This window comes from Balaenoptera musculus, chromosome 9, assembly GCF_009873245.2.
Source record: "Balaenoptera musculus isolate JJ_BM4_2016_0621 chromosome 9, mBalMus1.pri.v3, whole genome shotgun sequence".
Classification (NCBI taxonomy): Eukaryota; Metazoa; Chordata; class Mammalia; order Artiodactyla; family Balaenopteridae; genus Balaenoptera; species Balaenoptera musculus.
In genome coordinates this window covers 98817706-99094623 of record NC_045793.1, presented here as the reverse complement: position 1 = coordinate 99094623, position 276918 = coordinate 98817706, and the positions used below count along the sequence as shown (strand labels likewise).

Below are 276918 nucleotides of genomic sequence, written 5' to 3'. Positions count from 1 at the left end.
AGCCTCCGACCAGATTTTTATCAGCAGTTGATGACCAAGGTTTTCTCTTTAGTTAGAATTCCTGTTTCTGAATATCCTCCTGAGTGGAAAGAAAAATGTCGCTGTACCTTCAGAGACAGTGAGATGTGGCCCTGCCCTTGTCCAGATGCCGCAGGTACTCTCACTGGCACCCGGTCCCTGGAAATCAGGCAGCTATTGACAAGAACAAGGCAGCTTTATATTTACTGATGGAGAAAAATCTCCAAGGTTTGTAATATTATGCAAGTTAAGTAAAATTTCCAAGTGAAGTAAAACTAAGGAGGCACAGAATATGCCATTGTTTGTGTACAAAAAAGTAATATGAATGTATATGTCACTGTGATTCTAAATGTATTGAATATTCTGAGAAGAATATGAAGAAACTGATACCACTGCCTGCCTTGGAGGGGAGGTGTGAAATTAGGTGACTGGGGAAGAGACTGGTTTTCCCTTCCCACTCTTTTTTATCCTTCTGGATTCACATTATCTAGTAAATACTATGGTTTTTGGGTATTATCAGGTACTTACATTATCAGTTATATTATCTATCTCAACAAGAAACAAATTGAAATTAATTTACTAGCTTTTTTTTCTAGTTACTTCACTGGCTCTGTGGCTTTGGGAAAGTTACTTGCCTTGTGTTCTGCCACTATTATATCAATAAATTGTCACCCCTGCCCCCCAGCATGTCCTCAGGAACAATCAAAATAAGGTTGGTGAAAACAGTTGCAGTTGGATGTTCACTATCATGTTGGCCATTATTTTTACAAAGCAAAGGTCAGTGTCTGGTTCAGGAGCAGACCAATGGTTTTGACTTTTTTAACTCTATTTTTGAGGTGAGTTCCTAAAGGATTTCATTTCCCCAAAAGAACTTGTGCTCTGACTTTTCTCTCTGGACTTCCTCAATTTAGAATCAGCGTGCCCACTTGAAACGTTTTCTTAATGACACACATGAAAGAGAGAATCATCTGGTAAATATCTGGGGCCCACCTACTGTGTGCCTGGCAATTTGCCAGCCCTGTACAGTTCACCCAGTTGTGCACTCGCCTGGTGAGGTCCCTCCCTCCCTCTCTGAGGTCTCCTTCATCCTGCACGTAGTGGAAATTCCTCTCCTGGTGAATCGATTTCCCAAATATTTCCTAGGCTTGCCTCATAGCAGCAGCAAACCAAATGGCCACCAACGCAGAGAGAGCTCTCCCTGCTTCCAACCCTGTCAACACAAACGGACAGGGCTCTTCCTCGAGGCCTGTGTGGGCCGTTTGTCCCCTCTCCCCTGTGCGAGTGAGCTGCCCTCCCCTGGAAGGTCAAGAGGTGGCTTCTCCTGTGCTCATTTCTGGGTGCAACCTGAATCCCAGGCCCCGCCGCCCACTGGCTGGCACCCACAGCCTGGCCTGGCCTTCCGTGCCCCCCGTGGTCTGACCCCAAGGTCAGGCCCCTATTAGCATGAGGGGGCGCTCGTGCTGGGGGCACTGAGCTACAGGGTGGGGCGGAGAGGGAGCCCCTCCCTACGTGTCATAGACTCGGAGCCTCCCCCGCCTCCCCTAATCCCAGCCCTGCAGACTCCTGCTCATTTTCCAGGCTCAATGTCCCTCCACCCCAACTCAAGAAGAAAAAAAACCACTGTCATACCTCCATGACTTTCTTCTTCCTGTTCTCCATGAGTGAATTTTCCTCACCCTACCGTCTACATCTCCCTACCATCCACTTCTCCCTACCATCCACATCTCCCTATCATTCACGTCTCCCTACCGTCCGCATCTCCTTACTGTCCACGTCTCCCTACCGTCTACATCTCCCTACCGTCCACGTCTCCCTACCGTCCACGTCTCCCTACCGTCCACATCCCCCTATCATCCACGTCTCCCTACCATCCACGTCCCCCTATCATCCACATCTCCCTACCATCCACATCTCCCTACCATCCACGTCTCCCTACCGTCCACCTCTCCCTACCGTCCACGTCTCCCTACCGTCCACGTCTCCCTACCGTCCACGTCTCCCTACCGTCCACATCCCCCTACGGTCCACGTCTCCCTACCGTCCACATCTCCCTACCGTCCACGTCTCCCTACCATCCACGTCTCCCTACCGTCCACGTCTTCCTACCGTCCACGTCTCCCTATCGTCCACGTCTCCCTACCGTCCACGTCTCCCTATCGTCCACGTCTCCCTACCGTCCACGTCTCCCTACCGTCCACGTCCCCCTACGGTCCACGTCTCCCTACCATCCACATCTCCCTACCATCCACGTCTCCCTACCGTCCACGTCTCCCTACCGTCCACGTCTCCCTACCGTCCACGTCTCCTTACCGTCCACGTCTCCTACCGTCCACGTCTCCCTACCGTCCACGTCTTCCTACCGTCCACGTCTCCCTATCATCCACGTCTCCCTACCGTCCACGTCCCCCTATCATCCACGTCTCCCTCCCATCCACATCTCCCTATCATCCACGTTCCCCTATCATCCACATCTCTCTGTCATCCACATCTTCATGGTGTTGGTGAAGATGTTCTGCCCCTTTTCCATCCCTCAGGATCCACCTGAAGTTCCTCTCCCCTGAGAAGCCTTCCCGGCAGCTCCCAGGTAGAATGAGGTGCCCCCTCTGCGTTCCCGAAGAGTGGGACAATGGGTTAGGGGCACGCTGAAGAGCTACATAAACCTGCATTTACCTGTGTGTCTCCTGCCAGGCTGGGTGGGCAGGGGACAGGCTCACAGAGACCCCTGCCCCATCCATGCCCAGGGCACTAATGGTGCCCCAGCCCATCCTCCTAAGGACTATAGAGTCCAAGAGCCAGGCACGCCTGGATGCAGAGCATGGGGAGCGGGGGTGGCGGGGGGATGGGGAGCCGTGGTCTCCTACACGTGAACTGTAGGTACCTGGCACCTGGCTGTGCTCGCCAGACTTGCCAGGGGTCCTCCCCAAGAGCTCAAGAGGTAGGGCTTATCACACCAGCTGGGGGGGAAGCCCCCCTTTGCCCAAACCGAAGCTGGTACCCTTCACGCTGAACCACATAGACACTTGAGGTAAGGAAGGGCCAATATTATCTGTGTGTGCAAGGGCAATTGGGAGTATATTTGGGGGGACAGGGGTGAAAAGTAGCTTTGGGGGTACATATGGGAAGTTTTCAGTGCCAGCTACAGAATCTGTATCTTACCAACTAGGCAAAACAAAGCATTACACTCGTGGAGCTCCAGTGACACAGAAGATGCCTGGCACTCTGCTTCCTCAGCCCCCATTGTAAATCTTCTGCCTGCAGAGGAAAGGAGACCACTGTTGCCGTCACAGAAAAGCAGAGGAGCTGCATGTAATCCGGGCGGTCCCTCTGTGTGGCCCCAGGAGACACGACCTCAATGGGGCTGCACACAGCGTCTTTGCTGCTAATTTCATGACGCTTCACAGCACATCACCTCTGGTTGCAGCTCCAAGAACTCAGCTCCAAGAGTTACATCAACCCCTAAAGGGCAGGCGTGGGAGCTCCCCAGCAAGACGGCCTGTGCTGGCACCTTGGATTCCACGTCCTGCATATTACGTAACCTCCCTGCGCTTCAGTTTCCGTGTCTCTAAAATGGGGATAATGCAGAGGCTGGCACAGTCAGCCCTGCATAAATGTGAGCTGTCACCACCATCCTCAGCCACAGGGTGCGCTCGCAGAGCAGAGGATGATGAAACTGCGTGGGGCCTTCCGTCACCTGCTGTTTCCAATTCTGCCTCCGTGTTACAAGCTGCTTACTCACCACCAGCTGGAAAATTGGGCAATCGCTGCTCCGAAAAACAATGCAAAGGTCAAGGGCAAAATCAGATTTTCAAAGGGAGAGAACGCTGCAATCCAGAGGACCCTCCAAGGGAAGTTGTTTTTAACCTGGGGGAAAAAACAAAAAGATGTTCTGCCGTGTTCCCCGATCGATGGACACAGCGAATGATGCAAATCTTGCAAAGGCCTGGCCTGCTGCCCGGCTCCTGAGCGATGAAGGACACCGCTCCGCAAACTGAGGGCAAGTCTACTCCCCCTGATAATCAAAGTGGAAAAGCAAACCTCGCTTTTGTCACGTCAACACAACCCAGATCCTAAACACAGGAGCTCAAACAGTGTGCCCGGGGCAGGGCCGGTGCCCGAGGGCCCCGTGGAAAGACCAGGGTTTAATCTCTACTTTGGCAGGTCACCCACCCTGCATTCCCATTTGGGGTGCCACTGGGGTTGGGATACAAGTGCCAGACACGTGGATGGTGCTCAAGGATAATCACTCCCTTGCCCTCCTCCTGCACCAGGGGCCTCAGTCGTGGTCTAGACCGGCCTCACATCACCTGGGCCTGGATAGAAATGCATATTCCCAGGTCCCACCCAGACCCTTGACCCAGAAGCTCGGCGATGGGGGCTGGCCCTCTGTTTTCACAAGCTCTCCAGAGGACCCTGATGCTCGTTCAAGTTTGAGGGCATTTGGAAGACTCAGGCCGTCCCACTCCCACTCAAAACCACACCATAAGAAGCTGGCAGCGGAGAGTTCACGGCAGGGTAACGGATAGAACAGTCGTTGCCTTACTTGGGTGGGGTGGGCAGCATGAGGCGATGGAAAAATCTTGGAAGGACACAAGAGACCTGAGCCCTCCCGTCTCGATTCTGCTGCTCACCCCAGATGAACTGTGTGAGTCATTTCCAGCCAGAATTCACTGCCCCATGTAGCAGCGAAGAGTCTGCCCACGGGCTACGGGAAATCCCTAGCCTCTCTGCTACGTTAGGCATAATGTTGTATGGTTAAGCGTTGATGATCATTTTTTGGTGATGAGTTCTGTGGTTTCATAGATGGTTAAAAGTGTCCATGACTTCAATGAGGAGAAAAGACTGCTGCACCAGACTGGCCCCGTGATGTCCCCCAGGAAGTCCACCCTCTCCAGCTCTCTGCACAAAGACCTTAATATGTCTATGGACACATCAGTCAACCTCAAACGTCCGGGATCCCCCTCATCAAGCCCCATCGAACCCACACAGGGGCAGCAGGGTGTCTCCCACCCACAGAATTTCAGCAACAATGTAGTACTTTATTCATGCCTTCCAGGCATGAGGTTACACAACTCTGCTAATTCTCTGACCTGGGCAAAGGGCAGGGACTCTGGGCCGACAAGTGGGGGATTGCCTCCTGCATTACAATTTCTAGTCCATCACATAGGGCGCTGTCACCTACATCACGTGTGCACATCAAGGGGGCATCTCACCCACATTACAGCGTGAACATCTGTGGGTGCCATCACCAGGAAGAGTGAATAAGTGTTCTTTTGCTCCACAAACTTTTCATCGGTTGGTATTGTCAGTATCTGGATTTGGGTCATTCTAATAGTTGTGTGCTTGTATCCGTGTTGTAATTTGCATTTCCCAGATGAAATATGAAGTGGAGAAGTTTTTCATGTGCTTAGCTGCCATCTGTTTATCTTCTTTAGGGATGTGTCTTGGAAGTCCTTTGACCATTTATTAATCAAGTTGTTTGTTTTCTTATTTTGGGGTTTTAACTGTTCTTTTAGCATTTTAGCCAACAGCTCTTTATTAGATTTGTCTTTTGCAAATATTTTCTCCTGGTCTGTGGGTTTTCTTCTCATTCTCTTAACATGTTCTTTCACAGATCAGAAATTTTTCATTTTATGGAAATCCAGCTTATAAATTTTTGTTTCATTGTGTCATGTGTTTGGTGTTGTATCTATAAAAGTCATCACCATACCCAAGATCATCTAGGTTTTCTCCTAGGTAATCTAAGAATTTATAGTTTTGCATTTTACATTTAGTTCTGTGATCCATTTTGAGTTAATTTTTGTGAAGAGTGTAAGGTCTGTATCTAGATTTTTTTCTTTTTTTTTTTTTTTGCTTGTAGATGTGTAGTTGTTCCAGCACCATTTGTTGAAAAGACTATCTTACTGCACTGTATTACCCTTGTTCCTTTGTACAAGACCAGTTGATGATATTAATGGGATTCTATTTTGGGACTCCCTAAACTGCTCCACTGCTCTATTTGTCTCTTAATTCATCAATATCACACTCTATTCTATACAATTATACATTTATATATTATCTATTTACTATAGATTTATAATAAATCTTGAAGTCATGTAATATCAGTCTTCCAACTTTGTTCTTCATCAATATTGTGTTGGCTATTCTGGGTCTTTTGCCTCTCCATATAAAATTTAGAATCTGTTTGTCAATATCTACAAAATAACTTAGTGATTTTGATTGGGATTGTCTTGAATCCATATTTAAGTTGGGAAGAACTGAAATCTTGACTATATTGAGTCTTCCTAACCATGATTAAATTCCATTAAATTTATTAAATTATTTATTAAATTCTTCTTTGATCTCATTCATCAGAGTATTGTTTTCCCCATATAGATTGTGTACATATTTTCTTTCATTTATACACAAGTATTTCATTTGGGGGGTAAATGGTGTTGTGCTTTTAATTTCAAATTCCACATATTTATTGCTGTATTCAAAAGGGATTGACTTTGGAGATTGGTTCAAGATGGTGGAGTAAAAGATGGTGCGCTCACTCCCTCTTGCGAGAGCACTGGAATCGCAACTAACTGCTGAACAGTCATCAACAGGAAGACACTGGAACTCACCAAAAAAGACACCCACATCCAAAGACAAAGGAGAAGCTGCAGTGAGATGGTAGGAGGGGCGCAATCACAGTAAAAACAAACCCCACAACTGCTGGGTGGGTGACTCACAAACTGGAGAACGCTTATACCACAGACGTCCACCCACTGGACTGAAGGTTCTGAGCCCCATGTCAGGCTTCCCAACCTGGGGGTCCGGCAATGGGAGGAGGAATTCCTAGAGAATAAGACTTTGAAGCCTAGGGGGATTTGATTGCAGGACTTTGACAGGACTAGGGGAAACAGAGACTCCACTCTTGGAGGGCACACACAAAGCAATGTGCACTTCAGGACCCAGGGGAAGGAGCAGTGACCCCATAGGAGACTGAACCAGACCTACATGCTAGTGTTGGAGGGTCTCCTGCAGAGGCAGTGGGTGGTTGTGGCTCACTGCGGGGACAAGGACTCTGGCAACAGAAGTTCTGGGAAGTACTCCTTGGCGTGAGCCCTCCCAGAGTCCACCATTAGCCCCACCAAAGAGTTAGGTAGGCTTCAGTGCTGGGTCACCTCAGGCCAAACAACCAACAGGGAGGGAACCCAGACCCACCAATCAGCAGCCAAGCAGATTAAAGTTTTACTGAGCTCTGCCCACCAGAGCAACACCCAGTTTTACCCACCACCAGGCCCTTCCATCAGGAAGCTTGCACAAGCCTCTTAGATAGCCTCATCCAACAGAGGGCAGACAGCAGAAGCAAGAAGAACTACAATTCTGTAGCCTGTGGAATGAAAACCACATTCACAGAAAGATAGACAAAATGAAAAGGCAGAGGACTATGTACCAGATGAAGGAACAAGATAAAACCCCAGAAAAACAACTAAATGAAGTGGAGATAGGCAACCTTCCAGAAAGAGAATTCAGAATAATGATAGTGAAGATGACTCAGGACCTAAGAAAAAGACTGGAGGCAAAGACCGAGAAGATGCAAGAAATGTTTAACAAAGACCTAGAAGAATTAAAAAACAAAAACAGCTAGAAGAATTAAATAACAAACAGAGATGAACAATACAATAACTGAAATGAAAAATACGCTAGAAGGAATCAATAGCAGAATAACTGAGGGAGAAGAATGGATAAGTGACCTGTAAGACAGAACGATGGAATTCACTGCTGCAGAACAAAATAAAGAAAAAAGAATGAAAAGAAATGAAGACAGCCAAAGGCATCTCTGGGACAATATTAAAAACAACAACGTTCGCGTTATAGGGGTCCCAGAAGGAGAAAAGAGGGGGAAAGGACCCGATAAAATATTTGAAGAGATTGTAGTCAAAAATTTCCCTAACATAGGAAAGGAAATAGCCACCCAAGTTCAGGAAGTGCAGAGAGTCCCAGGCAGGATAAACCCAAGGAGAAACATGCTGAGACACAGAGTAATCAAATTAACAAAAATTAAAGGCAAAGAAAAATTATTAAAACCACAAGGGAAAAACAACAAATAACATAAAAGGGAACTCCCATAAGGTTAACAGGTGATTTCTCAGCTGAAACTCTACAAGCCAGAAGGGAGTGGCACGATATATTTAAAGTGATGAAAGGGAAGAATCTACAGCCCAGATGCCTCTATCCAGCAAGGATCTCATTCAGATTCGATGGAGAAATCAAAAGCTTTACAGTCAAGCAAAAGCTAAGAAAATTCAGCACCACCAAACCAGCTCTATAACAAATGCTAAAGGAAGTTCTCTAAGTGGGAAACACAAGAGAAGAAAAGGACTTACAAAAACAAACCCAGAACAATTAAGAAAATGGTATTAGAAATATAAATATCAATAATTACCTTAAATGTGAATGGATTAAATTCTCCAAACAAAAGACACAGGCTCGTTGAATGGATACAAAAACAAGACCCATATATATGCTGTCTACAAGAGACCCACTTCAGACCTAGGGACACATACAGACTGAAAGTGAGGGAATGGAAAAAGATGTTCCATGCAAAAGGAAATCAAAAGAAAGTTGGAGTAGCAATACTCATACCAGATAAAATAGACTTTAAAATAAAGAATATTACAAGAGACAAGGAAGGACACTACATAATGATCAAGGGATCAATCCAAGAAGAAGATATAACAATTATAAATATATATGCACCCAACATAGGAACACCTCAATACATAAGGCAAAACTAACAGCTATAAAAGAGGAAATTGACAGTAACACAATAATAGTGGAGGACTTTAACACCTCACTTACACCAATGGACATATCATCCAGACAGAAAATTAATAAGGAAACACAAGCTTTAAATGACACAATAGACCAGATAGATTTAATTGATATTTATAGAACATTCCATCCAAAAACAGCAGATTACACTTCCGTCTCAAGTGCACACAGAACATTCTCCAGGATAGATCACATCTTGGGTCACAAATCAAGCCTCGGTAAATTTAAGAAAAATGAAATCATATCAAGCATCTTTTCTGACTACAACACTATGAGATTAGAAATCAATTACAAGGAAAAAAAACATAAAAAACACAAACACATGGAGACTAAACAATATGTTACTAAATAACCAAGAGATTACTGAAGAAATCAAAGAGGAAGTCAAAAAATACCTAGAGACAAATGACAATGAAAACATGATGATCAAAACCTATGGGATGCAGCAAAAGTAGTTCTAAGAGGGAAGTTTATAGCAATATAATCCTACCTCAAGAAACAAGAAAAATCTCAGATAAACAATCTAACCTTACACCTAAAGGAACTAGAGAAAGAAGAACAAACAAAACCCAAAGTTAGTAGAGGAAAGAAATCATAAAGATCAGAGCAGAAATAAATGAAATAGAAACAAAGAAAACAATAGCAGGAATCAATAAAACTAAAAGCTGGTTCTTTGAAAAGATAAACAAATTTATAAACCTTTAGCCAGACTCATCAAAAAAAAAGAGGGAGAGGAGTCAAATCAATAAAATTAGAAATGAAAAAAGGAGAAGTTACAACAGACACCACAGAAATACAAAGCATCATAAGGGACTACTACAAGCAACTCTATGCCAATAAAATGGACAACCTGGAAGAAATGGACAAATTCTTAGAAAGGTATAACCTTCCAAGACTGAACCAGGAAGAAATAGAAAATATGAACTGACCAATCACAAGTAATGAAATTGAAACTGTGATTAAAAATCTTCCAACAAACAGAAGTCCAGGACCAGATGGTTTCACAGGTGAATTCTATCAAACATTTAGAGAAGAGCTAACACCCATCCTTCTCAAGCTCTTCCAAAAAATTTCAGAGGAAGGAATATTCCCAAACTCATTCTACGAGGCCACCATCACCCTGATACCAAAACCGGACAAAGATACTACAAAAAAAGAAAATTACAGACAAATATCACTGATGAATATAGGTGCAAAAATCCTCAACAAAATACTAGCAAACAGAATCCAACAACACATTAAAGGGATGATACACCATGATCAAGTGGGATTTCATGCAGGGATGCAAGGATTCTTCAATATACACAAATCAATCAATGTAATACACCAAATTAACAAATTGAAGAATAAAAACCATATGATCATCTCAATAGATGCAGAAAAATCTTTTGACAAAATTCAACACCTATTTTACAAAAAAAAAACTCTCCAGAAAGTGGGCATAGAGGGAACCTACTTCAACATAATAAAGGCCATATATGACAAACGCACAGCAAACATCATTCTCAATGGTGAAAAACTGAAACCATTTCCTCTAAGATCAGGAGCAAGACAAGGATGTCCACTCTCACCACTATTATTCAACATAGTTTTGGAAGTCCTAGCCATAGCAGTCAGAGAAGAAAAAGAAATAAAAGGAATCCAAATTGGAAAAGAAGTAGTAAAACTGTCACTGTTTGCAGATGATATGATACTATACATAGAGAATCCTAAAGATGCCACCAGAAAATTACTAGAGCTAATCAATGAATCTGGTAAAGTTGCAGGATACAAAATTAATGCACAGAAATCTCTTGCATTCCTATACACTAACAATGAAAAATCAGAAAGAGAAATTAAGGAAATAATCCCATTCACCATTGCAACAAAAAGAATAAAATACCTAGGGATAAACCTACCTAAGGAGGTAAAAGACCTGTACTCAGAAAACTATAAGACACTGATGAAATAAATCAAAGATGACACAAACAAATGGAGAGATAGACCATGGTCTTGGATTAGAAGAATCAATACTGTGAAAATGACTACTACCCAAAGCAATCTACAGATTCAATGCAATCCCTAGCAAATTACCAATGGCAGTTTTTACAGAACTATAACAAAAAATCTTAAAATTTGTATGGAGACACAAAAGACCCTGAATAGCCAAAGCAATCTTGAGGGAAAATAACAGAGCTGGAGGAATCAGACTCCCTGACTTCAGATTATACTACACAGCTACAGTCATCAGGAAAATATGGTACTGGCACAAAAACACAAATATAGATCAATGGAACAGGATAGAAAGCCCAGAGATAAACCCATGCACCTATGGTCAAATAATCTATGACAAAGGAGACAAAGATATACAATGGAGAAAAGACAGTCTCTTCAATAAGTGGTGCTGGGAAAACTGGACAGCTACATGTAAAAGAATGAAATTAGAACACTCCCTAACACCAGACACAAAAATAAACTCCAAATGGATTAAAGACCTAAATGTAAGACCAGACACTATAAAACTCTTAGAGGAAAACATAGGAAGAACACTCTTTGACATAAATCACAGCAAGATCTTTTTTGACCCTCCTCCTAGAGTAATGGAAATAAAAACAAAAATAAACAAATGGGACCAAATAAAACTTAAAAGCTTTTGCACCACAAAGGAAACTATAAACAAGATGAAAAGACAACACTCAGAATGGGAGAAAATATTTGCAAATGAATCAACAAAGGATTAATCTCCAAAATATATAAACAGCTCATGCAGCTCAATATTTAAAAAAACAAACAACCCAATTAAAAAATGCGCAGAAGCCCTAAATAGACATCTCTCCAAAGAAGACATACAGATGGTCAAGAGGCACATGAAAAGCTGCTCAACATCACTAATTATTAGAGAAATGCAAATCGAAACTACAATGAGGTATCACCTGACACCGGTTAGAATGGGCATCATCAGAAAATCTACAAACAACAAATGCTGGAGAGGGTGTGGAGAAAAGGGAACCCTCTTGCACTGTTGGTGGGGATGTAAATTGATACAGCCACTAAGCAGAACAGTATGGAGGTTCCTTAAAAAACTAAAAATAGAATTACCATATGACCCAGCAATCCCACTACTGGCCATATACCCAGAGAAAACCATAATTCAAAAAGACACATGCACCCCAATGTTCATTGCAGCACTATTTACAATAGCCGGGTCATGGAAGCATCCTAAATGCCCATCGACAGACAAATGGTTAAAGAAGATGTGGTCAATATATACAATGGAACATTACTCAGCCATAAAAAGAATGAAATTGGGTCATTTGCAGAGATGTGGATGGACCTAGAGACTGTCATACAGAGTGAAGTAAGTCAGAAAGAGAAAAACAAATATCGTATATTAACTCATATATGTGGAATCTAGAAAAGTGGTACAGACGAACCAATTCTCAAGGCAGAAATAGAGACACAGATGTAGAGAACAAAGGTGGGTACACCAAAGGGGGAAAGTGGTGGGGGGGCGATGAATTGGGAGATTGGGATTGACTAATATACAGTAATATGTATAAAATAGATAACTAATAAGAACATGGTGTATAAAAAAATAAATAAAATAAAATTCAAAAAAAGGGATTGCCTTTTGTATATTAACCTGTATCTGCAAATTTGCTATAATAACTAATTAGTTCTAGGATTCTTTTTGTTGATTCTTCCAGATTTTTTTTTAACATAGACTGCCATGTCATCTGCAAATAAACACAGTTTGAATTCTTCCTTCCCAATCTATGTACTTTTATTTCCTTTTCTTCTCTTATTGCATTACCTAGGACTTCCAGTACAATGTTGAAATGTAATGGTGAAAGAGGTCATCCTTGCCATGTTCCTGATCCTATGGGGAAAGCTTTGAGCTTCGCACCATTAAGTATGACTTGGTTGTAGGTTTCTTGTAGATATTCTTTACAGTTGAGGAAGTTCCCTTCTATTTTTAGTTTAGTGAAAGTTTTTATCATGAATGGGTGTTGGATTTTGTCAAATGTTTTTTCTATATATGTTGTTATTATTGTATGGTATTTCCTTAGCCTATGATGTGTTAGATTACATTAATTTATTTTTTAGTGTTGATCCAGCCTGTATACCTGGGGTAAATCCCATTTGGTCAAGACATATGATTCTTTTTATACACTGTTGGATTTGATTTGCTAATATTTTGTTGAGGATCTTTGCTTCTATGTTAGTGAGAGATATTGGTCTGTCGTTTTCTTTTCTTGTATTGCCTTCATCTGGTTTTGGTGTTATGGTAATGCTGGTCTCATAGAATGGGCTAGGAATTCTTTCCTCTGCTTCTATATTCTGGAAGGTTACAGAGAATTAGTATAATTTCTTCCTTCAATGTTCAGTAGGAGTCTATGTGGACCTGGTGCTTTCTGTTTTGGAGAGTATTTTGGCATTTTCTCTTTGCAAATTTGAATAATTTTAAAGCAGTACTTGTACTATGATATTTTGCACTTATTTATTAATGAAGTTTACATGTTTCTTCTCCTCAGTGGTGCTTTACAAAGAGTACCAACTATTAGCCTCTTATTTATAACCTGGGGTCAAAGGCAACCTTGAGCATATCGGTTATGTAGAAACTGTGCTAAGAATTTATGTATTAGATATGGAATTGTAAAGTTGATGGGCCACAGGAGTAGATGTGAATAAGGCTTAGAAATAAGACATGTATTTCACTCCCAGGTCGTGGATGCAGGAGCCACAGCACACCATGCAGGGCCACAGGGGAAGCACCAGAGTGGTCAGGAGGTAGAGAATGGGAGCAAGGGGAGAGCCAAGGCCATGGCCTTTATTGGGGTCTCCTTAGGAAAGGCAGGGCAGGGCAAGGTGAAGAGCTTAGGACTGGCTAGTTTGAATAGTGTTGGTGGCTCTAAGCTATAGAGTTGGCCTCTGGTTGCCTGGTACCTGGCCCTGGGGTGATCAAGGCAGAAGAATTTTGCCTCCTGGGGAGCACAGCCCAGATAGAATAGGCCTGACTCTGGATTGGTTTGTTCTCATATATCAAAAACATGCTCCTGGATGAGCCCTTTTCTATCTCCAAGAATTGGCTAGCCAGGGAGGGCCAGTCTCTCCCAGCCAGAAAGGTTTGTAAGGTGCCGAAACATCATACTATACAGAAAAGAAAAATATATACAATACAGAAACAATAAGTAATTCATTGTGCTGGAGTTCAGAAGAGGCACCAGTGTGAGGCGGAAATGGAAACCACTGGTGAAGCATGGCAACTCTAACAGCATGGGCAGCGGGCGTGCTGACAAAAGATGCTGCCGGTTGCTGAGTATCTACCACGTGCCAAGCATCGTACTGAGGAATTCCTACACGTGATCGGAACACACAGTGGGGTCACTCTCATTGTCCTGGGCCCACACCTTCTAAATGACCAGAGCCAGGCTCTGAAGCAGCCCTTCTTACACCAAGAGCATTATTGGTATCCGTAATGCAGCTTTCAGTGTGGCAGACTAGCATGCGTGTGCGTGCCTGCAACTTGGACTTGAATCACACTTGAGTTCAGCCTCTCCAGGTCCTCACCCGCACAGCGAGGGGAACTCGGGCTTCTGGGAGTCAACACAAGGAATGTAGCGGGCTCTGGGCAAAGATCAGGAGCTTGGAGGGTGTGGGTCAGTTCCTGCCATGGGCCAGGCCAGGAGTCCCTTCAGGGCCCCTGTGCATGCCCAGGCCCCCGCACTCTCCCCAGAGGGCTGCCTGATGTTGTAGTGAAGGGCACTGCTGACGGGTAACACTGTGTGCTAGACTAATGCAACTCTGGACACACACTGAAGATTTCACAATGTTTTTATTCACGAACACAAACAGAAGAGCCTTATGTTGTGCTCAGAGCAGTGTGCCCAGGTGCCATGACGTCAGGGGGACCCTGGGGGTGGACTGATGCAGCAAGAAAACATTGGGCCAGATCTCAGGATGCTGGACAGTGTCCTGGCAGCTCCCACCTTATTCACTCCAGGACTTTGGGCAAACTCTTCCCCTCTGCAATCTTCAGTCTCCCCATCTGGAAAATGATGGACTGTACCAGGTGACTTTATTTTTTTAATTATTATGTACTAATTACATGTTCTTTTTAGAAAAACGTAAAATGGATTTAAGTGGTGTTAAAATTTCCCATCATGTTACCTCCTAGATATTACCAATGTTCCCATTTCCATGAATCTCTTTTTGGATGTGTGTGTGTGTGTGTGTGTGTGTGTGTGTGTGTATGATGTGTATATGTATGATTTTTAAAACGGGATCACACTATACCGTCTGTTCTACAGCATTTTTTCATTTAATATATTATGAACACAGTGTGTCTACAGTGTGTGCTTACATACACAAGCATACATGTGTGTACATACATGCACATGTACACACACATGTTGACACACAGATTACTGGCTGCAGAGCATTCCTGTCCTCAGATGTGTGTGCACTTCTATCAGGGCTCTTAAAGTTAACGCTCCACAGATGTAACAGGAAATGAGTGACTACTTGGTCTGATTGTCTCCTGATGCTTCTATAAGTGGAGCTGCCCCTTCAAAGGTCGTGCATGCTCTCAAGCCTTGCACCCAACGCTGAAAGCTCACCTGCCCTCCGGAAGGGCTGTGGCCACCAAGAGCCCGAGCAGCAGGGTGGCGAGGGCTCCTTTCCGCCACCCGCAGCACCTGAACCTGGAGAGCTTCCCCAGTGTGATGGTCTGTGCTAACAGAAGGGGATGTGTCCCCAGTAGAACCCCTGTCTCTGACAATCTCCTTCAACACTCTTGGGCGCCTCCAGGATTCAGGGATCTCAAAGCATTAGGATGTGACCTCAGATACTGCCTCAATTTAAAGACAAAGGAGAGAACGGGGACAAAGTCCAACCACCCAAAATCACACAGCAACATAGTGGCAAAGTTCAGATGGATAATACTTTTTAAAAATACCAGAAGAGTAGCAAGGGCAAAGAGTGCTGATTTTGGAGTCAGACAGTCTGGGCTTCTCGTCTTTTTTGTTGTTGTTCATTTTAAAGTATTATTAGTCACACCTGAGAGTGAATGAGTTTATCAGATCTTTCCTGAGAACAGGTTTTTCAGAGGGTGAGAATTTAGTGGTTCTGCTAGGCGCCCATAAATGATCCTGAGCAGCTACCCGCCACCCCTCACGGCTCAGTCTTCTCCTCATTGAAATGGCGATAATAAACACGCTGCTCTGGGTTCCTCTGAGGCTGAGATCATGTCTCAGAACCAACGTTCACAGGCTGTGGGTTCAGGTTGGCAGCTGTTGCTCTTCCCCGCTGCGTCCTCCCTTCAGCCCCTCCCCACGCCCCAAGATGCTTAAGGCGAGGTGGGAGGTTAGTGCGTTAAGTGACCAGTATTCTGAAGTGGTGTTACCATTCATTCACTCAGCGTCACCTGGGAGTCGTTAGAAATGCCAATTATGGGTCCCCGTGCAGACCTACTTGCGGCTGGGCCCAGCTCGGGGCTCCAACAGGCCCTGGAGTGGTTCCAATCAGCTCAAGTTTGAGAACTGCTGAAAGAAGGCTGGAAAGGAGTTCTCAGAGCAGCAGGGACTTCCGAGTCCGATTGCTGGGTCACCCTCAGCTGTCCTACCTTCCGACTCTGCACTCCAGTCATGGCAGGGCATATCTCTGGTCTCGGATGCCCTGGGGACTAAGGTGGGGCGATGATCTCCACTCCTTTAGGATGTGGTGGCAATGTTGGTAAACCACTTGGCACGCCGTGAGGGCACCCCCTTGGCTCATTGTTGGGGGCACCCGCGGGCCCTGACTTCCTGAAGGCCCGGACACACAACCCAGTTGCACACAGAGGGACCTGCCAGGTGGAGCCGCTCAAGGCTCTGGGCTCCACCCCTGCGTGGCTCTTGCGCCTGCGGGGTCATCAAGGGGAGAGTGCACACAGGTGGGCTTCTGCACGCCTGCGTGGGCCTGCCGTGTGGGCACCGCGGGTACTTCAGGGCGCAGGGGCTCGCCGTGCACTGCAGCTCGCCAAGGCGTCTGGTCCCCGCTGGGAAGCAGGATGGACCCCGGGGCGCAGGTAGGCCAGGGCAGGATGGGGGCGAGGAGGAGGGATGGGGGCGAGGCGGAGGGATGGGGGCGAGGCGGAGGGATGGGGGCGAGGCGGGGGGATGGGGGCGAGGCGGGGGGATGGGGGCGAGGCGGGGGGATGGGGGCGAGGCGGAGGGATGGGGGCGAGGCGGAGGGATGGGGGCGAGGCGGAGGGATGGGGGCGAGGCGGAGGGATGGGGGCGCGCAGGCAGGGTCGAGGTGGGGCGGTGGAGAGGGAGGCTTCTGGGTGTGCCTGGGGCGCAGGTAAGCCGGGGCACGATGGGGCTGGGGGGTGGGGGGTTGGCGGGGTGCCGGGGACCAGGCAGGAGGGGAGGGGCGCTGCAGGCGGCCGAGGTAGGGGGGCACCCGCTCCTGCCGCCGGCTGAGGCAGCAGCAGGATCCGCCTGAGCTCCCGGGTGGGTCGGCCAGGTCCCGCGCTGGCATCAGGGCGCCTCCTGGTCCTCGGCCGGAGTCGCTGCACGACTCCCCTCGTCCTGAGCCCCAGGCCCACTTTTCTCCCCGACGGGCGACCTGTGCTCGGAGGCCCCGCTTGCCCAGGCGCGGCACCCAGTGCGCCATCCCAGAGACATCAGAGGGGATTCCCTTGTTCTGCTACCCCCTGCGCCCCTCTTCCCCCAAACCCTCTGTCCTGGGTCTCGGCCTCTCTGGGGAAAGCCTGGAGGCCCAGGGAAGCAGTGGACGGCCGGCCGAGGGGAACCCATGCAACGCGTTGCTCCAGCAGCGAAGTGGAAAGTGGGGCTGCACAATTAGGTCGCAGGCCCCAGGGGAAGTTCAAAACCTGACCTTCATAACCCTCTATTTTGGCTCCAGTGGCACCAGCTGACTCGGGACCCCTCAACCACTTCCTTCCCAACCAGGGGATTCCTGGGGGGATTTCTGAGCCTCGGTGTGCCTGTCTCTTCACCAGCCAAGTAGGGTTTTCTTTTCTCTTTTTCATTTGTAAAGACGTAATACGTGCCCATGGTTGCAGAATAAAAAAGCATAAACAGGTACACAGTGACTCCCGCCACCCTCTGTCCAGCCCGCAGCATAAGTAAACATCATGTTTTTAGCCTCTTCTGGAACTTTCTTTAGATTCTTTTTTTCCCTCCGTTTGTACAAAAGGACTCTACCTAAAACAAAGAGATCTTTCCTTATCCGTATATTAAAAAGAAAATTGTATATAAAACGCTGTTAAGGGTCCTTGCACGTTTATCCATTAGGTTGTCAGTTTTTTCCTAGATATTAGAAAATTAACCCCTTATTTATCTTTTCTAGAACTTGTGTTTTATCTTTTTTTCATTTAGTATATCATCTTTTTAAAAAAATTATATTTAGTTTAACTTATTCTTTTCTTTTATGGCTTCTGTATTATGAGTTATCATTAAAAAGCCTTATTTCTGACAAATTTACAGAGGAATTCACCACTGTTTCCTTCCAATTCTTATATAGCTTTGCTTTTTTACATTTAAATATCCATTTGGAATTTATCATGGTGAATGATGTGAATAAGAATCCAACTTTGTTTTAGATTTTTTTTAATTATTCTGCTTTTTCCTAGTAATCTATGAATTTTTAAAGAATATAATATTCAGTCCCTTGTAATTTATTTTATATAAGTTATGAGGTAGGAACATGGTTTTACTATTGTTTTGGTTTTTTTCCAAATGACTGACCAGTCAAAACAACATGCAAAGAGAAAGAGAAAAAAAACCTCTCTTCCCTACTCCTTTGAAAGCCTATCTTTTCCCATATGATATTCCCATATGTATGTCGAGACCATCTTTTTAAAACAATACTAATTTTTTATCTGTAAGCTTTGTATATATATTTGTAAGACAATACTAAATCATTTTTTCTGTAAGCTTTCAATATGTTACAATATCATTTTATTAAAAAACATCTAACTTCCAAAATTGAATTATTGGCTCTTTATTCACTTTCATAAATGGGTTAGTTAAAAGTAGCTCCTGTTAATAAGAATATCTTCGCTTGAAGTTTCTTTTTTGTAAAAGCCCAGCCTTCCCCCTCACCCCACGTCTTTATTCTGAGATCTCAGTCCCTGTTTGAAGTAGGAAGACTTAGTCTCTTTTGACAAGTGCTGATTATCTTCCAAGGGGTTTGGATCATTTCTTTTTCTCCTTGATCTAGCAGGGGCTAAAAAAAAAAAAAAAAAAGTGAATTATCCTTACTACTTTATTTCTGTTTCTCCTTATTTCTCCTTGGATTTTGCTCTGTGAGTGTTTATGCTATACTGTCTGGTGCAAAGATAATTATAACAGAAAAGCATTTTGGCTTTTATTTTTTATTACACTGTACTTTTGTGGTCTTAATGTATTTTGCCATGAATTCAGCCTTTTCCAATATAAATAGTGAAGCCCCTGAATTTTTTCACTTGTTCTTCTCTGATTGTCTTTGCCATCATTCTACTAAGAAACTTTCTGAGCACCTCATCTTCAGCACATCCTGCTGTGTACAGTGTGGAGTTGGTTTTTCTTTCTAATCCAATCTGAGAGTCTTTTAATAGGTGAGTTTTTTCTCTTTGCATTTGATGTGGCAGCTGTTTGAACTTTACTTCACCAAACAAGATATATAGATGGTAAGTAAATGAAAAGATGTTCAATATCATTAGACATTACAGAAATTCAAATGAAAACTACTATGCAAATGAGATACTACTACTCACCTATTAGAAAACTGAAATTTAAGAAAAATTTTAGGGGCTTCCCTGGTGGCGTAGGGGTTGAGAATCCGCCTGCCAATGCAGGGGACACGGGTTCGATCCCTGGTCTGGGAAGATACCACATGCCATGGAGCAACTAAGCCCGTGTGCCACAACTACTGAGCCTGCACTCTAGAGCCCATGAGCCACAACTACTGAGTCCACGTGCCACAACTACTGAAGCCCATGCACCTAGGGCCCGTGCTCCGCAACAAGAGAAGCCACCACAATGAGAAGCTCGCGCAACGCAACGAAGAGTAGCCCCCGCTCACCGCAACTAGAGAAAGCCCAGCGCAGCAACGAAGACCCAACACAGCCAAAAATAAATAAATAAAATAAATAAATGTATTAAAAAAAAATTTTTAACTGACTGTACCAAATACTGGTGAGGATGTGGAGGAACCAGAACTCTCCCTCGCTGCTGGTGGGATGGAAGGGATGGAAGAATGGCATAGCCACTTTGGAAGACAGTTTGGCAGTTTCTGATACCAACTCATTCTCTGGAGTAAATCTTATCTTTCAGGTTTATTTAGAGTTACGTTAATCCATTCTAAGCGTCTTTGCTAAAGGAAACAATGTTCAAAAGGACCCCAAGGGCTACACAGAAGACGCCATGTAAACAACCATGATCAGTTCATCCTCCCAGGAGGAGGGGGCGCTTCCTCCCTGCTTTCTGGCGGAGCTCAAGGCACCTTGGTGCGTGAAGCCAGACCTCCACAGACGTGGGCGTCACCAGCTCTGATCCACAGCTCGTCTCTCCTGCTTACCTGCTTCTGGTCACTCACCCCACCCCGCCTCGACGTTCCCCTCAGTTCCTTGATGAAGACACACCCACGTCATAAGAATACTGTGAGAAATCCCGGAGAACAGATTTTGAACGTTGCAGCATACTCCATGGAATAAATGTTTCCATGGGAAACCCTCCCTAGACTGTATTTTCAGCACCTCTAATGGTTTAATCAAGGGTTTATTTTGGAAGAAGAAAAAAGGTGGCCATGATGGACTCGCTGCTGTCTGTCATGGGGTTTGGCACTGGGATATTATCAAGCTTTTCAAAAGCATCACACCTCACCCCGCTCTCAGCACCTGCACCTGCACGACACAATTCCACTTGCGTACCAAAAACCGCAGTTTTGTTTTTTCATGTTGAGTTTCAATGTTGAGATGATTTCATTGACATTTCAAACTTTTTTTTTTCTGAAAAAATATTACCTGAAAGTCATCTGTTTTTCAATCCTATCCTTAAAAACCATCTTTCTGACGGATGCTTAAAATTTTCACCAAAAAAAGACAAAGCTAGTGAAAAGGCAGGCACAGCATGAGTGTAGTCTTGTCCTGTGCTGGGTTTCATCTTGGTGCTGGAAGCTTCCCTCGCTGGGGCAGAAGTGGAGTGTCTGCCTCACGGTGGTTGTACCTCAGGAACGTGCCCGGTGGGGCTTGGTGCCGGGCCCAAGTCTCCACTTGCTGTGACCTTCTAAGATGCTGACCTCTGGGCTTTGTTTTGGCAGGTTCCTGGGTTGAGCTCCTCTGAGGATGAGAGCCTTTCTCCCGTGACCAGACGGACGTCCCTGACAAGGGTCCTAAAGCACAGCACCCCAGAGGGAGCTGCCCCCAGCTGGCACTCAGAGCTACTGGGCGATGTCTCCTCACGCCAGGAAGGGGGCTCTGCAGGCGGGTCCCCACTGCCTGTGCGCTCCCCCTGGGACCTCCCTTCGTCCCCGGGAGGGCTCAGCCCCAAGGTCCCCCTCAGAAAGAGGCGGCTTTCCACCATCCGGGCCTCTGAGGTGCCCAGTGGGCAGCTAGGATCCAACTCGGACCCCTTTGCTTTTGAGGAAGATCCGCCCGTGCCAGCCTCGGTCACCCGGCGGCGACAGCAGCAGCAGCAGGGCAGGTCCCCCCGAGCAAGGAGATCGCCACCAAACTTGGGATTGCCCGGGATCCCAAACGCAGCCAAGAGGAGGCCACGGGACCTGAAGAGGCTAGCTGCTGCGGTAGGACCTGACCCCGACCCATCCCCTGGAGCTCTGGGTCCCTGCCCAAGGCCCCCTGGGAAGCAGCCTGGTGACAACCGAGAGAGCAAACGCTGCCCGTTCCTCACTGATGGGCCCCTGGCCTGGGCATCATGAGGTCACCAGGACTGGAGGAGATCGTCCAGCTCAGGGCCCTGCCTGTACCCCATCCTTCCCCCACTCTGAGGGGTCCCCGTGACCCCACGAGAAGGACCTTTGCTTGTGCCATGAAATATGTGCCTCCCACGGTTCCCACGTGCTCCCCAAACTCCTTAGCACCGTCTGCCTTCCCGTGCTGTAGGGATGAGGCAGCACAGCGTGGGAGTCCCCGGAAGGGCCCTTGCTCTGTCCTCCTCTCAGCCGCGAGCCCCTGCAGCCTCCCCTGCTCCCCTGTTCTGGCCGACCTTGGGGTCCTGGTGGGTGGAGGGTCTCCTGGTCCCTTCCTGCTGTAAGCTCTGCTTCCCAGCCCCTCAGCTGGTCCTTCTGGTGACCTGATGTTCTAGGAGCTTCTCGGGAAGGGGCACTGCTGTGGGCGCTGCCGCCTTGCCTTTCACGCCAGATCCTCTGCCCATTTTTAAGTTGGGTTTGCTTTTGGGCTATTGAGTTATATAAATTCTTTATCTATTTTGGATATTAACCCCTTATCAGATGTGATACGATTTGAAAATATTTTCTCCCATTTCATAGGTTGCTTTTCATTTTGTTGATGGTTTCCTTTGCTGAGCAGAAGCTTTTTAGTTTGATATAGTCCCACTTTTGTTTGTTTTTACTTTTGTTGCCTTTGCTTTGGTGTCAAATAAAAAAATCATCACAAAGACCATTGTCAAGGAGCTTACCCCCATGTTTTCTTCTAGGATTTTTATGGTTTTAGGTCTTACATTCAAGTTTTTAAGCCATCTTGAGTTGATTTTTGTGTATGGTGTACAATAGTGTTCCAGTTTCATTGTTTTTGCATGTGGCTGTCCAGTTTTCCCAACACAGTTTATTGAAGAGACTGTCCTTTCCTCATTGTACATTCTTGGCTCTTTTGTCATAAATTGACCATATATACATGGGTTTATTTCTAGGCTCTCTATGCTGTTCCTTTGATCTATGTGTCTGTTTTTATGCCAATACCATACTGTTGTTATTACTATGGCTTTGTAATATAGTTTGAAGTCAGGAAGCATGATGCCCCCAGCTTTGTTCTTTCTCAAGATTGTTTTGGCTCTGTGGGGTCTTTTGTGGTTCCACATGAATTTTAAGATTGTTCGTAAAAAATGTTTCGTAAAAAATGCCATTAGAATTTTGATAGGGATTGCACTGAATCTGTAGATGGCTTTGGGTAACATGGACACTTTAGCAATATCAGTTCTTCCACTCCATGAGCACAGAATGTCTTTTCATTTACTTGTGTCATCTTCATTGCCTAGTGGTCTCTTTTCTCTTTCCTGTCTTACTTTTTCACCCTACTTCTTCAGAGTGTCATTCGGTTCTACCTTCCAAGGTTATCTACTGCAGGACGACTTGCCTTTCCAGGAGCTCCCTCATTCCCGTAAGTTCCTCCCATTGGCCTTTTGCCCCCTCTGCTTGGCTTCACTTGCCTTTCTGGGGCCGCTGCTCATGGAGTGGGTTTTTCTGATGCCGCCCTCCACACCCTGCTGAGTCTCAGGACCGTGCCTGGTTGTAGTCAGGAGCAGGTAATTACCAGCAGATCAGAAGCTCCGTGTGCATTTCTGGGTGGGTCCTGTCGACTGGGGGCTGCCCGGGGGCCTTGGCTGCCTCTCTATTGCAGGACAGATGCTTCCTCTCGCTGGTCAGTATCCCCACAAGCTAATGTCCTTCTGCCAGGAGAAGCATGAGCCTGGCTGGAATATTCTGGAGCTGAAGAAGAGAAGGGGCCTGCGGGTCTCACTGTTTTTGGTGGGGGGGAGATTGCCACAAACCCTACCTGCCCCCAGCCGAGCCTGGGTCCCCAGAAGCAGTGCAGCCCCTCCATGCAGGCAGAGACCCTCTTCCTCAATCACTGGGACAGACGCTGAGTCCCCCACAGCACCAGGCTCTCCCACTCCTCATTTTGCCCCTGGGGCTTGCCTCTATTTTTATACTTTCAGGGTATTTGGAGGACCCTGACCCACAGTGGGGGGGGGGCCTGCCATTGGTGGCCGGCAGACCCCAGCCTTCTTTCCTTTCGCCTCCACGATTGTCCTCTGAGAGCCAGTCCCCACACCAAACACCACGGGATCTGGCTAAGCCACCTGAGCCCCGCCCCCCTCCACTTTCTATGTGCCTCTGCCTTGTTCAGCAGCCTAAGTCATCCTGCTCCCATCTTCCCCGCGCTGTCCTGGGGACCCTCTCCCTCCCTCCCCTGCCCTGAGCAGCTCTGGAAGAGCCCCTTGAAAACACAGTAGGAAAATGGCCTGTCTAGACAGCCTCACACAGACACTCATCTGCAGGTGCCAACCACCCCTCACGTTCCCAGCCCATGCCTAGCTGGTCCCTCCTTGTTCCTGTCCCCTCCCCAGTGACCTCTCTGTGCCCTTGTCAGACCCAGATCCTGGGGTCCTAACCCCATCCGCTCACATACCTGCCTGTCCCCACACTGGGATTCGGTCCTCTGGGAGGTTGCTAGCTCCGTCTTGGGGTCATGGTGCCCGGCATGCGGGGGCAGAGCCGTGGAGGCCGGCGAGGCCAGCTCTCACTTGTGGGTCCTGGATGGTGCCTGAAAGTCAACCCGTGGGAGGGTCTGCAGCCCTGGGTGGGCACCTGCTTTTCCTACACAGATTGTCTCCAGCAAAGGTCAGTGCTCCTGCAAGGTAGACCTCAGAGATGCCTTTCTTTTAACAGACAGAGCGACTGAGGCAGTGGGAGATCCACCTGCTTCAGAACATCGAGGAGGCCACCCAGCACGAACTCACCATCGAAGACGACTGAGCGCTCAGCCCCGGGACCAGGACGCAGCTGTGCTCAGGAGCTCCTGCTGCGGCCTGACTTACTCATCTGTCCATCCGACCGTCTGTCTGTCTGTCTGTCTGTCTGTCTGTCTGTCAACCCCACACCTTCCTCAGGACTTGCTCTGGGTCCAACCTTGACCTCCACTGTACCTCTGGGTGGGCTGGGAGGAACTGGCTGATGATCTTGTTACTCAGATTGCAAACGTGGCTTTCAGAGGCGCCAACTGAGACGAGGGGATGGAGGAAGCAGGTACAGACAGGTGAGGTGGATGCCCGAGGGCCACCCTGGAGGTACCCAGAGATGAGATGTAACCCACCTACCCTGCCTTCTTCCCCAGCACGGCCAGGTGAGCCTGAGATGCTGGGATGGCACAATGTAGGGAATAGGACCAAGTTGCACAGCTAAATACCAAGGAGCTAGGCAGCCCACCCAGCTGGAGAGGACGGGGTCCTAGGCTGCCACTCCAGGAAAGGCCAAAACAGTGGCCCTCAACTGGAGGGCATTCTGAGAATTTGTGGGTGCTGGTTTGTTTCGGGTACTGGGGGGCGGGGTGAGGAAGTTAACCCCCTGCAGTAGGGCGGGGCTGCCTCCTGTCCCGTCCTTCTCCAGAACTGAGCTCTCCACCTCACTGCTTAGGATAAGGATCCCACCAAAGGGCTGGAGGGTATCTGTGACCCTCATACTGTAAGGAAAAAGAAACGGGTGCCCAGGGCACTTCAGTCAGCATAGCCCAGCGTCAACCTCCCAGGTCCAGGCATCTCTGAGACACGTCTGTTGGTGGACCCGTTGTGGTTATGAATACAGAGCTAGATTTTATCCTTGTAAATGCTTTCACACCACCCCTCCACTTTGAAAGTGGTGGTTTTTTTCCTTCTAAAAACCAAAAATGCTTACGTTTCCGGTGCCATCGTGTGCTGCCTCCGCAGCCCATCCTCCAGGCCAGCCATCCGTGACCTGGGTCTTCTCAGGGACGCAGATAAAGCTTATTGCTAGAGCAGAGTCCAACCGGGCGCCCTAAACAGAGCCTCAGGCTGGCCTGAAACGACAGGAGGTGGCAGATTCCAAGGGCAGGCAAGGTTGAGGATGGTCTAAGAGAGAGGGAAGGGTCTTACTCTGGAGCTGCTTGGTGGGTGGAGAGCATTCCAGGTCAGAAAGGTGCTCCCTGGAAGAGCCTGCATTTGTGTGGAGGTTTTGAATAAAGAAGGAATGATTGGGATTCCTCACGGGGGATTAGATGCAGGCTGGGGGCTGCAATTATTGGGATAGTTGCTTCAAATTTCCTCTGTTGATGTTCTTATATATGTTGGTAAGAACTTATTTACTGTGTAGTGTGTTTAAACATTTAAGTTTTATGAGATGCTCTCTCCTTTACAAGCTGACTATTCAACTTGTTCACTTTTTCCTTTTTTATAACAATTACCAGATCATAGAAAAGTTCATACTTCTGTGTTATATTTGAAAAATTAAGAAGCAGAAAAACTACCTATAATTGCATAAAATGGAGATTAAATACTTCAGTGTAATTCCTTCCCGTCTTTGTTATTAAAAATAAACAATTTTCACGAGAACTCTTCCCAAAGTCTGTGTCTGATGCAAAGTAATTCAGATGTGTAACCAAGTGAATTCTATCTCTGTTTTCGTCCTTTAAAAAAATTCTGATTGAGAATGAGTCCAGGGAGGAAGGAAAATAATGTAGGGACTTTGGGAAAGCTTGTTTTGAAAGACTGGGAATTATAGGGACTCAGGAAAAAGGTTTACCCATGAGATAATTTCCTAGATATTTATGTTGAGTCTTGTCGACTGAAAAAAACGCACAACCTAAAAGCTGAGAATTTTTTTACTCAGAGGACTTACCGAGGACTTAAGCCTGGATACAGCCTCTCGGATGGCTCTGAGGGACGGTTCTGAAGAGGTAAAGGAGGAGCCAGGATATATCACAGTTTTTGAGAAAAAAAAAAAAGGTCGTTGAACATCAAAAGATTATTGCTAATTAAAGAAGCAGACATCTCAAGTTAAAGCTTTTAGTGCTTTTCTATATGGGAAGACGCAAGAGTCTGGACTCCTCGAAATCATTCCTTTGATGTGCACCTTAGCTAACCAGGGCCAGCATCCAGTTTTTCTGCATCCTGAATCCCCTCAGGGTGCACCGTTGGTGCAGCTGCAGTGGCTTCGGGCTGCAACATCCTTTGTTCACTGAAATGGCAGGTGACATTCTTTGTCCACACTCTCCTATGTATTGACAAAACAGATTCTTGACTTCCCGGGTGGTCCAGTGCTTCAGACTCCGCCCTCCCAATGCAGGGGGCGTGGGTTCGATCCCCGGTTGGGGAACTAAGATCTTGCGTGCCACATGGCATGGCCAAAAAACAAACCAAAACAAACAACCCCCAAAAAACAAACCGAAAAACCAGATTCTTACATTCATACAATTGGAGTATGTGTAAGTATCGTAGGCCCTCTAGTTAGTGTTTAAAGTGCAATTCTCGTAAATATCTCCCAAGTTAAACACAGATGTTTGTGCACATGTTGCATCCACTGGAGGACGCCGGCGGGAAGCAGAAGGAACAAGCCTGTGCTGGCCAGTCTGCTGCCCGAGGGCCAGATTGCGCAAGCGGAGCGGAGTCCGTCTGACCCCCAGCACCCCACTGTGTCCTCGGAGGAGGGCTGGCCTGGGAGAAGCTGGGAATGAACAGGAGGGGACATTCTCAGGTCGAGGCACTCAGGACAAGCTCAGGTGGGATGACCAATGAGAATCTGCAAGATTTCCAAATGAATGGTTGTCTTTGGCAAAATGACAAATCTCTAACAGTAGCCCTTGGGAATTACACTAGTGATGTTCATTTAGAGACCAGCCTGGGTGTGACTTATACCACTATTTGGAATGAAAATGATTTCCTTAACTCTTGTTATGTATACAAACCTGTATGTTTTGCAGAAAATGCAGTTTTAAAACATACGAGGAAAGGAAATGCCTTCTTTTTCCTGGTGCAGTTTCTATTTAACTTAAAATGAGAAGATATTTCTAATCTTTATTTAAATAACACATTTTTCCCTAAAAGATCGTATCTATACACAATGTGTGTATTTTACGTCTACACAGCGTGAGCATTCCCCCTTGTCACTAAGTGTGGTTCAGAAAACTGCTGTGTGGAGACTACGTTCGTTGTATGGACATGCCAGCCTTACGTGTTCCAATTTCCCCATTGCCGGATGTTTGGTTTGTGTATTAGTGTATCTTAGCTTCTGCTGTGTTTTAGTTTCCTACTGCTGCATGACAAGTGACCACAAACTTAGCGGCTCAAAGCAATCCACCTTTTTTGCTTGGCTCTGGTGGCTCAGCTGGGCCTCTGCCTGGGATCTCTCCAGGTGAGATCAAGGTAGGCTCTCACCTGGAGCACCTGGGAGAGAATGGAAGAACCCAGTTCCCTGTGGTCGTGGGACTCAGGGCCCCTTTTCCTTGCTGGTTGTGGGCTGGGTGGTACTCTCTAATCCCAAAGGCCGCCCACATTTACGTGGCCTACTCCGTCTTCAGCTGTCAACCGTACAACGGAACCTGTTCACGCTTCAAATCCCTCTGCCTTTCTTTTCTGCCACCAGCCAGAGAAATTTCCTTGCTTTTAAGGGCTTTTATGAGGTCCGGTGTGCCAGGTAACATAACCAATCCCACAAATGTGGTTGGGAGGTGATATCCCTGCACAGGTTTGGAGATATGGGGGCATGGACTCTTTGGGGGCCAGTTTTAGCATTCTGTCCACCAATGTGTTCCCAATTTTTCATCATTATAAATAACACTGTGATAATAACCTTAGTACAAAATGCTTTGCGCCCATGTCTACCAATTTTGTGAGGTAGAATCCTAGAAGTTATTTTACTGGATTTAAGGATGTAAGTGAGACAACGTCTCATTTTAAGTTGAATAGAAACTACACCAGGAAAAAGAATGTACTTTTTGTGGTCCCTGTTATGTGTTACCAAGTGAGGTACAAATTGCCAAGAGCAGTGCCCAAATGGGAGCTCACTGTGGCTTTCCTAGGGTTAAAAAAATCTTTTAAAACATTTACCAAACTGAAAGGGGATATGAAAATTTTTTTAAATTTACATTTCTTTCACTGATAGTTCTGTTGAACATATGTCCATATGTTTTCTAGTTAGTTGTATTTTTTCTCTGAGAATCCTGTAAATGCCTTTTTTTTTCCTTTTGGGATATTGTGCTATTCATAATGATTTTTAAAATCTCTGTCCTAGGAGTTAATTTTATTTGAAATTAAAGACACTGTCAGAGAAAAACTATACATCACAGGTGAAGGTTAATTTTATGTGTCAACTTTGCTGGGCTATGGTGTCCAGTTGTTTGGTCAAACCTCAATCTAGATGTCGCTGTGAAGGTTTTTTTTTAGATGAAATTAACGTTTAAATCAGCAGACTTTGAGTAAAGCAGATGACCCTCCATGACATGGGTGGGCCTCATCCAATCAGGTGAAGGCCTTAAGAGAAAAGACGGGGGTCCCATGAGGAAGAGGGAATTCTGCCTCCAGACGCCCTTCAGACTCAAGATGCGGTCGCAGCTCTCCCCTGGGTTTCCAGCCTGCTGACCTGCCCTGCAGAATTTGGACTTGCCAGCCCCTACATTCGTGTGAACCAATTCCTTAAAATAAACCTCTCTCTCTCTCCCTCTCTCCCTTTCTCCCTCTCTCCCCCTCCCTCTCTCTCTTTCCCTCTCCTTCTTCCCCGTTCTCTCTCTCTCTCTCTCTCTCTCTCTCACACACACACACACACACACACATACACACACACACATATTAGTACTATTTCTCTGGGAACCCTAAGACAACACACAAAGGAAAAACAATTTGATTGACAGAAGATTTCTCAAAGCAGTGATGGAAGCCATCCCTCACACCATCAACTAAACTCGGATGGGATAATATTTCAAATTTTTCAGGGAAAAACAAACTGTCAACCGATAGTTGTGTACACAGTTTTGTTTTGTTTTTTATCTTTTAAGAAAAGGGAGATGAAGAGATTTACATATGAACATAAAGTTAATTTATTGCTGAGGCTTGAGCTAAAGGAGCTCCTGAAAGATGGAACAAGAAATATTATCCCAGCAGGATAGTCTGAGATGCAAGAAAGACTGGTGAAAAATAAAATGGGGAGTATAAATTAAAATTTTAAACTATCAAAATAAAATACAGGCATACCCTCATTTTATTACTCTTCACTTTATTGTGTTTCACAGATAATGTGTTTTTCACAAGTTGAAGATTTGTGGCAACCCTGCACTGAAAGTCTATCGGTGGCATTTTTCCAACACTTGCTAATTTTATTTTGGTAATTCTCACAATATATCAAACCTTTTCATCATCACATTTGTTCTGGTGATCTGAGATCAGTGATCTTTGTTACTACTACAACTCACTGAAGACTCAGATGATGGTTAGCATTTTTTAGCAATAAAGTATTTTTTAATTAAGTGATATACATTGTTTTTTAGACATGCCTTTGTACACTTAATAGACTGTAGTGTAAACATAACTCTTACATGCACTGGGAAACCAAAAAATTCATGTGACTTTACTGCAGTATTTGCTCAACTGTGGTGGTCTCAAACCAAACCTGAATATCTCCAATGTATGCCTATATTAGTATCTTTTTGTGAGATTTCAAAAAGCACAGGATTAAAATAATGGGTAAGAATAGCATGTAATCAGGGTAGGGCAATGATAGCGGTTCAAGTGTTGTTTATAATGAGTGGGGTATAATATAGTAATTAATACTGTGAATAACGAAATTTTCTTTTCCCTCTGTCTTAATATTCACAATAAAGTGAATCAATAAAAGTGCAAGAAAGTGAATTAATAAAAAGAAAAAAACAGAAAAACAAGACAAAAAATTAAAAAGCAAGGTGGTTCAAGTTCAAATTTAGCATAACCAAAGTAAATGGGTTAAATTCCCTGGTTAGAAGAGAGATTCTCACATTGTACTTTTTAACCCAGTTATGTAATATTTTTTTTAACATCTTTATCGGAGTATAATTGCTTTATGATGTTGTGTTAGTTTCTGCTTTATAACAAAGTGAATCAGCTATACATATACATATATCCCCATATCTCCTCCCTCTTGCGTCTCCCTCCCACCCTCCCTATCCCACCCCTCTAGGTGGCCACAGAGCACCGAGCTGATCTCCCTGTGCTATGCAGCTGCTTCCCACTAGCTATCTATTTTACGTTTGGTAGTGTATATATGTCCATGCCACTCTTTCACTTCGTCCCAGCTTACACTTCCCCCTCCCCGTGTCCTCAAGTCCATTCTCTACGTCTGCGTCTTTATTCCTGTCCTGCCCCTAGGTTCTTCAAAACCATTTTTTTTTTAGATTCCATATATATGTGTTAGCATATGGTATTTGTTTTTCTCTTTCTGACTTACTTCACTCTGTATGATAGACTCTAGGTCCATCCACCTCACTACAAATATCTCAATTTCGTTTCTTTTTATGGCTGAGTAATATTCCATTGTATATATGTGCCACATCTTCTTTATCTGTAATATTTTTAAGATTGTTATGACCCTTGAGGAGGGTGGGAATGCTCCTGGGGGGCATATGAGGAGCTTTGAAGGGCTAGGATGTTCTAATTGATGACAGGCATGGTGAGTACAGGGTGATTTATGTACTGGACACTGAGAGTCTAGGTGTCTCCCTACAGTTTACGGATGCAGCCAGGCCCACGGCCCCAGGAGGAGATGGGGCACCTCCCCAAAGAGAGGTGTCGAGGCACCCCATTAACAGCTCAGCCTGTCCCACAGGAGACGAACCCCATCCACAGATGCAGAGTTTTTAGATGATGGCAAATGTTCAATTCAAATAAGAAAGAGAGGGGACTTCCCTGGTGGTGCAGTGGTTAAGAATCTGCCTGCCAATGAGAGGGACACGGGTTCGAGCCCTGGTCCGGGAAGATCCCACATGCTGCGGAGCAGCTAGCCCCATGAGCCACAACTACTGAGCCTGCGCTCTAGAGCCCACGAGCCACGACTACTGAAGTCCGTGTGCCACAACTACTGAAGCCCGTGTGCCTAGAGCCCGTGCTCTGCAACAAGAGAAGCCACCATGATGAGAAGCCCGCGCACTGCAACAAAGAGTAGCCCCCGCTCGCCGCAACTAGAGAAAGCCTGCACACAGCAATGAAGACCCAACACAGCCAAAACTTTTTTTAAAAAGAATAAATAAATAAAATAAATTTATAAATAAAAAATGAGAAAGAGAGACTGAAACACACAAAAATATAGGAAATAGGTTATGAAGGCAGAAGAAAACATCAGAGAACCTGAAGTATGTCTTAAGGGAATAGTGGTGAAATAATAGGATGCCATAGAGAGACATACTCAGTAAATAAAAGGTGCTTCAGAAATTTAAAATCTAACAAATAATTCCATAGCAGCATTGGAAGATATAACTGAAGAACTCTCCCATAGAGAGTTACAATATGACCCTGTGTCTGTTAGGGGTATAAATACTTTCGTTTCATCTGTGGTGTTTTTCCAGAGTCTCCTTGGATCCTTTGCCCAACCCTCAGGTCCCCTCGTTCCTGCCCCCTGGTAACCCTCAGTGATATCTCTTCCTCTGCTTCCCACTTGTCCCCAAATTCCTTCCCATTTCTCCCAGACCCTCCCTGCCTCAGCACTGCTTGTCTGACAGTTACACCAGCAGGGGCTAGCACCAGCTGGGAGAGGTTCACTGCTGGAATCTGTGAACACCTGCCTCGGCCATTCCTCCACCCCGGGCCCTGGGGATGCTGGGCAGGGATATGTCAGCCCAGGGAAACAGGAGTTGCTCAGGAAAAAAAACAACTCACTTGTGTGTCCCTAAAGAGCACTGCTTGTTCGAAGGCATAAATGTAAGTTACAGTGTGCCCACACCAGTGTGTGGGTGTGAGGGGGGTAAATGGGTTAATGTACGTGGGTGCTCAGAGCTCTCTTTCTCCTCCTTCTTCTTCTTCTTCTGCTGCTGCTGGTGCTTCTTCTCCACCACCTTCTCCTCCTCCTCCTCCTCCTCCACCATCATCATCATCATCCTCCTCCTCCTCTTCCTCCTCCTCATCATCATCCTCATCATCATCATCACCATCAACATCATCACCATCATCATCACCATCATCACCATCATCACCATCATCATCACCATCATCACCATCATCATCATCACCATTATCATCATCACCATTATCACCATCAACATCACCATCATCATCATCACCATCATCATCATCACCATCATCACCATCATCATCACCATCATCATCATCACCATCATCATCATCATCATCACCATCATCATCATCATCATCACCATCATCATCATCACCATCATCACCATCATCATCACCATCATCATCATCACCATCAACATCATCATCATCATCATCCCATCATCATCATCACCATCATCATCATCATCATCATCATCATCCATGGGCCACTCAAGTTTTCTCTGCTCTGATCCTCATTTAACCCTAATGACTTCCCTAAAGACCTCATTTCCAAGCACAGCCACACTGGGGGTTAGGCTTCAACATATGAATTTTGGTGAGACACAATTCAGTCCATAGCAGACCTTATTTAGAATAAGGGTCTTCGCAGATATAATTAAGGTAAGGATCTGGAGATGAGATTATCTGCACTAAGGTGGGCCTTCAATCCAGTGACAGACAGTAAAGAAGACACAGATACAGAGGGAGAAGACCATGTGAAGACCAGAGATTGGAGTGATGCAGCCACAAGCCCAGGACACCTGGGGCCACCAGAAGCTGGAAGAGGCATGGGACAGAGTCTCCCTCAAGCCCCAAAAGGAACCAATCCTGTGACAGCTTGATCTCAAACTTCTAGCCTCCGGAACCGTAAGAGAAAAAATTTCTATTGTTATAAGTGCCCCCCAGTTTTTGGTAATTTGTTACAGGAGACTAATATGGCCACCTAAGAGGTCACCCTGTTTATTCATTGATTCATTTGATAAACTTCTATTGAGTAGATGAGTAAAAAGGACAGAATCCCTGCTCTCAGGAGTTTACCTTCCAGTGAGGGGTCAGGAAGCAGTACAGACAAAACCTGTACATCGTAGGCATATTTGGAGGTGATGACGGCCAGTGGAAAGCAAAGTGCAGCGAGCGGTGGGGAGGCTAGTTTTAACCACAGAAGAGAAGGGGCCCCTTGGGGAAGCTGACATTTGAGCAGAGACTTGGAGGCACGGGGAGTCCGGTGGGAGCCAGGGAGGCGTGTCCCACAGAGGGAGCCCTTGATCCCAGTGGGGGAGCATGTCTGGAGCATCAGTGGGCAGCCAGGAGCCCTGCAGACGGAGGGGCCTCAACAGCAGAGAGAAAGGGCAGCCCAAGGAGAGCATCTCGGCTCCTGGGCGGACCCCCATTCACTTATGTGAGCTGGGAGCCCCGCACAGTTTGAGTCAAGGAGTCATGATCTGATTGGCATTTTAAGAGAACCACTGTGGCTGGCCTTTGAATAGACATCGGCAGCAGATTCAGTGACCAGAATGCTTAGTGAGCTCTGCTGTAACTCAGGAAAGGGGGGACAGCCCGGACAGGATGGGACCAGCAAGGAGGTGACGTGAGATGCAGACAATCAATCGGGAAGATAGAGCCGACAGAATCCCTAATGGACAGGATTCCAAAACCTGGGGCATCTCCAGTTTTCATCCTAACCACTCTGGTCAAGCTCCTCTTCTCTGTTAGGCCCTGACCTTGACCTAACTTTGGCCTGCCAAGAGCCCAGTTTTAGCAAGGAATCCTGCGAAGTGGCTTATGGAGGAGCTCCCACCCCTGATGCCCAAGTCCTTGGCTTACCCTACAGCAAGCATCCCCACCCTGGATATGTGACCAAGCTCCTCTCAGTAGCTCTCTATCCACTGAGCCCCTCACTCTGCCCGGTGACCGAGAATCCTCAGCTGTCTTTGCTGTATCCAGAGTGGAGTCCAATCTCTCCCCAGTTTTGCACTAGCCTTGAATAAACTCTTCCCTGCCATTTTAACAAGTGTCCAGTGAATAATTTCTCTTCACCAGCAGCAACTTGGAGCTCACTGCGTGGCCATTACAGCTCAAGCACATCCAGGCTCGTAGCCTCCGTTACTAGGTGCCCCCCGCGTGCCCGCAGAGCACAGAACCCATCAGACGTCCGGGCACTTCCAGAGCCCCAAGCCTGCGCACCCCACCTCTCCTCCTGCCCCTTCTCCTGCGCCCGCCTCTGCCCATGGCTTCCTGGTGATCCAGGCTCCCACCCGCAGATCTCAGCTCTCCATGGTGACCGTGCTCCTCTCCCAGCCACTCTTCACGCCACCCACCGGCTCGTCCAGCAGGAAGCTTTGCTCATCCAGGGCAGGGATACAACTTAACCTGCTCTCAAGGGGGTCCAGGCTGTGGTCAGGGGTATCCACTGACATTCTCTGAGGATGCCCGAGATTCAGAATCTGCCACAATTAGGGACCACACTCCACTCAGGGCTGGGATGGATTTTTTTTTTCTAAATCACAATGACAGACGTCACTCACTCTATGAAATTCTGTGCCCAGCAGCCCTGGGCTGTGCTCTTTCACTGTGGCCTCTGCCTGGAGGTGGCCATTCCCACCTGCTCAAGTGGCCCAGGACCCCAGAGCCCCTCCACTCACTAGGTCTGCAGGGGTGCACAGCTGGTCAATAGTGAGACTGAACCCCAACTTTCGTATTTCATTTCAGGCAGGCAAGATTTTTCCCTGTTCTTTTATAAAAGATTAAAAGAGCAGGAGGACACTCGTTAGTCAGAGAGAGACTAGTCACGGGGAATTGCAAACAACACAAACTTATCTCCCCTGGATTCTCATGTTTAGGTGCAGAAATCACAAAAAGCCGAGGGCTTTCCTGGTGGCACAGTGGTTGAGAATCCACCTGCCAATGCAGAGGACACGGGTTCGAGCCCTGGTCCGGGAAGATCCCACATGCCACAGAGCAACTGGGCCCATGAGCTACAACTACTGAGCCTGCGCGTCTGGAGCCTGTGCTCCGCAACAAGAGAGGCCGCGATAGTGAGAGGCCCGCGCGCCGCGATGAAGAGTGGCCCCCGCTCGCCGCAACTAGAGAAAGCCCTCGCACAGAAACAAAGACCCAACACAGCCAAAAATAAATAAATACATAAATACATAAATAAACAAAAAAGAGCCGAAGTGTGTCCATCCACTGCGCCCACCTGTCATGTAATGGGGCTCCTCTTTGGAGGAGCAGGGCCCACGCCAGGGCCCCGAGGAAGGACGGGGTGACAGCATTTTAGAAAATTACAGAACGTGTCCCGGGGTCTTTAAAACATCCACACAACCGTCTGTTTTTCAATTAAAATGGCCACGGAGTTTAGTCAAGCAATTTTTTTCCCTTTATTTTTGTTAAATAAGATTCCAGAAAGTATAGTGCAAACACTCAGTAGAAAAGTTGCAATTAAGAAATGTACATTCACATTTAACATTTCAGTCCATTCACTGTTTTTTTTTTTTCAAAATAAAAATAGGACAAATTATTCAATTACTTGTCTCAATTTAACAATCTTGGAAAAGACTGGTAGGTAGTCTACAGTGTTCAGTGGACGTAAAAATAGACCCGTATTGATTATACAAATCTATCATGAGAAGTTACCCAGTGATATTGAGTTGTTGCCCTTCTGGTACAGACATCTCGTTTCCACGTCTAAAGAAGCATCCTCTGTGAGCTCTACTGGCAGGAGAACGTGTCACCCCGGCCCACTCTGTGCTCCCTGGAGGGACAGAGGAGGGCCAAGGGGTTCACACAACCCTTCTCAGTGAGTAAAGAAAATCCAAGAGCGGGCTTTGGGTTTACCTTAAACGAGAGTGGAATCTGCTGCTAAGAGAGGGTGGTAATCGGTACGTTATCTCTGCTTGTGCAAGGTGGGGTGCAATCAGTGAGAATGAGAGGTTGCGGGGGTAGTTCGGGCCGAGGGGAGACACTGCAGAAGGAGTGCAGGAGCTGCACGGGCTCGGGGTCCAGGATCTGCTGTGACGGGACGCTCTGCACCCAGCCGGCAGACAACCCGTGGTGGCCCGGGCCTGCCCCTTTGCACATGCTGCGTGTTTCGGAATCCAGACTAAGTTTCACACGATTAGGAATCTCACGGCATGCGAGGCTGAGTGCAAATGCCTCGCGCAGCCACAGTTTCAACAGGGATGAAGGCAGAACCGCGTGCCTCTCTGGGGCTGATGCGTGGGGAGTGCCGGCACCCCCGGCCTGTGCAAGAGGCCCTGGTGGCTTCCTCGGGATCCCCAGAATGTGGGAACAGTCCCCTGAGACATGTGCTTCGTGTCCGGGCCTGGGGTCGCGTGCGGGTTGCTGGTGGGAGTCGAGAAACAAGTTCTGGATGCCGGTGGGCCCACTGCCCACTGCTCGCGCCGCAGGGAGCGAGAGCCCCAGACACAGCTCTCTGGATGGCTGCCCTGCACGCGTTCACCAAGCCCAAGAGGTGGACAGATCTCTCAGCGTGAGTCTAGGAATTCCTCTCTGCTTAAACGTCAGTTCTCAAGGTGTGACTGCCAGCTGTTTTGGAATCCAGCCCATCTGAAGATGAGCTACCAGGAACCACGGGAGCCAGCACCTGGGAGAGGCGGCAACACCTGTGCTCGGGTGGCGGCCAATCCTTCACCATCCGCCGTGGGCCCTGTCTCACCTCCTGCGCATTCTCAGTGAAACCTGCTGCTGGACGTCCTCTGAGCCCCAGGAAGGAACACTGACCGCCTACACCACGCCACAGCGTGACAAGGACACCGGAGGACCCTGACCGGGGGCTGGGGACTGGGTTGGCTCCTTGTAAGTGGAGAAGCGTGTGCAGTTTGGGGGCATCCGGGGGCCCCGGTTCTCCCCCCGGCTGATGTCAGAGAGGCCTTACAGAAAGAGACGGGCCAACTGTCCTCCTCACTGAGGGAGAGTCTGTGTTTTCTAAGACACGATGGCAGGTGGTGCTACAGGACATAGTTCTAGGATAGAAAGGATGACAAGACAAGGCAGGGGTTCTTCAGGCCCAACATTGTTAAGTCTTTGCTGGGAATCAGCTGTTAAACAGAGGCAGGGCTTAGCGGAGAGGACAGGCACGGTTTTACTGCCCCCACGTGAGGCCCAGCTGAGGACAATTCTGTGCCTGGGCACATCCAAGGGATGGGCTGCGGGGCAACCCCGCTGCCGGGGGACCCGCTTGGCTGCTCAGACCCAGCCAGCCAGGCACCACCACTACTTGTGTGTGCGTGAGCTAAGGGCTCCATCAAAACCAACACAACTTTGCCGGTTTCAGTTAGTTAAGAGGTGCCGAATAGAATGGAAAACCAGGACTCAGTGCTGTGTGACTTTGTCCAAGTCTGTAACCTCTCTGAGCCTCAGATTCCTCATCGACAACATGCGGAGCAGAACCACGCCTCCCTCTGCAGAATGTTTGGAGGCAAGGGGGCGGGAGAAGCACAGGACAGGTGTACTGTCAGCTGCCGAGCTAGATATGGGTCTTAGTCATGATCATTTCCTTAGTTTGTGGTCACACGAAAAGTCCACCAGAGACGTAGTTTAACTATACGGGAAAGCGACCTGGCCTTTCCCGGTGCTTATTAGTGTAGAACACACTGAGTCCAGGGAAGTGCAGGAATTTCACAAAGGAATGAAGAATTATATCTACATGGATAGTCACCATCAAGGGCTGAAGAAACTGAGCTTGCTGTAATCATGGGAGACCAGGGGGCTGCCACTGGGGTCAGTTTTCTGATTCCCAAGGTGTTTTTCCAGCCAGTTGTGACCCACACCCCCGAAGACCACCTGTCTATTGTTTTCTCTTCCCACGGCACAGCCCAGAGACTGAAGCCGGGCCTGCAAGTGGCTCCCCGGGTAACTGGGAGGGAGGAGGGGGGGCCTGTCGGCTCCTCCCTCCAGAATTCCTGCACCAAACACCCACCTGCGGCACTCCCCGCAGGCCTCAGTGTACACCGGAATCCCAAACACAACAGAAATAAAACGACCACACAATCAACAGAAAATGGGATCAGGTCAGTGCCTTGACATCCCTGGACTTTGTACTGATACTGTGGAGAGATTCCAGGAAGGAGGGGAGGGAGGAAGGAAGACTTTCTTATTCTCTAGTGGTTCTCTAGTACTTGTAGATGGAGGCCCAGGCACCACGTGGACGCCGGCGGGGGTCAAGGCCGCCTCTGTGTCTGGCCGAGAAGCTGCTACCCCTGCCCTTGCCCTTACTCCTCCTTTTAAGGTCAGGATTTCTAGCGGAAATAGAGCTGGGTCTGGGCACTCAGGGGCGGTTTCCCCCGATGCCCTGGGGGGCAGCCATCTGTCTGTATCCCTAGTTAATTTGTTTCTTATATGAATCCATCCTAATCCTAGGAACAAATAATTGATTTTAATTTTGCTTACGCCATGCCATGCAAACACAACACACACACACACAAACTTGGATTAAGTGTGGCTTCTGGCAGAAAAGTTATTTTTTTATCTTAGTGAACAGACGTGTTATATTTTCAGGGAAATTAAGAAATACGAATGTCTGTTCCACTGCCGTAAAGTCGTTTAGGGAGGTCTAGCCCCAAATGGGGCACCTGAAATTGGCTTTGTTAATTTTACGAAATGGACAATGGAGAAGACAGATTTCCTCATCCCACCACAGGACCTGTCTCCAGTACGTTTGTGCACAGACGGGAGACAAAGGAAAACTCCCCGAATCCTCTCCAAAGCCTCCTGTGGCTTCTTGGAGGTGAGGGGTCCCCAGGAGCTCCCCTGTGTGCCGGCTGTCTGGGGTGCACCCGCACGGCCCCGACCCGAGACCGAAATCTAGGTCGGGTTCCAGCAGCTGGGTCCATAGCTGGCTTGACTGGCCACCCTGCCGGCCATGCCTGCCCCAGCCCTGGCCACCGGGGTGCCCACTTCATCCTACTCTCCCACCCACACTGTCCCCCAGGCACGGGGCCTGCCTGTGGCTCCTGGCTGTCAGTCCACACAGAATCAAGGATGTCCTCCCGCCTTGGGGGACCGGGGAGTCAGGGGACAACTGCCTGGCAGCACTCCCGGGGGGGGCCACCCACGCAGGCCTCGGACACCAGCCCCAAGCTCCTGAATCCATCCTGGGGAAACGCACAACTCCACTCCCCGCACGGCCCACTTGGCCAACCTTTAGGCACCTGGCCTGGCCTTTGCTCATGACACATGTCATGGGACAATGGGCCCTGTGTCAGCAGAGTCCCTCAGGTAAAGCCCATCTCCTGTTGTCTCCCAAACTCAGTGTGGAGGCCCGAGTCACCACGACTGGCCTCCCAACACCCAGGCGTGGGCCCCCATCCCGCCTGCTGACCTCTGGGCCTGGCAGCGCAGGCCCCAGTGGACCTTGAATCTGATTGAGACCCACCCCCAGCCTAAGGTCCTGTGAAGGCAGACGCAAACCCAGGACGCTGTATGAAGAAACGGCACGTCTTTCATCATCCACTACAGAACCGGGAGTATTGATTGAAAATGGGAAACGGCTAGCACAGACTTCCAACTTTCAAAGCAAACTGCAGCCGTGGAGGGGGGACGTCCGGACCCAGGGATACGGTCGTGTCCTCCACCTGCAAGTCGACCACAGCTCACCCCTCATTTACTTCACCAAAGCAAATATTTTGATACGAATTGCCTCTATGGAGTTTGGATTTGGGGGTTATTTTTGTTGTTGTTTTTAATTGAAGCCATAACAAAACCAAGGGCAAGTCAGTTTCTGGGGGGCTAGTTATACACAACCAATAGGTCTGCACACTCCAGAATGACAAGTGTGACAGCAGGTCTGTGATACCCCGGTAAGAGAACTGCTCGATGCAGGGCACACGCGTGTGAACCTGCATTTCCCGCGCGGTGCACACACACTTGGGCAGCGCTTGCCTTACGAGTCATGCATGGGCGTCCCGGGCAGGGCCTGCCACGTGGGGAGAGACCAGCAGGATCCCGAGACTCAGGGGATCACAGAACACGCTGTGCAGAAGGGTGGGCACACCCTGGAAATGAGACGGGTCCACTTGTCGGGGAGGAAACCTAGACACGGCTGACAGGCCAACCCAGCCCTTCCTTCCCGAGTGGCAGGTTAAAGCAGGGATTCAAATATTATATCTAGGTCGCTACTGGGACGATGGTGCAGTGTTCCTATCGGGGGAAGACAAAGAGAGGTGTCCCTGAAGGCTGGCCAGATCCTGTCCAAGCCTGCACATCAGCCCGGGTTTGGGGGTGTCAGCCCTCCAACAGTGTGCCCTTCAATTTGGGGAAACTTGTACACATGGCTTGTCTCTGAATCACCAATCTGCTTTGGACCAGACCTGTCTCTACAGTTTAGAGTTATTGCTTCTAGTGACAGAAGGTATCGGAAGCCCTGGTGGCTTTGGAGTCCAATAAACACGGCAGGCTCGGGGTGGCTGGGTCTGCGGGGCATGGGGTCCACCCTGCAGGACATAGACCTTGGAGTGGACCGGCCCAGGGTCAGGGGCCGTGGAAGTGTTTGGCAGTTTGGGGCTGCGTTCTAATCTACTGAGGTCAGGCACAAGAGGCATGCGAGGGTCTCGAAGGGACACATGGATGGGGTCATTCCACAGGGCAGCAGCAGCCTGGCCAAGCAGGGGCGATGCATCAGGAACCTCACGCACCGGCTAAAGTGTGCTGTTCACACGGGGCGTCGGTCTTACCTTCATTTTGGTCAGAATGGAATAGGCAGACCGGGGCGCTATTTACAGAGCATCTTAAAAGAAATAATTTAGAGAGAATCCTACTTGGAAGGCTCTAACATTTGTACATGAATATTGTACAAGGTTAAAAATAAATAAGGCAATATCATACAGTCTTATCACAAATAAAAAGGAAGTCATTGACCAAACCCCAAGGAACGTTATGGCTGAACACGGCCCCTATGCCCACAGGAAGCAGGTAGGCTTTGGAACTGCTGATGATGAAGGAGGTTCTGCTCGTCGAAGGGGAGACCTCGCCGTTTCAGAACAGCCGAGGCCCCGATGGCTTCCCGCGGCTGCGGTGACAGCTGGCCACGCGTTCCGTGGCTTTGCCAGCACACCTGGTGCGGGGGGCGTCCCGCGGCTCTGTGGACCTGAGGTCCCGGCACAGCGGGTCTGGGCTCTCATCCCGGGGCTCAGGGTCCACCTCGCTCAGGGTGGTGTGAATTCAGCGCCTGTAGCTGTGGGATCGACCACCCGCTTCCTCAGTGGCTGACGGCCGGGGCGTCCTCACCTTCGACCGGCTGCGGCCCCTCATCTTTAAACAGCAACCCGGTGCTTCCAATCTTCCCGACTGCCCTGGCTGCCTTGTCCACTTCTGAGGGGCCACGTGGTCACACTGGTCACACTGAGTTAACTCAGATGGCCCAGGATCCTCTCCTCAGCTTCTGCCCCAAGCCCTGAATTCCCTCTGCAGAGCCCCCTTTGCCATGTGACAGAGCATGTTCGCAGGGTCATGATCTCCTGTGCTGTCCACCCCCCTCCCCCCGCCCTGCCCTGGGGTGGAAGCTCGGCCACGAGGAGCAGGTGGGCAGCAGGGCCCTGGCCAGGGTCTCAGCCCCGCAGCTGGACGCAGGTGTGCACACCTGCACAGGCCGTGTGCTCACTGGGCTCTGGAGGTGACTCAGTTTGTGCTCTGTGAGGGGTTGGGGGGGAGGAAATTCAGCTCCTCACCCAGGGCACATCTGAGGAAAGACTGTCCACCTGCCCGCCTCTGTCACTGGCCCGTCCACATGGGCTAAGTGGCCGGCCCTGTCAGCTACACCCACACGGCCACGAGTCATACACCCACAACGGAGGCAGCCCGGGGGACACCACTAGCCACCCCCATGGGGCTCAGTCCAGAGTGAGCCCCTGTCCCAATTCTGAAAAGTCGGGACCCCCAGGGAGAGCGGTGAGGAAGGGGACCCCCAGGCCTGCTGACTCTACCGAGCAGGGCTCCCCTGCAACCCACAGAACCCTCCGGGCTGCTGTCGGAGCTTGGGTCTCTGCACGGCCATCCCCCTACTGACTTGCCTGCCCAGAACATTCCCTCCAGTTTCAAGCTGCCCTCCTCCCTGCAGTCGAGAGCTGAGGTCTCCACGTCCAGCTATTTCTGGCCAGTCTCTTCGCACTGGCCCTCCCGGATCCCTGCCCACCCGCAGCAGCGCATCCCAGCATGGCCGCATTCTTCATCTCCATGGCAACCGCAGATGCCTAGGTAGGAGATTCCCAGACTCACACAGAATGACTTGCAGTCACTTTGCCTGCAAACCGGAGCAGGGACAGCTGTACTGACAGCCGTAAACTAACTCCAAATCTCCACGTCCAGGGGACTGGTTCTGCCAGAGAAACGCCTTCCATCCAGAAAGCTTTCTCATGGTTGTGAGGTCCACTTGTCTTCAAAATCAACAAAGCCTTGCACTGTTGTTCAGCATACAGGAACCCAAGATGCCATGGCAGAGAGGTAAGAAATGACACCGACCACCTTCTCTCCTTTGAACAAACACAGTGACGTGGGCAGAAAAGGGAACGTCCAGGTTTTACAGGAGCCAATATGCTCAGCAGGGCAGGTGGAGAACGTACAGGTGGAACAGGAACTATGCTGGTCACAGAGATGTGGCTGCAGGGTCCCCCAAGAATTCCAGAAGACCTGCCTCTGGCTCTTAGCAAAAACCCAATCTTGAAGAAAGCCAGCGGCCGCCACTGCAGTGGGACAGGGGCTTCTTAGTTCCTCCCAAACCGTCCACCTATGGCCTGCCCAGCTCTGGCCCTGGCCAAGAGAGTCCTGACTCTTACTCTGGGCTCTGCAGGCCACCGCCCAGGGCTGGAGCTGCCCTCACGGGACCCACACAGCTGGGCTGATCCGATCCGTCTCAGGGCACACACGAGCTGGGCACCCCAGTCACTCTGCCAGACAGACCTCCAAGGCTCTCGCTGTAGCCTGCGGCTCTGGTGGACGTCCTGACGGTCCCGACGTCCACAGCTGACCCGGCCAACCTCCCTCGGCCACCGAGAAGAGGATGGAGCAAACAAAGACACTGCTCAAGCCTCGGCGTCTGTGCAGTCCGGGTTCTCCCCTCGCCCGAGTCACTGCCCAGCTGCTTCGGGTCACGCCTGGACAGTCCCCCTTCCCCAGCCCGGCCACTGGTTCCCGGCCCTGCTCTGCTGGCCGGGCTGGTTCCTGCGGGAGCCCCGAGGCCGCCAACGCCCCGAGCATTTGTGCCCTGTGCCCCCAGCGGCCCGCGTGGGCTCCGCTAAGCCTCCTTCCCAGCTGCTCCGGGGGGCAGGTGGTGGCCTGGGGGGCAGGGGGCAAGCGCCGAGCCCTGCAGAGCCCCCGGCCCGGCTCTGACTGGGAGGCCGGCCGCAGGGGGCACCGGGGGGTGGCCCGTGGCCAGTCTGCTCTGGAGGCCGGCTCTCCCATAGGGACACATTTTCCGCTCTGAGTTCATGGACCTGTTTTGGGAGCCGCTTCCGTCGGTCCTGCCTTCCAGGAAGTATGTCAGCATCTCGCCCTTGCCCTTGACGCTGACTTTGCCTCGGCACACGAAGCGGTAGCAGCCCCGCCGCAGCAGCCGGTGAACTTCCTCCGTGACCTACAGCGGAGAAAGGCGGGAGTCACTCTTGGTCAATGGGGAGCCCACGGGAGGGTCCCTCCCTGACCTGCACTGATCACCCGATCGCCTGGCCTCTGGCCTCCCCAGGTCGGCCTGCAAGCCGGGTCCTGTGCCCCTCCTATGGTCACTCCGGTCACTCGGCGAGAAGGACGTGATCCTGCAAAGAAAGCAGGGGACTCAGAGGGGCCTCAACGGGGCCCTGGACAAGCAGGAGAAGACAGCATTCGCCATGGGGGCGCCCAGAGTGGGTGGGCAGGCTGGACGGGGCCCACACGGACCCGGTCCTAGGGGCTGGGGTGTGAGCTCCATGATCACCCCAAGCCCTAGCCGGATGCCTGGACACCGAGCTCCGGCTGTGGAGCCAGGGCCCTCGGCCCCCGCGGTAACCCCACACGTCTTCGAGGGTCTGGGACCGGCAGGTAGCAGCTCAGCTGGAAGCGGACAGCACCAGCTCCCGTCCCCAGGGCTGGCACGGAACCTCAGGGCCCCGGTGGGCTCACACCAACCTGCCAGGGACCCCTGGGGCCTCTGTGGGCCAACAGCACGAGAGGGCAGAGGGCACGTTCTCCCAGGGACAACAGCGGTGTGACTTAACTTTCCTGATGCTCGGGTTCCCGGCCAAGGGTTTAGCCAAAAGAATTCCTGCCTCACAGAGTTATGAAAAAGGGAAAGGATAAGAAAGCGCTTTCTAATGAGGTTCTGTAAACAGAAGAGGACACGATCATTTGGATTCTCCTCACTTTACACTGAAGGGGGAGACCACCTCTCTCCCCGTCTCCCCGACTGCCAGCCGCTGCTCTGAAAATCCCCCCTCCCCCTCCCTCATGTAGCCACCCACCTCTGGCATCTTCATTGAACACCACTCAGCCCACCCTGAGCCCAGGGCCTCGCATCCCCAGGGTGTCAGTGCCCAGCAGAGCTGGGCAGAGGGGCTGCTCTCTTCCCCGCCGGCTTCGCTGGAGGCCTGAACCCACCGCCGCCCCCCAGCGTGGCTCTCACCCTCGCTAACCGTCGGCCTGCTTCTTGTGTGCGCCGGTAAGTGCCTCACAACGGACCTGGTCTGTCTCGCCACAACTTACCAAGGCTCCTGGTATTCATAAGTGTTCACTGAATGAAAGAATATAGGAACCAATGGAAGGAAGGGAGGGAGGGAGGGAGGTAACCAAGGCCTGCCAGAAACCTGGTGCCCAGGGCAGTTCAGGAAACAAAAATGACCACAGGCTTCCCTGGTGGCGCAGTGGTTGAGAATCTGCCTGCCAATGCAGGGGACACGGGTTCGAGCCCTGGTCTGGGAAGATCCCACATGCCGCGGAGCAACTAGGCCCGTGAGCCACAATTACTGAGCCCGCGCGTCTGGAGCCTGTGCTCCGCAACAAGAGAGGCCGCGATAGTGAGAGGCCCGCGCACCGCGATGAAGAGTGGCCCCCGCTCGCCGCAGCTGGAGAAAGCCCTTGCACAGAAACGAAGACCCAACACAGCCATAAATAAATAAATAAATCAACTAAAAAATAAATAAATAAATAAATATTAAAAAAAAAATTAATCCTCACAACTAGCCAGTGAGGTACTATTATAAAAAAAAAAAAAAAAAAAAATGACCACAGAACATCAGAACCTGCACAGCTCCCGGGACAGTGAAATCTGCCGATGGATCTAAAAGCGCTGGGAGGGGGTCCCTCAGCTCCCCTCATGGGAAAAACAAGCAAAACTGGCTGATCCAGTGTAGACAGAGGGCACGGAACAGAGTATGCTCAACCCACAAAAAGAGGTCAAGGATGTATCGTTCCCCTTAATTAATTAACTCCGCCAATTTCTGTGGCTGTTCATCAGCAAGGCACTGGCTGGTGCTCGCGCAGGGGGCAGGGGGCTGCTTGGCGTTCTGGAGGAGGTTCCGCGGCCCCTCACCAGGGCTGCCGCCAGCCACCCACCGGGATGGAGAATGGCAGGTGGGTGCCTGAGGCCTAGACCCTCACCAGGTCGGCTCCATCTCTCGGCCTTGGGAGCAGGTCACTGCTCCAAGGTCGGCCTTGGGAGCAAGGTCACTCCCAGACCTTGTAAATGAGAAGAATGCCGTCCACTTACAAGAAGAGTACCTTGGTCAGCTTGATGGTGACCATTACATTCACAAAGACTTGGACGGTCAAGAAAAAGTGGGGAGTGCTGAAACTCCCCAGGGTGCTGGCTGGTTGGTGGCCCCGAAGCTGCCAAAGACCCCGATCCAAGGCCACACAAGGGCCAGGGCCACACGGCCTCACTCAGTTCCCCAGCAGGGCTCAGCACACCCCAAAGTCCTTCGTGGAATTGAGCCACAGACTGGCCGGTTACACAGGGTAGATGCCACTGTCACAAAGGTCACCACTCAGATGTGGCCTCTGAGACACAAGGTGATCTCAGAGGCTTGCTACTGTGATAAAAGGCTCCATTTTGCTCTTTCCTTTCATGATTGAACCAACCCACAATCCATCTGTTCAAAGAGATCTGGTCTTCCTAGAACCCTGACGTCCAGCTTGAGCCCCAAGATACATATTGACAAAAATCTCTGAGTCTTATCCTTAAGGTGAGCTCTTTCCTTTCACTGTATTCTCTTGTCTTATGAAGAATGAGAGGTAACAAAATATCCAGATCATTGCACAAAGAAATGCTGGAGGTAAAGATGACCCACCAGCACATGCAGTAAAGCCGAGGTCTGAAGGCAGGTGGGCTCGGGCCTGGGTGTCCTTCCGGGCCGCGTGGGAGCTCGGGCTGCACCGCCCCTGTGCATCTCTCAGCCTTGACATTCGAGCCAGGAAGTCCCAGGCTGTGAATCAGGGTGGTGTATGATGTCCGTGGGGGGCCCAGAAAGGGTCCAGGTCAGGGGCTCAGAGACACGAGGTCCCCAAGAGGCCGAGAGGGAGTCCCCTGTGAAGTCTGATTCTCAGCCACCTGCGGGAGAATCCCTGTGTCTCTGGAGAGGCGGGCTGGGAACTCTCTCTAGAGTTCCCCGTGAGGCCTGGCCAGCAGTGGGGGGGACCCACCCTGCAGCCACACCGACCCTACTCTGCCTGAGACAGAGTGCTGGGCTCCCACGGAGACACTTCCCGGGAAGCACCTGCTTGGTCCTCAAGTTGATGGCCAAGGTGGAACCTGGGTATCGTTACGGTCAACCTTCTCTTGGCCGCTGTACTCCTTGGAAAACGGGGCCCTGGGATGCCCCGGGGACTTTAGTCTGCTCAGAACTCTCTTGTCTGCCTCTCCTGGGACAGCAGGCGTGAGGAGGGGTCTCCTTTTTAGGAATTTTGACACAGAAGAAAGAAGGCTCCCAGCTGAGGACTAAGGAATGAGAATTTGGGCAGGTGATATCTGATTAGATATTATCCTCAGGAAAAAGTAAGACACCTCTTTGCAAACATTTATCATTAATATCTGAGTCTCTTGTTCACTTCTTCAAAAGAACCAAAGGTTTAACCTGGGCTGGCAAAGGGAAGGGATCTCTCCTGGGCTGTGACCAAGAACCCCTACAAGAACCATACAACAGTGGAGTATAAGTGTTTCTCACTTTAAACTGGGAAGACGAGCACGATGGGCTGGAGGGGAAGAGCCTTCGGCCAAGGGGGTGGCCAAGTGGCCAGGCCAGGTCACGTGGGCCTCCAGATGGAGGGACTGCAGGTCTTACCCAGGTTGACAAACGTCACCGGAGCCCTGCTTTTGTCCTGCCCTGTCCCAAGCGCATGGGGTGCTGACACCCGAGCCGAAGGGCGGGAGGAGAGGGGCCTGGTCTGCTAAGACCTCCTGCGATGCGGGTCCTCCAGGAGGTCCGGGCCGAGGGACTTTGCCCTGCGGGAGTCCAGACACAGATATCGCCGGGCAGCCCAGCAGCCGGCAGAGGCTGGATGGCGTGCCGGAGTCCCTGCCATGGCAAACAGCCCTCACAGGAGGCCGGAGGGAGCAGGGACGGTTCTGAGCAGAGGGGTGGCCGACCCAGATCGGATGTGACAAACTTAGAGGTGTGATGTCGGCACTGGACAGGAGCCAGGCTGGAGAGCGGAGGGGGCTCCCGCCAGGTGTCCCCTGGGGCATGACCAGCGCCTGGGGAAGGTTGCGAGGAGCATAGGTGAAAGATCCTCTTAGAAAAGGAACACGGTGTCCTGGGATGCACGGCAGCACGACAACGTGGACGCACGTAACGCCCCTGAGCTGTGCACTTAAGATCAGCTAAGATGGCCCGCTTTACGTTATGGGTATTTCACCATCGTAAGAGAAGTGTAAGGGAAAGAATGCGGAGGTGCAGAGATGCTGCGTGCAGATCCCGCCTGTGTCCTGAGCAGGAGGAGAGCTCCAGGAAGATGCTGGTGCCTGTCTTTTAAGCTGACGGATCCAAGGGACCCACCAAGGTACCTGTCCGAGGGTTAGCGACCGATGAATGCAGGCGGGGGCCCCGGGAACTGAACAGGTATGACGCGAGAGAGCCCCAGGCGGGCAACCTTCTGACTGGAACCGCATCCTGCAGGGGCCGCACCCCAGTGCCCCTCTCAAAAGCTGGGGTGGATGCACGTGTCTCGCAGGGTCTACGGAGGACTGAGTGAGACTCTGTGACCAAGTAAAGGACCAGTGCCAACTGGCTGCCGGGTGGTGGTTGCCTCAGGGCCAGGCCACAGCAGGAGGGCAGTGGCCCTAGTCACCCGGCGCTGCGTCCTCTGCCCCATCCATCCGGGCCCCCAGAGGCCAACCGAAGCCACACACGGGGGACAGGCTCCTTCCCTCCGTGTGACCCACGCTTGCATGTTTGTCCCAAGGGAAATCCCGAGAGCGGAACCACACGGCCACATAACACGACGCGCAGGGGCCACTGTCTCCTACACCTTCAGTGCCAGCCGGTGCCAGAGCACCTGCTTCGCGTCCCAAGTGGGCGCCCTCAGGTTCTCAGGTCAGGGGGCCCCACAGCACCTGCCCTTCAAACGGTGAGGCAGCCCCTTCCCTTCCAGGGAGCCATCACTCGCCGTCCCCATCTCTGCGCCTGGCCACACGGAGGCCAGCCTCCAAGGCTGCAGACACACTGAGCCATGCGGCTCGGTGCCCCTACCCAGAAGAGGCAGACCGGGGCGGGAGGACGCGGCCTGCGGGGCTGGGCGGCCGCCCCCGCCCGACCCTTGCCCCTTCCACCTCGGCCTCCCGCCGGCAGGATGGGCACCTGTGCCTTGGGGACGTCCGAGTGAACTGACCTGGATTCTGCCCTGGACGCCGGTGCTGTCCATCCGACTGGCCACGTTGACCGTATTTCCCCAGATGTCGTACTGCGGCCTGCGAGCCCCGATCACTCCAGCCACCACGGGGCCGACGTTGATGCCTGGAGAACAGCACGCGGGGCGTCAGTGGGGAGGCCTCCGAGGGGAGGAGCAGCCCCTTGTGAGGTCACGGATTCCTGGGGTCACCCAGTGCAACGCCCCTCCCCAAAGCAGGGACCCCACAGCGTCGCAGAGAGGCAGCTCCCAGGCTCCGCTTGCACGCCGCACCGTCAGGAAGCAGTCCTGAGCCCGGGAAGAAGTCCCATTTCCTGGAACGGCGACCCCATGCCGAGTCTTGCTGCTCAGAAGGCTGACCGCTCAGTCTGTGGGCCACCGTGTGTCCCTCCGCCCCCAGCTCCCTCTTCCGGAAAGGACAGCGGCTCGACTGGTTCCCTGGATGGGATCCCTCGGCTCTTCTGGGTGTCGGGCCCAGAACTAAATATTTGCAGGACGCTCTGAAGGAGACTGGAGGCGCCCTTGTCTTTATGTGGCGCAGGGTCCAGCTGGCCTGGACAGTGACACAGGCCCAAGTGCCCCCAGTCGCCCCTGCAGCCAGGTCTGGGCTGACACCACAGCACACCTTCCGACTCAGTACTCTGCGTCGATTTTCCTGAGCTTAGCCAAGTGCGTTAATCACGTTTCAGACGCTGGCCTAGTCAACCCCCCAAAGCCGGGGCAGTGGGTGCTGGCGTCTCTGGGAGGAGGTAGGGGTGGAACTGGATGGGCTGAGCTGGGAGCCTCAGGCTAGGTGGATGTGGGAACCCAGAGGAGCCCCAAAGGGGCCACTTCCAGATGGGTGGTGGGACGTGGGGAACCCCCGCTACCACCCCGGATGCCCCAGTCCATGTGGACGAGACTGAGCCAGGATGCAGCCTCCTGTGTGACCGGCCTTCCGGGCACAGAGCTGCGACTGGCCTGTGGGTCCTCAGTAGGAGAGTAAGAAACAGAATTTCCCTGATGGGCCCTTACATCCATTAATCCAAGCCCGCGGCCCCAGGGGAGAACCGGACCCCGGGGGTGAGGCGCAGAGGGTGCTCCGCCCCCACCTCCAGCACGCCCCTCTGGCCGGGCACCAGGGCTAAGGCAGCACTGTTTTTAAGCACATCAGAACTCCACCCACTCTGGTGGTTACCACCCCTCATGCTCAAGCCCAGCTCTGAGTTCTGTTCTTTAAGGCCACTAGACATTTGAATTGTAAAACAACCACAAATGTCCAGTTTAACTATATCGTGGACTAATAGGTAATGGGGGGGGGAGAAAGGGGGGGAGGGAGGGAGGGAGAGAAGGAGGAAGGAAGGAAGGAAGGAAGGAAGGAAGGAAGGAAGGAAGGAAGGAAGGAAGGGAGGGGGAAGAAAGAGAGAGAGAGGGAGAGATAAAAAGGAAAGGAAAGAAAGAGAGAGAGAAAGGGAGGGAGGGAGGGAAGGGAAGAAAGAAAGAGAGAGAGAGAGAGAGAGGGAAAGCAGGAAGGAAGGAGGGAGGGATGGATGGAAGGAAGGAGAGAAAGAAAGAAAGAAAGAAAGAAAGAAAGGAAGGAAGGAAGAAGGAAAGAAAGAAGGAAGGAAGGAAAGAAAGGAAGACAGGCAGAGAGAGAGAGAAAGAAAGACATCTCTCGTTTAACTATATCCTTGACTAATACAATTTTTTCTGGTAAACCTATATTCCCAGAAAAAAAGTGAATTTAAGACTGAAAAAAAGAAACCCTACAAGTTTGCTAAGAGCTAGAGAGGAGCTTAGACCCTGGGTGGTTCCCCTCCTCACTCACAGGCAAGGCAAGGGAGCCCAGGAGGACAAAAGACCCAGCCTGAGCCTGCACCCTGGGCTTCTGCACAGCCTCGGCCCCAATGTTTCGGGCCTGCTGACAGGGGCACCTTCCTCCAGCTAAGTGTGGACTCAGAGGTGTATCTGAGAGTCTCTAAGACAATCAAGATTTCTCCTGCGTTTCCTAAGCTGCACAATGACTCTTCCAGGTCCTGAGTCACTGATAACCAGCTCTGAGGTGGACCCAGCTGTCCCTGCGTCCCATTCAGTCCTCTGGGTGGTGCCATCCCCCTTCCTGTGAGACAAGGGAGCCTGGACCAATGACCCCTGCTCCTGGGGGACAGCCCGGGCCACCAGCTCCCGGGGCCAGTGCAGGAAGGGTGAGCTGGCCCGAACGATGGGACAGCTCGCGGCCACGTACCAACACGGAGCACGAAGTCGTTGTAAGACTGGTAGTTGATCTCATCCAGGACGTCGAACATGTCGATGGCAAAATCTGCCAATGTGCTGAGGTGGGAGGAGATGGACTTCTTAGCCTGGACGTGAGCAGACACGGGTTATTACGTTTGACGGGTGCAAGGGCAGAGGGGCCAGGGACACTCAGCCAGTGACCTGCAGGGGTGGGCGGACCAGCCTGTACCCCTCACAGGATCAGGGACTTGATCCCCCCGCCAACAATGCAGCAGCCCCGCTGGCTGGGCCTGGGGCTGGCGGGGTGGCACCGTACAGCTGCCCTAGTGTGTGTTTATCACCCCGTTCTACAGGTAAGAGACTGAAACAGAGGAGGAACATTATTGCCCAAGGCTCCCAGCTCCTGAGGGCAGAGACTGAGGCCATCTGAGCCCAGGCAGAGCCCTTCCTCAGGAATGGGGGCGGGGGGAGCCCTGTGGTGGGAGACCAGATGTCCCACTGCTCAGACAATGCTGCCACCGGCCCATCGGAAGCAAGCAAAGCAAGGAGGGCAGAGTGGGTCTGAGTCAACGCTCACACAGCAGAGAGCAGTTCCAGCCCCCCTTCCTCACACTGAGACGGTCTCTTCCATTGTGTTGTGTTGAAAGATCCTCTCTTTTGTGAAAAAACAACTGTAAATTTTTTTCTTTTTCTAATGATATCAAGGTTACTTGCTTTTCTTTTTTTAGGAATATTTTCATAGTCCTCAAAGTTGGGGAACTAATGCTTCTTTTAAAAAAAATTAACTGACAATTTTTTTTAGAACAGTTTTAGGTTTACAGGTAAATTGAGCAGATAAGTGTAGAGAGTTCCCATATACTACCCCCCTACCACCCCACACACATACAGAGTTTCCCCTATTTATTAACATCTTGCTTTAGGGTATGGTATATTTGTTACCATTGAATGAACCTACATTGATTCATTATTATTAACTAAAGTCCACAGTTTACATTAGGGTTCACTCTATGTGCTGTGTGTTTTATGGGTTTTTAAAAATGCAGAATTTCATGTATCCATAATTGTAGTAGAATACAGAATAGTTTCACCATCCTCTAAATCCCCCACCTATTCCCTCAAACCCTGGAAACTATTATTTACTGTCTCCATAGTTTTGCCTTTTCCAGAATATCATATAGTTGGAATCACACAGTATGTAGCTTCTCTAGATTGGCTTCTTTCACTTAATGATATGCATTTAAGGTTCCTCCATGTCTTTTCATGGTTTGATAGCTCATTTCTTTTTAGTGCTAAATAATATTCCATTGTATGGATGTATTACAGTTTATTTATTCATTCACCTGTTGAAGGACACCCTGGTTGCTTTCAAGGTTTACGATTATGAATAAATCTGCTATGAACATCCTTGGGCAGGTTTTTGTGTGGACATAAGTTTTCAACTCTTCTGGATAAATAACAAGGAGAGTGACTGCTGGATCATATGGTAAGAGCATATTTAGTTCTGTAAGAACTCAAAACTGTCTTCCAAAGTGGCTGCACCATTTTGCATTCCCTCCAGGAATGAGTGAGAGTTCCTACGGCTCCACGTCCTCACAGCATGTGGTAGTGTCCGTGTTCTGGATTTTGGCCACTCTAATGAGTGTGAAATTGTATCTCGTTGTTTTAATTTGCACTTCCCTGATGACATAGGATATGGAGCATCTTGTCATATGCTTATTTGCCATCTGTATATCTTCTTTGGTAAAGTGTCTGTTCCCATCTTTTGATGGAACACTTTTTGATTGGGCTATTTGTCTTCTTAATTTTAAGAGTTCCTTGTATACTTTGGGTACAAAGCCTTTATCAGATAGGTGGTTTGCAAAGATTTTCTCCAAGTGTATGGACTGTCTTTTCATTATAGTATTTTCCACAAGTAGAATTTTAAAATTTTAATTAAGTCCAATCTAACAGTGTTTTCTTTCACGGATCATGCTTTTGGTACTGTATGTAAAAACTCATCACCAAACCCAAGGTTACCTAGATTTTCTCCTATGTTATCTTCCAGATGTTTTATAGTGTTGCATGTCACATTTAGGCCTGTGATACATTTTGAGTTAATTTTTGTGAACAGTGTAAGGTCTGTGTCTAGATTCATTTAAAAAATATAACTTAGATAGATATTCAATTTTTCTAGCACCATTTGTTGAAGACTATCTTTGCTCCATTTGTCCAAGATCAGTTGACTATATTTATGTGGATCTATTTCTGGGCTCTCTATTCTGTTCCACTGGTTTATTTGACTATCCCCGTTTGCCAAAACCATACTGTATTGTTTACTGCAGCTCTATAGCGAGTCTTGATGTCTGGTGGTGTCCGTCCTCTAACTTTGTCCTGCTTCTGCTACGTTGTGTTGACTACCCTCAGTCTTTTGTCTTTCCATGTAAACTTAGGATCAGTTGGTCCATATCACATAATAACCTGCTGCACTTTTGATCAGGAATGCATTAAATCTACAGATCAAGTGGGAATCTGACATCTTAATGATACTGAGTTTTCCTATGCAGAAATATGGAGCATCTCTTGACTTACTTAGATCTTTGATCTAAATAAGCACTGGGCCCAGTGCTTTCTGTTTTGGTAGGCTATTAATTACTGATTCACTTTTTAAAATAGATATAGACCTATCCAGATTATCTATTTTTCTTATGTGAGTTTTAGCAGGTTGTGTCTTTCAAGGAATTGGTCCATTTCACCTAAGTTACCAAATTTGTGGGCATATAGTTATACTTTTATACTAGTTGGAAATAGTGACTTTCAAAATGTTTGATTTTATAATTGTCTGTAGTTAAGATACAGAGATAAAACAGAAATTTCTATGTTGATTTTATATCCAGCAAGTTTGGTAAAGTCACTTAAAAATTCTATCAGTTTACATGTAAACATTTTAGCACTGTATATTCTAAACATGCAAGCAATTTGAGAATGATGGTTTTGTTCCTACTTTTGCAATTCATAACTCTTCTATTTACTTTTCTTCCCTTATTGGACTGGCCAGGACCTCCAGTGTAGCACCACAGAGTTGTCCACAATATACTTTAACATCTTTTAAATGTCCATTGGTTCAGTGGAAATGGCCCCTCTTTTGTTTCTAATATTAGTAATTTGTGTCTTCTCCCTTTTTCTTGGTTAGCATGGCTAGAGATGATCAATTTTATTGATCTTTTCAAAAAGCTAACTTTTGGTTTCATTGATTTTCTTTGATTACTTGTCTTTGATTTCATTGATTTGTGCTCTGATTTTTATTATTTCTTTTATTCTGTTGCTTTAGGTTTATACTGCTCTACTTTCTCTACTTTTCTAAGGTGGAAGCTTAGATTATTGATTTTGGATTGGTCTTCTTTTCTAATGTATGAATTCAATGACATAAATTTCTCTCTAAGCACTGCTTTTCCTGCACCCCACAAATTTTGATAAGTTATATTTTTATTTTCATTTAGTTCAAAATATTTTTCAACTTCTCTTGAGATTTCTTTTTTTTTTATTATTTGTCCTTTGTATCATTTAGAAGTGTACTGCTTCATCTCCAAATATTTTGGAATTTTCCAATTATCTCCTAGCAATAGATGTCTACTTTAATTCCACTCTAGTCTAAGAATATAGTTTATATTATTGCAATTCTTTTAAATTTATTAAGCTGTGTTTTATGGCCCAGAATGTGGTCTATCTTGGTAAATGTCCCATGTGAGCTTCAAAAGAAGTATATTCTGCTGTCGTTGGATGAAGTAGTCTATAGATGTTAATTACATCCAGGTGATTGATGATGATGTTCAGTTCAGCTCTCTCAACAGATTTCCAGCCAACTGGATCTACCGATTACTGACAGCAGGGCACTGAAGTCTCCAACAAAAATAGTGGATTCATCTATTTCTCCTTGCGGTTCTATCGGTTTTCGCCCCCTGTTGTTAAGTGCATAAATATCAAAGATTGCTATGTATTCTTGGAGAATTAACTCCTTTATAATGTACCTCTTCATCCCTGATAATCTTCCTTGATCTGTAATTTGCTTTGTCTGAAATTAAGATAGCTACTTGAGCTTTTAACAGTGCTAGCTAGCATGGTATCTCTTTCTACATCCTTTTATTTTTAATGTATCTGTGACTTTACATTTAAAGTGTGTTTCTTGCAGAAAACCTAGTTGGGTCTTGTTTTTTAGCCACTCTGTTAGTTTCCGTTTTTTAATTGGTGTATTTAGACCATTCACATTTAAGGTGATTATTGATATGGTTAGATTAGCATCTACTATATGTATAACTGCTTTCTATTCATGACACTTTTTTTTTTTTACATGTTCCTCTCTTTTTCTACCTTTTTTATAGGGGCAACCTGAGGACTTTATTCACAATCCTGAATTGGGAAAGGGGAACACTCAGTGGTGCCAGGCTGCCAGGATGGGGCCAGGGTGGGAGGGAGGGGGCAGGGCTGGGGGAAGTTCTTGTGCCCGGCCTTCCGCGTTGACCTTCCACAGAAGGTTGTGACTGCAGAGAACCGCCCACTGACGAGACAGCCTGCAGACTGCTGCCCTAATCCAACGCACAGGGCACAGTGAGGCCCGCAGTGGGGAGCCTGCCCGTGGTCCCCGGGCAGCTGCGGGCAGAGCCAGGACCCAGTCCCTGAGCAGGGCACACCTGTCGGCCTGCACTCACCTTGGCCCCGGCCGTGGGCGCCAGCCCCACAGCAGCCATGTAGGTGCTCCCGATGGTCTTGATCTTCTCCAGGTCCTTGTAAAAATCTTTGTCCATGAGCTTTGTTTGAAACACAAAACTGTTAAACGTTACATAACATCTTATAAAAGTCACGGCGGCGTACAGCCGCCAGGAGCAACCGCAGACAGGCACATTCTGGAAAGCAACATGTCTTCTTCATGTAGGCATGAGACAGGTTCTGGGCCTGAACTCAGAGACGCAGGCCTCAGGGGCTCCAGCAAAGGCACTTAAAAGAGGCGCCAAGGAGTAACATACAGAATACATCCCCCGTCCTCCAGCAGCTGAGCTCACAACCACCCAGGGGGCAGACGGGCCCCAGTGAGGGAAGCAGGACTGGCCCAGACTGGAAGCCTGGCTTTGGAGGGTGCAGAGGTGCCTGCCCCCCCAACCTGCAGGGGAGGCCGCCCACCTGAGCTCGACATTCACGAGGCAGGGCACAGACGCCAGCACCCGCCCTCCCCATCCTAAGGCAAATTTCCTTCCTCAACTGTCACGGTTGGTTGGGATTCCCAAGGAGACAAAAGGCACGTGCTCCCCCTGGCCCCGCGCCATCCACAGAGCACGTGCTACATCGGTGGACACAGTTCAGGACTTGGTTGGAGGAGGGGCACCAGGAGGGCCCAGGCCCAAGGGGGTCAGGACTGTGGGGCGGCCCTTACCTCGTCGAAGTCGGCGATGATCTCGTTCAGGAGGCGCAGACACTCCACCCCCATGTTGTTGCCGTCCAGCTCGATGTAGAAGTCGTTGAAGTTGGGGATGGAGGCGAACATGACCCCCACCTGCGAGTACGACTGGTAGTACAGGTCCTGGGGGTCAGAGGTTGGGTCAGGCGCTGAAGAGGCGGCCAGAGCAGCATTCAGGGCTGGCGCTGGGCACAGGCCCCGCGCACCAGTCCTGAGGCGTGGCTGCCAGGACGCGCTGGCACCCCGCGCCACACGAGGAGGGGGCTCGGAGGATCCAGGCCGACACAAGGTAACTCAGCTCACGGGTGGGTGCAGAGCCCCCAGCAAGCGGGGGAGGCACCAGGGAAGGATGCACTGTTCTGAGAAAACAACCAGCTCTGGACGCCCCCAGCCCAGCGGGATGAAAACATGAGCCCTGGAGCTATTTCATGCCAACGCTAGTCAAGCTAAGCCTGGGGGTTTGTGCCTTTAGGACCTAAAAACCCAGCCTGAGCCTCTTTATTTCTGAGCCGGCTTTTGTAAGCCCTGCTCTATGCTGTCTGGTGGTTCCAGAGCTTTACTGCAGTAGGTCGTGGCCACTAGGACGTTCTGAGCAACCCAGACAGAGACAGCTCTGAGCACAGAGAAGGGAGTGAACCGCCAGCCCTACGGGTGGGTGAGGCAGTTTCTAGGGGGCCACCCAGGACGTGCAGGCCTTGAACCGGCGCTTCCCCACCTCGTGTGCGGTTTACTGAAGCCCACTCGCCTTCCTTGTGGGGACAGCGGATGCTATGCTCTCTCCCAGCATCAAAGGGGAGGGCACGCTAGCTCTGGGCACCTGCCAGCCCCGTGGCCCAGGGGCCTCAGAGGGCCTAGTCCCCCCCCTGCCCTTGGGGTGGCCAGAGGGGCCTCTCCGCCTCGGCGCTCACCATGTTGCGGGGGTTGGACATGAGGAAGTGCTGGGCGACGTGGGCCGGCAGGAGGTTGAAGAGGATCCTCTTGTTGTCCAGCTTCACCCTCTCCATGTCATCCCGCTCCTCCTCCGCCTGGGGAGCGGTCCTCCGTTAGCCACTGGCCCGCCCATTCGTGCTCCCCTGCTCGTTCGACTACCCGCCACGCGACAAGATTCTCTCCTGGACCAGACTCTGGACGCTCTTCCCCAATGGGCCCTGACGTCGGGGCTTCCACGGTCATCTCTGCATCGTCCAGTTTGAGCAAGAGCCCTGCTTCGTCAGTTTAACCGGACACCCCATCCTTGACATCCGATCACCCCAGATATCTGATCGCGTTCCTCATCTCCGAGCCCCGCCAGGTGACGTCGGATCGCCTTGGCCTGCTCTCAGCGGAAATCCTGTTAGGTCAGTTTAGCTTGAAGCCCCCTCACCCCGGATGTCTCCTTTGGTAGTTTTGCATCCACCGCCCCCCACCCTGCCCCTTAGCTATAAAGCCCCACTTGTCCACCCTCTATTTTGGGTTAAGCCTTCTCTCTCTCTCCCACTGCAGTGGTCCCTACACCCGATGCAACGCTCCTGAATAACGCCTGCCTTACCCTCTTTAATGAGAGTTCTGAATTATTACACCTTTAACACATGCTTCTTTCTAATATCCAAGCTAAATGTCAAGTATGCCAATGGTCTACACCAGGCTCATCTCCACGCCCCCTCCAGGTAGTGACTAGATCAACGTTAGGGGCCCAGAGGATCCACGCAATTCTGGACTAGTCACCACCCGAATCAGCTGGAACTTTCAAAGGACAGACAATGAGGGGCCTAGCCCCAATTTCCAGGGTCTACCCCCAGCCATCTTCTGGGGACCAGAGGCCTGAAGCAGCTGTCTGCGGGGCACGTGCCCACTCCCAGGACACACCAGGCCTCCAGCAGCCTCCGATGTGCCCCCAGAGCACTGCCAGGCTCGCTGGGAATGCCCGACGCCAGCGGTGGACCCTCCCTAAGCTCCTATGTCCTCTAGAATCTCTTGGCTTTCAGCAGGACTCACATGTCTCTGGGCACTGAGACAAGCAGAACGCTGCAGGGGCCGGGGTGGGGGGGGGCGGGGGCAGACCCAGTGGAGCAGAGGGTAGAAGCCGGCGGGTCCGACTGGGGGACGCGGCAGAGCAGATGGCAGGTGCGGTACGGGTCCCAGCCGGCTGGCCTCTTAGCTCCAGGGCCCGGAGAGACTAATGCAACCAGTGGTGATGGCCCCTCACTGGCTGCCATGAGGGCTCAAGAGGCGATGCTGGCAAAGTGCCGAGGGCAGCCTAAGGTCAGGTGCCAGCCCTCAGAAGTGGAGGCCACCGGGATCACTGTCGGTCACTGTCCCCCGCTTCCACACCTGGCACCTGGTCGTAGCCAGGGAAGGAGCTCAACTGGGGGGACGTTACATCAGCATTACAGGGGCAACAAGCTCTTGAATGCAGTGACAACGTCACAGTCATGCCGTGTTGATGGCCTGCGGCCGCCACCAAAACCCACACCATGGAGGGCAGCGCACCCTGGTTCAAGCGGCCGGGTACCGAGCTCCAATTACCTCGTCATAAAATGAAACACCCATTCATAGGGGCACCATTCCTACTTATCAAGGGGTTAGGAGGGCGCGTGCTAGCTCATAAGACTTGAAGAGTGCCACCTATTTTTGGTGTTGTTATTATAATAACAGTTGAAGTGGTCGGCTACACGCTGCTGGATTTCATGCAGTGATTCCACCAGTTAAAAGCAAGCATGTGAGACCCCCAAAGGTGGATGTGAGGAGGCCTCAGGCCACAGCTGCCAGGAGGAAGGGGGCCCAGCCAGGAGTCCCAGGCCTCCTCTAGGGCGTTTTCTAGGAAAACAAGATGTGTGGTCCACAGGAGCCCTTAGTTGTCAACGAGGCTGATGCACGACAGGTTTCAGCCTGCTCCTTAAAGCGGGTAGACATGCCGCCGGTGAGGACAGGAGAAGGAGCCCAGGAGCCCCAGGATCCGGCTCAGACAAGCATGGACCCTGCAGACAGGGGTGTGGCTGTGGACGGGGGCTGAGATGGGAATCAGCAGACACAGCCGTGTGGGGAAGAGAAGCCTCACAAGGGAATCGGGAACCTCTCCTAAGACACGTATAACTAATTTCCTGTTAACACGTGTGCACTGACACACAAAAGAAGGTTTTTTGAAAGATGAGATAAAGAGAAAGTAAATAATATTTTTTAAATAGCAGGTTTTTAGAAGTTTATCAATGGCACAAAAAATTTTGCTCTCTCCAAATATTGATGTTAACAGTATTTTAATGAATGCAGTGTAACTGAATATGTTTCAACTTTTTTAAATATTTTGATTGATCACTTTGTGTGTTGAAAAGCTTTCGTTCTAATTTTGGTTTTTTCAATTTATTTACAGTTAACTTAGATTTATGGGCTATCAGATTAGCTCTCTTTCTAAATAATCAACTATTTTTTAATCCATCCACGGATGTGAAGGTTTTTGTTGAAATTTGACCGATAAATGTCTATCTTCTTACAAACTAAGCAGAAGAAGTTGGATTGTTATATTTTTCACAAATAAGATGAAAATCCACTGAAGTTCTCTTTTTGTAAGACTTTCCAACCAGCCAGGAAGTATTGGTAAGAAAGAGCTGTGGGTGATATACATTATTCCTGTCAACAAAATCACACGACAGAGACACATCCAACATCCATTTTCAAAATGTTTTCTCTACAGCATAGTTTCCTTAGTTATCAAAGGGGAAGAGGAGGGGGGATAAATTAGGAGTTTGGGATTAACATATACACAGTACTATACAGAAAACAGGTAACCAACCTGAAACTAATACAACAGGGTAAATCAACTATACTTCAACAAAAAAATTAAAAATTACAAAATTAAATTAAAAAAGCATGTTCCTTCTCACATGGCAAAAATCTGACCCCTGACTCTATAGGACAGATTATGGGAGCTTACCTTTCAGAAATTAATTACCAGGGGACACCTTACAGACAGCTACATGGCATCTCAGGAGGGCATCCAGCCTGGGAGCACTATCTTTAGGTAAACAGAACTGAGCAAAACAAAAAAATAGCACAACCTGACAACTCCCCGCAGATGACCGGTGAGCCGCTGTGCCCTGTGACCCTCGGTGTGACCCCTATGAGGCGCTGTGAAGTTTCCGTCTAACCAGCCAAACCAGCAGACGCTAACCCAGCGGCTGGAGTTAAGGACAGCTCACTAAAAATGAGCAATTGAGTGAGGGTGGCACCGGCCTCGCTATGCCTGGGCAGTGATATCCCTTGCCTGTGTCCTAGAAGTGACATCTGGCCAGAGTGAGATCACCCCAGCCGGCTCATTCTTCAACGAGGAAAGCATGTTTCTTAATTTTCAGATTCGCTCACTATAAATAGAACTTCTGATGTTGTTACACAGTGTTCCCCAGAGAAACAGAAACAATAGGGCAGATATAGATATGTAGGAAGAGACTTACGATGAGGAGTTGGCTTTCATGATTATGGAGGCTGATAAGTCCCACCACCTGCTGTCTGCAAACTGGAGACCCAGAAGACCTGGTGGTGTAACTCCTGAAGGTCTGAGAACCAAGGGTGCTGAGGGCAGGGACGATGTCCCAGACCGTGCAGTCAGGCGAGAGGGGCTCCAGTTCTCCCTTCCTCCACCGTTCTGTTCTATTCAGGCCTCCCTCAATGGATTGGATGAGGCCCACCACATTAGGAGGGGGAATCTGCTCTACTGAATCCAGATTCAAATGCTAATCTCATCTAGAGATCCCCTCCCAGACACACGCAGAAAAACCTTTGGCCAAGTAACTAGGCACCTTGTGATCCAGCCAAGTTCACACATAAACTAACCATCATGATGTCTTCTTCCAAAACCCCACTGTGCTATCTCACTTGCCTTCTGGGGTACACACACCCCTCTTTGGGACGCCCAGGCTCTGAGAACCACCTCCTCCTGGGGAAGCACAGAGAGGGAAAGGACCTTTCCAAAGCACACAGAGCAGCTGAGACAGAGGGTCATCAGTCCCCAGGTGAGAAGGACTTCATCTCTAACTCTAGAACTGAATCATTCCTAGTTGCCTCCCTTTGATGGTTTAGTCTCACTTGAGGAAAAGGCACTCTGTGAGACATGTGCATCAACAACTGCATCAGCTGGGCAGGTGATCAATGATGGTGCTTGTCTCCATAGAGAGCGGCTGCCCTGCAGAGGGGACAAGTGTGGAGATTCAGGGTGGACCAGGCTGGTCAGGCCACACGGGGCACAGGCATCCAGAGAAGCCCCCAACCCACTGTCAAGAGGGTGAAACACGAGGGGAGGTGGGGTCAGAGGAACAGAGATAAAGATGATAGCAGACTCATCGTTAAAAGCAATGCCAGACAAAAGGTGGCGGAACATCTTTAACGCACTGAAAAGAAAAAAAGATCATCAACTCAGAATCCTGTACCCAGCAAAAGTATCTTTCAACCACAAAGGCAAAATGAAGAGTTTTTCAGACACGCAAGAACTGAAAGAATTCATCACCAACAGACTTGCAAGAAACATTAAAGCGGGTCCTTCAGGCAGAAGGAAGATGACAACAGACAGAAGCCTGGATCTGCACAGAGGAATGAAAAGCACCAGAAATCATAACTATGTGGGTGAACAAAAAATACTCTTTCTCATTATAGCATATCTTTAAAATAGACTTTAATGTTTATGATGGAAATAATAATATATTTGGGGGTTTATAATATATGTACAAACAAAATCTATGATGATGTCAATGGCAAAATCCCTAGGATGGAAGAAACCGATGTACATACTGTTGTTATGGTTCTTATACTATATGTGAAGTAGTATAATACCACTTGAAGACAAGCTATGATAAGTATCCATTAAAATAATACAACAAAGAGTTAGAGCTAATAAGAAAAGAGAGAGATCAAGTGGAATAATAAAAATATTTAATTAACCTAAAATAGAAAAAGAGGAAAATGAAAACAAAGAACAGGTGGAACAAATAAGAAACAGCAACATGGAAGATTAAAGATTAAAATCCAACCACATCAAAAATCACATTAATTGTAAATGGTCTGAACAACTCAATTAAAAGGCAGAGATTTAGGAATCAGATTAAAAGGCAAGATCCAATTGTATGTTGCTTATATGAAATCCACTTTAAATAAAAAGATACAAATAGGTTAAAAGTAAAATGATGGAAAAACATATAACAAGAGAGCTGGATTACCTACATTAATATCAGACAAAGCAGACTGCAGAGCCAAGCATATTACCTGGAAAAAGAAGGCCTTTTGTTTAGGGATCGATATTTATTCGGAGTTTTTTGTTTTAGCCCACGGGTATACAAGAGCGTCTTTTTTTTGATCAGAGGAAAAAGGTTTCAATTTATCGAGAGGACATAATCCTAAACATTTATGCACCTAATAACAGATCATCAAAATACATAAAACAAAAACTGATAGAACTGCAGTAAGTTCTATCCACAGCTGTAGTTAGAAATTCCAACACCGTTCTCTCAAAACTTGATAGAATGACTACAGAGAAAATCAGAACCTGACTTAACTGACATATATAAATACACCATCCAACAGCGACAGAACCTCTCCTTGGCTAACTCCTCCAAAATCTCCAAGACTCTATCAGGTATTATCTTTATAGGCTAACGTCACCAACTTGGGGGCTAGGTCAGGCCGTGGGCCTGTCACACGTGGGGAGAAAGGAGGCCTGGGAAGTGACTGGAGAAGGAGGTGCAACGGGCCTCAGCTCCGCCCAACCTCTGGGAACTCCACGTCTGAGCTCCCCCCGCCGCCACCGAGTGCTGAGAACGGCAGCTGCACAAGTGGGAATTACCCTCGGAATCGGCGTTCATCGTAGAGAGAGAAATTTTTATCATCGTTAAAATTATGTGTCATCATGATTATCTACTGAGTTCAAAGAAAAAATTCACTGGAGCAAAGGCATTCCGATAGTTACAGATTAAGCGGTTGAGGAAGTCATCAGGAAGGAATAGCCCATCTGTTTATTTAGGTTTACAGAACCAGCTGGGTCTCAATAAATAATTAACCCACTGAGTCTTTGGTCTGGCAATTTCGCAACAGTTTGAGGCACTCTGATGTGCCTCTGCATGACATGCTTAAATATCCAGAGGGCAAATGGGCAAAGTCTAGAAATTTCCTTGTTTTGCTGCGTTTACAGGAAAGCGAGGTATTTGTTACACATCCTTAGAAAAATATGTCAGTGTGTCCCATGTAGGCAACCCTTCCCCCATGACACAGAGGTTCTCTCCTGCACCAAACTCCCTGGAAAGCGCTCTTCACGGTGGGGCCAGGTGTGCAAGGGGTATCGCTGGCAGAGGACCCCAGGACAGGGTCAACCGCTGGACTTAATAACATTCAAGGGGACACCAATGCCAAGAACAGCTCTTGCCAATCCAGATGAGAGAAACTGCCTGCCTGCCTGGGGGAAGGGGTCCCCGGCTCGGGGAACCAACAGCCAGGGCCTCAATCCCACTCTCTGAGCGTGAGGTCCAGAACGGGCACCCAGCCAATGAGTGGGAAACCCCATCTCCCACACCCCCAAGCCGGTCCAGCTCTTCCTGGCTCATCCTAAGCCCGTTCTTCTCTAGCTCTGAGTAGCTACTCATAACTGAAAGATCTTAAACCAGAGGGCCCAGCTGACGGCGAGCAGACACATCTCGGGGACCAGCCAGCCTGGTCACCGTGGATACCCAGCCAGAGCCGGACAAGACCAAGTTCAGCGGCACAGCCCACCACGAAGAGGCTGTCCTCCCTTACCTGGCACGGCTTTGGCAAACTGCAGCAGCCAGATCCCCTTTCCAGGAATGGTGTGCGCTGGCCTCTTCGCCTGGCATCTGTGCTGACCCGGGACCCACCCAGAGGGCTCTACCTACAGGCCCCCCTGCCGCTGGCTTCTGGTTGGGCTCGGCCGGTGGGAACATCAGCAGGGGCTGGGAGGGAGGCAGGAGAGCGTGGCTGGGTCCCTCCCAGCATGGTCACTGTGGGCTGGCTGTGTCCCTTGCCTGAAGGTCGTGAATTCTGTCTGGTGGCCCAAACTGTCCCAGGTTCTGAGGACCCCTTCCACTGTGGTCTGGGATGGGGACCCTCCACTGTGGTGCCCTGGGCACTGCACCAGCCTGGGGTTGTCCTATCCCTGCCCCCCCTTTCAGATGGTCCAAGTGCCATTAGCTCTCTTGACCTCATTGGTCTGGAGCGTGCCCTCTGCCCTCTGCCCAGACTGAGTGATAGGTGCCTGAGACCACACCCACCTCTACCGCAACCCCCTCGCCTGATGGCCAACCATGCCCGGGCTCTACAGGGCCACTTCCAAGTTGCCCCCTGGTGGCCCCTGTGACTGTGGGGTCCCCCCCCGGGGTGCCTCCTCCTGCCCCTGCTCCACCACACTCCATCGCCAGGCTACCTTCCAGAGACAGGGATGGGATCCTGCCACCCTGGCTTTGGGGCCAGAGGTCAGCCCTGCCCACAGAGAAGGGGGGGCTCTGACCCCTCAATGGTCTCCCCGCCACCCCTTCCCCCTGGGGTCTCTGTGAAGGTCCCCCTCCTGCCACACACCTTGTCCCCTTTCCTCAACACCAGCCCCTCACCCTCCCATGGTTGAGTCTCAAGTGTCCAAGAGGCCCAGCGAAGCCCAGGCTCTTCCCAGAAGCCTGGCTGGGCATTGTGTGCACATGTCAGTGGGGCTGTGCCCTGGATCTGGCACCGGTGAAGGCGGCAGCCTGAGCCCCCCGAGGACGGGGGTGAGCCAGAATCAGGTGGATTCCCACCCTTACGCCCTCACCAGGGGCCCTGCCCAAGCTGCCCAGGAACTGGGGCCAGTGCTCTCCAGACGGCCCACCTGGGGGGTCCCTGCCTGTGGAGGGGGAGCCGAGGGGCTCAGATCTCAGCGGCCTCCTGCCCACCTGGAATCCAGAATCCAGGTATGGAGTGTAGACAGGGCTGGGCCTCAGGCCCCTGCGAATCAGGGGTCTGTCCCGGCAAGGGCTGGCTCAGGGCTCCCACTGGCCGCACACAGGGAGTCAGTGTGTCCAGAACAGGCACTGACTTAAGAGTGCAGGCTGAAGAAGAAAGAAACAGGCAAATCCACAGGGACAGAAAGTAGGTGAGTGGTGGCTCAGGGCTGGGGGCTGGCTAGAAATGGGGAGCGACCGCCGATGGTTATGGGGGTTCCTTGGGCGGCATAAAAATGTACTAAAGACTGTGGTGTTGGTTGCACAACGCTGTGAATATACTGAAAACCACTGAATTGTATACTTTATACGGGTGCGTGAACCATGTGGGATGTGAATTACATCTCAGTAAAGTTGCTGTATAAAAAGGAATAAATAAGCCACGCTTTTCACCCAGCATATCCGTGTGTGCACAGATACACACACACACACGCACATTTTCGTTCTTTTGTTTACCCAGAGTAATGGAATAATTCCTCATGATCTAGAATACAACCTGCCCTGATGTGCAGACAGCAACCTGCTTAAGTAGCATCTGTCTTTTCCAGGTTAATTAAACTAGAGTGTGAACAGTAGTTTCCACTGGAGTGGCCACTGCCTTCTGCCCCCATCACAGCCAGCCCACCCATCCCCCCTCCCTGCCCCTCCTTCCCACAGTGAGAACACCCAGCAGTGGCTCCGGAGAGAGCCCAGTGGGGTCTAGAGCCTGTCAGACGTAGCACGGTGTGTGCACCTCTGTGCGCCGAGCCCGCTGGGAAGGGAACTGTCATCACCCCTCACTGCAATGGCTAACTGTACGTGCCAGCTTGACTGGGCACAGGGCGCCCGGATGGCTGGTGAGCGTCACTTCCGAGTGGGTCTGAAGGAGAGACTAGCTCTGAAGAGCTGGACTGCGGGAAGAGGTCGCCCGCTCCAGTGTGGGTGGGCACCACCCAGTCCCCTGGGGCCTGAAGAGAAGAAAACGGCAGAGGAGGGGCACTCCGCCCTCAGCCTGAGCGGGGGCGTCCACCTTCCCCCCACCTCGGACATCGGCGCTCCTGGTTTCTGACCTTGGGACTCGGACTGGACTACATCCACCCCGGCACTCCTGTTCTCTCACGGCAGGTGGCAGATGGCAGGACTTCTCAGCCTCCGTAACCTTGCAGGCCAATCCCTGGAATAAACCTCCCCTCTGCAGAAGCCAACCAATACACTCCCACACGGGATTGGGGTCCTCACCCCATTCTACTGCGGACCGGGGACCCCAAGTGGAGTTGTGGGGTTCCCGAGGAGGACCACCTAACTCTAGGCCCACCTCCTGCCCACCCGACACAGCTGACCAGGGAGGGCCTCAGCCACTGACCTCCTGCCTATTCCACCGCAGGACACGGGCAGGCGTCATCCGTCTTCCTGAAGCAAGCATGTGGCCAGGCAGAAAAAGAGGAGCCTGGGCCCTCCCAGCAGGCATGTCTGAGCCTGTCCTGCTGCGAGGAGAGCGTGGGGTGACGGCGGGGTGCACCCAGACACCTGGCTCAGAGCCACGTGGCTCTGGGCTGGGACCCTGGCTGCACACAGGGTCCCTGGTATGCGGACGCTCCCACCCACCGCAGACCTGCTGGGACCCCCAGTCATTCCAGCCCTGGCCCTGGGCACGTCACATCCAGGTCTGAGCCCCATCTGTAATCCCGCCTCCCGGGCAGGGCTGCTGTGAGGACTGAACAGAGGGAACTCCCTCAGACAGCCAAGGGCTGCTTCTTCATGTGTCAGAATGAGAAGACTCTCCCGCAGCCTCTGCTCTACTGCACACCCGCCTTCCCATTTTCAGACGAGGAAACCAAGGGGAAGCAATTTGTGCAGAGCCAAGAAGTGTGCAAGTTACACAGATGGAGTCTGACCTCTGGACCAGAAAGCTGGAAGGCCTTGGTTCCCAGAGCCGGGGGGAAAAGAGCAGGTGACAAGGGGACAAGGAACAGGTGATGAGGGGGCTCGGAGACACACCACACCACGCGTGACCTGGGCTGGGCCCAGAAGTGGCCCTGGGCATGCCCGGTGCGCCTGTGCTCTGGCTCCCAGGCAGGTGAGCCGGCTGAACTCCGGGGGTCATCGCCTGACGCCGCGGCTCAGGGCCCAGGACAGCTCACAGGTCTGCTACTCCTCCGTCTCTCTCCCTCTCGTTTCCGAAGTCCCCAGCATGCACGGTAAAAACATCAGGTCCTGGCCCCCAACCACAGACCTAAATCTGGAGCGGGCCACTCGAGATTCAGCATCTTCAGGAATTTTCCACGACCCTGATGAGACCTGCTGTCACGTCCAGCCAGCGGAGGCTGAGCCCCTCTGCACCGTCACCCCTCTGCCAGCACGCCTTTGCTCACTGCTGGCAAAGCAGCCAAGCTCTGACCGTCACACAGTGCTCGTCAGACTGTCCCCCGCCTGCCTGCCTGCCTGCCTTCCTGGTTCCTTGGCCCCGACGGCGCCATCCACAGAGCCGCCGGCGTCCAGCCGGGAGCCCCCGCCTGACACCTCTCCCAAGGGGCCCCCGACCCCCCACCCCGCCCCAAGGAAGCAGAGGGGCTCCTCTTGCCTGTGCGGCCCACAGGTAGTCCAGCCGCAGCTTGACGTCCACCTGCCGGGCGTGCAGCGCCAGCGTGCACGAGAACAGGAGGATGGCCACGATCGGCTCAAAGCTGCGGCCCGAGACGGCGTCACCCCTTGGGGAAGAAAAGGGAGGAAACCCACGTCAGTGTCCAGAGCGCAAGGCCGGTCCCCAGAGGCCCCTCAGACGCGACACCCCCAGCGGCGCCCGGGACTGACCCGGGCGGAGAGCCACATCCCTGGGGAAACCCGAGGACTGACTGGCTGGAACGTGGGTCCACGTGAAGGAAGGGAGAAGCCCTGGCACCAGCGAGCTTCTGTCCAGCAAATCGGAACACAGGGCCCCTCGCGTGGACACAGGGGAAGCCTGGCCACCGGCTCTAGCGGGAACAGCGTACCTACCCCACGGCCTTCGTGTACCCGCCGAGCTCCAGGACGAGGATGTAGGAGGTGGTGAGCACGGCGAGCAGGATCATTTTCGGCAAGGAGGAGACCCGCAGGAACACAGCCAGCGGGAGGGTGCCCACGAGGCCACACAGCAGGGCGTGGGGCGCAGACTCGCAGGGCGGGGCGGGCAGCAGGCGCTCCCGGCGCCCAGACGACAGGACCACCAGGGACCCGTTGGGACTGGAGCTCCAGGCCCAAGGCAGGCAGCCCACCTGGAGGGGGACAGAGGACCCAGGAGCGTGGGAGGGGCCCCACTCAGGACACTCCCGTGCCCTGCTCCCAGCCCCCTACGGCCTCCCGCTCCGACCCGCTCCCCGAGTGCCATCAGCCGGGCCTCGGAAACTTCTGCCTTCTCCCGGCCCTTCTAGGCTCCTCGCTGCCCAAGAGGAAGCAGCCTCCCCAGGGCCTGGGCCTGGGGGGCGTGAGACCCCTACCATCCCCCCAAACCACTCAGCTGCATCCTGTCCCTCCCCTACCCCACCTCCTTCCTGTTTCTCTGCCCAAGCTTCACCCTCTGCGCACTGGGAAGGCCGGGTCTCCATTCCCAGGAGGATCACGTGTCCTGCGCTGGGTGATGTCCCCTTCCCCCCGCCGCTTACCCCCAGGCCCATCTCTGATCCCCTTGTTTCCCTCCCCAGCCCAGGGCCAGGCCCTCCAGGGCGGCCCCCGCAGGGCCCCCCACGTACCTGCACCTGGCGGCTCTCACCACGCCCAGCCCTGTGCTCAGCAGAGACACTCACCACACAGCCTTGGGCCACGGAGTAGATTAAGACCACGACGAAGATACACAGCACGGTGCGGATCTGGATCGTCAGGCACCCTGGGAAACACTGAACAACAAAGCGCTATGTAAAAAACGGCCTCTTGTTACAAAGTCGATCGTGTTCACGGTAAATAAATCACAGTACAGAAGGTCCAGGGCCACCTGTACGCAGCTGGAGTCTCACCGACTATTCATCCCCCACACACATTTCTTGGCTGTTTTCATATAATTAATCTCCCAGGTGAAAAAGCTGCCAAAACTAAAAAAAAAAAAGAAAACTGAAGTCTTTAAATTAAAAAGATGCTGTGACCCTGAGTGGCACTGAAAACCACTGAACAGATTACCTTGACATTTTCATAACAGTGCATCCTTCTATCTCAGAAATGGTAAGACTTTCCATTTATTTGTGTCTTATATGCTCTAACTAAGTTTTATCATTTTCTTCACACAGGCTTTATAAAATTTTTGTCAGGTTATTAGAAGTTTTATTTTAAGTCTATTTAATAAACACATTTTGCAATATTCAAAAAATGATTTCATGGATAAAAGAAGTTCTTCTTAGACTCACACTTCTGAAGTTAGAAACGAAAACAAAAACAGAGACCACAGGGAGATTACAGAAAACACCGGCCAGCCAGGGAGCCCGGGACCATCTACACGGTTATCCCCCTATCCTCCCCCCTACGAAGTCGGGATCATTACCGACCCTGCTGTACCGGTGAGGAAACGCGGCCCAGACACCACTCATTCTACAGCCCAGGACACAGAGTGGGCTGCGGCAGCTCACACAGTGGTGGATACGGACCTGGGTCCCAGTTCTAGGCTCCAATACCGTTGTGTTTTCCTTGAAACACGGATCTCCTCTGAGGTCCTCACACAAAAGACCTGTTCTGCGGTGGTGTTGGCCCCGCTGTCTTAGTACCTGCGTCACTCCCCTCCCAGTCTTCTCTCCCACTGAGTCCTGGGCCAGGCCGTGGATGCGCCAGGGGACTCCCGCCTCCAGCCCCAAGAAGCACGAGCTGCTCACTCTTTCACTCAGCAAACCCTGGAGACGCGCCTTCTGGCCGGGTGGGCTTTAGGAGCCCCCAGGGCACCACCGGGAGTGGGGCCTGGCCCCTGGTGCTGCGGGAGAGGTGGAAACAGGACAAAAGTCTCTCGGGAGGCGATGAGTGGAGGGCCACTGGCCAAGGCTGGGCAAGCCCTGCCCACGGGTGTGTCCCCCTCCGGGCCTGGAGGGTGGGCGTGGATGTACAGCTGGGCTGCTGATGCCTTTGGGCCACCCAAGGAAGGGCGGCCTTGGGCTGAGCTGGCACACAGGGGCAGTTAGAAGACCCAGGGAGAAACTGGTCTCGGGTAGTTGAATGGAGTCACTGGATAAAACCAGCCCTGGGCCCACCCTCCTCCCCTCCCTCTCTCCCTCCCTCTGAATTTTCTGAATATATAGGACAATAAATTCCCTTTATCATTTAAGACCACTTGAGCTGGCTCTTCCGTTACCTGCAAAATAACAGTGTTTAAGGCCGCCCCTGGATCACACAATGGTGAAGAGTTGTGACTGCCAGCCTCGGGGTACTGAGACCCTCTTCACTCCATGCTAAACGCCTGATCCTACAAACGTGTTCGATTGAATACACAAGAGTCAAAACACCTCTCTGGAAATTAATAATGACAATCACAAGGACCCACGGGGAGTTGGGGCTTGTTTGCTGGGAGCAACTAGAGGGGTAGGAACACAGGCATGATAAGAGGGGCTGTCTGTTCATTCTAAGACTGATGGCCGCCTTTTTTACAGTTAATTTGGGTCAACTTATCAGTTCTTGAGCAAAAAAACAAATATACAGGCACACACACACACACACACACACATATATATATCTCCACAGACTGAAAAACAGCATGAAAAATAGTTTGTCACAATACAGAAAAAAGGTAGCTGATGATCTGACATAAACAATGGAAAATTCCCCCAGAACGTGACCCACAATTAGTCAAAGGTGACCCAGGGGGCTGTCTGTTGTTGCCACATCCTCAGAGCACGCTGTCACCGGCTCACGAAGGGACTCTGCAGCAATGGCCAGGCTGAGCGTTCGGGACCCCACAGCCAGAGGGGGATTCACAGCCTGGGCTGAATTTCACAAAGGACCCCAACAGTGTAACAAGGCCGCGAGGCAAAGGGATGCAGAGCAAGACCCTGCCCCGTGCTCTGCAGAGAAGAGGAGCCGTGGAGCGTGCTGTGACCAGGGCGCGGCACATGGAAGAAACCGCAGCTGCACCAGATGGCCGGCGAGAGGAGGGGTGACCGCCCGGCACCGTGGAAGTCAGTCCTAATGCGGGCGACACTCTGCCAGAGCCGCGTGGCTGCAGAGTCTAAACGACCTAGGCAAAGACGACAACTACACGACCGCAGCCTTCTCCACTTGGCCCTGCCTCTGCGCTCTGGGCTTATTCTCCGCCCATGCATGTTGAGGGCCCAGAGAAGCACAGGGCGGGGCCTGGCTCCAGAGACCACGTGCTCCCATGGGGGGCGGGGGCTTCAGAGGCTTCTGACCAGGCATCAAACCTGGCATCAGCCTTTGGCTAAGATCAAGTGTAGTAAGAACTGCGTTTTACACTACGGCGCACAGGTACACACAACAGAAACAAACTTCCGGGAAACCCTGACTACAGTTGATGTAGGATGACATTTTCATTCATTCCTTTTCCATTCCTTTTGTTCACACCTCACAAAAACAAAAAAAACAAAAAAAACACACATAAAAACAAACAAAAAAACCCCCCAATTTCACAGTCCCCCAGAGAGTTGCAATTTGAAGTTTAAAAAATATGACTTACCCTATGCTAAATACATGAACTCAATCCCACACAGATGCACTGCAGGAACCACTGGGGCTGAGGCAGAAAAGGCTGGGTCACGGGGACCAGGACTGGGCGGGAAGCAGGTGGCGACGGCGGGGCACCCAGGGGCTAACAGAGCCCTCGAGTTTGTCCCCGGAGGGTCACTGCCCTCTGCTGAGGCTCTGTCTCCCTCCCCAAGGAGGGAAAGCCTACAGGTTTTCTAACTTCTCATTCACTGCCCATTCATCGACGAGGTCCAGCGTAAGCAGGAATCTCACCACCATCGCAGACCTCCTCCCTGCCTTCCCCACCCCCTGCAGGCGGCTCGCGGGGTCTAGGGTGGGCCGGGCCGGCGTGGGGTGGGGGCGGGCAGGGCACTGTTCCTCCCCGGAGGCCAGCCCTGCCAGGGCCATAGGGAGGGGAGGAAGCCCAAGGCAGGAACCCCGCCTCCTGAGCGGTACCCTCTGCCTTCGCTCGGGGGACCACGAAGGGGTGACTGGGACGGCGGATAGAAAAGTGAGGCTGAAATACGGGAAGAAGGTGTGCCAGGCCCTGCTCCCAGCACATCATGAATATCAGCTCCAATCCCCATCCCTTTCACGGACGGAGACACTGAGGCCCTCGCGCTGGCAGCCCCTAGCGATGGAGCTGCCACACCGGCTGGATGCCCTGGCTGTGGCCGCGTCTACGTCACAGAGGAAGGCACTCTGCCCAGCTGACTCCCAGGTCTTCTCGGGGACTCTCAGCTGCAATGGACCCTCCCGCCTGCGTGCACAGCCGTGACCGCTCACGTCTCCCCATCTCAGCGGCACGTGCTGGCCTCTGCGGGACGACCCTGCCCCCGCTGCCTGTCCCCACCCCCCCCCAGCCAGAGCCTGCCTGCCGTCTGGCCCCTCCTGTCGCCTGGCGCCCAGTCTTCTGCACAAGCCCCGTGGTGAGCTCAGGGCCCGCGCAGGGCCTGCGAAGGGGAGCGTGCGAGCGTGGACGCTGGCCCCTGAACTGGCGCTCGCTGGCCGGGCGACCTGCAGCTGCCTGTTGCCAGGACCATGCACGCTGCACACCGCTGCTTCCTGACCATCGCCCTGAGCGACCCACTGAATCCCCCACTGAGCGGGTCAAAATCACACGCCTAGAAAAAATGCTCAGGCCCACGGGGGAGGGCGAGGAGGGGGGTGTGGATGGAAAGAAAGGGGCTGGGGGAGCCAGGGCCACCTCCTCCAGGAAAACTGTCCACCAGGTACACGGATTCTCGACACTGGGGGTGAATGGGACGGGCTAAGAAATTAGCATCCACTTGCCATGCTTTCACTTCAAATCAGGTGAATAAAGCAATCTTATCTGAAGTGGGAAATTCCAGTTTACCAAACCAGACGCCACTCCATCTATGAAATCAAAGAGCTGGGAATGTGGTTTGAATAAAGAGCACTTTTTCTTAACTCAGCAAGTTACCGATGAATAATAAAAAATGTAAATAAATAAAACGAGAGTCGATCTTCTCAAGAAGTAGCTGTTTTCAACAACTGTGCAAAAATAACCCTGGGTCTGTCAGACGTGACAAGTGGGGGTCTAGTGGGGACAGGGGACATTGGAAAATGAAGGTTCAGGATGTGAGAAAGGCGTGAGGGACCAGGACAGAGCCCTCTTCCAGGGGCCATGGGCGACACAGGGCCATGCACTCAGCCCTGGCTCCAAAGCCAATGAAGCATCCTCGAGAGTGTGGTCGCCCCAGGCTAGGACAGGAGCCCACAACAGGACGCTCCATCCGCAGAGAACAGCGTCACACCTTGTGTTCATTTATCCAGTCACTATCAATCACCCACCCTTGTGTCCACGGGGCACCTTCCCAGAACTCCGAACTGCACCTGGCACATCATGACGGGCTTCATGAACTCCCAATATGCGGACAGCTCTTTCCGCCTGCCAAGAAGGCAAGCAGACGAACTGCCTCCACTGCCCCACCTGGCCTGCCAACAGGGCAGGCAGAAGCCGTGCACCTACCTGCCCAGGTGATGTGCAGGTGCAAGACACACACACACTGGTACCTGGACTAGGTAACGAGCAGACAGAGAACACAAGCACACATATACCTGGACCCGGGTGATGTGCAGATACAGGACACAGGCCACCAGGAAGCAGATGCAGAACACCAGCAGGAGCAGGACGGCCACGCTCCTAGGACAGAAGACACGTGGTCACTGCAGGCTGGGCCGGGCGAGGTGTGCCCGAGAAATGCCTGGGAACCCACCCTTCCTCCCCTGCCTCACCCAGTCGCTGGCACCCAGGAAGGAGCAGCAGTCTCTGGGAACTTGCCCATGCTGGCTCTCTTCCAGGGGAGGAGCCCTTCCTGTGTCCCCCCCAACTTCTAAGCCCCCCAGGGTCTCTCTAGTCCTGGCAGTGCCTGAGAGATGCTTTTCCTATGCAGGAAGGGCTAGGGTTGCACAGACTTGGCTGCTGGGCACCACCTTCTTACTGGGCTTCAACTGGGAAGGGTTTTCTAGAAAAAGCTGTATCCCCACATAGGGCCATGCAGATGGCCACTGTGTGTCCACAGTGTCCTGGGGCGGGGTGGGGGGCGGCTTCCATGTATTTTCTGGAAACTCACAGGAGAATTGCTCCACTCGGGAGGTTTATTAAGAAAGTGGTACGTCTGGAAGAAAAGTGGAGATTTTCTGGGGTCTTTCTTGCTGAAAAACAAAAACTGCCACTCACTTTGACTTATGATGACTAAATGTTGTTAAAATCATTATGTTTTTGTTCCTTTCCAAAGGCTACTTTTCCTCATTTTAATGTTTCTGAAAATGACAAGCACCTAGACACCAGGGTGCCCATTTGGTGCCCTGTTTGTTTCCTGCCACAGACGCCGTCGTGAAGTCAATGGCGCATGTGGTGTGGACAGAGTCACTGAAAATATACGGTGTCTGAGAATTGAGCACATTTAAAATTAAAAACTGCGAGTGAGCGTTCCACACGTTTGCCATCAGGCGTGCTCGGCTAGTTCCTCCGGTAAATGGAGAACTGGTGTGTGGTTCAGGCCGTCCCCAAAGGCCAGGGCACCGCAGGACTGTGACCGCGGGAGTCGAACCTGAACTTGAAAAGAAAAGGACTCTTGGTGACCTTCTCCTCTAACTGATGGACCCGGAACAGCACTTACTGCGGGATTATTAGAAGGTAGACAAGGCCGAATAAGGCGGCCAGGATGAGGGCCAGAATGACGGCGCTGGTGAAATACTCGTCCTGAAGCTGGTGATACTAGAAGACACAGAAAAGGACCATCAGCCGCCCAGCTTCCTGGAGACGCCAAGGTCTTCCCAAGGGCGCCAGGGATGCCTAGAACTACAGCGAGAAGGGCCACCCACGTTCACTCCCAGCCACCCCCCCCCACCAGAGCCCCCCCGCACTCACCTTTCGCTCTCGCTCAGCCTGCTTGTACTTCAGGGTGAAGAAGTTCAGGTCCGCCATCTCCAGCTCCATCTGGCGGGCTTCCAGGAGGCGGCCGATGTACCTGTTGACGCGTGTCCCGGGGGTGGTGTAGACAGCATTTGTAGAGAAAGACGAGCGGTTTCTGAGTTTTTCCGAGGCTGTTCTCAATGCCCTCCGCTGCCCGTCGCGGAAAGAAAGGAAGGGATAGTGTCAAATTCTCCACTTATTAAAGAAAAGAGCTCTTACGCTCCCTCCTCCTGGGTCCTCGCCCACTGCAGAGTCTGGGGGGCCGGGTTTGGGGATCTGAGATGCAATCCTGCCTCAGCCACCTGCTGGCAGCGAGATCCCAGGTGAGTCATCTCATCCTTGGTGTTGGGGTTCCCGTGTCTGTAAGTGGGGTTACATGGCACCTGTGCAGTGGCACCATGTGGAGGGTTAAGGGACCCCGCTCCTGTGCAGTGGACAGTGCCCAGCACAGAGCAATGAAACTGGTTCTTTGAAAATGTCAACAAAATCAACAGATGTCTAGCAAGCATGACACAGAAAAAGAGAGAAAGACACCAACAAATTCAGGAAAGAAATATAATTTTACTACAGACCCTGCAGACATCAAGAGGATATAAGGAAATACTATGAACAATAGTTCACATATAAATTTGACAACTTAGATCAATTACCTACTCCTTGAAACATACAAACTACCACAACTCACCCAACAGAAAAGATAACTAGAAAAGCCCTATAATGGCTAAAGAAATTTAATTCATAATTTTAAAATTCATGCAAGGCTAAAGAAATTTAATTCATAATTTTAAAATTCATGCAAAAGTAATCTCCAGGCTGAGATGGTTTCATCGTGAATTCTACCAAACATTTAAATAAGAATTAACATCAATTCTATACAATCTCTTCCAGAAAATAGAAGTCAACACTTCCCAAGTCACTTTATAAAGTCAGTATTAGGGGCTTCCCTGGTGGCACAGTGGTTAAGAATCCGCCTGCCAATGCCGGGGGCACAGGTTCAAGCCCTGGTCCAGGAAGATCCCACATGCCCGTGCGCCACAACTACTGAGCCTGCGCTCTAGAGCCCGCGAGCCACAACTACTGAGCCCACGTGCCACAACTACTGAAGCCCACGCGCTTAGAGCCCATGCTCTGCAACAAGAGAAGCTGCCGCAATGAGAAGCCCGCGCACCGCAACAAAGAGTAGTCCCAGCTTGCTGCAACTAGAGAAAGCCCACGTGCAGCAATGAAGACCCAACGCAGCCAAAAATAAATACAAATAAAATAAATTTATATAAATAAATAAATAATAAAGTCAGTATTATACTGATACCAAAACCGGACTAAGACAGTATTTAAAAAAGGAAAACCACTTTTGAGGTCACATCCCTCACGAATATTGATGCAAAAATCCTTAGCAAAACATTAGCAAATAGGATTCAGCAATATATAAGTAGAGGCCTACACCATGACCTTTACTCGATACGCAAGGCTGTTTAAATATTTGAACATCCATGCAATCCATCGTATTAACACCATCTTAACCACCACATGGAAAACCTCATGGTCATATCAACTGATACAGAAAAAATCCTTTGACAAAATTCAATATCCGCTCATGATAAAAATGATCAGAAAACTAGGAATGGAGGGGAACTTCCCCAACTTGATGAAGAACATCTACAGAATACCTACAGCTAACATCACACTCAAAGGTAAAAGGTTTTCCCTCTACAATCTGCAGTAAGGCAGAGATTTCTGGCTCACCCTCACCTTGAATACAATACAGTGCCCCCATCCAGTGCCATAAGGCAAGAAAAGCAAATAAAAGGAAAATAGATTGGAAAGAAAGAAATGAAACTGTCCCTATTTGCAGACATGATAGAAACAGACATGATAGTCTACATAGAAAACCCCAGTGGGAGGAAAAAAAAATCCTGGAACAAATAAGTGAGTTCCACAAGGTCATAAGATAAAAGATAAACATAAAAAATCAATCATATTTCTTTATATTAGCTATGAGCGTGTGAAGACCAAAACAAAAATACTGTACCATTTACAATCACTGAGAAAATGAAATACTAGGTGTAAATCTAACAACACATACAGAACTTGTATGCTGAAAACTACACAATGCCAATGAAAGAAATCAAAGAAGATCTCAATAAATGGACAGACATACCATGCTCATGGATTAGAAGACTCAACATAGTGAAAATGTCAATCCTCTCCACACTGAAGTACATGGGTTTAACATAATTCCTGTCAAATCCTAGCAGGATTTTCTTTTTTTTTTGTAGATAGACAAGCTTATTCTAAATATTAAATGGAATAGCAAAGGGATTAGAATAGCTCATTTTTCTTAAAAAGAATGAAGTGAGAGGAATTGCTCTACTGATTTTAAGACTCACTATATAACTATATCAATCAAGACAATATGGTTTTAGCAGAAGGACAGACACATAGATCAATGGAACAGAAGAGAGAGCCAGAAATAGCTTCACACAAGTATGGTCAACTGATTTTTGACAAAAGTGCAAAAGCAATTCAATGGTAGAAGCAAAGCTTTTCAGCAAATAGTGCTGGAGCCATTGGAGATCCATTAGCAAAAAAAATGAACTTGACTCAAACCTCACACTTTATAAAAAGAATTAACTCAGAATGGATCATATTACAAAACATGAAAATACAAAATCCAGTTAGAAAGCAGACAATAGACACAAGGGGCATTTCACCAAAGAAGAGAACATACAAAGAGTTCCCTGGAGGCCTAGTGGTTAGGATTCTGGGCTTTCATCAGGGAACTGAGATCCCACAAGCTGGGCAGCGTGGCCAAAAAAACACACGGATAGAATATAAGCACTCGCTTTTCGATCGATATTAAAGCATAGCATTTTATATGAGGGATTAAATCTTGAAATACATAAACACTTATATTTTTATTTCTTTTAAAAAGTGGATTAAAGGTCATTCCCTTGCAGAGCTAGCCTGTATCTATTTTACAGTACGAAGTATCTCTTTAATTTCATAACTAATACTTTGTATTTTAGTTTTTCTTACTCCCCTCAAATTTGGGGGGACATGAAAGTAGCTTTGTGAGGACCATTTGGAAATTCACTGTCACAATTCTCCCCTGTGCTTTGTTGTATCTTTGCACATGTGTAAAGATTTGTAGATGAAATGCTGTACAGATAGTTTGGCTGAAAACATAAAACCTCACTGGCCAGCAGAGGGGAATAATAAATCAGTGATATTAAAATCTTCTTACAATGTCACAAAGATAAAAGTCAGAATAAAGACTCTTTCCATTGAGAGAATGCTCCCAGATCAGTATGCAGCTAGAAATTTTAATAGGGAGCATGCATCTTTTGGTAATAAAAGTTGTTAAGAACAAAATAGCACACACAAAAAAAGAAAAAGAAAATAAGCACTTGAAAAGATGTTTGACATCATTAGCCATCAGGGAAATACAAAATAAAATCACAAGGAGATATCATCGCACACTTATTAGAACAATAATATATATATATTTTTTAAATTGGTGACAGGACCAAGTGCTGGCAAGGATGCAGAGAAACTGGATCACGCATATGTTGCTGATGGGAACGTGAAATGGTACAGTCACTCTGGAAAACAGTTTGCCAGTTTCTTAAAAAAAACAAAACAAAAAGCAAAACCAAATATGACCCATCAGTGGCACACCTCAGCATTGATCCAAAAAAAATGAAAATTTATGTCCACGTAAAAAATCTGTACCTGAATGTTTATAGTAGTTTTATTTGTAATAGTCAAAATTGGACACAACCAAAATGTCCTTCAACAGGTGAGTGGTTAAACAAAGGTGGTCCATTCCAACCCGGCATACCAGCCAGCCACGGAAAGGAAGGAGCTATTGATCCCAGCAATAACCTGGAAGGACCCAAGCATAGAGCTGAGCATAAAAAAGGCCAAGTTCAAAGGGTCACACACTGTGTGATTCCGTGTATACAACATTCTCAAGTGACAGTTATAGGGATGGAGAACAGATTAGTGGGATCCAGGGTTAAGGATGGCTGTGAGGAGGGAGAAGGTGTGACCACGAGCGGGGCGAGACCTTGGTGGTGATGGAAATGTTCTGTATCACAGTGTGAAGATGGTTACACGAATCCACCACACGATGGAATGGCACAGAACTACACACACACACACACACACACACACACACGGTGCTCCAAAGCCCATTTCCTAGCTTGGGTATCATAATGTAGTTATATACAATGCAACTGGGCGAGGAGGACCAGAATCTCCCTGTACAGGCTGCTTGATTCCACAGCTTATACGTTTGCGATGGGTAGTATGTCAATGCTACCTCCAGAAAGCCGTAAAAATATTAAGTAAATAAACAAAACCCAAGTCACTCACAGTCTCCGCTTGGAAATAAATCATTGACCTTTTGCAGTACATCCCTCCAAACTTTTCCCTAAGCAGATACCAGCCTGTGAACGTGTATTTTCCAATCAGAGGGTCACATTTCCAATCCAGCAGGTACTCCTGTCTCCCCGGGGCCTGAAACCAAGAGCAGGAAGGGCTGCAAGCAGGAGCGAGAAGGAACGGTGAGGTCCACCTCGAGTTAATGTGCAAGTCTCCTGTGCTCCTGTGAATTCTTTCTCCCTCTGGGACCTGACACGTTTGTGAACGTTAGGAAAAAAAACCCAGCTGATGTTGTGTCTGCGAGTCTGAGAGCCAGCTCTCCTGCTGTGAGGGGCCAGGAGGCTGTTAGCTGGAGGTGCACGCAGGCAGGTAATGTCACAGTCACCAGGTTTCAGGGTTTTGTGCTTATTCTGTGTGGGCAGGACTGGCTTCTGGGGGTCGAGGTCGTCCTCGGCCCTCAGGGCAGCCGGACATTGGGGCCCAGAGATGTGCTCCCTCACCAGGTCCTACAGGGCACCTGGATGCAGAGACCACCTGCGCTCAGTTCCCTCCCTGGAAGACTTTTCTGATTATTAAACTGCGGCTCCATCAATGGGACAGAATGGCCACCTCTGGGCAGTGGAATTACACATTTTTCCCTCTTGTCATGCTTTCCTCTTCTTTCCCACAACAATCGTAAATTTCCTTAAAAAACTAATCAAAATCAAGTTAAGGGAAAACGTTGCTTGTTCTGACGTGGAAATTGGATCTCTGAGCCTCTTTCTTGACCCACCAAAGGGAAGCATAGTGGTTTAAGCGCAGGGACTCAGGAACCAGGGGCTGTGCAACCTTGAGTGAACCGCTTAACCTCTCTGTGCTCCAGTTCCCTGGTCTGTAAAATGGGAGCAACAGTGGCCACCTCATTAGCTCTCACGAGGAGCCAGAATGTTCATACTCCAAGGAAGGACTCCTGGCCCAGAGCAAGTCCTCAAGCTGGCCCTCACTGTCCTTAGTGGTGGCCACAGGGGGCTCCCCCACTACTGCCACGGAGTCAGAGTCAGCGGGAAAGGCTGCAGGGAGCAGACTCTCGAGCCTCCAGAGCCCCAGCGCAGCACGGAGGCCCCGGCGAAGCAGACGCTCCAGGAACCGCAGGCGCCTCATGGGAAATGGGGCGGGGCTGCTGAGGGGCCTCCTGGGAGAATCTCAGCAGACATCCGCTCCACCCGGCCGGAGAGGTGAACGCCGCTCTCACTGCTGGTAGGGCTGAGCCGCGGGGACGTGGAGAAGCGGGGCCGGGAGCCCGGCAGGTCAGGCAGTGGGCGCGGAAGCTGCACTTTTTGCCTCTCTTCCCCTGACACTCTTCTGTCTCAGGCGCATCTCGCACCCCTGAGGTCGGGGTGTTCCAGACCCCTCTCCTCTCTGGGCACCATTCCTCTGAGCTGGAGTCCTTCACAGCCACGGGTCTCCAGGGTGGTCTCCGGACACTGGGAACTAGTTGGGTGTGCGCTCTGCTGCCGCAGGCCCTCCAGGGTCCCTGATTCGGATCTGAGATTGAGACGCGTTGCTTTACTACTTTCCTGTTTTTAATAAACCAGGTAGGTCTCATCTACGAAAGCCGACTTAAGAGTTTAATTATACCTACCACTAAGAAAGCCACTGGGTCTCAATCCACACCAGGACATTTCCATGGACCCACCGATGCCAGGGTCTCAGATGCAAGTGCGTGGCAGAGACTGCTGGCAGTCTCCCTGACATTCATACCCCCTTGGTCACAGAACCCGTGTTCTATAAAGGCATTGGTCGCAGCCAATGCACTGCCTTTCTCCCCTTCCCCTGTCAGCTTGGTGCAGCTGTGTGGCTGAGTTCTGGCCAATGAGCTATACGCAGAAGTGTTGCTAGGGAGCATCCTCAAGAGGAGAGAGATATGCCTTTTGCCAGCTCTGCCTTCTTTCTGCTGGCTGGAATGCAGATGCAATGACTGGAGCCCCAGCCTTTATCTTGGGCCATGAGGTGGCAGAGCAGGCAAGCCAGAATAATGAAAGAGAAAGGGTCTGGTCAAGATGCTTGTGAAGCCACCACATTAGCCTTGAACTGCCTGCTCTCTGGATTTACTTTATCCATGAGAAAACTAACCTCTATTTTGTTCAAGCAACCATGATTGGGGTTTTCTTCATATGCCATGAAACCCACTCCTGATTAGCACTACCCCCGAGAACACACATCTCTGAAGCGGCATTCCTGGATGCTATGACCAGTCTGATCCTCCAATCCCAACTGCCATGGGGTGTGGTAGTTACAAGAAGACGGGGTGGTGAACCGGGGGACAGGGAAGATGGGGCATTCCCACAGCATGGAGCTGAAACCCTGGCCTGGGGTAGACTGGGCAGGCATGCGCTTCCTGGGGCTGAGCTTGGGCACCCAACTTCCTGAAGCAGATGAGCAGCTGAGATCAGAAAAAGTGTCCCCAAGCCTGCAAAGCACAGAGCTGCGTCTCGGGTCTCCTTTCACACCTGACACCCCAGGAAGGGCATGGTCTGAGAAACGGCCTCTGCCCAGCATCAGCCCCTCTGGGGAGCAGGCAGCAGGCGGCTGCTGTGCCCCAGGCCTTACCCAGTCCCCTCACATATCCCGCTCCCCACAGGGCCCAATGAGCGGCCCTGCCATCCACCCTCACCCACTGAAGGACAGGGACACCCCAGGGGCTTGATGCTGTCACTTCACAGACGACTTTCTAGAAATGATCATCAGCCTAAGAACTGGCGCCTTTTCTCCGCCCTTTTCCACAAAGAATTCCTTGTTTGAACCCCTCCCGGAGCAGGGGCAGGGGGCCAGGTTCACGCCTCCCAAGGGGCGTCTTCATCAGGGGGTATCCACCGCCTCCTTGAAGCAGCTGTGAAGTTGTCTCCTTCCTCTTCTCTGCAAGAGTCCGTATATAAGGGGGCACTATAGCTCTTTCAATGACCAGGGGAACCCACCGTCAGAGCCGTACGGGCTGGGAGTTTCCTCCTGGGAAGCACTTTAGTAAGACTTGAGTTCCTAACAGACAAAGTAGTATTCACATTTCCACTTTTGCCTGGGTCTTTTTGCTCTTTTGAGTTTTACCAGGAATTTGTCCATTTCATCTAAACTGTGAAGTGGGCTGTAAGGTTGCCACCTTACCTTCAACCATGAACGTGTTAGGAGCTACACGATGCCGCCCTCTTGCTCCCCCGGGGACAATGGTAATGGTGTCTTGGCTGGATTGTCATGGGTGACAGCTCGGGGTTTAATCCACTTCAAGGACATGGGCTGTCGGGGAGCAAGGAGGAGCAGAACCTCTTACTGGAACCCACTGGGGTTTTGCCAGACAAGGGTCAGCATAAGGGCTGAGCCAAAACTGGCCAAGAGGGGAGGGAGCAGCTCAAGGCACAGAGCTCTCGAGCGGGGCCACGAGGGATGGCTCAGTCGCGTGATCTCAGATGAGAAATCCTACGAGGCCCTGGAAACCGTCCTGAGGCATGAAGTCTTTCCTGAGGCCTAAGCAACGAGAACACCATGCCCAGATCCAGCCCAGCAAGAGTCTCTGCTCTGTCCAGCAGCTTTCCAGATGCCAGTGCAGGCTGTTCCCAGGTGGGCAGACCTGGCCTGGGTCTCGACCACGGTAAGTGACCTTCAGCTCAGAAGGGTAAGTGGCCAATGGCGACTGTGCTCTGGTCTGGTTTGTCTGGGGCTGATGGACATAGACCCACCTCAGGTCAGCCTGTCACCTCAGGGGTCACAGTCTCGTCTTGCGACAACTAAAAGCCAGTGACAAGGGGGCTTCCCTGGTGGCGCAGTGGTTAAGAACTCGCCTGCCAATGCAGGGGACACAGGTTCGAGCCCTGGTCCGGGAAGATCCCACATGCCACGGAGCAACTAAGCCTGCAAGCCACAACTACTGAAGCCTGCACGCCTAGAGCCCGTGCTCCACAACAAGAGAAGCCACCGCAATGAGAAGCCCGTGCACCGCAACAAAGACCCAATGCAGCCAAAAATAAATAATAAATTAATTAAAAAAAAAAAAAAGCCAGTGACAAAAGAGTGGCACACACATCACTGTGGTGACAGAGAGGGGAGCCAACCGCTGCCCCTTGCAGTGGTTATGCCTGGGGCATCCTGATTCAGTGGGGACAGAAAGCAAGTAAGAAGCTACTAGACGTCAAAGAAACCTTGGAGGAGCCGGTAATACCATTTACCCTGTAAGAGTCAGAGAAGAAAAGCCACCAGAAGGATCATCTCAATAGATACTGAACACTATTTGCTAAAATTCAATATCAACCTCTAATTCTAGAAAGTGTGAACACTCACTCACGGGGCTACTTTCTTGAGATCATTAGGCACCTATTACTAGTTCTTACCCAAAGCATCACAACTAATAAGAAAACTCTATTTGTTTTAACTAATTAAAGCCAGAATGAAAAAAAAGAATGCCATTCATCACTATCATTTAATAAAGGATATAAAAAAAAGAAACAAAAATTATCACTATTTAAAAGTGATACCACTGTATATCAAGAAAACCCAAGGGAAGTAAAAAAGTTATTACAATCAGTTTCAATAAGCATGGACCAAACATAAGCTACAATTTTATCTTCATCAAATTCAAGCAGAAATGGTGGAAACTATATTTTCAAAATATTTCTAGGCATCCTTAAAACAAAAAGCTGGGAAACGGGGTAGGAAAGGCCCTCTGCAGACCTGAAACAGATCAGGAAGGGAGACGCAGCGTGAAGCAATGAACAATGCTTAAACTGTGCTGAGGCCGTGCTGGGGAAGCTGTCCCAAGAGTGAGTGCGGAAAACATCGAGAGAACAATTTGGCAACAGCGATCACAAATTAAAATACATGCCCCATTTAACGCAGCGATTGCACTACAAAGAAGTTACCCCAGGCTATTCTTGTAAAGTTCACTAAGATGTATAAAAAAAATTTTTTTTATTTAAGGATGTTCTCAGCACCAATGGCCAAGAGAAGAAATCTGGAAGTCATGTTCCCACGCATCAGCAAGGCACGGGGAAACAAGTCTGTCTGCAGGAAACAAGTCTGTCCAGGATCTCCAAGGTCTGTCACTGAGTGAAAAGACAGGGCGTTGGGACAGTTAAATAGGTCAAGTCTTATTGGCATTAACCTTCTAGGTTTTTCTAGGGGGGGAAAAAAAACACAAAATGGTAAACAGTTCGGGGGATTGGACTTTCTGTATCATGGGTACATGTTACTTTTATATTTTAAAATAAATATGCTTAGGTAATTTTAAATCTGAAGAGAAGGATGGAAGCAGCATTTTTTAAAAGGGGAGAGAGAATTGGGAGGCTCCTGATGTACATTCTAGAAGAGGCAAATCTACTGGCAGTATTAGGGGACTCCATAGAGAGCGTCTCCCCACGCTGGCCGGGGAGGGGGAGGCTCGTCTCCCACCTGCTGCTACAGGTAACACTGGTGCTACAATCTCTAACCAGCTACACACCCACTCTCGCAGATACTCAACTCAGAGAAATCCATTTTACAAAATGATCAGAGACGTAAGTGCACTTTCGTGAGCAAAAAATGCTGTGAATCATTTACTTTGCTTAAAAAAAAAACCCAAAAAAACAATAAAAGCAGAAATGACCTAAATATCAATGGAAGTTGAGTGGAAGGTGAGTAAGTAAATGGTCTCTCCCTAGGCTGGAAATCTACACAATGATTAGAGAATTCTATTTTTGAGGAAGAGTCAATAATATAAAGAAACCCTTATGATACACTGGCAAGTGAAAAAAAGTAACAAGCAGCAAACTGATATATCATCCCATCAATTTATAAATATACACACATCTAAGAAGCTAGAAGGATGAAAATGTTAATGATAGGTTGGTTGTGGGTGATTGGATTATAGATGAATGCTTTTCATTTTCTTCTTCGTGCGTTTTTGTACTTTTCTGTATTTTCCACAATAAATTACTTTTATAATCAGAAAGGGATATTGAAGGAAGAAACAGAACAAGTGTAAGCATGCAGGGGTTGGATTTACTGGAGGGCAGTACCTTGGACGTGAAGTGCCCTAAAGCTGTGCTGGAGCCCTGACGCCAAACCCCAAAGGCCAGGTCCCTGCCCGGAGGTGCGTGCACGGTATCGCCACCTAGCGGCCGATTCACCCTGGGCGCCCACACCGCTGACCCAGGAGAGGCCAGGAACACGGGAACCCCAGGTGCGCTGTGGTCTGAGGCTGACCACGTACATCTGAGTCACCCCCCAGAACCTGGGACACAATGTCTCACAAACTCGGCACAAAGGCACAGGCGACAGTGGAACCCACTGCCCTGACCCCGCCGGCTTCCCCAGCTCCATCTCCAAGGCCACCTCGATCAGGCTCAAGGTGCAGATAAAGTAAACGGAAGACAGGAACAGGAACGATGAGGCAGACCTCATCCTAAAGCAGATGCAGGATGTGAGACCCGCCAGGGAGAACGGCTGCAGGGCAGGGGCTGCGCTGCTCGGGGGTCACCGGACGGGGCACTCATGCCATCCTCCCCAAATGTCCCCACTGGTGGCTGGCCCCGCCCGTGCACAGCCTCTCCACCCCATCGTTCCAGGACCACCACCATGGACCACCCCCTCAGGCCACCTGCCCTGTCTTCACCCTCTGATGCCCTCCCACGGTGCCAGCCCTCTACCCTCCCCATCCTCGTTTTCACTAATCGCGGGGGGCACGTGGCCACGAAAGGGCACAGAGCAGAGCAGCAGAGGCCCGGGCTCCCAGCTCGGCTCCCAGCCTGCGGCACCTGCCCACGGGGGCTGTGCTCTCTGTCTCCCCAGCAGGGGAGCTGCCCGGGCCCACAGAGGCTGCCCGGGGGGCAACGAGGCCGGAATCAGGCGCCCTGCGGATGAGGGGTCAGAGTCTGGAGGAGGCGGCGTGACGGAGAGAGAAGCGGGCTGGGTGCAGGAGGGCGCCTGAGAGCAGAGCGCAGGCCTGGGCTGCGGCCTCCTCCGTCGGAGCCAGCCAGGCAGCGGCGGAGGTGTCCCAAGCACCAGCGATGTTGGGTGTGTCGGAGAGGGGGGCCTGGGGACCCTGAGCACACAGGGGAGACCCGTGGGAGACTGTGGGGGCAGGGGGCCAAGGATGAAACCCAGGACACCACCACTCATGCTCGCAAGGGAGGCGGGACGGCTGCAAAGCTGGGGAGGTGAGAGGCTCGGGGGACGAGGAATCCAGGAATCCAACCGTGACTCCTGACGCTGGTAGGAAAGGAGGGAGGGAAGGGGCCCTGCACACAGCACATCTGCCTCCCCCCACCCCTGGGATGGGAGGGACGGAGCTACACGGCCCCTGTCCGGGGCGCTGAGCCCAGGCGTGAGAGTCAGCAGGATTTTGCTTCTTCCTGAAAAGCCACTAAAACTGTGGTGAGGGAATTCCTTTTAAAGGCATAAAACCCACACAGAAGAGAAAATGAGACTGCAGAAGCAGCAACGCAATCTCGGGAAACAGTCACTGATGTGCAGACCCAAGAACACAGGTAACAGCGAAAGTGAGAATAGTCAGCAGACACAGCCGTCGGTGCAGCGGCTGGAGGGCCAATGACAAGAGGACGTGGGGAGGATGATCAAAGCTGCTGATGAAGTGGTGGAGCACAGGCTTCACCCCAGGCTGCCGCGACATGGCCCTCCTGCCCCAGAGGACCAGGGTCTTCCCTGGGGCGGGGAAGGGATCAGGGTCTCTGGCCCCGGGTTACAGACAGTATGCCTGTGTGGTTGAAGCAGACACTAAGGACGCCCCCCCAGCCACAGTGCTGCCCCTGCTCAGCTCCAGGCTTTCACCCCAGGCCTCGCCCCATCCCAGTGACTAAAGACGAAGGTGACCCTGACCAACCCAAGAAGAAGGACAGAAAATCCTGCACCCAGGTCACCTGCAGGAACACCCACAAAAGGAACCTCCGTCAAGGCTGGAGGCCATGTACCATGAACTAGAGGGACTTAACCCAAGAAGGAGGGGCCTCTGATATGAGAGCCAGAGAGGGAGGGAGGGAGGGGATGGCCAGAGATGCTCTCCACGGAGGTGAAGGGCAAGGCTGGGGTGACACCACATTGAGGCTCTCGGGGTGCAGACAGAGGAGGTCGGGGGCTCCGGAACCAGCGATACAATATCTGACACGTACAAACATCCTGAGGACAGATTTAAACAACGGCTGGGGGACTGTAGCTGGAATTTACCGATAAATCCATGGAATGCCAAGTTGCAAAAAGAAAACACAACATAATGAAGTGTTTTGCAGGAAAGCAAAAGCAGCCCAGCTCTGAACAGCATTTGCAAGACTGTGAAAGGTGAAGAGCGAGGGCTAATGGAGCAGACCGCAGCAGGACTGCACTGGGAAGACAGACGAACAGGGACTCAGAGCGGGGCGGGCACACGGGCGTCGGGCCCGCCTACCTTGTCGTCGTCCTCGCAGGTCATGACATTGGAGAAAGGGATCTCAGCCTTGAACATCTTCCGGCAGTGCATGAGCTGCACCAGCAGGTAGCACACGGTCTTGAACTTCATCCTCTTGGCCGGTTTTATATCTGAGAGAATCAGCCCTGGAAATATCTGTGCGGACATGCAGCAAAGAGAAACGCTGTGAGCAGACACACACGTCCTACCTCTTGGGCGGGGAGCACGAACTTAACGGGGCAGGGAGATCACAGGCCACTTGCTGAGGACCAGAGGGAACAGAACCGGCAACCCAGTCCCAAAACACGTAGGTCTCGACTACGCCCAATGCCGCTGAAACGAGAGCGATGCCCGAATCCTGGGGCAGATGCAAGGACATCACCCAGCTGGGGCAGCACCACGCTGATGAGTGTCATCCACTGGCCCCCGGGGCCCCTCCTGCAGACCTCCCCTTCTGCAGACCTCCCCTTCTGCAGACCTCCCATCCTGCAGACCTCCCCTCCTGCAGACCTCCCCTTCTGCAGACCTCCCCTCCTGCAGACCTCCCCTCCTGCAGACCTCCCCTCCTGCAGACCTCCCCTCCTGCAGACCTCCCCTTCTGCAGACCTCCCATCCTGCAGACCTCCCCTCCTGCAGACCTCCCCTTCTGCAGACCTCCCCTTCTGCCTTTCACCTTTTTCTCTCTCCTCCTCAACCCAAACTTCTCCAAAGGGGCTGCTCATTGTACAGACCTCGTCATCCTTCTCACCCTCAAACCGCAGCCACGGCTGACGCTGTTGTTTCATTCTGCATGACGGGTGGGGCGGCATCCACTCATGGCACCGAGGCTCCCTCCTCTGACTCACAACCTCCTGCATCCCGGCAGCGGCTCGCAGGCCTTCCTCCTTGGCGCCCTGCCCTCCGCTCCTATGTCTCCAGGTTGACCCCAGCTGGTCACCCAAACCTCTCACACCTGCCCTTCTCTTACACACTCACTCCCCTCCTCCAGGAGTCAGCTCGCCCTGCCCTGCCTGTCCTGCCCTGAGCCCCATTTCTCTCCCCCGGCCAGTGCCACACCCATCCACAGCTCCCACGTCACACGGGTGCCACTGCATCCTGGCCTGGAGAGCACTGGCCCATGGATGCCCCAGGACAGCGAAACCCGAAGCTCTCCCTGACCTGCTTGTATCCTGAAGAAGCTGTGGCCACCTGTGTCCCATGCACCTCACCTGTGTCCCGTGCCCCTCACCTGAGCCCTGCGCCCCTCACCTGGGTCCTGCACTCCTCACCTGTGTCCTGCGCCCCTCACCTGAGCCCTGCGCCCCTCACCTGGGTCCTGCGCTCCTCACCTGTGTCCTGCGCCCCTCACCTGTGTCCTGCGCCCCTCACCTGAGCCCTGCGCCCCTCACCTCGGCCCTGCACTCCTCACCTGTGTCCTGCGCCCCTCACCTGAGCCCTGCACCCCTCATCTGAGCCCCGGAAGTGGCTCAGTCACCCTCAGTCGTGTCCAGATCACTTTCCCAGGGCAGAGTGACCTTCAGTGCTCACACAGGATGGTCACAAGCCTTCCTGTGTGCACAGCACCCCTCGATCCATAGCGTACCCCATCCCTGACCTCCTACAGAGGATTCTCAAACCTGATTTGCAGGAGAGGCAGTGAAGGCCCAGGGAGGTACGGGAGGACTCAGGATGACCCAGCCCTTGAGGACCCCAGGGCCTTGACTCCAAGTTCCCTCCCCTCCCCTCCCCCACGGCCCTCCCCTCACGGGCAACAGGCCAGGCCCAGGACACAAGGTCAGCGGGGACACCCTCCCATGTGCGCAGAGCCCAAGACCTGAGAAGCAGTGATCTGAGGAGAACGAAGGAGCCGTTAGTCCTTAAGAAGGCTCCGCACACGACCCCTTCTGGAGCCTACCTTTCGCCGATGGGAGGGCACGATAAAAAAGGTCTCGATGTTGTGAGTTTTCAGAAAACTGTTCCTCTCGTGCCCATGGCCCGGCTCCACCTCGTAGTCACCATTCAGGCACGCCAGGGTGGTCTCTGTGATGTGAACCTTCCTACGGAAAAGGAGGCGGAGATTCGGACGGAGCCTCCCCTGCGGGGCCGCAGCTGGTTCTGGGCAGCACCCGGGCGATGCTCTGTGGGGTCCTGGCAGAGGTGCCCCCCCTCACGGGCGAGCTCTGGAAGGAACACTCAGACTCCCTGGGGCATACGCACAGGAGGACCGACAGGTGGGGTGGGGCAGGGGAGGGACCCCAGGAGAGAGGCGGAAGCGTGCAAAGGAGGACTAAGCAAGGAGGGCTGCAGGCAGAGGGGATGAGGGGCCAGAGGGACACAAGAGGAACTGAAGGGGAGGAAGGCAGCAAGTGTCAGAGGACACAGAAAAGACGGCGAGGGAAGGAGAGGGTGGCGAGGTGAGGGGAGAAGCAAGTCCCCTCCCCCGGCTGCGGTCCCCAAACCCCCAGGGCGTGAGGACCCCAGCCCGACATCAGGCCCGCACTGTCCCCACACAAAGTGGGCGGGCGGGAACAGAGCCGTGTGCGCGGCATTCACGCCTACCCCAGTGAGTTTTCTGGTGAGAGAAGGAGAAATCCTCACTCAGCATAACCTGAGCAAACACCAGCACCCACGTAACCTAGACACATGGCCTGAGCTTCCGGCCCTTAGCAAGGCCCGAGCACTCGGGCTTAGGGAGAAACACAAACTCCCCAGCATGCAAAACACTCCCTGCAAAGACCTGAGCCCTCACGTCCCCAAACAGTCCCCTGAATTCCTTGGTCGGGGAGGGACACTGAGGCAGGAGTGAGCATCCCCCCACTGCTGGCCCTGAGGGCACCTGGGACACGGTCACCCCATCAGCCTGGCCCTGGACTGCAGACGGCACCAACGGTCTCTAGAAATGCATGCGTGTCCACTCATTCATTCACTGGTCGCCCTCCCTCCCTCCCTTCCTCCCTTCCTTCCACCACAGAGAGGGACAGCACAGTCCCGTCGCTGAGCTGAGGGGCCAACAGGGAGGCAGAAACATCAGCACCTGCTCTCAGCGCAGAGCACCTCAGGCTCTGGAAAAGAGGCGGGGTCTCGGGTGCACGCTGCCCTAAAAGCACACGGCGGGAATGGACAGCACCCAGGCTCCCAGCCTGGACTGGGGAGAAACTGGAGGCCTGGCTGGTCCTGAGCAGCAAGGCCACTACAGGGGGCAGGGCCACCTCACTTGCAGGTGCTGCCCAGCACTCACGGGGCGATGCCTCACCCAACACAGGCGGTGGGAGTGAAGACAGCCAGCCACGCTAGCTCGCCTGCCCTGGAGACGGAGGGTGGGGATGCCCAGTGTCTGCCATCCCTAAGGCCCGCAGCACCAGAGCCCAGTTATTGATGAGGCTGTCTTGCCCAGGACAATAGGGGTGGGGAGATGTGGGACCTGGGGCGGAGGGGGCCCACCATACCCTGGAGCTGGGGGTGGCACGCAGGTGACCCCTATCATGGTTCCTACCTGAGGGCCCCTGGGGCAGGGGGGTGGGTAGGCCATTTGCTCAGGACCCAATTTCACTTGCTTCCAGGCAGCCTGGAACATGCATCCAGCACATCAGTTTGGGGCTGACCAGGAGCCGTGTGTGCTTCAGGGCAGCAGAGAGGGCTGTGTGGTCTCCTGCCACCAAGAAGCTGGAGGCCATCTCCATGCAAGAAGCAGACAGGTGCCCCATCCCTGCCTGGCCTTGGCCTCTCCAAGGCAACCACTCAGGGTGTATGGCCTTGGGAAGGAGTCCATGAACCAAGTCCCAGGGGTCCCAGCATGAGATGCTGGGGTAAAGACACAGCAGTGATTCATTCCTCCCATCTGTCCACCCGTCCATCTGTCTGTCTGACCAGCCACGGTCCCCGAATACCCAATGAATAGAAGATAAGTGCTTGCAGAATGGATGGATGGAAGGAGGCATGGAGGATGGATGGATGGAAGATGGATGGGTGGATGGAAGGAAGTATGGAGGATGGATGGGTGGATGGAAGGAAGTATGGAAGATGGATGGGTGGATGGAAGGAAGTATGGAAGATGGACGGGTGGATGGAAGGAAGTATGGAGGATGGATGGGTGGATGGAAGGAAGTATGGAGGATGGATGGATGGAAGATGGATGGGTGGATGGAAGGAAGTATGGAGGATGGGTGGATGGAAGATGGACGGGTGGATGGAAGGAAGTATGGAGGATGGATGGATGGAAGATGGATGGGTGGATGGATGTATGAGTGGATAGGTGGGTGGTGACGAAAGCAAAAGAAGGACCAAGGGGGAAGGGGGAGGGATGGACTGGGAGTTTGGGATTAGCAGATGCAAACTGTTATATAGAGAATGGATGAACAACAAGGTCTTACTGCACAGAACAGGGAACTATATTCAATCTCCTGTGATAAACCATCATGGAAAAGAATATGAAAAAGAACGTATTGATATATATATATATATATGTGTAACTGAATCACTTCGCTGTGCAGTAGAAATTAACACAACATTGTGAATCAACTATGCTTCAATAAAATAAGATTTTTTTAAAGAATGAAGGAATCACATTAAGAATAGTGCGAGAAAGAGCAAACCTAAAGAGAGACAGAGTGAGGAAACCCTGAGAAGCTCCAGGGCGGACACCACCTCCAGGGGCCTGGGAGTCTCGGAAGGTTCCTGGAAAAGCCCCATCACACGCGCCCCCCAACCCCCGCTGCAAGGGCAAGGCAGGACCCCGAGGGGTGCACACACCACGTGGGCCAGGCCCCTAGAGGCACTGGGGAGGGTGGCGTCAGCAGCCCCTGGTCCCCACTCACGGAGCAGCTTTCCAGCAACCCCTCCCAGGCCAGCTTCCTTCCGCAACTCCCCCTTCCCTGCGGGGAGAGTCGCGATGCTCTGTCTCCCTGGGAGCCAGGCAGTCTCACTTCGGCCCTCGTGTGCCCTGAACCCTCTGCTGAGGCCACCACTGGCTGCACGCACCCGGTCTGGTGTCCAGCCCTCATTTTGCAGCACTGAACACAGCTGACGGCTCTCCTTCCTCCCCGGCCCTCCTCCTGGCTGCCCGCACTCCCTCTCACCACGCCGCCCTCCCCTGCTCCTCTTCCTGTCTCCCGCTCCCCTTCTCTCAGGAACTCTCAGGCTCGGGCCTTCATCATCTTCCCTCCTCCTTGCACATCCTCCCGGCGCTCCGTGCGCAGTGCCAGGGTCTCAGTGACCCCAAGGGCCTGTGAGCTCCCCAGACCCCCGCCCAGCTCCGAACTGACCTCAGTGCCCAGGAGACCCAGGCTGACAGGTGATAAAGGCACCTCCCCCCGGCCCCGTGTCGTGCTCCCCTCTCTGCATCCCCCAGAGTGCTCCCTGTGGCCCCCCAAGAACGTGAACCCCACCGGGGCCGAGGGCTCTGTCTTTGCCGCCGACGCCACCCTCCCCCCTCCTGGAAAAGCCAGGTGCTCTGTAAACACTATGCTCCTGAGGGGTGTGTCTCCGAAAGGGGGAGAGGAGGGGAGGAGGGAAGAAAGAAGCAAAGCAGAGAGCAGGGCAGGCAGGATGCGGCCCCCCCGTGGGACTGGTAGGGAGGGTGAAAGGAGGGAAGCTACCGGTCAGACGGAACTTGAAAGAGGCCCCAGCCAGGTGAAGGGGCCTGCGGAGCGGGGTCCCTGGCGGTGGGAAGTCCGTGTGCTTGCCCGCACGGCAGGCGGAACGCTTAAAGACCTCAGTGGGCAGGGGAGGAGGGAGGTGGGCGGCTCCTGGCACCAGCTGGCCGGCCAAGGGGCTGGACTCTGTGCAGGACAGCGGGGCTGCAGGGGGGCTGCCGCTGGGATTCACTCTGGCGCCCAGAGGGCGAGGCGCAGGCACAGTGAGACGGTGTCCCCCCCCCCCCGAGACCCTGCCCTGGAGGGTGGAGAACAGCAGGAGGAGTGGAGGGGTGCTGGAAGGACGGGGCCCTGAAGGAAGGAGGGGTCGGTGGCCGCGAGGGCCCCCCCCAGGGGGACGTTCAGAGGCAGCCCGGGTCACAGATGACAATGCCGCGATTTTTGAGCTCGCTCAGAAATGCCGTGGCCACTCCCATGGCAGGCTCAGCGTGGATTCAGGCTCGTTGGATTCTAATCTCCAGGCTTGCCGCTTCCTCGAGCCCCGTAAGCCCTCCTTTCCTGCGATTTCAAAGCCGCTCTCCAGAGCGAGTGGCCTTGGATGCCAGTGGTCCCTCGGCAGAGCTCAGGGCCTTGGCACAAGGAAAGGTGTCACCTGTTTCCGCCACCTCCCCCAAAAAGTCAGGCCAGGAGAGAGGGGGGAAGATGCGGCCCAGAGGACGCCAGGTCTCTAGGGTGAGAACAGGACAGCTGGGGACAGGCAGCCAGGGTCAGAGGGGCCCTGAGGCCCCTCAGAGCGGAGGGCACAGAGCTTGGCCCTGAGGTTCATAAGACAGAAGCAGATGCGCGTGTGCAGGAGTCTAGCGCTCAGCTCTAGCCCTGGGGAACCGCAGCTGGGCCCCGCAGCAGCCGCGAGCACGGCCCGCCACCCCTCTAAGAGGCGGAAATCGGGAGGGTGGGACCATGCGAGTGCGCCTCAGAGCCCCCTTTTCTGCAATCACATCATCCCCCTGCTGCCCACCGTTTGTGGAGGGAGGGGAGTTCCCGTTCAGTTCTCGGGTTAATGTTTTCACCGTACATGATGCCTTGGCTCTGTGGAATGGTTTGAAGAAAATGAGACCAAAGGAGGCGACTGTAATTAGAAAGCATTAGGAGTGCACGGACCAATGAGAAATGCATCCTCCTCACTCTAGAGGAAAATCTGTAACTTCCCTAGTGGGGCTCTAAAGGCAGAACACTTTCCACTGCAAGTCTGAGAAAGAAAGCAAAATGGGAAGCAACAGTCAGCACTCAGGACAGCTCCTAGCCAGGCAGACCTCCGGGGCGTTCTGTCTCCTCCTCCAGGGTCGGCTTGCCCACTCTCTATGGGGGCCTTGGGGATGGGGCTGGGACAGCCGGGCGTTCCCAGATCCCCAGGCAGAAGGTTGAATTAGAATCCCCCGCCCCTGCCCTCAGGGTCCCCGATTTACCCAGGCAGGCCGGCGGCTTCCATGACGTTCGCCAGGGTCACGTCGTTGGACCACACGTCGTACTGCCACTTGCGCAGGCCCAGGACCCCGCAGAGGACCCTGCCGGTGTGCAGCCCCACACGCATGTTCAGGTCCACCTCGGTGGCCTCGGCCACGGACCTGCAGCAAACACAGGCAGGGCGTGGGGCTGGGGCCCCGCGGTCTGCCCCCTCAGGGCCATGAGCACAGGGGAGCAGGTGCATGGGGGGAATCTCCTGACCCAGTCAGCCTGACCCCCGAGCTGTGGCCGCTGGTGGGCAGAGGTCACTCCAAGCTGGCTCCCCCCTGCTCCCTGGCCACTGGCCATCTCACAAGGCACCCCACCTCCCCTCTCCCCCTCCCCACCCAGAGCAGCGGCAGGAGAGAAATGAGCCCAGGACCCCCGATCCAGGACCCCGATCCTGCTCTGGGTGCCACTGACCCGATCAGGGGTGCTCGCGCCTGCTTGCTAGCCAGGGGCCAGCGTGAGAGCCCCGGGGAACATCTGACAGGGTCCCAGGAGCCCTGGGAACGGTCAAGGTTTGACCCCGAGTTCCCTGACTGAGAGGGTGGGCTGCAGACCCAGCCTGTGGGGAGGCCCAGGGCTCCACAAACCTGCCCCAAACAACAGGGGGACCTTGTGGGTTGTACACTCTGCGTCCGTCAACTCAAGGGAGAAAACAAGACACGCGGACGCTGAAATCAGACTGCAGGGCCAGTGCACGCGCGCTCCACCTCCCCAGGCGCCCGTGTCTCTGGGCTCAGCCCCAGCTGAGGAAAGGGCTGGCATGAAGCCCTGAGGGTCCCAGGCGAGACCACCCTCGGAGGCGGGGACAGCATCACCGGAAGCACTCGTGAGAAGAAACAGGAGGTGGCTTTAAAAGTTCCTTGGAGAGAGATTCACGGCAGTCATGTAGGCGGGCTGTGCTCAGAAATCCCCTCGGGGGACACGAGGACGCCCCGTATGGTTTCTCCAGCCCCACGAGGCCCACGGTGAAGTGAGATGCAGGAAGTACACAAAGGGCCTGTGATCGCACAGCCAGAGCGCAGGGGACGCACCGCGGCCGCGGGGAGGCCCTCTGATGCCACTTTTCTGGATTTTCCACTTCTCCCCGAAAGCAAGAGATTATTTAATCTTTAAAAAGTCTGAAGCATGTTGTTGAGGAAGCATTATCGGGCCTGGCAGGTGTGCTCCAAGGGACAGAATTGCAAGGAAGCCGTGAGGGCGGGGAGGGGGTCAGCCACGGCGCCCCCGGCCCTCCCCACCCTGGGCGGGTCCAAAGGTGGCCCCGACCGGCAGGTGTGTTGGATGGGGCTCCCCGGCCGGTGGAGATGTTCTGTAGCAAGAAGGGCAGGAAGATGGAGCTGAGGCTCGGGGACACGGCGGCCCCATGATTAGGACATCGGCTGTGAGAGGGAAGGGAGGCTGGGAGACCAAAGGCCCACAGGGCCACACTGCCACCACCCTCGGGCAGCCCGACATGGACTACCCACCCTCCGTCCCCTCCCAACAGCAGGTGCCCTGTAGTCCAACCACATCTAGACCTGCCCCCCAATACAGCAGGTGCCCCGAGCCTGTGAGCAAAATCTCACTCCTGCTCCAAGACTCAGGGCTGATTCATGTGCATCCCACCCTGTTCAAACATAACATAGGCCCAGCCCAGATGCTGCCTCCAGGAAGCCCTCCCAGATCCTTCACCACAGCAAACCCACCCCCGTCCCTGCCCAGACCCTTGTCACTCTGCTTCTGCTATGATAGCTGGGCCAGGCTCCATCAGAGGAGACTACTGCATCCACATGGCCACATGGCCGGGCTGACTCCACTGACCAGAGGCTTGGTGGACATCCTAGGGCCCTCCCGGAGAGTGGGTTGCAAGCATCCTGGGAGGGGCTGCCCCAGGCCATTCCTCACCTGTGCCTTGTCCCAGGCGGCTGGGACTTCCCACCTACCCCACCCCCAACGGCTGCAAGCTGTAACAGGGCTTAGCCGCTGGACAGATGCATTCCGGCCACAGCGCCCGCCACTGGCCCCTTGGGTTTGGTGTCAGCCCAAGGGAGAAGGAAGGTGGTAGCTGACACCCCCTGCCCTGGCTTAGCTTCCACAGCCCACCTGCGTCCACAGTGTCCTGACGAGCCCCATCCCACCTGGTGGTCACTGCACGTGAGCCTGCCTCCACGCTCGGTACCTGGAAGTCGTCTGTGCCTGGACGGGCCTGCCGCCTGCTGACTCGAGGTCCATCCACAAGGGGTCCTGGCCACTAGCCTCCCAGGGCCTGGTGTAACACCCGCTCCTGGACCCTCGTGAGTACACGGTGTGGAATGAGAGTTCAGTTCCCCTCGCCCACACAGCTCCTGACCACCGCCAGCTCGCTGCCCTCCAAAAAAACCCCCTTAATTTAGAAGACTGAAGAAGGACGAGGGGCTTCAAATGATGATGAAATAAAGAGACTGGGAATCTTCATCTGGAACAAAATGAGTGTCACCAGGACACAACTTAAGTCCACAACATCGCAAGGAGGGCGACAGAGAAGGAAAGCCCCGAAGCCTTGGCTCACGTGCCTCTGACAGCAAAGGAGCCTGTTCCGTGCAGCAGAAGAGAGGACAGAGCTGGGCCACCCCGCGGGAAGGCTGGGCCGAAACAGCCTAGCATCCCCAGAGACTCTGGAACTATCCCATGATCTCTTCCTAGCAGGTTATTGATGCATGATGCCCTTACTAATGGTCCACGATTTATTCACCATCATAACAGGAGTAGCAGCGTTAAAGAGGCGAACACTTACACCCGGGGTGCACCTCGGGCTGGGTCCCCAGAGCTCCACCTCCCCAGCCTGGCTCAATGCCAACGTCCTGTCCTCAGATCAAAACCTGGAGGCTGTGACCAGGAAGGGACAGGACCTGGGGGGCAGGGTCGAGGACAGAGTGTGAGGAGGAGCGGGGGGGGGGGCCGGGGTAACCCCGTTTGTCAGTAATGGCACAGGATGCGTGAGGCTCACTGGACCCAGCCCACCAGCCCTGCCCTGACTTCCACTTGCAGACCGTTCGCCCACTGCCCGGCAGGGCTTCCTGCCAGCCAGACCACAGAAGCCCCTGCCACGGCCCCCCGGCCCCGAGCGGCCTCCACTTAAACCTCCCCCCCATCCCAGCCTGTCTTCTAACCAGGAGCAGTTCTTCCTGTAACTGCTCACTTCACCCACCGAGGGCCTGTCCCCCAGAACCATGGCACACGCGGGCCCCAGAGGCGTGCCGAGACGCTGCCTTCCCAGCTGGCCCTCGAGCCCGGCCTCACTGTCCTCCGTATTCAGGGGGCCAGGCCAGACCGTAGAACCAGATACGTCTACACAGGGTCCCGGGCATCCTGGTGTTCAGCTTTGATAACCTCAGAAGTCTGCGTGCCACGAATTTACAATAAAGGTTTTGTGGAAGTCTGACTGTTCGTTCACATATCTTTACTACCTATTTAGTTGTATACACTTTGAATGTGTTCTTTTCAATTTTAACTCTTTTTTCATTCGTTTGCCAACTGCCAGTTAAAGGTACTGAAACAAGAAAACTAAGGTTTAAAAAAAATTTTTTTTAATTCACAAAAAGAAATGAGTTTGGGAAATGTAAATAAGTAAACCTGCAAAAGATGTTTTTGTGCATTTTAAGCATTTCTACTTCTGCAGTCATGGAAGGGCAAAGGGCAGGGGGACTTCTGGGACCCACGTCCAACCTTCCTCAAGGAGGCCTTCCTGCCCCCAGTGTGCAGGGCCTTTGCCAGCCTCCACCCAACTTGTGCAGCCCAGGACACTCCACCAATTCGCCCCGTCTGTCATCCTTTCCAGCAGGTTCTCAATTGCGGGAACAGCAGATGTGCAGTGAGCTGGACAGTCACTTGTAGATAAATCCTGCCTCAAGAACTGCCTCACTCTAGATAACCAACAAGGACCTATACTGTACAGCATGGGGAACCATACTCAATATCTTGTAATAACCTGAAAGGGGAAGAAGTCTGAAAAAGAATAGATATACATATATATGTGTAACTGAATCGCTTTGCTGTACACCTGAAACTAACATAACATTGTAAATCAACTATACTACAATTTAAAAATTGTCGGACTTCCCTGGTGGCACAGTGGTTGAGAATCCGCCTGCCAATGCAGGGGACACAGGTTCGAGCCCTGGTCCGGGAAGATCCCACATGCCGCGGAGCAACTAAGCCCGTGCTCCACAACTACTGAGCCTGCGCTCTAGAGCCCGTGCACCACAACTACTGAGCCCGCGAGCCACAACTACTGAAGCCCGTGCACCTAGAGCCTGTGCTCCACAACAAGAGAAGCCACTGCAATGGGTTAAAAAAAAATTGTATGAAAAACAGAAAAAAAAAAACCCAAAAACCTGTCTCACTGAAGAGCGTTTGCCAAGAACTGAGAAAACTGAAGGAGGGGGAGGACCAGGCCTCCAGAACAATCAGAAATGACTTTTGTCACTCGGCCATCTCTTCTCATTCGACCTCCAGCCTTGGGCTGCTCCAGCCTGGGCACATCGGGTCTACCCATGACCTGAGCACAGGCAAGCTGGCCTTACCAGCTCAAAGACGGGTCAGGGAAGGAAGAGCACATGTCATTTACTTCTACTTAACTCAGTATAGTGAACCAAAATTACCCAGACCACAAGCAAAGCCACGTCTGGATGAAGTACTTAGCAAAATGGTACCCTGCATGTTTGGAGGTCTGATTCGTGATTTGCTAATGCCTGTGATGGGCAAGGTGCTCCCCGTGGAGTGGACAAACCCCATTCCTGTAAGTGCACAGAGTCCTGATGCTTTGGAGCCCAAGGGAGGGACAGCAGCAGCCCAGCTGGCTCATCTCTGAGCTGGCTCCCTTTTCTGGGGGTTAATGAATTGAGGACCGCAGTGGCTGGGGACCCAGCATCTTCCGTGCCAGCCCATTTAACCTGGGATCCCATTTAATTCCCACAACAGCTCAGAGATGCAAACACGGTTTCTGCATGTCACAGCAGAGAAAATCAGGGATGCAAGGAAACCAAAGCATCACCTCAAGGATGGGGAGCCAGGAACCCAGGGGGCCTGTCTGCTTCCTCGGGCAGGAAGCCCCCAACCCACTCAGGAACAGCCGCATCTGGGGACTGATGGCTTGGACTCTAGGAAGTGTTCTTGTACCAGACTTGGCTGCAGAGGAGCAGTTTCCTTGGGTTTGACCTAATATTCAAGGCCTGACAGAGGGAAGCTGGCGCTGGGGTGCAGGAAAGGGTGGAGGCACAGATCTCACGTGGGCAGCACACCCACTGGTGGGGGTGGGAGCAGGATCAGGCCTGGGTACCCTGGGGAGGGGCTGTAGAACTTAGGGTCAAAGACATAGGTCCAAGCAGCACGACACCACCAGGAGTCCTGGAGAAACCTCCCCAGAACCTTCAAGGTCAAGGACTAGCCCCTGACCCCCAGGACGCAGGGCCTGGACGTGGCCATGAGGTTGGTCCCACTGCCCTGGTCTCTGCCAATCCAACCTCGCTCAGAGCCCCGGATGTCATGAAGCCATCACTCCCATTTTACAGATGGGGAAACTGAGAGCCAGGGTCACAGCTCTGCATGGGCAAGACCAAGCCAGTCACCACACTTGGTGGGCACGTAAGGCTCTTCCCACTCTATCTCCATTCCTCCCACAGGCAGGTGCCATCTGGCCAAAACCAGGAATATATATATGACTTTAAATTATTATTAAAAATCACACCAACAATTAACATGTGGTGTTTTTTTTTAAGAGCATATTGCACACCTTAATGAGGTCCACAAGTTTGAGAGGAGGATCTGATTTGGGTGTTGAGGGCATATGGGGGCCAGATTCCCCAGAGCAGGAGCCCGGGGGGCCTCGGGCACGGCCACTCCACTGGGAGGGGGTAAGAGCCCTGGGACTCCACATTCAAGGCTGCATTCTTCGCTCGGTCTTTTACACGGAGCATGGAAAATCTTTCCATCTGTTTTCCCCATAGAAATGAACTTTCTACCAAGTGGAAAGAAGATCATTCCTCACTTCTTGGCCAAGGAGAAGACCCTCGACCCCTCCGGTCTCACACAAGGTCAGAGCCGGTCTGGCTGCACGCCTGCCTGCTCCTGCCCTTGCAGAGATTTCTCCCTCGGTTTTTACAGATTCCTTATTCAGCTCCTCTGTCCGGCAGCAGCAAGCGCCTGACTCACACAAGTCGGTCCTGCACTCACAAGGGTCGGAATGGATTGCCCTGTTTTCTGAAGCGAGCGACGCTGGTGGATGTGCTTCCCGCAAAGCGTCCGCCCGAAGAGGGAGCTGACAACAGCGGCCCGACACCCCTACGGTGGGACTCGCGCATCCCCCGAACCTGGGCATCTGCATCACCACGCACGACGTCCGCACGGGATGCTTCAGGAATCTCATTACCTTGCCAACCATCCCTCCTGCCTCTGGCTTTCCTCTGTCCGCTCAGAGGTCCCCAGGCCTGCAGCAGACCTCTCTGTGGCCCCGGCAAGGGACATCTCGGCACCGCAGCCTCTTCTGCTTCCTGGTCACCCACGGCGCTGTGCCCGCGACCCAGGGCCACCTCTGGCCTCCCCAAAGAGCAGGCCGGTCAACAACCAGCCTCTTCTCCAGTTCAGCTTCTTTCCTCCAGAGCAGGGCTGCATACTGAAATCACCTGCTGGGGGGGGGGTGCTTTTCCACCCTCAATCCTAGACCACAGCCCAGACCAGCTGCCACTGGCTCTCTGGGCAGAGCAGGCCTCAGGGATTCGACTGGGGTACCAGGTCGAGCACGCCGGCGAGGTGCTGAGCGCCGTGCTTCTGCGCACAGTGTGCAGGTGTGTGGACCCCGCAGTCGGCCTCGCAAGGACTGTGCAGTTGAGCCCGCTGTGCATCCCATCTCGTTCCATTCTTGTACTATTACTTCTCTGCTCCCAAGTGTGGAACCACACCAGGCCCTGGTAACCCCATCTCACTGAGCCGAAGCCATCTCTCCAGGCTGTTGAGAAGCTGGAACGTGGCTCTAAGCTCTGTCCGCCAGCTCAACCTCCCAGCTCCACACCCTCCTTAACTAGACGGAAGGCTGCCTACCTCCTCATCCCCGGACGAGGACCATGAGGAGATGAGGGCGGCTAAGAGCGGAGCAGGCCAGGCCCCCAGTGTTCCAGAAATACTCACCTGCTCCATCCAGCCCTCTCTCCACAGACAGCACCTGACACCTGGTCACCTGCCCGCGTGGACAAGCACATGTGATTCCTTGTCAACCGGAACGCGGCCGGATTTGAGCCAACCCTTTCCCGCAATCGACTCCTTGAACATCTTATCCAGCTAAGCTCAAAGGGTCATTTCTTTTGGCCTGACTAATGCATAGCTGGCAATACCCCGGATCACCGTGGACAAAGAAATGCAGTCCCCACAAAATGCAAAGAAGGTGATCACAGAGGCAGAGCTGCACAGAGCAGGCGGGACTTCCCCACCCAGCACCTCGCCGCGTGGCTCTGGGTCTCTGCAGCCCCGGCACAGGTGATCCACCTCGGACACGCCGGCCAGGACAAGGCAGGCCTGCACGGCAGGGCACTCACGTGATGGTGTCGATCATGTCCAGGCCCATCTCCACGCAGCAGTGGGCGTGGTCAGTCTTGGGCTGAGTGAGGCCAGACACGCAGTAGTAGCAGTCTCCCAGGATCTTGATGCGGCGGCAGTGGTTCTCCTTCGGGCGAGAGGGCAAAGGGCATGTTAGTGACGCACGTGGGGCCGCCCGAGCACCTGTGCCTCTGCCACCACCAGGTGCGCTGACCGCTCAGCTCAAGGCCCGACCTAGACCAGGGCCCAGGCGGCTCTCCCACGGACAGGGTACCTTGGGAAGGCAGATGGCCCCTATATGGCTGTGATTAGGGTCGCCTTGGGGCACCCCATGCCGTCCCCGCTAGCCGCATTCAGCCTCTTCCCATGCGGGCGTCCGCCTCCCCTGCCCCCTTCAGATCACCGGGCCAACCCCACAGGCCCTTCAAGGAGGGGAGGTCACCCCATGCCTGGGAGCCAGGTCCTCTCCCCAAGGAGGGGCCCCCTCTCCCGAGAGGGGCTAGTACAGTCCCCGTCCTTGGATCACCATGTGATTGGCCCTTCTGGAACATGCTAGACTCCTTCGCCAGCCCGGGAAGGGCAGGCCGCACTCATCTGAGTGCCCGTGGCTTAACCCAGAGTCAAGGTCCACAGGCCATGTGAGCAGCTCTCCCCAGAGAACCAGCAGCCGGGGCCTGAGCCCAGACCTCACCACCCACAGGGAACACCTCGGGGAGTCATCCGACACTGCAGAAGGTCTAGTCTCACACCTACACAAAGGTGAGAACACCAGTGCCCACCTCGCCCTCGTGTTGAGGACAGAGAGACATGTCAGACGCTTACTACCACCACTCCTGCACCAGTCCATTGGGGTCAGCTATGATTATGACGGTGACCGTCAGTTTTATTTCAAGGACAGCATTAAAACGGCAGTTTTAGAACATTTTGTTTTCAACATCCCTTCAAACCCCCCCTAAATAACTGAGGACCTCACAAAAAGTTTTCATGTAAGTAGGTTACAGCTATGGCTATTACCACATAAGAAGCTACAACTGAGAGATTTTTTTAAATGTGTTAATGCATTTACAGTAACAATAGCAAATCCATTACATATTAACATAAGTAACACACTGTTTGAAAAATTATGACATTTCCCCAAACAAAAACAAATGAGAAGCAAGGCATCATTCTCACTTTTGCAAGTCTCCAGTATCTGTCTTGACAGGAGACAGCTGGATGCTTTGTTCTACCATTCAGACATCGTGTCTCCTGAGCTTGTGCACGTCTGTGAAGGAGAGCGGCCTCACGCAGCCTGCCCGTGGATGAGACGGACCTCCCAGCCCCCGGGATGGACAGCCCCCCGGATGGTCCTGTAAAGCTCAGTGCTCTGCCGACCCTACTCTGAGAACACATTCTACGGCTTGTATTTAATTCTGCTCTTTGGTTTCTTACAAATGAGCCACCTCCTGCAGGTTTTCTCAAATGCTGTGAATTCACACAGTGCCCTGGGATGAGAATTCTCAGCCCTCACCACCCACGGGCTCACACACAGCCTGCGTTTCTTCTGTAGGACACCGTCCGCCAGGGCAGAGGGTCGGGGAGAAACAAGGGCCAGTGACCCTGCTGCTCTCCTGAGAGATGGCCCAGGCCACTGAACGGCTGGGTGCCCAGCTCCTCCCAGCCCTGGGCCTCCCTCAATGTAGGGGCAGTCGGTCAAAGGGGAGGAGAAGAGCAGTCACTTCCACCTGTCGGGTGGTCCTTGGGAAAACCCAGTGACTGCGTCTTCCCCATCCTAAGCCCCACAAGCTCCCCCTGTGGATGGGGAGCTGGCCTCAGGGAGGTCCAGGGTCCGGCCACTCATCCTTCAAGAGACCAGGGGCGGCCACTTAACCATTAGGACACCAGCCTCCTGGTCTGCAGAAGGGGTTTGTTTCCCGGCGTCCCACGGGCAGGCCGTGCCGGGGCTGACTTGTCCCGTGACGGAGTCTGGGAGCCCAGGGCCTGGTGCAGACGTCCACACCGCAGAGCCCCTGGGAGGCAGCCGGCCAGGCTTCTCCAGGCTAGCAGGCAGCCCGGGCTCTCTTCTGGCACCTCTAGAGTGTCCGTCCTCACCTGTCCCCACCGTCACTGCCAGGACACACCGTGCAGGCCAGCGAGGGGCAGCTCCCCCCATACATCCGCTCCCCATCTTCACACTCGGGCTGCCTTCACTAGACCCGAGCGCCCAGGATGAGATGCAGGTCCACCGCCAGGGGCGCGACCCTCCCCAGGCGCAGAGAGCCTCGGTGGAAAGCTCACGATCCCCGACTCGTCCAGCCCCCCCCAGCTGTCCCTCTGGTGACCCAGACCCCTCGCTCTGAGGAGCCTGCACAAGTGACAGCACCTACCCCACGTAGGCAGCATTCTTGCAGAAGATTTCTAAGTCACCAAGCCCTGATTCTGGGGACCTCGAGGATGACAGGTGTCCCCACCCATCGGCATCTCCGTGGGATGTTGAGTGTGGGTGACTGCGGACATCCCTGCATCCCCCAGCTTGGCTCCGCAGAGCTCCCAGCCACCTCCAGGCCCCATAACCCCAGGCTTCTGTTCATCTCTGCGTGTCCCCGACACGCCTGACCCTGCGACTGGAAGGTGCTCGGTACAAGGCCACTGAGCGGGCAGGTGTGCGCGCGTGTGTGTGTGTGTGCGTGTGAATGGGCCATAAGTCCTACGGGCAGGTCGTAAGCGGCAGTTGTGCCATCAGATTTCAAGGGAAATCAGAGGCCGTGGGTGGGGCTGCCCCCCAAACAGCCTCCCTATGAGCCCGACTGTCATATCTGACACAGAGACTCAGAGTGGCCGCCACAGAAAAGGGAGTCTCCGTGGGGCTGGGTGGGATCTCCGATGGCCGACCCCTCAGGACAGGAGGTGCTGAAGAACAAGGTGTCAACTGTGACAAAGGCAAGTGGCGCCCCTGGCGAACCTCAGGAGGGACCCCTACTGCCCGGCACGGCTGCTCTGCAGGTCAGGACGGGGGCATCTAGCAAGTGACATCCAGCCGCGGGCTCACAGGTGGATGAGGTCCACCGCGTTCTGGGGAGAGCTTCCTAGAGAGCAGCCGTCCTCCGCTGGACCCGCCGACACACACAGGAGCGTGGTTACAGCCCGTCAGCGACAAATGTGTCGTTGGCGACCATCCTGAGACAGTCCCTCCGGGCTCAGAACAGACTGGGGAGGTGAAGTGCTCACCCGTCCCCTTGTGTTTAATCTCAACTCTCCTGACTTTTGTTAACAAGCTTAAGAGACCAAAAAAACGATCTTTTCCATCGCTTCTGGTGTTTTAGATAACAACATCTTCCCTGTAAATACTGAAAGCCAGCGCCTGGAGTTCCCCCGCAGGGAGCGTTTGTGACACCTGAACAGCTGTTTCCCAGCCAAAGCAAAGAAAGAAAACGGAGGAGGAGGGCCGGCGGGGCTTGCTTGGAAGGGACAGAAGTGACAGGACATGATGGACAGAGCCCCCTCAGAGCAGCACAGGGGCTGCCGGGGGATCCAGGCAGGAGGGTCTCCTCTGCTCCCCAGGTATGGTCTGCAGGCCCGCTGGTCAACTCTGGACCCGGCTGGCCCTGCCCGAGAGGACGGCAGAGACTCCCACACTCAAGGGCTCTGTGACCCTGCTCGCCCAGCCCTGGACCCGGGAAGAAGCAGAGAATTCAGTGGGATCAGGAAGAGCCACTGCAATTTCAGAACCGGAAGATGCCCAAACCCCTCTGAGGCCGGCTCTGAAACAGCGGGGTCCAGAGAGGTCAGAGGCCATCATGTGGACCCCACACCGCAGCTGGCTCCTGGGAAGGCTGGGGAGCTCCCAAGACCTGGTGGCACCCCCGGGGGAGGGGAGGTGCAGAGAGAGAGCTTGAAATGACCCAGTGACTGCACCTGATTCCCAGGTGACAGCATCCAAAACCAACTGGCCAAGTGATATTAACTTCACACGGCGCTGGGCCATCAGTGGGAAAACAAAATAAGAGATTTTAGAAAATGTTCCTTCTAGGTGGCTGTCTGAGTGTTTAACCTGCTGCGTCCACACAAAGCTGAAAAGAAATGCACCAAAATATAAACCACGGCTATCACTGAAAAGTAGGACACATAATCATTTCAACTTCAATTTTCACAGATCATTCCTGCAGTTCCTTTTACTGAGTCCCACATGCTCCACCCACCGCAACAAGGACCACGGATATAAGCGAAGGGAAGAGATGAGGACCCTGTGCTCCGAGGGCTTCCTGCCCACGGGGAGGGACCACACCGGAGCAACAGAGCTGGTACCCAAGAACGCACAGACATCTGTCCTACAGCAGAGACCAGCCACCTTAACTCAGGACCAGAAGTCTCTCCAGCCTCAGCCACGACCAAGAGACATCAACGGGCCCCACTGAGGCACACTCTCCAATAATAAACAGTCACATGTACACATCTGCTCCTGGTATCCAAAAGGAACAGTGGAGGAGCAACCCCAAACAGAGCACAGATGCCTAACTGCACAGGGCGGGGGGCGATGGTGGGGGGGGTGGTCAGCCCTCTTTCCACGTATCTTGCCTCAGGGTCTGCACTGTGGGACACAGCCGTGCAAATATTTGATGTACTTAAAAAAGAAAAACTAAATTTGGAACAGCAATGCCTAAAAATAAAACCAAAATGAAATAACTGTGACCACACTGGTAGCACAATTCACAAGTGGTTTCACAAGTGGTTTCACAAGTGACATGGAGACACGTATTTGACTGTATATCTAGTGGGATGTAATTCAAGGGCAAGATAACGAGAGAAACCACTAAAGAAACCGTAGATTGTATTCAATGGTCTTATTGTGGGGAATAACATTGGTAATGCTATTTTGAATCAACTGTATATAAAAGGATGAAACAAAAAAATTCTATTACTGTCATTAGGGTTTCCAGCATCAAAGGAAAAGGGACACAAATATAAGAATCACAGGAGTGAAGTTAAGTGAATTGGAACTATCAATATGAACTCAGAATTCATTCATGAGTTTTTCTTTTTCTAAAACATATCTTCCATGTCTGTCTCCGGTAAAGTCCCAGGACCAGAGACCACCCAGATTACAGGCTGGAAAAACCATTTCCCAATGAAAGAAGCTAGGGCTTCTGGGAAACGGCGCATCTGTGTGTGAGGCAGGACCATGCTCAGAGGGGATGGGCTGAGTCACGAGGAGGCAGGAGGCAACCGCATGTCTCACCCCTTTGGAAGGTTCTAGTCCTGAAACTTGATTAAGAAATGAAAAGAATCAAGCATCCACTGAGGATAACCAAAGAGCTGACGAGTACATGTTCTTGGTTTTTAAAGAACCACAAGCTAATAAATGCAGAGGAAACAACAGGATCAGAAAACGACCACTGTGTCAACCAGAGTGAACACTGATGGGCCAAGTTTTCGAGGCAGCTGCTGTGACCCTCGGGTGCAGTGTCGTGGGAGACGGGTAACAACACGGGAACCTCAGATCCACACGCCCTGGAGGGAGGAGTCCAGCGGAGGAGGGGGAGCTGGGGACCGCACTGCGCTCCAGGGAAGGGCTGTCAACACAAATGAGCGAGCCCAGGATCTAAGGCAGGTAGAGAAGGTCTGCTGGTTCGGGAGAAGCACGGGACACACCCAACCTTGGGGCTGAGCCGCCACAAAGGGCAGGAGCGTTAACGAGGAAAAACCAAAACCAAGAAACGCTTGGCATAGCCACGGAATACGACGTGTGTATTCATCCCGGTTTTTGTTTTCTGTGTCCTATGAAGGTGTGACGTCTCGGGGACCTCGCTGGCAGGGAACGATGACCTCCCCCCCCGCACGGCGCAGGGCTGGCTAATTCCTGGAGACAAACAACGGCGTGTTCCTATCACACCGGCGGATCAGAGGCCACATCTCCTCTGCGGGCTCTCACACTCCGGCCACTGGCCCCACCCTAATCACCAGGGCGGGGACCAGACCGCGGGGAACACCGCCAGCCCAGAGCCCTCACTATCCACGCTGTCCAGACCTGCGTCTGCTTGTCGCCTCTTCCCGTGGAAACGCCAATAAAGCCCCGCCCTGCTCTCCCAGCCCCCTCTGCCAACCTGGGCGCCCGGTGGTCCCCGGTGACCTTGGATGGCCTGGTGTGTCCCCTCCTCTCGGGGACCATGAGTGATAAGAGCATCCTTCTATGGCATCAGCCTCTGTGTCATGACTGTCACCTCCATAACCCAACCCAAGGGTACAATCCAGACACGCGTCCACCTCGTGTGAATCCCGACTGGAACAAACCAGCTCTGAGGAAGGGACATGTCTGAGACGAGCAGGGTGACCAAGCCCAGAGCCAGACTCAGGAATCTGTAACTGCAGTCAGTGCCGTTGGGTGCGACAGGGGCGTTGAGGTGGTGCTGGCCGTAACGGGCTCAATGGAAGAGCTACTCACCAAGGATACAAGCGTGCCGTGCGGTGATGGGCAGGATCTTGGGGGGGAGAGTGCAGACCAAACAAGACTGGCCGGACGTTAGTTACTGTCGAGGATGGGTTGTGGGAGCCTGGGGAGAGGGCGTTACGTTATTGTCTCTACCTTTGTGCTTGTGTGAATTTTCTAAAACCTTCGAGGGCAGGGTTTACATCTGACTTACTCATGCTGCAGCCCTATCACCTAGGACAATGCTGGCACACAGTAGGGACCTGGCAGCTGCTTTCTGAACCCAATTATGAACACGTCTCCCTGGTGATACATGGAGGAACCACATCTTCCTCCGCACGGCACTCAGGGGTCCCATTCAGGCTACCCTGTCTCTCCCTCCACCGCTGTTCCCCACTCAGGCCTCAAGTGAGCCTTGCTCTCCACACCTCGCTCCTCCCTCTGCCTGGAGCACATCTCCCCACCAAGGGACCTGGGCCACCGCAGCTGCTGAATAAAGGTTTCCTCCCAGCAGACAGGGCGGTGAGTTTCCACAGGTGGCCTGATACAAATGACAGACTCATTCAAAGTCCAAACATCTACTGGCTTTTCAAGAAACAATATCTACTCCCTGCTCATCAAGGAATAATTAAAGAAATCCGGGTTCATCATCAAGGATGCAGAAAGTTCAGAAAATTACACATCGTAACTCACAACTCAGCAATAACCACAGTTCTTCTGGAATATTTCATTCCAGCCTTTTCTCTCTGGCACTCACATAAGTGTGTGCACACACAGTGTGAAAATTGGGATTCTACTCTATATGTTATTTGATCACTTAAAGTCGTTCCTTTGGGTCAGTTTTCCAAGCTGAGCTCTGGTGACAGCCCCACCGCCACCCCCTCCAGGCTGTGCTCACGATGTCTGTTTACATCCTGACCACACTCTAGCAAACATCTCGTTCAGCAAATCCTGGTTTTGCAAAATTGGCTCAAGGTCTCCCCACCCGAGCTGTAAGTACCCTGGCTGTAAGTTCCCTGACTCCGTCTTTGGGCTCCAGCACCCCCTGCCCGACAGCAGGTGCACAGGTGGCTTTGCTAAAGGAACACCGTCCAGCAGAGTCACAACTGACCCACGAGCATGTGTCAGGCCTGAATGCGGCCAACTCTGTGCAGCTACGGGACCAGGGTGTCACAGCAGGAAGGCTTGACCCTCTGAAATGAGCCCAAGGACAGTCTCCCGAGGAGGAGGAGGGATGAGGGGAGACAGGAAGGATGGACCTGAACACACACCCGAGTAGCTCGGAATTGGGTAGGGAGCTCTGCCCTTGGACCAGCTTCCATGGGTCCCTTTCAGAAACATCCAGAATAACACAAATAACTGAAAAATAATGTCCTCACTAACACAGGTCATCAGAGTCATCTTTCAGGAATTGCACCCCCTACACTCTTGTCCAGGAGCCCCCTCAGTGTCCGGTCCTCATGGGCCAGAAAGGCTCACGAAGCGTCCGAGCTCAGAGGCAGCGCAGACTGGCCAAGCCCAAGGGCGGGCATCCCCAGGGAGAGCCCCTCAGCAGACTCTGAGCGTCCCCAGGGATGCTCGGACCAGAGAGGGGATACCTCCCGCACTTGTCCGCGCTCGCTAACCACCCATGACGCGTGTGGGTCAGCCTCCTGGCCCCGGGCACCACCGGCACCATCCTAAATCCAATGCATGCCCCTCCTGTGCCAGGCAACTGCCACCTCGGGACTGAGAACTGACAACAGTGTGACAAGCTCTCTCTGGAAACAGTCCCTGAAGGACTCCTGGGGTCAGGACCAGAGCTAAGGACTGTGTTCTCATCTGCCTGTCACCCCTGAGGAGGGGGCCACAACCAGCCCAGGTGGCCTTGCTGATAAGAGGACAACTGGGGCTCAGGCTCGTCTCCGTAGCGGGCACACCAAGGACCCTCCACGCTGCCCCACACCTCCTGAACCAGCCAGAGGGACATCTGCTTCGTCCGGCCAGTTCACTTTCCCGCAGAGAAAACTGATCCAGAGAAGGGCCCCGTCCCCAACAGGTGGTGGTGGAGCAGGGTTGAGCCCGGGACAGGTGCTTCTCCATAAACCCAAAGGGTGCGGCCAGTTGCCAAATACACACGGACATCAGAGCAAACACAAATCTAAAATGGATCCAATAAATGGGGGAAAGGTCAAAAACATAGTGCACGTCTGTGGTCATCAGCCGTGGATCGGGGTAAATAAAACGTCAGCTCCTGTGGAGACCAAGACAAACACACTCTGTGTTTGTTCAACTGCCCGGCAGATACCTTTGTAAAGGAGGATGGGTTTGGATCCCTGGGGTCACCACACCCTCCTCACCGGGCACTTGGACACAAAACAAGCACGTATGAGAAAAACACGTCCAGGTGCTCATCAAAACAGGACACCAGCAGATTAAGAGTGAAAATATGTTTAAAACACACAACATCAATGCACAAAAGAACAGAGAAAAAAAGCAATAAATTAGAAGGGAATGAGGCCATTTTAATTTTGAGCTTCCTCAGAGTCACCTCAACGAGAAAGAAAAAAGATCCGAAATGAAACTATAATGTCTGAGCTGCAAGCTTCACTGGATGGTACGTGGCAGGTTAGACGCTGAAGATGCAAAGATTAGTGAACCTGAAGGCGCAGCAGTAGAAACTGTCCAAAGTGAAACAGAAAGAAAAAGAACCCCCAAAATAAAACAAGATCAGCATCCGGACGTGGGTGAAACTGGTGTTCCTGAAGGAAGAGGAGGAGGGGCATAGGAAAGTATTTGTAAAACGGTGACTGAGGGTTTTTCCCCAAATATTATGAAAACTACAGATGCGAGAAGCTCCATAAACTGCAAGCACGAGACACCTGAAGAAAACCACAGCTAGGCGTGTCAAAATCGAACTGCTGAAAACCAGCAATGAAGAGGAAATCTTAAAAGCAGGCAGAGAAAAAAGACATTTCATACAGAGGAGCAAAGAGTTGACAGAAGACTTCCTGTTGAAAACAATACGAAAGATGACAATAAGAGCAGCATCTTTAAAGTTCTGGGGGAAAGACCTTTGCACCTAGAATTCTATACCCAGCAAAAAGAAATTCAAAAAAATAAAGGCCAAATAAAGAGTTCTTTCAGAAATACAAAAGCTGAAAGGATTTGTCACCAGCAGGCCCACACTGCAAGAAACACTAGAGGAGGGCTTCCCTGGGGGCACAGTGGTTAAGAATCCACCTGCCAATGCAGGGGACATGGGTTTGAGCCCTGGTCCGGGAAGATCGCACATGCTGCAGAGCAACCAAGCCCGTGTGCCACAACTACTGAGCCTGTGCTCTAGAGTCCGCAAGCCACAACTACTGAGCCTGTATGCTGCAACTACTGAGCCCACGTGCCTAGAGCCCGTGCTCTGCAACAAGACAAGCCACCGCAATGAGAAGCCCACACACCGCAATGAAGAGTAGCCCCCGCTCACCACAATTAGAGAAAGCCCATGTGCAGCAACGAAGACCCAATGCAGCCAAAAATAAATTTAAAAAAATAAATGTATAAAAAAAAAAGAGAAAAAGAAACATTAGAGGAAATTAAACAGAAAAAATGATAAAACGTGGAAATATGCCACACATAGACCACACAAATGAATGAAGCCCATATTCTGGGCCATAAATTTAAGAGGATTCAAATTTTAAAAGTATGTTCTCCAACCACAATAAAATTAAATTTGAAGTCAAAAACAGAAAGATCTTTGCAAACTGCCTCAAAAAACAAATGTCTTAATAATCCATGGGTCTAAGAAAAATTAAAAGGAAAATTTTAAAGTATTTTGAATTGAACACAAATAGAAACACAACATATCAGAAATTTGCTAAAGCAGTACTTCAGAGGAAGTTCACAGCATTAAACACTAATATCAGAAGAGGAAAAAAGATCTAAAACACAATGGTCTCTGCTTCTACCTTAAGAAACTACAAAAAGAAGAGCAAATGAAAACCAAAATAAGCAGAAGAAACAAAATAATAAAAAAATAAAGGAAATTAATAAAATAGAAACAGAGATATATGAAACCAAAAGCAAATTCTTTTTTTTTTTTTTTTTTTTGCTACTTTATTTATTTATTTATTTATTTTTGGCTGTGTTGGGTCTTCGGTTCGTGCGAGGGCTTTCTCCAGTTGCGGCAAGCGGGGGCCACTCTTCATCGCGGTGCGGGGACCGCTCTTCATCGCGGTGCGCGGGCCTTTCACTATCGCGGCCCCTCCCGTTGCGGGGCACAGGCTCCAGACGCGCAGGCTCAGTAGTTGTGGCTCACGGGCCCAGCCACTCCGTGGCATGTGGGATCTTCCCAGACCAGGGCTCGAACCCGTGTCCCCTGCATTAGCAGGCAGATTCTCAACCACTGCGCCACCAGGGAAGCCCAAAAGCAAATTCTTTTTAAAAAATTAATAAGATTGATAAATCTGTAGCCAGAATGATGAGACAAAAAGAAGACACAAATCACCAAAATCAAGAATGGGACAGGTGCCATTACCACACATTCTACAAATATTAAAAGGATAACAAGGAAATAGTGTGAACAACTTTATTCTAATAATTTTGACAACTTGGGTTAAATGGGCAGACTCCTTGAAAGATTAAAAAACACCAAGCTCATTCAAGAAAAAAATAAATAACCCAACTAGCCCTACTGAAACTAATTGAATTTGTAGTTAAAAATTTCCACAAAGAAAACTCCATGCACCAGTAAATTCTACCATACATTTAAGAGAGAAGTAATACTGATTCTACACAAACTCTTCCAGAAAATTGAACTGGAGGAAATACTCCCCAACTCTTCTATGAGATCAGCATCACCTTGATACCACAAAAAAAACAACATAAGAAAAGAAAGCCACAGACTAATATCCTTCAGGAGCATAGATGGAAAAAAAAATCAAAACAAAAACTTAACACACATGTACACACACGTGCACCCACATATTCACATACATACTAACTCATGTACACGCATGCACACATATACGTGTACACAGCTGCATGCATGTTCATGCACACTCATGTATATACAATGCACTCACATGTACACACACACTCACATACATTTATATACACATGCTCACTCACAGGCGTACACATACACACACCTAACATATCTCTTACTCCAGTCAACCCACCATGAGGCTCCAGTGTGTGCAGCACCTGTTCTCTGGAGGGTGTGCACATCCCTTGATAAAAGTATCTAATCCAACATCTCAGACACTAGTAAGTGTCCTGGTGAAAGAGCCTAGTAGTGAATGAAAGAGAAAATCTCTTATGCACCAACGAACTGGACAACCTAGAAGAAATGGATAAATTCCTAGAAATATACAATCTACCAAGATTCAATCATGAAAAAATATAAAATCTGAACAGACTGCATCAGTAATTAGAAACTCCCAATACAGGAAAGCCCTGGACCAGATGATTTCACTGGTGAATTCTACCAAACGTTCAAAGAAGAATTAATACCAATCCTTCTCAAACTCTCAAAAATACAGAAGAGGAAGGAGCACCTCCAAATTCATTTTACAAGGCCAGCATTATCCTGACAAGGACAGCACAAAAGAAGAAAATTATCCAATATCCCTGATGAACATAGATGCAAAAATCCTCCACAAAATATCAGCAAATCGAATTTAACAATACATTAAAAGGATCACACGGCACGATCAAGTGGGATTTATTCCAGGGATGCAAGGATGGTTCAACATACACAAATCAATCAATGTGATACAAACACATTAACAAAATAAAGAATAAAAATCATACAGTAATCTCAATAGATGCAAAAACGGTATTTGATAAAATTCAACATCCTCTCATGATAAAAAGTCTAACAAAGTGGGTATAGAGGGAACATACCTCAACATAATAAAGGCCATGTGTGACAAGCCCACAGCTAACATCATACTCACTGGTGAAAAGCTGAAAGCTTTTCCTCTAAGATTAGGAACAAGACAAGGATGTCCACTCTCACCACTTTTATTCAACATAGTGTTGAAGTCCCAGCCGGAACAGTTAGGCAAGAAAAAGAAATAAAAGGCATCCAAATTGGAAAAGAAGTAAAACTGTCTCTATTTGCAAATGTCATAATATTATATACAGAAAACTCTAAAGACTGTATCAAAAAACTGTTAGAACTAATAAATGATTTCAGTGAAGTCGCAGGATACAAAATCAATATACAGAAATCTGTCACATTTCTATATACTAATAACGAACTAGTAGAAAGTAAAATTAAGAAAATAATCCCATTTACAACTGCATCAAAAAGAATGACATACCTAGGGATAAATTTAAGAACAAAAAAAGGCAAATTGTAACAATTTGAGGAAACACATGGAACACTGAGCCATTCTGAGGGAATGTGTGATGCCCCAGAAGGCCCAGTGGACACCCTGCCATGTGCACCCTGGGTGTGGTGCCGATAGAAAGGGGCAGTGGATGTCACAGCTGGGACATGGGCCCGAGAGGCGCCCCCAGGGCCAGCGTGAAGGCACAGGCCTGGAACTCAAGGTGACACTCACACCTGCAGCTGATTTAAAACAGAAGGAACTGGCCAAGCGACAGACGGAGTTTGTATTCTAGGAAGGAAGAGGACAGGACAGGAGCCCCGAGATCACACATTTCATCCTGAGAACGAAGACCTGGGTGTCCCCGGGGCACCGTCTCCGCCCGTGCTCTCCCACCCAGGGAGGCCCATCTCTCCAGCCCCTGGACGGGGTGGGCCCTGCGTCTGCTCCAACAGAACACAGCACAGGCGGGGCCGGCCAGCGGACTGCCCACCTCTGGGAACGCTACACCCACAGAAGAAGAAAGTGACCACTGAGCTGCAGAAAAACTAAAATCTCTGCCCTTCATACAACACTGTCAGCAAATGAACAAACAGGCCAAAGCAGGGAAGAAAATATTTGCAAATCAGGTATCTGACAAAGGACCAGTGGAAAATCCGTAAAGACTCCTGGGCCTTCCTGGGCGGCTGGGGAGCAGGTTATGTCCTGAGAGACCTGGAGCAGGGGGGGTCTCCCAGGGACAGCAGAGGGGCAGGCGGCACTGCTCACCATGAATCACTGACCAAACCTGGCCCTGATCCTTCGGGGACCATGATGCTGACCTCAAGCTGCTGGGAAGACAGAATCGGACGAGGAGGCAAAGGGCACAGGCCCTCCCGTCAGCAGCAGATGCTGAGAAAAGAGGCCCTGGTGGGCCAAGTGGGACCCTGGTCCAGAAGCTTCCTGGTGAGGGGGGAGGAAGCAGCAGGGCTGAGACAGCTCCCAAGCAGCACTGTGAGAGCCCCCGGCCGCCAGTCACCCCCTGCACCGGACAAAACACGCATCCTGACCCAAAGGCAAAAGGTGCTGGAGGCCCTACAGCCAGCCCCACGCACGGGCACAGCCCACGCTCATGCCCTCCCCGCCTCTTCTGGGCTCCCCTGAAACCCCAGGCAGCCCTGTCCGCGGGAGGACGACCGGGAGGCCTTCTCCCAGGAAGGCGAGGTGGCACGTGTTTGCCCAGACCACAGCCTCCCTCCCGGGAGCAAGTCCAGTGGCCGCGCGGACAAAGGCTGCCAGGGCCTCGAGGACAGGCAGCTCCATGCCCAGCAAAACGACATTACAGCCACTGTGACCGCTGCTCACTCTTCCTGCAAGTCGAGGGCAAAGGCCAGGGCCTGGTGTTCTGTGTCCTGCCCAGAGGCCGGCCCGAGTCTGCGGCCCACGCGGTACCCACCACCCAGCCCCCTACACACATCCAACGTCCCCCATGACTCCTGGCCACTGCATAAGCCAGGCCCAGCCAGGGGTCCTCTCTGCACCCTGTTCACTGAGGGGACGTTCACTCTTCCTTCCAAGAGCTTTAACTGTCACCTCCTCTGAGAAGGAGTCTGACCTCGACAGAATCTGCCGACCCCTCCCTCCATCCCTCTCTCCCTCCCTCCCTCCCTCCATCTCATAACCACCCACTCAGGGGCCTCTGTGTCCACCTCGAGCGAGGCTGAAGGAGAAGGTGAACTTGTCCTTGTCCTTGGGTGCCCCCCATGCCCTGGCAGGGCAGGGAAGGTGGGTGTCGGGGTCCCAGGCCTGCATGCTGCAAGCGAGGCTGTTAGCCTGGCCTTGGCTTGACCTCTGCAGGCCTTAGATGTGACCTGTTCCAGGAAGACTTCAAAACCCTGGCGCTCAGCCCGCAGCGAGCAAGGGGGCCGGGCCTCCTGAGATGTCACCCACTGACCCCCAGCAGGCAAGTTTCAAGTCCAGGCAGCGGGGCCCGGAAAAGGGCAGCCCAGGCCTGCTCCAAAGAGCCCTCCGCCAAGGCCAGCCCAAGCGACATCTGCCACAGGACAGAAGGTGGAGGGCGGCCCGTACGCAAGACCACACAACTCAGCCGGTGCCTCGTGCTGCCGGGGCCCCTCACTGGAGGCGCTGCCTGTGCTGGTGCAGCGTCGTCCTGTCTGCAAAGGCGGCGCTCAGGTCCCAGGGAAGGAACCAGCGAACAGTGAGGCTGAAACAACAGGTGAACCCCGCGTCCCAACCAGCCTAGGTCACATCTCCAACACGGGGATCCACCTGGCACATCGTCACCCCAGGAGCAACTCAAGTTAACCTCCGGACAAAGGGAGCGGCTGCGCTTACCGTGGCCAGTTCGTCGAACTTGCCGAAGAGCTCGTTGAGGAGTTTCACCAGCTCCTGGGCCGTGCACTGCGAGGCCAAGCCCGTGAAGCCCACGATGTCGGCGAAGAGGATGCTGCAAGACAAAGGGGTGCCCACTGCCCTCCTCCGCCGACGGACGGACGGACAGGCTCCTGCCACTCAGACAGACCTTACCTTCGCGTGTCACCTGAAACTAGAGCCCCCTGCTGATTCCTCAAGCAGCGGAAAAGGAAGGCTCCGCTGTTCCCATTTCACAGGTGAGAAGACTGAGGCTGGGAGAAGCCGGGGGGGCTCTTTGGTCATAGAGGGAGGAAATGCTGGGGCCACTCAGAGCTCCTCCCAGGACACAGGGCAGCAGCAGTGACCACCGCATGCTGTCTCTGTACTCGGTGTCCCCCAGACACAGGGGAGTAGCTCCACGCCCACTGGGCCTGTCCCTTTTCCCAGGGTGGCCCTGTGACGGGGCCGGGGCTGGTGGCAGGTGAGCAGAAGTGACGTGCTCTTAAGGAATAAGCAGCCCTGCTCCACAGCCCCTACAGGTGATGCAGGCGACTGAGGCCCAGGCCCCGTCAGAGCCTCACGGGAGTCCTGTGCTGTGCGCAGGGTCATCAGAGCCTCACGGGAGTCCTGTGCTGTGCGCAGGGTCATCAGAGCCTCACGGGAGTCCTGTGCTGTGCGCAGGGTCATCAGAGCCTCACGGGAGTCCTGTGCTATGCGCAGGGTCATCAGAGCCTCACGGGAGTCCTGTGCTGTGCGCAGGGTCATCAGAGCCTCACGGGAGTCCTGTGCTGTGCGCAGGGTCATCAGAGCCTCACGGGAGTCCTGTGCTGTGCGCAGGGTCATCAGAGCCTCACGGGAGTCCTGTGCTGTGCGCAGGGTCATCAGAGCCTCACGGGAGTCCTGTGCTGTGCGCAGGGTCAGCCCTCAGCCGGCTACGAGGGCGGGGCAACCCCTCTTATATGCTGGGCGTCCGTTTACTACAGTACCTGGGTCAGCCTAAACAATTCACTGTCTACCCATAGCACACAGCCAGCATCCTGGATGCTAGAAAGACTTTAAAAGGCTTAAGTAATGAGGACCAAGGCAGGACAACGGAGAACCTCCCCGAGCTGTACGTTTGGGAGAGGCTGGGGTTCCTGACGAGTCGTCCAAGCACCCTGACCCTCCCACATGTGAGGGACGAGGGAGATGGGATCAGGGGCCTATCTCAGGATGAGGTGCCCCACGGAACCCACTTGGGAGAGGCCATGGGGCCTGATCACGGAGCTGCTGGACCAGAGCCAGGTGCCACTTCTGGACCTCTCGCCCCAGGGGAAAGAGAGCCCCTCGCTCTTGAAGACGCTGCATGGCCAACTTCTGTCACCTGCAGCCAAAAGCACCCTCAGCTGTGAGACTTGGGAAATCACACACATGGTACGCTGGAGAGGTCTGTGAGACTTAAACATGCATCTCCGGTATAAATGAAGAAAGTGATGTGGAATTAAAGTAGTTTGTTCTTTTTACACAACTGTGTTCATATCTTAAAATTCCTGATGCCAGATCTTAACTCAGTTCTGCGTTTTCAATAATACCTCATGCCAGAGAGTAGCGACCCACATCACAGGCAGGGACCAGGAACCCCCATCTCAGAGAGGCTTCTCCCTGATGAGGCCCTTGCCCCACCATGTCCACCATGCCCTGCCCCAGCTTGGAAAGATGCTGTGTTCACCCCGTGACAAGCCTAATGTCCACTTATAATCCTCTACCTGCAGGGCAGCTTTCCCCAGAGACTGTGAGGAACCGGAGGACGCAGACCCAGCTTACACATCCCACGGCACCGAACACAGAGCAAGGGGGATACGCATGTGTGTTATGCATGAATGAATGAGCAAAAACTGGGTGTCTAGGATATAGAAGTGTCACTGATACTGAGAAGCTAAGAAAAGGGATTGCAAGAGTGGGCGGAGAGAGACAACACCGATTTTCTCCCCTCTGTTTTGGTATAAAATTCAGGCTTATTTACATCTCTGAGGAACCACTGTGTTTTCTTCCTCCTCTATAACTAGCCATGCATTGACAGGCCTTCCTCTGTCCACTGGCTTCTCAGCCTCTGCCCATTCACTTCGTTCCTCAAAAACCGACTGAGCATTGCCCACCCCCATGCTAGGAAAGCCCCAGGGCTTGCCCTGCCTGTCCTCCTCCACTACCTGCAGGAAACCTCACCCCCGAAGCACCCAACATCCCCCATGCACACAGGCAAACATGCGTGGACGATCTCTTACACCCCAGGTCCCTGTCCTCAGGAGCTCAACATCCGGGGAAGAAAGCTCACAGGAGGGAGGGACAGAGCACAGGGAAGCAATGATATGGGAAGCCTGGAATTCTGCAGGAAGGCACAACACCCACTTCGCGGATGCAGCCAGGCGGGAACAGTCCTCCCCAGGGATTATCCAGACAAACAAGGAAGGAAGGAAGGAGGGAGGGAGGTGAGAAGGAAGGAAGAAAGGAAGAGGGGACTGATTCAGAAGTGCAAATAGCATGTGGAAACGAAGATGAGTGAGAAACCGTATAATGACTTATCAAAAGCTGAGAGAGGCAGACTGGTTGGAACCTGAGTACAAGCAGTAAGCGGTGGAGCACAAGTCTCCAGGATGAGAGGTTCCTGAGTGTCGACGCAGGAAAGGCAGGAGGGGGGGCAGTGGTTAGAGCCTGGATTCCAGTAGGGTTGTTCAGCTCCACCATTTACAGCAACGGGACTCCAGGCAACTTATCCAACACTTTCATATGTCAGTCCTTCCATCTTTAAAACGGGAATAAGACTAGAGTCCAAATCGTAGGTCGTGAGGGGTTAAAAGGATTAACAAAGCACTTAGAGTAATACCTTGCACCTGATAATAGCTCAACAATTGCTTACTTACAGTAATTTATAAGGGTTATAATGCAACAAAAATATTTATTGAAGGATCTATGCGCTAGGCAATGTTCTAGGTGCTTGGGACTTAGCAGTGAACAAAAGATTCAAACGTCACTGCCCTCCAGAAGCATCCATTCTAGTCAGGGGAGGTGCATGCTCACAGTATGTCAAAGGTGACGAGTGTAACTATGGAGAAAAATGAAGGAGGGAAGATGGGTATGGAGCTCTGAGCAGGTCAGATTGACAATTGAGTCCTGAAGGGAAGAGAGGGGGAGCCATGAAGACACCGGGAGAAGATTCCTGGCAGAGGGAACAGCAGGTGCTATTGCTGTGATTTTTGTTGGATACAGAATTCTTGTCTTTTTCAGTTCAGCTTTTGAATATGCCACCCCACTGCCTTGTGGCCTCCATGGTTTCTGACAAGAAACCTGCTAAAAACTTTATTAAGGTGCTTCCCTCTTCCTGCTTTCAAGATTCTCTCCTTGTCTTTGGCTTTTGACAGTTTGATTATTATGTGTCTAGGTGTGGTTCTCTTTGAGTTTATCCTAATTAAGTTTCTCCAACGTGTAGGTTAGTGTTTTCATCAAATTTGGGACATTTGGGGCCATTGTTTTTTTCAAATATTTTTTCTGCCCCTTCTTCTCTTTCCTCTTTTCTGGGACTCTCATTAGGAGTGTGTTGCTATGTTTGATGGTGGCCCTCAGGTCTCTGAGGCTCTGTTCACTTTTCTTCATCCTTTTTTCATTCTGTTCTTCAGACTGGATAAACTCAATTGACCTATCTTGAAATTCACTGATTCCTTCTTCAGTCTGCTCAAATCTGCTGTTAAGCCCCACATGAATCTTTAATTTTAGTTATTTTTCAAATTTGCAATTTCTATTTGGTTGTTTTTTATAATTTCTATCTCTTTATTGGTATTCTTTATTTGAAGAGAAATCACTCTCATACTTTCCTTTAGTTACTTAGACATGGTTTGTTCTTTGAACATACCTAAAATAGCTGATTTTAAAGGTATTGTCAAATAAGTCCAATGTCTGAGCTTCCTCTGGGATAGTTTCTATTGACTGCTTTTTTTATTCCTGTTAAGCCATGCAATCTTGTTTTTTGCATGTCTCATATATTTTTATTGAAAACTGGAAAACATAATGTAGCAACTCTGAAAAATATACCCGCTCCCCCTTCTCAGGGTTTGTTGTTGTTGCTGTTTGTTTATGTTGCTGTTTATTTAGTGACTTTTCTGAACTAATTCTGTAAAGTCTGTATTCTTTGGTATGTGAAGCCACTAAAGTCTCTGCTTCGTTCTTTTAGTGGTCAGGTAATGACCAGACAGAAATTTCCTTAGGTGGCTGGAGCCAGTAAGTCTCTCAGTCTTTGACGACGGGGTTATGCATGTTGGGTCATGCTTCCAACACTCAGCCAGGCAGATTACAACTCTGCCTTAGCCTTCACTTCCTGCTTGCACAGAGCCTCAAGATCAGCCAGAGCTGACAGCATAGGGCCTTCTCAGGTCTTTCCTGAGCATGCACACATCCCTACACTTGTACATGGTCTTCTGGTTCCCAGAAATATTTCCTTTCAAAGTCCCTGATGGACACCTCATTCCTCAGTTTTTCATTTAAGTTTTTTGATTACCTTGCTGCTTGCCTCATCTGTTATCACTGCCTAAGGCAGCTATGATGTTAAACAATTGCCACTGATTGTTTTCAACAAATGTACCAGGCAAAGGCTATTCACACTGAATGAAGTCAGGTCAAATAGACATAAGCCCATGAGTGGGGTTTTCCAGGGAATTTCCAGACAGTCAAATAATGGTAATTCCCTGAGAATGGGGCTTTGAAAGAGTGCCAACCCAGTTCTGTCCCCTCCAGCAGCTGCCAGGCTGCAAGTTTTCATCATGATTGCAGCCGTTGGTTTTCAAAGCTATTGTGGACCTGGGAGATGGGAGGATGGAAGAGAGCGAGTTAAAACTGCACAAAGCTCACTGTTCCTACCAAGATTTATCTGTTTTCTTATAAAAAACATTCCTGGATTTTTGCAAAACTTTGGTTAATTTCCAGTGTTCTGACAGTGTTGATACTGACCATTTTCTCCAGTGTTGTCATTATTTCTATGGAGGAGAGGATTTTCACAGCACTCCACTATTCCCAATGGCATCAGCCTGCTATGAGCTGTGAATGGCATACTGGGCTTGGACATAATAAGGACTGTAGAGAGGGCAATGAGATGTTCATATTTGGGCTGTAGAAAGATGTCTCTGAACCCTGATGGAGGGTGGCCAGAAGGGCTAGGGTGCAGCTGGCACCATCTGGGACAGGGAGCCTCAGCTTCCTCTCCTATCTCAGGGCTGTCCTGCCTGCAGCCAGCACATTGGCCCACCAGGGGACATGGATGGAGATTTTTCAGCAGCAAAGGGAAGCTGTAACTCACCACATCTGTATTTACTGTTATAGGTAAAGGAGAGGAAGGGAAAGGCACTTGGGTGCCCATGCACTATGCCCACCTCCACCTGCAGCCCCAGAAGACCCTTGATGTCTGATGCCTTCCCTGCTGTGTGCAGATGCTCTGCCCTGGCAAGGTGCTCCCTGGATTGTTTAGGTAGTCTGGTCTTCTCAGCAGGGAGCTTGGTCATTCAGTCAGGTCCTCACCCAGTAACAAGAGGCAAACGTCAGCATCAGCCAATCCTAGGTCCAGCCCCAGTCCCATCACTCACTGGCCAGGGAGTCCTGCACGCTCACCTGACTTTGCTGAACCTCAATTTCCTCATCTATAAAGTGGAGGTGACAGTGCTCATAGATATCAAGGGTGTGAGGACATTAAACAGAACCAAGTGACCTCTCCTGACTGGGCTTCAATGTTGACCCCACACATCAGGCCTTAACCCCATTCGGCTTCAGCATCCTCTGTAGGAGGACAAAACTGGTCCTTACCAAGAAGCACAACAGCAGAAGCGAGGGCAATCACCAGACAGCTGATAGCCACGCTGACCCACACACAGGGGCAGCCTGGACCCTGATGGGGAGGGTCTGGCAGCAGTGGGCCTTGGCTCATTTCAGATGAACAAGCACCAGCTCACGGGGACCCAGTCTGCAGCACTCGACACAGACAGGACAGGGTTTTCTTAACCTTTTGTGTCTGCAGGGGTCCGGGGGGCAGGGAGGCCTGACACCAACACCCAAGAAAGAACAGCGGGAAGGAAGAGCACTTGGGTCCTTCAAACCACCATCTCCTGCCTGAGTGACACTTACGTAAAGTATCGATATGATTCCCAGACAAGCAACACTGTTATCTATTCTAGGTACTTTAAAAGGGAATGCATGATTTAATACAACTAATTGCTTTTTAACAGAATCTTTAAAAACAAACAAGCAAACCTCAGAGTGCCCAGGGAAAGCTGATTCACTCCAAGGGCTCAGTTTCCTCACCTATAGAGTGGGAATAACAATCCCTACCTCCTGGGGCTGCCATGAGATGAACAGAGTGAGAAGAACGCCTACCCCAGAGCCTGGCACCAACTCGAACAATGCTCAGCTATTAACCTGATGCAGGCAAATTCCCAGTCCAATGGCCACTGCCCAAACCTGGCGTAGGAACAGAGTTCCCACCCTTTCTAGCCAACACAGAAATAGAAGGTGAAGAAATGAGAAAATGGGAAAGGGCAGCTGTGAAATGCATCACCCGAGAAGCCAACACACCCCCCTTGTGGGAGCTGCTTCCCTGCTGGGCAAGTGCTCACCTGGGCTCCTAACCCACACCTGCTCCCTCCTTCCCTTAAACTAGGGCCCTCTGCTCACCTCTGCCATCACCTCCACCTCCACCGTCCCCTCCCACCTCCATCACCTCCACCTCCTCCATCCCCTCCCACCTCTGCCATCACCTCCACCTCCACCATCACCCCCCACCTCCATTACCTCCACCTCCTCCATCCCCTCCCACCTCCATCACCTCCACCTCCACCATCCCCTCCCACCTCTGCCATCACCTCCACCTCCACCATCACCCCCCACCTCCATCACCTCCCACCTCCATCACCTCCACTTCCTCCATCCCCTCCCACCTCCATCACCTCCACTTCCTCCATCCCCTCCCACCTCCATCACCTCCCGCCTCTGCTCCCTAGGCCCATCGCAGGGCCAGGCCAGTGCCAGCCCTACCTCACGTTGTCATGCCGCTGGATGTAGATCTTGTGGAAAATCCTCTCCGGGGGCTTCAGGAAGTCCTCCTTCATCTCCATGGCGACGTTCCGGGGCAGGAGGCTCATGAGCAGCCGCTCCTGGACAGGAGAGACAGGCCCACGTGACACGGCAGCTCCCCCCCGTGATTCCTTGACACGCCCACCCCAGTGACCTTGGTGCCGAGAAGCTGCCCTCCACGAGGGGCCTCGGACCCTCCACACACATGACCGGCACGTGGTCCAGTTCCACGGACCCTCCCAGGCCCAGAGTCACGGTGGGTCGTGCGCGCAGGCCCGGACTGTCACTGCACAGGTAACTCGCTCGCAGAGCGCTGGGCAGGCACCAGCATCGCCTCCAGAACACCCGGCCCGCCCATGCGCCCCAGCCTCGGCGAGCAGTGGGTCACAGGGAGGGAGTGTCGCTGTCTCCGAGCAGACCTGTCCTGCCTCGCTCCTCACACCACGGTCCAGCGCGGCCCCAACAGGGACCTCGAGGTGGGCTACGAAAGCACCTGTGCCCCAACAGACAGGGGCCCATGGTCGCACAGAGATGAGTGGCTTTGGACACAGTGTGGCGTTTCCTCCCGGTCTTGTCTTCTTATTTCCCCCTGATCTGCGGGAGACAAACATTTTCCTCCCCACCCCGTCCCCACCAGAGGATGGAGCAAACGTCTGGGCTTATCCACAGGAGCCGTGCCGCCCTGGGGACGCTGTCGCCCTTTCTGGACCTCGGTTTCCTCCTCTGGCCTCCATCCCTCCTCCTCTTGGTGGATCCGCCCCTGGCCTCAGCCCCACTGGCCACACTGTATCTGAGAAACCGTGTTCCAGACACTTGGAGTGAGGCCCCACTCCTCCCTCAATCCCTTTCACAGCCCCTCCCTCCCACTCTGCTTCAGAAAGAAAACAAAAGAACGGAATTTAGATCCCACTTGGAATCAGGTAGGACATCCTACTTACAAGGGTGAACATGGGGCAGGGAGGGGGCACAAGAGGCCCCTCCCTCCCTCCAGCAGCCCCTGGGCCTTGGCCTGTCCGGTGAGTGGAGGAGCCTCAGATGGGGCCACGTGGGTGCCTGGCATCCCCCCCCCCGGCGCGGGGTCCGGGTGCAGCCAGCAGGCCGGGAGACCCTCCTGGACCGCAGGGCCACCCTGCAGCGTGAGACCACATCCCTGCCCGGGAGCAGACGCTCCTCCGCGTGACATCCTCTGAAGGACAATCAGAGCAGCAGCAGGGACAACAGTCACAGACCCTGAAAGCCCAGCCCCCCTCCCGGCCTGGGGTGTGGGTGTCAGGGCTCCACCGCCTTGGCTCCAGGTGACAAATTGTACCTGATGCACTGGAAGAGTGTCCCCAAGCGACGCATCCCCGCATATGCTTCTGAGGAGGGCGGCCAGGCCCAGGCCCGCCAGATGCCAGGTGGAGCCGAGCGTGTTTGCCCAGGCGAGCCAGGCTGTGGCCAGGGCCCTGGGTCCTGAGCAAGGCCCGTGTCTATGCTGGGCGCCCACCCACTGTGGTCCCCACGCAGCTCCAGGCTGGACAGACCTCCACACTCAGGAGGGACATCGCAAGACCACAGCTGTCCACGGGCACACGGGGAGAGGACCCTCTGAGACAGAAGTGCCAGTCCGAGCGTGTGTTCGGGGACAGCCTCAGGGACAGCAAGCCCCACTGCCCAGGGCACGGGAGCTGGTGTGTGACCTGAGCCTGCATGGGAGGACGTCGGCCATTCCTTAGCAGAGGGGCCTCTGGGGACAAGCCCGAGCACGGCCCATGGAGAGGGGCCTCTGCAGGTGGCCAGCTGTCCTGAGGTGGAGGGAACTCGACAGGGGACTCACTCGGGCCACCATCAAAGGACGCCCTGGAAGCTTCCAGAAACTGTCACCACCCTGAGACGCAAGGTGGGAAAACAAAAGCCGCTGGACAACAGGGCAGGCTGCCCAGGAAGGGCCCTGGGGACACACAGGGCAGCTGTGCCCTCTCCCGCAGTCCCAGTGTCGTGGGCGTCTACAACCCTGGGCTCCTGCGCCCCAGAGCCCCGCACAGAGGTGTCGGGGGAAAGGCGAGTCCCAGGGCCTGCAAGACAGCTGCCTGGCCTCACATCCTGGCTCTGCCTCTCGGAGCGGTGAGTCAAGCTCCGACACAATCCCATCCCGTCTGTCAGGGCGAAAATCACGCCAACTTCCTCAGCAGGGTGTTCTGAGAAGGCGGACGAACATCTCAGGCCCTGGCTGACCCTCAGGGGTCCCTACTCGGTACCACGCCTCCCAGCACCTCCGGTGACAGCTCTTCACGGCTTCGCTCTCTTGTCTCCTGCATCTTTGGAATATGTCACCTGCACCTGGAAAACCAGTCAGGTGCTGCCCAAGCCAAATCAAACAAGCGAGACTGTGCTTCCCGGGCGCCCGTCTCACTCCTTCCTGCACCGTCGGTGATCTGCAAACGCCCCGTCTCACAGCCTCGGAACCGACCGCTCTCCCTGAACGAGCCACAGCCTCCCCCCGGGGGCCCCTGCTGAGGGGAGCCCGCCCCACTCTTGGTCTCTCCATCACCTCGGCTGCCCGGCACCGTCTGGAGTTCGAACAGGGAAACCGAGGCAGCCACCAGGAGGGAAGGAAGGACTGAAAAGGCAGAGGGACACTGAGCGGCCCCAGACTCAAGAGGTGATGAGGGGGCAGGTGCCAATCCCAGAGGACAGGGGAGAAGGCTGCTGGTGGCCCAGGTGTGCACACCCAGCGCAGCGAGGGGTGCCGGACAGATGGCTGTGGCGGAGTCAGTGCTGCCCCCAGATCCCTTCTCCACCACCAGCACCACGGTCTAGCCCCTTATTCTCACCGGGGGACTTCGAGACCTGGAATGAAGACTACATTGCCCAGCCTCCTGTGCAGCTAGATGTGGCCAAGGAGATAGGAGTTGAAGGGTCAAGTGGAAGCTTCTGGAATATTCCCTAAAGACAGCTTGTCCTTCTTCCCTCTTCTCTGCTGCTGCTGGGGATACAGTCATGATGGCTGGATCTATACCGACCATCGTTGTTCAGGAGGATGAAGGCCACACACTAGCGATGGCAGACCATTTAACTAGATGGAGACTAGGTTGTGAGAGCTGCGTGGATCAGATCTGCCATGTCAGCCATAAAGTGCCTGCCCTGGAATACGCATGTAAGAGAAAAGAGTTATCTCATTTGGATAAGCCACTGTCATATGAAGTTCCTAACTGCAGGTCATATTTCTGACCAAGGGCTCAGCATTAACTCCATCCACAAGATTAGTGATAGTGCCTAAAGCCAACACACATTAATAATCAAGACTAGAGAGAAGTACACAACCTCTCGAACAGGGAGCAAAGCAGCCATGTGAAAAGATCAAGCACCCAACCTTGATGAAAAACAAAAAAAAACCCAGCAAACAACCTAAGACAAAGTAGCTCACTGACATCATAAAGATAAGACCTGAAATCCACATCCAATTCCAAGCACAGCCCTAAAGCCTCAGGCAGCAATGAAACATTACATTAGGAGCAGACAGCTACGTTAATGAGTTCTAACCAGTGAAATAAGATACAAAGCCAGAAATCAAAGGGACAAATTTATGAATATGGATCATATAAAATATCCCAGGGTCCTATGAAGGCTATATAAAAACCTCAGTGTTTTTCTTGATTATCAAAATAGGACTTAAACGTATTATCCTTAATAAACATTAGATATTTAAACAGCAATTGTGAGGACTCTGCTTCCAGAAAGATGGAGACGTACTTTTCCCTGTTCCCCCCACTAAGTACACCAAAAGTCCGGGACGTTACACATAAAACAGTCATCCAAGGCTCTGAAAGGCAGAGAGGAGGTGGCAGAAACCTCAGGACCAGGGATGGCATGGAGATAAGTCCTTGGACTTTCTTTTTGCCTCACATAACCCAGACTGAGTGCTGGGGATGTGGGTGGCCCAGAGATGCCGACAGGCATGGCAGTAAGCTCCAACAGAAGTCGGCTCTCTCTAATCAAAGGATCAGGATAGAGGCAGCCTCGTGAGAAAACTGCTATACAATAACTGTCCCACTCCAGGCACACCTCCAAAAAATCTGCAAACCTCCACCCCCCCCCAGGCTGTGAGGAAGCACCAACCCCAGGCTGGGGTGTCAGAGAGGCCATGCAGGGGACCCCTGCCTTTGGTCTCCCCCATCTGGTAACACACGGCACACCTCCCACCCTGCTCCACATTGTCAGTGAAGACCAAGGGCTTTCCTGCTCCTCCTTCCAAGTCAGAAGCCAGAACTCTCTCCTGCACAGCAGTAAGGAGGTATCCCCACCCCCATGAACCCCAACAGAGGCCCAGTGTGGAGCCTGGACTTACACCCCCACTAGGAAGTACTGGGGTGGTGGTCCCCACTTTCCCCTGCCAAGTGAAGTCACAGAAAACCAGCCAAAAAAAGAAAAAAGTTCAAAGAAGACACAGAGTCTCATACGTAATACCCCAATTGTCCAGGTTCCAATCAGAAATCACTCATCATACAAAGAAGCAGAGCAATCTCAACAAATGAAGATAATCAACAGACACCAAACGACAGAATAATTAGAATAACTAACAAGATTTTAAAGCAGTTGTCCTAAGAATGATTCAATGAACAACTACAAACATGTTTGAAAAAGTGAAAAAACAGAAACTCTCAGCAAAGAAATAGAAGATACAAAAAAAGAATCAAATGGAAATTTTAGAACTGGAAAAAAAATCTGAAATAAAAAGCTCAACAGATGGGAACAACATCAGAATGGGGAAGGCAGGGGAAAGCTTAGTGAACTTGAAGACAAAACAGTAGAAATTAACCAAACTGAAAAACAGAGAAAACAGACGGGAAAAATAATAGAAGAGAAGAAACAACCCAGACGTCCATCAGCGGATGAATGGATAAACAGTGTGGTCCATCCACACAGTGGAATACTACTCAGCTATAGCAGGAATGAAGCACTGACCCATGCTACAACGTGGATGCACCCTGAGAACAGTATGCAAAGTGAAAGAAGCCAGACACAAAAGGCCACATACTGTGTGATTCCATTGACTGATACAGGAAATGTCCTGAGCAGGCAAACCCACAGAGACAGAACATAGATTAGTGGTGTCTAGGTCTGGGAAGAGTGGATGGGGAGTGACCACGAATGGGTACAGGTTTCTTTTTGGGGCAATGAAAATATTCAAAAATTAGATTATTGTGATGGTTACACACTCAAAATATCAAAAAAACCATTTAGTTGTTTTGAACTTTAAATTGAACTTAATAGTACTGATACATAAACTATAGATCAATAGGCTTTTTTAAATTAAAAATAAATAACAACTATAGTGGTTTCAAAAGATGCTGTGAATGAGTCAGACCTCTTTAAAAATCCATCCTGTATCACTGAAAAGGAAATTTGCTTCCAATTGATAAATTTCCTCACAATGGGAAATCAAATTGTCCCATTTACCTTGTTAGGATGACAACTGAATATGTGCTTTGTAAACAGCTGTATGTAATTTTAGAATTATGACTTAATAATGGTATTTGGGGAATATCAGGGCCTTTGGAGCAGTGGCCTCTGCAGTCAGGGCAAGGAGGCTGATCTCAGGGGTAGGACCTTGCAAGCCCAGGCTCCCTGGCTGGGCTATGGGGAACGGCAGGAAAGGAGGCCCCCGAGGAGCTAAGGGGTGACCTTCAGAGGCCTCTCACCCCCCTCCCTATGATCACCAGCTCTGACAGGCTCAGACCTAAGGGTTAGACCCCGGTGGGGAGCTGTGATCACCTAAGGCTCCCAGGTGGTCCCTGTGCCCCAGTGGAGCAGCCCTTCCAGCTCTATCCCAACCCTCACCAAGCTGAAGGAAGACAGAGCTGCAGCTTACCCCTGACTGGAAAACAATACCTGTGCGCCCCACCCCCATTCGCTATATGAATGCCACCTACTGCTCCCCATCTCCCAGCCCCTCCCTGGCAAACTCCTACACATCCTTCAAAGCCCCAACCAAATACTCTTCCAATGCACGTCCCACCCCCCCTGCACATAGCATGCCCCTCGGACACGCCCATCCTCCAGTTGGGCCTCCCCACAGGGGCCAACTGCTGCTCTCTGTCTCCCATCCAGTTACACCACATCTTGCTGAGACCAGGTTCCCTCCATCCCAGGGTCTCCAGAGCCGTAGGCCAAGCATTCAGATGTGCAGTCATGAATGACCACTCCCAAAGGAATTCCAGTTGGGCCTCTCCCAACCCACTCAGGCACCAAGAGGCAAAGGGCCTCGGGGCTGACACCACTCATGAACGCAAGACTGGGGACACAGGGGCTGCTCCCTTGCATGTCAGTCTGACCTGCATAACTGAGATTCTGGAATCCCAGCTCCATCCTCCAGAATCATGAGCAAGGTTATCCTGCACTCAAGAGGAGTTTCTGTCCTATGGATGATCAGCTTGGAAAGGTGTTTTCCTTCGAAGTTTGTAGGACTCAGCTGTCAAACCACTGGGGCCTGGTGATGATTTTTTGGCAAACTTTTCATTACTGAGTCAATCATTTTAATGATCATAGGATGTTTCACGCTTTCTTTTTCTTCTAGAATCAGTTTTAGTAACTAACACCATTCTGGGAATTTGTCCATTTTGTCTAAGTTTTCAAATATTCTGGCAAAAAAAAAAAAAAAAAAAAACCTCTTAGTAGTTCCCTCTCATCTATTTTTAACCTGGCTTTATCCCTAGGGCGCGTGCTTTCCCATCCCGAATCATCTTGTCTGCTCTTTCTTCTTGGTCAGTCTCTCTAAAGTTTTTCTATGTCAAAGAACCAATTTTTGATGCTTTTGTCTGAAACTGAAAGAGTCCTGTTAAAAGACCCCTCACAGCCCTTTGGAATATTTTAATCCAGATATCAACCAACCCAAAACACCTATGTGAGCCTTTTTTTGTGGCTGAAGAGACACGAGGCTGTAAAGGGAGAAAGCGGGCCACAGCTGGTTTGGGGGGGATTCTGGGCTTTGGCCTCTGATCTCTTCACTCTGCCACCAACGGCTTTGTCACTTGCTTTATTGGCCTTCCCACATCATTTAAATTCTCCGAGCCAGCCCCAGTTCTCAGATTTACAAAAAGGAACCAAGTTTTTACATGCTTAACTGCAACACAGAGGCCTGAAATTAGTTTTAAAGATCTAAGAACCCAGAGGAGAGAACACCTTCCGATCAAGCACGTTCCTCTCTTCTGCCACAGCCCCGCGGGACAGGACAGAGTCGGGCAGCCCTGCGTAGGGGCCGCTGTCTGTTTTGATTTGGTGGGAGGAGGGGTCACTGACAACTTCAAAATATAGCAGAGAATCTTCTAGAAGGAGAGTGTGTCCAATGAAGCAGACAGGCCCCCTGCCCATCCTCTCCAGCCCCTCTGGTTCTGCGCGCTGCCCTGAGGAGGACAGAACGCTTCTAATATTCCCACTTGTGAAAACATTGGAGGAGGCCTTGCTCTTGGAGACTGGTCTGGGGAGACCATGCCTGTCCACGTCTGCAGGGAGCAGGGCAGGAGATAAAGAAACACTCAGATTTTGTAGCCAAAGCAGTTGGACTTTTCTTTTAAAATAGCAACTGCAGGGCTATTAGTTCTGAACCATATAGGAGGAGAGGAGATGCTCCCGATTTCTGGCACAATTATCACCGTCTTCTCAGTGTTGCTGCAAAAATCAGTGATTACAGGCACGGAATGCCCACGGGTCCTTCCTGTCTGCAGGTGGGTGAGAGGTAAGAGCTCACAGTGGCATCCTTACCTAAGACGGTCAGAGACTCTCCCCAAGGTTTGAGGTGAAGCGCACCCGAAAATCTACATAACTGAACCACTCTGCTGTACACCTGAAACTAACACAGTATTGTAAACCAACTAGGCTTCAATAAAAAAAAAAAAGCAACCGATCAACCTGGGCGAGAACAACGTTGGCATGAGATCTGTACAGAGTGGGGAAGGGCCTGCGCATCCCGTCTAAGTTACTGCCCGGGATTCTGCAGTGGGAGCCACGCTTCTCAACAGTTTCCATCGGCTGAATCCTGTCCCGGAACAAAAGGGTCCAGCAGCTGGGACAGGCAAGGGTTCTGAGGTTGCGTGTCTGCATTTCAAAGCAGGTCCCTCACTCTCCCCTCCCGCAAACCCTGGCCGGCCAGTGATGGCCACACAAACGCAGCCTGTCCTGCAGGTGCATCCCAGAGAGAGGACGTCTCCGGGGGCTCCGGAGAAACGCCTGCTTCGGGCCATGAAGCACAGTCTTCTCCTGCCTGCCGAAGCCTCCTCGGCATACCTTGGTGGACACTCATCCGGGGAGAGAGGAAAGAACAACCTGCCCGACTTCTAGGGCAAGTCCTACCTCCGCACTGACCCCCCCAACCTGCGTCTGACCAGCTCTCTGTCCTGCTCAGACACATCAGGGGCCCCGCCGCGCGGCCCAGCGCGCCACCTTCCGCTGAGGGCAAAGCCCTGCCTCCCTCTCACCTCCCATTTCCTTCCAGCTGAGGCCACAACAAACTACACGCCGCCCCTCGACCACCAAGCACATTCCCCGCCCCGTCTCACCGCTCATGCGCCTCCCTGACTCGGCCTTGCTCGAGGACCCCATTCCCAGCCCCTGCAGCCCAAACCCGGCATCTCCCTGCCTCCCCCCAGAAGCCAGTGGGGCACACCTGCCACCACACAGTGGTCCCTCTGGAGCTGGACGCCCCCCAACCCCCTCCCAGAACTGGGCCACGTCCCCAGCATCCTCTCCCAGAACAAGGATGCATCACCCAGAACCCCCTTCCAGACCCAGGGTGCATCCACCAATATCCCCTCACATCACCTAGGGTGCCGCCTTACTGGGTCAGGGCCTGGAGAAGACTCCGGAAGCGGCTATGGAACTGGATTGCTCTGTTACTTGAGTTGAAGCATGGAAACACAGACAAGCCCATATGGTCAGGGCGTCCCTCACCTGCAACTCAGGGGGCTGCGGTTTTCACACTGACACAGAGGTGTGAGTTGGGCAGAGCTGCCTGGCCACCTGCAGGCTCCCCTGGCCTGGCCAGGCCGTCCCCTGGCAGGCTTTGATGTACCGAGTGCCGACTGGTGCTTGAGAGCCCTGAAGAGGTGGCTGAGCCCCATCTGAGCCCGAGTGCTCGCCTTCTGCCCCCCAGAGAGACAGGGCTCCCTGAGCTAAAAACAGTCGTCCCAGCCGGAGGCAGGGAATAACCTGAGTGCCAGGGACAAGGCCTCCCAAGGAGAGAGTTGTCCTGTGATACGACCCGCGGGTTCCAATCAAAAAAGTATAGCAAGTCAGGATACTGCCTCGCTCCCTCTCAGAAACAGCCAGGGGAACTCACGGGGGTGACCCATCCGCACTTCTGTATTTCGTGTGCTCAGCTTTCCCAGCAACAGATGAAACCACAGAGGAAAATGATTGATACGTTGGAATATGCGAAAGATTGAGGTTTTACACAAAGAAAAGCAGAGCTAGAGGAACAGACTTGGGGAACACCAGCCTTTCTCGTTCAAACCCACAGGAAAGTCAGAGCATGAATGGGCAGAGGATCAGAACACGCGCTCCACAGAGAAATACAACCGGTAAACACGCGTGGAAAAGAGGCCACCGCACAAGGAACCGGCATCTGAGTAAACGGGGGGTACCAAGTTCTAACAGGAAGAGAGGAGGGAAGGAGGGACGGAGGAGGGAGAAAGTGGGTCACGTGCAACACTGGGGATACACACCAGAGCCCTGACTGCTGGGCCCACCCCAGCTTTCCCAGCCATGGGACTGGGCAGGCCTGAGAATCTGCATTTATGGCAGGCTCCCTCTGACACCAACCCTGTCGGCCCCAGGACCCCACTCAACCACTGCTACCCAGAGCTGGGTGTAACTAAGTATTACTTATAAGATAAAATGAAGCACAACATGTTTTGGAAAATATCCAGGACATGGAGAGAAACGACACTGTAATATTTGCATTCCTGAGAATGTAACCAAGGATACTTCAAGTCTATATGAATAAAGATGCTTATTAGAAAGAAACATTTTTAAAAACATGGTGTCTAAAAGTCAGATTCGGAGACCTGCATGAAGGTGAGGAAGCAGCAGCTGTCTTAGGTTACCTTTAGGGCACCAGTGGATACACCTGTGGGAGATGTTAAGTCAAAATGCAGAAAATAAAATTATGTATACACCAAAATGACAACGATGAGGGGAGAGAATGTGCATAAGGACAGAAACTTGAAAATACAGAGCACTCAGCTGGGCTGATGGGATTGGGTGACATTTAACCATTTTGCAGATTTCTTGCTTAAGAACATCAGGTCGGCGGTTAGAACTCAGACCCGCTTCTGAGCCTCCGTGAGTCTGGGCTTCCTCAGCTGTGAGACTGAGAAGCTCCTTGCTCTCGGAGCTGCAGAGAAGTGACACATGTACAGCAGCAAAGGCTAGGTTCGCAGCAAGCAGGAGTGCTTGCTCGGCCACTGTGTTCCCTGGACGGGAGTGTGGGTGCAGGGGGAGAGATGTGCACTTGCAGAACCCGCACATGCAGGCAGCAAGAGTGGCCAAACCATGGCCAGCAACCTCGCCATCAATAGATGGGACCCACCAGAGGGACAGAGGGCACACCAAGCATTCGAAAATGTTTTAAAGGTAGATGCTAGGTAGTCTATAGGAAAGGCAGCAAGAGTAAGAAAAGAAATGAAAGACAAAATCAGAGAAAGTGGATCCAGAGAAAACCATAATTTGAAAAGATACATGCACCCCAATGTTCACAGCAGCACTATTTACAATAGCCAAGACATGGATGCAACCTAAGTGCCCCTTGACAGATGAATGGATAAAGAAGATGTGGTACAGTTTCCAGATGGCGGAGTAGAAGGACGTGCGCTCACTCCCTCTTGTGAGAGCACCGGAATCACAACTAACTGCTGAACAATCATCAACAGGAAGACACTGGAACTCACCAAAAAAGATACACCACATCCAAAGACAAAGGAGAAGCTGCAGTGAGATGGCAGGAGGGGCGCAATCACAATAAAATCAAATCCCACAACTGCTGGGTGGGTGACTCACAAACTGGAGAACACTTATACCACAGAAGTCCACCCACTGGAGTGAAGGTTCTGAGCCCCATGTCAGGCTTCTCAACCTGGGGGTCCCGCAAGGGGAGAAGGAATTCCTAGAGAATCAGACTTTGAAGGCCAGCAGTATTTGACTGCAGGACTTCGACAGGACTGGGGGAAACAGAGACTCCACTCTTGGAGGGCACACACAAAGTAGTGTGTGCATCGGGACCCAGGGGAAGGAGCAGTGACCACAGGGGAGACTGAACCAGACTTACCTGCTAGTGTTGAAGGGTCTCATGCAGAGGCGGGGGGGCAGCTGTGGCTCACCATGGGGACAAGGACACTGGCAGCAGAAGTTCTGGGAAGTGCTCCTTGGCATGAGCCCTCCCAGAGTCTGCCATTAGCCCCACCAAAAAGCCTGTACGCACCAGTGCTGGATCGCCTCAGGCCAAACACCAACAAGGAGGGAACTCAGCCCCACCCATCAGCAGACAAGCAGATTAAAGTTTTACTGAGCTCTGCCCACCAGAGCAACAGCCAGCTCTACGCACCACCAGTCCCTCCTATCAGGAAGCTTGCACAAGCCTCTTAGATAGCCTCATCCACCAGAGGGCAGACAGCAGTAGGAAGAAGAAATAAAATCCTGCAGCCTGTGGAAAAAAAACCACATTCACAGAAAGACAGACAAGATGAAAAGGCAGAGGGCTATGTACCAGATGAAGGAACAAGATAAAACCCCAGAAAAACAACTAAATGAAGTGGAGATAGGCAACCTTCCAGAAAAAGAATTCAGAATAATGATAGTGAAGATGATACAGGACCTCAGAAAAAGAATGGAGGCAAAGATCGAGAAGATGCAAGAAATGTTTAACAAAGACCTAGAAGAATTAAAGAACAAACACCTAGAAGAATTAAGGAACTAACAAAGAGAGATGAACAATACAATAACTGAAATGAAAAATACACTAGAAGGAATCAATAGCAGAATAACCGAGGAAGAAGAATGGATAAGTGACCTGTAAGACAGAATGGTGGAATTCACTGCTGTGGAACAGAATAAAGAAAAAAGAATAAAAAGAAATGAAGACAGCCTAAGAGACCTATGGGACAACATTAAACACACCAACGTTCTCATTACAGGGGTCCCAGAAGGAGAACAGAGAGAGAAAAGACCCAAGAAAATATTTGAAGAGATTATAGTCGAAAACTTCCCTAACATGGGAAAGGAAATAGCCACCCAAGTCCAGGAAGCACAGAGAGTCCCAGGCAGGATAAACCCAAGGAGAAACACGCTGAGACATATAGTAATCAAACTGACAAAAATTAAACACAAAGAAAAATTATTAAAAGCACAAGGGAAAAATGACAAATAATATACAAAGGAACTTCCATAAGGTTAACAGCTGATTTCTCAGCAGAATCTCTACAAACCAGAAGGGAGTGGCACAATATATTTAAAGTGATGAAAGGGAAGAACCTACAACCAAGATTACTCTACCTGACAAGGATCTCATTCAGATCCAACAGAGAAATCAAAAGCTTTACAGACAAGCAAAAGCTAAAAGAATTCAGCATCACCAAACGAGCTCTACAACAAATGCTAAAGGAACTTCACTAAGTGGGACACACAAGAGAAGAAAAGGACCTACAAACACAAACCCAAAACAATTAAGAAAATGGTAATAGGAACATACATATCGATAATTACGTTAAATGTGAATGGATTAAATGCTCCAAACAAAAGACACAGGCTCACTGAATGGATACAAAAACAAGACCCATCTATATGCTGTCTGTAAGAGACCCACTTCAGACCTAGGGACACATACAGACTGAAAGTGAGGGGATGGAAAAAGATATTCCATGCAAATGGAAATCAAAAGAAAGCTGGAGTAGCAATACTCATATCAGATAAAATAGACTTTAAAATAAAGAATGTTACAAGAGACAAGGAAGGACACTACATAATGATCAAGGGATCAATCCAAGAAGAAGATATAACAAATATAAATATATATGCACCTAACATGGGAGCACCTCAATACATATGGCAAATGCTAACAGCTATAAAAGAGGAAATCGGCAGTTAACACAATAATAGTGGGGGACTTTAACACCTCACTTACACCAATGGGCAGATCATCCAGACAGAAAATTAATAAGGAAACTGAAGCTTTAAATGACACAATAGACCAAACAGATTTAATCGATATTTATAGGACATTGATCTGAAAATAGCAGATTACACTTTCTTCTCAAGTGCACATGGAACATTCTCCAGGATAGATCACATTTTGGGTCACAAATCAAGCCTCGGTAAATTTAAGAAAAATGAAATCATATCAAGCATCTTTTCCGACCACAACACTATGATATTAGAAATCAATTACAGGGGGAAAAACATTAAAAACACAAACATATGGAGACTAAACAATACGTTACTAAATAACCAAGAGATCACTGAAGAAATCAAAGAGGAAGTCAAAAAATACCTAGAGACAAATGACAACGAAGACACGACGATCCAAAACCTATGGGATGCAGCAAAAGCAGTTCTAAGAGGGAAGTTTATAGCAATACAATCCTACCTCAAGAAACAAGAAAAATCTCAAATAAACAATCTAACCTTATACCTAAAGGAACCAGAGAAAGAAGAAAAAACAAAACCCAAAGTTAGTAGAAGGAAAGAAATCATAAAGATCAGAGCAGAAATAAATGAAATAGACACAAAGAAAACAATAGCAAAGATCAATAAAACTTAAAGCTGGTTCTTTGAGAAGATAAACAAAATTGATAAACCTTTATCCAAACTCGTCAAGAAAAAGAGGGAGAGGACTCAAATCAATAAAATTAGAAATGAAAAAGAAGTTACAACGAACACCACAGAAATACAAAGCATCATAAGAGACTACAAGCAACTCTATGCCAATAAAATGGACAACCTGGAAGAAATGGACAAACTCTTAGAAAGGTATAACCTTCCAAGACTGAACCAGGAAGTAATAGAAAATATGAACAGACCAATCACAAGTAATGACATTGAAACTGTGATTAAAAATCTTCCAACAAACAGAAGTCCAGGACCAGATGGCTTCACAGGTGAATTCTATCAAACATTTAGAGAAGAGCTAACACCCACCCTTCTCAAACTCTTGAAAAAAATTGCAGAGGAAGGAACATTCCAAAACTCATTCCACGAGGCCACCATCACCCTGATACCAAAACCAGACAAAGATACTACAAAAAAAGAAAATTACCCACCAATATCACTGATGAATATAGATGCAAAAATCCTCAACAAAATACTAGCAAACAGAATCCAACAACACATTAAAAGGATGATACACCATGATCAATTGGGATTTATCCCAGGGATGCAAGGATTCTTCAATATACGCAAATCAACCAATGTGATATGCCATATTAACAAATTGAAGAATAAAAACCATATGATCATCTCAACAGATGCCGAAAAAGGTTTTGACAAAATTCAACACCCATTTATGATAAAAACTCTCCAGAAAGTGGGCATAAAGGGAACCGACCTCAACATAATAAAGGCCATATATGACAAACCCACAGCAAACATCATTCTCAATTGGTGAAAACCTGAAAGCATTTCTTCTAAGATCAGGAAGAAGACAAGGATGTCCACTCTCGCCACTATTATTCAACATATTTTTGGAAGTCCTAGCTAGCCACGGCAATCAGAGAAGAAAAAGAAATAAACGAAATATAAATTGGAAAAGAAGAAGTATAACTGTCACTGTTTGCAGATAACATGATACTATACATAGAGAATCCTAAAGATGCCACCAGAAAGCTACTAGAGCTGATCAATGAATTTGGTAAAGTTGCAGGATACAAAATTAATGCACAGAAATCTCTTGCATTCCTATACACTAACAATGAAAGATCAGAAAGAGAAATTAAGGAAGCAATCCCATTCACCACTGCAACAAAAAGAATAAAATACCTAGGGATAAACCTACCTAAGGAGGTAAAAGACCTGTACTCAGAAAACTATAAGACACTGATGAAAGAAATCAAAGATGACACAAACAGATGGAGAGATATACCATGTTCTTGGATTGGAAGACTCAATATTGTGAAAATAACTATACTACCCAAAGCAATCTACAGATTCAATGCGATCCTTATCAAATTACCAATGGCAATTTTTACAGAACTAGAACAAAAAATCTTAAAATTTGTATGGAGACAAAATAGCCAAATAGCCAAAGCAATCTTGAGGGAAAAAAATGGAGCTGGAGGAATCAGACTCCCTGACTTCAGACTATACTACAAAGCTACAGTCATCAAGACAATATGGTACTGGCACAAAAACAGAAATATAGATCAATGGAACAGGATAGAAAGCTCAGAGATAAACCCACGCACCTATGGTCAACTAATCTATGACAAAGGAAGCAAGGATACACAATGGAGAAAAGACAGTCTCTTCAATAAGTGGTGCTGGGAAAACTGGACAGCTACATGTAAGAATGAAATTAGAACACTCCCTAACACCAGACACAAAAATAAACTCCAAATGGATTAAAGACCTAAATGTAAGACCGGACACTATAAAACTCTTAGAGGAAAACATAGGAAGAACACTCTTTGACATAAATTGCAGCAAGATCTTTTTTGACCCACCTCCTAGAGTAATGGATATAAAAACAAAAATAAACAAATGGGACCTAATGAAACTTAAAAGCTTTTGCACAGCAAAGGAAACTATAAACAAGACGAAAAGACAACCCTCAGAATGGAAGAAAATATTTACAAACGAATCAAAGGACAAAGGATTGATCTCCAAAATATATGAACAGCTCATGCAGCTCAATATTAAAAAAACAAACAACCCAATCCAAAAATGGGCAGAAGCCCTAAATAGACATTTCTCCAAAGAAGACATACAGATGGCCAAGAGGCACATGAAAAGCTGCTCAACATCACTAATTATTAGAGAAATGCAAATCAAAACTACTATTAGGTATCACCTCACACCAGTTAGAATGGGCATCATATCAGAAAATCTACAAACAACAAATGCTGAAGAGGGTGTGGAGAACAGGGAACCCTCTTGCACTGCTGGTGGGAATGTAAATTGATACAGCCACTATGAAGAACAGTATGGAGGTTCCTTAAAAAACTAAAGATAGACCTACCATATGACCCAGCAATCCCACTACTGGGCATATACCCAGAGAAAACCATAATTCAAAAAGACACATGCACCCCAATGTTCACTGCGGTACTATTTACAATAGCCAGGTCGTGGAAGCAACCTAAATGCCCATCGACAGACGAATGGATAAAGAAGATGTGGTACATATATACAATGGAATACTACTCAGCCATAAAAAGGAACGAAATTGGGTCATTTGTAGAGACGTGGATGGACCCAAGGACTGTCACAGAGAGTGAAGTAAGTCAGAAAGAGAAAAACAAGTATCAGATATTAACACATATATGTGGAATCTAGAAAAATGGTACAGATGAACCGGTTTGCAAGGCAGAAATAGAGACACAGATGTAGAGAACAAACGTATGGACACCAAGGGGGAAAGTGGCAGGGCAGGGGAGCGGGTGGTGGAGGTGGGATGAACTGGGAGATTGGGATTGACATATATACAGTAATATGTATAAAATCGATAACTAACAAGAACCTGCTGTATAAAAAAATAAAATAAAATTCAAAAAAAAAAAAGATGTGGTACATATATACAATGGCCTATTACTCAGCCATAAAAAAGAATGAAATAATGTCATTTGCAGCAACATGGCTGGACCTAGAGATTATCATACTAAATCAGTCAGACAGAGAAAGAAAAATATCACATGATATCACTTATATGTGGAATCTTAAAAAACAATACAAATGAACTTATTTACAAAACAGCAATAGACCCACAGACATAGAAAACAAACTTATGGTTACCAAAGGGGAAGGAGGGGGAGGGATAAATTGGGAGTTTGGGATTAACATATACACACTACTATATATAAAATAGATAATCAACAAGGACCTAATGTATAGCACACGGAACTCTACTCAATATTTTATAATAACCTATGTAGAAAAAGAATCTGAAAAAAGTGGATATATATGTATGTATAAGTGAATCACTTTGCTGTACACCTGAAACTAGCACAACATTGTAAATCAACTATACTTCAGTAAAAATAAACACTCTTTTTTAAGAAAGTGATTTTTTGAAGAAAGTGGGAAAGGAAGATATTTGAAAGGAGATGGAGAGGAGAGAAAAATAGAGAGAAAGAAAAGGAAGATTCAGAAACACACAAGAATGGCCCCCACGTCGATTTTTCCAGTACTTCAGGCGATGTATTTAAGGGGAGAGGACTCTGAAGAGTCACTTCTGGGATCCCGGGGAGGTGACGAAGGTAAGGACACCAAGCTCAAGGGCCTCTTAGCACCGAAGACTCCCCATCAGCGCCGATGATGCTGGCGTGGGCAAACGTTCAGTGCACAGCCCCAGGAGACGTGTTCTTTATACTTGTGCATGTGTGTGCCAGCACACTTATACACACACATCCACACGCACGCATACACACATACGCACACACATCCACAAGCGCACACACGTGCACACGGTGTGTACAGAGACATATAGGCATGCACACACACAGTCCACGTGAATGCAAATCCACAGACATGTATATACCCACACAGACAAGCACACACACACATATACGCACATATACATTTGCACACATGCCCCACATATCCACAAACACACACGTGTACACATACAAATGCACACATGCATGTGCACATACAACACACACATGCCCACATGCACATCACAAGAGTGCACACAGCCTCACAGACACATATCTCCCACACACATACACCACCCACAGACAAAGCCACCCACTGATCCACACACATGATCTAAACATACACACGCCATCTGTTTCTAAGTGATATCCGACTTGTACTGTAAATACTAGGCATCATTATAATACCTATAAATGGAAATGTGTGTGTGCATTTTTACATGTACAGTCTTTACTTAATGCCTTGTATTTACAATAATAATAGCATCTCATTTATAAACCCATCCCATCCACCCCACCCCGGGAAAACAAGCCTGCACCATCAGCACTTTGGTAAAGCACAGGAGTCCGGGTGCTCCCGGCTAAAGGCCTCGCCCAGGGCTCTTGGAGCATCCTTGTGGCCCCAGGACCGCAGCAGAGGAAACGCCGCCGAGAGGGGTGAGCCCGGGACACGCAGGTGACGGTAGCTGGGGCAGTGGGAAGCCACCCGGCTCCCTCCAAGCCTCTAGGTCACAGGGGACGGTGCTGCCGCCCCAGCAGGCCTGGCAGGAGCCGGGCAGGGTGCTCTCCCTGCAGCCTCAGGCCAAGCTGCGGGTGTCAGGCTCACATGGTGCCCATCACTTCCCAGCAACTCAGCCCCTTCCAGCGGCACCAAGCCCAGCTCTCCTCTGCCTCCAGTGAGGCCTGCAAAGCCTCCTGGGCGTCTCGTCCACAGCCCCGTACCTCATGTCACCAACAGGGAAACCGAGGCCCAGGGATGACCAAGGGTGGCAGTTCTTCTGCCTCTGTTCCCACAGTGCTCCTCCGCAGCTGTTCCCTCTCCTCCGACCGGCCGAGGGGGCTGGTCCACAGAGACAGAGGGGCCAGCGGGGGCCTGAGGCCCCTACCCGACTCCCAGGCGGGCCAGGCTGGGCCTCACTCCCAGTGCCCTCGGTGGGAAGGCTGTGCGGCTCCGTGCCCCCCGCCCCGGGCCCCCCACGTCCCTCGGGGCGAGACCCCGGGCACTGACCTGCTTCTCATTCTCGTCCTCCAGCCTCAGCCGGTCCTCGATGCAGTTCCGGGCCTGCAGGAAGGCCTTCCTCTGGGAGCGCTCAGCCAGGATCCGCACGAAGACCCCGTACATGTTCACGCCAAGGAAGAGCAGGGCGTTGGCACCAAGCTGGAGGGGAGAGAACATTGCAGAGGGCTACACACAGGGGCCCAGCTCAGCAGAGGCTCCTACGCGTCCTCCGACCACCAGCCCATGAAATGACCACGCCAGCCAGACCCACAGTGCCAAGCCAGTTTCACACGGCCACGAGCCAGGCCTCATCCCTCACCCTGTGCAGGGGTCACCTGTGCTATAAGCTTGTCACGTAATGGAACAGTAGGAAAGGATGCAAGGTGTGTCCCCCGAAACTCACGTGGAAGTCCTGACCCCTAACCCCCCAGAGTGGGCCTGTATTTGGAGACAGGGTCTTTCAAGAGGTAATCAAGTTAAAATGAGGCCATTAGGCTGGGCCCTAATCCAACATGACTGGTGTCCTTATAATAAGAGGAGATCAGGACACAGACACGCACGGAGGGAAGACGATGTGAGGACACAGAGAGAAGACGGCCGTCGACACGCCAAGAAGAAAGTCTTCGGGAGAAACCAGCCTCCAGAACTGTGAGAAGTAACGTCTGTTGTTAAAGCCACCCAGTCTGGGCACTTTGTTACGACAGCCCGAGGAAACCAATACACCTGGAAGTTTTGAACGTGAAGACAGAGTGGTTATTCCCACAAAGGCAACATGGAAAGCTCTGGAGAGAAGCAGTGAAGGAGAGTTGATTAAAAACAAAAAAGAAAGAACGGCATTTGGGTATGAAGTGAACACCTGTGATGTATGTATGAAGATGGAGAAAACGCAGTGTCCCTCCAACGTCCCTGGGTTCTCACTCCGCGTCAACAGACAAGAAGCAAGAAAGGGGCCCGGCCGAGAAGGACCCCTCCAGGGCAGCCATGGCTCAGACTCGAGGCTGGGACCTGCTCGACCAGGAAAGGACGCAGCGTGCAGGGGTTAAGATAGGGAGCCCGAGGACGGCGGTGTTTTACCGCTTCCTGCTTTCACCTGCCTAAACCCAAGTCCAGTGCAGACCGCCCAGGACTGAGCTCGGGGGTTTCACAGGAACCCGTGATGGATGAAGGTCGCACCGCACAGAGTGGCAGACGTGGGGGAGGATCAGACCTCACGCCCCCTGCTCGGCCTCCTCAGCGGGTCTGTCCCTACCTCTCGTGGCCACAGGGTCCAGGGCCAGACAGGGGTGCCTCTCACGGGCCAGCAGGGCCCCAGCACATCCCCCTGGGGCCCCCAGGCCACTAAGAGAGAGAGAAGACACCCACCCACCTCCCTGCGGGGCTGCGGTGCTTACAGGCCGTATACAAACTGCTGCCCCCAGTCGCTGCAAAAACAGATGATTCTGTGTCTGATTAAACTCCAGCATTTCCTGCAGGTTCTGCTGCCCATGGATTAACCAGAAACACTCCCCGCCCAGGACTGACTGCAACAAACAACTACACAGGACAACAGACACAGTGGCAGGTGGGACAGGAGTCTGCGGTCAGAGGGCTCCTGCCAGAGCCCAGGCAGGGACGGGCAAGGCAGCCCGAACAGGGTGAGCTGAGGGACAGGGAGGGGGGAGAGCCGGGAGGTCGTGGTCGGCGGTGACGTCCAGCTGGAGACACGAGAGCTGCTCACGGGAGGGGACAGGCCGAGGGACCGGAATCTGCAGGACCCCAGCACACAGTGGTCACCTCCTTAAACCCCCCAGGAGGAGAGTGAACTCCCAGCGAGCGCAGCAGGGACGGCTTGTCTCACGTACACTTGGCAAAGAGGACGGACACACGCTTACACCTCACACAGATCGTGTGCAAGACGTGCTCCTGCAAATCACCTCCCGGATCCTGCCTCTGCCGCCCAGAGAAAGGGACGGCCATCCTGAGAGGGGTCTAAGAGAGTGGCCGCAAGTCCTATAAAAATGGTGTCCACTGTCACCCAGAACACCTCATTGTGACCTGACCATCTCCACGTGACCTGGACGTCTCCGTGTGACCCGACCATCTCCATGGGACCCTGATCATCTTCGCTGTGCCCCTGAACACCTCCAAATCGGAGCGTCCCGCTAGCCGGAGCGTCCACGCTTTAACCCAGTGCAGGGCTGGAACACAAATGCATCTTCAGCGCCCGTGTCCCCTCTCACAGGCACAGTGGCCAGCACTGGCTGCACCTAGGTGCAGCGCACTGGCCCCCGTACCAGGCAGTGTTTTCTGTGTCTAAAGAACCATCTGCTGTATTTTGGGATCAGCTCATGCCAATCTGTTGATGAAGGCACTTTTCTGGTGGCAACGGGAAGACCAGCGTATATGAAACAATAAATTGTACTTTGGTGGAGTCAATATTTAAATGCGTACTGAGCATGTTTAAAACGCCCACAGGCAGTAGTGAACACGTTTCTAAAAATTCAAACAATAGTCTTTGCACAAAATGCGCTTCTCTCCCAGCAGACCCTTAATCACCTGCGGCTTCTGCACGCCCCTCCCAGCCTCTATTTAAGGTTTTGAACACACAGAACACATAACACACAGGACACCTCTCCCGAGATGCCCTCCAGCCCGTCAGCCCCACAGCTTCCGTGACCCCTGCAGTGAAGCCCCCAGCTGTCACTGTCGAGCGGAGTACACAGTCAGATGGAGAACAAGGAGTCCAACTGAGGGGCCAGGCGCCCGGGGTCAGCTCAGCACAGGGTGCAGGACGCCACAGGTCACACCTGGCAGACGCGGCTTTTCCAGAAAGCAGGGCCTCAGGTGGCTGGCAGCAGAAACAGGGGAAAGTGCGGGTCCCTACTGAGATCTGGGCAGAGAGGTGAGGCATGGGCTGGGGGCAGAAGGGCCAGCAGAGGCTGGGCAGTTTGGTCAAGGGAAAAATCAGGAGCAGAGTGGGAGAGGGCTGGGTCACCGGGAGCCCCACCTTGTCACCTCTTCTACACCCACCTTCCTAACACCTTCCCTTCACTCCGGCCATGGTGACCCCCCAGGGACACAGAGGCCCAGCTGCATGGTCACTGAGTACCTAGCTGCCCTGCCACGCCGTCTGAGCTGCTCCCATGGAAAACAGCCCCATGGCACACCCCACAGCTGGAGTCTGGCGGACAGGGCGAGGCGGAAGCAGCGATCTGGGGAGCGGGCGGGTCTCCCCTGCCTGGGGCTCTGCATTCACGTTCACACACCCAGGGTGCTTCCACGTGCCCCAGCGATCTTCCCGCAGCAGAGCAGAAGAGGAGGCCGTCCGCAAGACGGCAAAGCTGCCGGCACACCTGCCCCCCTGCATTCGCACACACCCCCAGATCAGCAGCCACGGTGATGGGCACACAGCAGCGACAAGAGGCGGAGCCCCTGCCCCCATGGGGCACAGAGAGGTTTCAAGACTGGCTTCCTAATCAGTGATCAGGGACGAGGGTGACAAGGCAGAGAGAAACTGGCCCAGAGGTCACCTGCGGCGGGTGTAGCCTCGAGGGGGCGTTGGTTCATACCGGCAGAAGGAGCGGTGATGGGGGAAACAGGCTGAGAGGGTTCTGAGCTCGGGGAAGGGTACGTGCTGGGGTGGAGGCTGAGTACCACGCCCCAGAGCACGTGGCCGCGGGACCACAGGGCGTCCTGGTAGTGCCAAGCCCTCACCAACCCCACCGGCATCCCTGCCAGCACTACACACACAGAGGCCCTGGGCAAGGGCAGGGCCCCCCACTGCAGAGGCCGCGGCACACCCAGCAGCCCCGCACACCTGGCCTCCCTGTACCTGCCCGCACCTGGCCTCAGCATCCAGGCCCCCGAGGACCTTCCCACAGCCCACGCTGCCCTGGATGCCAGGGCCCTGCCAGGACCTCAGTCCTGCACCTTTCCCACCCTTGGAAGGCTTGCCCTTCGAGCTCTCTTCCTTCTCCAGCTGAAACTCCACAGCCCAACAGGACAGTCCCCTGACCCCTCACACTCTGGAGTCGAAGCCAGCTCCGTGCACAAGCCTGTGCCTGGGGTGCTCCTCCGGCCGCAAGGGAATCCTCGTCTGTCCCTCCTCCCCCGGGGACCTCCCTCTGCCCAGCCCAGCCGGTCCCACTGCCCACTGCCCGCGGGGCACCCCCTCTCCCCTCCAGCTGGGACCTGCCACTTCCAACCGTCATCCTCGGCAGGAAGCGTGTGATTATTTCTTTCCCCTGAAAATGAGATCCTTCTCTTGACTCCTCTTCCTCTCCCAGGCCTGCCCATCTTTCTCCCCTTTCCAGCAGAACTCCTGAAAAGGCCTCACCTCACCCCCGCCTGGGCCGCACCCCAGCCTGCCTTCCCTTCCACAGCTGCCCTGGGCGGTCTGGGACCAGGTCGGGGCCACCTTCACATCCTGAGCCCAGGCTCAGGTCCCAGTGCCCAGCCCACCATCAACTCCCCTCCCCTGGCCCCTTCCCCAGCCTCCTCTGGTCCATGCCTCACACCTGGACCCCTCTCCACCCCAAACTCCACCCCTCACGGTGTCTCATCCACACTCACCTTGGGAGCCCAGCCCTGTGCCAAAGACCCCGAATCGACACCTTCAGCTTGGACCAGCCAGCCGTGCCCCTCCCCAGCCCATGCACGTCTCCAGCTCAGCCCTGCATGGGACAGACCCTGGCAGGACCCCTGGTCACCCCCAGCACTCACCCCAGTGGCCTCTCCCACCTCAGCTGACCTGGGCCCCTGGAAGCCTCTCAGGCCTGGGCCCACTTCCCCCACCAGCAAATCCTCCCGGCTCCGTCTCCAACAGACGGGGCGCTGACACCCCGCTGCCGACGGCTGCTTGGCTGCCGAGGTACCTCCTACCCCACCCCGTGCTCCTCCCAGCCCTGCAGGCTCCCCGCACGGTCCTCTGCTCCGAACCCCCGGCCCGGAGTCTTCCTGCGCCCAAAGCCCTCCGTGGCCCAGGCCAGATGCCCCTACATCCTGTCCTCCTCGTGTCCCCCTGGCCTGGCCTGCTTTCTTAGGGCCTCTGCCCTGCGTCCCTGGGTGGGAACCCCTTTCCCACACAGCCTCCAGGGCCTCCACTCACTTGTCACCTTCTCAGAACAGCTTACCTGACCCCTGTGTCTAAAAATGCACACACTCCCACCTGGGCTTTGAGTTTTCTCCCACTGACCAGTTCTATTTCTTTCCTTCTTCCTTTCCTTCTATTGTTTTTAGCAGTTACCGTCTTCCAACACGTTATAACATTAACTCACTTGTCACCTTCCCTGCCTGCTGTCTGCCCCTCAAGGGGCCTCAGTCTGTCAGGTCCAGGACTGATCCAGGAGCCTGGAATAGAGCCTCTCGTATCGGAGCAGGTGCCCTGGTATTTGTTGAATGAATAACTGAGGACACAGGGGTGGTGAGGTGGCTGGGCCCCGGCACATTGCTGGAAAGGGGCAGAGGGAGGACTCACACGCAGACACCTGCGCTGCCACCTGCACTACCCAACCTCTCTCCACGCTGTCTCGGACGAGACCTGATAAGACTGTGTCCCAACTCTCATATCCATCGTCAGATGGGCAGTGGGGAGGGACTCCAGCTTTTCCACGATCAAGAGAGGCACATAAGAGGCAAGGCATCAGGCTTCCCTGGTGGCGCAGTGGTTAAGAATCCGCCTGCCAATGCAGGGGACACGGGTTCGAGCCCTGGTCTGGGAAGATCCCACATACCGCAGAGCAACTAAGCCTGTGCGCCACAACTACTGAGCCTGCGCTCTAGAGCCCGTGAGCCACAACTACAGAGCCCGCACGCCACAACTACTGAGCCCACGTGCCACAACTACTGAAGCCCGTGCGCCTAGAGCCCGTGCTCCGCAACAAGAGAAGCCACCGCAATGAGAAGCCCGCGCACCACAACGAAGAGTAGCCCCCGCTCGCCGCAGCTAGAGAAAGCCCGGGTGCAGCAGCAAAGACCCAACACAGGCAAAAATAAAAACAAGTAAACAAATAAATTTATTTTAAAAAATGGATCAAAGATCTAAATATAAGATCTAGACTGGGAAAAATATTTTTAAAAAAAAAGAGGCAAGGCATCAACGTGTCCTAGTGTCTGAAAGTGACGTGGCTTCCGGGGCAGGCTGAGCTGGTGGGAGCTGCTGGGACACAGCCCACAGACACATGCACACGTGGACCAGGTCACGCAGCCCGGGGAACTGCGCTGGAGCACGCAGGGCAGGCCTGGCAGGTGCATCCCCCTCCCAAGCCCTTGCCCTGCAGGCCCCGTGACCTGGGCAGACGGCCAGCAGGGGAAGCACTGCAGGGAGAAGGATGGGATCACCTGGCGACAGGTGTGCATGGCCATGGCAGCTCATCAGCCTCTGCCCATGGGGCAGGTAGCCAACCCCACCCCACAGTGGGCACTGGGGGTCCCCCGGCCCCTTGGGAAGGCCGGTGTAGAGCGGGGAGAAGCTGGCACCGCGCAGCGGGTGGGCGCCTGGGGTCATCAGTCAACATGAACTGTCCAGATGTCCCCTGTGGCGGGCAGGGCTCTCCCGTCCCGGCCACTCCAGGTCCCAGAGGGCCAGGCGAGCCTTGCCAGGGCCGGGAGGAGATGAGCTCTGAGGCTGGATTGAAAACAAACAGGCCTGGTCTGGCACGTGGAATGGAGGCCTTTTCTGAGTCCACAGTGACCACAAAGCTACAAACCCAGCCAGGAGGCTAAGGCCACCACCTGGAGGGCACAGAGGGGAGGGGGGCTAGACCTTCTGTCTGTGTCCCCTCATCCGAGTGGCTCCGCTGGGGACTTCCGGGGCACCCACTCTGTCGGTCGGACGTGTGTTCAGAATCACTGATTCAGTGACTGCAGGAAACCACGACGAAGCGCATCTTTCTCTTAACCGTGACGTATCGATGGTACTCGCAGCACTTCCCAATATTTTGCCGCTCTTGTGACACAGGGCAAAGACTTGGAGGGAGAATTCCTCATCAAGCGTTTACATCCCTGCAGTCGGCCTGCACTCAGGAAGGCACACAACTGCCCTCCAGCCGGAGGGCCCTCGCCCGCTGACCCGCAAACCCCACGCGCCCGGCAGATGGAATCACACGCCCGGGTCTCGGCTAGTTTCTCAGGCAGGGCCGGGAGCCCGCGTCAAGTGAGCGTCTCCTGCGCGCCAGGAGTTCTAAACACCGCCGGCACCTCGCCGTCCCACGTCCCTGCTCCCTCCCTGGCACGCCACCCTAGAGCTCGTTCAAGACCCTCACCTTCCACTCTGGCCCCCAGGCCCCGCTGCGCTGCCCTCAGCTCTCCCCCTGCCGCTCAGCACGAGGCTACGGCAGCTTCGCTTCCCGCACAACCAACAGGGCTCACTGCCCCCCACCCCTTTACACGCACTGAACGTCGCATCGTTGTGGATTTTACATGAGAGGCTGTGAGATCAGGAACTTAACCAAGGAGAACCCATTGTTCGGGACTCTAGGGGCTATGGGAGGAGGGCGGGGCTACCTTTACCAGGAGGCAGAAGGTAAACCGCCGGGAGGCCACACGAACAGGGACTGCTACAAACTGAAGCAAAGGTGGCACCATGCAGGCCCCAGGCAGGCCCTGGGCAGGTGGGCGAGCCTGGAAATGAGGCCTGCCATTTATGGGGAGGACACGGGCGCAGAGAGGTTAAATCTCCCTGAGGTCCCAAGGCCAGGACGTCCCAAACACAGGCACGTAACTCCAGGGCCCGCCAGGCCACGGGCACATCTCTGGATCCAGGCCTTGGGTGGATGGGCCTTGGGGGCCCTGCACGGGTCATGGGCTTCAGGGCTGCCGGGCTTGTGGCTGGTTGGGGATTGGCCGGGGCCTCACCTGCCCCTCGTCCTCCACACACGGCCCGGGGCAGGTGGGGACGAGTGCCCAGTGGGAAGGGGCGGCAGGGCAGGGGCAGCAGGACGCTCTCAGGGCAGCGGGGTTTCAGGACAAGGACCCCATCACAGGTGCCAGGGAGTCAGGGAGTGGCTGCGACACGGGCAGAACGTGAGCCGACTGTTGAGAGACGGCAGCAGAGACCCTGGACACTGGCTGGACACAGGGACCCAGAAGGGCCAGCCCTGGGGGAGGGGGCGGGGCCGCTGGAGCCACGAGAGCCCGCGTGAGGGGACCCTCGGAAAGGCCTGCACGGGAGGAAGTGAAGGGTGAACCCCAGCCCTTGAAATTAAAACTATAGCTGAGAAGAACAGAAGCCTCCCTTCTGGGATTTTCTCATCATCTTAGCTTCCTTCCTGCCATCTTTGGGCTTAGATTACAAACAGGAATGGCGAGTCCCTGGGGGGCATAAAAGAGCCAGTGTGTGTGTGTGTGTGTGTGTGTGTGTGTGTGTGTGTCAAGGTGACTGACCAGTCAGTGCCAGGGTCCTGGGTCTCACACACACACACACACACACACACCCCTGCCACGTGTGTGGTCAGCACCCCTCCCAGGTACAATGGCGAGGCCAAGGGCTGCTAGTCTGCCCAGCAGAAAGACGCTCCCCCTGCCCCCGTCCACCGCTGGTCACTGCATCCCTCGCCGGGCTCCGCTGGAGCCCACTCAGGGGGAAGCGGCTGTTCTCCCTCGCCCCCGTGTAGCTCACCTCCCCACTGCTCTCAGCTGCTAACCTGTCCTGTGAGGAGGGACTATGGCCGCGGCTAGGGAATCTGAGCGGCACCCTCACAAACAAAGCCCATACTCCACCACACTCCACTTCAGACCACCTGCGGGCCCTTCATCCCGCAGGAAAACCACACATTCTCCCCACCGCTGCAGTGAGCTGGGAGCTGGCCCCCACTCCAGCAGCACCCATCAAAGGGATTCCTTAAAATGGGATCACTGGGGGGAAGGGACGCTTCAGGGAGACTGGGGGAGGGCGTCTGCCAACCACCTGTCACCCCACCCTGGGAACCCCCAGGGCCCTCCCACCTGGAGCCCCCCTGATGTGAACCATTAGGACCAGGCGTCCCCCCACCTGCACTTTGCCAGACGGGAGCTTCCTCACACGCCCAACGCATCTACTGAGCCAAACCGGCCACCCCCGAGGTTTCCCCAGGGTTCAGGAGTTTTCATTTTCCCCACGAAGCTCTCTTGGACTTCCCTGGCGGTCCAGCGGTTAAGGCTCCGCACTTCCACTGCAGGGGGCACGGGTTCAACCCCTGGTCGGGGAACTAAGATCCCACATGCCTCGTGGCGTAGCAAAAAAAAAAAAAACAAGTCCTCCCATGAAGCTCTCTGAACTCGCGGCCTGGCCGGAGGTGCCCGGAAGACGGCGACCACAGGGTTTAGCACCTGCTGTGCAGAAACCACAAGGGAGACAGGCCGGGGTCACCGTGAGCGTCTCAGAGATGCAGGTGACCGCGGGCTGAGGGATGGAGAGTCGGGGGGGGAGGCATCGGGAGGTATCACCCGCCACGGCTGCAGCAGTGATCCCATCTGGGCCAGTCCAGCCCGGCTGCACTCCCGGCGAGCCCATGGGGCACTGACATCACTCACGGCCCAGCACAGGAAGGAGAGAGCGGCAGATCACCCCTCGGGCTCTCCGGGAAGGCCCCAAGACAACACCTGGGCCAGGGGAGCTAGCAGCCAGTCGGGGCAGAATTGCCCAGCCCAGGGGAGCCCACGGCTTCTTGCCACGGACGGCAGTCGGCAGCTCTGGAACTGTGCCCGGGCACCTCTAAGGCCCACGTGGGAAACGGCCACTTGGCCCGGGAAAGACTTGTGCCACGTCTCAGTGCCCCTCAGCGGACCTCCTCCCAGGTGGGGATCTCCAAGGGGCCCCCACTCCAGGGGGACCCTCCAGCACTGGACACTAGCCAAATGGACATCTCTTTGGCGTGGTGAGACAGCAATCCAGAAGAAACCCCCTCCTCCGGAGCCCGACCACTGGCTTCTGGGCTCCGAGGCTGGGCCGGGGCTGGCCACAGGTGACCAGCAGGACCACACCCGGCCTGGGGCTGCTTTCCCCGGGGATGATGGCACCAGGACCGCTGCGGCTCTCACGGCCCCAGCCAAGGGGCTGCTCAGGGCCTGGTCCCCACATGGACCCAGGAGTGTGGTCTGCACTGCACCTCCTCCCTAAGGGAGACCCCACGCTGGCGCCAATTCCACAGGGCCCAGGCGGGTGGGGCATAATCCCACCTGGCCAAGATTCCCCCAGCACAGTGACCACACCCAGTGTAGACACAGGGCCCAGTCTCGCCCGTGGGACCCTTGCCCACCAAACTCCCCATCTCATAAGGGGCCATCTCAGAACGGGGGGCTGAGCTGAGAGACAGAGCCAAGCACCCCGTTGGTGCTGAAGCACATGTGGGCTGAGTTTCAGACATTCACACCCCCGACCCTCTGTCCCTCAGTGGAATTCTGCTGGGCTGGGCTTCCCCCAAAGGCTCCTCTGCAGGGCGCTTGGGCAGCTCCAAGTATGTAGACAGAAGAAGCCAAACAGGGAAAGCACAAAGCGCCTGGGTCAGACCTGGACCACCCAGAGGGCCCCGCCCCATCCCCAAAGGGCCTCAGGAAGGAAGGGCAGACACTCTAGATTTACAAGCTGGGCAGTTAAACGAGAAAAGCAGCCACCTGACGTGTGCCCCTGGTGTCCTCAGAGGGACCCTTCATAAGGGGAAATAACACACACACACCCCACAAAGAAAAAAACAAGAATTTTAAAAGGTTCATGGCAATTTGGAAAAGAGTTCAAATATCAGCAGCAGATCGTCCCCCGGTCACTGCACCCACACCCCCGGTCGCTGCTCTCACACTCCCGTGGTCTCCAGGACAACGTCCCACCTCCACGGCAGGCCTGAGACCCGAGGAGCCCCGCGCTCTGCCCACTTTCCCAGGCCGGCCGCTCACCTGTCCCCCTTCCCCCATCCACGTACAGAGCATGTCGCACCCAGATCCCCCCACGGCCCACGCAGCGCGCAGCTCTGGGGAGACCACGCTCGCCCCTCGGTGCTGCTGTCGCTCACTGATGCCTCTGCCCGCAAGGGTTCCCCTCCTTTCACTCGGCGGCCTCCTGACCCCCCAATCCCGAGGCACCCCAAGATCACCCCTATTTAGCATTCAAACTCCTCCACTGAACTTGATCCATTTTCAATCTGCCGCCGCCCAGACTGTCCCCAGCACGGGACTCAGGGCCCGTCCTGCAGAGAAGCCAGGTGTGTGGACTCAAGGGTGCGGCTCCAAGGACGTCCTTCTCACAGTCACAGAGGGCAGTGCGGTCACGAGACAAGGAGGGAGCTGCTGTCCCACGCACCCACCCCCCGCTCCACCACCCCCTGACTCCCCACACGCCCCCCACCCCACCCTGCAGAGCCGCTGTGCGTTTGGTCTGTGGGCCAGGCCCCAAGACCCCTGGGTCCCTCTCACCTCCTTTCCCAGGGTGCTCACAGGGGGACCCATTCATTCCCACCTCCGCTCAGTCACCGCCAGCCGGGTGGTGCGCTTGTCATCTTTTCAAGCATAGCTGGAAAAATTGCTAAAAACTGAAAAAATTGCTCTGTTTTTGAATTAATAGAAGTATTTTAGGGCTACCATCTACCATCTTTCGAAAGAAGAAGGGCAGAATGTTGATAACTGTTGGAGCTGAGGGCTTCTACCCAAGAAATCACCACGCTGGTCCCTCTACTCTTGTGTATGACTGAAGTTTCCATAATAAAAATAAAATAAAAACAAGTTATGTTTTAAAAGATTCTCACGGGCTCTTGTGAGCTCCTGCCATTGGGTTTCTAAGCCCCAAGGCCGAGGCCCGCTGGGCTGTGGTCGCCTCACCTAGGCAGGGGCAGGGGGACCCAGGCGCAGGGCTATGTAACCCTCAGCATCTTCATCAAGGGCACCTCCTGGTGTTGGGGTCCCGGCTCACCCCACCTGCTGGTGCACAAGTGAGCTGGGCCACAGGACCGTGTGCCTCCAAGTCCCACCCACCCGTCCACAGCACCTGCAGTATTTCAGCGCCTCCGTTCACCTTTACACACCTGGACACCGACTCTATCCACAAAGAGGGTCTCACCCCACTGCCCATTTCTGACCCTTGAACAAACTGGACTGCAGAAAAGGGTCCCACTTGCACAGGGTGCTCCAGGGACACAGCGAGTGCCCAGGAACCACTTGTGATTCCTGCAGGTAAGGATGTGCTTTAAAATAAAGCAGCAGGGGCTTCCTTGGTGGCACAGTGGTTAAGAATCCACCTGCCAATGCGGGGGACACGGGTTCGAGCCCTGGGCCGGGAAGATCTCACATGCCGCGGAGTAACGAAGCCCGTGCGCCACAACTACTGAGCCGGCACTCTAGAGCCCCTGAGCCACAACTACTGAGCCCGCGTGCCTAGAGCCTGTGCTCTGCAACAAGAGAAGCCACTGCAATGAGAAGCCTGCGCACCGCAACGAAGAGTAGCCCCCCGCTCGCCGCAACTAGAGAGAGCCCGCGCACAGCAACGAAGACCCAACACAGCCAAAAATAAATAAATAAAATAAATAAATTTTTTAAAAATTAAAAAAAAATAAAATAAAGCATCAGAGATATTTCCAAATCCTTAGGCTAAACCAGTGATTCTCCAAATGCGCTCACTGAGCTTCTCATCCACGCAGCAGGGCACATGTGTTTGGGAAAGCAGCCACCTTGCAAAACGAGTTCAAAGAGCACACATTTCAGGTCCCTTGGCCACGGGTGATTCAGGAGGCAACGCCTTCTCTTAGCAAGAGAGTGTTTCTCCCATAAGGAAACCAGACAAAGGCACTAAGAAAATGCACTAACGATTTCACAGAAGGCCATCACTCCAGTACATCCCTCCAGCACAAGGCTCCCCCCCCCACCAATGCCCACGACCAAGCTCTCCCAGCAGCAGTGGGCAGAGTGTCCCAGAGCGGACGCCTCCCTCAGATGCCCACATGCAGCACGAGGCTGCCACTGCAGATGTGGGAAGCACCCTTGGAAGAATGCAGTCTCACACGGGCTCATCAGGCAGCTGCTGAGAAGGGCGCTAGGGGGACAGTGCACGGGACAGGAGGCCACACAGGAGGGCCGGCCGGAGGGCCAGGGTCCCAGGCACGGCCCGGGTTCGAGGGGGCAGGCCCTGCTGTGGTCGGTCACTCTCCTTGTCCAGAGTGTGGCATCTGACATCCCCCAACCTGGGCACATGGTGCCTTGGGCCCCACACGAGCCACTGTGTGAACAAAAAGGCCCATCCATCCGTCAGAGTCAGCTGTGCTCCCAGAAAGCCAGGGTCTACTTCAGCAAAGGAAAAGCTGGACCCTGATATAGTTACTCTGTACTTCAGAGTCAAACTAGAAAGCTGCCTCCCGAGTGGGAATGTGCCCACAGGGAGGGCTTCCCCCTCTGCAGGGTGTGGACAGCAGGAGCGAGCACCAGCATGTCCAGGGACCCTGACGCACCACAGATGGGAGCCCCGTCCCCAGGGTCCCTCTCCTGGGCATCCTGCCGCCCTGCACCCGGATCCCTCACCTGGGCATCCCCTCCACCTGCCTGCACGAGGGGCTCCTCACCTGGGATCCCTCATAAGCATCCTGGTTCTGGGCCTGCAGCAGCCCCGCTGCCCACAGGATCCCCACAGGCTGCGAGCGCCTGGCCAGGCCCCCTTCCAAGCTGCACTGCCCACCTCGGCGAGTGCCCCCAACTCCAGACCTGGACACACAACGGCCCTGCTCGCTGTCCCTGTGCCCAGGCTGCGGGCCCTCAGATCTCAGACCCTGTGCCAAGCCTGACGCAAGGCAGGTGCTGGGTTCTGAAAGAAGAGTGGGTGGCCTCAAACCCAGACACCCAGACTCTGCAGGTCCGGGGTGGGACTCAGGGCTCTGGACGCCACCAACACATGCACACCCACGTGAACACACTCACATCCCTGCACACCAGGATGCACACACATGTGTACACACGGGCACCTACGTGTGCACACACATGCACATACATTACACGTGTCCCAGGCAGCGGCAGCCAGAGGCCTGTGTGCACCTCTGTGCGCGCACACGTCCACAACACACGCAGGCGTGCGCAGAGGCCCCACCCCCAGAGCTGCGTGCATGCTCGGCACAGCCCCGCCCAGAGGACCCTGGCAGCTCGGTATCAAGGCAGATCCCACCGCTCTCCAATCCAAGAAGACAGGGTCCAGGACGGAAAGGGACAGAGCAGGATCCAGGGAGGACGAAGACAGGAGGGGCGCAGACGCGGCAGTGAGGGGCAGCCTGCGGTGGGTGGGGAGGCCGCGTCAGCCCCACGCCACGCCCCGCACGTGGACGTGAGCCCGAGGAAGCCCAGCCTGCCCTGCCTGGACTGACGCAAAGCAGACAGCGGGCAGAGGAACACAGCCGGTGGGGGTCCCGGCCCTTGTCACTCGTCCCCAGGGCTCTCAGTCCTACACGCACGGCCCCCTCACCCGACCTCCCCACCTGGGCAGAGCCTGGGGCCTGGTCTCATTTCATGCACTGGTCGTGGAGTTGGAGGGCCCCAGGCCCCATTTAACTCGGGGGAGACACGTCCACCCAGAAAACAGTAAAAATAATCAGAGTGTGTTGCGTGAACGTGTGTGAGCGCGCCTGTGAGTGTGCATGTGGGTGTGTTCCTGTGTGAGCGTGCAAGGGTGTGTGTTTATGTGTGCATGCATGTACACACGTGAGTGTGAGAGCACGTGCGTACAAGTGGCAATGTGCGTGAGCGTGAGTGTGCTTGTACGTGCATCTGTGTGGGTGTGAGTGTGCACTCGAGTGTGTTTGTATGTGTGCATGCACATGCGTGTGAGAGAGATGACGGACCACATATGACTCACATCCTCACACATGGCGGAACCCAGCACTTAGGGGCGGGAAGGTCTTTTCTGCCTGCCTGGCTCAGCCCCTCGGTGCAAACTAAGGTGCCTGCAGTCCGGGAACAGGGTCTCACCCAGAGGTGCAGGGGCGGGGTGGTGGCCCAGGCCTCCTGGCTGCCATGCGGCCCTTCCTGCCCCACCGCCAGCCCCTGCGCAGCCTGGCACATGGACGAGCGAAGCCCTGGCCCTGGGGAGGCCTCAGCACAGACACAGCCCTCTGGCTGCCACTGCCAGGGACCCAAGCTGGGCTGTGCTACGGTAGGGCTCCCAACAGCACACCGGCCGGAAGCGATGGAAACACCCAAAGGGCACAGTCTGGACAGACGGCCTGCCACCGGCATCCTGCGCGTCTCTTTCAGCGTTTGACCAAGACCAGACACACGGTCACCGAGGTAGGGAAAACTCGTAGGTCACAGGCTACGCTCAATTTGTGATGACAAGAGGAGACTCCCACTTCACTGGGTGCTGGCCCCACGCTGCGGGGAAGCCACGGTCCCAGAGGGCCACCTGCACGTACACAACCACGGGCGTGACCTCGGAGGAAACTGAGGCACAGGATAAGTCCCCTGCCCACAGCACCACAGCTCGGAGCAGAGCCCCCGCGGTGCTGGGAATTCTGACCCACCCCATCTGAGTCAGGAAATGATCCGAGGATATTTCTGGGCTCCAAGCCTGCAGGAACACAGAGCCGGCAGGAGACCCGTCAACCCAGAGGCTGGGCCCTGACCCTCTGGACCTCACAGGTGTGAAGGGAGAAGGGCATCACCCCAGAACCACTGTGAGCCCCTGGAAAGGGCAGCAGGTGGGGACGTTTCCCCACAGGACCCGCTTGAGGGACACCTCCAAATATTCCTTGTGGCCTGAGCCCCAGGGCCTCCCCCCACCTGCCCTTTCTTCCACGCCCTCCTCCCTGGCCCCATGGTGACCAGCTCAGTCCCTCAGGCAGCCCCCTGCAGCCCCAGGGCCCAGCAGCCCCTTGGCCTCATCTGTCCAGAACCGTGGCTGGAGGCACTGCCCTCAGGAGGCCACCCTGAGCCCCCTGTCTGCCTTGTCCCCTTCCCACACCTCCGAAGGTCACACACACTCCCCCCAGCACAGACTGCAGTTCCAGTTGTTGATTGGGGTCCCCAAAGACTAACTTTCTGGGGGGCAGGTGGTCTGGTCCCCTAGCTCAGGGCCTGGCACCCAAACGTGGATTACAGAACTGTCCAGAGAAGGTGCCCCAGCCCGGGCAGCTGCAGAGGCTTCACAGCCATGTCTGCTCCGCCTGGTCCCCGGCCCTTCCACCAGGTCCACCGGGGGGCCAGACTCCAGCACGTGGACAGTCCGGGGGTCCTGCAGCCACAGAGGAAAGCCTGGGGCCCACAGGACCGCCCGGAGGGGGAACAGGTGGGAACCCTCGCCCGATGCCAGGACGGTTCCCCCTCACCCAGGCCCCACGTCCCTAGTTCCTGCTGCCCTGGTGTAGGCGGCTCTAGGTGCCTCTTACCGTTAGAGCAGGCTGCCCTGGGGGAAGGATGACACAGCGGTGATGGAAACAGACCAGGTTTAGGGAGGGGACCGCCCATCACACAAGGGGGTGGGGGAATCAGGTGTTCCCTGTGGGATGCCCACTGGACATGAACCTGGAGGCCTGGAGGAGGCACTGGACACTGCCCAAGGCTCCGGGACCAGCCGAGCTGTAATGTGCAGGGGGTGGGAAGCCGGGGCTGTAAGACCGGGAGCTGTGGGGCTGAGCCCTGCCCAGTGACGGGAGGCCTGGGGGAAGAGCGTCCAGCCGAGGACAAGCCACCTCCTGCCTCCCTGCTTCAGCCCCGGCCAGGGCAGCACTGGGGCAGCCAAGGCCGGTGAGCAAACGGGTGATGGGATCCAGCCAGGGCAGGGGAGGGAGAGGGAGGTACCAGTAGGGGGCAGTCGGGAGGCTGGGGGGTGACGTGCAGCAGGAGAGGGGCCCCACCTAGGAAAGAGCCCAGCCAGAGGAGAAGGGGCCCCGCCGGGGTGAGGGGCCGGCTGTGAGGCACGGCTGCAGAGGCGGGCTGGTCAGTAGAGGGTCCAGGGAGGCGGGGTGAGGGGAGATGCAGAGGACCAGAGGGGAAGAGGGCCAGCCAGTGGAGCAGGGGGCCATGGTGGGGGAGGGCCCCGCCTGAGGAGGCGCTGGGGGGAGGGAGGGACACAGGTCCTGATAGACGCCCTGGAGGCCTGTCTGGAAGGAGGGGTGGGAGACACATAGGGGCGGGAGGCATGGGCTCCCGTGTGGCAGGCAGTACAGCCGGCGCACGTGGTGATTTTGAGAGCGGTCACGTGGCTCTACCTGCCAGCACTCACGTCCTCCTCAAGGGCTCAGACCACACTGGAGGGGCAGGGGGAATTCTGGCCAGCTCCCACCTCCCCAGGACTGCAGCGATTTGTTACCCTTTCTGTGGTTCAGGCACTAAACACATTTCCTTTACGTTGATAGGCAACCAAACTGCACTGCAAGTTGCACGCTGCAGTGGACCCTCGCTATCCCCCCTCTGAAAAAAAGACAGCAATCCTGACCCACCTGCCCAAAAAGCAGGCATCCGGGAGGGAGCCCTGAGGACAGAGTCGGCACAGGGAGGAAGCCGGGGCTCTGCGCCCTGCACCCGTCACAGGCAAGGCACCTGAGGGGCAGGGCAGGCACCCTGAGCCAGCAACCCATCTCCAGAGACGCCCCTCCTGCCCCACCATCACTCCCCGGCAATGACCTTCACAAACACTCCCCTGACTCTACTTCCCCGCCACGCCCCAGCCCACGTGTCCCTGAGCACGGTCCCCTCCCCCCCAAGCCTCGCCCCTCAAGGCTCTGTCAGTCAGCAAGGGACAAATCTGGCATCTCCCCCTCCCCTCCTCCACCACCCTCGAAGCCCCAGGACCCCAGGCTGCTGTGCTCACCCCCCCACCCCATGCCCTCCAGCCTGCCCACCGCTGCTGGTTCTGAGCAGGCCTCAGGTGTTCTTGAACGTGATGCCTTCAGTTCTGACACGTTGCCCAGTTAAATAAAAGTGAGTGACTGTGTTTAGGTACAACCAGGGGGGCCCTGAGAGCAAGGGGCTGGGAGAGGGAGGGAACCCAGTCCGGTCCACGTTTATGGGGCTCATCCTTGGTGCTGGGCCAGGTGGGAATAAGGCCATTTCCCCTAAACTCTTTCTGCTCTAGCGGAAAGCAGCAGGCACACCCTCTCGCGGAAGGGTGGAGCCCCCCAAATTTCAGCAGTGCAGTCACATGGCCGGCTTTCTGCACGTCCACCTCTGCCTCCCAGCATCTGGGCTGGCCCCGGCTCTACAGAGCCCAAAAGCACACGGCTGCGTCCCCAGATTCCCACACACCAGGGCGGCACAGGATTGCTGCAAGAAAGCCCTGGAGCCTCCCTGCGGAGGGCCTGAGGCTCTGGGAGCCCACACTTGAACCCCGGTCTCAGTCCCCAGAGCACGCTTTCTCCAGCGAGCATATGACACACTGCATGTATGCAGCAAAGGCAGCACCCCTGCACAGACCGCCTCATTCATGCAGTCCTTCTTCTGCCTCTTTTTGGCCTCTACCCTGTGTCCTGCAGGGCTTCTGCCTGCCCCAAATTCCATCCTGCGAGAGCAGCGCTGTCAGCAGGTGAGTGTACTGCAAGATGGCAGGGAGGCGGTGAAGCGTGTAGCAACGGACACGCTTCGGAAACGTGGGTGCCATCTTCTTCACTGGTCTCGAATACCAAGTTGCAGAGCTCACCAAGGGCAGATTTCACAGACTCCCAGAATTTTCTAATTGGAAGGGAGGATCCCTGGGGCACCATACAGTCGGATCACCACATATTTCTCTGCATCCATCCCCATCTATCTGTCAGTATCACCACCACCTGTACAGACTCGTGGGCTTGAATATGAACATTCTAAAGACGCCGAAACGATTCAGAAGGGGCCCAAGATTTCGAATATGTGCTTTTCCAGTATGAACTTTTCACTTTCACCACAGCCCTACAGGGGAGCTGCGATGCCCTTTAGACAGGTGGGGAAACTGAGGCTCAGGAAAGGAAGGGTCTGCATTGCCCAGGGAATCACAGCCAGTAGCAGTGAACCCCAGATGTCTGCTCCCTACGACTCCCGCGCCCCCAGGATGGTCTCCCTTCCTCCCTAGAATACAGGAGCTCCTCTTATCCTGGGGAAGGGGCAGAGTTCTGAGTGCCCGAGGCACCTTTACAGACTCCCCCCACCCCCCTGCCGCACCCCTCCCCCCTCTCTCTTTTAATCTTTTAATTCTCTAAAAGGAATGACTACAGGCTACATAGAGCATTGGTTATTAAAAAAGAAGACAATAGTACTGCTTGTCACTGAAGCAGCTGACTGAAGCCCTGGGTGCAACCAGAACTGAGCCAGGCCCCAGCCCAGGCCTGTCCAGGCCCCCTCCCCACCTGGAGCTGACCCGGCTTCTGAGCCTCCCTCCCGGTCCTGGTAGGGAAGTTGTCCTTGCTGGGGGGGGCCTGGCTGGGTGGGGGGTGGGGGGAGAGGAGCAACCACAACACATGGGAGGGTTATTGGGGGAGAGGTACAGGGGTGCCCCCTGCGAAGGTCAAACAAGCCCCACTCAAAGCCCATAGGAGGCCTGCTGGAGAACCAAACCCTCCCCCCTCCCTTCCCCTCTCTCCCTTCCCCCGCCCATCCCTTCCTCCCCTCCCTGGGGGCACACAGCCCTCTGGCCCTTTTCCCTTTTTTCTGCCTTTATCTCTGCCTCCTCTCTGCCTCCGGCCTTCACCCCTACTTCCCTTCCTCTCTTCCCCCCACCCCCCAGCCCCTCTGCACATACTCCCTCCTCCTCCCCTCCCAGCCCTCACCACACACTGGTCTCTCTGGGTCCTGAAATATAGGTCCAGCATTGTGTCACTCCTGTGTGTCCCATGGCCCCTCTGACCCTGTGCATCCCGGGCATCACCGTCTGGGGGCCCCTCCCTTGGTCCTCGGGTGGTGGGTCCTTAGTGGGGCCCCAGCCCCAGCTGTCTGACACCCATCACTCCCCCCACCCCAGCTGTTCCTCCCAAAGCCAGATCTGTCCAGCTTCCCCTCCTCACCCTATCTCCCCCATCTCCCCCTTTCTCTCCCTAGATGGGCTCCCCCGCCCCATCAGATTCCCCCGCCCTCTTGCCAAAATGCAGCCAGAGGCAGAAACAAAACCCTCCCTCAGGGCCCTCCAAGCCCAGGTGGGATGGGATGCGCTGCACGGAAAAGCTCCAAAAGCACCACGCGGCAAGACATCTGCCTCAGACCTCTGGGGTCCTTGGGCTGGGGAGGAGCCCGCAGGAAGCAGCCGGCATGGGATCCTCGCCGCGATCCTGCCCGCCCGGGAAAGACAGTGACAAAGTTCAGGCGCCGCAAGCCTGGGTCCCGGCTGCGGCAGAGCAGGTCGAAAGAGACCAGAGCCCTGTGCGACCTTGGCAAACCCTGTCCCTGTGGACCCCAAATGAGTCCACAACTGGGTGCCAGGGTGGCTGGAAGGGGCCAAAGTCCTTGCCCCCTTCCCACCTCCCCCATGGCGGCAGGGTTGGGAGGGGGACCCTGCGAGCCCCGCGTGGGCGCCAGGCTCCAGGCGCGAGGGAGAGGCACCCTGGGCTGTGCGCACAGCCCGCAGGAATCCTGCCTGCCCTGGCCCGCTCCCCGCGCCTACTTTTCGTCCCTCCTGCGGGGATGGGTGCAGACAGACAGGGTCGGACCCGAGCTCCGGGCGCACCTGGCCGCTCACCAGCTGCCTGACCTTGCCAATCCTTGCCCTCTCTACACTAGTCTACCCGTCTCCACATTCCACACCCAGGAACGCTTTGTGGGCTGTAACTCGGACAAGAGTCGGCCCCAGGGTGCCAGCCCCCACTGTGTCCCCTATTCTCTGAGTGACCTTGAATGTCCCCCCTCCAATTCGGGGCCTCAGTTTCCCCACCTGCCCAACCGGGCGATGCGCGCCCTTCTCCCCGCGTTCCCAGTCCCTCCCCGGGCAGGTGTGTCCCAGACCGGATCGGGAGCGCGCGGCGGCACTTACCGTCCTCCAGAGACGTGGGCGCTTGGCGGGGACCAAGGTAGCCGTGACCAGCAAATGCGAGGCGGCCACCACGAGCCCGAAGCCGATGGCCAGCAGGCTGCGCACGGGCAGCAGGGCATAGGAGACGAAGGTGACCAAAAGGAGCTGCCAGACGCCCTGGTCGGCTGCCACCGGCACCGCTGCCGCCCCGGCGTGGGCCCCGGCGGGGCCGCCGAGCGCGAAGGGACAGCAGAGCAGCGCGAAGGTGAGGCTGAAGAGCAGCGCGAGCTGGCCGACCTGCTGCAGCTGGGGCACCTGCAGCGAGCGGACGTTGGTGACCACGAGCAGCGCCAGGAAGAGCACGCAGTGCACGGGGTGCGAGCCCTTGGCCAGGCCGGGCGCGGGCCCCGGCGCGCCCAGCAGCTCGGCCAGGGCCAGCGCGCCCGCCAGCAGGCTGAGCACGGCCAGCGCCTTCAGCGTGGCCGCCTGCTCCAGCCGCAGCGTGTAGCCGCGGAACAGCGCCTCCAGCTCGGGGCACGCGAACTCCTCGTCGCACGCCCGCAGCCCGCGCCGGCCGCCCGGCCCCGCCGCCCGCTCGGCGCCCCCAGACTCGCCCGCGCCGCCTCCGCCTCCGCCTCCGCCGCCGCCTCGGCCGCGCGGCGCCCCCGCCATCCCAGCGCCATGCAGCGGGCGCGCCCCTCGCCGGCCGGGGCGCCGGGCGGGCGGGCGGGCGGGCGGCGAGGCGCCGGGGCGCGGCGGGCAGAGTTGGGGCGCCTGCTGCCCCGCGCGCGCGCCCCGAGCGCGTCCCCTCCCGCCCGCTGCGCCTGCGCACTGGCGCCGCCCGCGCCCCGGCCGCGGTCCTCCGGCGACCGCGCTGCGACAGCTGAGCTCGGAGCCGCGGGCCTGGGCGCGCGAGGCACACGCGCGCGCCCCGGCCCGCACCCCAACTCCGCATCCCAGGCCCCCCGCCGCCGGAGGAGCCGCGTGAACCTCGGGCGCCCACCTACCCCGCTCCCGGCCTCAGTTTCCCCACTGGTGGGCAGTGCCACGCACTGTGCTGTCTCTTGGGGCGTTAGAAATGCTGAAATTTTGCGCTTTTCCCCTTTGGGAGGGCTTACCTTGTATGCCCCCCCAATAAAAGCAGGTCCCTCTATTCTAGAGGAACGCAAAGTGGGGCCCACGCTTGACTGCGGATCCATAGCCAGGGCCCTGCGAGGTGAGGCGATGCCCAAGGACCCGGAGGAGGGGAGGAAGGTGGCCGCCCGCGGCATCTCCCCACAGGCCATCTGCACGCGGGACCCTCCACACGGCGGGCTGTGGGCAAGTCCTGCCCTGGTCCCTACACCCCCTGTGAGTGGGTGCAGGGGTGCAGGAGCAGTGACCAGGTGGTGTAGTCCGACAAGCAGAGCCCCCAGCCGGAGTTCGGGCCGTGGGGCGTGTGGCCAGTGCCACCTGGGTGCAGAAGGAGCCAGGTCAGGGTCCTAGCAGTGAGGCCTCTAGGGAAGGAGGTGGGAGGCTGTTGGCTCAGGGATGGGGTGGGAGTCGAAAGGAGAAGGGACCCTGCAGTTTGCCGTAAGAGGAAACTGGAAACCCAAGTGATGGGGAGATGTTTTCTTCCAGCAGGACAAATGTAGGGACCGTTGCCATGGCGCGTGCGTGGGACCCACGGCTTACATTCATTCACTCTAAGGGAAGGGGCTTTGTGCCGGCCTTCCCCTGTGTTATGCTCACAATGGCCCCTGGGGGTCCGTGCCTCTGTCCCCCCTTTGCCATGAGTATCCCAGAGTAAGCAGCTGGCTCCAGGAGGTGTGGAGAGGTGTCAGGACTCACAGCAGAACCCCTGTCCCCTCCATCGTCCCGTGCTGCTTCTCATATGAGTCGACCCCCATATGTATGGACCAGGAGCTGGAGGTCCCAGGAAGTCCCAGAGACCAGGAGGCTCGCCCTCTGCAGGAGGTCCTCCCAAGGCCCACTTCCAGACAAACAGGTTGAATTAATGCAGCCCAAGCATGGGTCTGTTTTAGAGGTACTCCCTGGGGTCCAGGGGCTCTAGGGGTAAGAACCACCGCACCGTATATTGTTATGCGGGCACAAGAATTAGAATTTGAGGTGTGTTTCACATCTTTCTGGAATCGGTATTAGTTGAGCCATATGAAGTTGCCATTTTTGTAAGAGTCCAAAGTAATCCCTTATCAGCGCTGATAGTTATAAAGACAGCAGCTCACAGACTCTGCCTAGGCCAGGAGCACTTCCACTCCATGTCCCCAGCAGTTCACATCAGCAAATTTTTGGTGGCCATAGGGTCCCTCCTGGTGAAACAGCCTCCCCACACAGGGCACCTCCTCTGTGAAGCCTTCCCGATTCCCCCTGACGCAGCTAATTGCTTCCTCACCCCAGTTCCTACTCCCCCCTAATACCCACCACTCTATCTGGTCATCAGTTCATTTATGTCCAACCTCTCATAGAACTGGCAGCCCTGGGAGGGCAGTGTCTGAACCACGAAGATCACCTGCCTCCCCTCATTTGGCAAAGTGTCCAACTTCCATCATCTAGTTTTCTCCCTGCCCCCAAATTGTAGCAAAGTCTGCCGGATTTTTCTTTTTAAGTTCTGAGTATCAAGAATATATTCTCTTGTTAAATGATGTAGTATATTTTTTATCCTAATGATTTTATGAAAAGAAACCTGAATAATATCCAAAAATGGATCAAACTACATGAAAATGAAAGAAATATGACAAAGCGACCTGGGTGCAAAGTTCACAAATCAGCAGCACACTCTTCCCTTGCCCAACAAATTTAATAGGCAAAATTGGCATCAACTCCTTTTCTAAAGAGCTTGTGTATATCAGGGTTGATGGAAAGAGATTCAGGCACGGGCACCATGCCCTTTGCTTGCTGCCACACATGGTCCTCCTGACAAAGCATCCAGGGCCGTGGGGTACAGTTCACAGGTCATCGTCACGTCCATCATCCCATTTGGCATCCTGGAGAAAAGATTTATCACCCTCGCCTTGTTGACCAAGAAGCAGAGGCCTGGAGATGCTTGTGCAGTGCCGGAGACAGGAACACACCAGAGCTTCGTGTGAGCTGGGAGGGATCCAGCTTCCTAACTCCAGCTGGTGGGCGGGGTTGCCACAGTGTGGACATGCACTGTTCATAAGTTCATCTTGTCTCATCGAATCTTCTGGGTGGAAAGGAGAAGGTCTCACATGGGCAGTTTGCAGTCAGGGCTAGCAGGGAAGTTATCTGAGAGACAGTCAAATGCACACACCCCATACTCTCTCTGGATGTCATGGCTTGAATTGTGTACCCCCCCCCCCCAAAATTCATATACTGAAGTCCTAACCCCCAGTACCTCTGAACATGACCTTATTTGGAAATGAGGTCATTGCAGATATAATTAAGATGAGGCCATTCTGGAGTAAGGTGGGTCCTAACCCAATATGACCGGTGTCCTTATACAAAGGGGGCATTTGGAGATAGACAGACTCACACACACACAAGCCAAGGCAGCACTGGAAGTCAGGAGAGAGGCCAGGAACAGATCCTCCCCCAGCGCCTTCAGAGGGAGCGTGGCCCTCCCCACACACCTTGATCTTGGACTTCTGGCCTCCCACTTCCATGAGAGAATACATTTCTGTTGTTTAAGCCCCCAGTGTGCAGTATTTTATGACAGGGGCCCTAGCAGACTGATACATCTAGCATATGGTCTATCTTGGATAATGTTCCATGTTACAGAGGGTAAATATTGACCAACAGCGAAGGGGCTGCAAAGATCACAAGGAGAAATTCTGCCCTTCTGGGGAGCATGTCCCCCCAGCAGAGGTGAGCAGGTGGGGGACACCATTGTGGGCCGCATTGTGTCCTGCTGGTCTGGGAAGACAGGCATTCGGTTACCACCTTGTCACCATCGTGGGCCATGTTGTGTCCTGCTGGTCTGGGAAGACGGGCATTCAGTTACCTCCTCATCACCGAACAAAAGCTTCCCTCTCCAAAGAAAAAGCAAAACAAAACTAGTGTACCTTTGGCCCTCTTGTTCCCCTGGGGGTGTCATAGTCCTCGCCCCACTTTCACAAGGAGAGCTGACGCCTCACCTGAGACAGACAGGCAGTACTTCTTGCAGCAGTAACGCCCCTGGGCCTCTGTCTGACTTTCTGTTGTTTACAAATCTCATGTGTATCTTTGCATTTGAGCCTCACAACTGCCAAGGGCCCTGGCCTTCTCAGAAACTATTCCAATTTCAGATTGTGCGTGGGCGTGGTTCAGGGTGGGCCCAGCCTGGAGCCAGGTCCAGCATCGCAGACACCACAGGGGTGGTGGACCCTGAGTCACAGAGCTGGGCTGGTGTCCCAGCACCATCCTTCCTAGCTGTGTGACTTTGGGCAGGTTACTCAACCTCTCTGTGCCTCATGTCCTCCTTAGATTGAGTAGGTAACAGCCCCTGGCTCACAGGGTTATCATGGGAAGAGAGGCCCAAATGCACACAGAGCCTGCACTTCGTAAGCACAAAGTGGACGGCTTTTGCCTCTCATGAGTGAGCGTTCCATGCACACAGGAATGGGGCAAGTGTCATTCAGACTCTTTGAGGTAAATGTGTGAGTTTCAGGCGTGTCTGAACAGAGACCATGATACCAGGGACGTCGCTCTAAGCCAGCTCGTTGACTTCCTCGGACTTTGGCCAGAGACTTGGCTTCCAGACGAGTGTTTCTTATTCCGCTGGCCACTCTGTATTTGGGACAAAGCTCCCCCTGTGGGTTTATGGGGAAGAGACCCACCTCTAGTGAACTGACTCTGAACCACTGTGGAAATGCAGCTTGATCAGGAAAGAAGTGGGAAAGTTCAATAGGGAACTATGTTCAGCAAAGTTAATTTTGTCAGAGCCATTGCCAGGTAATCAAATGACCCACACGGCAGGTTCAATGGGCCATTAAAGCGGAGACACCCTGCAGCGGGGTGACCTGGGAGGGCTCAGCCTCCAGGGCGGCTGGGATGCATGTTCCTCTGACACCCACCACAAGCACGCGTCCCAGGCCTTTCTCAGGTCTCTCCTGGTGGACTTGCTGTCTGGGGCATGAGGGAGCCGCGAACATGATTTGTGGACCGCGGTTAGAAAAGGTCGCGGGATCTGTTCAGGACTCCTCCAGTCAAAAGGGGGCAGAGAACTCCAGCCCCAGCTACCTTAATCGGAAAACTAGGAGGCCACTTCACTCTCCCAGCTGAAAGCCTGGATGGCTGACCCAGGACCACAACTCGGAGGCCCGGGGAGGCCCCCGGGGGAGGTGCTCCGCTCCTGGAACCCAGGACAAGGGAGTCCTCGAGCCCAAGCAGGGGCTGCAGATGGACGAGTGGACGGATGACCAATGGGCAGGCGACCAGCCTAATTCGGTGCCTTCACACATCACTGTCCCCTGCGGTGCTGGCAGGAAGAAGACTAACTGGGGTACTGGAGCCGGCTCCCACTCGCCTTCCCCCCGGGGTGGTGGGCTCACCGGTCCTGGGGGACTCAGCGTCCTGCCCTCTGTGCCAGGGTCGCCGGCCGGCCTAGGGGCGAAGGCATCAGATAACATCTGACTGTCGCAGCTTTTGCAGGGAGACCCGGCTGGCGAGCGGAGGTTGGTGTGACTGGCACTTTTGCCGATTGCCCTTGTCACTTAGGATTTGGTATCAAGCAGAGCAGGCCTCTTGGCTGGTGGGAGACGCCGGCGCCAGCCCAGCAATCACACAGATAAATATGTGATCACAGCTGAGGCAAGTACCTCCCAAGAAAGCAGCCGCAGGGCATGTCCTGGGGTGAAACCTGTGGTGAGCGGCGTGGTGTCAGGCCACGCTGGGCTCTGTGAACAGCACCTGAGCCCCCAGAAGAGTGGGCTACTGGCGGCAGCAGGGAGACCTAGTGCCGCGAGCTCTTGATGCCCAGAGCACGCTGTGGGGCCTGGATGATTAATCCAGACTCGGGGTGGGGAAGCGGGTGTGGACTGACCTCCTCTGCTGCATGCAGCCGGGGTCCCTGTGAGGTTCCTGTGTCATCCTGGTGAGACAGCAAGTGGCCTCATGAGGAGTGGACGTCAGCCACGGGTAGAATGGAAGGATCCAGATGACCCCAGGAGAGGGGACACCAGCCACAGGTAGGATGGAAGGGTCCAGGTGACCCTGCGAGGGAGGCCACAGTGGACACTCTCGGGCGCAGACAGCGGCTCATTCAAGCCCCCGCAATGCCCACGCTGTCTTCCCTGATGTAACTAACACACCTCCCTCAACAAGCCAGAGCAAGTGCGTCCCCTTCCTGTTTCCTCTAAATTGCTTTTTTTTCCTACTAAGTTCAAAAGAAATTAGATTCCAGGCAGGTGTGCGTGGGTATTTTCCAAGGGAGAGGAGCTCTCAGTTCAGTCGGTGAGCGCGCAGGGGCTGAGTGCCCTGCACAGGAGCGTGGCTCTGTCCAGCGGGGAGAAAGGAGGGGACAGACTCAGTGCCCAGATGGTCACCTCTGCTGCTAGAGAGGACGGGGCGATCAGCACAGACAAGGGCCACCCACCCTAGAGGCAGTGCCCAGCGTGCACCCTGAAACCAAGCAACTGATGAGGACAAGGACGGGATTCTCTATGGATTCCCCAGTGATGTGTTCGGGGTCCTTGCAGTTCATGAAACAATGCCGTTAGTACTCCCTCTCCTGGTGCACCGTCCACCACGGGGACAGAAGGCGACAGGAAGGGTGCCTGCTCGGCACTGCACCAAAGCCGGCCGCTGATGGTTATTTGTAGTGACCCGGGGGACCTAAGCTGACCGGTACTAAGTGGATTTGTATAAACCATCCCCGGGAGGGTAGGGCTGGAGATGATGAGGAGGCAGGAGAGTGGAGCTACAGGCGCACCCTGAAACGTGCAGGGGAGGGGGGTGGAAATAAGCTTTGCATGGTGGAGAGTCGGCTCTGACAGCTGCACCCAAAAGGCAGGGAAGCTTCAGCCTGAGGATTTGCACTAAAAATAGAATCGCTGGCTTGTGGGTAGAGAATTTGACCCAATTAGAGATTACCAGTTTCAGGAATTACTGGAAAAGAAATCTCATTAAATAGGTTAAATATAGGAGCCAGAGGGTGAAAAGGCCATCTGGGACTAAAAGGAAAACCAAAACTCCAGAAGGATCTTTAAACGCATTTTGCATCTCCTGTACAGGGAAGGGACTTGAAGTGCTGTAAATGCAGCCCAAGGCACCTGAGCGATGAGCTCCCAGCCATGCATTTTGCATTTTGCAGAGGCTGGAGGCTGGTGCAGAGGCACGCTGCTGCCCGCCAGCCCCGTGCTCACCGCTGTGGGGTCTGGCTAAGCTGGCCCTTCCCCGTGCTGAAGAGCTGCAGCTCCGGGTCACACTCAGTGTTGGTGACAGCACTCAGGTCAGCCCACAGGAAATGTGAGCGGGACCCCGCCCCAGCCCGCTGCGGATTCCCTGCGTCTCTAGGCACTGCCTTACCCCGGCCAGCCTCCCTCCACGCCTCCCTTCCTCGCCCCACGTCCAGTCTGCCTCCAAGTCCTGTGAATCCGGCGCCTGAAATAGCTTCCTGCTCTGCGTCTCCACTCCCGCCCACTGCAGCTGCCTTCATCCGGGTCTTCACCGCTTCCTGCCAGGACCACTGGAACCGCCCTCCCTCCCATCACTCGGTCGCTGGCACATTTTCCCTAAAATGTAGAAAGCGTCTTATCCATTCCATGCTCTAAAAAAAGATGCTTCCTATTGCCTCAGAACATCCCCCAAGCGTGTTTTTACAGCACACATGTCCTGAGGAAAACCCTAAGAAAAGAGACGCTGTGTCTGAAAGCTTTCAAGAGAGGCTGCAGGCAGGAACCCCACTTACCCTGGTTGAACGCTGCCTTTCAACTAACTTGACCACAGAACACCTAGGGGCACCGCGTAGCATGTATGGGCTCTGGGCACGGCGGGGCAGGCCAGCACGCAGACCGCCCCCTCCCCTGCACACCTCCGTGCTGCTGCCCCCAGCTCAGACTGGTGATTCTTTACCTGTTCCCTGCCGTCACCTGCATGGTCATGCCCTCTCCGAACCTCTCCTCTGCCTTGCAGAGTTTCCCCCACTGCATTGGCCAGAAACCGTCCAGCTCAACCGAAAGGAGTGGAAACCAGAACAGCAGGTTGATTCATGCACGTCTTTGATGGGTCCTGAGGCCCAAATCGTGTTTTCCAGACACCCGTGGGAGCAACACCAGGAAGGGCAGATGCCTCTTGTGCGTTAGGTCATTCCAGGTCAGCTCTGTCCTCCACATGCCAGCAAAGGCAGCCCAGCGGCCCCCATGTGCTCACTGCTGGGATAATCACTCTGCCGGGAGCCCACAGTCCCCGATAGCCAGCCCCAGAGTCTGGGTCCTATGTCCTCCCTAGGCAAGGGGACATCAGGGAGACACATTAGCTTGGCGCCCCATTGGAGCCATGTCAACTGGGAAAGGCTGGGACACTGGTAAGATAAAACAGTCAGCACATCCCCATTTAAGGGTCAACTTGTCTTCCTCTTCACCAAAGGAGCCCCCCCATCGCCCCACGCTGATTCCCTCCATGCTCCCCTGCCTTCCCACACTCATCAATATCTGTCTCTGTAGCAAGTTGAACTGGGTCTCCCCGGAACTCATGTCCACCTGGATCCTCAGAATGTGACTTTCTTTGGAAATAAGCTCTTACAGATGCGTCTAGTTAAGGGTCTCAAGATGCCATCATCCTGCATTTAGGTGTCCTTATGAGAGGAGAAGACACGGAGGGATGAAGGCCATGTGAGGACGGAGGCAGAGCTCGGGGTGATGCTGCCTCAAGCCAAGGACACCAAGGCTGGCCAGCTACCACCTCAGCTGGAAGCGGTGAGGAAGGATTCCTCTACAGGTTTCAGAGAGAGCGCAGCCCTGCCAACACCTTGATTTTGAACTTCCAGCATCCAGGTGGGGAGAGGATAAATTTCTACTGTAAGACAACCACCCAGTTTGTGGTTATTTTTTTTTACAGCAGCCCTAGGAAACTCTTACAGTCTTGAAGGACAATTATTTAGCTACCTGCATCTCCCTCTCTTGTGAACCCCTGGAGCACATGGCCACTCCTTACTCATTTCTGCGTCCCCCTCCTCCACCCCCGGGGCTTAGCTCCCCTCAGCGAGTAACCAGCAAATGCTCCTGCATTAAGTTTCATCGAGTCTCACAGCACCGAGGGTCCCGTGTTTCAGAGCAGTGACGGCCGCTGAGTCAGGGCGAGCTACTCAATCATTTGTGGTCCCTGGTGTGCCCAGCGCTGGGGCCCTGAATCTCAGGCCGCCCTCGCCCACCTGTGGTGAGGCACCCAGAATGGCAAAAGTGCATGAAGCCAGGCGTCCACGTGCCTCTTGTGGGTGAAAATGTGGGTGTTTGTTTCCTCTCCTATACATGTTTCTGTGCATAATTTTTTACAAAGTTTTTATGACAAATTTTTTTAGCATCTTTATTGTAGTATAATTGCTTTACAATGGTGTGTTAGCTTCTGCTGTATAACAAAATGAGTCAGCTATACGTATACATATATCCCCATATCCCCTCCTTCTTGAGCCTCCCTCCCACCCTCCCTATCCTACCCCTCTAGGTGGTCACAAAGCACCGAGCTGATCTCCCTGTGCTATGCGGCTGCTTCCCACTAGCTATCTGTTTTACATTTGGTAGTGTATATATGTCCATGCCACTCTCTCACTTTGTCCCAGCTTGCCCTTACCCCTCCCTGTGTCCTGAAGTCCATTCTCTACGTCTGCGTCTTTATTCTTGTCCTGCCCCTAGGTTCTTCAGAACCTTTTTTTTTTTTTAGATTCCATATATATGTGTTAGCATTTGGTATTTGTTTTTCTCTTTCTGACTTACTTCACTCTGTATGACAGACTCTAGGTCCATCCATCTCACTACAAATAATTCAGTTTCGTTTCTTTTTATGGCTGAGTAATATTCCTTTATGACAAATTTTTTAATCAGGAAAATGTAATTTAATATGGTTTGATTGAAATCTAACACATTACAGGTTTGCTGTGAGGACTAATGAATAAATTAGAAGGACTTTGGCCTTTGTAAAATAGGCAGGAAGGACTTTGGCCATTGTAGGGAAGGACTTTGGCCATTGTAAAATAGGCAAAATAGACATTATTATTGTAATAATAATATTACAATAATAATGGATATTATTATAGTATACAATAATATATTATTGTATTTCTTGTGCAGGTCAAGATAAATTGTACTCAAGGAGAGAAAAGCAAGCCAGTTTATATGTGTTTTCAGTTCACAGTGATTAAGTCCCTGTTCCTGGCCTGCTGGGGGAAGATGCAGAGCCTGCCTCCAGGGCCTGGCCAGAAATGACAGCAAAGCAGGTCTTGGGCTGCCCTGGTGAAGTCTGGTCAATGCACTTTTTCTTTGGTCAGATGTAGTTTAGAAAGAGAGAGCTGGAACCCTGCAGGCAGGCCCTCCTTCTCCCCACAGAGAGTTGCAAGCAGGGGGTAAATGCTTAGTTATCATGTATTAATTCCCGGATGGTCCAGTGGTTAGGACTCCGTGCTTCCACTGCAGGGGGCACAGGTTCGATCCCTGGTCAGGGAACTAAGATCCTGCAAGCCGCCGTGGCACAGCCAAAAATAAAAATAAAAAAATAAAATAAAATAAAAGTTCCCAGGAAGAAACTGAGTTAGAATGCTAAGAAGTCATGGAAGAGAGAATCCAAGCTTCATGGAGGTGCCACTGCACCCCGGGGGGGATGTACAAACCAGGATGCTGGTGAGGGTGCCGCAATGTCAGAGCCCACTGATCAAGGCTTGTGGGATGCAAAGGGGTGTGGCCCAGGTCCCAGAGGGCTCAGCAGGGTGCAGCCCCCAGCCCCATGCACACCTGTGTGCACACCTGCACCCGTGAGCACAGTGGGCAGGCTGGGCACTCCTGGACACTGCACCTGGATTTTGGCGGGAGTTACTGGGGTGGGGGGCACAGTTCACTTTGCAAACCACTCGGAGCTCAGCTCCAGCCTTACACCCCCCGTGGGTTTGTTGCTGCCGTTAACCTTTTCCAGAGCGAACCCTCCACCTGTCCAGGTGAGACTTCTGCCAGCCTCCCTTCTCTCAGCCTCAATATTTTCATCTGTTAAAAGGAGGGTGACTGATGTTCCCTCCCTGCTGTGAAAATGGGGTGCTCTGCCCATTGTGGAAGTACTGGGAAGAGACCCCAAAAATGCCCTGAGAGATTGTGGGGTGGGAGGCACTCACCTCACCTACGGAAGAGAGGTCAGCCCCACGGGGAGACTGAACGAGGAGTTGTGGGTGGGATGAGGAAAGGGGTGGCTCAGGGGCCGGGGAGCAGGCTGTCTTCCACTTCTTCCTTCCTTCCTGATGGCAGGAGAAAGGGACAACCCAGAGCAGTCACCTTGGGCCCGGGCTGGAGTTCACTGATGTGGGTGGTACAGCCAGTTCCGGACTCCCCTTTGGGAAATTACATGCTAGGGGAAAAAACTTTTCTTTTATATAAAAAAGGTAGGGAGACTGGTCTAGAATAAACGAGACATAATAACCGATAGCAACACATGAACCTTGATTGAATCCTAGTTGTTGATTGTTTTTTAATTGAACTACAGTTGATTTGCAATATTGTGTTTGTCTTAGGTGTACAGCAAAGTGATTCAGTTACACATATATATGTATATCTATTCTTTTTCAGATTTTTTTCCGTAATAGCTTATTACAGCATATTGAATATGGCTCCCTGTGCTATGCAGTAAATCCTTGTTTATCTGTTTTGTATATAGTGGTATCTGTTAATCCCATACCTCTAATTTATCTCTCACCCCCCTTTCCTCTTTGGTAACCATAAGTTTATTTTCTATGTGAGTCTGTTTCTGTTTTGTAAGTAAGTGCATTTGTATTATTTTTTAGATTCCACATATAAATGATATCATATAATATTTGTCTTTGTCTGACTTAGTTCACTTAGTATGATAATTTCTAGAATCCTAGTTTTTAATCCATAAAAGAGCTGTTGGGAACAGTGAGGGAAACATGAAAATGGCCTGGGTCTGAGATGATATTGGGGAATTACTAAGTGGCCAGCTGACTTGATTTTCTTAAGTGTGATAATGATGTTGCAGTGACGAACTAGAGTGTTTTGGTTCTTAGGACATGGATGCTGAGATATTTAGAGATGAAGTTTCACAATGTCTATAACTTTCATTGAATTTGTTCAGTTAAATAAAACTGTCTTTCCACTTTCCCTTATGTTTGAAAGTTTTTATATTGAAAGTTAGAAAAGGGAAGAGGGAGGGAAGGAAAAAGGGCACCTGCAGGGAATTCAGCCCAGAAGTGCCCCTTGGCTACCAACAGAATCATTAAATGTTGCCTGTCGGAAAGCACCTCGGTTTGGTCCCCTGGTTCTCCTCAGACTAAGATAAACTGAACCTGAGTTCATACTCAAAGATCATCAAGGACATAAGGAAGCAAACTACTGAGAGTAACAGTCAACAGAAAAAAAAAAACCGACCATGGATTTAGACCCTCAAAGACCGGGGATATTGTAATGATCATATACAGAGTATCAACTAACGATGAATACATTTTTTTAAGGAATTAAAGGTGTAGTTACAGAAATGATTGAGCAACAGACTATAGTACACAGTGTCTTAAAAGTGGCCAGAAGGGAAAGATCTGCAACTTACAAAAGAACAACAGGTGGCCTGAGAACAGACTTTTCAAACAGCAACAAAGAGAAACCCTCAAAACTGGGGAATTACAATTTATAGGGACTGAGAAGAAATAACTCTCAACTGAGAATGGTGCAATTTGCAGAAAAAAATTTTCATGAATGAGGATGAAATACATTTCCAGAAAATCAAAGACCAAGAGAATTGCACCAATATACCAACAATAATGAAATTTCTAAAGGCGTGCTCCACAAGGAAAAGAAAAGGAACCCAGAAAAATTAACTGAACTGTGTGGTGAGTGAAAAGACGAATACTGGGCAAACAAACAAAATTAAGTAATTCCTTGATTATAAGAGCTAATAGGTAACGACACCCAAAAATGGAAAGTCAAGAAACAGGAAAGAAGTGCAAACACTGAGCAAAAGACAGCTGGGTGACAAGGCTAACACCAGGCAGCATAAGCTTTAATACAGAAGGTGTTCCTAAGGATAGGGAAGATCACAACATAATATCAACAGCTTCATCAGGAAAATATAGGTTGTGGTCAGCTCAGCCTGCTGTAACAAAACACCACGATAACAGATATTTTTTTCTCATAGCTCTGGAGGCTGGAAGGCCAAGGTCAAGGTGCCATCATGGTCAAGTTCTGGTGAGAAACCACTTCCAGGTTGCAAACAGCTGACTTCTCTTCCCATGGTGGGAATAGGTCAAACTAGTTCTTTGGGGCCTCTTCTTATTTCTTTATTTTTATTTTTTATTTATTTTTTTGGCCACACAGCTTGCAGGATCTCAGTTCCCCAACCAGGAATTGAACCCCAGCCATGGCAGTGATAGCCCAGAATCCTAACCACTAGGCCACCAGGGAACTCCCAGGGGCCTATTCTTAGAAGGGCACTAATCCCATTCACAGCAGCTCCACCCTCATGACCTAATCACCTCCCAAAGGACCCACTTTCTAAAACCATTGCACTGGGGATTGGATTTCAACATGTGAATATGGGGGAGAGACACATTCAATCCATACAGTATAATACTTCTAAATTTGCATGCAAAAAGTCGACTCCAAATATGTAAATTAAGAATTGGTAGAACTACAAGGAGAAATTGATGAACATATTATCAGAGTGGTTGATTTCAATCCACCTCTTTCAATTATTAATAATTCAAACTGACAAAAAATGAGTAAAGCTAAACAAGATTTGAATGAAACTATTAACAAACTTGGTTTATTCAATAATACATTCTTCTAGGCACATATGCAACATTTACAAAAATTTAACACTAGGTCACAAAGCAAACCTCAAAAATGTCAGAGACTCAGATTCATACAAACCAGTCATCCAGCCACAATAAAAGTAAAATGTGTGTAAATATAAAAAGATTGTTAAAATGTTCCCATATGTCTAAATAACTCATGATTCAAAGTGAAATAATATCAGAAAAATTCAAAATACTTAAAACTGAACAATAAAAGATACTGCATAGCAAAACTTGAGACACAATGAGCACAGTATTTAATGGGAAATTTATAGCCTCAAATACTTAAATAAGGAAGAAGGGAGGCTAAAAATAAAAAACTAAGAAGCCAACCTAAGAGACTGGATAAAGAACTATAGAATATCATGTGAGGATAGTGTTAGTAAAGAAAAGTCTAAAATTAAATAGAAAACAAGTATTCGATCTTAAGAATCAACTAAGCCAAATGGGTTTTTTTTTAATTACTAATAAATTTGACAATGCTTTGTAGAATTTGATTGTTTTAAAGGAGAGAAAGTATAAGAAAATATTAGGAATGTAAAAGAGGACTTAATTACAGAAGCTGCAGTTTAAAGAAATTAAGATGATACCATTAATAAATTTGTGGCAACATATTTAAAAGCATATATAAACTGATCCTGGAAAAATATAACTTATGAATAACATCTCAACAGGAAATGAAACATTTCAGTAGTGGCATAATCATTAAAAGAATCAGGTCAGTAATTAACAGCAGGCCTAGGAGATTTTAGTGGTCAGCTCTACCAACCTTTTGAGGAATCCATCTCTCCAGAATCACAGACAATTCCAGAGAATAGAAAAAGTGGGCACACTCCACTTTCTTTTATGAGCTATTATGCTTTGTTAGCATTCGAAAAAAAAATCTGTAAATATCATTCTCCAAATTAATAGATTGATGGGGGAGAAACCATATGATCATCTTAATTGATACAGTAAAAGCATTTGATAAAATTCATCACACATTCATCATCAATCTAATTAAATACAAATGGAAGGAGACTTCTTGATAAAAGTCTTCAAAAACATTATTCTTTATGATAAAATCTTAGAATCGTTTTCTTTAAAAATCAGGAATAGGACAAGGAATCCCATTCTCATAAATTATGTTCACAATTTACTCGAGGTCCTGGCAAAGTATAATAAATAGCATTAAATAAATATAAACAGTATTAAACAGTTGCTAAAGATCTAAAAGCTTTAAGCATTGGACGATCATAAGGAACAAAACTATTATTATTTAATTATATGATATGCTACATCAAAAATTCAAGAAAATCCATACCTAAATTATCAGACATGATACGTATTTAACAGTACGACTGGCTATAAGATCAACATCAAAAATTAAGAACAGAGGTATTTATACCTCTGAAACAAATAGAGACAGAATTTTCCAAATGATCCCTTTTATAATGATAGCCAAAATTTTAAGGTACCTAAGAATAAACGTAACAAAAGATGTGCAAGTCCTATAGAGATAAAATTATGAAACTTTATGGAAACTTTAGGGATGCACACACATTTTTTTAAAAGCCCATTTTGCCAGATCAGGAAAAAAACTGAGCTGCAGAGACATTCAAGCTGTCTATCACTCAGGAAGAACCTGCTCACAGCTAGCTCACTGTTTTTTTCTGTGAAAGTCAGAGAGAGCCTTAAACTGTTTTTGTATGTGTGTATGTGTATGTATGTATGTATGTGAGTGTATGTGTGTCCGTGTATGCGTGTGTGTGTGTGTGTGTGTGTGTGTGTGTGTGTGTATTTTGCTGAATTATATAATCGGGAATGTTATCCCAAATTCCATGCTATAAATCAGTGGTTCTCAAACTTGAGCCTGCATCAGTATCCCCTGGAGGGTTGCCCTCCCCTCTCCCAGTTTCCGGGTTAGTAAGTCTAGGCTGGGGCCAAAGAATGTGCATTTTAAACAATTTCCCAGGTGATGTGATGCCACTGGTCGAGGGACCCTGCTGTATTTGTTACCAAGTACTACCAAAAAACATTTCTTTCTGCCTGAAGAGCCTATGTTACTCTATTTCCTCAATCAGTTTATAAGATAAAAGCACTAAAATCTGATTGAAAACTTGGGAAAATGTTTTTAAATTGCTAAAATTTGCATTTCCCATTATCTGAACAGGAATAGAAATGAACAATTTTATTTGACAGACATAATCTCTTCTATATATAACTACATAATTATAGAAGCGGTGGCTCTTCCCATTAAATTTTCAAGGTGGTCGCTGTGTTGTCTCACTCTGATTGGGTCAGACAGGCAAAGCAAATGGAGAACTCTTCACCATTCCCATCCCATCCACGGGCAGCAAACCACCAGGGCACAGGAACTCTAATTTGCATCACTAAACCCAGCACAGCAGGGTTTGAAAGCTAAAAGAAGAATTTTCACATTTACCTAAATGTTTTCTATCACTTTAAAGATTCATGTTGATTTCAGTGAGTTTTATTTTAACTAGATCCAGGGTGAGTACTTTCAGTGGGAAAGTACTGGGTCTCCCCACAGTTTCTAGTTCATGTATTCATATAAATAAAAATAGAAAGGGCTTCCCTGGTGGCGCAGTGGTTGAGAGTCTGCCTGCCAATGCAGGGGACGCGGGTTCGAGCCCTGGTCTGGGAAGATCCCACGTGACGCGGAGCAACTGGGCCCGTGAGCCACAGTTGCTGAGCCTGCTGGGCCCGTGAGCCACAACTACTGAGCCTGCGCGCCTGGAGCCTGTGCTCCGCAACAAGAGAGGCCACGATAGTGAGAGGCCCGTGCACCGCGATGAAGAGTGGCCCCCGCTTGCCGCAGCTAGAGGAAGCCCTCGCACAGAAACGAAGACCCAACACAGCCAAAAATAAATAAATAAATAAACTCAAAAGTTAAAAAAAAAAAAAAAAAAAGCTCGTAAACTCAGTGATCAAAAGACAGGCAACTCATTTAAAAAAAAAATAGAAAGCCTTCAGTGCGTTTAGAGTCCTAAAATTATTAATGACACAACGGGCTTTCATACTGAATGGAAAAAGTAAAAAGTCAACATTATGCATCCATATGATTCCAAACAGGTTAAAACGTTCAATGTACAGAAGATACAGTTTCCTGTATACATTTTCATATTTTCTACAGTGAGTATAAATAACAGGGGCTAGTATTTAGAGCCCTCGCTGTGTGCCGGGCCTTGTGTAAGCATTTTATGTATCTTAGCTCTTGCAGTCCTGGCAGCGATCCTGGACATGGGGGCAGGTGGGGACACAGGCACAGAGCTGCAGGTGGCTTAGCCGCAGTCCCTCAGCAGTAACCCGGGGCTCCATCGGGCGGCTTGGCCCCAGGGTCCTCGCTGTCACTCCTTCACTGGCCTCTTTTTAAATTTAGGGAACTGGAAAGAAGAAAGTAAAGTGTGAGAACCCCCCAGCACTGGGGGCAGGGAGTGAGGCTGCAGGGCAGGGCGCTCAGCGGTGCCTGTGCTCTGGACCCGCCAAGAGGGCCCTTCCCTGGGGCAGGTCGCAGAGAGCCAGGAACCCTGGGCCCCTTGGCCTAGGACGGGGGCCCTTCACACGGACACAGAACTTTGCAGGTGGTTCCTGCCCTGAGATACCCACTCAGTCACCTCAGGATGGGGGATCCTTAGCTCCACTTCGGGGTCTGAAAGTTGAGGCTGAGGAGTGGGGTGGCCCTGCCTACGTGGGCCGTAAGACATCCATATTCCCACACTTTGCTCTCTTGCACGTTCTGACTGGGATATGTACATGCACACGCGCACACATACACACACAGGCACACACGCACCCACAGGTGTGCACACACACACACAGATACACAGCCGCCGGCACACACACGGCCCCCCCATCGTAAGGAGCAGGATCCTCTAGGAGCCATACCCTCTCCTGAGGGCCCTCCCTCTCCTGCAGACCCCATTCCCAGAGGCCCACCCACTGCACCTTGGCAATCCCCATGGGGTCTCAGAGCTTTGCTGTCTCTGCTTTCTGCTGCTCCCAGCTGCTATTGGGTGCTCCAACTGTCACTTCTCCTTCGCACGGCTTTCCTGGGTTCTGAGGCAGGGCCCCTCATCCCAAGGGCTCTCCTGGTCTCTCCTGGCCCCCGAGGCTGGCTGCTTCCTAGTGATTGATGCAGCCCATTTTCCATCTCTGCCTTCGCTCCTGTGAGGGGCCGTGCGGGTCTGCACCTTCAAGGAGCCTACGTCTGAGACCTTCCTCCGGCACCTGGGGTACCAGCCCCTCCCCTCAGTCCAAGCGCTCCAGGGATGACGGCTGATAGGAGTCTTCCTTCTAAGATTACGTTTGGGCATGAACGGGGCTTCCTGGGGCGGAAACAGCATGTGACTTGGGCCCAGGAGAATCCGCTTTCCCCATTGTTTCCCAGTTGTTGGCTGTGCGGCCCTTGATGAGTCACATCTCTGTACTCTGAGCCTCAGTTTCTCCACCTGTAAAGGAAGCCTTAATAGTCTATTACAGAATTAAAAGGAACCACCTGTGCACCGTGCCTCACAGGCCAGGTGTAGTCAGAGAAATGGGCATAGGGAAACCCCTCCCTCCTGTCAATGGCCCAGTCCCTGAACATCCCCAAGGGCTTAATTAAAGCATCACGTAGCTTCTTTTTTTTAATAAATTTATTTATTTACTTATTTATTTTTGGTTGCATTGGTTATTCGTTGCTGCACGCGGGCTTTCTCTAGTTGCGGCGAGCAAGGCTACTGTTCGTTGCGGTGCGCGGGCTTCTCATTGCGGTGGCTTCTCCTGCTGCAGAGCACGGACTCCAGGGCGCGCAGGCTTCAGTAGTTGTGGCTCGCGGGCTCTAGGGCGCAGGCTCAGTAGTTGTGGCGCAGGGAGCTTAGTTGCTCCGGGGCATGTGGGATCTTCCTGGACCAGGGCTCGAACCCGTGTCCCCTGCATTGGCAGGCGGACTCCTAACCACTGCACCACCCATCACGTAGCTTTTAAATGAATTTTCCTTATACTAAAATAGGAAACTAACACACACTGCAGAAAATGTAAAAAACAGAGAACAGTAAGGATGCAATCAATGCTTATCTCCTTCTAATATGAACTAATTTACTAGTGAAACAGACATCTTGTCATCTATTTCTTGCCTTTACATCTCTTTTTCATTCGATATGAGGCTGTTTGCTGTCTTTTCGTGTCCCTTACTGAGTTTTCTAGTGGTGTTTTAAAATTGGATTTCAACAGATCTTTATATATTTTAAAGATATTAACTTTTCACTTGTTTTAATTATTCTAAATAATTTTATGGTTTGTTCTTTATCTTTCAATTTTACTTTGTCTTTACCTTTTTTGAGTTGTAATTCATGTACCATAAAAATCACCATTTTTTAAAATATCTTTATTGGAGTATAATTGCTTTACAATGTTGTTTAGTTTCTGCTATATAGCAAAGTGAATCAGCTATACGTATACGTATATCCCCATATCCCCTCCCTCTTGCGTCTCCCTCCCTCCCACCCTCCCTATCCCACCCCTCTAGGTGGTCACAAAGCACCGGGCTTATCTCCCTGTGCTATGCGGCTGCTTCCCAAAAAAAACCTTAAAATAGAACTACCATATGACCCAGCAATCCCACTACTGGGCATATACCCTGAGAAAACCATAATTGAAAAAGACTAATGTACCACACTGTTCATTGCAGCACTATTTACAATAGCCAGGACATGGAAGCAACCTAAGTGTCCCTCAACAGATGAATGGATAAAGAAGATGTGGCACATATATACAATGGAATATTACTCAGCCATAAAAAGAAATGAAATGGAGTTATTTGTAGTGAGGTGGGTGGACCTAGAATCTGTCATACAGAGTGAAGTAAGTCAGAAAGAGAAAAATCACCATTTTAAGCTGGATAATTCAGTGGTTTTTAATGAATTTGCAAAGTTGTACAATCGCCACTAATTCTGTAATATTTTCAGGACTTCAAAGCAGTCACGCTCCATCCTCCCCACCCCCAATGCCTCGCAACAATCAATCGACATTCTATGGATTTGCCTACTCTGGACGTTTCATATAAATTTAATTATATATTATGTGGCCTTCTGTGTCTGGTTTCTTTCATTTAGCATAAGATTTTCAAAGTTCACTCATATTATAGCATGAATCAGTACTTCATTTCTTTCCATGCCTGAATAATATTCCACTGTATGAATATAACACATGTTATTTATCCATCCACCAGTTGATAGACATTTGGATTGTCTATTATGAATGATGCTGTGATGAACATTTGTGTACAACCTTTTGTGTGCACTTGTATTTTCAATTCTCTTGGGTATATACCTAAGAGTAGAATTGCAGAGTCCTCCGGTTTGGCTTTTGGAGGAACTGCCAAAATGTTTTCCAAAGTGGCTACACCGTTTCACATTCCCACCAACAATGAATGAGGGTGTCAGTTTTTCCATTACCCTCATCAGCACCTGCTAATATCTATCTTCTTACTCCAGCCATCCTACTGAGTGTGAACTTGTATCTCACTGTGGTTTTAACTTGCATTTCCCTAATGACTCACAGTGTTGAGCATATTTTCATGTGCTTATTGGCCATTTGTATATATTATTTGGAGAAATACCTATTCAAATCTTCTTAGTTGGGGGTCTTTAATTTTTTTTGCTGTTGAGTTGTAAGAAGAGTTCTTTAAATATTCCACATTCTAGACACTTATCAGATATATGATTTCTCCCACTCTGTGGGCTTTCTTTTTACTTTATTTATAATGTCCTTTTATATATAAAAGTTTTAATTTTGATGTAGTCAAAGTGACCTATTTTTTTCTTTGGTTGCTTATGCTTTAGGTATCATAAATAAGAAATTGTTTAATTCAAGGTCACAAAGACTTACCTCTATGCTTTCTTCTAAAAGTTTTAGCCCTTACATTTAAGTATTTGATCCATTTTGAATTTATTTTTTTATTTTTTTATGTGGTGTGAGGTAAGGCTCCAAATCCATTCTTTTGCATGTGGATATCTAATTATCTTAGCATCATTTGTTGAAAAGACTATTCTTTCCCTTTTGAATTGCCTTGACACCTTTGTTGGAATCAGCTGACCATAGACGTTGGGTCTATTTCTGGACCTTCCATTCCATTTCATTGATCCATATGCCTATCTGTGTGTGAGTACCACACTGTTATGATTACCTTAGCGTTGAAGTAGGTTTTTGAAATCGAAATGTAAGCCCTCCAACTTTGCAACTTTGTTCTTCTTTTTCAAGATTGTTTGGATATGTGTGGCCCCTGCAGTTCCATATGCATTTTCATATAAGTTTGACAAATTTTGAAAAAAAAGAAAGCTATTGGACTTTCATGAGGGATAACATTGAATCTGTAGATAATTTGGGGAGTATTGCCATCTTAATATTATGACTTCCAATCCATGAATATGGAATATCTCCCCATTTATTTAAACTGATTTGTGTACGCTGATATTGTATCCTACAAACTGGTCCAACTTATTAGCTCTATTGGTTTAGTTTTGTGAGTTCCTGCCTTAGGATTGTCTATGTACAAGATCATGTCATCTACAAATAGAGATAGTTTTACTTCTTCCTTTCCAATCTGGGGGCCTTTTACGTCTTTTTCTTGACTAATTGTCCTGGCTAGAACCTGAAGTACAGTGTTGAATAGAAATGGTAAGAACAGACAAACTTGTTTTTTCCCTGATCTTAAAGGAAACACATTCAACTTTTCACCATTAAGTATGATGTTAGCTGTGAGTTTTTCATAGATGTCCTTTCTCATACTGATGAAGTTTCCTTCTAGTCCTAGTTTGTTGAGTGTTTTTATCATGAAAGGTTGTTGGATGTTGTCAAATGCTTTTCCTGTGTCCACTGAAATGATCAATTTTTTCTCCTTTTTTCTATTAATGTTGTATGTTCTTTATTAGTGTCCTTGAGCTGCCATAACAAAGTATCACAGGCCAGGCAGCTTAAACAGCAGACATTTATTCTCCCACAGTTCTGGAGGCTGGGAGTCCAAGATCAAGGTGTCAGGAGAGCTTTTCCTTCTGGGGCCCTATGGGAGAGTCTGTTCCAGGCCTGTCTCTAGCTGCTAGTGGTTCCTTGGCTTGTGGCAGCATAATCCAGTCTTCACATGGCACTGTGTGTGTGTGTGTGTGTGTATGTGTGTGTGTGTGTCCAAATTTTTCCTTTTCATATGGAGACCAGTCATATTGGATTAAGGGCCCACCCTATTCCAGGATGACCTCATCTTTAACTACAGCTGCTTCCAAATAAGGTCACATTATGAAGTTCTGAGAATTAGGACTTCAATGTGTAAATTGGGGGGGGGGGGCACGATTCAGCCCACAACAGCTTAAATACAATAAAATGTACAGATGTTAAAAATACAGATTAAATTTTACTTACCTAGTCAATATAAACTCATAGATGCACCACCCAAATCAAGATATTAAACATTTCCAGCACCCTAACAGGGTCCCTTGACCCAGATGGCTATCTTAGCAAGACTTTATTTTGAAACCAAAGATCTGCTTTTATTTTCCAATATCTGTTTGAAGCTACATTATCTCAGTGGGGCCCTTATACCCTCCCGTCTCTGGGTTCTGACCTTTTCTAAGCAAAAGTTCCACTCCAAGCCAGCCGGTTCTGTGGCTAAAACCAGAGGAGACATCTGCTAACTGCTTCAAACCAATCGGAGGCGATCCTGTCTGGTTTCGCCCCTGGCACTGATGCACTGTTCAATCATCGCTGTTCATCTGGGAGGGTCCAGGTTAACAAAGGAGCCGGGTTAACTCACCCTGTCCTTCAGGGCTAACGTCCCTGTTAGAGTCCCCTGCACATCCCAGACCAGCTCCATGCTGTAAAATGACAGACAGTGGCAGCTACTTACCATGCCACCCACCACAGGCTTCTGAGTGGCCAGATGATGCAAGAGCATTTATTCCCGCTTAACCTGAAGGCTTACATATTGGACTTGCACTGTCACTTTTGTCACTTGTTTTTCCCCTGGCATGTTCATTCTTGTGTTTTTGTTATAGATCCTCACAGTCAGATCACTAGAAACACAGAACAAAATTCAGCAGCTGCAAAGATGATTAACTCTCAGTCTCCTCTTGTGGAAGCCTCTGCCCACCAGCGACCCTCTAAAGACCTTCATCTGCTTCTTGCAAAAGCAACTCAAGCTCAGTCTGTGAAAACCTGAAATCCCCACCCATATTTCTCCTTAAAATCATACTGCTTTGCCCTTGTTAGTTTTTTTTTTTCCTTGTCATTATTGTTTTGTTTGGTCTTTGGTTTATATTTGTTCTTAGTTTAGTAAATCGCTCCTCCATCTACTCAGCCATCCAAGAAAAATTCCTGGGGATTATGCTAAGTGCCTCTATTTTCTTATATCCAATCGCATACCTATCTCTCGGACATCTGGGTACCACTGCCTCTCTCTCTCCCTCCCCATCCCTGCTGCCTGAGGGGTAGCTGTTTTCCCACCACAGTAGCCTCTCCCCTCTCTTACTCAGCCCCGCCCCCCTCAAGTGTCATCAAGTTGAATTTTCTAAATGGAAATATGAGTGTGTCTCTCTGTGCCTAACACTGTCCAGAGCCTCCTAATAACCTCCTGTTCAGATCATAAAGGTCGCACGTGCTCTGAGCTCCACCTGCCTCCACACCCTGGGCCCGAACCAACTCGAGGGGCTTGTAGTTCCTGGAACTCGCCCGGCTCACCGTGGCTTCCATGCCCATTTTGCCTCACTGCCCTTGTCCACCTTCTCCACCTGGGAAAACTTGCTCAGCCTTCCTGCTTCAGCTCACAAACTTCCACCTTTGGAGTCCTACCCCCATGACCCTCCTCCCCCAATGAAGTGAGCCCCGTCCTCAACACCCCAACCTGCAAGCACCCAAACTCTGCTCCCAGATTAGTTATAACTTCAGTGGTCAAGAGTACCACCTGGGTTCAAGACCCTCTTCCAACACTTCTAGCCAAATGACCTCGGGCAAGTTGGTTGACCTCTCTGGGCCTTGATTTCTATAAAATGGGAGTCATAATAACCTACTCCAAGGCTGTTACAAGGAATGATGTTTTACTATTGCTACCTGGGAAGTGGTCAGTGCTCAATAAATATTCCTTGTTAATATTCCCTTTTACATCTTTCTATTATACTGTCCCTACAGTGGAGCAGTATGTGAATTCCCGTGAAGCTGTGAGCTCCCTGAGAGGGAGAGCCATTGTTGACCATCCCTCCAGGCTGAGGTGTAGCTCCGTGCCCCATGCACAGATGACAGACAAAGTCACAGTAAAAGATCTCCACTGTGTTTATCCCACTACTCCCCTAGGATGGTCGAGGGGCCATCCCCCTAGCTTCCATCAAGTGCATTGCAGATGCTAATGAAATGCAGCGCTTATGCGTATCCTTGGCCTCATCCACCTTTCCTGGGCACGCCACCTGGGAGATGACCATCCGGTCACACTTCTGTACTGAATGACTTTGAATTGGTTGGTTCCACGGGCTCTCAGGCCCTTGGCTGCACCAGGGAATCAGATGGAATCATCTGGAGTTCAGGAATTGCCGCTTTGAGTAGACAGTATGCAGACTCCAGCAGGGATAGTTGTCTGAACCTCTTGGTTAGAACCCAGATGCCAGTTCTGCTCATGGCCTGGGAAGCCAGGCTGACATGCTGGGCTTCTCTGACTGGGACCCTCCTCACCTTTTCTCCCTCAGCTGGAAAATGGGGAAATAGTTAAACCAGCCTCCCTGAGGCAGGGCTTTGTAAATATCACGTAAATATAATACAGAATGAAAGTTCGTACTCATAACAAACTGTGTACAGCACAAAACGTGGTCCTGAGCAAGTCTGCTCATGAAATATGCTCTAAAGGTGACAATGAAGAGGGATTTTGTCCCTAAAGCTGGCCCCAAATACCCTGGGAAGCGCTGTCAAGGTTTCCAAGAAGAATATGAGAAGAGCAGCCGCGTGGAGCCCAGCCCAGCCTCCTTGTGAGTCGAGCCCCTGCAGCTCCTCACAGGCTGCCTTCCCTGGGCTGCAATAGCTCAGAGCTCCCAGCCCTGAGGCCACCGGCCTCTGCCCATTGTGGTCAGGTGGCTCCCCTGGACAGAGCTCACCTGTAACAGAGCCCCACTTCCTGGAGGAGGTGGTCCGACGGTGAGAGGAAAACTGCGTCCCCTCGGGGCCCGAGTCCACCCTCTCTCTCTCAAGCACGAGGGTTGGGCACGTCTGCTCTCCAGGCCGGGCTTCCTCCGTTGGGCGTGTCCCCTTTGCTGGTACCCTCTCAGAGAGTGACCTGATGACCAAGCTTTAGCCCTGAGCACAGCATCTTGACCTTACCTTGACCCGGCACAGAGCCCAGTATGGCACTGGGGGCTCTGGTCCCAGCCCGGCCACATTCCAGTTTGCAATCAGGTGTGTGTCTGTTCACTCTTCCGTTCAGTACAAAAAGAGTGAGTACCTGCTCCCATTGACGACTTGGGACCCACCCTCTCCTGGAGGAGCTTAGAGTCTAAAGGTGAATAAAGACAGGTGGCCAGTCCTTATGTGATGCTGCTTAACAGAGCTCTGCAAAAAAGGACCAGCTGAGTCAGGCTTCCTGGAGGAGGTGACATTTGATCTGGGTTTCGAACGATAAGTAGTGTGAACTCTTACCAATTCATTTTACGAGGGCAGAATGGCCCTGATATCAATATCAGACCAACATTGTACCAAAAACAAACTATAAACCATATCCCTCATGAGTATAGATGTAACAATCCTTGACAAAATATTAACAAACCAATTCATCGATGTTTGTATTTTTTTTAAATATATGACCAAGTGGGGTTTAATCCAGGTTTCCAAGGATGGGTCAATATTCAGGAAATCAATCAATGTAATCAACATATTCATAAGCTAGTGAAGAAAAATCACAAGATCATATCAATTGATGCAGAAAAAGCATCTGACAACATTCAACATTCCTGATAACTCAAAAAACTCAAAAAAGAAAAAATCTACAAAACTAGGAATAGAGGGGAACTACCTCAACTTGAAAAAAAAGGATTTACAAATAACCTACAGCTAACATTATACTTCACGGTGAAATAATGAATACTTTTCCTCTAAGGTTGAAACCAAGTCAGGATGTCAGCTTTCACCACCTGTACTTGTCAAAGTGCTGGGAGCTCTACCCAGTGCGATAGAGTAAGAAAAGGAAGCAAAAGGCATAGAAATTGGAAAGGAAGAAATAAAAGCAATGCTCTTTGTAGATGACATGATTGTCCAAGTAGAAAATCCCAAGGAATTTACAAAAAAAGAGGAAAATTCCTAGAACTAGTGTGTGAGTTCAACAAGGTCATAGGACAAGACCAACGTGCAAAATCAATTATGTTGTTCTCTACTAGCAAGGAACACATGGAAACAGAAACTAAAAATACAATGCTATTTTAACTGCTCAAAAAGTAAGATACTTATGTATAAATATAATAAAATGTGTACAGAACTTATATGTTGAAAACTACAAAATGCTGGTGAAAGGAATGCAAGATGATATAAGTAACTGGTGAGACATACAGTGTTTGTATTGAAAACTTCAATGTGGTAAAGATGTTATTCTTCCCCAAATTGCTATACATATTTAATGTAATTCTATCAAAATCTCAGCAGGAATTTTTATAAATGTGGACTAGATTATTCTAAAATTTACATGGAAAGGCAAAGGGACTAGAACAGATCAAACATATTAACAAAGAAGAATAAAATGTGAGGAAGCACTCTTTCAGACATTATACAGCTACAGTAATAAAGAGTGTGGTATCAGCAAAAAGACACAGAGATGAGTGGAATAGAAGAGAGAGCCCAGAAACAGACCCACTCAAGTACAGCCAAGCAATTTTTGAGAAAGATGTAAAAGCAATTCAATGGAGGGAGGATAGCGTTTTCAACAAATGCTGCTGGAGTGTTTGTACGTCCAATAGACAGAAAAATGAACCTTCTCTTCAGTTTCACTCCTCACACCTTATAAAAATCAATTCAACAAAGATCACAGACTTAAATGTAAAACTCTAACACCTTTAGAAGAAAACATAGTAGAAAATCCTCAGGATCTAGAGTGTGTTGCAGAGTTCTTAGAATTGGCATCAAAGACACATTCATAACAGAAAGAAATTGATAAATTGAACTTCATCAAAATTTTAAATCTTAGCTCTCTATGCAAAAGACCCCATCAAAAGGATTAAAAAACAAGCTGCAAACTGGGGGAAAAAAATTTTTGACAACCACATATCTGACAAACATTAGTGTCTAGAATCTATAAAGAACTCTCAAAACTCAATAGTAAAAAAAAAAAAATATATATATATATATATATATATATATATATATATATATATATATATATATATATATATATATTCCAATCAGAAAATGGGCAAAAGATGAAGATATACGAAATCATGGAAGGGGATATTCAAAGGCCAAATAAGCACATGGGAAGATGTTTAATATCTGTGGCCATTAGAAGAAAGGCAAATAGAAACCATGATGAGACACCTCTCCTCATCTATTAGTATAGCTAAAATAAAAATAGCATTTGGTACTAATGCTGGCAAGCACGCAGAAAAGCTGGGTCTCTAATGTTGCTGATGGGAATGTAAAATGTACAGCCACCCTGAAAAATAGTGTGATAGTTTCTCAAGGAACTAAACATACACTGATGATACACAGTGCAATAATCTCACTCCTGGGTATTTATCCCAGAGACGTGAAAACTTACATCCACACAAAATTCTGTACATGAATATCCGCTTTATTTGTAAGAACCAAAAATTGAAACAACCAAAATGTCCTTTAACTGATGAGTAGTAAAACAAACTGCAGTTCTCCTGTCGAGGCTCAGACAGGCCACCCCAAGATATGCCGCAGCGGCATATTTGATAGCTTTGAATTAAACTGAGAAACAGCCGGTGGGAAAAAAAATATAAAAAACACTCTCACTTCTACCTTTTCCCTCTGAAAGCAGGAAATATATCACCCATGTGAAGGTATCTTCCCTGTACCAGGAAGACAGAAAGCATCTTTATCACCTGAGTTAGGGAATTCAAGGCTAAGAAAGCTGTAATACAAATCTTACTTCTTCATTAGTTTGCTACCTCAAGCACAAGCCTCTTTGTTCTGTTAAATCTTCACAAATAATTGTTTCCTTGTCTGAAAATGATGTATAAACAGCCTGCTGTGGTCACTTTGCGGGTCCCATTTCTATGAGACCTCCATGCATACAAATTAATTTTTTTTCTCTTGTTAATCTATGTCAATTTAATTATTAAACCAGCCAAAAGAACTCAACAGGGGTAGGAGGGAACTTTCACCCTTCCCAACCATCCAAACCATGGAATACTACTCAGTGATGAAAAGGAAAGAGTTGTTGATACACACAGGGCTTGAGTAGATCTCAAGGGCATTGTGCTGAGTGAAAAAAGGCAATCCCATACTGCACTGTTCCATTTATATAATTATAATTCTTGAAATGACGAAGGCATGAGGTAGGGAAGAGACTGGTGGTTACCACGGGTCAGGGATGGTAGTAAGAGGATGAAGGTTGGGGTGACTGTAGGCAGATAGGTAGGGGGTCCCCGGAGAAAGGGAACCGGGCATGGCTTTCTTGACAGAAGAGAAGCCATTTTGTGATTTAAGCCAGGCTACAGTGCTTGCCCTTGGACAGGTCTCAGTAATTAATAACCTTAAGGCAACAAAAGCAGGCAGGAAGAAATGACTATCAGGCAGGAGAAGTAACAATAGCAAAGATAATATGTCAGTTGCAAAGACTCCCAGTTCTGTTTCAATGGTGAAGATTAGCCTGTAGCTCAACCACCAGGTCAGCTAGAACCTAAGGGAGATGATGTTGACGTTTTCTGACCCTCGTGACTTCAGTCCACTAAAGCTTGGACTCTGTCCACCACTGAAGTCCCTTCATGAATATGCTTTTACCCTTAGCTTAAAACTTCCCCAATTTTGCTCTTTGGGGAGACAGTGCTTTGGGAAAGATCCCGGCTGTTCTCCTTACTTGCTGCAAGTAATCAATCCTTCCTTCTCCCGATCTTTGGCTTGGTTGTGTCTTTTGGCTCAATACCCAGCAAGAGGCGAACAGGGCTACAAAGGGGCCGCACAGGGAGGTCTTTGCCATAATGGAATAGTTCTGTAATTTGATTGCAGTGGCATTTACAGGTATCAACACATGTGATAAATGACATAGAACTATAACTACATGCACGGTGTACCTGTGTCAACTTCCTGGTGTGGATAGCCTTCCACAGTTAGGCTGTAACAAGGGAAACCAGCTGCAGGGGACAGGGCACCTCTCTAATTTTGCAACTTCTTATCAGTCTACATTTATTTCAAAGTAAAAAGTTTTTTAAAGGCCAAGGCTGTACATCTTTAAAAAGACTAAATTACTGTTACCTGCAACACATGGCTGAATCTCAGAGGGCTATGAAGCCAGACCCAGAGTGCCTGCTGTACGCTTTCATTTCTGTGAAGTTCGGGAATGACCGCACTAACGATGGTGCCTTCAATCAGACAGCAACTACCTCAGTTTTGGAGAGATGCACTAGGAAAGAACATGACGGACGAGGTATATGAGGCACTGAGAATGTTCTATAGCTCTTCATTCAGGGGTGTCAGGGGGTACACAGTTTTCAAATAAATCAGCAAGTTGTACACTTAAGAAAAGTGAAAAGTGTGTATGTATGGCACGGGGAACTCTTCTCAATGCTCTGTGGTGACCTAAATGGGAAGGAAATCTAAAAAAGAGGGGATACATGTATACGTATAACTGATTCACTTTGTTGTACAGCAGAAACCAGCACAACATTGTAAAGGAACTATACTCCAATGAAAATGTTTTAAAAAAAGATATATGGTTAGATTAGAGTACTTGCTTTATAAGGAAAACTATGTAGTCATTAAAAAGAATGAGGAATATCTTTAAATACCAAAATGGAAAGATATCTGACATACTTTTGAGTGGAAAAAAAAGTTGTCATACTGTACATACAATATATTGCAATATTTCTAAAAATAAATGTGAATTCACTTTAAAAAAAAAAAAAAAGAAAGGAAAAAAACCTTGTCTAATCTTATTTTATGAATTTCTGAACTGCCAGATGTGTTAGGGGAAACACTGACCGAAGCTGCCCGCCCTGGCCAGGCCCGATAGTAACCACTTGCATGAGTCATGTTAGAACTCGGAACTAACAAGCTATCACCACCAACCGGGAAAGGTCAAAGGCGAGAGGAGACGCCAGTCCATATGTCCTACCAACCTCCCAGAATCCTTCTCGCTGGAATCCATCCTGGCTGAGTGATACGTGCACCACCAGGAAGGACCCTGAGTCAGAATGATTGGCCAGAGACAACCGGGAAACTAACCCCATGACCATAAAACCCGAGACTGCGAGCCACGTGGCAGAGCAGTTCTCCTGGGTTCCCTTACCCTGCTGCTCTCCGCTAGGGCGCCCCGTCCCAACAAAGTCTCTTGCTTTGTCAGCACGTGTCTCCTCGGACAATTCATTTTCGAGTGTTAGGTAAAAGCCCACTCTCAGGCCCTGGAAGGGGTCCCCATTCCTGCAACAGAGGTGTCACTGGTGGAACAGTGATTTCCTCTGTTCTTGCCCTTCTCGAGGGAAAGAAATCAGTCAAGGGGCATAGAGCAATTTTAAGTAGCAAGAGTTTTATTAAGCAGAGTGAAAGTCACTCCCGAGAAAGGATGAGAGCAGGCTGTGTAGAAACCAGTAGCAGCCCTGCAACAGGGTGGGGTTGGGTTTTTCAGAGTGGTAGAAAGTCCCTCCCTGTGCCCTGTGTCATCTGACTGACAAGTTGATTGACAGCTTTAGCTTATATAACTTTTCTCTTAGTGTGCAGGCGCTTACCCATAAGCACCCAAGCAAAACCCATGGTGGCAGGGGGAGGGGTGTGTGGTAGAAACCACAGTGCTGATTTCTTACAAATACAGCATCATGAACCCCAGGTTACCTCGAGTCACCTTCTACGTCTTGGTGCACCTGCACCAGCCTGCGGCCCTGATGTGGCTTGAAACCTAGCCATGGTCCTTGGCCACAGGAGGGGGGATCTCTGGGCTTGCTCTGACCACCAGTGTCCAGGTGGAGGAGGGACTTGCTCATGTCTGACTAGCTACCGCACAGAAGCAGGCCCTACCTGAGGGCAGCTCATGCTGACGCCCACTCTGGGGTCTCCCCCCATTTCCACTTTCCCCTACTTTAAGTTCTTGGCCTTAGGCCGAGGACAGGGCAGAGGAATGACTTTCTTCTCTATTTTCTCCCAGAATGTCCCCTGCTCCAGCCTGCATTTCTGTGCCAATCTTGTTTACTAGTATATAGCAGACCCTGAACAACCTGGGTTTGAACTACATGGGTCAACTTATAATTGGAGTGAATACTGTAGTATGACACGATCCTACCAGCAGTTGGTTGAATCCCGGGATATGGAACCATGCATATGCAGGAAACCCAGATATGGAGGAACTGTGGATAAGGAGGGCTGACTATCAGTGCTACTCAAATTTTTATTGTGAAGACGACTGGTGCCTCTAAGCCCCGAGTTGTTCATGGGTCAGCTGTATTTGAACGGGAAGCTTCACCATGTTTGTCTAGAGCAGTGGATCTCAAATGTGGTCCCCGGACCAGCAGCATCAGTATCATCAGGGAACTTACTAGAAATGCAAATTCTGGGACCCCCACCTGATCTACTGAATCAGAAACTCCGGGGCGGGGCCCAGCAACACGCTCTCTGGGTCATTCTGTGATGCACCTGGGGACCTCTGATCTAGAATCCCTGTTTCTTGGGATGTCTGGGGGGCTGGGGAGGACCACTCAACCCAGAGTAAACATCTCCTTTTCCCAAGATCACCGTCTGGCTGCTGTGGTCTCTCCCCACCTCCTTTCTCTACACCCAGCAGAGAAAATCAGATTTTACTTTTGTCAGGTGACCTTCCATAGTCCAGTCAACTGCGGCCAGTCTTGGGGTCAGGAAGCAAAGTCTCAGGGGACAACCTTGGAGAAAGATAAGACAATTCTTAGAGAAGAGGGCTGGGCGGATCACCCAACATTTACTGCAATATCCTGTAAAGATGTTTGTAAACGTGCCTTGAAAACTCTATGGCTCTCAAGTGCAATGTTTGATCCTCATTAGAAAAGATAGAATCAATTTTCTCCACTGGCTTTCTGTGATGCCTAATTTATTTTGAAAGGAGAAAGAAAATTATTTAATTTTCGGGGGTTTCAGTGTGAAGGGTAAATTAAATAATGACATGGAGCATATCAGCTGCATTTTCTCCTTCACCCCGCTTCCAGAAATCACATATTCTTTCCCAGTCATTACAGATTACTTTCAATTATTTTGAAAAGAAAAATGCCGCTCTAACAACTATAAATGGCTTATATTGTAGCCCTCAACCTTTTAAAAGATGTTCTATTTTGCAAAAATTAAATTGCATCAAACTCAGAATCTCTGGAAACGGAGCAGGCAGACTCCTCCAATTAAGCCTCCAGCATCTGCTGCAATATTTTGCCAATAAGCCATTCCAATCCAAATATAGTTCTGATGCTCGCAGCACTTTCTGAAGCAATTAAGTGTGTAGTTTTTAACATCTCCAAGTCGCATTTGGCGCTCGCTTTCCCAAGGCCTCCAGATCCGTGACCACCTGCGGTCTAATTCTGGCCTCTCCTGCACACTCAGCCTCTCCTGCCTCAATTTCACAAATCCCTGGTGAACAAAGGAACCCGGTGGCTGTTTTCTTTGCGACCTGGGAGGTGAAGCCGGCCGACCCACGGCGCTCCCCGCTCAGCTAATGAGGAAGGCATACCTCCCTCACTCCGTGGTCCCACCCTAACTATCCACCTGCCTCCCCTGGAGCTCTGTCTGGAAGGCGACATCCCTGGTTAGTTCCCACCTGCCAGGGGCGGCTCATATCCCACCCGTGCCTCTCTTTTAGTCCTCGGGACCTCCCTAGGAGGTGTTATCATCGCCAGGCCCTGCTGCAGGCTGGGTGGTCCCAGAGGCTGTCTCTGAGATGGGGACGCGTGTGCAGGAGGTTTGCTGGGTGTGCCCTCGGGTTGAGCATCTGCGGGAGGGGACGGCAGGCCTGAGCAGTGGACACGCGGAGCTCAGCGCCACCATGGGGAGCTCCGACCTGCAGGGCCCCACAGGTGTTTCCTCTAGGAAGGGGAGCGGGTCCTCACACCGCCAGGTCAGCACAGCATGGGGGCCACCACTGCCACCCACAGGCAATGGGGAGATGGGCCGGGGCAGCGAGTTACCTGTCTGAGTGAGCATCTGCGTGGAGAAGCGTGACTGGCGCCCAGCACGGGCTCCGAGTGCAGCTCCTCACGCAGGTACAGGAGTTATTAGTGAGAGTTACCTAGTTTCAGGTGTACAGCAAAGTGATTCACTTACAGGTACATTTTCCAGATTCTTTTCCACTATAGGTGATTACAAGATATTGAATATATTGGCCTGTGCCGTACAGTAAATCCTTGTTGTTTATCTATTTATATTTAGCAGTGTGCATCTGTTAATCCCATACTCCTAATTTATCCCTCGCCCTGCCCTTCCCCTTTGGTAACCATAAGTTTGTTTTCTATGACTTGTGAGTCTGTTTCTGTTTTGTAAGTAAATTCATTTGTGTTATTTTTAAGATTCCACATATAAGTGAAAACATACAGTATTTGTCTTTCTCTGACTTATTTCACTAAGCATAATATTCTCTAGGTCCATCCATGTTGCTGTAAATGGCAATTTCATTCTTTTTTTTATGACTGAGTAATATTCCATTGTATATATATAGACCACATCTCGTTTGTAGAGATGTGGATGGCCCTAGAGTCTGTCATACAGAGTAAAGTAAGCCAGAAAGAGAAAAACAAATATCGTATATTAACGCATAGATGTGGAATCTAGAAAAATGGTACAGATGGACCTATTTGTAGGGCAGGAGTAGAGATGTAGAGGTTGAGAACGGACATGTGGACACAGGGCAGAAAGGGGAGGGTGGGACGAATTGGGAGACTAGGTTTGACATATATACACTACCATGTATAAAATAATTAGCTAGTGGGAACCTGCTGTATAGCACAGGGAGCTCAGCTCAGTGCTCTGTGATGACCTAGATGGGGGGTGGAAAGGGAGAGGGAGGTCCAAGAGGGAGGGGACATATAGCTGATTCACTTCATTGTACAGCAGAAACTAACACAACATTGTAAAGCAATTTTACTCCAATAAAATAAAAGAAAAAAAAATAGACCACATCTTCTCCGTCCATTCATCTGTTGATGGGCACTTAGGTTGCTCCTATGTCTTGGCTATTATAAATAGTCCATCGCCCTCATTTCTTGTTCTGCTGTCACTGCTTTATTCCACACACTCATCGGTTCTAGTTCCAGACTGAGAAGATCCCCTCTGGACAGCTCTCACCGCTTCCAGGCCCTCGTGTCCCTCCCGCTGCTAACACACCAGTGACCATGGATCACAGCTCCATTAGGTTTCTTCTCAGGAAGATCCGGTCGTTTCCCACGCCTGGATGACTGAGTCCAGCCCCACTCGCAAGCCTGCTTTAAGACTGTCGGTGTTCCAGCTCACCCTTCACCGACGCCTCCCCGAGCCCCGGATGGTGGCCATGTGGCCACGTGGACTCTTCTTTGACGTGACTTACCCACTCCATGCTGGACCCTGCAGAGGTCCACCTTCCTCCCGGTGCCCAAGATCTACTCCCCTTGCCTCTTCCCAAGAATATCACTCAGAGGCACAAAACCAGGGTAAGAAGCCCGTGACAGTGACAGCTCCAGCCTTGGAAAATATTGCAGTTCTTCCTGGCATAGCTAAAGTAGGAAAAAGGAAGACTTCTGAGGAAAATAGAGTAGACAAGTTATTCAGAAGTGAGAAAAGAGAAATAGTCTAACATTGACACATGAATGCAAGAATTTACCTTTTATTACTTTGCTACGCTCATTCTACTTGTAGTTAAGCGGATTAGGAGTCTAAGAACAAATGTATAATATTCTTCACCATGGAGCAGGTTGGACAGTGTTCCCCAGGATTCATGTGCACCCAGAACCTCAGAACAGGACTGTATTTGGAAATAGGGTCTTTGCAGACGTAATTAATTAAGGATCTCAAGATGGGATCATCCTGGATTTAGGGTGAGCCCAAAGTCCAAAGACGGGTGTCCTTATAAGGAGAGGAGGGGACACACAGGGACGCACTGAGCAGAGACCACGTGAAGATGGAGGTGAGACTGGAGTGACGTGGCCACAAGCCCAGCAACACCGGGAGGCACCAGAAGCTGGAAGAGACAGGAAGCCTCCTCCCTTAGAGCCTCTGAAGGGAGCACAGCCCTGCCCACACCTTGACTTCCAGCCTCCAGATCTGTGAGAGAATAAGTTTCTATTGTTTTTAAGCCACACAGTCTGTGGTCATTTTCTCTGGCAGCCCAGGAAATGAATATTTCTGTGCACCAAGAATTGTCATAAAGGGGCTTCCCTGGAGGTCCGGTGGTCAAGACTCCATGCTTCCACTGCAGGGGGCGCGGGTTCGATCCCTGGCTGGGGAAATAAGATCCCTCACGCCACATGGTGAGGCCCCCCCTTTCAAAAATAGAATTGCCATAAAACATTACTCATGTCCATATGGCATGACCATTGACTCAAAATCAGCTGGTCCCAAGCCTGGATTTGACACGATGCCTCACAAGGCACAATCCAGTCTCCATGCTGGATGTCATAGGTGTAAAGGAGGTCCGGCAGACGTACAGAGGCCAGCACTCAAACAACCAGGGTGACAAGAGCTCAGAGCCTCTAGGGCAGGCGTCCAGGGTCCTCCAGGGCTCAGGTGGACATGTAGACAGAAGTGGGTGTTGGCCACAGTCTGAGTTCCTTGTGGGCCTTGACTCTGATTGGCACCATGTTGTGGGCAAAATTCATATGTTAAACCCTAATGCCTCATGTGATCGTTTAGGAGGCGGAGCCTTTGGGAGGTGATTAGGGTTAGAAGAGGGCATGCGCGTGGGGCCCCTGGATAGGATTAGTGTCCTTACAAGAAGAGGAAGAGACACCAGAACAGTCTCTCTCTCTGTCTCTGTCTCTCTCTCTGTCATGTGAGGACACAGTGAGAAAGCTGCCATCTGCAAACCAGGAACCCAGTTGGCTGGCACCTCAATCTTGAATTTCCAGCCTGCAGAGCTGTAAGAAATAAATGCTGGTTGTTTAAGCCCCCCACTCTGTGGTGTTTCGTTATGGCCACCAGAGCTGACCAAGACAAATCACGTCCCCTTTGAGGTCCTCGCCAAGTGGCCACAACTCCTTGGTCAGGCTGTCCCAAGGAGTGGTGTGACAGGTAAGCTTGGTCCATGTGATTCAGCACTCTGCTACATTTATCTAACCCCCTACATTATGGACAGGCAGAGTGGCAGGAAAGTAGATGCAGGAACCCTTGGTCTGCAGCAGGGTTTGTACCAGCAGTAAGCCTTTCCTTACACCATATGCTTCCTAAAGTTATTTTTTTCTTTTGTGATTATTTTTGAAATATGCCTAACTTGTTTGTATCTGCTGTAAAAATAGTTAAAGAGAAATAACTTGAGATGATGGCTAGTATTGTTTATAACCTTCTGAAAGACTATGCAGATTATAATACATAGATTATGCAATTGCAATAGTTTTTATGAATGCATTTTCAATTGCCTTCTCTACAGATTTTCATATAAATTGTTCTTTTGGTTTCAAAATTTCTTTAAAGGAAATTGTACATTTCTTATATATTTCATATATTCTCTAATCAACACATGGACTTTACCAAGCTTCCCTACAAAGTTTATCATAATGATCTTTTAAAAAATAATTACTAAAAACAAATTTTTTAAATAATAATAATTACTGAAAATATAATCCTCCCTTCTCTATTCCTATCTACATTTCACTTCTCATTTCTTCCCTTTCCCCCTAAGATAAAAAAATCACTTTATCTCTGAAGATCAAGGCTATTGGAATTGTGTTCCATTTACCTGTGTCCATTCAAAATAAATAATACACAAATAAAATTAAATTCAATACCCATTCTTAATTTTAAAACATTTTATTGAACTAGTAATAGAAGAAAAACATTGCTTGACATAATAAAGAATAATGTATTTCAAATGATCATCTATCATTTTACTTTGTGGTGACACAATGGAGGCATTCCTATTCTTATCTGGAATAAGATGAGAATATTTTCTATCACCAATAAATTTTGGGTTTTTCCTGGGCATTCTAACCAATGCAATATGAAAAGAGGGGAAAAAGTACACAAGTACAAACATTGTAAAGGAAAAATCAAAGTTTTTGCCAATGACATAAATATCTATTTAGAACATGTTTTCTTTGGTTTTATTTTGCTCTTTTTTTTTTCTAGTTTCCTAATGTGAAAACTCAGATTACTGATTCAAGACATTCCTCTCTCTTTTTTTTTAATATGAGCATTTAATGGTATAAATTTCCTTCCAAATACTGGTTTAGCTGCATCCTACAGATTCTGGTATAATTTCAATTTTGTTCAGTGTACAACATTTTCCTGTTTCCTTTGAGAATTTCCCTTTGACTCATAGATGATTTTAAAATATGCTGCTTTATTTCCTAGTGTTTGGAGATGTTCCTCTTTTCTATCTGTTTTTGATTTCTAGTTTAATTCCATCATATAGAGAAAATCTGCTTCAGATGATTTCAATTCTTTTACTTTTGTTAAGGTTTAATTATGACACAGGGGGTGGTTGATTATCCATGCTCACTTGAAAAATTGTATATTCTGTTTGTGGTGGAGTGTTTCATACAAGTCAATTAGATCCAGTTGGTTGATTATGTTGTTGAATTCTTCTACATTCTTGCTGATTTTCTGTCTACTTGTTTTATAAATTACAGAGATAGGAGTATTGAAATCTCCAACTATAATCATGGATCTATTTCTCTTTTCAGTTCTGTTGGCTTTTAATTTTGCTGTCTATATATTGAATACAGAAAGCTTAATGTTAAGAATGATTAGCTATAACAAGTAGTAGGAGTTTTGTTCCATGTATTTTTTATATAAATTTATTTATTTCATATATTTTATTTTTGGCTGCGTTGGGTCTTTGTTGCTGCACACGGGCTTTCTCTAGTTGTGGTGCAGTAGTTGTGGTGCATGGGCTTAGTTGCTCTGAAGCATGTGGGATCTTCCCAGACCAGGACTTGAACCCGTGTCCCCTACATTGGTAGGCAGATTCTTAACCGCTGCACCACCAGGGAAGCCCTGTTCCATGTATTTTTAATCCTTATTTTAGGTGCACACACATTTCGGATTGCTGTGTCTTCTTGGTAAACTGACCCTATTTTATCATTAGGAATACTACTTTCTCCCTGGTAATATTTTTTTGCTCTGAAGTCTACTTTGAAAATAATGTAGCTGTTTCATCTTTCCTACTCAGGTCCTGCATGCTAGATCCTTTTCCAGCCCTTTGCTTTTAACCTAACTATTTCATGATATTTGAAGTAAGTTTCTTCCAGGTAGCATAGAGTTGGGTCACATTTTTCATCCATTCTGACATTCTTTGTCTTTTAACTGGTGTGCTTAGGCCACTTACATGTATTATAATTGTTGCTACTGTTGAATTTAGTCTACCATCTTATTATTTGTTTTCTGTTTGTTTCCTCTACTTTTTATCCTTCTGCTTCCCCTTTCCTCCTTATATTGATTATTTGAACATTTTTAATAATCCATTTTAATGTATCTGTTGTGGTTTTGACTATGTATATCTCTTTATCTACTTGGTGCACTGATTGCTCTCAGGGCTACAGTACACACGCTTAACTTTACCCAGTCCACTTAGAATCCATAGTTTACACTTCCAGTGCAATATAGAATTTTAACCACCATAGAAAATCCTTTATCCTTTGCCTCGATACCATTTTCTATAAATTACATCTATATAAATTGACAACCCTTTCAACCAGTGTTATATTTTTTGCTTTCACTTGTAACACATTTTAATGAATTCAAGAGATGAATTGTAGGTTACTACGTGTGCCCAGATACTTCCCATTTCTGTTCCTCTCCCTTTATTCTTGATGCTCCATTTCCCTCTAGTAACTTCCCTACTGTCTGAGTAACTTTCTTTAGCAATTCTTTTGGGAGGAGTTGGCTGGCATTCAGGACTCCTAGTTTCCCTTCATTTGAGAATGTCTTTATTTCACTTTCCTTCCTAAAGGATATTCTCTGCATGAACTTAGAACTATGGATTGACAGTTCTTTTTTTTCAAAACTGTATTTCCACTTCTTTCTGGTTGCCATGGTTTTAATGAGAATCCACAATCGTTTGAATCATTGTTCTCTTATAGGTAGGCACTGCATCATTTTTCAGTGACTGCTTTCAAGATTTTTTTCTTGGCTTTAGTGTCTTTATAATATGTTTTCATTGTGTTTCTGTGAGTTTATCCTTCTTGAAGTTTGCTTTGCTTCTTAAATTTGTAGGTTCAGGGTTTTTGCCAAATTGGGAAAGTTTTCAGCAATTATGTCTTCAGATATATTTTCCGCACCACACTTTTTCTCCTCCTCTCTGAAAATCCCAGGACACAAATGTTAGACCTTCCAGCAGCACCCCACAAATCACTAAGGCTCAGGCACTGCTTTCTTTTTTCAGTCTTTTTCTTCGGCGGTGTTAAAAGTCTGACTACTCTCTCATCTCCATTATGCAAATTTTTTAGTTTTGGTTATTGTATTTTTGAGGTTTACACTTTCCATTTAGTTCTCCTTCATGTTTTCCATTACTTTTCTGAGACTGTCTATCCTTCCATTTGTTTCAAGATTATGTGCTATTACTTCTTAAAGTACTTTCATAGTACTTTCAGGTTTAAAGTCTTTGATAATTTGGTCACCTCTGTCACCTTGGCATTGACTTCTGTTGATTGTTTTTTCCTATGCAAACTGACATTTTTCTGGTTCTTTGTATGCTGAGAAATTTTGCGGTGTATCCTGAGCTTGTGGGATTAGGTCAGGTTCAGGCCACAAGTTCAACCTACCTTCTGTGGGTTGTGGTCTCAGTACCCATTCTATTGTCAAAGGCTCTGTACCACTATCCAGATCTGCCCACCCGTGTGCTATCCACAGCCAGCCTGGGGCCTGGAGGTGGTGTACGCCCTGGCTCAGGTCTCAAATTCCTCGATGTGTTGTTTGGAGTCAGGAGTTCATAAAGCTCACAAGCAACCACATGGCTTCCTCCCTCGTTCCCGACATCTCTTTGGTACTTTCTGATCTCTGTGGATCTCCTTGTTGGTCCTGGTGCTATAGTTACCCTGCTCCACCCTGCACTTCCAATGACGGCACCGGCATCCTGGGCCGAGTGAAGGGAGGCCAAGGAGAAAAGAGAAGCAGGAGGAGCTCGCCCTTCCCTCCTAGAACTACAGCTCCTCCGATTGGAAGGAAGGTTCCTTTCTCCAGCACTTTGAGCACCTGGGGACCCTGCTGCTGCTGCCCTTACCACCACCTCTGCTGGTGGGGGGCTGCCTGGGGGCTGCAGCATGGACAAACCAAAGAAAAGGGGAAAAGGAGGAATGTTTCACGCCTCTCTGTCTTTTCCACTCTCTGAGTCCATGCTGCAGGGCTCTTCCTGAGGCTCTGGCCACCTCAGTGCTCACTCCTGGTTGGGCAGCCTGAGCCCAGCCCAGGGGACACCGATAAAGAAAAGAGACCAGGAACCGAGTGTTGGTTTAATGGTACTTCAAAATCTTGTCTACCTCCCAGCTCCGTCCACCATTATTTGCTTGTCAGGGTCTCATGCCCCCGGCTCCAGGTGCTGTGTCCACGGTACATAACTTCATTCCGTGGGAGAGACACACAGAGTACCCTAGCTCCGTCTTACCCGGAACCAGAACTCCACCCACTGTTTGGTTTAATTCTTTACATTTGAATCTTTATCCTCATAAAATGTGTTTTGATGTCATGAGAAGACTCAGATTCGAGCTTTACAATGTGGCTAGCCAGTTGTCCCAACATAACTCAATGTGCAGTCCACCTTTCCTGCAGGCTGTTCTACAGATGTGTTTCATTTGAAAGTTCAATGAATTTTCAAAGAAAATTATGGTGAGATAATTTTTCTTACGTTGTTGGCAACGTCATCTGAAAGTGTATTTGTAAAAAATAGGTAATTGAGATGCCCAAAGAAATTTCTGAGAAAGAAGAGTAGAATATGTGGACTGGATTAATTTTCAGGATTATATAAAGATATAATCATTTAATCAATAAATTGATGATTTTCTGGTGTAATAATAGATCGATGAATGGGGTAGAGAAAATAGAAAAGAGAGGATGTGAATGTCCACCCACCTTCCTAAACATAGAAGGAAAGATAGCATGTGCGTGTGGGGTGGGGAGGGCTGGTGGTATTGGGAAGATTTTATTGATATTTTTGGCAAGGAACATCTGAGAATAACAAGAGAAGTGACCTAAGTAGCCAAATAGGTTAGAATATACTCAGGATTAAAACTCATTGATATGGAGACACATGATTAATAATTGGAAGGTCATAGAATTGGGCTAGAAAAGAAAGAGACTGGGGCAGGGCCAGTCCCCTGGAAGATGGCGGCTAGCCTGGTCACTGTCTGCTAAAGCCACCAAGTCACCCCCCAGACCCAAAACCTTGGCCGGAAGTTGAGGATAGACTGAGCATGGCCTTGCTCGGAGGAGAGGAAATTCAAGGTAAAATTGATAACCGGGGACAGGAGCCTGGTTCTCCCATCAAGTTGTTAAGAGGAGGTCGGTCATGTTTAATAACACGTAAAGGCACAAAAAATGAACAAACCAGTTAATCACTAGTCAAAAATCAAAACACAAAGTCCTCACCGTTATCAGCTTTTCATGGAGATCTCCATTTAGATTTGACTCCAGTGATAATTACCTCCAAAAAAAAACCACCAGCTGCATTCCAGTGCTTTAATCACATTAAAATGTAATCTCATGTCTTCTTCCTTAGGGATTGTGAAAAGAGAGGAAGAGACCAGAGAACAAAGGAAATCCTTGAACAGGGAGAATTGAGGGTAAGCCCTTTAGTGTTTATGGAATTCAGATGGTTTGTTGTATGTCAGGAAAACTTTATAAAGTTAAAAGTATGTATAAAATGGAACCTTAAGAACTCAAGGATAAAAGGAGATAACAAACATAAGTTGAAAACATAGAGGGATATAACAGATCCTCAACATTACACGACCTCTGAGTGACGTGAGCTGCTGTGAACCACAAGTCCCAATCCACTCAGAGCACAGGGAGGTCTGTGAATTTCATCTCATCGGAGTTCAGATGCGGATGAACACACTGAACGCAGGGCCCTCCCTACAGCCTGCTAGCCGGATGGTCACTGAAATTCCCTGAATTCTCTGTCCTGGGGAAACAGCACCTCACCAGGGGCCATCCTGCCATAGAGCAGCTCTATTTATTAGAAAGCACTGGCGCTCCTGCAGTTGGACCAAAATCTGCCTCTCTGTGGCTTCCACCCTCTGATCCCACTGAAGGCGGCTGAAATGTCTCTGTTCCCATTTCTGGTGTAGAACCTGATGTCTGAGGAATCTCCAGCAGCAGTGTTCCTGGTTCCTACGACCGTTCCTCACACGGCAGGGCTTACCAACCGGCCAGGATTTCAGGGGTGCTGCTAGGGTCACTGTGTCTCTTGAAGAAGGGCATAGAGCGCTGTCAGCAGCAGAGTGATGGCCATACACAGCATGCACTGAGGGCAAACCCTGTTCTACACAGTTCACTCGGTTGCACTCAGGCCACAGGAGTCTATGAGCGGATGAGTCTCCTCGTGCAGTGAACAGGAAAGCCCACTGTGGGGCTGAGCACACAGACGGGAGGGTGGTGCACTCTGGCCCATGGGACAGAGGATCCTGCACTCGGGACCCTCCTGGACATCGCTCTATAGCGCTCCTCCTATGGCCATTCCCTCGTATCCTTCGGAATAAATCAGTAATCTCCAAGTACAGTGCCTCCCCAAGTTCTGCGTGTCGTGTCAGCAACTCATTCAACCTGAGGGGGCTTGCGACCCCTGAATCAGTAGTTGGCCGGGCAGAAATGGGGACCCCACTGGTGGCTGGCATCTGAGGTGGGGTAGTCTCGTTGGGGACCTTGCCCCTAACCTGAGGGGTCTGCTCTGACTCCAGGGAGTTGCCGTCAGGTTTGAATTGAAGCATGGGACACCCAGCTGAGGTCAGAAAATCTCATCAGAATACTGAAGTCTCACTTGCTTTTGGGCAAAGAGGCAGCTCTGCATTTGCTCGAGGAACAGAATGTCTCTCCCAATGGCTGTTAGGAAGAACCAAAGCCAGACAGTAGTTAAAGAGGTAAAAACAGATTTTACCCAGGAACTATTGCAGAAGGGAAAGGAGACCTCATTGCAGAACTGGACTCAACCCCAAATACAGCACGAGCAAGTGAGGGTTTACAAGCCAAGGAGTGGGCTGGTCAGTGGATGGAAAATCACTAAGAGGAGACATCAGGGGTAAGGGTGGGCAGATGATTCTAGCTAAACCAACCTCCCAGGATTCTTGCTGAGGGCAGCCAGGATGATCAGACATCACCCGGGGAGGGTGGTGCATGTGGAATTTGATCAGATGTCAAGGTGGGGACCTGTCTCTACACGTGCTTAGCAGGGTTCTTGCTATCAACAGCTCTGCCAGGAAGAACACGAAGCCCAAGGTTGAGCCTTGGTGGAGAAGAGGTTCAGAGGAGCCTGGTAGAGCTCAGTCCGGGAGAGAGTCTGTCCCAGCAGGCATTTCTCAGATATACCGTGGTGTCAGGAACATTAAATGATGCAGGACAGCATATTGCAAACGCCTCTGTCTTTGTGGGTCTGCAGATAAACTGTGTATCTCTCAATGGACCACACATTTGTGAAAATGTGTAAAATCTGTGGCCTGAGTGAGTGAGTGTCTGGAGGCCCCTCCAGGGCTAGGAGTTTCTGAAGGGTTTATTTAAAGGGAGGAGAGGCACAAGGCATGACTGTGGGTGCCACAGCAGGCGGTGCCTTCACGGGGCAAGACCCAGCCCCCTGGCCCCAGGCTTCCTGCCCCTGCCTGCCAGGTGCCTGCTTTCTTGGGGGGTGGGGGGGAATTGGTGGGTGGGCAGAGCAGAATGAGCTGCCAGGGGTCCCTCCGCAAATAGAGGGGTGAGAAGGAGCGCTTTCTAATCCATGCAACCTGGCTTTCACATTTATTCACCTTAGGAAACAAAACACTCACTAAAAACAGTTCTCTCTGCGGACCCCAGAGGCAGAAGAAACCCCAGGGGTTCTGGGGATTCAGCGAAATCACAGCTCAACCCAGCTTGATGAAACTTTGCTGTGTTCCCCCTTCGAGCAGAGCACTCTGCAAAGGCCATGGCAGGTGGGGAGGGGACTCCGTGAAGGCCTTCCTGGAAGGAGGTCCCGGGTGATGAGGGGGCGGACGCACGGAACCGGGGCTTCCTGAAGGAGGGGAGTGGCCGAGCACAGACCTCCGCCCAGGGATGGCAGGTGGCCACCATGAGCAGGACGGTCCCTCGCCGCTCCCGTCAGGCGCTTAAACACCCTTGTCTCTTGCCGACGCCTGACCTACGGGTTTTTTCCACTTCGCTTAAACTGGGCGGCACATCGTCCTCCGGGACTCTCTGGACAGAGATGGAAGGGCCTGCTTCACTTAGGTAAGAACCTTGGGAAGCACAGGGCGCTGAGCATTTAAAAGAGTTGAAGTCCAAAAAAAAAAAGAGTTAAAGTCCGATGTTCCTGTGGAGGACTCATCTCATTGACCCTTGAAGGGCGGCACAGCACGCGTTTTCACGTTGGAGCGCCCACTCGCCACTTCCAAGGGTGCTCGCTCCCCTCCCCCTTCTCCTCCCCCTCCATGCCTGCTCCCAGCCAGCTTTCCAAACCCCACCTTACCCAGCGGATTTTCCTTAAAAAATAAGAAGTGATGATGTCTCTTCCTGCTTCAAAGCCCCTGGTGGCTTCCCATCCCCCTTCGATGAAACATCTCAGTCTGGAACTGAAGCCGTCCCAGGGTGGGCCACACCCCCTCCGCCAACTCGTACAGGGCCCTGTGAGTCCCCTCTCCTGAGCTCTGGGGTCCTGGTCCCCTCAGAAGCCCCGGGTTTCCTGCAGGCAGCCTCTCCCTGTTGGAGGGGAGCCCTGTGAGAGCTGGAGCGGTCAGCCAAGTGCAGAGCTGCGGGCCCAGCCCTGAGAACACAGCCGCGCTCCGTCCGTGGGAGGGCTGGGTGACCCTCTCTGTTCTACTGAAGTTTGGCAAATGCAGTTCAGCCTGTTCTCATACAACCCAACAGCAGAACGCTGGGCGGTGTCCATCACTCTCACAAGAGAACCCAGATTCTGGTGCCCCGGCAGGTCCTGACAACGGGAGTCTAAACTCTGGGGGCAGAGTTTGGGGGGGGGGCACAGCATCAGGTGGGCTCGCGGCTGGGGTGTGGGCTCTGACCCGGGTCCCAACAGCCTGATCGCACATCCTGGCGGGGCCAGAACCACAAGACAAGCCAGGAGCTCAGAGCAGATGCCATTGCTAGACGTTTATCCCTAGGAACTCACTAGCATGTCATCTACACCAGCAAAATGCTACAGTCAGCCTCCCTGGTCCACATGGGGGTGGAGTGGGGCTAACAAGTGAGCATGCCATTCATTCATTCGCTCATTCATTCATTCATTCAAATATCCCCTCCTTCCTTGTCTACACCGGCACAGAGAAGCGCTGTCCTCACAGAGCTTAGCTTTCTGGGGGGAGAGATAAGTTGATATGGGCTCCAGTGTATGTGACACATGGCTGCATCCTGAGGGGCTACAAATGACCCTGCCTGTGCGCAAGGGCACACACTTCCTGCTTCTTAGAACAACGTCTTTAAATCAATAGCATGTGTTTGCCACTGACAGAGCTGGGGGAAGGAAAGAGCGAGAAAGCATCGAGAAGGACGCGAACCACAGACGTGGAAGTAGCAGCATCTACTCAGTTGACACCTGCGAGCGGGACCAGCCCCCAGGCTCCCCGCCTTCCACTCCGTCGGGACTGCATCCCCCCCAGAGGTGACGCTGGTCCCCACCTCCCAGAGGAGTCGGTGGAAACCCAGGAAGCCAGGAGAGTGGGGACGGAGGCCCCGTCCCCAGGGCTGGGCTGGCTCACAGACCACCCTGCAGGGCCAGGAGAGGGTTGCAGTGCCGCCCTCCCGGCGGAGGCCGGAGCTCCCAGCCCTTCTACAAACCTCAGGAGGGGCACAGGGGCCTGGCCCACTCAGCTTTTCCCTGAACTTGGAAAAAGGAGCTGGGTGGCGCCTGGCAAGGCAGAAAGAAACATGAGCAAGCAGATGCGCTGGTCCTGGACGTTTCCCAGGCGCTACAGAACCCGGCACGTGGTCAGCACTCTGGGCCTCACTGAGCCTGCCCTGGCGCCACTGTATTCTTGAGGGGTCGCTCACCAGTCGGGAAGGGCCTGGTCGCCCCACTCTGGGAAAAGTGGGTGCTCCCGAGGACCACCCGTCACAGGTGTGCGTGGCTGGGGGGCAGGTGAGAGCCTGGAGCAGCAAGGGGGCCTGGACAAACAAATGGTAATTACGTTTCCTCGCGGTCGTTCTTCTACCTTTTGTCCCTGTTGTCATCTCAAAAGTCTTTGTTTATTATCCCATTGCCCTTAATTTCCTTAAAAACGCTGAGCACATACTGCTGTTCCCTTCTCACAAAGACGCGGCACTTTCGTCTGTCATGAGCTATATAAAGGACCGCGGTCCTTTATTTGAAACTCTTTTCTTAACAGACTCAACGTTACTTTCTCAGTGACCTGGGAAGCCGCATCCTCTACCGAATGCTGTTCAGCAGTGCAGCCCTGTTCCCGCGGCCCAGCTGGGCCCCCAGCCCTCCGCCCACCCATCCACTCCTCCACCCCCAATGACAGGCTACCATCAGGCCCTCCATCACTCACTTCCCAGGACACAGGCCTCCCAGCCCTTGGTCTGCTCCCATTTGTGGCACATCTAGCAGAAACTCCATGCAGCATGGGACACATGACACTTTGCTCTAGTTTGGGGGCTACAAATGTTCCCCGGCTTTGGTTTTCCTCGTGTCATCTGTAAGGCTTCCGGGATGGGGATCCAGGAGCCAGTCTGAAGTGTCCTCCCCCCCCCCCCGTTCCCCCGGGATGTCACCACAGTAGGAGCAAGTGCTTTCAGGCACTGAGCCCAGGGCCTCACGTTTTTGATGCTGATGGATGGGTAAGAAATAGTTCAGATGACAGACGGCTGAGTCCTGGGTCATAACCAGCTGCCACCTGGGCTCTGGAAATCTGGTACCATCAGCCTTGCTCACATTTCCTGAGGCCTGGAAGTTTGTGAGTCAATGAGCCCCAGAAATTTGGACTTTGCTTCCAATGCTGCCAAAGTGACTTAAGATTTCTAAATGTGCAAGATTAGCGTTAAAATCTTCAGGGAGCAAAGTTTCTTTGTAAGATCAGCAATTCTTTCCGCTTCTTCAGAAAAGAACCCAAAATGTGAGCAGAGGCACCTCGCGTTTCTTTGCATTTCTTCTTTTCAGCACACCTGGGCACACAGAGGCTTATGCCGGTGGAAAAATGGACAGTAAGATGTTGTCCAGTCGTCCGGTCAGGCCCAGGCTGGGGGGCTGGGGGGATGTTCTGTTTCTTCAGATCCCCCTCGAAGGCTGAGGTCAGCAGTCAGAACCTCTCCTGTCACTGCAGGGCTCAGCCAGGCAGGCACCTTTTCTACCTGGTTCCTCTTTCTTTACCTCTTTTCCATACCAGGGTGGAAGGGATGGGAACACAGGAGCCCTGAGCATAGACTGAGCTTCTGGATTTTACATATAGTATTTAATTCTCACGACAACCCTCTATGCTCCTCATTTTACTGACTAAGCATCCGGAGGGTTTGGTCACCAGTGAGGTCTTCCCCCTGTGCTCAGCACACTGCAGCCGTGGTCTCCCCAACACCACTGCTCGCTGCTAAGGAAATGTGAATGTAAACAAAAGCTTCTCCCAACCCAGGAAACCTCTTCAGAAAGGGAGCCGAGAAAACAGGTGTATTACTGAGGAAGCAATAAAACAGAATGTGATGTGTATCCCAGGCAACCTGCTGAGAGATTGCAGAGACAGGAAGACACCTCTCCCTTCAGAGGCTAAGCAGATACAACCCACTGCCCACGTGTTTCCAAGATAAACATAACAACTTCTCAGGTAAGAGACCTGACAGCACCATTTGTCACATGTAGTTCCTCCTAGATTTGCCTGGTAATTGGGGGTGACCACCTGGGTTTGCTTCTTGGTTTTAGACAAAAGAAAAACAAATTCCTCCTCTCCTTATGACAGGAGTAGTTTAGCAACCTGGGGCCGGGCAGCCACTGAGGTTAGTGGGACACTAACACCCCCATGGACGCTGGGAGACAGGGTGCCATCTCTCTGGGAGGTTGTCTTTCCAAAGAGGTGGTTCCAGATCCTGGAGAAAGACACTCCTGGGGGTAAAGCTGGAGGCCAGCTTATCTTGCTTATAAACAGATTTCCATACATTTCCAAGGGGCAGGGAAGGAACTTAGAATTTCAAGTTTCCTGAAGTAGATGCTCTAAGGAAGGCCGGGGGCATCTCCCCCTTATTTTTACCAGGAGGGTTAAGCCTCCTTGTTAAATTAGTATCTGCCTTTGCAGTGCCCACCAGACAGCAAGCCCTGCAGGGTCAGGACAACACATCCTTGTGCCCAAAGCATGACCCTGTCCTTGGGGCTTTCTGGGCACTGAGTCAGACTGTGGATGCTCTGTTCTTTCCTTGTGATGGTTCACATGAAGGGACAATGGACACGGCCGTTTAGGTGTCTTCTGTGCAAGCATTGAGTGCTTTATACTTCTTTAAGAATTTTGAACTGGCTTGAAAATAATTAAAGATGCTTTAATTTGGACATGAAGAAATCCTAAAGGAGTCGATCAATTTATCAGACGATTGTCTACTAATTATATTTTTCTTTTACAAATAGATGGAGGAGAAAGAATTTAAATAGAAGGATAAATAGGGAAAGGATGATTTTGTCTCTTCAAATCCTTTCCCTGCTTATCTCTGGGGTTATTGTTTCTCTTATAAAAATGTCAGTAAGGGCTTTATGTATCACAGACACTCTGTATCTATGTAGTAACAGTGAGACTTATCATTTTTAGCATCTATATGCCAGATGCTCTACATCCATTATCAGTGCTCATTTCCTCCACAATTCTAAGAAAGCAGGATTATTATTCCTCTGAAAGGAACAGAGAAACAGCCTCAGAAAACTCCCTGGGGAGAGATTCTAAACCAACCCTGCCTGACCCGAGCTCCCAGCTCTCATTGCTCTGGGAAAGTCTACATGACACAGATATTTTCAACAATCAGCTTCTGTCCCTTTGACTTTAGGTTTTTTGATGATATCACAATTTAACATTTTTATTTTAAGAATCTGAATTTTCCTCTGTGATTTCTCCCACTGCTTCAAAACTGAAGAAATTGTCTTCCATGATAATATAATTTATGTTTTCTGCTAGTTTTGCAAATCGTATTTTTTCCATGAAATGCTTTAATTTAGCTGGATTTAATTTTAGCACAGGATGCAAGGTGTGGATCCAACATGCTCCCCCTTGAGATTGCTACCCACTTGGTCTAAGGACATTCATTAACAAATCCTTCCTTCTATGCTTTCCTTAGAGAGGTACCCTATCTTGCAAGTTTCAGACACTGGTGTGTTCTCATTCTCCTTTGATCTGTGTGTCTATACTTTTGCTTAAATATTCTTTTACGGATTTTAGCTTAGCATCACTATCTTAAGCAGCTGGAATTCCTTATCATTTCTGTTTTGTTTCAGAAGCTTTGATAATCTTGCACATATGTTTTCCCTTTATCTTTAGGATTTTTTTCTCGAATGTTTCATTCATTCCCAAATCCTTTAAGATGTTTAAAGGGTTGGATTTGCATTAAATCCACAGATTAACTCGGGGAAAACAATCACATTTTGCGATATTCTGCCTGCTTGCCCGTGGACATGTGACACATCCCCTCCACGTGGCTTTCTTTCCTTCTGACACCTTCCGGGAGGTCCCTAGTAGCTGGTACAGCTCTCATTAATCTCATTCTTCTATGCATTGTGTGCTTTTTGTTTCTATTCCCAGGTGAATGCCTTTCTCATCACACCCTGACAGATCTTCCTGGAGAAGCAAATGCTTTTTATTTAACATATTTGCTATGAAGCGATTCTTTTTACCAAACTCGTTTACAAAGTCTGACTGTTTTTTGTAGAGACTCTGGAGAACACCTGCCCATCACCACCTGCCACAAGGCATCCTCTGACTGAGTGAGACTCCCAGGGCACCGGCAAGAGTCCAGAGGTGCTCTGGTGACCTTGGCCACGTCGACATCAGCCTGGGGGTGTGGCGGAGACCTGGTGGCATGTGGCTGGTGAAAGGAGCCCTCAGGCCAGGCTTTTTGGCTTCATTCCTTTCCCTGCTTCAGCTGGTTCAACAAAGCCCCCCACCATCTAGTCAGTGACACGGAACCCTCCCATCAGGTGTGACGAGGGGTCAAGGATCTGAAGCAGAACCTGCTTCACTGTCAAACCTCACATTTATCTTAAAATAGTGAGGGAGGGGGAAAAAAGCTATGACCCACTTTCTCTCCAGAGAATCTTAAATTAGGGTAGCCAGGCATTCTGCGTCTACAAGATATGACCTGTATTTCATGGCTTTCCTTGCATCCTGTACTACCTATGTCAGGAGGCCCTAAATGGTCCATAATCAGCTTTTATCAATAAATTACCCAAAAAATTGACAGTTAGAGCTAATCTGCCACCACAGTAATTGAGGCCAGAATCACGTATGTGGCCCTACAAATAGAAAGCCAGACCTCCACAGATGAGGGTTGGAGATCCCTGGGGGCCTCTCCCGCAGGTGGGATGGGGTTTGGGGAAGGGCAGTGCTGAGAATGGAAAGCATTTATTTTTCACACAGTCAGTGATGTCGGGGCCTCTGAAATGCAGCCAGGACAAACCCCCGCCCTGACAGCCCACCCGTCAGCACCAGCCCCCGTGCTGGGACCAGTCCTGAACATGGAGGGTTCTCAAGGCCACTGGTCCTGAGCGCCAGGGCACCAAAACCTTCAGTCAGGTCAGCTGAGTTTTGATGGGGAAGCCTGAGCCCTAGAAATCCAGCTCTCCTGGCAGGCAAACAGGAAGTTCCATTTCTTTGCACCAGGTTCAATTTACTTCTAGTTCACAAGCTCATTAATCAATTTCATTGGTTCCACCCCCCTGCTTATGGTCAGTTATGAGTTTGGACTTGGGAGGGACGGGTGTGTCCAGGCAGCTGCGAGATCATCTAACTCAGTCTTTTTGATTCTTGCCATGTTCCTATTGTTTATACTTTATTTGTGTATTTGAGCTCCAAATGCCAAAATGCAAGTGTAAATTTCCTGATGAGTTTTTTGAACACTGGACATTTCCTAAGCAGGAGAAAAGTTCTCTTGAAGCTCTTTGTTCAGGACACAAGTCAGACATAAACCAGCAGAGATACACGGTTTCCTCAAAGAGTACCAAAGAATGTAATATAACATTTTTTTTTTTTTTTTGCTTAACAGAAACTCATATGAAGAAGCTCCAGTGATGGCAGCAGAAGCTGTAGTGACTCCCAGTCTGCTCACAGCCATCAGTCCTTCAGCTTAGATGACTGTCTCACCGTACTGCTGCCAGAAGTATTTTCTGATTCCAACGTTGAAGCAAATTCTCAAGCGCCGGCACAAAATCTCTTGCAATGACAAAAGTGTAACCACTCCATGGACGTTACATACATACATGCATGATCAAAGATCTCAGTGCTTCACCTTTTTACAGCATAGCCACAGACACAGGTCCTCACAATGAAGAAAAAAACTTTCCCTTTGCTTGTGCAATATTTTTCTCCTGAAAAAGCCTTGCTTCTACAGCTATTGTGTGTAAAAGCTCTTCCAGCAGAGCCTTGAGTGACAGTGGTGAATTTGTGCAGACCTTCTATTATTGAGTTAGGAGTTAATGAAAAAAACTGCACTGCTATCAGTGGAGATGATACACAAACACATTTGGGGGATATTTGCATAATGATGCAATGTTTATTCAAAGTTGAAGCAAGGAAGGAACGATTCCATGGAAGGTGTGGGCTGTCCTTCCCAGATTCTGCATAATGCTGCTCAGACAGCATCTGAGGTCCTTTCTATGGACACCAAAGCCATCGGCATGAAACGGTTCTCTAACTTCAGCATTTATACTGTTCAAACGGAGCAGTTGAAGGACTTGGGTGATTTTGTGGCCATTAAGTTGTATTCCATTCTCTCACATTCAAAAATGGTTTGTTCTCATTAGCAGATGCAGTTGAGAGAATCCTATTTATTTGAAGTGTTGCAATCATACTTCAGTTCTGAAGGAAGGCCCCCAAATTCATGTTGATTTTAGAAATAATTTACTGAATGAAGTCTACTTCTTTGCTGTTCAGAGTTTTCAAAATCCCTTTAGCAACAGGATTCTGAAAATTGACAGAGCAGCCCACAGTGCTACTGAAGCACTCCTTTAATAAGAAACTTGTTGAATCTGGTAAAACAAATTGAAGAACTATTTATTCCTTCAAACGTCAATGCTGTTCTTCAAAGGGACATTAATTATGAGCAGAAAAGGAAATTCTGACTTAAAATAGCTCATTATTATGGCACCTGCCATGACCGTGTTTGAAATGGATTTCACCCCTTCGAGCGTTCTTCCCTTTTATGTGGATGTTACTAAATGCCTTTCTCCACGTGGGGGAGAAGTAGGGCATTGCTGTTGTCCCAAAGAGGAAGGGAACAAAAATGAACTGTTATGCTTGTGTGTTGGGGGCAGCGGGGGCGGGGGGGGGGCGGTGAACAACATTTTAAAAAGTCATTGAACAAGAGATGTTATGGAATCCCAAAGAATGGAAAAGCAACTTCTACCAGAGAAGGTGGTATGATGCACCCCCAGAACTCAAATTCACTGCACAGTTTTCAGAGCTGCCAACGCTCTGCCAGTACATGCTCGGTAGACCAGCTCACAGTGCTGGCACTGAGCACGTCTTCTCACTGATAAATAGTCAAGGGACAAAGGAATGAAATAAGTGGCATGTGGCCGCTGTAGAAGGCGCATCTCGATGGAAGTGGAAAATGGCGATACCTGCAAGGAATTTTATAAGCGAAGTCTGCAAAACAATTAACTGATAAGGAGAACTAAGTCATGAGGGAAATAGAATTAATTAAAGCGGTATATAACTTAGAGACTTATAATTTATTTCAGATAAACAATGAATAATTTTAGTAGGAGACGTCCCATGTAACATTTTTCCTTGATCTCAATGACCCTATGCATGGGTAATTAGAAATGACTTAAATGGACATCACTATTCCCCTGTGCTGCTCTGGTGCCACCCCACCCCTACCTGCTCCCTGGACTGTGCCATTCCCAGGGCAACCTTGGCCTCAGCCTCATGTCTGTGGAAGGACAGAGTTGCAGGCTGCCTCCTGTGAAATGGGCCTGAGAATCCCGTCCGGGGTCTTCCTAGAGAGCTGCCCGAGGGGCCACCATCCGGGCCGGGCGAGGGCCAGTGGCAGGCGCGGTGGCCAGGACAGAGGGCAGAATTGAAGTCTCCTCTCTTTAAACTGCCAGAGAGAGCAGAGCCTCCAGCACCTGTGCCCATGGGGGCCCGTGGATGCCTGTCGGGGGACGGGGCAGAGCAGAACACCGTGGGCCTCAGAATCAGGCCTGGCTGTGCTTCTTACTCTTTCTTTATTTTTTAATTTTAATTTTATTGTGGCAAGAACCCTTAAAATGAGCTCTACCCTCTGAACGAATGTTTATGTGTACAATTCAGTACTGCGGACCGTAGGCACAGTGGTGGCCAGTGGATCTTGGGAGCTCATTCATTTTGTTCAGCTGAGACTTTATGCTCCCTGATGAGTAAGTAACTCCCCATCCCCCTGCCCCTGCCCCCGGCAGTCTCTTATCTACTTCCTGTCTCCATGAGTTTGAAGTGGAATCATGCGGTATTGTCCTCCTGAGTCTGGCTTATTTCACGTAGTGTAATGTCCTCAAGGTTCATAGCATGTGCTAGAATTGCCTTCCTATTTTAAGGCTTGAATAATGTTCCACGGTATGGATGGACCACATTGTCTAGCGTATAGGTGTGGCCTTGGGCACTTACCTGGCCTGTGTACGCTGAGATTCCTGTCCTTACCGTGCCGTCCTAACCCTGATCTGAAGGTGGTGCTGCCACTTGATGTATACAAAGCTGTTATTAAGTGAAATCTTCATGGTCTATTACTTCCCAGATTAGACTCAAAAAATAATCTCTTTCCTGTGATTTATGTGCTAGCCAGGAACCCCGGCTTCACTGAAATCTTAAGGCTGTGTGCAAGGAAGAGCAGAACCTTCCAGGCCTTTCCTACCAGGTTAGTGATTATTTGTTAGAGGCCCTTTACCTGGAGGGCCCTGGGTACAGGCTGCTGTGTTTGCTCTATCCCGCTTTCACCTCTCCCCGATGCTACTTTTCCTAGAGACAAGGATGGCCTTGATATCAAAAAAAATAGTAGCCCAAACCTGTTCGTAAGCATGACTAGTGATCAAGTGTTTTTACCAACTTCCTAAAGTGTGAGCAGAAATTATTCTTAAAGTCTCCAGTTTAGAAAAAATTAATAAAAAATCTGACAGTCAAGATTTATATGTTCCCCAAGATTTATATGCAGAGGATTTTCCTTCTCCACTTTCTTCCTTTAGAACATTTCAAAAGAGGTTTGAAAATATTTTATGTATGTGTATATATATACATTTTTTTTTTTCAGAACAATTGAAAAGTTGAATGGCTCAGCTGCCTTTTCCTAACCCCTTCCCACTGTGAGGATCACGTGATAGAGTTTAGAGAGCACTGAGAGGTGAGCAGAAGTTAGCTGTGTGTTCCTGCCTGGAAGATGATGTGATGGCTAGAGCCACAGTGGCCATGCTGTGGTATGAGGAACAGGCCAGGACAATTGTTAAAATGACTGCCCTGACACTTTTGAGCCACTGAGCCAAGCTCTGACTTGTTGTTTTATTTGAGCCACTAGAGCTCTTCTTCTATTACTTACAGCTGAAAATATTCCAGAGTCTAACAACAGGTCATGGACATTGCAGGTACAGACCACAGTAGTGCCTGGCAAATGGCATGTCCTGCGTAGGGGACGTAGACAAGGGTGTGACATAAGTGGCCAGATAGTGAAAACCCTGAAGAACTCAGGCTAAATTCTGCAGGGTACTGGAATCCTGGAAAACACACACCCTTTTTATTTTAAAAAGCATATTCAGTCTTAAAAGGAAACTAACCCCATATTTTAAAATATACTTGAAAGTACATTGTGTTCAATTTTCAAAATCTTAAACTGACATTATACTGAATTGAAGAATGAAAACTAAATGAAAGCTGTATCTGGAAAGGCAAATACGGAGAATGTGTTCCAGGCTACACTTTAGAACACAAATATTTTGATGCTCATAATGCAGCCCATAGGTCAATGTGTATTTTCCCCTCTCAATTCGCTGAAATTAATGGGCATGTTTTGGCACATCAAGCAAAATAACAAACTTCCTAATTCGCTTTGTGAGAGCCATTCAGGCTGTTAACAGGGAAAATGTTATTTTACAACCTGTAATTAGAGGAACTGCTCCCAGCCTGCACCAGGAGTACGGGGACCAATCACTCTTTGTCCTTTGTAATAAGAAGAAAGAATCCTCGTGAACCCCCAAACACGCTGCAACTGAACACTGAGTCATCAGCAAAGGACGTGCTTCAGAATCCCCGCAGAGGGGTGGGGGGCAGTTGGCTGATTGCAGTTTCTTGCGAAATTACTGGGTGTGTGAGCTATTAGGTGACAGTATGACCTGATAGACTTTGACGTCAATGCATTAGGGTTTAACTGGCAGAAATCCTGTTTTCCTTTGGTGACGGTCCTGAGAAATAAGTGGTTGTAGAGTGTGTCCTGCATGCCATCTTCCTACCCGTCCCATCTATAACCAAGCTGGCTCCAGCTGGGTGGGGGCCGCCTCGGACTGTGGGAGCCACAGAGCATGCCTGCGGGACTCTGGCTTCAACACTCTACTACATGCTTCGTGCCTCAGTTTCCTCCCTTACGGTCACGGATTACACAAGGTAACCCCTGAAGAGAACTCAGCACCTCCCGCCACGTGCCGTGTGTCAGTTTCCCAACAGCCTGAGAGCTGTGCTCTGCACCCTCAGAGTCCATCGTCTCCCTTGTTATTTCTGCTTCTGTGCTGCTCGTCATCTTACGGGATCACAGCAACCCCCGCACATCTCACTATAGGGCAGTTCTCAGACGTGAGTGGTCATCCAGGCCGTGCCCCTGCTACCAGTCAGTCTTCTGGGAGCTCACGGGCCACACATCTAAACTGCCACTCCCCAGGGGACACTGGAGTGACTCTCGTGTGATAATCAGGCTATGTAATTTCATTGGTTAGGACCCACCCTCAGTCCCCTCCCTGTAGCTTGTCCTCTGGTCAGGTGGTAAATGCTCCAGGCCCTCAGGGAAATCTCACTGTTCTCTTGAGGCTGAAGGCAAATCATACCATTGAACTTGTGATACAAAATTTGGACAAACTTATATGTATTTTCTTGTCCTCATGGAATTGTCTCCAAATAGTTAATCAAGTTTGCAGATGCAATTAGCTGGATTGGTATGGTGTGTGGGGTCCAGATGGCCTGGGAGGATGGGTACCAGCCCTGAACCTAAGAATGACAATGGTCTTTTTTTTTTTTTTTTAGGCTAATTTGTGCTTTTATTTGCCAGTATAACTTAATTACAGCGGCCAGCAAACTTTCTTGATCTACAAAATACATTTTACACCACAATCCAACAAACACATATCTAGTATGTATACATATATAAAAGTGAAACAAAAGTTTTGCCAAAAACTTCTACCCTGAGTGTTAATTTTTTTTTTGAGACTTTTTTTTTCTAAAGCAGTTTTAGGTTTACTACAAAATTGACAGGAAAGTACAGAAATTCCCCATATACCCCCTCCCCTCACATGCATAGCCATTATCAACAGAGTGGTACCTTTTTTTTTTTTTTTTTTTAAGCCAGTGATGAACCGCATTGACACATAACCACCAAAGTCCACAGTTCACCTCAGGGCTCACTTTAATGAAGTGAATAGTGTTGCACACTCTATGGGTTTGGACAAAACTATGAGGACATATATCCATCATTATAATGTCATTCAGAGTATTTTCATTGCTTCTAGAAACTTCTGTGCTCTGTGTATTCATCTCTCCTCTCCCCCCGGTCTCCTGGCAACCACTGATCTTTTTATTGTGGTCACTGTCTCCATAGTTTTCCCTTTTCCAGAATGGCATATAGAACCTATTTTTCTTTTTCTTTTTTTTTCAAAAGAGAGGTTCTAAGCCTTTATGTTTGTAAGACCACTCATGGCCCACCCATGCACGGACCAGACAGGCTCTAGGTGGCAAACTCCCCCACTAAATACCGTAGCTTTCCTTTCAATATTGAGCCCGGTCCCACTGGTCCTGTGCAGAAGCCACGTGGAGGTTCAGGGGGACACGGGTTGGGTATTTGTTCATAGGAAGGCCACAAGTTTTGTGCCCCTTGTCACAATGCACCCAGATTCCTGTTGGGTATGCTGTGAACAGAGGAGCCGTTTCTTCAGGCCCCCCGCTCTGAGCACACCCCAACCTTAACGGTCTTGAACAAGCTATCATGTCTAATAGGAATAAAGGCAAGTCTTGACATTTGCTCTCCAACGTGAAAAACCCTAAATGAGGAGAAAGGATGCCAGAGCAGCTTAACAGGGCTCTCACCAACCAAAGTGGAGACAAGCAAACCATCGGAAAGGAGAGTAACCACGGTTGACTGAAGCACATTCAACCTATAAAAATCCATGAGCTCATAATAATTCTCAAAGAGAGCAAACACACAAACAAAAACCCTTCCCTAACTTGCCTTCCTTAGAACCAAGAGTTATACCAATGCTTTCCTCTGAAAATTCAGTTAGGCAGGGGGAAGAATGGAGGCCTTATTCACCTTTCCTGAAGAATCCATATTTGGGGTTACTAAATAGCCCCAGCTGATAAGAAAAAAATCTTCTGTATGGAATTAGGCCAGCTAATAACCACAGGTGGTAAGATGAGAAAATCCCCTTTCATAGCCCCTGATGAAATAACTCAGGGCCCTGAGGTAGACGGGGCTAGATACACTCAGGGTTCCAGATGTGCACCCCAATAGCTTTCAGCTCCTAAACCCAGAGAGCTACTTGAGCAAAAGGAACAGTCAGGCAACCAGGCAGCCTGTGGAACCCCAATGTGGTTTCCTGCTTAAATTGTTCAGACATAACCACCTCAGGGCTTAGGGACCTCCTTTCCAGAGACAGGAAATAGCGAGCCATTAACCCACTGCAGGACAGTCAGACCCACCAGAGGACAGATCCTCTACAAGGCCACTGGCCTGGCCTCTTCAACAATACAGTGAAAAAGGGAGGTGAGGGAGGAGTCAATTTAGCTTAAAAGTGACACAAGAAATCAAAAATCAAAAATTCTGTCCTTGATCTGCATGAACCATATTTTAAAGATATCTTGGAAACAACAGGAGACACTTGACTTTCTAATAAGTATGAGATGATGACAAAGAATGATTGTTAATTTTCTTAGGTGTGGAAAATAGGATTGGTATTTTATAGGAAAGGGTACTTGATTTTTAGAGGAGAACATTAAAGTAATTAGGGTTAAATGCCACAATGTATGTTATTTAGTTTAAAATACTTCAGCTAAAAACAGCAGTTGTAGCAATATAACAAAATGTTAACAGTGAAATCTAGGCGGTGTGTATATGGATATTCATTTTAATATCCACTATATGTTTGAAACATTTCAACATAAAAAGTGAAAAAAAAGGTAAAAGATACATGGCTTAACAGTAGCTCCTTAAGCAAAAGGTGTGGTGATTCTGTGTAGGGCAAGAGATGAGAGCTGGTGTATCACCAGCAAGGTGGCAGCGACCCCCGGGCACATCCCTGGAAATAGGGTTTGCAGACGTAGGACAGTGGTCATCCTGCAGGTGAAGAACTGGAAGGGACATTTGGGAAAGGTACTTGGAACCACGCTCTAGAACAGAAGTGACAAACAGATCTTGGATGGTGGCCACCATGCTGAGAATCTTCCCAGACCATCCTTCAGGTCAATGGGCAGAGTTCTCTGAGCAATGGGTGATGGACCATCCTTTTGCCTTTCTGAAATCCTGACCTTTATGGACCCACAACATATACGAGGGGAGAAGTTAGAGAGGCAAGAATCTATACCAAGTGAGTTTAAAAAGAAAGAAGGTTTGGGTTTGATATGCAAAATAATGTTAGCGACATGCAAATGACCCGAGAGGAGGTGCCCAGGTTGTATAGGAACCTTCTGCACACCAAGGGCCCAGCCTGGAGGACACAGCCCAGCCACCCAGTTCCTGGAGGACAGAGAATACCCTTGTCCATCCCAGGCAGAACCTCTCCGTGGTGGGAAAGGGAGATGTCAGAGAAAAGAGAGGAACTCAGTCCATTCTTGGAAAGAAGGCTCGAGCAGGAGGTTCAAGTGCGTGCATGCACGCGCGCACGGACGTGTGTGTCTTCCTATTGCTTTTGTGTTTTTATTTCCTTGATTTCTCCTCGTATTTTTTTATCTCCTTCCTTCTGCTTGCTTTGTGTTTATTCTGCACTTCTTTTTCTAGGTTCTTGAGGTGGTAGCTCTGATTATTGATCTGAGACTTCTCTTCTAATGCAGGTATGAGGCTTCTAAGGCAGCCTCCAACAGCTAACTATCAAAATGAAAAGTTTGATAATTTTTATTTTCATTTGGTTAACAGTGTTCTGAAGTTTCTCTGGACTTTGATTCATGGATTATTTAGAAGTGTGTTCTTTACTCTCCATCTATCTGGGGATTTTTCACTCCTCTTTCTGTTACTTACTTCTAGTTTAATTCTTTTGTGGTCAGAACATACTTTGTGTGATTTCTATTCTTTTAAATCAGTTAAGGTGTGTTTTAAGGCTGAGAATGTGGTCTACCTTTGTGAATGCTCCGTGTGAGCTTGAGAAGAGTGTGTGTTCTGCTGTTGGATGGAGAACTCTCTAAATTTCAATTAGGTCAAGTTGATTGATAGTGTTTTACAGATCATCTGATTTCCTGCCTCCTTGATCAATTACCGACAGAAGCATGTTGTAGTTTCAACTACAAAAATGGATTTGTACATTCTCGTTTCAGTTCTATTAGTCTTGCTCTATATATTTTGACATATTTTTAATGTATTGTTAGGTTCATGCATGCTTAGTGCTGTTATAGCTTCTTAGAGAATCTATCATGTTACTCTTCATTCCTGATCATCTTTCTTGTTCTGAAATCTATATTGTCTGAAATTAATACAGTTCCTCAAGCTTTTGTTTGATTAGTGTTCTTTTGATTAGTAGCATGGTATTTCTTTCTCTGTTTCTTTCTTTAGGGAGGTTTTCTATCTAAATATTTATATTTAGGTGGGTTTGTTGTAGCCAACATAGTTGGGTTTTTGCTTTATGTCCACTCTGCAAATCTCTTTCAATTGGTGTACTTAGACAACTCATATTTTAAATGACTACTCATGCAGATGAATTGGTATCTACTATCTTTGTAACTGTTTTATCGTCATTTTATTTGCTCTTTTTTCCCTATTGGTGCATTTTGTGAGTTCAGTTGAGCACTTTATACTATTGTATTTTCATATTTTCTTAGCATATCATTTATACTTCTTGAAAAATTTGTAGTTCTTGGCCTAGAGAGTACACTGTACATTTTTCACTCATCTTAGTCCACCTTCAAAACAACACTCTACAGCTCCATGTGGTACAGGTACTGGCTATTCCCACATTTTCCCTCCTGGTTCTCCCATCATTGTTATCATTCATCTCACTTAGTCACCCAATACATTGTTATTATTACTGTTTTAAAAAAAACAACTACTTTTAGATCAATTAAGAACAAGAAAAATAAAATATTTTATTTTAACCTCCATCCGTTCCTTCTCCAGCAATATTACCCTCTTTGTACAAATACAAGTATCTGATCTATGCAGTTTCCTTTCTACCCAAAGAACTTCTGATATTTCTGTGTGGCAGGTCAGGTGGCAATGAGTTCCTTCAGTTTTGTTTTAGAAATTACTTTTTTCTCATCCATTTTTAAAGAATAATTTCTCTAGATATAGAATTCTAGGTTTCTTTTTTCTCCAGCACTTTAAAGATGTCAGTTCACTCTCTTCCGTCTTGCATGGTTCCTGGCAGGAAGGTCTCTCTGATTCTTACACTTGTTCCTTCAGAGTTAAGGTGGTTTTTTCACCCTCTATTCTGCTTGGAGTTCTCTGAGCTTCCTGGATCTGTGGTTTGGTATCTGTCATTAATTTGGGACCATTCTCAGCCATTATTACTTCAAGAATTTCTTCTACCTCCCTTTCTCTTTCTTCTTCTTCCGGTATTCCAATTATACATATGCTACACATTTTGATGTTGTTCTATAGTTCTTGCACGGTCTGTTCTGCTCTTTTTTTTCTTTGCATTTCAGTTTGGGCAGTTTCTATTGGCTTCCTTCAAGTTCAGTGATTTTTTTCTTGGTGTATTATTCAGTGTTCTCCAGAGAAAGAGAGCTAATAGAAGGGAGAGGGAGAGAGGGATGTTAATGAATTGGCTCATGTGATTGTGGGGCAACTGTGAAATATGCAGAGTAGATCAGCAGGCTGGAAGCTCAGGCAGGGTTTCTGTGCTGCAGTCTTTTTTTTTATTTTTATTAATTAATTAATTTATTTATGGCTGCATTGGGTCTTCGTTGCTGCGTGCAGGCTTTCTCTAGTTGTGGCGAGTGGGGGCTACTCTTCGTTGCGGTGCACGGGCTTCTCATTCCAGTGGCTTCTCTTGTTGCAGAGCACAGGCTCTAGGCATGAGGGCTTCAGTAGTTGTGGCTCGCGGGCTCTAGAGTGCAGGCTCAGTAGTTGTGGTGGCACACAGGCTTAGTTGCTCCGCAGCATGTGGGATCTTCCCGGACCAGGCTCGAACCCGTGTCCCCTGCATTGGCGGGCGGATTCTCAACCACTGCGCCACCAGGGAAGCCCCTGTGCTGCAGTCTTGAGGCAGAGTTGCCTCTTCTTAAGGAAACCTCAGTCTTTGCTCTTAAGGCCTTCAACTGACTGGATGAGCACCCCCCCCCCCACATTACAGAGCATTAGTAACCTTACTCCACATCTGAGTAGAGTCTGAGTGACTGATTTAAATATTAATCACACCTGAAATATATCTTCACAGCAACGTTTAGACTAGTGTTTGACCAATAAACTGGGCACCGTAGGCCAGGCAGGTTGACATAAGTTAACCACCAAAGTCCGCCCCTTGTCAATCTGGCACCCTTCCACATCTCCTTAAACCATACTTACTTCTATAGCCAAACACCACAGACTGGGCAGCTTATAAATAACAGAACTGTATTTCTCACAGTTATGGAGACTGGAAGTCCAAGATCAAGGCACCAGCACAGTCATGTTCTCGTGAAGGTCCTCTTCTGGTTCACAGCCAGAGCCTTCTCATTGTGTCCTCTTGTGGTGGAAGAGGCAAGGACCCCTCTGGGGTCTCTTTTATAAGGACACGCATCCCATTCATGAGGACTCCACCCTCATGACCTAATCACCTCCCAAAGGCCCTACCTCCTCCAAGTATCATCACCTTGGGGATTAGGATTCCAGCATATGCATTTTGGTGGCAGAGGGACGGGCACAAACATTCAGTCCATAGCAGGTAAATACCCAGCCGTGTGATTGCTGGCTTATATGGCAATTGTATGTTTAATTTTAAAACAAGCAAAAAGCCCTGCCAAATGAATTTCAGAGTAGCTATACCATTTACATTCCCACCAGTGGTGTGTGAGAGATCCAGTTTCTCTGAATCGTCACCAGCATTTGATATTGTTTTTGTTATTTTTTTTAGCTGTTCTGATAGGTCTGTAGTAAACCATCTCATCATGGTTTTAATTTGCACTGCCCTATTGGCCAATAATGAATATATTTGCATGTGCATTTTTGCCATCTGCGTACCATCTTTGGTGAAATGTTTGCCCATTTCTTTTACTGTTTCATTTTGAAAGTTCTTTATATATTCTAGATATGAGCCCATTTTCAGATATGTGGTTTATAGTTATTTTCTCCAAATCTGTAGCTTGTCTTTCTACTCTTTTCTTTATTTTTTTTCTTTCTTTCTTTCTTTCTTTCTTCCTTTCTTCCTTCCTTCCTTCCTTCCTTCCTTCCTTCCTTCCTTCCTTCCTTCCTTCCTTTCTTTCTTTCTTTCTTTCTTTCTTTCCTTTCTCAGGTCTTAGTTGCGGCACGTGGGATCTTTCATTGCAGTGCATGGGCTTCTCTCTAGTTGTGGCGTAAGGGCTCCAGAATGCCTGGGCTCTGTAGTTGCCGCACGCGGGCTCTCTAACTGTAGTAGGAGGGCTTAATTGCCCCGCAGCATGTGGGATCTTAGTCCGACCAGGGATCGAACCTGCATCCCCTGCACTGGAAGGCAGATTCTTAACCACTGATCACCAGGGATTGCTCAGTTTGGCTTTCTGGGCCTAATTCTGTTTGCTTATGGGGAACAATTGAAAGAGAACAGCTTTCAAAGCTCGTTCTGGAACACAAATAGACGATTTATGTAATTAGCCCAGGTGCAATTTCATGGCACGCCATCATGTGGCTTCCTCATGAACTAGATTGGCACCACCTGATTCTTATAAACATAAATAGATCAAGTTGTTAAGTAACAAGTAATTGCAGAGAGCACATGATATTCTCTCTGGGCAAATCAGACTACCCACGTTTAATCTGGCTTCTGTACTGCTCAGGGGAATCAGAAAGAGGTGGAGGGAGGCTATCAGAATGATGTGCTGAGGGGCTTCCCTGGTGGCGCAGCGGTTGAGAATCCGCCTGCCAATGCAGGGGACACGGGTTCGAGCCCTGGTCTGGGAAGATCCCACATGCTGCGGAGCAAGTGGGCCCATGAGCCACAACTACTGAGCCTGCGCGTCTGGAGCTTGTGCTCCACAACAAGAGAGGCCGTGATAGTGATAGGCCCGCGCACCGCGATGAAGAGTGGCCCCCGCTTGCCGCAACTGGAGAAAGCCCTCTCACAGAAACGAAGACCCAACACAGCCAAAAATAAAATATAAATAAATAAAAAATTTAAAAAAAAAAAAAAAAAAAGAATGATGTGCTGAGCAGTTAGGGTTAAATTCAAGGGGATATATGAACGGCCCTGTGATCTAGTTAAAATGCAAATACAGCAGTGAATGATAAGAACACATTTTTTACCATGGCTTTACTCTCCTTCAGAGGAATCCATTATTCTTAAATTACACGCCGAAAACTATTTGCAGCAGATATTATAACAAGCGTGAACAACTTTTTATGTATAAAGAGCTCATGCAAAATTAAGAAAAATATGAAGACCCAAATATTTAAGTTGTCAAAGGATGTGAAGAGTCATGTCCCAGGGGAAATACAAATGACTGATGCATATGTGACAAAAATTAAATTTCACTAGTAAGCAAAGAAATGGAAAATAAAGCCATGAAGTGATGCCTTTTTGTCACCCATACTTCTAGCAATAATTTAAATGTTGATATTGCATTTGCTTTTATCCCTCTGGAAACCCCATTGGATGGCCTCATAGAAGCACAGAAAATACACCCATGAGAGCAAAGGAGGAAGGAAAGTTGTTCTGTCTATGGATGACTTGAGACAGGCATGGGGACTGGTGTTTGTGGATGGGTGAACAGAGCGAGGGATGTCACAGCCGGCAACATCCCGGAAGTCTGCCCTGTTGCCCTGAGCTCAAGGTCATCGGGAATAGTGGAGGCCAGGAGTGGGAGTGACACAGACACCCAGCACTGACGGGAGGTCTGTGTCTGGAGCAGCTGCAGCTCCAGCCCCTGGACATCTCCCACACCCTGTCCAGACAGCAGATACCTGTGCAAGCCACCCACCTAAAGGCAAAACCAGAGGATTCTTCCCTGAAGAAATGGAGCTTTCTGGGGAGTCCCAGGGTTTCCAGAGTGGTGCTGGTACCCAGAATCAGCTCCACCCCTTCTGGAATGTGGACCCACAACATGACCCGCCTGCTGGCCCACGCCCACACCATCGCAGTGTGGTCAGGGAGGGGGCCTTGCCACAGGGGCAGAGTGAGGCCACTTCAGGCCCCATGTTGGGGAGAACACAGGAGGAATGTCACAGCGGGGAGCATGAAGAGAAGGGAGAATCCACAGGAAAACTGACCCGGAAGCGTGGATCATTCTGCAACAGAAGAGCTCCTTCATAAAGGATTTGAGTTTGTGTTTTCAGAGTTGTTCAGGAAGATGTAACATACATACAAAAATAGGATACTGCGACAAAGTAACACTTGGAAAACAAGACGACCTTTTAGAAGTGAAATCGATTGTTTCAATAAAACATGGAGCTAAAAAGGACAAGACAGAAAATATGAAAGAAAATGTTAAAAAGAGACAGAAGATCAATGCAGGATGGCCGTAATTTGACTAAAAGGGAGGGTCTGGTTGATCCATGAAACAATACAAAGTCTTCAGTTTCAGAGGTCACCGAGAGTTCACAATGATTGAAATAGACCACATATTCAGCCTCCCTTTTTAAGACTGTGAAAATATTAAGGATAAAGAGAAGATTCTAGGAGCTTCCATAGAAAAAAGCAGATCACCTGCAAAGGAACCAGAGCCGAACGGGCATCAGAATGTTCACTAGTCATTCCAGATTCCCAGTGAGTTTCAACCTGGAACTCTGTAGCCACACCATGAATCAAGTGTGAGGACTCACTGCAGGGTGTCCAGACATGCAAAACATTCAAAAATGCATTTGTTTTTGCACCCTTTCTTGGGAATTTGCTTGAAAATGTGCTGTCTCAATAGAAGAAAAGCCCAGAGGAAGAAAGCTAGAAACCCAGGGATCTCGGTTGCTCCTGGCTGTGTCCCCAAGTCCGCAAGAGAAGTGAGGCCCAGGGAGAACGGCGCTGATTCCTGGGGAGGGGTTATGCGCGGAAAGCAAGCTGAGGGTGACGTGTGTGACCGGCTATGGGAAAGCACACTACTCCTTTTCCGGTATGAAAAAAAGTCTCCAGGGGGAAAAAAAAGCCAGACTGCATTAGTTTGCGAGGGCTGCTATAACAAAGAACAACAGGCTGGGCAGCTTAGACAGAAGTTTATTCTCTCACAGTCCAGGAAGCTGGAAGTCTGAGATCAAGGTGTCGACAGGGCTGGTTTCTCCCAAGGCCTCTGTCCTTGGCATGCAGATGGCCATCTTCTTCCTGTGTCCTCACATGGTCGTCCATCTGTGTGTGTCTGTGTCCTAATCGCCTCTTCTTATAAGGACACCAGTCATATGGGATTAGGGCCCAGCCATATGGCCTCATTTTAACTTAGTCACCTCTTTAAAGACCCTACCTCCAAATACAGTCACGTTCTGAGATTCTGGGGGTGAAGACTTCAACATACAGATTTTGGGGGACACGGTGCAGCCCATAACATGTACTGAAATGTTGTTACTAGAAAGAACAGAATGTACAAAGCAAATTGCAACATGGCCTGACTTCGCAGGGCAGGTGGAATGTAAGAAATGAGAACCCATTTGGCCACTGAACACCTGGATGTCTGTATTTTAAAGCACATGCCTGCCACATTTGTGAGCTTCAGGCCCTTCACAGGGTTTGGAATTTGGGTTTGCAGGCTCAGTTGGTGAAGGCGTGGTCTGGTTTCTCCTTCTATGAACACCAGTCCCCGGCCGGTGTTCCCACAGTGGCTGCAAGAGGGAGGCTGTGACACCCGGAATTCCTCCCACAGTTGGTGGGTGAGGAATTTAATGAGGGACCACCTCAGGCTCTCACGGCCTCGAGCAGCCAGGTCCAGAAAGAGGAAAACAGGCTGGAAGAACGGGGACGTGAGGGGAAGGTAGTCAGAGGATGTTCTCCCGAGGCCACCCTAGTCCAGGAAGGTGGGTCCAGGTCCTGGGGCCCAGGAGAAGGAGAGATGTTTATGCCAAGCTCAGTTATGACTGATCAGTGGGGACGGCCGTGCAGGTTGTCGTTTACCAGATGAAGAATGGGACCCCGGCCTGTGTCTGGCCTCATCCAGGTGAGCAGGGGCCCCCCTGGGTCTCAGCTAGGGCATGCAGAGACGGGATTCTTCACAGTGGGGATTCCTTTACCCCTCGCTGCTTCCAGGAGCACAGGGCTCAAGTGAGATCCAACACGGTCAGGCTGAGTGTCATGGGAGCCCCTCTGGCTCGTGGGTTATACGTGCACATATGTTTTTGTCATTTATTAATTTGTTCTTCTGAAATTAAGAAATACCTACTTGGATCATTTTTATTTTTTTAATATTATTTATGTATTTATTTTTATTATTTATTTACTTGGCTGCATCGGGTCTTAGTTGCAGCACGCGGGATCTTTCGTTGCGGCGCTCGGGCTTTTCTCTAGTTGTGGCTCCCGGGCTCCAGAGCACGCAGCCTCAGCAGTTGCAGCACGCAGCCTCTCTAGTTGTTGTGCACGCAGGCTCTAGAGCACACGGGCTTAGTTGCTCTGTGGCATGTGGAATCTTAGTTCCCCAACCAGGGATGGAACCTGCGTCCCCTGTGTTGGAAGGTGGATTCTTAACCACTGGACCACCAGAGAAGTCCCAGATCATTTGTCTTTTAATTAAGGAAATTTCTCTGAAAATGAGTTCAACTTTGTAGGTGGATGTGTGGTAACCTTCCTGCAGCCTCCACCATGCTGACGAGTTCCCCCAAAGGATTAGGCGGGAGTGACAAGTTCCGTGCTGGTTTTGGCTCATTAGTCATTTCTGTACAATCTTTTCATGTGAACAAAATCCCAGATAAAGATAATGCAGTGGTAGCTTTGGAGCCTGCCATTGCGGGGGGGCACAGCAGCGCCATGGGCTCCTGCCGGCACTCCCTGATGGTTGCATGCGTAAGGGGGGACCCTATCTCCAGCCCCCCTGGAAAGAATGCCACCTGGAGCCAGGGATAAGTCCTGCTCCTCCTGCCACCCATCAGAGTGAGTGCAAAAGGGAGGGGTCCGGGCCCCCCCGACAGCTCTGCAAGCTCCCTGTCAGCTCATGCTTCACAAACAGTGTAACGCCTTCACTTCCAAAAGCTCCCGCAGATATATTTCCTTTTTGATCACAGAGCAAATTAACAATCTCACTTACATCCTCTGGGAAGACACAAGGTTCCACTTGTTTCTTTCCACCTCTCCGCACCTCTCTCCGGGCCACTACTGTCAGAAATAGGACCCCTCATCACGCCCCCTCATATGAGTGTTCGTCCTCCTGGTGCGTCTCAGCGCCAGCCGCCCCATACATGACGCCATAACGTGGTCCATGAGGACGTTCCGTCTGCGACAGGGTCCCTGGTAACATCCTCACCTTCACTCTAGTCAGGCAGTTAGGAGCTGGCAAAGCAGCCTCAGGAGTAAATGGGGGATCCTCAAAATTAAGAAAGAACCATTGTCCAGTCTAGACCAGACTCTGTAGCTGGACAGCCAGGAGGCCCTGGGTTAAGTCTCCTTTTGGGGGGAGCTCTGGGTCCCATCTGTCAAATGCATAACTAATCGATGTCTGGATATCTCACAGGAGATTTATGAAAGTCATGTCTGTTAATGCTGTAGTTCAAGTGCTAAGATTTGATTTTTGTATGATTGAATTACTTCATTCAGCTTCTCTCATAGCAATGAAGATGATAATTAATGAATCTGAATTTTCAAAATCTGATTTTTGTAATATTACCTCTGTTTCTTACAAATACAAGACAGAATATTTATTGCCAATAATATATTATAGTAAAACCTTAGCTATGTGCACAATATTGATTGTCTAATTCTGTTATATATTATGATGTTTATCATCACTTATATTTTATCAGCTAGATGACTTGAGGCAATTTTCTCCTCATTTCTGTGATGAGATTTTTATTATTCAGAATTACAACACAGAAATTGGAATGTTTATTTTTGAATGAGATGCAGTTTCTTCTCCCAGAATTTATTTAGAATGTTTCATAACACATTTTAAACTCTAATTTGAAAAGAAATTTCTGTGTCAGCAACTACCCTGCAGAGACACCCAAATTGGTATTGACAGAAAAAGAAAAAACAGATATAACTTTACCACTTAGAAAAAAATGGGAATGATAAAATCGTTATTCTTTTTCAGAAAGCAACACATGTAAATTTTTTAAAAATAAAAGTAGTCATACTTATGTGATGAATCGTGAAATATATGGGAAAAAAGTGAAGGAAAGTAAGTTACCTCAAATCCTACCAGCCAGAGAGAACCATTCTTAACATATTGGTGTATTTCCTTCCACTCTTTCTTCTATGAAATAAACCGATAATATTAGCTGTGCAATATTGCTACACATGACTGTGTCATAGCTTAGTAACTCCCCCCCAGAGTTGAAAATTTAGGTTGTTTCAAATATTTTGCTATTAAAAGATGACACACCTTCTGGTGGGTATGCAGGGGTATCACACTGTGATTTTAATCTGCATTTCCGTCTAGTGAAATGGATATATGTCATATGTCTGTTGGACATTTTGATGTCCTCATTTGTAAAGTGTCTGCTCAAATCACTTGCTATTTTTCTATTGCGTTGTTTGTCTTATTAATTGAATAGTAGGAGTTCTTTATATCACTGTCCCTCGGCATCCACAGAGGATTGGTTCCAGGACCCCTGCAGATACCAAAATCCACAGATGCTCAAGTCCCTTATACAAAATGGTGTAGTATTTGCATATAACCTACACGCATCCTCCCATATACTTTAAATCATCTCTTGATTACTTATAATACCTAATACAACATAATGCTATGTAAACAGCTACAAATACAACGTACATGCTATGTACATGGTTGCTGGTGCGTGGCAAACTCAATTTTTGCTTTTTGGGAATTTCTGGAATTTTTTTAAAATATTTTTGATCCGAAGTTGGTTGAATCCTCAGGGATATGAAACCCGCAGATACGAAGGGCCAACTACATATTCTGGGTTCAAGTCCTTTGTCAGTTACAGTAGATTCTCAATACTCAAGTTAGTTATGTCCTACAAAGTTGCCATGAATATTGAATTAGTGAACCCTGAACCACTGCTCCTGGAGAAATCCAGGGTTTATATTCCTACAAGCCTCTGGTCACAACAAGTTCATCAACCGAAACGCTATTTGCGTTTTCTGGGTTCATTTACCAATGTTCTGGTAAAGCAGGACGGTCTCATCTGCTTTTCAAATCTGCTCTTCCCGTAGCCTTTTCCCTCTGTAACGTATAACAGGTATCTAGACAATCTTCCTCTAGTTCCTGAGCTCAGAACCCCCTGGTGCATGTTTGACATTTTCATGCCTTGTCGCCTTTTGAAACCTGCGAGCCAGCCCACGCTAGCCGAGAAGGGTTTTACATTTTCTGGACCCTGGGCAACATGACAGTAAAGTTCTTTGGCTCTCAGCCTCCCCCCGCCACACCATCCACTGCCCTTTCTTTTTTATCAGTCGTCATTTCATGAATCTACACATTTAGCCGCTTGCCCGTCTTCTTTCCCACCGCTTAGTCACACACTGCAGATGTTACTTTGGCACTTTCCGGTGACCTCACATACAGATGGGTGAATCTCCTCTTCCTTTTCCTGGATGTAGCATATCGTACTATTGATTCATTCTCGCTGAACTCCCCGGCCGCAGCACCGTGACTCAGGCCAGGACGGCTCACCTAACACACGTGTTTCCTGCGTAAGGCACATCACGCCTTCTTGCTCGGGACACTAGACAGCACTTCAACATGACACTTGGGGGCCATTTTAAACAGTGATATCACCAACAAAAAGCACAAATATGAACTAAAACGTGGTACTAAATAGACCACAAAATGAACACTTGTTTACAGTATGAGCTGAAATAAGGCGGTGTCGCCGTGTTCGACCTCAGCTGGGAACGTGCCCACGGGGTGACTCAGACTTGTCACCTCTCTGAGCACGTTCGCAAATGCCCATGAGGGTGCCATGATATTGACTTGGGGTTACCTATAAATTTTCGTAAGCAGGCAAATTCACAGCTGTGGAATCTGTGAATAATGAGGCCCCAGTGTATTTGTATTGTGAGTATCTTCTCCCTCTATGGGTTACACTTTTTACTCTCTTAATGGGTCGTTTACTAAGCATAAGTTCTAAATTTTAAAACAGTTAAACTTATTATGTTTGTTAATGGTCAGAGTTTTTCAATGCCTAATCCAAGATCATGACATTGTTCCTTGCTCTTAGTTTCCCTTTAAAAGTTTTATTGTTTACCCTTCACATTTAAATGGACACTCCATCTGGAGTTGATTCCTGCATATAATGTGAGGTGGATATCCATGTGGCTATCTTATTGCTCCAGCATAATTTATTGAAGATAATATTTCTTTTCTCTTTATGGCCCATTTTTTCACAGATCAAGTAACCTATAAAGGTGGGTCTATGTTCAGACTATTTTTATTCTATTTATCTTTGTGCCAATACCAACTGCCTTAATATAGTTTTTAACAGTTCTTGATATGTAGTGTAAGTCCTCCAACTGCTGTTTTCTAGAGTATCTTGGTGATTTTTGACCCTTTGAATTTCTATATAAAGTTTAGAATCAGCTTTTTTTCTGTAAAAATACAATCGCTGGTGTTTTGATTGGGACTGCATTGAATCAATAGATTCATTTGGAGGGTATTGACTTTAAAAAATATCATTGACCTTGATTCATGAACATGGACTATCCCTCAATTACTTATTTCTTCTTTAATTTATCTCAGTAATGTGTGTCAGTTTTATGTAGAGTCCTCGCACATCTTGTGTTGGGTTTATACCCTCTTTGTTCCTACATCTATTTTATCTCATATTGATATAGCAACCCCTGCTTTTGTTCTTGAGTAACATTAGCATGATATATCTTTTCCCATTCTTTCGCTTTAAAGTACCTGTGTTTTTGTGTTTGAAGGGAGTTTCTTGGAGACAGCATACAGCGGGGGTCGTGTTTTTGAATAAACTCTGCTGAGACCAAGTAATTCCTGACATGTTAGGACTTAAATCTGCCAATTTTTGATCTTATTGTCTGTTTTATTCCTCTGTTGTTCATTCCTCTTTTTTCTTGTCTTCTGTGTACTTGAACCTTTTCTAAGGTTCCATCGTGTCTTATTTATAGTATTTCTGAGTACATGGCTTTGTATATTTTTCATGGTAGTTTCTCTGGACATTATATTGTGCATACCTAACTTATCACAACATACTGTCATTGATGTCTTACCAATTCAAATGAAGTATTGAAACCTTCTCTCTATATAGGTCTCTTTCCCATCTCTGTCTCAAAAATGTAATTGTCTCAACTATTTCCTCTGCATACACTGAGTACTGCAACTGATCCTGTACTTTTGCTTCAATCATTATGTCTTATTTAAGGAACCCATGAGGTAGAGAATAGCTTTTATACTCTCCATGATTTTTCCTATCCAGCTGTTCTTTCCTCTCTGAAGTTCCAAGTCATCTTTTTTTTTTAAATTGGTGTAAAACACACATAACACAAAATTTACCATCGTAACGACTTTTAAGTGTACAATACAAAAGTGTTAACTATGTCATTGTTGTACAATAGGTTCCTAGAACTTTTTCATCTCGTAAAACTGAAACTCTATACCCACCTAACAAATCTCTTCTCCCTCAACCCCACCAGCCCCTGGCAACTGCCATTCTACTCCCTGCTTCTATGAGTGTGACGATTTTAGATTCTGCATATAAGTGAGATCATGCAGTATTTGTCTTTCTGTGTTTGGCTTATTTCAGTCAGCATAATGTCCTGAAGGTTCATCCATGGTGCAGCACGTGTCAGAATTTCCTTCTTTTTTAAAGGCTAAATAACATTCCATTGTACATGTACATCATATTTTTCTAATCCATTTATTGATCAATGGACATTTAGGTTGCTTCCACTTCTTGGCTATTGTGAATAATGCCCAAAAGGACATGGGGTACAAATATCTCTTCCAGATCCTGCTAAATTCTTTTGAATATATACCCAAAATTGGAATTATTGCATCATATGTTAATTCTATTTTAATTTTTGTGAGGATTCTTCATACTCTTTTCTATAGATGTTGTATCATTTTACATTCCCACCAACAGTGGTCTAAGTGTAATTGAAATCCAATATTTCCTTATTGATTTTCTGTCTGGATGATCTATAAATTGTTGAAAGTGAGGTATTGAAGTCCTCCACTATTATTGTGTTGCTGTTTTGCCTTCAGATCTGTTAATATTTGCTTAATAAATTTAGGTGCTCTGATATTAGATATGTATATGTATATGTATATGTATCAATATATGTATATGTGTATATATATATCTATATATATATATAACAACTTACAATGAGCAATTTACAATTGTTATGTTTTCTTGATGAATTTATCCCTTCATCATTATATAGTGACCCTTTTTGTCTCTTGTTACAGTTTTTGACTTAAAGTCTATTTTGTCTGAAATAAGTATAGCTACCCCTGTCCTCTTTTAGTTTCCATTGCCATGAAAATCTTTTTCCTTCCCTTCACTTTGAATCTATGTATGTCCTTGAAACTGAAGTGAATCCCTTGTAGGCAGCATATATTTGGGTCTTGTTTTTTAATCCATTCAACCACTCTCCATCTTTTGATTGGAGAATTTAATCTATTTACATTTAAAGTAATTATTGTTAGGGAAAGACTTACTATTCCCATCTTTTAATTGCTTTCTGGCTTATTTGCAGTTCCTTTGTTCCTTTCTTCCTCTCTTGCTGTCCTTTGTGAATTGATAATTTTCTATAGTGGTATGCTTTGATTTCTTTCTCTATGTCTTTTGTGCCTCTACTACAAGTTTTTGCTTTGTGATTACCACAAGGCTTACATAAAACATAGTTTTCACAATCAATTTTATTTTATTTATTTATTTATTTATTTATTTATTTATTTTTATTTATTTATGGCTGTGTTGGGTCTTCGTTTCTGTGTGAGGGCTTTCTCTAGTTGTGGCAAGTGGGGGCCACTCTTCATCACGGTGCACGGGCCTCTCATTATCGCGGCCTCTCTTGTTGCGGAGCACAGGCTCCAGACGCGCAGGCTCAGTAATTGTGGCTCACGGGCCTAGTTGCTCTGCGGCATGTGGGATCTTCCCAGACCAGGGCTCGAACCCATGTCCCCTGCATTGGCAGGCAGATTCTCAACCACTGCGCCACCAGGGAAGCCCCTTTTTTATTATTTCTATCTCTCTGTTGAACTTCTCATTTTATTCATGTATTGCTTTCTTGATTTCATTGAATTGTCTATCTGTGTTCTCTTCTAGCTCCCTGAGCTTCCTTAAAACAATTATTTTGAATTATTTTCCCAGGAATTCATAGATCTCTATTTCTTTGAGATCAGTTACTGGAAAATTATTGTATTCCTTCATTGGTGTCATGCTTCCTTGATTTTTTCATGTTTCTTGTGTTCTTGAATTGGTGTCTGAGTATTTGATGACACAGTCACCTCTTCTAGATTTTATGGACTGGTTTTGGTGGGGAAAGATCTTCACCTGTGGGTAGGTGTGAGGGGACAGGCTAGGTAAGCTGTGGTGGTTCCAGCTCTAGGGAGGGCCCAGCAGTGTCATCTCTGCAACTGTCAGCTGAGGTCAGTGTCAGTGAGGACTGCAGTGATCCTCGGTAGTCAAGGCTGCAGTAGCAGAAAGACTGTTGGGGTCTTTGGTGGCAAAGGCTGATCTCTTTTTTTCGCATAGGGCATGTTGTCACTAGCCCACAGTGGCAATGACGTGTGAGGCATGGATGCCTGTGGAGCAGCCACAGAGCTGGGGACTGGAGCTCAGGTGCTCGCAGAGCAACAGTGGCTCTGGGGTCCAGGATGTCCACAGGGTTGGAGGGTGACAGCCCCACCCCATGATGGCACAACAGCAGCTCCTTCTGGGCAGGGGGATGTAGCAGCACCTCCCTTCCCAAGGAATCTGCTGTGAAAATGGCTATTGGTTATCTCAGCAGCAAAGACTTCCAGTGTCTTCCACAGAACAGGTCACTGGGAACCAGGATAGCACCTACCACATGGCTGATAATCCTAGCCATCTTCTTTGTTCCTAGCCATCTCCAACATCTCAGCTAAGCCGATCTCCCCAGTGATCCCTTCTGTGCAGTTATTCTCCTTTTTTTGTTCCACTGTTTTGCAGTAGCTTCTTAATTAGACTCTTGAGCCCTACCCCCAACACTCTTTTCACTTGTGGATAGTTGTCCAGTTGTTGTTTGGTGTGGGGGGGGGGAGGGGAGGGGGAGGCAAAGCTAATATCGCTTACTCTGCCATCATGCTGATGTCACTTCTCTGTAACTGATTCTTTTTTTTTTTTTTTTTTTTTTTATTTTATTTATGGCTGTGTTGGGTCTTCGTTTCTGTGCGAGGGCTTTCTCTAGTTGCAGCAAGCGGGGGCCCCTCTTCATCGCGGTGCGCGGGCCTCTCACTATCGCGGCCTCTCTTGTTGTGGAGCACAGGCTCCAGACGCGCAGGCTCAGTAGTTGTGGCTCACGGGCCCAGTTGCCCCGCGGCATGTAGGATCTTCCCAGACCAGGGCTCGAACCCATGTCCCCTGCATTGGCAGGCGGATTCTCAACCACTGCGCCACCAGGGAAGCCCCTGTAACTGATTCTTGAGGTATTTTTGACGGCAGCTTTAAATCATTCTCGGTTAATTTTAACAACTCATTCATCTTTGTGTTGCCATCAATTGATATCTTTTCTCACTCAAGTTGTGATCTTTCTGGCTCTTGTTCTGATGAGTGATTTTTTTATTGTATCCTGGACATTTTGGAGACTATATTAAAAGACTCTTGGTCCTACATAAATCTTCTGTATTTGCAGGCAGTCATCCTGTTCAGGTTTAGTGTGTAGGCTCTGACCTACTTGTGTGAGCTTTAGTTTCTGAGCCCTTGCCATGCTATTAAGGACTCCTTTGTTCTTCTGATTCTGCTTGAGCTTCTGCTGGCTCCCTGATAATGCTGCCCACTGGGGTGGGGGGATGCCTCTTTGGACCACTCATGTCCTTGAGTATAGGTGGGATGCTGGGCCTGTGGGATGAAGAGTTTCTACTGGCCTGTTCTCTGGTCATCCAGTTTTAATGGGCTTATAACTCTATCTCTGACAGTGGCACTGGGTGAAGGAAGCATTTACCAGGACCACCTTCTTTCGCAGGATATGATTCAGGAGACCCTAGGTCTGGCTCACCTTCTGCCACTGGAAGGAGGGCCTAGAGAAGCCTGGATCTTCTGTTACCAGAGAGAGGGCCAGAAGCCACTGGATCTAGGTGGATAATAGGGAGACACTAGGCCTGTTGGCCCCACAGTACCAGCAAAGGGGAAAGACTGCTGCAGTCAGACCCACCCAGGTCCTAGAGCTGCCACTGCTGTAAGCAGACCAGTCCATAACTTTCAGCTGTTGGAGCTGGTGTTGCAGGAAGATCTGACGACCTGCCACCAGTTATGAGTCTCCCCATTATATCCCTGCTGGGCTACCTCTTTCCCATTTTTTTTTAGAGGGGATTTTTGGCCTGAGAGGACAGGCATTTCTCTCTTTCTCTTTCTCTTTCTCCCTTCCTTCCATGCCTGTTAGCAGTTCTGGTTGCAGGTATCTCCAGTACTCAGTCCAAGGTATCTGGGAGATAAAAAAAACAAACCAGTGAGCTCACTGTGTATCCTTCTTCAAGTCCTGATGTCCCTAGCCAGTTCACCTTCTTTCCACTTTTTGGGGCCCTTTATGGTTGTTGAATTATTTCTAGGGTATTTAGTTGTTTTTAGAGGGGAGGAACAGAGAAAAATGAGTACATGCCATCTTGCCCTAAAACTAGAACCAAGAGTTTTATTTTTAGTTAATCATAAATGTTGATTTGCAATGTTTATCAAAAACTTATTACCATCTATTAAGACAATCCTATGACATGTCTTCTTTAATATATTAATTTGGTGAATTACAATGATTGCTGTCAGATGTTAAACCAACCATGAGTTATGAAGTAAATTCAACATTTTGTTTATGAGGTAAATTCAATATTTCGTGTCTCTCCAAAATGCATATGCTGGAATCCTAATCCCCAAGGTGATGATACTTGGAGGTAGGGCCTTTGGGAGGTGATTAGGTCATGAGGGTGGAGTCCTCATGAATAGGATGCATGCCCTTACAAAAGAGACCCCAGAGGGGTCCTTGCCCCTTCCACCAAAAGAGGACACAGTGAGAAGCTGCTGGCTGTGAACCAGAAGAGGGCCTTCACGAGAACATGACTGTGCTGGAGACTTGATCTTGCACTTCCAGCCTCCGTAACTGTGAGAAATACAGTTCTGTTGTTTATAAGCCACCCAGTCTGTGGTATTTGGTTATAGCAGCCCAAACAGACTAAGACATTATCCCAAAGAAAGGAAAACGTGTCCACACAAAGTTCTGCCCACAGATGTTCATAGCAGCTCTTTTTGTAATATGCAAAATGGGAAAATATGCAAAATGGGAAACAACCCAAATGTCTTTCAAAGGATGAATGGTTAAGCAAACTATGATACATCTATACCACAGAATATTTCTTAGCAGTGTAGCCAGTGAAGTGTTGATAAGTCCAGCAGCTTGTATGGATCTCAAGGGTATATGCAGAGTGGGAAAGGCCAATCTCAAAAAGTCACATATGGTATGATTCCATTTATGTAACAGTCTCTAAAGGACAAAAGCATTGGTGGTTTCCAGGGAAGCGGGGCGGTGATAGGGAGATGGGTGTTACTATAAAAGGTATCACAAGGAATCTTTGTGCTGATGGAACAGTTCTGTATCTTGATTGTGATGGTGGTTACACAAATCTACACATGACAACATTGCGTAGAGCTCTACTTGTACACATACGCACACACAATGAGTTCATGTGAAACTAAAATCTAAATAAGGTCTATAGATTGCACCCGTGTCAGTTGCCTGGTTTGATAGTGTGCTATACTTAGGTAAGACATGACCACTGGCCAAAAAATTCAAAATTCTTACACGTCCGCATTCTTTAACTCACTATTTCCTTGGGACATACCCCAAGAAAATTATTAGAAAGGTGAGCAACTCTTTACAAACATGAATACCCATTACTGTTTTCTTTTTATACATATGTATCATATAACAATATAATTTGTATGCCAATCCAGGAAAACCTTAAAAATTAGGGGAAGGTGCTAACCTAATTGAAATTATATAATTTCTTGAAATATTTCCTTTTTGACTGACAAGTTGGTTAACCATGGTTTAACATGGACTTAATAAAAGAATTCTAGTCACAAAATACTGTAAAAGGACAAATTAGACATTCTAGCTATACATCTTTGATTATGTTTTAAGAGTTATTCTATAGAATATAATATACATCCACAACTTATCACAATATACCTTGAATTACTAGTACACCACTTCATGTATAATGTAAAAATCTTACAACAGCATAATCCTACTTTAAAACTTTCTGTCCTCTCTGCTACTGGGAGCATCTACTTTACTTTAAAATGTTATAATCCCTAAACACGCAATTATTCGGTTTTCCTTAAATATTAAATTGACTTTAAATGAATTTTTTAAATGAAAGAAAAACAGTCTTTCATATTTATCAACCTATTTACCATTTTCAGCTCTCTTCCTTCCTGTTGATCTGAATTTCCATCCTGTATTTGTTCCTTTCAGCCTGAAATTCTTTTATCATTTCTTGTAGTGCAAGTCTGGTGATGGACAATTCTCTCAGCTTTGGTATACTGAAAATAACTTTATTTTGTTTTTGTTTCTGAAAACCTCTGCATATAGAATTCTGGGTTGTCATTTTTTCTTTCAGCCCTTTAAAGATGTTCCATTTTCTTCTTGCCGCTGTATTTCTGATGAGAAGTGAGTTGTTCTTATCATTATTCCCCCAGTATGTAATGTGTCTTTTTCCTCTGGCTGTTTTTAAGAATTTTTTTCTTTATCTTTAGTTTTCAGGAGTTTGTATTTGGTGTGCTTTGGTGTGAATTTGGTGGTGGGAGGGGGAGGGAAATTTTTATACTACTTGAGGTTTGTAGTGATTCTTGAATGAATGGGTTGATGAACTTATCAAATCTGCTAAATTTTGTCAAATATATGTATATTTTATTGAATGTATAAACTCCATTTCTCCCTCTTCTTCTACCTTTGAGACACCACTTCTATGCACGTTAGACCCCTCGGCACCGTTCAACACGTCACTGAAGCTCCATTCATTTTTCAGTCTTCTTTATCTACATGCTTCAGTTTTCTTCAAGATCACTGATCCTTTCTTCTGTTACATCCAATCTTCTGTTAAGGCTAGCCAGTAAATTTTTGACTTGAGATATTGTATTCTTCAGTTCTAGGATTTCCACTGGGTTCTTTTCTAGTTTTCACATCTCTCCTGAAATCCCACTCTTTACTCATTACAGTCCTGTTGTCCCATGGACTGTGTAAGCAGAGTTACTGCAGGCATTTCAAATCCTTTATGCTGATTCCAGCATCATCATCCCTTGTGATTCTACATCTAATGACTTAGTTTTCTGGACCGTGGGCCTCATTTTCCTGTTTCTTCACATATCTAGTAAGTACACTGCTGTGCCATGGTTTCTTAATTTAGTGAGAACATTGGTTTCCTATGACCGGTACTCCACTAAAACATGTTCACATTAGTGCCACCAAAAATTTATTTTATCTTCAACATCAACTTTAGTAGCATGCAGGATGATGTCAGATGTTATATTTTCTATGAAATAAACTTTTAAGATCTTTGTGTTGATTCCCTGAATTACATTTAAAAAATGAAACAGTTCATATTAACTAATTTTCTATTTAAAGGATCTAATGACTACAACAAAAATGGACATTTTTAAACTGATTTTAAAGTTTTTTTCTGAAAATGGAGGCCACGTAATAACAGATACAGCTGTACTTTTGATACATGCAAAAAATCCAAAAATAGAAGTGAAGAAAATAATTTAGAATGACAGCCATTTGACCTAAAAAGGCATGTTTCTCAGGTGATATATGAGTGCAGCTTCTGTCATTGTACATCTTAATTGTTCACCTTTGAGCACTATGTTCTTAAAATAACTACTAACTTTTGAAGCAAAAGCTGATGCTTTCTCAGAGTTTTTTTTTTTCTCGTGGAGACTGGTGGCCTGGTGCCTTTGTGTGTGTCAGAGACTATGCCATGCTGTTTGCCTTTCAGATTTAATCAGGACTTAAAGTCAGAGCTCTGCTTAGCACACATTCATCTCACATTGGCAGCCACTGGAGGTGCACAGTGGCGGTCTACCAGGGTCACCTATCTTAATGTGGCTATTTATAATAAAACAATTAAAAATGAAAAACCCAAGATAAATAATAAGCTATATGGGACTCCAGGACAATAGGATTGTCATGGGAAATTGGGGACATATAGTCATTCAGTTTATACATACACTTTGCAGTTATTTTGGAGATGGGGCTGGTCCTTTTGCTCATCACAATTCTACCCCTGTACCATTTGCTGTTATCTGCCAGTCCATCCCTGTTTAAGGTTCAGGCCTTGAGCAATGACACGCTGAGTGCCCACAGACATGGACCTGGCCGTCCTTTTCTGCGTCACTCACTGGATTGAGAGGACAGCTTCACATAGGTTTCTCCAGGTTTGTGGGGTCATTTCAGCATTAACCTGAGAGTAAAATGGCCCATTCTGGGATTCTCTAAGTGTACTTCATTTGCTCACATCTCACTCTTCTGTCACAACAGATCACGCCCACGGAACTCGAGTTGTTCCATAATTGATTGTGTTCATTGCTGTTCATAACAGGCCACAAGCTTGTCATCTGGCATTAGTGCTGGCAGGGCCGGGACTGGGGCGGTCCCTGCATGTAAGGGACCACACACACATGCTCACGCTGAACAGAACTCATCCCCGTGGTGGCAGATGTCACCTTCCTCAGCAGGAACCTCCATCTCCAAGAGGTTGTTAAAAGTAGATATACATCTTTAATGGGGACATTAATACTTCATGAGCTTGTAACGTTGCTGGAGAACAGGGTTTTAGTCACTTTCCAGGACCCATTAAAATTCATGTGCAAATTATTGGCGGGAGTTTTTTCAGCTCATCATCCATTAGTAACTAGTGGAACAGCTGTTTCACATGTGCATGGTGGAGGGAAAGTGCTGCATAAGCAATCAGACCTAATATTTATCATACTGTTTGGTTTTTAGGTTTGGGGGTAGTTGGTAATTATTACAAAGTTGGTAAAATTTGGAACCAGCGTATTGGTGGTACAGGAAGTACAAACATAACCAATCAGTGGTTCTCTGACTTTAGGAGGGTTCAGGCTGCTGCTTTTAAGAAGCATCAAAGCCCATTTTGACAGCTGAGTGTTATGGGAAGAGGCTGCTATTGACACTTGCTTTAGGAATTCACATCCTCTTAACAGACTGCACGAATTCCAGCCCTGCCTAAAGGTGCTGGTCTGAATAGAAATGTCACAATTATCTACGCCTGTCCCAGGAACAATAACTCAAATTCAACTGAACTAAGCAAACATTATTAAGCATTTACAGTGACAGACCCAGTGCTGGAGCTGGGTATTTGTGGAGATCAGGTATGGTCCTGGCCCTGAGGAAGCTCACAGTCTTGTAGGATCCAAGGAAGCAAAAGGTTACGCCATAGCGGTGTGTGTGAGGAAGAAGTGGCGAAGGCATGGACAATGGAAGCTTCTAGAAAGTGGCAGGCGGCACCACAAATGGAGGAGTGAAGATGAGGCCTGCAGGCACACAGGTGGGCGAGCGTTCCAGACAGTGAGAGCAGTATTTGCAAACCCAGTGATCTTAAACCTATGTGAATTGGGTAGGTCCTGTTACCCAAAAGCTGGGTTCGCCTCTTGGGTGTTAGGCCAAAAGACACAACCAAACCAAAGATGAAGAGAAGGAAGGGGTGATTACTTGCAGCAAGTAAGGAGAACACAGGGGATCTTTCCCAAAGCAGTGTCTCCCCAATAGCAAAACTGGGGAAGTTTTAAGCTAAGGGTACGTGCATATTCATGAAGGGGCTCGAGCAGAGGAGAATTCAGCATAGAATTGGGGCAAAGGTCGACAGAGTCCAAACTTCAGTTGACTGAAGTCACGAGGGTCAGAAAAGGTCAACATCATCATTTCCAGTCAGTTTGGGGTCTCAGCCTGTAGTTACCACCCTCCACCTCAGAGGGGTCCTTAGTTCCTGCAGAACCCAGAATATGTATCAGATTGTCAGGTATATCCCTTGAGGAGGAAACAGGACTCTGTTTTATCGCTGAACTACTGTTTCCTGACTGCTTTTCCTTTGTTCCTGCATTTCCTCACTGCCCTTAAGATCATTAATTACTGAGACCTGTTCAAGGGCAAGCACTGTGGTCTGGCTTAGATCACAAAATGGCTTAGGTCAAAATGGCTTCCTTTATGTCAAGAAAGCCATGCCTAGTTCTCTTTCTCCGGGGACCCCCTGTGCTATCTGCTTACAGCCCCAGATGAGTGTGGGAAGGGACGAGGAGGTCGTAAACACAGCATGACCTGATCAAGGAAAGATAGGCTATGGGGAAGCGAATGGAGGGCAGTCCTTCTCAGGTCATTCTCAGGCATTTGGGCTTTCGCCTGAGAGAAGGAGGTGAACGGTCAGCTGGAAGGACATTTGCAGTGAAGCCTCTTCTTACAGATAAGCAAGCAAAGCCGTATCAGTAGCACGGAGGAATGATTTAGTGGGGCGGAGGGAGCCTCTTGATTGCGCTGCTCTGCCGGCCCCTCCCTCCAGGCTACACTGCAGTTCGGAGAGTCCGCAGCCCACACTCCCCTCCCCACCTGGCCCTCTGTGTGCCAGTAAACTTTCTTTTCCTGGTATTAAGAAAAATCATCCAAGAGACACAGATGTAGAGAACAAACGTATGGACACCAAGGGGGGAAAGTGGCGGGGGCAGGTGCTGTGGTGGGTGGGATGAATTGGGAGACTGGGATTGACATGTACACACTGATGTGTATTAAATGGATGACTAATAAGAACCTGCTGTATAAAAAAATAAATAAAATAAAATTCAAACATTCAAAAAAGAAAATGAAAAATTATCCAAAACTTGGAACTAGGCAAGAGCTATTACAGGTGTCTTTTCAGTGTCATTCTGGGCATTGTCCTCCAAGCTTGCCACTGCTGGGGATTTCCTGATTTTTCTAGGCGTGTGTCCCTTTGTCTGACTGCCTATCTTCTTTTGTTTAGGAGAGCTGACAACTCTGCTAGGGTAGAGTTACATTGCAGAGAACTGATAGAATGCAAATGATCCTTGTCCAATAACAGAGCAAACCATTTTCACCTAGAAGGAAGGATAACTCCTAGTGCAGTTTATTGCCTTGTAGGAGATTAACCAGTTGTACCTCTTGGGAAATCCATTTCAGCATTTGTTTGGCTGAAAAACTCTGTGTCTCCTGCAAATTCTCTTTTGAATCAGTATTAACATCTCATTAGTTCTTTCATCATTCAACGACTTAAAATATTTGACTCAGGTTCATTTTGTATTTGTATGAGAGTCATGGGTTTGGGTTTTTAAATTAAGCTTGTACATTGTCCTCTTGAAACTAAAGAGGGGAAACATTAAGTTCCTTTTTTATTATTAAATTCCTGTTGTCATACACACCATCTGTGTTTAGCAATTGCCACCTCTGTTCAGTGCTGTTCCTCAGCGTGATGGCCTCAGCTGTGACTCAGCTGGGAACCAGCTCCTAAGTCAGCAGGAAGAGTTAAAACGCACCCTGTGACCTGACTTTGCCGGGCCAGTCTGTAAGTTCTGCACCCAAAGGTGTCAGTGGAGGGTAGTCTTTTCCTTGACCTGACCCAATCCAGGCCTGACTGGTATCTTTCTGTCTCCATCCTCCCTCTCTCTCTCTCTCTCATTATAAACAATGCTGCAGGAAAATTTCTCTCATTTCTCTCCCTGTGCACATGTGTGCGAGTTTCTCTAGGAAAGTACCTAGATTTGAAAGTATTAGGTCAGTGCGTGGTCATCACCAGTGTTATTTTATATTGCCAGCTTGCTGTGCAAAGTAGCAAGCTCCTTGTGTTAATTTACTAGAATTGCCATAAAGCAGCACAGATTCTCCCCCGGGGTCACTCCCTTCAGCTTCCTCCCCAAATGTAACTATTGTCCTAACTTCTAATACAACGCGATCAGTTGTGCCTTTTTGTGAACTTTATATAAATATTACTATGCAATATGTATTCTTCTGTGTTAGTTCTTTCTCTCAACATTATGTTTGTAAGATGCATTCTTGTGGATTGTAGCAGTAATTTATTCATGTTTTATGGCTACACATTACTGCACTGTGTGCATACACTACAATTCACTGATCCATTCCACTGTTGATGGATATTTGGGTAGTTCCTAATTTGGGGCTATTGCAAATAATGTTTTTATGACATTCCTGTGCATGTCTTTGTTATTGAATTTGCTGGGTCGTAGAGTATGAAGAAGGTAGTTTAGTAGAACTTTTCCAAACTGGTCGTATCAATTTGGACTCCCATCAGCAATATATGAGAGTTCAAGCTGCTCCACATTCTCATAAAATGCTTGGTATTGTCAACTTTTTATTTTCAATATTTTTTAATCAAAGTATAGTTGATTGATGTTGCATTAATTTCTGCTGTACAGCAAAGTGATTCAGTTATACATATATATGCATTCTTTTTTTATATTCTTTTCCATTATGGTTTATCATAGAATATTCAGCATAGTTCTCTGTGCTATACAGTGGGACCTTGTTGTTTATCCATTCTGTATATAAAAGCTTACATCTGCCAATCCCAACCTCCCACTCCATCCCTCCCTCAACCCTCTTCCTTTGGCAACCACAAGTCTGTTCTTTAGGTCCGTGATTCTGTTTCTGTTTCACAGATAGGTTCATTTGTGTCATATTTTAGATTCCACATATAAGCGATATCATATGGTATTTGTCTTTCTCTTTCTGACTTGCTTCACTTAATATGATAATCTCTAGTTGTATCCATGTTGCTGCAAATGGCATTGTTTTGTTCTTTTTTATGGCTGAGTAGTATTCCATTATATATATGTACCACATCTTCTTTATCCATTCATCTGCCAATGGACATTTAGGTTGTTTCCATGTCTTGCCTATTGTGAATATTGTCAACTTTTTAAATTATAGTCGTTCAGGAAGGGGTATGAAGACATCACATTAATTTTATGAGGTTTTCCAGTTTTGTGGTGGAAGCAACCATTGTTCCAGCACTGTGTAAGCAGTGGACATGGTCACCTCTAATCCTTTTGGGTGGTTCTTTCCCCGCTTCAGGTGTTTTCTCATGCACAAGTGCTGACCCGCAGTCTGCTATTTACTAAAAGGGTACCCTTTGTAGATTTCTCTGTGCCAATGGCTCCTGCCTCAGTCTGTCCTGCAAACTCTAGCTGCCTTGATCTCCCCAGACTCGCAGCTCCCTTTCTTTAACCTGGGCGTCCACTAGGCATCTCCTGGCACCCCTTTGCTGGGCAGTCACCTGGAAACTATCCCAAGGTAGTAACCTGGGGGCAATCACAGTGCTTATCTCACTTGTTTCCTGCCTCTCAGAGATTATTCACCTACATTGCTAAACATCCAATGTCTTGGAAACCAGTGTCTCATGCATTTTGTCCATTTTTTGGTTGTCTCTGATAAGAGGGTCAGCTGGTCCCCATTACTCCATTTGTACCAGATGTGGAAGTCTTCTTCATACATTTTCAAATGGATAATTGGTATTTAAACATTATTGTATTTAGATTTCAGATACATTTAAAAGAGTGATGTCACAGTTTTATTTTAAAACTTCCATATTTACATTACTCTAGGGGTCACATCCATGGAGTATTTAACCTTTCAATGAACATTTTTATATGTCAACTTGAAAAGCACTTTAAGTTAATATTTAACTTAATTTTAGCATTTAAGTTAATATTTTTATCAACATTATTTTGAGGTTATAGAAGCAAAACAGTCTGAGGACCATTGTTTTAATTACCCATGTGGTGTCTCTGTCGGTCTGAAACTAGTGACATTTGCCAACATAGTGGTCTTTTAGGGACTCCTGGGGTACTAGGACCAGTCTGTGTGGTACCCTTGTCCCAATTCCTTCCCGACAACAGGCTTTGTCTTGAATTTCATGAAAGGGGAAACTGCACCTAGTTTGCCATCTATGGTATGACAAGTATCAACCTCCCTGGTTGCTTTTCGCATATCTCATTTGTGCAAGTCCATGTCTTGGTCTTGGTGTGATGAACATAGACACACACTCTTGACGGGTGAGTATAAGCTCAGACCTTGTTTGGAAGGGTTGCCATCCCAACGAGAGACAGTGAGATGGCCCATCCACTGTCACACTGTTAATCATGTGTGGATCCAGAATTGGAACCCAAGTGACTAGATACAGCATCTCCTGTTCTTCCTCCCACCAGAGTCTCTAATATAAGTGGGACAAACAACCATATTGGCCACCTATCCCATCTGTTCCCACTTTCATATGAAGAAAGAACTTGAGTAAAAATTGTTACTGTACAAGTGAAAATTTGAGGGGGACTTATTTCTTACCTATGTTTTATCAATAAGAGCATAGATGTTTCATAGTTGATCTGTGTATAAGTCTTAAGTCTACTTCTTGGAAAATTATAACCCAAAATAAAGTTGATACAATAACATACCACTATATAGTGGAAAATTAACCAAACAAATTGTATTAATAATCATGTAGCAATATTTTCAGTAATTTAAGTGTAAAAAATAAGAATGTCAGCAAGTGAAATTCATTCAATTTAAAATGACAGTTATCATAAAACAGTCTTTCCTCAACTGTTGGTAATTTCAACTATGTGCATTCACAGGAGATTTTCATCTATTTAGGAGGTTTCTAGTAAGTGGCTACTAAGAGAAATACAAATATGGAGAGCTTCATGTGATTCTTCCATAAAAAACAAAGAAAGGGCTTGAAAGTTGAGATTAAAAAGGAATTTGAACTTTGATTCTGGTGGCATGGTAGATTAAGTACCCCAGTGGATCTTCCTGACTGAATCAACTAAATGCTGGATAAAATATAAAGGTGAAAAATAAAAATTACAAACAACAATAGCATGTGCATTGGAAGGGGGTGATAAGGAATAAAGCATTCTAAAGTCCTTGAATTATTGGGGTGAAGGTATAGATACTGACTAATGTTGTTCTGTAAAATTAAGTACACATGTTAATATACTAGCATAATCACTAGAAGAAGAAGCACAGAGCATATTACCTGCAAACAAGAAGTTAAAAACAAATTGGAATCGGAAAAAGACAAAAGAAAATCAATGAAAAAGATGGCAGTACAGAAGGAAATAGAAAACAGAGCAGACCAAAAACCATACCTAATATGATAATAAGGTTATATTCAAATATAGGAGTAATCAGAATGAATATAACTGGATAAGCTGTGCAGTTATAAGACAGAAATATCAGACTGTGTCTTTTTTAATTCAGCCTAACAGTTGTTGACTTTATAAAGAGACACAACAAAAAATTACAGACACAGAGATAGTCCTTAAGTCAATGGATGGATGGGAAAAAAATGTGCACCAGAAAAATACAAACCAGAGAAAAGCTAATGTAGCCATTTAAATAGAAGACAAATTAGTTTTTGATAAAAGGTTCATGTTAGCAAAAAGATATAACCTCTCTAAGCTTGTAAGTGCCTGATAAAATAGCTTCAAATTGTACAAGGCAAAAATTGTCAGAAAACTAGGAACGTTTGACAAATTCACTAACATAATGGGGGATTTAAACCACTTCTTTCAATAATAGGTTGATCAAGCAGGCCAAAAAGTTAGTAGGAATGTAGAAGATTTGAACAACAAAATGAATAACTGGATCTAATGAACATTTATAAAACTGCAGCCAACAATTAGACAATACACCGTCGTGTTAAGCGCTTACTAGAATCAATGAATTTCAAATGATAAGCCCCCTTCTCTGACCACAATTCAATTAAGTTAGAAACCAACTGCAAAAAGAAAATGAGGAAAACACCACACATTTGTAAATAAAACCTCACACACAGCTAAAGCCTTCATGGATAAAAGCAGAAATCATCATGGAAATGAGATAATAGAACGGAAGGATGATGAGATTACCACTTATGATAATCTGTGGGCTGCAGTAAAAATATTACTGAAGTGGAACTTTATAGCCCTGAGTGCTGACTTCATATAGCTGGAAAAGCACACATCTCAAAATACAGTCATTTCATCCCAGGTCTAGACTCACATACATACTGCACCAGAAATCATATGTAAGAAAGTTGTGGAAGCCAGGTTTCTCACAGAAAAACGCATGGTAGGTAAATGTGGTACATGTATCATGACAGGCAAAGGGCTTACCAACTTGCATGGTACATTTTATTCATACATAAATAAAAATCAAAGTTCCCTTATATTCTTTAGATAAAACAATATTCTTTTACATAAGTGCCTACCAAGCAATGTAAATTGGGGTGCAAATTTTTAATCAACTCACTCTAATCATTTCTAATTTTTAAAATTTTTAATTGTGGTAAAATACATATAAAATTTACCATCTTGACCATTTTTAAACATACAGTTTGGTGTTATTAAATACATTCACATTGTTGTGTAGCCATCACCACCATCCATCTCCAGAACTCTTTTCATCTTCTCAAGTTGAATCTCTGTCCTCACTGAACACTAATTCTCCATCCCTCCTCCCCCAGCCCCTGGCATCTGCCATTCTACTTTCTGTCTCTATGAATTTAACTAAACTAAGGACCTCATATGAGTGGAATCATACAGTATTTGTCCTTTAGTGACTGGCTTATTTCACTTAACATAACGTCCTCAAGGTTCATCCATGTTGTAGCATGGGTCAGAATTTCCTTCCTTTTTATAGTTGAATAATACTGCATTGTACAGATAGACCACATTTTATTTATCCATTTACTCTTTGATGGACACTTGGGTTGTTGCATCTTTGGGTATTAAAAATACTCTTCAAGACTATGCTTCCATTCTTTGGGGTATAGACCCAGAAGTGGGATCCCTGGACCATATGGTAATTCTATTTTTAATTTTTTGAGTAACCGCTATACTGCTTTCCATAGTGACTGCCCCATTTTACATTTTTACCAACGGTGCACTGTTTTTTGATAGTAGCCATTCTAATGGAGTGAGGTGGTATCTCATTGTGGTTTCTAATTTTTTAAAGAAAGGATTTGTTCAGTATTTTGTTTGATGCAGCTGTTACAAGCTAAATAATGGCACAGTTTGACCTGGGAACCTTTATCCGGTGTTCACCAATTTCCCCATTAACTTGATACTAGGTGACTTATACCCACAAACAGAAGAAAATTCCTTTCGACATGAAATTGTTCATGGTGCTGCATCTTTTCTCCACTTCTGTGGCAGAATAACTATTTTTAACATGTTCTAGTCCTTATAAAACTGTGTGATTTTTGTATATCAATATATATTTTAACAGCTGTCTTGAATATCATTATTGAAACATCATATTTAATTAGCTTACTTTTGTTCGTTTTTATTAATTTTCAAACTCCAGATTTTGAAAAACATCACATAGGCAAGTCTTTGGATTCATTAAATATAAATACCTTAAATATTTATTGTATATTTTTTCCTTTTTTTCATCAAACAGAAAATGTCTTCTCCTATAATTTATTAGATAATCATAAGTTGTTCTCTTGGATTTGATTTTTTGTTGTTGTTTTCAACTGTTATTTGGTATGTAATCAGTCAGTTTCAGCTAGTTATGATACGCAGCCGTAAAAGAAAATCTCCATGGCCTTCGACAAGGTTGTTTCTCACGCATCTGGTCCCCCGCGGGTTGGGGGCCGCTGGCTTCAGGTCTTAGTCTGGGATCAGTGGCCCATCTTCATGCCTGGATAACTGCCCCATAGGGAACCGAACCAACAGCTGCTATCACATCAGCTTGGAGGGTCCAGGAAGCACAAGATGTGTGAAAGAAGCAAATCTCCCAAGAAGTACAGCAAGAGACTGTCCATGGCAGGTTAGACACAGTTGCACAGCATGCTGCCCAGGGACCCAAATACGGGCTCTAAACATGGAAGGGAACGATTAAGACAAAATCCAGGATACTGGTGAGCTCCGTGGGGGGAGGGCGTGGGTGATGTAACCAGGAGAACCTGGAGGGGCCATGAGGGCAGCTCACACACCATAAAAGAAGAGACGGCTGCAGGTCAGCAGCACGCCGAGGTCCACACTCCAATGTTCTCCACCCTCCCTGCTTTGGGGTTAGCCCTGAAGGAGACTCATTTTATTATCTAGCTAGGAAGTCTGGACTGCTCCTGACCACGCCCAGTGAAAGGGGAGGTTCATTATGTTATTGGGGATTCTCTTAGCTGGTGTCAGCAGCTCAGGGTAATTAAGGACCTATAGGAAGAATAAACAAGAAACTAAAAAAATTCCTGAAGCCATGGAACGGCTTCACCAATTAGGTTGGATTATGATGTTTAATTTTTTGGAGCTCTCTGTTGCTATAGAAATTAACAACGAAGACAAGGCACCTGACCGTGGCCTTTTGAAGCAGTCCAGCCCCCAGCCTTGCTCTGCAGCCGGCGTCTCCGTGTGGTCTCCAGGGCACCGGTGCCCAGAGCCGCCCCTGAGACTGAAAGGGGTGGGGGTCATGTGGTCTGTCTCCAGGCTCCAGGGCAGTGCCAGCTGCACGCACGGAGGTCCCGACTGGCAGCCTGCACCCAGTTTAGGAAGGTGACCAGGACTTGACCCACATCTTTCTCTCCCTGTGTGGCCTGGGCGGGACCTCAGTTTTCTACCTCTGGGGTGCAGTCGTGATGTCCTCCTCACCCGGCAAAGAGGCCTGGATGCAGAGCACATGTGGAGCCCTCCCGGGGTCTTCGTGGACCCCCCCATAGCCCATGGTGACCCCCACGTCCCCATGCTCGGTGAGGGCGTCCCCCGCATCCCCAGAATCCACACCACAGCCACGTGCACCATGCCCTGTGCGGGGTCCCTGCCTGGAGTGCACGTGCTCAAGCCCACACCATGAGTACCCACCCCTGCTGCATCACACACTAACGGCCAGTATCTGCTGGGGAGGGGTTGGAAGTGGTTTGCATTTATTCGTTGTTCTGCCAGCAGAAATAAAGGAGGGTATGTGGGCAGAGTGGGGTCAGCTGAACTCAAGCCCCAGGGCGGGGCTCTGGGGACACCTCAGCGGCTGCCCCTCCACCTGGCCCCCTGGGACAGCACCATCTGGGCCATCACCGGCTTCCCCTGTTGACCACACGGCTAGTGGGCGGCCCTGTCCTGAGACGCAGAGATGTGACTGGGTCAGTGGGGCAGCGGGGGCAGCGGGCACAGGGCGCACACTCGTGCGTGAAGCCCTGCAGAGGGGAGGCTTCCAGGGGGCGAGGGTGGAGGAGGCTGTGGGTGCAGCGCTGAGTGGGCGGAGCTACAGCCTCGTGGGGTGCAGACGCAGAAGCCCCAGGCCCCAGAGGCAGGAGCTGTGGCCCCTGGGCCGGGAGTACCTCGTGCAACCCCCTGAGGAGCTAGAGAGCCCTCTGCGTCCGAGTCTCCGTAAAGGTCAAGACCGCATCCATTTTGAAATCTCAGAATTTGTTTAAAGTGGAGCGTCGAAGAAGTCAGCGTGATGGGATGTGAGCAGTGTGATTCAGGAAACCACCCTTTCCCCAGAGGTCATAGGCACAGCCCCTCAGCCGAAGGTCCCAGCACACGGGCCACTGGGGAGTCTGAAGGGTGTGGGGTGCGCCTGTGTGTGTGTTCACGTGTGCTTGTGTGCATGTGTGCGTTGGCACATGTCACGGGTGCATGTGTGTACACATGCATGTGCACTCAGGGACAGGGTGCCACATTCCGACGTGCCGCCAGGTCGCCAGGTCAGCACCTACAGACACATGTGATAGGACAAGTGTTAGCTCCCCGCCCGTGATGTCCCTGATCCGATACCCAGGGCCACCTTCTTTTTTGGTGGCTTCCATGACCAGAAGTGAAGGGACCCCTTGTTTCTCGGTGGGAAGTTCTCTGAGGAGAGAAAGGGAAAGACCTGAGCCAAAAGATATTTTAAACATCACAGACACACGCTGAGACGCCCCCGTGCTCCTCGGGTGCCTAGAAACGCACGAGGTGCACGGTGGGAATTTATCCATCACCAAAACTTCATGAAATACACGTTCCTAACTTTGTGAATTTCTCCAAAATCTGAAATAGAGGGAATGACTCAATGCCTTGATTTCTTCTTTTTTTTTTTTTTTGTCGCATCAGTGCAACGCCTGCTCCCAGGCCTGGCAAGTGCTGACCGGACCTGACTCTGTGACATGAGAGTGAGTGGTCACATGACGCTTGGCTGGGGGGGAGGGGGCGGGCCCTGCTGGTACCTCTGGGCCACGACTCCCACGTGTGCTGTTCTCTGGGATGCCTTGCGTCTGGCCCGGCTTTCCCCGTCCCCACCGCCTGTCCTCCTGACGTGTCCCTCCACCAACATGGCTCTCAGACCCCCGCATCGAGCTCCCAGCCCTGCATGCCACCTCTGCCTGCCCCACGTGCCCACCCCCCTGCCCCCCGCCCTCTCTGCACCACCACTCTCAGGCTCCACTCCCGGCTGTGGCCTCCCAGCCTCCCTAGCCCCAGTCCTGCCCCCAAGGTGGCCAGAGGGGTGATCTCAATCCCCTGCCTCTTGTCCGGGTGGCAGAGCTGCAAACTGCACAACCTGCCCCAGCGGGCTGAAACCCTGAGGACGAGGACGGGCTCCCAGGCTGGAAATCACAGGTGTGGGGTCCCAGGGGGACCAGCGGGGGCCCACCTCTGTCACTTAGCACCACGGCCCCGGGGTGGGCTCCACCTGAGGCTGGTTCACAGCAAGGCTCCTGGCAGCACAGCAGGGCCGGCTCCCTGCCCTTGTCCTGCAGGGGACACGCAGGCTATTTTTGCTGCTGTCCCTTCGAAACAAGGAAATTTCCTCACTTCTCCTCACGCTCTTTGGCCCCAAGCAGGTCGTGAGGCCATTGCTGACCAAACACTGTCCCTGGGAGGCTGAACGCTGGCAGTCTTGGGCCTGGGTTCCTGCGTGGCGCCCACGGGGATGCAGGGGTGGGCTGACCGTGACAGGTGATTTTGAGAAAGAATAAACTATCACTGCTTTAAGCCACTATGCTTGGGGGGGCTGGGTTATAGGACATTCAATCCTGGCATGCACAGCGATGTGACCAGTAAGAGGATGGCCCTGGAATGTGCTGGGGTGGTTTTGAGGGATAAGCAGGCCCTCCGTGGCCTCTGGTGCCCAGGCTGGTAGGAACCCTGAACTTCCTCCACCACAAGCCCCTCTCGTGTTGCAGGCTGTTGTGCTCAGCCAGGGCTGCAGGGTGTCTCCTCAGGGAGTGTCAGGAGGACCCTCGCAGACTCAGAAGAAGTATGTTGAAGCAGAATTCGTGACTGTGAAGGTCCCAGATGGCCGCAGCGTCCAGGCTTCAGTGGCTTCTCACATGCTGGGTGACACATGCAGATATGCCGAGAGCGTGCAGCCAAGCTCGGGAGCTGGTGGGCAGCACGTTTGCCCAGCATCGCAGGGAATGCGCCAGTGAAAGTGGCGGGGCCGGGCTGGGCCCCCCATGGAGGAACGAGGTCAACGCTCTAAGGACATCCCATGGCGGTGTCTCCTGTGGTCTTTGAGCATTGACTGGGGCCTTGGTCGGGGATGAGGCGACCACGTCTGCAGCTGCAGGAGAACAGAGATGGGCAGCATGGTGGTGATTGGTGTAGGGAGTGGTGCAGTGTGAGGGGGCCTGTAGAATGACATCTACCATCATGGTTTCCCAGGAGTCCTCAGGATATGGAAAGAGTTGCACTGATCTTGGGTCCAAGTGTAGGGGCTGGGAGTATTGTTGAATAGGAATCACCATGCTGGGGGCGGGGCTGCCCAGAGTATCTGTGTATAGCGTGTGGAATCGTACACAGGCCATCTTGGCCGATGGTGCGGTGGGGCATTCGAAGCACAGCTGGAATGTTGGCCTCCCTGGCTGGATGTGGAGCTGGTCACTGTGGTAGAGGAGCCCTTGTGGCCCTCTGTCCACCATGGGGTAGCTTTGGGTCTTGGCTAGGAGCCTTGCTTGCTTGGTCAGTCTTTTAATTGACCACAGAACGGGCAGCTTAAACAACAGACATTTCTCATCTTACAGTCCTGTACACTGCAAGTCTAAGCTAAAGGTGTCGGCAGGGCTGGTTTCTCCCGAGGTCTCCCTCCTTGGTGTGTAGACAACCGTCCTCTCCCCGTGTCCTCATCGGAGTGTCTCTCTGTGCGTGTCTGTGTCCTGACCTCTTCTTCTTATGAGGATGCCAATCATATTCAATTAGGGCCCACCTTAATGACCCCATTTTAACTTAATTACCTTTTTAAAGACCTGACCTTTGAAGAGTCCCATTCTGAGGTCCTGGAGGTTAGACTTCAACCTGTGAATCTGGGGGACACGATTTGACCCACAACCTTTCCATTAGCCTCTCTGATCCTCACGGGAAGCCAGGGCACATGTGGGACAGGCATTATCCCCCATTTTACAGATGAACTGACTGGGGTGAGAGACACGGATGCTTGCCCACCAGCACAGAGGTGGGAGGGTCAGGGAGAAGCCGCCCAGCCCCTTCTTCTCCTTTCCTGCTTGTTGCCCGAAGATCAGGGCTGAGATGAGCACGGACAAGACACCTTGGCAACACACAGCTGACTGCGATCCACCCCTGGAGAGGCTGTCTGACAGGAGTGGGGGACGATCCGGGGGCCTGGGAAGGGTGTGGTTGGACTCTCCCAGGAGAGAAGAGGTCTTAGCCAGTGACCACAGCTCTGTACACCCCCAGCCTCTGCCTGCACAGCTTCCAGAAGACCTTGCTTCCTGCACCTTCTCCTGGGAAGGCTGTCCTTGTGTGAGCCCTGTGCCCCTTGGACCCATTCGGAGTCTTGCAGCACCTGCCTCTCCTTCCTGCATGTCCCTGCCCCTTCTCGGGCCACCCTCCTCTGTCACCATTAGAGACCTATCTGCCTTGTCCACCACAAAACAGAGGTGCCAAGAGGAAGCCAAGCTCTCCTCACAGCTCAGATGCAGGCATTCAGGAGATGTTCAGTGAGAGGCCGGTACAGCACAGGGTTCTGTTGGTTCCACCTCCTTGGTGCCACTGCTTCGCTCCTTCCTCCCTGGCAGGACTTCACTTGGTTATCAACAGGTATTTACTGAGATCCTACCGTGTGTCACTTCTGGCCCATGGAGCTAACCCACGAGCAGGGTAAACAGACAGCAGGTACCAAACTTAACGCATAGGTGAATCACAGAGTGCGCTGAGGATGCTTCATAAGGACTAAGGAGAAAAGAACAAGGGGTGAGGGTGGGAGGAGTAGGGCGGGGCTCCTGGGCACGGGTGCAATTTCAGGGGCCACTCAGTGACATGGAGAAGGTAGTATTCCAGCAAGGACTTGACGGGGTCAGACGCCCATCATTCCTTCTGGGATCACTGTAGCAAATTGCACAGGCCCCCGAACTGCAGCTGTGCTCAGAGAGGTTGGGTCCCCAGCTTAGTGCTGCATGGCTGGTCTGGCAGAAAAAGCGGAGTGACTGAGTGGAAGCAGTAAGTAGGAACTTAAGGAAGGAGAGATAATTCTGGAACTCTCTCCCTCTGTCTCGTTTCAATATATCTAGCATCCTGATTACAAGTCAGCAAAGGTTTGTATTGTCCATGGTCACTTTCGGAATGATCCTACATGCCGTCTCACTGGGTCCCGACTTTTGAAATAAACACATTTATGCCCATTTCACGGACGAACAACAGATCACTCTTCAAAATCACAATTCTCCAAAGAACAGTCTGGAAAAGAATTAAGAAATAAGACAAGGGAGTTTAACTAGGCAATATCTCTTGTTTCCATCTCTGCACATCCATGATCACAATGATCTGAAATGTCAACATTCTGCTTCTTCCACTACTTACATTTTCAAAAATTAAGCCAAATCACACTGGCAGGCATTCTCTGAGGACATCTAACCGCCCAGATAGGTGCTGTGAGGCCTGACAAACGTGTAAGCTGCAGTCTGAGTTTGCAAGCAACTTAGCAAAGTAATTTACACATAAAAATATGGACCTTCTTGTATTTAAGCAACCCCATTAAGGAAAATGCAGGAGGTAGCTGAGTGTGGTAGATTACCGCTCTCGGAGAGCACCAGCCTGGGTGGTGGTCCTGACTTGGCCCCCATGGCTGGAAAGTGCTCTGGGCAATCACCAGCCCCTACCTGACCTTCTGAGCGGTCCCTTCCTCAGTCACATGCCCCAGGTCCCGCCAGAGTCCCACAGTTCTGTGAGAGGTCTGCCCTCAGTCACAAGCATCTATCTGGCCTTTCCCTGTTTTCTAACCCTCTTGACAATTTTACCCAATGAAGATTACACCAAAGGAGACAAGAATCAACAAGACAGGATTCCACCCCAGGGCTACTAAATCAAAAGCAAACTGAGAAATGTCTTTGCATTTAGTGAGTCTTGAATATTTTGTGTGCCAAGCTGAAGGCACAGCCTCTGATGCTGAAACCTCGCAAGAATCCATTTGTGGGCTCAGCTGGCCTTGTTGGCACGTGCTGGTCTTTTTATGGGGTTGCTTTATACGGACCACGCCGGTCCTTGCCTTGTGCGAGGCAGCGCCTCACCCCTGCGGGCGCGTGCTGAGTAACGTGTGGTCATAATCCTTCTAGAACTTCTTAGCTAAGAGCAAAATGGCTTCACCTGCTTATTTTATTTTCAACTTACTTCTGTCTCTTCCCTGTACGGTTTCTGTTGTTCCAGAAACAGGCCTGTACTCAGATGAGAAAGGTGCAAACACCTTGAGTCAAAGTCCCAGGCCAGAGTTCAGATTCTCTGCGCTTTGGTTATTTCGCCTCTGAAAAGCGACAGGAATAACAGTGCCTGTTTTGATAAAGTGAAAGAATCGTGGAAATGCACGTAGCCCGGCACGCCCAGAAGACTTCCCACCCTGTTCTTCTTGTCTTATCTTTTATCATTTTTAAACAGGAGATGGCTACCCTTATCTCCTCTCACCCCACACTGAGCAAAAACAATGATGGGGAGCCCGGTCAGGAGCAGAGAGTAAACAAAATAATGAGGACGGCACGGTCAGCGCTGAGTTCCAGGAAACCCCTCTGGCTGCAGCACGAAGGGCTGGGAGACAGAGATGCTAAGACATGCTGGTTTTGCTGAGGGCGGAGACCCGGGTGGGAAGGGAGGGCCAGCAGAGTGGCACAGCTCCTGCTGGCTGCCTGCATGAGGCTGCAACTCAGTGATCTGGGAAGGAAGGAAGGTTTGGAGGAGAGGATGGAGGGACGCCGAGCCAGACGCACCTGCCATCTGGAGCGGCAGCTATTCTGGGCCCCAAGCTGCAGAGTGGAGCAGGGTGTCCCCAGAGCCATGGAAGAGAAGGTGCTGGAGGGGAGGGAGGGGAGGGAGCGGCGGGCAGAGGCTTCGCGGGGCTGGGAAGCAGATGCAGGCGATGGAAGGGTAACCAGCATTTGTCCACTTCTGCCAGGTGTCCTGGTGCAACCACCAGCCAAGCCGTGCAGAGCTGAGAGGACCCGTGGCCACAGAGCCCAGAGTCCCAGCATCCCCACCAGGTCAGAGAGCAGAGTACGGCCTCTTCACGCGTGTTCCCAGTGGGAGGGGCACCCACTCCACCTTCCGCCTCCAATGGGAGGACTTTTACTCTTTAGATGGAAACTGGCAACGCTGCTCTGCCTTTTCAGTCTGCAGAAGTCACATCACATGCCCCTCACCGCGGATGCCCCTTGAAGACACACGTGGTGCCCACGTCTGCATTTCTTCAACACGTCCTGGCCTCCCAGGAGCTGCTGCCACACGTGCTGTCCAGGTGCTGAGCGCTGACCCCCCAGACTCGCCATCCCGACATCCCGTGCGCCTCCCAGGGCTGCAGCTACGTCTCCACCCCCAGACCCCACCCTGCTGCATTTGGGGGTTTTAACCCAAAAGCAGAGCCTGATAGCCATCCTCCCTGTCCCATCTCACTGTCTGTCTTCCAATTGCCACAGAACGTAAAAGCAACTAAAATGGAGCTGACACCTTCTTCTAAGAAATGGAAGATTCAAAAATGCTTTTTTTTTAAAAAGCTTGAAATAAATGACAAGAGCAAGAACAAGCTAAAAACTCATCATGAATGAAGAAATTTAAATTCCATTTTGATTAAAAATAAAATAGAGAAGTGTTGCTTTCTGTGATGAAACATGTCTCTCACTTTCAAATCTTCATTAAAGTCTCAAAGGTCCCCCCAAATACCCTGTTTTAACACTGCAGCCTGTGTCATGGGGTTATGTGTCTGGGTGAGAAAACTGCCCCCCAAAATACCCATTCTGTCTAAACCAGTATAGAGATTTAATGCAATTTCATCCCAATGGCCTTTGTTTGAACTAAACAATAGATTCTAAAATTTATCTGAAAAAATAAATAATGAGATTGCGAAGAAACTTTTTAATATGAAAATTAATGAGGGAGCTTCTTTTTTATTGAAGTATAGTTGATTTACAATGTTGTGTTAGTTTCAGGTGTACAGGAAAAGGGATTCATTTCTACATATAGATATTCTTTTTCAGATTCTTTTCCATTATAGGTTATCATAAGATATTGAATACAGTTCCCGGGAGCTTCTCCTCTGAGATAACTTTAAATGATTACGAAGAAAGAGGAAAGTTATTTTAAAAGGAAAAACCACGTGGGGCTTCCCTGGTGGCGCAGTGGTTGAGAATCCGCCTGCCAATGCAGAGGACACAGGTTCGATCCCTGGTCTGGGAAGATGCCACATGCCGCGAAGCAACTAAGCCCGTGCGCCGGACCTACTGAAGCCCTGGCGCCTAGAGCTCATGCACCACAACGAAGAGTAGCCCCCGCTCGCCGCAACTAGAGAAAGCCCATGCGCAGCAACGAAGACCCAACGCAGCCAAAAATAAATAATAAATAAATAAAGTTTTTTAAAAAGGATAAACACGTAAAGATTCTCAGCCATCTCCAGAAACGTGCTTCTCCCCTGAAGGCCAGTCAATAACGCGGTTTGCGGTCCATCCACTGGCCTTGCCTTTGACTCTTCCCGTCGTGGGCAGGGTCCTTTGAGGAGGACCCCCTCTCAGTGACACAGATGTTGGAGGTACAGATGTGGCTGGCACACAGGACGCAGCTGCTGTTTCCCTGATTTAGTGCAAATGCACCCATGCAGAGCCCTCACCCCACCACCCCTGACTGGGCCTGTTTTTAGGTGGGAGGTTCTGTCCTGTGGACAGAAAGGAGAGGCAGTGGTCTAACTCCCGAGACGGCCAATTCCAGCTCTTCTGGGCACTTGTGGTTTGGGAACGAGGCTCACGCACCCACCCCTGCCGAGTAGGCTGGTCTCTCCGCCACGTGGGCAGGGCTTAGGGAAGCTTTCCTGAGCCTTATTCCCACCTCTGTTGCAACGTGGGGAGAGGGTGTTAACACCGGTCGCTAGTGCGCTCGTTGCACTAACCGCTCTGCCATTGCCACAGGCATTCGAGTTAGCCGGGTCCTGCCGCGGCTACCGCGCGCTCCTCGTGGGTGAAGTGAGGGGTGAGACAGGAGACGGTTAGAGAGGGCCTCCTCCACAAGCATTTTCTGGCACAGACCACCTTCTGTTTTTCCAGACACGCTGTCCCTAATGAAATGTGCAGCTACGTTTGTTTTCCCCGACGAGGCTGAGTACCAAACACACGTACCACAATGACTGTGTTTAAAGCATAAATTGCTTATGATTCAAATGTTCATATTTCTCAAGCCATGAATCACCATTTCAGTAATACTCAGTAGTTGGAAATGGCCGTCGTGTGTGTGTGTGTGTGTGTGTGTGTGTGTGTGTGAGAGAGAGAGAGAGAGATGAGGGCCATTAAATGCCATATGGCCTCAGTTTAAAATCAGGCGACCTTATTTACATTTTCCAGTGTTTTGTGAAAAAAGGTCAATTGAGCCCACTTAAGGAACATCGGCGATGTCTGTGCCTGGAGCCATGTGCTTCTTTGGGTGTGGGAGCTGGGCCCCGGCTGGCTGCCGCGGGAAGAAGCCAGCTGGGTAGGTCTCTGAGCTCGTCCAGAGCAGGGAGGGTCCGCAGTGCTGGCTTGCCTAGCGGGTTTGGGTGGAGCGGGGGCGGTCCCTCCCTCGACACCGCGACACCACCCCAGCTGGTAGCCTCAGCCAAGCAAGCTTCCCACAGGGCGGGCGGGTGAAGCATCTGCACAGGGAACCACAGGCTTGCACAGACACCGCTTCCTGACATTCAGGGCACAAGGTGGCTCTTTGGCCGGAGGGCAAGTGGAGTGAGGGGAGGGCCGCGGGAGTGGGCGGGGCAGAGCTAGCATGTCAGCCGCACCCAGGCCAGGTGGGCAGCTCACCTGCTGTCTGAAGCAGCCGGTGCATCTGGCATCACGCCTGGCTGATTTGCTGGGCAGATCTTGCCCCGTGTGACTAGTGAGCAGAAGAGAATGGAGGGTCACCAGACACCGCATGCCCTCCCGTGAGGACCAGCGGGCTAGACCCAGCTCACGGCCTTCGCCCGACGACCTGCGGGGCCATGTCTTCTGGTCCTGCCTCTTCACCCAGCGCCCCCTCCCTTCATATTGGCTCGTCCACGGTCCAGCTCCAGGGCTCCCCTCCTTTCTCCCACCCACACGTGAGACAAGAATCCTCCACATCTCTGGGCTTCCCCCCAACCCAGCAGTTTTGGGCATCCCGGCATTACCATTAGGTGTGCATACATTCGACATCCTCAGTTAAATATGACGTCTCCGGTAAAGCCAAGCGGGGACAGCATCGGGCACAGAGCCAGCCCCTCTGACCCAGACGCTGCTTGGCTGAGAGGTGGCCGAGGTGAGCGGCGTGGCTGAGGCCTGCCCAGGGCCAAGCCACCAGTCGTGGGGACCCGGAGCGCTATGTTTGCTGCTACAAAAATGGATTAAAGGGACATTCTCCACCTGTGTAGCAGAAGTGCAGGGTCTACCCTGTTGCTTGGGTTTTTAAATGAAGATGGAAGCCAATTGCTGGGATCCAGGAGACTGCTCAGGGTGTTCTCACAGCCGGAAAGTAATTGAAACACTTTTCAAATAGGCCAGAATGTCCGGTCTGGAAATAGTCTGTGCTTTTGAAAGTAAAACATATTCGCTGCAGATCTCATCCATGGGGAAGGCTTCTCAGCAGCCCTGCTCTGTGCTGGTGACGGGGCTTCGTGGAGGATGGACCAGAGGCTCTCACAGCTTTGCATTTCAGCCCCTCTCAGCCCCACCCCAGAGGGTCTGCGGGCTGCAGGGCTGGTCACGAGGGATCCCTCAGACCATCTTGCAAAACAACAACAATAGTGATGGCAATAACAGAGCTGCTAGTTACAAACATCACTACAGCCAGACGGGGCCTGCCGGCTGCCCCCACTCGTCCACAGAGGCCCCACTGAGCCTGTACGGCTCCACCTGCTTCTTCTCTCCTCGCCCCCGGGGCCCCAAGGTGGGAGAGGAAGCCTAGAGCCCAGCTCCACGTGAGCCTCAGTTGGCCCATCTGTGAAATGGGAATAATGCTGCCTGGCCCGTGTGCCGCTCCTCCCCCACCCCCGCCCCAGGGCAGCCTGGCCTTAGGTGTGGCTGGGGCAGTGAGGCTGTGTTCCAGGAGTCCTTGTTCTCCCTGTTCTCAGCACTTGTTCTCCCTGAAATAATATCGGTCTGAAGAAATAACCCCAATAAAAAGTTAATGCACTGACCGACTCATCTTCCCCTTTGGGGAAGCCCCCAGGGGCCTCAGTCTGACCCTGGTGCTCATAGCAACATGCAAACTTCTCCTGTCTCCGCTCCTTCATTGGCACCCGGTTCCGGTGAGTAGTCGTCTTGAAGCCTCCTCAAGTGGCTTGGACAAGTCCACCAGTCACGGAGAGTTGTCTGCCTCCTTTTTCCATGCTCCCAACACGCCAGGAAGAAAAGGCACCTTAGAGCCCTGCAGGAAGCCAGGCAGAGAAACCATGCCCCCTTCCCCAAAGCAGGTGCCAGGGGACATCTCAGGGCAGTGTGGAGGGAGGGGACTCCGGACTGGATATCAGGTTGAAGTTTCAGTGTAGACTCAGTGGGATTTTCACATCAGAGAGTGAGCCCTAATCACTTACAGAGATTCTTCAGGCCATGAGATCTTCCTGAGATGTCGTGTTGTGGAAACTAGGAGACATGAAGACAGCCTTTGCAGGCAAACAGCCGTTTAAGAAGGCTCACTGTGCAGTACATTGGTGACACAAAGATTCTTTTTTAAAAACAACTTTATTAAATCATAATTTACAAACCATAAAATTCGTTTATTTTGGATTTTTTTTTTTTTTCGGCCACGCTGCACAACAAGTGGTAGATCCCCGACCAGGGATCGAACCCGTACCCCCTGCAGTGGAAGCACAGAGTTCTCACCACTGAACTGCCAGAGAATTCCCAAAATTCACCTATTGCAAGTGTAAACTTTAATGATTTTTAGTAAATTTGCAGAGCTTTACAACCATCACCACAATCTAATTTTAGAACATTTCCATCAACCTCAGAAGGTCTCTCATGCCTAATTATAGTCAATTCCAGGTTCCAGCGCAGCCCTGGAGAACCACTAGTCTACTTTCTGTCTCCATAGAGTTCCCTGTTACGGACATTTCATAGGAATGGAATCATAAAATAAGTGGTCTTTTACTTCTGGCTACTTTTACTTACCATCATGTTTTTGAGGCTCATCCACATTGTAGCATATATACTTCATTCCTTTTAAAAGCATTCCATTGTAGGAACAGACTACACTTTGTTTCTCCATTCTCTAGTTGGTGGACATTGCGATGGTTTCCACTTTTTGACTATTATGGCTAATGCTGGTATGCTCCTGATTTTGTGTATCTCAGGGAGATCTTCAGGAGTGAAATTTCTGGGTCATATGGTAAATGTATGTTTAGCATTTTAAGGAACTGCCAGACTGTTTTCCAAAGGGGCTGCACCATTTTACATCCCTGCCAAAAAATGTATGAGGCTTGGGTGTGCGATTGTGTGGGGCGACCCCGGAGCGGCTGATCCTCTGCCTGCGGGGACGGGAGTCATGAGGCGGCCGCCGTGGCAGGGTCAGAGAGCCAGCTCAAGAAAATGGTGTCCAAGTTCAAATACAGAGACCCAACTGTACGTAAAACTGTCAGCGTTATCACTTTATACAAAGATCTCAAACCTGTATTGGATTCGTATGTTTTTAATGATGGCAGTTCCAGGGAGCTCATGAACCTCACTGGAGCAATTCCTGTGCCTTATAGGGGTATACATATAAATAATCCAATATGCCTCTGGCTGCTGGACACATACCCATATAATCCCCCTATCTGTTTTGTTAAGCCTACTAGTTCAATGACTATTAAAACAGGAAAGCATGTGGATGCTAATGGGAAGATATATCTTCCTTATCTACATGAATGGAAACACTCACAGTCAGACTCATTGGGGCTTATTCAAGTCATGACTGTAGTGTTTGGAGAAGAACTTCCAGTCTTTTCTCGTCCTACTATTTCAGCATCCTATCCACCATACCAGGCAACAGGGCCACCAAATACTTCCTACGTGCCAGGCATGCCAAGTGGAATTTCTGCATACCCATCCGGATACCCTCCCAACCCCAGTGGTTACCCAGGCTGTCCTTACCCACCTGGTGGTCAGTATCCTGTCACAACAAGTTCCCAGTACCCTTCCCAGCCTCCTGTGACCACTGTTGGTCCCAGTAGGGTTGGCACAATCAGCGAGGACACGCTATCTGAGCCTCTCTCATCTCAGCAGTCAGTGACAAACTGAGATGGCGGATGAAGGAAGAAATGGCTCGTGCCCAGGCAGAGCTCAATGCCTTGAAACGAGCAGAAGAAGACCTGAAAAAAGGTCACCAGAAACTGGAAGAGATGGTGACCTGTTTAGATCAAGAAGTAGCTGAGGTTGATAAAAACATAGAACTTTTGAGAAAGAAGGATGAAGAACTCAGTTCTACTCTGGAGAAAATGGAAAATGAATCTGAAAACAATGATATTGATGAAGTTATCATTCCCACAGCCCCACTATACAAACAGATCCTAAATCTGTATGCAGAGGAAAATGCTATTGAAGACACTATCTTTTACCTGGGAGAAGCCTTGAGGCGGGGAGTAATAGACCTGGACGTCTTCCTGAAGCATGTATGTCTTCTGTCCTGTAAACAGTTCCAGCTGAGGGCATTAATGCAGGAAGCAAGAAAGACTGCCGGTCTCAGTGACCTCTACTGACTCCTGTGATACCAGCTGGAGATTGAGCACTCCTAAAGCATTATTTTCTTCTCTTCCTTTCTCTTACATCAGTAGGTGCCCAGAATAAGTTATTGCAGTTTATCATTCAAGTGTAAAATATTTTGAATCAATAATATATTTTCTGTTTTCTTTTGGTAAAGACTGGCTTTTATTAATGCACTTTCTATCCTCTGTAAACTCTTTTTGTCCTGAATGTTGGGACTGACTATGCTAAATAAAATTTGTTGCATAAAAAAAAAAAAAAGTATGAGGCTTTCACTTTCTCCACATCCTTGTCACTTGTTATTACAACACTTGTTATTATCTGTTATTTTTTTTTAGCCATAATAGTGGTTATGTAATTGGATCTCGTGGTTTATATTTTCATTTCCCTAATGATGTTGAGCATCTTTTCAGCAGCTATTTATATACCTTCTTTGGTGAAATGCCTGTTCAAATTTTTGCCCATTTGCTGCGTTATTTATTTTATTTTTACTAAGTTGTAAGAGTTCTTTTTATATTCCTATATAAACCTATATATAGGTCCTCCAATTTTGTTTCTCTTTTTCAAGACTGGCTATTCTGAGCATTTGCTTGTTCACTTCTGCAAGAAAAACTGCTAGGATGTCATAGGATTTGTGTGGAAACTATAGGTCAGTTGAGGAAGAATTGTCATCTTAACAATATTGCTTATAATATCTTAACAATAGCTTAATTCTAATTCATGAACGTAAGCATCTCCCCATTTATTTTGATCTTAATTTCTCTCAACAGTGTTTATAACTTTCGGTGTATGTTTTATACTTTCTTTTTAAATTTTATTCCTAAGTATTTATTATAAATGGAATTGTTTTCTTAATTTCATTTAAGATTGTTTATTGCTAGTATGCAGAAATACAGTTGAATGTTGCATATTGATTTATATCCTGCAATCTTGCTGAAGTTGTTTTTTAGTTCATGTAGGTTTGTGTGTGTGTATGGATTACTTAGGATTTATACATCTGAGATCATATCATCTGTGAAAAAAGATGGTTTTACTTCTTCCTTTTCAATTTTAATGCCCTTTATTCCTTTTTTTGCCTTAATGCACTAGCTAGAACTTCCAATGTTGAATAAAAGTGGTGTGATTGGATGTCCTTGCCTTTTTCTGATCTTAGGAAGAAAATATGTAGTCTTTCACATTTAAAGATGACACTAGCTATTAGTTTTTCATAAATGCCCTGTATCTAGTTGAAGAAGTTTTTTTCTATTCCTAGGTAGTCCAAAGTTTGTATCATAAATGGGTGTTGGATTTTGTCAAATGCTTTTTCTGTCTATATCATGGTTTTTGTCCTGTTAGTATTCTGTACTAATGGATTTTCAGCTGTTAAATCAACCTTGAATCCCTGGAATGAATTCCATTTGATCATGTGTATAATCCTTTTTATACATTTCTTGATTTGGTTTGCCAATATTTTTTGAGGATTTTTGTATCTATATTCCCAAGGGATGTTAGTCTGAGTTTTCTTTTCTTGTGATGTCTCTGTCTGGCTTTGGTATCAGAGTAATAACTGGCCTCATAGAATGAGTTGGGAAGTATTCCCTCCTCTCCTATTTCCTGGAGGAGTTTGTAAAGAATTAGCAGTATTTATAGTCTAAATGTTTGGTAGAATTCGACAATGAAGCCATCTGGGTCTAGGCTTTTCTTTGTGGGAAGATTTTTAATTATTAATTGAATGCCTTTACGTCCTATACTACATTCCCTAGAATGCCCTTTCCAGTACCTTTCTGGCTACGGCATACTGCAAGGGATAGTCCCTTGTGATTGGAGGACATAGGGAGGAAAATGCCATTTTGTAGCATACATGCACCTTCTCTCTGTTATTCAATCAAATACATTGTAATTGCTGCTGTGAAGGGATCTTGCAGAAGTAATTAGAATCAATTAGTCAATTGACATTTAATCAAAAGGAAGATTATTATGGGTGGATCTGATTTAAGTAGTTGGAGATCCTTTAAAGGAAGGTCTTAGGTCTTCCCTGAGCTCAGAAACTCCAAGGAGTAGTATAGAAGGAAAATTGCAGAATCTTTGTACATTTTGGGACCTCCACACTCACTTTGTTGGTGATGGTCTGTTGATTTACCTCACTGGTATGAAGCAGCAGCTGGTCCTGCAACTGCTTCCCAATTGTTTTATGGCCTAGACATGGCCTTTCCTCAAGAAGAGTCCATGTGTGCTTGAGAGGAAAGTGTGTTCTCCTGTGGTTAGGGGAAGTGTTCTATAGAGGTCAGTTGGGTCAAGTTTGTCAATAGTGTTGTACGAATCTTCTACATCCTTGATTTTCTGTCTAGTTGCTCTCTCCATTACTGAGAGAGGGTTACTGAAGTCTCCAAATATTATTGCTGAATTGTGTATTGTTTTCCCTTGAATTCTGTGGGGTTTTACTTATTATATTTTGGAGTTTTGTTATTAATGCATATATATTTATAACAATTCTGCCTTCCTGATGAATTTTCCCTTATATGATTATAAAATGACCCTTTGTCTCAAGACCTATTTTGCCTGATAATTCTACAGACACTCCAACTGTCTCGTTGTTGTTTGCACGATACATCTTTTTTCCATACTTTTATTTTTAACCTGCTGGTGTCCTTGAATGTCAGTACATGTCTCTTACAGACAGCATATAATCGGATCTTAGTAACTTGTCTACTATGACAGTTTCTGTCTTTTGCATGGTGTGTCTATCCACATTTAATGTTATTATTGGTATGATTGGATCTACATATTCTATTTGCTATTTGTTTTGTGTATATCTCATGTCTTTTTTATTCTTTCTCCTTTATTACTTTCTTTTGTATTAAGTATGTTTTCCTACGGTGCATTTTAATTCTTTTAGTGAATTTTTTACTACGATGTTTGAGTTATTTTCTTAATGATTGCTACATGGATTTCAATATGTATCCTGATTTAAGACAATTTACTTCATATTAATAGTGCCTTAATTCCAGTAAAATATAGAAACTTTTCTCCAACATTGCTTTATTCCCTTCCCCCACTTTATGCTATTATTGTCATCTATAGCATGTCTATATATGACATAAACTTAACAATACAGTGTTATTATAATTCTTATTATTGTTACTATAATAATCTTATATTTTTTAAGTTTTTAAGGAAGAAGGAGAAAATGCATTTTAGAATCTCTTAGATTAACTTTCCACTACTCTTAATTTCTTCCTGTGGATCCATATTATGCTTTGGTTTCATTTCCTCGTTCCAATTTATTTCCATTCCTTGTCTTCTCTTTTGTGCTATTATTGTCATAAATTTACATATTTGTATAAGGCCAACAGAACAACTTTATAATTATTGTTTTGTGTAATTGTCTTTTAAATCAGTTAAGAGATTTTTTAAATCAACTTTTTATTTGCACTGGCTTTTATAATTACCTACTTAAACACCATTACTGGTACATTTATTTTTTCACATGGATGGAGTTACTGTTTGGTATTGCTTCCTTCCATCCAGAACTTATTGTAGTATTTTTTTATAGTATGTATGCTAGCAAGGACTTTTCTCAGTCTTTGTTTACCTGGGAATGTTTTTATTTGGCCCTTATTTTGAAAGATAGTTTTGCAGGACATAGGATTCTTATTAGACGTTTTTTCCATTCAGTATTTTGAATATGTCACCCTCCACCTTCTGTTCTCCATTGCTTCTGATGAGAAGTCAGCTATTTATCTTACTTTGGTTCCCTCTGTAAGATAATTTATTTTCTCTTGCTGCTTTCAAGAGTTTCTCTTTCAACAGTTTCAGAATGTTTCCATGTTGCACTACTTTGTGTTTATCCTACTTAGACTTTATTGATCATTTAGATGTATAAATTAATTATTTTTCATCATTTGGGAAATTTTCTACCTTTATTTTATTTTAGCCCCTTCTGTCTCTCTTCTCCTTCAAGAATCCCATTATGCATGTGTTGGTACACATGACGTTGTTCCACAGATCCCTTGGGCTCTGTTCTTTTTTTTTTTTTTTCTTTCTTTCTGTTCTACAGATTGGATAATCCCTATTTACCTATGTTCAGCTTCAATGAATGTTTCTTCTGCTAGCTCAAACCTGCTGTTAAATCTCTCTAGTGAATTTTTCACTTTGGTCATTGTACTTGTCAATTCCAGAATTTCCATTTGGTTCCATTTTATTATTCCTAATTCTTTGTTGTTGTTCTACATTTAATAAGTCATTGTTGTCAAACTTTACTTCTTTAATCATGCTTTTTGTTTTTTGAACATATCTATAATAGCTTCTTTGAAGTCTTCATCTGCTAAGTCTAACATCTGTGCCCCTACAAAGATAGCTTCTATTGATTTTTTTCCCCTGTGTATGAGTTTCACTTTCTTTATTCACCCCAGATTTGTCATTTTTGTTTTTGTTGAACTGGAGATTTTAGATAATATATTGTAGCAACTCCAGATTCTTATTTTCCCCAGGAGTTGTTCGTCTTTCGTTATTGATTTTGGTTTGCTTGTTTAATAATTTGCCTATTGGACTATTTATGTGGAGTCCGTTTCCTCTGCAATGTATAACTGCTAATATCTCTTTTAAGGTTTTTTGTGTATTACTGTTTCAATATTTAAGCCTGGCTTCTTACTGGTCACCCCTGGGTCAACATATCTTAGTGGTCAGTTAGTGATTGGTCAAAGTTTGTACTTAAATACCTTTAGCCAGCAAAGCATCTATCCTCTGCTGATGGTTCTGCGTGTGACTCGGGGAAATGCATTCTACATCAGTTTACAAGTCTGCCCTGTGAATGCACCCTCTGAGGCATTCACAAAGCCTCATATTTAGCCAAAGAAGAGTAGCTCACTTGGGCCTGCGTTGGTCTCCACCAAGCAATGCTGCACCTGTCCACAGCCTCCCAGACCACCAGGGACAAGTAGTATCTTATCAAACCCACTTTGGGTGTCTCATTCCCTGGATCTCCCTGTTAAGTTTCCATCTGTTCTGCCATTCTGGTTTTTTCCCCCAAACGGTATTGTGACCTCAAGATAGTTGTGATGTTGACCTTCCACAAGAGTTTACTGCTAAGATTGGTCCTGTTTTTGACAACACACCTGGGCGTGGAATGGTCCTCACTCTGTTCAAAGTAAAGTAAGATACCCATGCAGGTCCTCACCTCCGCCCTGCCCTTGGAGGTTAGTGGAGGTGGAGACAGGAGCAGCCCAAGGCCAAAACCCCACAGACTCCCACTATTTTTTAAACCAAGTTTCAGTAGACTGTCTTGAATAAATGCTTCTCAACTTGCTGTATGACTTTGGCCAATTTGACAGAAACTTTAAGAGATTATTTTTGACAATTTTGTCCAGTATTGTGTATGCTTTGTGGGGGACAGGATTTGCCAAGCTGTTCATTCAGACCTTCCAGAAGTCTTGCCCCAGACAAGGATTCAGATTAGGAAATATTACAAAAAATATCCCCAATGGAAAAAAAGTCTGGGAAAATATCCTAAGTATAAACAATAAGAAAACTCCTTTGTTATCCAAAAGCATAAACTTCTGTATTTTAATGTATAACCCATATGAGCACGGTCCCCTGAGCCTGTACTATATCCACAAAATGAAGCCTCGTTTTTGTCATCAAATTATGATGGTATGAGCTTTCCCTGGCCTAATGGGAGATGTTAGCTTTCTTCAAAATTGCCCCCAACGACCTCTGAGAGTTCTCCAGTCACGTGTCCCACATCTGCTCAGGAGCCCACCCTTCAGGACTCCCCAAGACTTCCTCCTCCTGCTGCACATCTAACGTCCTATAAGATGACCACTCTTCTGGGTCTAACTGCCACCCATGGAGACAAGCTGAATGCCCCCTCAACGAGGGACACAGCCCCCTGCTCAGTCCCTTCGTCTGAATTGTGTGCAGACTTTTCCAGTTTCCCCCAGAACAGCTGTGGCTCTTATCAAAGCTTTAAGGGAGTTTAATTGAGGCGAAGTTGTATGAGTTACAGTTCTAAGTGAGTTGAGGTTCTAATTATGAACAGCAGAAATGGACTCTGACTGATTAAATAGTAAAAGGAATTCATCAAAAAGCTATTTGGCAGACTGGAATATGAACAGGAGCAAAGGGAGAGCGGAAGCATGGACCACGGGCGGAACAGCCCCCAGGAAACCCCCTGTACACGCTGATCTGTGGACAGTACAAATGGCACTGAGCCCCTGGTACCACCACCTACCTCCCTGACAGTGGCTGCAGTTCCATCCTTCCGTTCCATCCTTGCCTGCCAAGGATGCTTCTTTCCCAGCTCTTGGCTCCATTTTCAAGCATCTGACTGGCCGGGGTAAGGTCACATACCCACTCAACAACAGCCAGAGGCCTGGCTTCGGGGCTACAGGAGGGGGTGGCCCTTTGGAGCCCTCAGACCAAACCTGAGCCCAGAGTTCTTTGCCAGTACAGGCTACATCTTACTCATCCTGTGTCCCTGGATGCTTAGGGCAGTGCCTGACCCACAGCCTGTGCTCGGTATGCATTTATTGAAATAAATTGAGAGATATTCATCCTCTCAATAACAAGTATAACAAGTATAATAATAACAAGAAATAACAAGTCCACACACCAATGGATGTGCTACCTTTGATAAAAGGAAAGCAGAGTTTTTTGTCATTGTCCCATCCGAGGACATGTTCCAGTTTCCATCTTGTCTTCTGCATCTCAGCTACCGAAGACCCACTGAGAGCCACTCTCCCCACTGTCATCATTCAATCACAGATTCAAGGAGAAGCATTTCTGTGAGGCGGGGGCCCTTTCCTGTCCCTGCAACGATCAGTGCCGAAGAGGAGAGTCCTTGCCTTCTGTACTAAGCCCTCAAGGGACCCTGAGCAGGCAGAGGGGAAGGGGCTAGTCCATGGTCACGCAGCACATTGTGCTGGAGCAGATGTCCGACTCCTGAGGAAGGGAGAGATCCTGCCATCACCTGGCACTTCCTTATTTGGGGCATCAGAGTCTCCACCGGTCAAATGAGTACGCTGAGCTGGCCAGCACGGTGGGGCCCTCCTGCAATTCCTCTGTCCAGCACGGGCTGTGCCATCGTGAGGCCCCCCGACCCACCCACCTCTCACCCACTACACTCCTCCTCCTTGACTCCCCAGGAAGACTCTTGGGAGTAAAAGGAAAGGTACATCTAGATGAAAGTCTTCGAGGGAAGTCAGAGG

The 276918-nt window shown here is 49.5% G+C and overlaps 3 protein-coding genes and 1 non-coding gene across 6 annotated transcripts; 2 read left to right on the top strand and 2 right to left on the bottom strand.

The window, feature by feature from the left end:
* The first annotated feature begins 14696 nt into the window (after nt 1-14696).
* Nucleotides 14697-26111, top strand: LOC118901222 (coiled-coil domain-containing protein 201-like). 2 transcript variants are annotated; one of them, XM_036864320.1, is made up of 4 exons: nt 14697-14872; nt 16220-16867; nt 21109-21591; nt 24436-26111. In XM_036864320.1, exons 2-4 carry the CDS (start codon nt 16850-16852, stop codon nt 24520-24522), a joined length of 588 nt encoding a protein of 195 aa, XP_036720215.1. In that variant the 5' UTR covers nt 14697-14872; nt 16220-16849; the 3' UTR covers nt 24523-26111. The 2 variants fall into 2 exon arrangements, with proteins under 2 accessions (XP_036720215.1, XP_036720214.1); XM_036864319.1 differs by lacking the exon at nt 24436-26111 and having other exon boundaries at nt 21109-22295.
* A 12913-nt stretch (nt 26112-39024) lies between these two features.
* On the bottom strand, nt 39025-166007 carry ADCY1 (adenylate cyclase 1). 2 transcript variants are annotated; one of them, XM_036863914.1, is made up of 20 exons: nt 165257-166007; nt 144427-144576; nt 125548-125666; nt 118486-118597; nt 103437-103564; nt 95847-96005; nt 90705-90846; nt 88811-88966; nt 75982-76176; nt 75731-75828; nt 74667-74751; nt 69722-69811; nt 68937-69193; nt 68524-68650; nt 57936-58052; nt 57004-57150; nt 56285-56383; nt 51613-51727; nt 49371-49495; nt 39025-44151 (listed from the first exon to the last, which is right to left on the bottom strand). In XM_036863914.1, the coding sequence occupies exons 1-20, from the start codon at nt 165905-165907 to the stop codon at nt 43813-43815; spliced, it is 3411 nt and encodes a 1136-aa protein (XP_036719809.1). In that variant the 5' UTR covers nt 165908-166007; the 3' UTR covers nt 39025-43812. The 2 variants fall into 2 exon arrangements, with proteins under 2 accessions (XP_036719809.1, XP_036719811.1); XM_036863916.1 differs by lacking the exons at nt 39025-44151; nt 49371-49495 and having other exon boundaries at nt 51642-51727; nt 56285-56402; nt 165257-165335.
* LOC118900569 (tumor susceptibility gene 101 protein-like) lies at nt 165917-269730 on the top strand. Its single transcript, XM_036862965.1, is given in 6 exon segments — nt 165917-166585; nt 264965-265018; nt 266751-266942; nt 267254-267303; nt 268537-269236; nt 269239-269730. Coding segments are annotated over 6 exon segments (2157 nt in total).
* On the bottom strand, nt 222821-222950 carry LOC118901375. The gene has a single exon (XR_005021350.1). It is a non-coding gene; the product is annotated as a small nucleolar RNA SNORA11 (small nucleolar RNA).
* Nucleotides 269731-276918: the final 7188 nt, after the last annotated feature.

Bases quoted from the DNA above. Each gene is read 5' to 3' on its own strand.
- ADCY1 (XM_036863914.1), bottom strand. From the start codon at position 165,907: ATGGCGGGGGCGCCGCGCGGCCGAGGCGGCGGCGGAGGCGGAGGCGGA. The intron at 69,812-74,666 runs GTATATGTGTGC...TTTGTTGTTCAG, and splicing joins TGCACATCACCCGGGTCCAG to TGTTTCCCAGGGTGCCTGAC. The intron at 58,053-68,523 runs GCAAGAGGAGCC...ACCGCTCCCCAG, and splicing joins ACTACCTGTGGGCCGCACAG to GCGGAGGAGGAGCGGGATGA.